Source organism: Oryza glaberrima, chromosome 1 (assembly GCF_000147395.1).
Source record: "Oryza glaberrima chromosome 1, OglaRS2, whole genome shotgun sequence".
In the NCBI taxonomy this organism is placed as follows: Eukaryota; Viridiplantae; Streptophyta; class Magnoliopsida; order Poales; family Poaceae; genus Oryza; species Oryza glaberrima.
This window is the reverse complement of record NC_068326.1, coordinates 34,400,923-34,645,857: the sequence shown is the minus strand read 5'-3', so window position 1 is coordinate 34,645,857 and position 244,935 is coordinate 34,400,923. Positions and strand designations below refer to the sequence as shown.

Here is a 244,935-nt window from a genome sequence, read left to right as displayed (position 1 = left end):
GTCCGGTAAGTTTTTGAATTCTAGTCCTGGTTTGGGTATTCAATCGTAAGCTAGTGAAGTAGTGATTTGCTGAGTGCAATTTTTATTGAGGGCTTGTTCAGTTTGATGTCAAAGTTAACCATACTAAATTTTGTCAACTTTAGTAATGTTGTTTGGTAAGGCAGAAACATGTAGTGTTGTTTGGTTTGTTACCTTGCTAAATATTCTTGTAAGTATGGTGTTACGTGAACAACTTCTTAAGAAAAATCACTAAATCTTGGGGGGTAGGGATAAGGTAAGTTATGGTAAAGTATTTTGAATATGTTCAGATTGTTATCTTGCTAAAAATTTGACAATGCCAAAGTTTAGTTTGGTTGAAAATAGTACTGCAGATAATACTGATTGGATTTTACTTGGTTATTCAGTGTTTCAGAACCGGGTGAGGATCCTTTACCTTAATGACATTATTATTACAATCACTGATAAGTGGTTCTCACATTTGATGTAATGGTAGAACCTATACTCGAATTAGATCTCGCTCTCTCCCCCCAACCTCCTCTGCCTCGTTCGCCGACGACGACGGTGACGGCTGCCCCGCCGTCCCCCGTGGCCACATCGCCAGCGTTACTATGCCAGTGAATTCAAGATATCACGCTAGCTTTCCAATAACCCACTGAGCTTTGCCCACGGCTGCCCCCATCGTCGCCGGCGGCCGGAGCGGGAGGGAGGAGATATCATCAGATCCCAGCGGGAAGCACACACCACTGCACAAGGTAACAGTCTTTCCTTGAATCTCTCCTCTCAAGTTGCTGCAACATTCAGCTGAACTTTTAAATCAATCGTGAATTAAACCGTTCTTGTGTGTTCCTAATTAAAATTATGAATGACGCGAGAAGTAATTTTTTTTATAAAAAAGGTAAAATGGCAGTCTATACAATCCGGACTTCATTTTGGATGCTGTTGTCAACGACAGTGTCAGCAGTGGAGGAGAACGAGCGCTTGGATCTTGATCTTGATGATCTCGACGAAGCCGTCGGTGAATTGTTCTTGGATTTCTTCCTTCTGCTCTTCCTGGGCGGCTTTGGTATGTCGGGATGTGGTGGATTTGCTTCCTTACCAGCATTTTCGACATATAAACCGAAGGGTGATATATCTTGAGGGTGATCGAAATCTGTCGAACAAACTGTCGCAAATCAGTAAACATATAATGATGTAGTATAATTAATATCTGGTACTTTTTAGAAATTTTTCTTGCATTCGACGACATTTGTGTTTACATATGCATTTCAAACATATCATCCTCTCGTATGTCTTTGGGTTCATTGAAGCAAAAACAAATTGCTGTAATGGATTGGGTTGATATGTTGGTTTGCAAGTCAGCAGTATTTTGATGAAGACTACTAAGCGGATTAAATTAATGTTATATTTTAATCCCTGATGCATTCATAAGTCCACTAGTTAGTTAAACTATTCCCATTTCGCATCAGCTTTTCAATATCTCTTTTTCCTGTACGAACTGGGTGGACTTCCTCGCAGAATAGAACTTTGTACTAGGTAATATGTTACTGTCAAATGTCCGGCACACTAGAGTTCTGCAGAAGTTTTTCGTTTATCGTGCAAAGCACGTCTTGATATGCCATGTACTAGCATGATATGAATAAACTTGCTTTGTTTGGAGTCAATTAGTGTTTTTTTAATAAAAATTCTTCAACACTACATAGTTTTTGCATTGCTGGTGTAGATAAAATTAGCTTGAGGTCTTTGCTACAGCTTTCACCTTGGACGAAAATATTAACTTCTGACACCAATATTGACTTGACAACAGAAACAAAAAAGAAAAAAGTTCATGATTGGTACTCCTAACTCCAAAAGATCTATTTAGGCTGTGTAAATGTGACACCTAATTTTTTTTAGTAATCATTGCTTTTTTTAGTAATCATTGCATGATTGTATCTAAGATCGACCAACAAACAGATAATTCTGTTGGTTGTTGAAAGATGTTGAATTGCTTAATTGCATCTTGTCTCCCTGAAAGTAGTATCGCATCATGATTCTTGAACCAGCAGAAGATTTCTATTAATTGCATCCTTGTTCCCCTGAGACTTTAGTATCAGATCATGATTCTTCAACCAACAGAAGATTGCTGAACATGGCAGCATGAGTGTATTCCTACAGTATTCCTATATGGCTATTTCCTAGGATAATCAATGGCGTGTTTAATTCCCTCTCAAATACGAGTACATGCCACTAAAATAAACTAGAGAAGAATCTTGTTGCCTAGAGAGAACAGATGCAGGTGACATACCAACGAACTAAACATTAATTGCACCTGGTGAAAGAAGTCAAGAAATGAAGAACAAGAGATCACCTTGAGAAGTCCAGGACGTTCCTGTAGATGGTCCAAAATTGTTCAAAGACGAATAGTCAGGCGACCCCTTCATGTCATTCATCTACAAGTATTTTTCAGATGATTCAGCTTGCAAAATTGTGGCCAGTGTAGTTAAGTTGTCAAAACATAATTGTAATTAACATTGTTCTATTATGTCAGGTACCCAGCTAGGAGAAGCCGCACTCCCTGTCGGGCTATCCCAACCTATGTGCGTGACATGCTTGACGTCGGTTGGATAACCAATCTCCATTTGGTGTTCCTTCACCACTGCAAGATGGTTTAAGCAAGATCAAGAAAGAAATTAGGTTGTGCAAATCAAATGAACTGACTATTCATGCCTTGTGTAACATTGTAGAAAAGAAAGTAAAATCTACTTGATGGTCACATACCGAAGATCTGAGAGATGACCTTGAGGCCCTTGAAAACCCCTTTCATCTTGTACGCCATTGGTAGATGTTGTTCACAACCAGAATCCCACTGGAAACAGAAGACAACAAGCAAAGGTTAGCAATGAGCTCTGGTTTCACAACAGTTCCATTGCTGAAAGAATATGTATCAGCCAGATAATTATGATATGTTTTGTCCGATATGATTATCGATGAATTTACTTACCTCAAGATGTTATGATGGGAGGTGATGATGATGATGTTGATACCCTCCTTGGATGTTCTCAATGGAAGGATTTGGAGTAAGCAACAGGTCCATCACCTCCCATTCTATTTCTCTAGTATGGCGTCAGGAACATCCATGAGAAGATTGTATTTGTTAGGATTTTATGAAGGTTGGCAGCTGGAATGAAGCAAGGAAAGGAAAATATTTGTTTTTTTATGGATACATTTAATCTGGCAGCAAAATCATAACAATGAGCAAAATGGGTCTCCAGAACTTTTGAGTTGTCAGAAAATGGTTATAATAACAGACAAATATGTGCAGGCTTTCCTGCCTTTGCCAGACAAATGAAAAAAAATAAAAATCATATATATGAAAAGTATTCAGAAGCAATCTAACTGTACAAGAATACAGGTACATTGGAGTTCCAGACCACTAAGTCTTCAGCTGCATACGTGCTGTTGTCCCTAAACACAAAGTTATAATAAGCATGAGATGCAGTCACGTTAAGGACAGGCTTACAGGCTTGTGAATCAGTCAAGAACCGCGTCTTGAGATGCTGCTGGTAATTTGCATAGTTAGACACAGCTAATAATATTTGGAAAGATCAGCCTTGAATTAGCTATCAAAGATGGATAAATTGGGAGATACGCAAACACACAAAAAGCTAGGTTGAGGATATCAATGTGATTCAGAAAGGATGTAAGGGGAGATATCAATCATTCAAACAATTACAAATCACACTTTTGCTGCTATTAATTCCTCCACAAAATATAGTTCACTTTTGCTGTTATCAATTCCTCCACAAAATATAGTTGTTATGTCCCTACAAAAATATATAGTTATGAATCAAATTAAGAAGGTTGCATAGTGGGAGACTGTTGACAATTTAGGCCATGTAGATACTAGTGCAACATTCCCTATTCATATATATATATATATATATATATATATATGCTCTATGTCTTTATGGAGTTAGATATGAAATTATCCATCTTTGAAACTGGTATTACGGTAGTCGATTTTTTAGCTCCTTATCAGCGTGGTAGAAAAGTTGGACTTTTGAGGGAACTGGAGTAAGTAAATGCATAGCGCAAAGAAATCAAACCCAAATAAAGATGAGAAAAATAAGAAACGGTTAAAGAAAAAAAAACTTTATCGATCTGTGATCCTGAGACAAAACATGAAATTAAGGAACATTTCATTTGCATTTGCAGCTGGGTCACATAATTTCTTACAAAGTATAGTTAGGACGTATCAATGAAGGAAGTGAAACTGGAACATACATTATACCAGATACAGCTTTACCATGTTACATTCTTGAGACTGGATCAGATTGTGAAGGTGACCTTATCAGTGGAGCTACAAATATGTAGGCTGCACACAATGTCACTGCACTGAGATGACCTTTTTCCTATGTTCATACATTTTAGCAAAGTATAAGAAACAGGCCAGGGACAAAGCATTGAGCACGGTAATAAGCAAGTAGAAGTAATCGACATGCCCTCTGTTTGGATTGTTAGAGAACCAGCTGTCTCCAAAGCTACTGGTCACCCTGTCAATGGCATATACAATGAAACTACTGATGAAGTTCCCAACTCCAATTATGCTCAAGAACAGAGCCATGGAAAAGCTTCGCAGACTCTCCGGTGCCTCACCGTAGAAGAACTCTTGCAATCCAATCACAGCAAACATATCAGAAATTGCAGCCAGAATGTTCTGCGGAACAATCCACAAGAAGCTCATAGGAACAACAGCTTCAGGTTTGTCCACAAGGCCGAAATCTCTTGCTATCCTGAGCCTCCTCATCTCAACCATTGCAGCAACGATCATCGTGATGATCGAGAGAACCAACCCGACGCCGATCCTCTGCAGCGTCGTGATACCGCTAGGGTTCTTGGTGTATCTTCTGGCCACTGGGATAAAGATTCTGTCATAGATTGGGAGGAAGACCATGATTGTAGCATTGAACAATGCCCCGTTTGAAGCAGCTGGCAGCACTAAGCTGCCTACCCTTCTGTCCAGTGTGCTTGCTTGCTTTGTAAAGAAAGTGATGCACTGTGCCATCACAGCAGCATATATCAGGCTGGAAGCCCATATTGGAAACAACTTGACCAGCTCTGCAGCTTCATTAGGGACGAATTCACTGCTTGAATTGCTGACATCCCCCTCAGACGATGATGACGGTAGCAACTCATCAGAACTGTCAGGCAATCTGCAGGAAATGTTAGTTCCAAAATGACTCAATGGGAAGTTTCAGACTTTCAGTAGTAACCTTACTTCGAACAGGACGATGCGATCCAACGTCGAATCCACTCGGCGACCTCTCCGAATGGGTTTCCCTTACTCTTCGGAGGGTAGAAGCGATAACTCCTTGTCCCGATCAAGAAGATGGCAAGAGAAACGGCCATGGCGATGCATGGGATTGCGAAGCCAAGCTGCCAGCTTACGCTTTCCTGGACATAATTCAAGATGGGAACAGTGACAGTGTTGCCGCCGTAGGAGGCGAAGAACCACCAGTTGAAGAAGGAGCTCCTGGAGGCGAGCTCGCCGGGGTCGTTCTCGTCGAACTGGTCTGCACCCAACGCCTGCGCGCAAGGCTTGTGTCCGCCCTGAGCAAACGCCACCACGTAGAGTGAGAAGTAGAAGAAAGCCACATGAGCAGCTAGATTTGAGCTCTCGGATGACTCTTCCAGTGCAAGAACCGACGAGACAGTGATCATGCCCAGCCCCTGCAAAAACAGTAAGAAAAAAAAATCAGGCTCCAAACCAAGCCAGGATAGTAATTTGTAAGCTGCTGGATGAGATAATGCGACATGGTAGAATCTGAGTACTTCGAACTCTTGTTTGCGACAGCGACTCACAAATCAAAATGCTAGTATCTCCTTTTTACCTATAAAGGGAAAACTGTATTTTCTAGTTGCACTTTTGCCGGGTTCTTTTTTGTTTCTGCGGATTTCACCAATCCATTCGTTCGCCGTGAAACTGACAGCTACTCGTGTAGTCCCTCTCTGAAACGTCACAATACACGTCTGTGCTAGTGGTAGGGTGCTGTTCTTTTCAGATGAAATGTTGATTGATGATCTACTTAAATAAAGAAGAACCAAATATTATACACCCTCCTTCTCATTTTAAGTGCAACTATGAGTTTCCGTGTCCAACTTTGATCGTACGTTTTATTTGAAAATTTTTTATAATTAATAGTTTTGTTGTTAAGAGATAGTAAAACATAAATAGTACTTTATGCACGACTTAGTATGTTATAAACCGAACAAATAGCTTAAAATAAGTGGTCTACGTATATAAAGTTGTTGGAAAAAATCATATTTTGATGCAAATAATCTACCAGTAATTAATAAGTAGTATCACTGTCCACTCTACTATGGTCTATATATACAAGCAAAATAAGGGCCTGTTTATTTTGATACCAAAAAAAACCTTACCAAATTTTGGTGGCATAGTTGCTAAAATTTTGACAACTTGCTAAAATTTTGGTAGAATTTCTTATATAGTTACCAAAATTTGATAGCAAACTAAATGTAGGCATTTTTTTTTGTAACTTTACTAAAATTTGGTAAGGTTAAAATGGCATCAAAAGTGAACACGTTCTAAGATTATACATATTTACGTACTTGTTTGGCTTATTCAGGGAAAAAACCAAACGACATATTTGCAAACGAAAAATAATCTGTGAATAAAATTTTTATATACGTGTTTTTTTAGCGATTTAAAAGCAAATGCTAAAAAAACAAACTACGATGAAAAAACCACAAAATCAACTCTAAATTTAAAGTTGAAAATTTTAAATTTTAGTTTATAATATAAGTATAAGCATATAAACGAAAAAAAAATGAGGATAGTCATGGTACACGTACCAAGATGTAGAGGAGGGAGGCGCAGACGATGGTGCGGTAGCGGCCGAGCCATGAGTCGGCGACGGCCGAGCCGAGCAGCGGCAGCAGCATCGAGGTGCCCATCCACACGTTCACCGCCGCCGCCGCCGCCGCCGTCGGCTGCCGGAGCGGCCCGGTCAGGTAGATCACCAGGTTCCCCATGATGCCCGAGTATGCGAACCTCTCGCCTACCTCCGCTCCTGCACCTCACAACACAACACGCCTCGTTACATGCTACTTTTTTTTTCTCTTCTTTTCTTTTTCAAAAAAAAAAGGATAAGGCGGCGGCGAACGTACGTACCGATGAGGAAGAACGCGGCGGGCCACCGGCCGGAGCTGCCGCGGGAGGCCGGGCCGCCGAGGTGGTCGACGGCGAGCAGCGGCGGCGACTCCGGCTCCGGCTCCGGCAGGAGAGCCTCCGCCTCCATTGCCATGGCTGCTAACCTCCCAACCGTTTTGAGTGTGATTTTTCAATTAGCGTGCGTGCAACACAAACATAACCAGCCGAAAGAGATGATAATATATATATATTGATATGATATCCTTGTAGTATCAAACGCCAGCCATTTGAAGGGAAAGGGAAAAATGGTGGTAGCATCTCTCACCTTCAAATCATCGACGGACGCGTGCAAATATACGTCGCGATCGCACGGGCGTCGAGGCGATGAGGACAAGGCACCAAAATGCGAAAGAAAAAATCACCATAGTACACAACTATACTGCTGGAAATTTTGCAAAACTGTCACATTGATGCTTTTTAATATTATTTATAACTGCCATAACTTTCACAGTCCACAAATTGTACAACCACCCCTGAAAAAAGAAAATCAACATTTCTCCACAACAATTTTTACTTGCTGTGGCACCTAGGCTAGATCTCCTTCTCCATGCGAATCGTTCAAGGCTTCAAGCAGCAACAGAAAAGCATCGTACGGGCATTCACTCTTGAAGGCACTGTACAGCACTACTACAGCAGCATAAGCAAGCTGCAAGCCTTTTACCGCCTGAAGGTCTTCGAAAGTGATATGCCAACAACCAACATATGATAGCCAATGCATTTTCAGCATCTTTTGACACATCCTCACTGTACTGAGATGCCCTTCTTGTGGACATACACTCGCGAAAAGTGTAGATAAGCAGCTAAACCAAGAACACTGAGCACAGCCAATAGCCAGTAGAAGTAATCAAGATGACCTCGGTTCAGATTGTCCGAGAACCAGCTATCCCCAGTCATGCTGGTCACCTTGTCAATTGCATACACAAGAAAGCTGCTGATGAAGCTCCCAATCCCAAATATGCTCAGGTACAAAGCAAGGCCCAAACTGCGCAAACCATCTGGTACTTGGTCATAGAAGAATTCTTGCAGGCCAACCATTGTGAACATATCAGCCAAACCAGTCAGGATGAACTGAGGGACCACCCACCAGAAGCTCATGGGGATTGTGGCTTCAGGATTGTTCACCAGGCCAAAATCTCTTGCTACCATGAGCCTTCTTGTCTCCACAAGGGCAGCGACAACCATCAGAATTACTGAGATAATCAATCCAATTCCAATCCTTTGCAACGTTGTGATACCGCGAGGGTTCTTTGAGTACCTCCTAGTAAGTGGAACAAGGATTCGATCATATATAGGAACAGAGATGACGATCGACACACTGATCAAGCTTTGTAGGGCAGCAGCTGGTATCTGTACTTTACCTATCCACCTGTCTAGTGTGCTTGCTTGCTTAGTGAACAGTGTTATCCACTGGGCAAAAACAATTGCGTAAATCAGGCAGGTTGCCCCTATTGGGAACAATTTAAGCACAGCGGTGGCTTCATCAGGAAAGCATGCCTTTTCTGCATCATCGTGATCTCCCTGGGATGATGATGCTTGGGTGCAGTGAAGATCCCCTGATGATCTGCATGCCAGAGGAAGAACGAGCAAGTAAGGTTGTAGTTTGCAACGGATGGGCTCTGCAGGTGGTTTCATTGCATACATACTTTGAACACCATGATGCGCACCACCATCGTATCTTTGCTAGAAGCGATTTCCCAACCTGGTCGAATAGGCTTGTGTTACTTCTTAGAGGATAGAAGCGGTAACTCTTGGTCCCAAGCAAGAATACTGCAAGAGAAAGAGACATGGCAATGCAAGGGATTCCAAACCCAAGCTGCCAGCCTATGTTATCTTGAATGTAATTCAAGATTGAAACTGTAATGACATTGCCGCCATATATCCCAAAGTACCACCAATTGAAAAATGAGCTCCTTGAGGCACATTCTTCAGGGTCATTCTCATCAAATTGGTCGGCCCCAAATGCTTGGACACAAGGTTTGTGGCCACCTTGAGCAAAGGCCACGATATACAGGGACAAGTAGAAGAAAGCTACATGAATGTCCATACTGGAGGATGCATTATTATCTGCATTATCTCCAGATTCTGCTTGTTGATGAGGTACAAGAACTGGTGATAGCGTGAGCATGCCAAGCCCCTATATTGTGGATACAATTCAGTGAGAAATCTACATAATAAAAAACATCCAAGAAACTCCACAATATCATTGTCTTACACAGAAACTGAATAGTATCATTTTATCACAGTGATGCATAATTGCATAGTATGCCCATTATGATGGTGATAGCCATATATCATGTGGATGGAAAGGACAATATTTAGCTGAATTATTGCCTGAAATTCCTCCGTGCTTCAGATCTAAACACATCAAACTTGCCCCTATGGTTAATCCTTTACCCGGAGAAAGTAGAAACTATATCAGGAAAAATCATTGTTAGCAGAGCTAATTACTCTGAAAATTCCAGGTGAACTCACAGAATCAGAGTAGCATATGTTCAGCATTGTCACAGGTTCATCATAAAAGTGGCAGTTGAGTAAGCCACACAAGAACAGCCGACAGCGAGAGCACTGCACTGCACATACCAGGATGTAGAGGAGGGAGGCGCAGATGATGGTGCGGTAGCGGCCGAGCCAGGAGTCGGCGACGGCGGCGCCGAGCAGCGGGAGCAGCAGCGCGGCTCCGTTCCACGCGTTGATGGCGGCGGCGGCGGACGCCGTGGACTGCCCCAGCGGGCCGGTCAGGTAGGTGATCAGGTTCCCGGAGATGCCGCCGAAGGCGAACCGCTCCGAGATCTCCACGCCTGCGATGGCGACCGACGGCAACTGCACGCGGATTAGTTCGGGAGAGAGAGAGAGAGAGAGTGCGGTGAGAGCGCGGCGGCGCTTGCTCGTTGACTCGCCGCCGCCGCCGCCGCCCTGGTTTCTCGGGGGGAGTTTTTTGGAGGTACCGATGATGAAGAGGGCGGCGAGCCACCGGCCGGAGGTGCGGCGGGAGGCCGGACGGCCGAGGTGGTCCACCGCGGAAGCCGGCGGCGGCAGGAGGGGCTCTGCCGCCGCGTCCATGGTGGCTCGGTCGCCGTCCCGTTCAGATATTTTTTCCTCTTCTCAGTAAACGATCTAACGGAGTTTCAAAAATAAAGTAAACGATCTGAGATATTTAACTAATTGCCACTTTTAGATGTTGCAATTAACTATTTGCCACCGTATTTAATTGCCATATCTAAAAGTGGCAAATATTTAAATGCCCTAGCGCACACGTTACTCTCATTACTATATATTTGTCTATGAATTTATATATGTCTAAAGTTAAAACGACTTATAATCTGAAACGGAGGGAGCACTTTGATGGCGGTTGCTAGTTGCTATAACCCGTTCCTGAACAAACTAACACGTGACACGTGACAATATATGCAAATTTTATTATTGGGATAACTGTAAAAAAAAGTTCATAGAAGTTTGACATTCCACCTAAGTTAAAGGCAAAGTGACATATTTCAGATTAAAAGTTAAAGTTTGACTAAAGTAACTTAGTACAAAACACATTTCAATTATATATATATATATATATATATACCCAATTCAAATGAGTATGAAACTTTTTCAATTACTTAGTCCTAAGTAATTGAAAAAGTTTCATACTCATTTGAATTGGGTATATACTAAATTTCAACAATGGTGCCCGGGCACCATGGAGCACCAAACAAATTTAATATATATATATATATATATATATATATATATATATTCCGTCTTGAAGAAAAGATGAAGTGAAGTGAATAATAGGGTTTCGTCCTGGTTCCCAGCCGTCGCATGTGGTGTTGGGTGTTAGTCCGTTGGTTCCGCTACTGTTGGTGTTTGCCTCGTCTGTGTCGCCAATTGCATTCTCGTGCTGTTCTGAGCTGCAATCTAAATTAAGATAAATAAGTTCTCTATTTATTTTAAGCATTACAATGATTTATATTTATCACCAGCGCTATATCCTGAGAATGGTACTGGGATCGCGGTTTCGTAGGAAGCGGTTCGCACTGTTTTTCCTACAACACGTTCCTGTCGGGTGCCGTTGTACGGCGGTGCCGGATCGAGGTGTGACAATAAGGTAAACCCTGTTCACACCACACCGCTATACATCTTCTCCATACCAACCATTTTCCAGATTTATAAAATTCAAAAGAATTATTGCTCGCCTTTGTTCTTGTAGACATATCGCTTTGCAATGTACACGAAAATGGCGACCTCCAATGCGGCAAGTGCGGCAAGGATCCAGTAGAAGTAGTCGAGGTGCGCGCGGTTGAGGTTATCGGAGAACCAGCTCTCTCCTCCTCCCCTTGTCACCCAGTCGATCGCCGACACGAGCACGCCACTGGCGTAGCTCCCGACGCCCAGCACGCTCAGGGACACGGCGAGCCCGACGCTACGGAGCTCGACGGGCACCTGGTCGTAGAAGAACTCCTCGAGGCCGATGAGGCCGAACACCTTCGATGTGCCGAGGAGGACGAATTGCGGTACCAGCCACCACACGCTCATCGGCACCGTCGCGTCTGGCCTGTCGACCAGCCCGGCGTCGCTCGCGGCGCGGAGCCGTTTGGCCTCGACGAGCGCCGCCACGGCCATGGCGAGGCCCGACATGGCCATGCCGGCGCCGACGCGCTGGAGCGTGGTGATGCCCGCGGGGTGCCTTGTGAGACGCCTCGCGAGCGGCACGAGGGCACGGTCGTAGACCGGCAACAGCGTGACGATGGTGACGCTGATGGCGAACTGCAGCGCGGCGGGCGGCACGACGAGGCCCCCGCCGACGTTCCGGTTCATCGTGCTGCCCTGCTTGGTGAACAGGGTGATATCCTGCGAGGCGATGATGGCGAACACTATGCTGGTCATCCAGATTTTTTTTTTCGCCGGGAAAGGAAGAAGGAGGCCATCCGAGTATATTAAGAAGAAGTAAAGTTACAAAGAAAACACGACAGAATCTGTCGAGGACGGACGTGCACGAGGCACCACACGCTAACCACACAAGCACAAACCACTGAAAAATGAAACCAAGCACCAAAACGACCCCGCTAAGCGTGGCCGATCGCCGCCCGGCCTACAACAACACCACAAAGGCGAGACTCCAAAAAAACGATGTCCCCAAGGAGGTCACGACATCAAGGACGCCGCCATCGCCCATCTAAGAAAAATGTGGTTTTCACCCAGAGAGAACTCGCCAAGAAAGGGGAAGAGGTACCCACGACAGCGCCCCCAAGAAGGTTACGACACCCGAAGGCGTAGCCGCTGCTGGCCCGGTGATCACCAAGCGAGGCTTACGCCTGGAACCCCTGCAACCTTTCAAGTAGTTTGTCGCCCATCAACTCAGTAACCACCACACAAGCATTGGCAGCGCGTGGCTTCCACCAAGACCGCACCGACACCCCTCCACCGGCCGACTTCCGAACTTGCCGCAGAACCCTGCCGCCAGCTCGTTGCATCCTACCGCTCCTCCCCTGAGAGCTGGCCCAGGCCACCTCCGTCCCGCCGCCCGCCGGCCTCCTCGTCATGTTCGGCCAAAGGAGAACCTGGGACTGGACAACGTCGTTTCGGCCGCTTGAGCTTCCCCCGCTGACCAGCAGCCGCCTCAACCCAACCGAAACTCCCCACAAAGAAGGGGAGAAGCTCAAGAAGGGAGAGGGTGCTGACCGGCAACGAGAAAAACGACGCGCCGCCGCCAGCTCTCTTTGCACAGCCGCTTCTCCCATGAGCACTGACACCGGACCTGCAACGCCGAAACCGGCCGCCGCTCGAGGTCTCCAGCTCCACCACCGTCAAGCGTCCTAGCCGCCCGCCCACTGCGCCTCCTCGTCGCCGGCAGCGGAAGCCAAGGAGAGAGGCGCCGCCGACGCCACCGGCTGCGGCAGCCTCGGGGCGTCCCGCCGCCGTCCGGCAGCCATGGCGGCCGCGAGCTGCTCCGGCCAGATACGCCTACAGCGGCGCCCGCGCCGGCGCCCAGTCTCGGCCGCCGCAACAGTGCCGACGCCCCTCCGGCCGCCGCGGTGACGCCAGCGAAACCACCACCGCAGCCGCTCTGCCGCCGAGCCCTCAAGGCCCCGGGCCACCGTGCCCTCGCCGTCGCGTTGTCGCGCCGCCGTACCGGCCAGATCCGGCCTCAGAGGCGCCGGATCCGCCGCCTCCCCACGCCGGCCTGCTGTCTCCGTCTCCGGCCGCTGAGGTCGCCGTCGTCGGCTGTGCCCCATCCTCCCCGCGCTGAGTTAGTGGCCTCCGAGCTTAAAAGGCCTCGCCACCATCTTCCCAGCTCGCCACCGGCTTGGAGGAGGAGGGGGCGGGGTTGTGGCGGCGCGGGCGGCTAGGGTTTTCGCCCCCCGAGCCGCCCACGCGAGAGCGACGCGGGGGTATTCTCCTCGTCGTTGGGCTTGGTCATCCAGATTGGAAGCACGTTGACGAGAAATCCCTTGCCATCCACCACTTCTTTGGATAGAAGCCTGCACGAATAACGTTAAGAGAAATTTGATGTCACGCGAAGATTGCAATTTGCATCCGTGCGCGCGTGCTCACCGTTCTGTGCAAATGGCATCCTTGCGGCAAAACACCCTCTTCGTCCACGCGCGCGCGGCCGCGGCGGACGTCTCGGCGAGTCGCGCGAGCGGCGCGCCGTCGATGGGTCGCTCGGCAGTGGCACGGTACGTCCCCGTGCCGAGCAGGAAGACGGCGAGGTACAACACCATCGTGGCCCAGCACACGGCGAACCCGACGGTCCAGCTGACGTTGTCCTCGACGTAGCTCAGCAATGTCGTGGCGACGGCGTAGCCCCAGGTTATGGAGAAGTGGAACCAGTTGAAGTAGGAGCTCCGCGATGCGTTCGCGCCGGGGTCGGCGTCGTCGGCGAACTGGTCGGCGCCGATGGCCTCGGAGCAGGGCTTGTGGAAGCCCTGCGCCAGCGCCAGCAGGTAGAGCGCGGCGTAGAAGAAGGCGAGGCGGGAGGTGGGAGACAGCGGCGGCAGGCAGGCGGTGGCTCCGCCGTTGCAGCTCGCCGGGCGAGGGTGCTTTGGTTGCAGCGTGGATGAGACCGTCAGCATCCCTAAGCTCTGTAACAGACATTGTAGTTGGGTAAGGAGTGTCAGAAATGGCGATGATGTGTCCAATGGCAATGACAATCACCTTTTTTTTTTTTGAACGGAAAAAAAAGTTGAGGCAATCACCTTGAAAAATCTGTTCAATTTAGGTAAAACAAAGTCTTATAGAAACTATCTTACAAAATTCAAGGTTGATTTTATATCTCAAAATTATTGTCTAGAAGTTTCAGATTCAGTTTTATTGAGGTGTACTTGATAATGCAGTGGCAAAAGGTGTGTGGTTTTAATCCCGAGGTTATCTTACAATCTCTTCTTAGAAAATGTCGAATAAAAAAATTTAGTTTGCTCCCTCTAAATTCGTTGTATTAATTAGTATCATACTTCATTCTAGTTTTATTTATTTTGAGATGAATGAAGTAGCTTTCACCTACAGCTGTTGGACTGGACCAATGTACCAGACTTAAGCGCTACGCTCATACTCCAATTTCTTGCCAAAAAGGGGAGTAGTTTACTCCTCCAACTTAAGCGAACCGGACCATGATCATGACATGACTAACGAAGATGACAGGCTTGGGTATCCGAGAGGATCGAAATAGGGAGGTGCAGAGCGGCGACGCGCGACGGAGCACTGACCAGAAGGTAGAGCACGCCGGCGGCCACGACGGCGCGGTACCGGCCGAGGTGCGAGTCCGCGGCGAGCGCGCCGACGAGCGTCAGCACCATCACCGTCCCGCCCCAGGCGTTGGCCGCCGCGGCCGCAGCCGCCATGGACATGCCCATCAGCCCCGTCAGGTACATCATCAGGTTGCCCTGCACGCCGTAGAACCCGACGCGCTCCAGGAACCCGACGGCTGCAGATCAGTGCAGATCGATCACGCCGCAGCAAAAGTTAGTAGAATGACAGCCGCATGCATGGGCGAGGTTTACCGATGATGAAGAGCGCGGCGCGCCAGCCGCCGCGGCCGTCGCCGTGTTTGGAGGCGGCGGACGATGGCTCGTCGGAATGTGCAAGTAGCCGGCCGGACTCCATGGCTGATTGGCTGGCTCTGCCCCCCTCTGACCTTTATAGTTACGAAGTACAACTTATAGCTGACATATGAAGATATATTTCTTTTATCAGATTAATTGCTCTTGAACGAGAACTCCCTCATGCCGAAAATGTGGAGCACACATATCGATAACATAAAGAAACAAGTATGGGTCAGTGTCACGATCTTCAGAAATTTTCGGCACAATAAAAAGAAGCATTGGTAGCACTCACCTTTCTAAAAAAAATCTGGTACCACTCCATCTCGTGCACTAAATATTTGAGAGTAACCTAAGTACTCCTATTTTTAAAGTTATTGATGGTCAAAGTTATAAAAGTTTAACCTCAACCTTGTCTAAAACGTCAATTAATATGGAACCGGAGGGAGTAAGAGCAACTTTAATGGTAGGTGTAAAGCTAACTATATATTTATGTGCAATCGAATAAGGAAAAATGAGTAGTGTTAACTAGCTCTATACATATTCCTAGATAAATGCATTAATTATATAAGCGAGAGAGATTTTCCTCCGTAGTCGTAAAGAAAGTCGTTTAGGACAATGTTTAAGTCAAATCTTGGGAATATAAATCATGAATAACTCTCAAGTTGTTGAGTTTGAAAATGTAAAATCTATATGAATAGATTTATCTTGAAAAATACTTTCATAAAAGTATACATATATTACTTTTTAATAAATATTTTTATAGAAATAAGAAGTCAAAGTTGTGTTTTGGAGACCGTGTCGTTGTCCAAAACGACTTTCTTTATGAATACGGAGGGAGTAAGAGATAAAAGATTAGAAATAATTTTATACTCCCTCCGTTTCACAATGTAAATCTTTCTAGCATTGCTTACATACATATAGATGTTAATGAATCTAGACAAACATAAATGTGGGCAATGCTAGAAAGTTTTACATTGTGAAATGGAGGAAGTAGCTAGTTTATTATATTTTTTTGGGGGAATTTATTATATATGTTAGCTCTAATTCTACTTTTGTATTAGCTTATAGTTTGTAGTTAGCTCTACTACTAAACTTACTGTAACAATGTTTGTCTAACTTGTTCTCCTGCAATCCAAAGATCCAAACCCAATCTATGAGGTTATCCCCTTTTGGCCTTTTGGATTTTTTTTATTAAACTTTGTCAGTTGATTTCACAACAAAATTAATCACAATCGTATCAAACATTTCAAAATGATTTCAAATCTAAATCTAACGGTATTGCTTTTGTCACAGAACCCACATATTATTCACTAATTGTTGTTGGAAAATAAAAAAAGATTATTTCTCTCTGGAAAATTCAACGCAGAGAGAGAAAATCCACTTTGGATCATCCATTGCAGAGTACTACTAAATATATCAAGTAGAAGTATTGCAGTAAGAAATGCAAATTGCAAGTTGGTTTGCTCCTTTTAATGCACATTTGGAACACAAGATTTTCGAAACATGCGAACAAGAAAAAAAAAATAGCATTGGATTGTCCTAGCATGTCAAATTATACAACCACATGCATTTTCAATAGGACTATAATTATACATGCAAATGCTGCGAAAATGCAATGTATGTTCAAACTACACTAGCATACATCTTCTGATCTTCCCCATGCGAACCATTTTTCAGATATATATATATATATATATATATATATATATATATATATATATATATATATATATATATATATATATAAACAGAAGAATCATTGCTCGTCTTTGTTCCTGTAGACATATCGCTTTGCAATGTACACGAAAACGGCGACATCCAATGCGGCGAGTGCGGCGAGGAGCCAGTAGAAGTAGTCGAGGTGCGCGCGGTTGATGTCGTCGGAGAACCAGCTCTCTCCTCCTCTCCTCGTCGTCGCCCAGTCGATCGCCGACACGAGCGCGCTGCTGGCGTAGCTCCCGACGCCCTGCGCGCTCAGCGACATGGCGAGCCCGACGCTGCGGAGGTCGTCGGGCACCTGGTCGTAGAAGAACTCCTGGAGCCCGATGACGCCGAACACCTTCGATAGCCCGACGAGGGCGTACTGCGGCACCAGCCACCACACGCTCATCGGCACGGTGGCGTCCGCCGGCAGCCCGGCGTAGCTCGCGGCGCGGAGCCGTTTGGCCTCGACGAGCGCCGCCACGACCATGTGGAGGCAGCACGTGGCCATGCCGGCGCCGACGCGCTGGAGCGTGGTGATGCCCGCGGGGTGGCCCGTGAAGCGCCTCGCGAGCGGCACGAGGGCGCGGTCGTAGGCCGGCAGCACGGTGAGCATGGTGGCGCTGATGACGTCCTGCAGCGCGGCGGGCGGCAGGACGAAGACGCCCCCGCCCACGGCGACGCGGCGGTCCATCGTGCTGCCCTGCTTGGTGAACAGCGTTACCTGCTGCGAGATGACGGCGGCGAACACTATGCTGGTCACCCAGATCGGAAGCAGCTTGACGACGAAACCCTTGCCATGTTCTACCTCTTCTTCTTTCGCCAGCAGAAGCCTGCAAGATTAGCGTTAAATTTAAACCTACGCCATTAGAATTTAGCAAGAGTTTAGACAATGCACGAGTCAAGAACGCAATCTGTACCGTTCCGTGCAAATGGCGTCCTTCCGGGGAAACACCCTCGCCGTCCACACGCGCGTGGCTGACAAGGACTTCTTGGCGAGCAGCGCGAGCGGCGCGCCGTCGACGGGTTGCTCGGCGCGGTACGCCGCCGTGCCGAGCAAGAAGACGGGGAGGTACACCGCCGTGGTGGCCAAGCACGCGGCGAACCCGACGGTCCAGCTGACGTTGTCCTCGACGTAGCTCATGGCGGTGTTGGAGATGGCGTAGCCGCAGGAACTGGAGAAGTTGTACCAGTTGAAGTAGGAGCTCCGGGACGCGCGCGCGCCGGGGTCGCTCGGCGGCGCGAACTGGTCGGCGCCGAAGGCTTCCGAGCACGGGTTGTGGAAGCCCTGCGCCAGCGCAAGCAGGTAGAGCGCGGCGTGGAAGAAGACGAGGCGGCCGAGAGATGGCGATGGCGGTGGCGGCGGCGAGCAGGCGGCGGCGGCGTCATGGCAGCTCACCGGGTGTTGGTGCGTTGGTTGCATCACTGATGAGATCGTCAGCATGCCCAAGCTCTACTTTTTTTCATAAAAGAAATGGTTATAAAACGTACTCCCTCCATCTTAAAATAAATAAATAATCATCTACATAGTAGATTAGAATGTGATGTACAGCGAATTTGAATAAGCACTTATCCAAATTTATTAAACTAGATTATATCACATATCCATCTAGAATTGATTTATTAAAGTGAACAAGGAACCAAATCATACAGCCGCTAGCTCTGTTATCATTGCAGTCAGGTGACGTAGGCAACCACTTTTGACTATTTCACGAAAGCTTTGTGCAAATTTAGATTTGCAAATATCACCCGAATATACTGCATGATATATCTGCCACCATTTTTTATGATTAAACCCGATCGATTTTTTTAATTACATTCATGTTGTCTCAAGTTTACAGCACAAGTTCTTCACTTCTTCCCCTTGCTAGCAGATTGAAATTAAAACGTTGCCCTCCCAATGAGTTCTTCCAATATGAATTCAATAACATCAAGATTTACCATTGATCTTTAGTTTTTTAAACGTGCGTTAAAAGTGTGTGGTATACTTCTTCTGTGTAATAAAAAATACTTTAAAAGTTAGTATAAAACTAAAATTCGATCTTTGAATGACATAGAACCAAATTTATCATTTACTTTTGTTGTGTTAAGCTTGTGTTTTAAAAGGATAAAGTTCATTTTTTTACTAGATATATATTTGAAAGAGCGATTTGTACTTTGAAATATCTTTATTACCGAAGTTTTACTTTGAATCACCCTCCCTTGAATCTTTTCATGTTGGACCATATATTCTTATTATTTTTCACTTTAGACTACCCGAACACTTTTCGCGAGCATATCAACGGCCTCAAGCACATCGGCATCCTCATACTGATGATCTCCCCTATTTACATATACTCACATATTTGATGAATGAGAGATTGGATATGGCTAGATAAGAATGTTATGTTGGTACAAAATGAAAAATGGCAAAAATAGCTAATTGATGGACCATAGTAAAATTCAATAATAAAAGGTGGCATAAAGTATAAATCACACTATTTTTTAAAACTAAAACTCTTAAACAGGTACTCCCCGTCTCTAAATATAAAGGATTTTGGTTGGATGTGACACATACAAAAATTATTGTTAGACACCTTGTTGGGCTGCACCACAGCTGGTCCGCTACGCAAATCCCGGCCTAAGCAAACCCAGGAAGAGCAATACATAAAGCAATAGCTGCTGCTCATTCAAAGACAAACAGAAAAGACAGGACGGCGACCACCCTGGGCGGCTTGGCGATCGGCAGCGGCGGCGGCTTGGGTCCGGGCTGGATCCTCGTCGAGTACCTATTCCCTCCTCCACCCCCCATTCCCTAGCTTCCAGAACCTTCTAGCCCCCTGTATTTCCCCATCTTCCACCTCCAAAACAACATTGTTGACTGAATAGTTGTTCGTGGTAAAATTCTTGTTGTTTGGTGATTTGGTTGCTAACAATTTGGTATCAGAGCCAGCCTGGTTTCCCCCATCTAGCTCTTGGTCTAGTTGAGAAAATTCTCATCAAGTAGGGTGCCATGGCAATAGAAGACAAATTGGACTTGCTGTTGAAGCGGATAGAGGAGTATGAGCTGAGGCGAGAGGAGGCTGATCGGAGAGCCAGAGCTGATATACGGTCTCTCATAGATGTGGTTGAAGCATGCACACCGGAAATTGGGAAGAAGGCAAAAGACTTGTCGGCGTCAATTAAGAAAGAGCAGTCAAAGGTGACGCCCACCACTTGTCGGCGTCAATTAAGAAAGAGCAGTCACTTCTTGCAAGAGTGATGGTTGTGGAGCTGAGCAGTACTGAGCAATTTGGTTCTGAGAACATTTCCTTCAAAGGAAAACATGTTGACAAGCTGAGACTATTTGGCATGCCACCTTGGCTGCCATTAGTTTGTTTGCTGGAAGCTAGAGAAGGGAAATGTTGCACTACTGATTCTGCTACAAGTATAATTCCTTGGAATGAGCAAAAGAAAATGATGACTACTAAAACTTGCACTTGCTTTGAGCAGAAAATGCAGAAGTTTTGGGATCTGACTTTCCAGGTTAGTTTGACAACACTTGCTAGCAAGGAAAGCAATCTAGTTATTTGTGATCCTAAATCATTATCTGTTTGGTTATCATCTGTTGATCTCCGGGGGATGATGCTCAACTACTACCAAACTAGAGTGGAGAAATGGAATATGAGAATAATTTGTATGGTGATATCAGAATCTGAGTCATGTTTGGAATCAAATTACATTGGTTTGAATGCTGAAAGAGATTTGCTATATGTGATTGCTGATGAAAAAGGCTGCAAAAGGGTGAAAGAAATGGAAGAAGATGCTAATTCAATTCATGATGAAAAATATACTTTTGAGTTAGTTTCTGCAGAGGTGGTAAATACATTAGGATCTACTGGGCAATGCATATGCTTGACTGATGAAATCGGCATGCCAATAAATGAACATAATCATGAACATGGGTGGACTATGCAGTTGATCAAACGAGGTTGTCACTGTTTGCAGCATATCAAATTGTTGGAAATCATTGTTGGCAAGCAATTCATAACAGTGCCATTGTCAGGCATCACACAGGAGGACTTCGCATGGAGTAAGAAGTTATCGAGGCTAAAGCTACTTGCTCTATTCTTCTTCAATAATGTTCTATTGTCTAACACCAAATATTTGGAGCAACCATGGGATCCGGGAGGTTTTAATTCATCGGCATGGGGACAAGCCGAATTCAAGGAGAGGGGATTGTTAGACACCTTGTTGGGCTGCACCACAGCTGGTCCGCTACGCAAATCCCGGCCCAAGCAAACCCAGGAAGAGCAATACATAACGCAATAGCTGCTGCTCATTCAAAAACGAACAGAAAAGACAGGACGGCGACCAGCCTAGGCGGCTTGGGTCCGGGCTGGATCCTCGTCGAGTACCTATTCCCTTCTCCACCTCCCATTCCCTAGCTTCCAGAACCTTCTAGCCCCATGTATTTCCTCATCTTCCACCTCCAAAACAGCATTGTTGACTGAATAGTTATTCGTGGTAAAATTCTTGTTGTTTGGTGATTTGGTTGCTAACAATTATCCAGATTCATTATACTGGGATGCATCACATCCAACCAAAATCTCTTATATTTAGGGACGGAGAGAGTAGTTCTTTTAGAAAAATTTTTTTCATAAAGTTTCCTTAAAAAAAATTATAATTCGTATCAACTTTCTAATATTTAATTTAATCCATCTGCTTCTATCAACAACATTAAAATGCATATTTTATCTTGATTGTCATTAACATGTCTTTCAAACCGCTAAACAATACATTTCATTCGATTTTTTAAAATATCATATAATATTTTTAGGTTTAAAATAATTAAAACTCAATTTATAATGCGATAAAAATGTCTTGTTTCTTATGTCCTAAATTTATCTTTATCTTCAATACAAACGACTACCATCTAATTGTGATAAAGTTAGTGCCATCCCTCGCTATCAAGAACATACCCAAGAAAAGTCAAACAATCCATTCACAAAAACAGTGTTGCCGGGCCGGGGAATATCAAATTGAGAACGCGAACTTGATCACGACATGGATAGATGCTCGAGATGTTGGTAATTAACTAACTTACAGGTGGGGATCGGAAGCAAAGAACTGACCAGCAGATGGAGCACGCCGGCGGCCACGATTGCCCGGTACCGCCCGAGCCGCGAGTCGGCGGCGAGCGCGCCGACGAGCGTCAGCACCAGCACCGTCCCGCCCCAGGCGTTGGCGCCGGCGGCCGCCGCCGCCGTCGACATGCCCATCGGCCCGCTCAGGTACATCACCAGGTTGCCCTGCACGCCGTTGAACCCGATGCGCTCCAGGAACCCGACGGCTGCATCCATCCATCCGAGAAACGCTCAGGCGAGGCAAAGAATCGATCGACCTGCGTGCGTGCGGTGACGCGCGCGAGTACGGCGAGAGGTCAGCGACGGCGTTACCGATGAGGAAGCGCGCGGCGCGCCAGCCGCCGCGGCCGTCCGGTGAACCGGAGCCGGCGCATGTCTCGGATGGTGGGAGTATCCCGCCGGACTCCATGTCCAGCACAGTGAGAGACTGCAGAGTGGCACCCCGGCCGCTATGATGCAGAGTTGCAGACAGATGCTTGGATACTTTTAGCCGCCTCTTCTTTTTTTTGGAAGAACTCTCGATACTTTTTTATAGCTGACGTGGGCAGATATCAAGATATTTTTCTGTGTCGTAATGGGCTGATGGCCTTGCCTGATTGTGGCTAGATGTCTAGATCAATATACTCAATAGTAATTCGGAGTAATAGAGAGTAGAGAGTGATGGCGTATAAAGATAGATGCCTCCTTCAAACGGATGAACTGAATAAATGTATAAAATCTCTACTTGAAACTTATGTGAAAAAAATAGTCTAATGTAAAATTTAATCAAAGAAGAAACAGTGTTCTTTAAACTTTTTATTAGGCATAAATTGACCCAATTAAACGGTAGACCCAAAAATGCAAGCCCACCCAGCGCAAAGCTCGCGAGCAATTTTTTAATACGTAAAGGACTTACATATCTTTGCAATAAGACGAGTAAAGTTGCCAATTACAACTGAACAGAAAAAAAAAAAAAAGAGGAAGTAGGGGAAGGGACTGAGTGCACTCTATCTAATCAGATGGGCTGACCTAGGACTATAGTGGCTACATAAGTAGCTAGCTGCCGAACCACAACCTTTGTCAAAGGCTAAAGAGATGCTTCCTTTGTCATCGTCTTCGCAATATCGATCATGTTCCATTGTCGTTGGTTGAAAACTCAGTCATTGTGTTCTTTCTAGATAGAGCAGGCTTCAAAAGTTACGATAGTATCGAACCCTCTTCTCTATTCTTTAGGTATCTTCTTCCGGCTGTCACATAATCCAGCTAAGCGTGGAAGGATGATTCGCTCACCGGTAGGCAGTTCGTGCGCCCAAACTCACACGAGCTAAAGCTCAAGCTCGCTCTAGGGCACGTGTCGTGTCCAGCGATACAGGGATTAGCGGCGCTGAAAATGAAAACAAGCATCATTAGTGGGATACGACTACAAATTGAACGCCCGGTTTTCCAAAAAAAATATTTGGTGTTGTTTCACCTTTTTATACGAAAATATTTCACAACATTTTAAATGATGAAACATAACCAAATCACACTTGAAACATTCCACTACAACATATGGTACATTAATTTTGAATTTTTTTTTTAGGTTTGAATTATTGAAACATAAACAAAACCGTGTGCATCAAAGATGAAAATATGGCATACTATCAACATTTGATCCAAACACAAAGAAACATCATAAGTACACTAGCTAAAATATAAAAAAAAATGAAATGAAATATATCCGGTTTGGACTGTATCTTCTTCCCTCCGACGAACACATGATTGCCAAGGGTTGTCGGCACAGTGCTCTCCTCCGTTCTTCGCTGGAGATCAACGCCGAGAAGGTACAACGCCCTTCTGCTCCTCTGAGGCGAGCAGCCGTCGTTTCCCTAGGCCCTCACCACCCTGTCGTTGTTTGCTATTGGGAGCTCGCTATGCCATCGTCATCACTTGGGCAAAACGGAAACCGCGCCATCTCCAGATCCACACACGGGATGCTATAAATTTTGACAATTTAACCCTTTGTAAAAACTTATTACAAGAATAAATCGTGTTAAAAACTTATTTCAAAAATGAACCGCGACCTTAGTGCCATCGGAAGTGGCGCTGAGATCCAACATCTCAGCGCCACTAATTTTAGCGCTAACCTCCGTTCGAGGTGTCATAAATTAGCCACATCATCATGGGTCAGCGCCACTCTCATTGGCGCTGACCTTTTCAAAGCCTAAAAGGCTCTATTGGTGATGCCTACCTGAAATGTGCTACTAGTGCAGTGGTTAGCTCTATTGGTTTTTAGCACTAGGTCTTGGGTTGAATTTTAAAATAAATTTTTGACACGGTTTATTTTTTAATAAGTTTCTGTTCAGGCTGTTCACGGGTTGGGCACAACCCGGTCAAACCATCAAACCGAACCAGACCGAACCGCACGGCCGGTTCTGCCCGGGTTGGGCTGCTTTAACCTACAACCCGTTGAAACCGCCGTCGTCCCCGCCGGCTCCGCATCCCTCTCGCCGCCGCTTTCGTCTCGTCATCCTCCTCGCCGCGGCCGTGTTCGTCGACCAACGAGGAAAGCGTCGCGCGTCGTCCTCGCCGGCTCCGCATCCCTCTCGCCGCCGCTTTAGTCTCGTCATCCTCCTCGACCCGGCCGTGCTCATCGACCAACGAGGAAAGCGCCGCACGAAGCCAGGTCAGCCTGTTCGTTCATCTACAGAAGTGCTTGCGCATCATCTGCAGGAATTTTTATCTGCTTGCAAAGGACAGCTGCCATGGCTGTCGTCCTGCTCTCTGTTCGTTCTCATACGAAGAAGACGACAAACGGTTTAACCCGTTCAAACCGCTAGACCAAACCGTCTAATACCAGCCAGCTCCGGGTTGGGCTGGGTTATGGCGGAAACCCGTCTTAACCGTAGATGAACAGGCTGAGTTTCTGTAAAGGGTCAAATTATCAAAATTTGTGCACGGGTTGCTGTCTTCCTCCCATCTCATGGCCTCGAGCTACGCCGATGTGCTAGCAAGCCACCGCAGCTGCATGAACCCTCGCCGGTCACAACAAACCATGGCCCGACCACCGCCACGGAGGAATGTGGAATGGTTGACTGATAAGACGCCCGATATTTTGTTAGGTACAGAGCGCCCGAGCATAATTGTTTCCGTCATTAATTAATGTTATTAAAAAAGAAAGTGCACCAAAAATCGTGTGCGACTGTGTGCACGTGTTCGGGCGATGGGATTTCTACCCACCGTTGTAAATACCGAAGAAGATGGTAACTTACAATCAAACTTTGCCGATTGATTTTTCCACAAAATCATGATTATATCAAAAATAAATTGAAACCTAAACCTAATGATACTGTTTTTTTGTCACAGAATTACTCCCTCTAGCAAAAAAAAAATGATGTCCACTTTTCCAACGTCAAAGCAATTTGACTAGAGAGTAGTACTCCTAAGAGCAGGTTTAATAGATCCTAATCAGCCGGCGCTAGCACGTTACCCGTCAGCAAAATCCGACGTGGAGGAGTGAGAAGGGAAGAAAAAGGATGGAGCGGGCGCTCCATCTATCGCCCGGCTGAAGCACAACACACGAGAAAATATTGCTTTCTTCCAATCAGATGCGAGGAGATCAGGTGCACATGCTAATATTAAATATCTAAATCTTCAATAGAGTTAAACAAACAGCCAACCTAACAGCCAGCCTATTATATTAGTGATGGGCCTGATGGCTATAGGTGACATGGTATTAGTATAGAGCCAGTAGCTGGCTATGTTATTAGGCTTGCTCTAAGGCTCTGTTCGTTGCTGCCTGTTCCCAACTCCTCCGCCTCGTTTTCCATGCGCACGTTTTTAAACTGCTAGACGTTGTTTCTTTTGCAAAAAAAATCTATACGAAAGTTGTTTAAAAAAATCATATTGATCCATTTCTAAAAAAAATTAGCTAATACTTAATTAATCACGCAATAATAGGACCTTTGTTTTGCGTGCCGGGGAGGAGGGGTTCCCAACCCAATCCCTCCTCCCGAACACAGCCTAAGAGAGCCTGCTTGGAGAATTTGTATTTATTTTTCCTCTTGTAAAACCTTTATACACCTATAGGTTAAGTGTACCAAAAATACAACCTACTTTCCTATACATATTCATAAGGAGAGATCACGCATGCCTCTAGGCCTTTTTAATCTTCTGGGTGTATTAGGGCATGTACAACAGTTTTTATTAGTGGTCTCTCTCTATTGCTATACAAGTAAATTTGATGACATGGAAGAAAGAGAAAGGAGTATGGTTGTTATGCATGACAACAGCTCATAGTCGACTCCTAGCATTTATTAGAGCAAATTTTGTTGCATAGTGGTGAAAGAAAGGAAAGAAGAGTAAGAAAAAATATTTTTATACATTAATGATTAGAGACCATATTGTCTCTAATTGTTGTAGAATGTCAGTCTCTAAATAACGTAGAGCTAATATCTGACTCTAACTTTTTACATGCCCTTACACCGAACAACAGGAATTTCAGCCTTTTTCGATCTGATGGATACAATCCAAGCATGCCCCAGCCACCAAGTACTTGTACTCCATCTTGCTGCGAGAGAGGTACCATAATCTTTATGTTGCATTCTCTCACTATAAATACTACTCCCTCTCCTTCCATAATTCTTAACATTTAGACAATGACACGGTGTTCAAAATACATGTTTAACTTGATTTTTCTATTATAATATATACATAAATAAATAAATATTGTTTACTTTTCTCATAGTACTTTGAAAGATAATTCTATATACGTTGTTATAGTTTCTTTAAACTAAATATTTAAAGTTATCGATAATTGAAGTTATAAAAGTTTAACCTTAATCTTATGTAAAATGTAAGAATTATGAAACCGGAAAGAGTACACATCTTTGAGCATGTGGACCATTTTTCAGACTTATTACACACTCTAATCCGAACTCGGAAGAATCATGGCTCGCCTTTGTTCTTGTAGACGTATCGCTTCGCGATGTAGACGAACACGGCGACCTCCAAAGCGGCGAGCGCGGCGAGGATCCAGTAGAAGTAGTCGAGGTGCGCGCGGTTGAGGTTGTCGGAGAACCAGCTCTCTCCCCCGCTCCTCGTCGCGCAGTCGATCGCCGACACGAGCACGCCGCTGGCGTAGCTCCCGACGCCGCGCACGCTCAGGGACATGGCGAGCCCGACGCTGCGCAGGTCGTCGGGCACCTGGTCGTAGAAGAACTCGTCGAGCCCGATGATGCCGAACACCTTCGATAGGCCGACGAGGGCGTACTGCGGCACCAGCCACCACACGCCCATCGGCACCGTCGCGTCCGGCCGGTCGATCAGGCCGGCGTCGCTCGCGGCGCGGAGCCGTTTGGCCTCGACGAGCGCCGCCACGGCCATGGCGAGGCAGGACATGGCCATACCGACGCCGACGCGCTGGAGCGTGGTGATGCCCGCGGGGTGCCCCGTGAAGCGCCTCGCGAGCGGCACGAGGGCGCGGTCGTAGACCGGCACGAAGGTGAGGAAGATGACGCTGACAATGGACTGCAGAGCAGCGGGCGGCACGACGAGGCCCCCGCGCGCGCCGATGCGCCGGTCCATTGTGCTGCCCTGCTTGATGAACAGGGTGACCTCTTGCGCGCTGACGATGGCGAACACTATGCTGGTCACCCAGATCGGAAGCAACTTGGCAAGGAACCCCTTCTCGCCTACCTCTTCCCTCGCCAGAAGCCTGCACGATTAGTGTAAAACATTCGCCATTAGGAAGATTATCAGATCAACTCATCAAGAACGCACGTTTTGCTTTCGCTGGCGCGGCGAGCTCACCGTTCTGTGCAACAGGTATCCTTCCGGCGAAACACCCTCGCCGTCCACGCACGCGCCGCCGAGGAGGACGTCTTGGCGAGGCGCGGGAGCAGGGCGCCGTCGACGGGTTGCTCGGCGCGGTACGCCCGCGTGCCGAGCAAGAAGATGGGGAGGTACACCGCCGTCGTGGCCAAGCACACGGCGAACCCGACGGTCCAGCTGACGCTGTCCTCGACGTAGCTGAGCGCGGTGTTGGAGATGCCATAGCCGAAGGAATTGAAGAACTGGTACCAGTTGAAGTAGGAGCTCCGGGACACGCGCGCGCCGGGGTCGCTCGCCGCGAACTGGTCGGCGCCGAAGGCTTCGGAGCACGGGTTGTGGAAGCCCTGCGCCAGCGCTAGCAGGTAGAGCGCGGCGTGGAAGAAGACGAGGCGGGCGAGAGATGGCGGCGGCGGCGGCGACGGCGAGCAGGCGGCGGTTGCGTCATGGCAGCTCGCCGGGTGAGTATGATTTGGTTGCATCACTGATGAGATCGTCAGCATTCCCAAACTCTGTAAAATTGCGACTCTTTGTTGGAACATCGATGAACTCGATCATCCGATGACAGAGTTGTTCGACAGGTATAGATCGAGAGAAGCGGAAGATCGAACTGACCAGGAGATGGAGCACGCCGGCGGCCACGATGGCGCGGTACCGCCCGAGGCGCGAGTCGGCGGCGAGCGCGCCGACGAGCGTCAGCACCAGCACGGTCCCGCCCCAGGCGTTGGCGCCGGCGGCCGCCGCCGCCGTCGACATGGCCATCGGCCCGGTCAGGTACATCACCAGGTTGCCCTGCACGCCGTTGAACCCGATGCGCTCCAGGAACCCGACGGCTGCGGCATCCATGAATCCGAGAAACGCTCAGGCGAGGCAAAGAATCGATCGACCTGCGCGCGGCGCAGGGACGCGCGCGAGTACGGCGAGAGGTCAGCGACGACGTTACCGATGAGGAAGCGCGCGGCGCGCCAGCCGCCGCGACCGTCGGACGAACATGTCTCGGATGGCGCGATTAGCCCACCGGACTCCATGGCTGGCACAGTGCGGTACCCCGCTCTGATGCAGACAGATGCTTCTATACTTGACTTTTTTTTTTTTTTTTGGGGGGGGGGGGGGGGGGGGGGGACCGGGGGAAGAACTCGATACTTTAATATAGCTGATGTGAGCAAATATGAAGATATTTTTGTGCCGTGATGGTTGACGAGCTACATATCTAGATTAGCAGTAATAGTGTTAATACCCATTCAGAATGATAAGAGAATATATCCATATAGGGTGATGGCATAAAGATCGAGTCAGGTTTCCTTTGAACGAATACTCGATTTAGTCTCTTAAGTTTACCTAAAGCTTAATTTAGTTCTTAGGATTCATTTTGTCCGTATTTGTCCTTTAAGTATTCGTTTTAACTTAAAATCATCTTCGGATCTATTTATGCTAATCTTGGTATAAGAAAATATCCACTTCACCATTAATTTGCAATACACTAGAAACGAGGGAAAAAATAAATATCATTGTACATGTACTTCCTATTATTTTAGCACGTACTCCCTCCCCCTAAAAAAAAAACAAACCCTGGTTTCCGTGTCCAACGTTTGACCGTCCGTCTTATTTGAAAAAATTATGAAAAAAAATTAAAAAGACAAGTCACGCATAAAATATTAATCATGTTTTATCATCTAACAACAATGAAAATACGAATTATAAAAAAATTACATATAAGACGGACAGTCAAAATTGAACACGGAAACCTAGGGTTTGCATTTTTTTGGGACGGAGGGAGTAACACGCAAGGGATGAGCTTTAATGGCTATAGAATATATAATTGTTTTTTATGTATATAAATTATGTATGACCTATAAGAAAATTCATTGTGTCAGGGTTATGGATAAGTCATACCCTCTATCCTATGACTTATGGAAAATACCGATGAGATATACCTTCACGTGTACGGTTGGTTTCCGTATACGTTGTTAGGAATTTGCCTCAAATTATGGAAAATATCTTCACGAGTTAAGGAATTGCCGAAGTCCTACTCGGAAAGGGTATGATCTCTAGTATATCGTGTCGGTTTACATAATTTTCAAGTCTTACTTGGGGTCAAGGTATCCCACGGTATAAAAGGGGCCCGTAGGGAGAAGGTAAGGGTATCGCATCTCATCGCCAACACACCCACCAAAGTTTACGAAGACGGAGTGTACGGAGCCAACTCGCCGGGAGATCTCATCAAATCCCTCGACTATGATCTTATCGGTATCGTCAATTCGTTTACTCTCTTTGTAATCTGTTCTCATCATCATCAATCCCATATAAATTGGGCTAGGACTATTACCTGATAAGGGGTCTGAACCAGTATAATCCTTGTCTTTTGTCTACTTTGATGTCGTACTACGTAAATCCTTATTCTAATGTACCCCAATACCCTATTCTTCCGATCCGCGAGTATCACTCGTCGACACATTGTACTTAAATCTCAAAGAAACAACATCATATAATTATTGGATGTACGTCCTATAAAAAGTTAGGCATATAGAGGGTTTCACAACTTAATTGTACAGCATTTCTTTTTTGGTATGCGGGTTATTTATCGAGAGAGAAGTTTAACCATGTTGCCTGTTAAATCGGCCCAAGGGCAACTTTAAACTAAAATAAGAACGTGAAAAGACTAAAATGGACGAATTAAAACATTAAGGACCGAAATGAGCATTAGTCGAGACTTAGAGGGCCAAATTTTAAGTTTTTTCCGCTTATGCAGCAAACTTTTCAGTTTATTTATATAACTCGCAAGAATCAGGGCTCTCCTTTGTTCTTGTAGATATATCGCTTTGCAATGTAGACAAACACGACGACCTCCAAAGCGGCGAATGCGGCAAGGATCCAGTAGAAGTAGTCGAGGTGAGCACGGTTGAGGTCGTCGGAGAACCAGCTCTCTCCTCCGCTCCTCGTCGCCGTGTCGATCACCGACACGAGCACGCCGCTGACGTAGTTCCCGACGCCGAGCACGCTCAGGGACATGGCGAGCCCGACGCTGCGCAGGCCGTCGGGCGCCTGGTCGTAGAAGAACTCGTCGAGCCCGATGTCTCCGAACACCTTCGCGAGGCCGACGAGGAGGTACTGCGGCACCAGCCACCAGACGCCCATCGGCACCGTCGCGCCCGGCCGGTCGACCAGGCTGGCGTCGCTCGCGGCGCGGAGCCGCCTGGCCTCGACGAGCGCCGCCACGACCATGGCGAGGCAGGATGTGGCCATGCCGGCGCCGACGCGCTGGAGCGTGGTGACGCCCGCGGGGTGGCCCGTGAAGCGCCTCGCGAGTGGCACGACGGCGCGGTCGTACACCGGCACTAGCGTGATCATCGTGAAGCTGACGACGCAATTCAGCGCCGCGGCCGGCACGACGATGCCCCCGACGCGCCTGTCCATCGTGCTGCCCTGCTTTGTGAACAGCGTGCTCTGCTGCGACACGACGGCGGCGAACACTATGCTGGTCAGCCAGATCGGAAGCAGCTTGACGAATAATCCCTTGCCATGTTCTACCTCTTCTTTCGCCAGAAGCCTGCACGATCAATGTCAGACCTTACCAAGATCGTCGAATCGAGGACACAATTTTGCTCACCGTTCTGTGCAAATGGCGTCCTTGCGCCCAAACGCTCTCGCCGTCCACGCACGCGCAGCCAAGGAGGACGACTCGGCGAGCCGCGCGAGGGTGGCGCCGCCGCCGTGGACGGGTTGCTCGGCGCGGTACGTCCCCGTGCCGAGCAAGAAGACGGGGAGGTACACCGCCGTCATGGCCAAGCACGCGGCGAACCCGAGTGTCCAGCTCACGCTGTCCTCGACGTAGCTGAGCGCGCTGTTGGAGATGGCGTAGCCGCAGGAATTGAAGAAGTGGTACCAGTTGAAGTAGGAGCTCCGCGACGCGCGCGCGCCGGGGTCGCTCGGCGGCGCGAACTGGTCGGCGCCGAAGGCCTCCGAGCACGGGTTGTGGAAGCCCTGCGCCAGCGCAAGGAGGTAGAGCGCGGCGTGGAAGAAGGCGAGGCGGGCGGTTGATGGCGGCGCCGCCGCCGCCTCCGCCGGCGGGGAGCAGGCGGTGGCTGCGTCATGGCAGCTAACCGGGTGTGGGTGCGTTGCTCGCGTCACTGATGAGATCGTCAGCATCCCCAAGCTCTGTAATTTTTCTTAAGGATCAAAGGTTAAATGTAAAGCAACATGGAAGAAAGAGAATGTGTTTGCTCCCTCAAATCATTTCTATTCGGATTCGTTGTAATATGATATATATCACATTCGACACTTGATATATATCATTTCTATTCGGATTCGTTTATGGGAAATGGCAGGTGCCAAGAGAGTGAAGTGTATTATGTTAAGAGATTAGGCTTTTGTTTTTTAGGGAGTGCAGGCAGGAAGAGTTCCTCCAGGAACGCCTCCACTGCCTTCTGTTCTGTACAGTTTCTCTCACTTCTTCTATAATATAAAACCAGCTCGCTGGGTTCTTTATACACACACACACACACACATACACATTCAATTCTAAGTTTGTTTTCATCGATATTTTAAATAGCGGGCTAAAACATTTAGCGGTTAGCTTATCAAACAACTATAGTGGGCTAAATGAAGCTATAGCGGCTAAATTGTACATGAGAACAAATAGCTAGAACTCTTCTCAAACAACTATAGTGGGAGATAGCGCAGCTATAGCAGGAGATTTAAAACCCTGGTTTTTACGGGTTGATTAGAGTAAAACTTATTTCCTCTGTCCCAAAATATAACAATCTAAGATCAGATGGGACTCAACCTAAGATTAGATCGGACAATCTGTCCAAATTTATAGTACTAAGTTTTATCTCATCCTAAATTGCTATAACTTTAGGACGGATGAAGTAGGTCACGGTACTTTTGGTACAGCGACCTTGTATATAGATTCATAGTATAAGAAAATCTTTTTTTAAAAAAATGTTGAAATACATTTTCAAATGTGGTTGCTTTAATGCAACATTTACACAAGCATTTGGTCGCATGCGGTTGGCTAAACAATTGTGATAACTAGGTAAAACCCCGCACATTGCTGCGGAAATTTAGTATGATAACAATAAAAAAATAACGTGTAAGATAGCTAGATAACATCAGATTAATTAAATTAATGTGGTTTATGATAATTTAAATTTATATAGTATGTAGAATGGTGATTTAAACGTAAAAAGTAAGGTGGTATGACTTTATGTAGGAAGAAAAGTAGGGAGATAGTTTGGACCGTAGATTAATCATCTAAAGGCTAAAAACAATTGATGTGATATGACTTAATTAGAGGAAAAAAAAGAGAAAGATAATTTGGACCATAGATTAATATTTAAGCACTAAATGAATGAACTATATACTTAAACTATATAAGTATATAGGGTATCATAAAACATAATAAAGATATACATTTAAATATTATGTGAATTTTGTTGGATGATAATTTAACATGTTTGTTTTTGAAAAGCTCTTAAATTCTAAAAACTATAAAAATATAGCATGTTTGCATGATGTTTAAATGTGATGATTGTTTTTTTTTTGCGGGGATGAATGAAAGATGATTGTTAGTGGATGATGATGTGGCATCTTGTTAATTAGTGGATGATGATGTGGCATCTTGTTAGTGGATGATGATGTGGCATCTTTGCACGTTAAGTTCAAAGAGTTAGTGGGGAATAACTTTATAGTAAGATAGGATACTGACTTAGCTGCTTGTAAAAATGGTTTTCTTAGTTGTGACAGAGAACTACGAAAACATATCTAAATGAAAATCATAAAGGAGACATATCTAAATGGCAATCGTTGTCTTTGAAAAAAAATTGGTAATCAGTGTAGAGTGTCAAACGATAAGAAGATATATCTAAATGGCAACCACTTTATCTTTTTTATGAAAGCTGTATACAAATTTAGTTTTGCAAATATCACCAAAATATCCTGCATGATACTCCTACATCCAGTTTTTCCCCTTTTGGCGAATTCAACTTTTTTTAGTCACATCACTATCCCAAGTTTCTAGCCTATAGTACTTTTCTAGTATTTCTTCCTGTTGCTAATAAATTAAAAACATCGTGTTGGTGGCAAGGTTCACCAAACTGTTCGGGGGTGGGGTTACCATTACCTCAAGGTTTAATAGTTACCACGAGGTATACCATTAAAAAACTGAGAATGTTACCGCACGGTTTATAAACCCTGCTTGGTGGTGAATGCTTCCAATAGAAATTTAAAGTAAGAGATTAATTTACAGTTATTCTTGTCTCTTCGAGCATGTGCTAATTTGGTGAATTTTTTATATATTTGAGAAAATATTATATGTCACTGAACCAACTTTCACAATATTTATATGATGTTAAAAAATTGAAGGGCTCAAACTCATTTTGGCCCTAATTCCAAAATGTCCCATATTGCAATGCAACACAATTGAAACAATAGCCATGTTTAGATCCCATCTCAAAATGTTTCGCCTTGTCACATCGAACGTTTGAACACCTACATAAAGTATTAAATATAGGCTAAAAAATAACTAATTGCACAGATTGCAACTAATTTACGAGACGAATATTTTAAGCCTAATTACTCCATGATTTGACAATGTGGTGCTACATACTACAGTAACATTTGCTAATGACGGATTAATTAGGCTAAATAAATTCGTCTCGTAGTTTATTGACAGATTCTGTAATTAGTTTTTTTATTAGGGCCCGAACACCCTATGCAACATCATATATAATACCTGGTGTGACATGCCAAAATTTTATATCCTTAGATCCAAACACCCCCTATACTTTTCTCTTTTTACTCAGAGTTATATTAAAAACAACTAGTACGATAACAATAAAAATATTGTCGGACTTTGGACTTGGCAAGGCTAGTGTCAGACACTCAGACTTGGATCTTCGATTTACAGCCATCGGATACCATGTGTCCATCTTGACAACCGGGACAATCTTTATTAATTCTGCTGCATCTGAAGATCATCAGTTCTGAAGCCGTGAGGCTGGACAAGGCACAGGATCGACTTCCAATTCAAACTACTTACATTTTACATCATAAATATTATTGTTTTATTAATAAATTTAGTTAAATTTATGATTATTTGATTTCGAATATGAAACTTTTTTTCTATGCTTGGGAGTCACTATATCCGTTGATCCTCCGTGATCTAACGATCTGCAACAAAAGGTAGCTAAGAGAAGGTACTAAAAATCGTGGGCCAAGTATTAACTTTTAAATTAGGTGGAGGGTCAGTTTCAAAACAAACTAGAGAGAAAAGCCCAGTAACTTTGCTTGACAATAGTCAATAGGAATCCGTCAAATTTGTGCTTTAATATCTTGGTGGGACTTTGTAAGTAGAAACCCGTTAACGTAACTAACCAAAGAAGAGAATCAAATAATCATATACTAGAATTAATTAAGTAATCAACTTTGCATTGATCCGTTCTGTAAAAAAAAATCAACTACCATCTACCTTCTGTAAAAAAAAAAAAAAGAAGGTATATATAAGATGGAAGAAAAGATTGTTTTCAGATTTTGTACTGTTTTTTTGGTAAAGATTTAGTACCGTTATATGGCACTATAAATGAAAATTAGTGATGAAAAGCGATTGATCGCCATGGAGGGAATATATAAGGCCAGTGATGAGCGTCAACTAACAATGAAATGGGAAAAGTTAGAGTAGTTTGTTGGTTAAGAATAATTAGTATATTAATAATTTGCTGCGCTTATGTTATTTTCTGTTCCGAAAATACCCTTTCAAATTAACGGTAGATAATTCAGTAAGAGAAAGGTACCTACTCTCACTTTCAAGCACTGTAAAAGCTCTCGACTTGGGTACGAATGTATACCACCTGCGTGACTCAGCCTAGATCTCGCGTGAGGACCTTTTTATTTTTAAAAAAAAATTATTATTATTAAGATCTAAACATTTTAGCTATTCTCGTGACAGACGTCATAAACAACGCTGCTGCGAAGCCAACCAGACTGGTATGGTCAAATAACACTACTACGCTAACAAAACGGGTGTATAAAAAAAATAGTAATCGCAAGTATTGGTAGCTAACAAATTCACTAACACGGACGGTGCTAGCTCCCGAGAACATCCAGTGAACCTCGGGCTTAATTACAGTTACAGCTACAGGGGCAAGGAAAGCAAGGAGAACTAACTAACCAGCAGGTGGAGCACGCCGGCGGCCACGATGGCCCGGTACTGCCCGAGGCGCGAGTCGGCGGCGAGCGCGCCGACGAGCGTCAGCACCAGCACCGTCCCGGCCCACGCGTTCGCGCCGGCGGCGGCCGCCGCCGTCGACATGCCCATCGGCCCGGCCAGGTACATCACCAGGTTGCTCTGCACGCCGTTGAACCCGACGCGCTCCAGGAACCCGACGGCTGCACGCACACGCAGCAGCAGCAGCAAAGCCATGGCGAGCGTGGTCTTGTCAGTTGTAAGAACGATTCGCGAGCGAGCACGGCGAGAGGTCGGCGAGATTTACCGATGAGGAAGCGCGCGGCGCGCCACCCGCCGCGGCGGCCGTCGGCGTCGGCGTCGGGCTTGGAGCCGGCGTCGCATGGCTCGTCGGAATGTGCAAGGAGACCGGACTCCATGGCTAGCACGGTGACACTGTGGCACTCCCTCTCTAATGCTTTGATGTGGACAAATGCTTGGATACCTATATATATCTATATTTTTTTTTTGACAAAAAGCGATGCTCACTTGTCCTAGCTGACGTGTGGAATTAGCAAGATATTTTCGTGCACCAATTGCTTTGCAGCGAGTCGTGTGTGCAATTGTGTCCTCGCCATTAATGGCTAGATGTCGGGATCAGAAAATCAAGATAATATAGAGTACAGAGTGATTATAGAAAGATATAAGTTCATCGGGGTTACCAGCTTCGTACTAAAAAGTAAAAACTGGGCCACCACAAATCACAATCTACGATGTTGATGCATTTCCTTACTTGTACGGTTCTCTAAATTAAACTTTGATGAGGTTTTTTAAAAAATGAACTTTGATGGCCAATTTTCCATTGAACGGGACACGCTTGAAATGCACCATTATGGTTTTGTTTGATGAAAAATTCACCAGTATGGTTGCAGGCTTGCAGCTTAATTATAAGCTGAAAACAGAATGAACAAAGGGAAAATTTACTGTAGTGTTAAAACTTTTGTACTTCTACTCTTACCATTCCAAAAGACAAAGCGAAAAATAGAATACGAGAAAAAAAAACCCAGATTAATTTAAAATTCAGAATTAACTGCCACGCCTGAAATAAGTCGGTCCCATGATTAAATTGGAAGTTCTTCTGAATATGATCCGACAATACCACTTTCTATAAAAACTGTATATTATTATTCCAGATATTGTTAAACATAAACTAAAGTTGCATTTCATGATTAGATTATAACTGCTTGTATTTTTTTCATTGCTATTCTTATAACATCAACTTTAGCATTTGAACTCATCAAGTATCTAAAGATTAACATATAGCAATTATTAGTAATCCTAAAAACTAATACAAGTATGTCATATCAACCCGCTAAACACTAAAGGTTAATATGCAAGCATAGTAACATATCTATAATTTATTACTCTCTCCGTTTCATATTTTAAGATTTTCTAGCATTTTCCACGCTCTCATGTCTAGATTCATTAACATTTATATGAATATGGGTAATGCTAAAAAGTCTTATAATATGAAATTACATTATGCAACTCAGCATATATATACAAACAAGCTAAATTATCATTCCTCACATCATTTCCAGACAATATTTCAACCTAAATTCATCCATCATTTCTATAACATTTGACATTTATTAGCGCGCGCGGGATGTGCCATTGAGACGAAAAGATCCATCTACAATTAAATATCAACGGGAAACTATTCTAATATCTCGAGGGGATGTTCCCTCGTTTGCTCAAAAATCATCTAAACGGTTATGAAAAATTCTGGAAAAATTTGACAACATTCATACAACATATATATACAACTTCACAAAATCTTAAGTCCAAACTCAACTCACACGTCGAGATATAAAAAAGACAAATTCAGCGTATGAATAGTAGCGTACTGTTTATATCTAAATTTGTCTTTTTTGTTTCTCGATGTGTAGATCGAATTTGAACATGAATTTTGGTGGACTAGTAGGTATCATTATACTTTACATTGTCAATTTTTTTAGAATTTTTTCACAACTATTTGCATCAAATTTAAAAGAAAAAGATATACGAGGGGATGTCCCCTCGAGGGATTAGAATCCACTCCCAATATCAACTGATAAGACTTTGTTCTTAGTGTAGACATAACCCTTTGCAAAATACAAGAACACCAGCACATCTAAAGCACTAATTCCGGCCAAAAGCCAGTAGAAGTAGTCAAGGTGAGCACGGTTGAGATTGTCGGAGAACCAGCTCTCTCCCCTACTCCTCGTCGCCCAGTCGATCGCCGACACGAGCATGCCACTCGCGTAGCTCCCCACGCCGACGACGCTCATGCACGCCGCCACGCCGACGCTGCGGAGTTCGTCGGGCACCTGGTCGTAGAAGAACTCCTCGAGGCCGACCATGGTGAACGTGGTGGCGACGCCGAGCAGGACGAACTGCGGCGCCAGCCACCACACGCTCATTGGCACCGCGACGCCCGGCTCGTCCAGGAGGCCGGCGTCCCTGGCGGCGCGGAGCCGCGCGGCCTCGACCAGCGCCGCGACGGCCATGGCGAGGCACGCCGTGACCATGCCCGTGCCGACGCGCCGCAGCGTCGTGATCCCGGAGGGGTGCTTGGTGACGCGCCTCGCGAGGGGCACCAGGGCGCGGTCGTAGGTCGGGATGGTGACCATGACGGCGAAGCTGACCAAGCTCTGCAGCGCCGCCGGCGGGACGAGTAGGACGCCGCCGCCGCCGCCCGTGCCGATGACGATGCGCCGGTCCATGGTGCTGCCCTGCTTTGTGAAAAGGGTGGCCACCTGAGAGTACACCACCGCGTACATCACGGTGGTCATCCCTATGGGAAGCAGCCTAGCGACAATCCCCTTGTCATCGCCATGGCCTCTCGGCGGCGTGGGCAAGCTGCGCCGGTAGAACATGTCAATGGCGTTGGCATTTGCAGCCTCTCCAAAATCATTCGCGAGCGAGCTCACCTTGCCGTGTCGTCCATGGCGTCGCCACGACGCGTCTCGGCGAACGTTCGCGGTTGCTCCGGGCGGTAGGTTCCCGTGCCGAGCAAGAAGACGAACAACGACACGAGCATCATGGCCCAGCACGCGCCGAACCCGATGCCCCAGCTGACCTTGTCCTGCACGTAGCTGATCCCGGCGGTTGAGAGAACGTAGCCACACGAAACGGCGAAGTTGATCCAGTTGAAGAAGGAGCTCCGCGACGCGAGCCCGCCTGGGTTGCTCTCCGAGAACTGGTCGGCGCCCATGGCTTGCACGCACGGCCTGTGGAAGCCCTGCCCGAGCGCAAGCAGGTACAGCGCGACGTAGCAGAACGCCACGCGGCCCGCCGGTGCTGCCGCCGGCGACGAGCACACGGCGGCTGTATCCTGGCACACCATTGTCGCTTGTGGTGGTGCTACCATGGATGAGACCGTCAGCATGCCAAGGCTCTGTCCAACCCCAAATAATTTGTTCACCATGGTGACTGAAATGAAATGTTAGAGCTCAAAATTCAGAAGAGGTTAGAGGAGATTCACCAACCAGGAGATAGAGAACGCCGGAGGCCACGACGGCGCGGTGCCGGCCGATCCACGAGTCGGCGGCGAGCGCGCCGAGTAGTGGCAGCATAAACGCGGTCCCTCCCCACGCGTTCACGCCGGCGGCCGCCGCCGCCGTGGACATGCCCAGCTGGCCGGTGAGGTACATGATCAGGTTGCCCTGCACGCCGTTGAACCCGACGCGCTCGGCGAACACAGCCGCTGCATTGATCATCACGAAGAAAACCGCAATATTTGCAGAAACCAGAAAGTGAAAAATAGAACCAAAAGCCTCAGTGTTTGATCAGCTAGATAGTGTTACCGTCTTATCGAGGAGGAAGAACGCGGCCGGCCACCCGCCGCGGCCACCGGATTTGGAGCCGGTGGACGGCTCAGCCTCAGGCAGGAGGGCGCATTGTTCGCTGGATTCCATATCACTCGTTCTGAGTTCTTACTCGTTCACGCGAGAACTGCAAAGTGTTTGGTTTGGCCTCGTGCCCTCATGGCGAATATAAAAAGGAGGCTTTGAAATTTGGTTTGGTGACACCAATAGTTTGCTAGTTCATTCGTCATTGTTTGTAATTTTAAGAGTGAAATACACGTACGGACACTCTCTTATGCAAGTGTGACATCTAAGTTCGTGAACTTCCAAAATATATTTTTAGGTCTCTGAATTTATCTTGGGTGTTATACAGATCGAAACGTCCTCCAACCGGCTCTATACACTTATGTAACATGCCACACTGGTATCTACATATCAGGGAGACCCACATATCAGTCATAGGAAAAATAAAATTTAAAAACATCTTTTCATTTTGGATCTGTAGTACCAAGATAAATTTAGAAACCAAAAATACATTTCGAGAGTTTAGAAATCTAGGTAACATATATGCATAAGTTTAGAGATTGTGTAGCACCCGTATTTTATTTGCTTTTATTTAAAAAGTTTGTCATTTAAAATTTGGAGTTTAATTTGGATCTTATTGTTTTTGTGCCATTAGATCTCAAAATCCTCTTTTAGAATTGTCTTCAAAATTCTGTGAAACCCTAGGTCAAATTCAAATTCAAATTCCTTCAAATCCTTCTCAAAATTCAATTCTATAAATCCTAGAGAAATTGTGAAATGTCACTGTTCGTTTTGGGCCTCATTCCCTTCTTTTTTCCCCGGCCCAACTCCCCTCCACCCCTTCCTCTCCTCTCCTCCCCGAACAGGCCGGCCCAACTCAGCCCAGTACTGATCTTCTCCTACCTTGAGCCAGCCACGTGCACGCACACAAGGTGTTCGATGGAATGTTTCACCCGGACGGCGAGTCGTGCCGAGCCGTGTGTTGCACCGAGCCACTCTCCCGTGCGCTGCGCGTCGTGCCAACATCCGCGCCGCACCCTCCCCCGCACCAAACCGACGCCCGCGCCGCGCCAAAGCCGCCTCGTGCCAAGCCCGACCTCGCTCCGGTTTCTCTCCGGGAGACACGGAGCCACGTCGCCTCGCGTCACCCCCGTCCCGTCGCCGTCCACTCCATCTATCCCGTCGCCCGACGGATAACGGCCGCCACCTCACTCGTCGTCATCCCTAACCCTAGGCCGAGTCATTCTCTTATCCGATCATCTCCCTTATCCGTTCTCGTTGCTTCGTGAGGAAGGAGCTTAGCCTCCGAGCTGCGTCTCTCTCTTTCTCTCGCGTCTTGTCGCCACCGCCGCATGACGCCGCTCCCGTCGCCTCGCGCCGTCACCTTGGCCATCGCGTTGCCGCCTCACATCCGCGGACGCGCGTCCTCTCGCCATCGCCTCACCGCGTCTTGTCGACTGTCTCCTTCCGGGAAGTCGCCGAGCCGCGTCTCTCCCTCTCTCTCGCGTTCCATCGCCACCACCGTGTGACGTCGCTCGCGTCACATCGATCTGAGAGCCCTACACCTTGATTCCCGGCCGTAGCCGTCGTCGGCCACGCGTCACCCATGTTCCGCCGCCGTTCCCGCTCTCCGCGCGTCGTCTCGCGTCGCGTCGCGCCGTCGCCGTCGCCATCGCGTCGCTGCAGTCGCATCGCCGCGTTCTGTCGCCGTGACCTCGCTGACGCCGTGCCACCGCAGCGCCGTCGCGTCGACATCCCCTCCGTCCCAGGAATCCCGCCATAGCAGCTAGCTGGCTACCCGCGAAATCCCGCGTCTAGACCGCCAGCTCGACGCCGCGTCGCCCGCCTATAAAAGGAGACAAACCCGAGTTCCTTCACCCCCACACCATTACCATCCATTGCCATCTCTCTCTCCTCTTTCTCCTCTCTTGATTTTGCTCTCTCTGTGCCACCGCATTTGCTCTACCGGGTCGCCGCGCCTTCTTTCCTAGAGCCGCCTCCGCCGTCGGAGCGTCGCCGGAGGTCCCCGCCGCTCCCCTCGGCCGCCGGACGCCCAGCCGTGCACGCCGCCGCGACACGCCCTCGGGCCGAGCCGAGAAGAGCGAGAAGAGGAAGGAGAAGCCGAACCGCGCCCTCTCTCCAAGCGCCGCCGTCGCCGGCGGAGCCTCACCGGAGGTCGCCGCCGTCTCCCCTGGCCGCCGGTTGTCTCGCGGCGCCTCGCCGCCACGGCGCCGTGCCGCCCCGAGCCGAACCAGTGCGGGAGAAGGAAGACGAAGACTTCCCCAGCCGCTGACAGCCCGGCCCCGCACCTCTCTCTTTCCATCAATCGCTGACAGCCGGGCCCCGCGCGCCTTCTTCCTTCTATCAGCCGCCGACAGGTGGGCCCTCCTTTTCCCGTCAACTTTAGTGGAATATTCCCGTTAATAAATACATTTCCAATATTCCAGAAAAAGCTTTTATCCTTTGAAAATCCATAGTAAATCAACCGTAACTCCGATTGACCCTGTTTAAGTTCCTAAATTTTACTAAAATTGAGATCTACACAGTGGTACTATTGTTTCTCTGGTTTGAGCTTGTTTTATTGCCTTTTGTTTATTAGCTTTGTTTTCGCGTTAAGAGCCCGAGTTCGAAGAAGCCCTGGACGCCGCTTTCGAAGGAGATGACCCCAACCCTGTGCAAGGCAAGCCTCTTTGATCACATTGCCCCTATATTTACAATGATATGTTGTTTGAAAAATGCATTGCTTAGTTCACACGATTAACATATTTAGGCCTCGGATTGTTTATACAACCGACGGACCAACCTAGTAGACGCACTTATATTACATAGGTTGATGTTTCCATACCTTTGATAGCTCCACAAATATTTGCGCTGGAATCGTTATACGATTACCGAGGTAGTTTCGCTTAGCCATGCTTACGTTGTTGCTGTGTGGGAAACTTGGGTTATTCCAAATACATGTTTAAAAATCCGGTACGTTGTACGGAGGAGTTGTGAAATAAAATGTGTTGTGAAAGTGGTGATGATGCGGAGTCATGACTTTGTGGTTTGGCTACGTATTATCGTTAAGGACCGATTCCTTTGGGAAATCCATCCGAACACGTTACAGTGCGACCACACGGGTATTTATGGGATGCCTCTGGCCAAGTAAATTGTTATCACATAGGAGTTGGTGTGCCAATGGTTGTGGAATGACGAGGATGAGGAGACGAAGTGTTACACATTTATTGCCCATCATGGATGTCTTTTTGCCTCTATTGTGGCGTGGTACCAGTAGGAGTAGGAGGCATCCTCGGTATTTCCTGAGTGGATGATGACTGTTATTGCCTGATACTCGGCTATGGATCTTAGCCCAACAAGGTGACATGCGATTTTCATGGGTTAGCTTTGGAAAGGCCTTATCAAGAATTTCCGGTACCGGCCAGTACCGGTGTAAGTTTCGTGTCGTGTGGGTAAAGCGTACAACCTCTGCAGAGATTAATGAACTGTTCGAACAGCCGTACCCACGGTCAAGGGCGGGTGTAAGGTGTTTCTCATAGCGTAGATTTGTTTGACAAATGTCTGTGAAGAAGTGATTATTGGGAAGGGTAACGTTTCCAGAGTCCGCCTGTGTGGCAGACGGCTAACCTGGGTGGTTAGGAACGGATCTGTGTGACCTGGGGTGTCGTCCGACACCGAGGTGTTGTTAGGGCCATGATGATGGCGTTGTTGTGCTAAGATAACTGTGTGGGCTATGTGTTGTTGTGAAAGTGAGAAGAAGCTAATAGAGGAAACAAAATAATTGTTGTTCGTTAATCGTGACAAGTTGTTGCAAAGCAACTTGTGGAATGGTTCGAGGCGTGAGCCTCCTCCCGACAACTAAAACTTGACTCACTCACTAGGAGTTTTGTAAAATAAATCACTTTGCCAAAAAGGCAGCTTTCGCAAATAAAACCTTAGCCTCCTTGTTTAAACCTAACATGTCATTCTTTTCCCTGGCTTGCTGAGTACGTTAAGTACTCACCCTTGCCCATATAATAATCTATAGAGTATGAAGATGAAGACGTCGACCCGACCGCCGAGGAGTATCTCCAAGAGCAAGCCGAGTATGAAGACTTTTAAATGTTTCGTGCCTAGCCCCAAGCCTCGCCTGTGGAATAAGTTAGTTGCCTAGGTTCTTTGCCTAGTGCGTAGTTGCTTAGTCGCTTAGTTTCTCCGCGTTATTCGCTTCTGCGCCATCGTTTTTATGTTTTTCTGTGCTGTTGTGTTGCTCATCTATGGGCCTGTCTATGATGGCAACGTTTGTAAGGACTACTACCCCAGTGACGTAATAAAGCAGTTTACTTTGATTCCACATTTATTCTGTATGTACAAGATAGTGTATCCTGGGACTGGTACTATATCACAGGTAATGCATAACACCCTGATATAAGTTAGTTGTGTTTATGGCTAACAAATATCGGGGCGTTACAGATTGTCCATGCACTTTACTCTAATTTTAAATACCTCTTAAAATATTGTTCAACGACAAGAAGAAAATACATACTTGACCGATCTGATGTAATTTCATATTAGCGGGCTACATCATATTCTTTTTCACATGACAACGTCATACCTTAGATCTCAATCCGGCCCACCATGGTCAGCTCACCCTTTTACTATGTTGATATTGATATGGAGGAAAATGATTTCAAGGTGTGTGCTCTGTGCTGATGGGCGGCTGACCACACGTGTGTGCTCATGAGCGTCTAACCACGATTTTAAGGGGTTTGCTGATGGGCGTCGGTGGTCGGTGCCTCGGTGGACGATTAACATAGGTGAGCATTGAGGTGTCAGCATTGGTGCCATAGCCGTGGGCTAGTGTCAGCGGCGAGGAGCCACCAAAGATGGAAGAAATAGCGTGGCGGGGCATCTTGCCGCCGACGGCTTGAGTTAGAGAAGAGAGGGGAAGGAGGCTGGCCCGAGAACGGCGCTGTTCACGCTTTTCAGCCAATCAATAAGGTTGGGGGAGGAAGAGAAAATGATAGGGTTATTGTGCGCACGGACCTTAAAGCATATCCAACCGTTCATAATTTGTATTATATTAAATGGGATTTTCTGTTAAAAATTGTATAGACAGTCAGGTGTAAGCAGATAATTCACATACTAACTTACATGTTAAAATAAGCGGGTCCGCAACCTATTTTGACTTATAAGTAAATTCACGGGTTAGCTACCTATACACTTAGGACTTATAAATAAATTTACAGGTTGGCCACCTACACACTTAGGCAGCCCATAGTCCTATTGTAAAAACTAAAAACAAGGCTTGTTCGAAGCTAAGATTTGGTTGATATTTGGTATAGCCACTTCAATAGTTTATTAAGACTAGTTCTTTCGTCATTGTTTGTATTTTTAAATGCATCTTGTAATATTGTTCAACAACAGGAAGAGAATGTGTTCGGCCTATCCGATGAATTTTTATCACCTGGGTATGATAAGCCTACAATTCAACTCGGCCCAACATGCTCATCAGCTCACCATCTTCGCAGTGATTACTAATCACTTGATCAGAGTATAACACTACAACAATCCGAGAATTTTTGTGTACACTACTCGCGAGCAATGAAGCAACAGAGCACAAATCGGAGGCTTACACGCAGATGCCATCATCATCAACTCCCCTGTAATCACCATTGCCATCAGCATCGCTGCCCTTCTTCTTGTAGGTGTACACCCGCGCGAAGAGGAAGAAGGCGACGAGCTCGACGGCGCAGAGGCCGGCGAGGAGCCAGTAGAAGTAGTCGAGGTGTGCGCGGTTGAGGTTGTTGGCGAACCAGCTGCCACCGGCGCGCCTCGCCGTCGCGCCGTCGATCACCGAGATGAGGAGGCTGCTGAGGAGGTGGCCGACGCCGAAGATGCTGAGGAACAGCGCGAGGCCGAGGCTGCGCACGGCGTCGGGGACCTGGTCGTAGAAGAACTCCTGAAGGCCGATCATGGCGAACACGTCGGCGACGCCGACGAGCACGTACTGCGGCACCATCCACCACAGGCTCATCGGGAGCCGCGCCTTGGGGGCGTCCGCCATGCCGGCGCCGGCGGCGACGCGGAGGCGCCGCGTCTCCACGAGCGCGGACAGGACGACGGCGACGAGGGAGATGGCGAGGCCGGCGCCCACCCTCTGCAGCATGGTGATCCCCGACGGCCTCCCCGTGTAGCGGCGGGCGAGCGGCACGAAGAGGCGGTCGTACACCGGGATGAAGACGACGATGCTGACGCTGATGAACGTCTGCAGCGCCGCCGGCGGCACGTTGAAGCTCCGGCCGATCCGCCGGTCCAGCGTCGCCGCCTGCTTGGTGAAGAACGTCGACGTCTGGGAGAAGATTATCGCGTAGATTATGCACGACGCCCATATCGGCAGCAGCCGGAACACGCTCTTCACCTCCTCCACGAGGTCACCGGCGTCGCCGTCGCCGTCTCCTTTGCCGCCGCTCGCCGGACTGCATCCACCGTCTCACATCAGGACATGCACAAACAGTCAAAACACACAAAGAAAAACACTACTAAAATCGATCGAACTATTCTTCTTTACGCACTTGGTGCGACGGTTTGATCTCCAGCTCTTGATCAATGTCAAGAACGCCTTGGCGACGCGGGCGACGGGGCTGGCCGCCCTGGCTGTGTAGAACCTGTACGAGCGGGTGCCGAGGAGGAACGCGGCGAGGGAGACGACGATGACGATGCAGGGGATGCCGAAGCCGAGGCCCCAGCCGACGTTGTCCTGCACGTAGCTGGACACCATGGTGGTGACGGCGGTGCCGGCGCACATGCCGAAATACCACCAGTTGAAGAAGGAGCTCCGGGCGGCGCACTCCGCGCCGTCCTTCTCGTCGAACTGGTCCGCCGCGAACGCCTGCGCACACGGCTTGTGCGCGCCCTCGCCCAGCGCCACCATGTACAGCGCCACGTAGAAGACGACGACGTGGCCGGCGCGCGACACCGGGAACGTCGACGACATCGACAGCGTGCCCATGCTCTGCATCCATGGAAACAATTAATTCTCAGTGTACGCGCCATGGTTGGGAAGAAGAACCGAAGGAGATTGCACCGACCAGGACGAAGATGACGGAGGCGAGGACGATGGCGCGGTAGCGGCCGAGCCAGGCGTCGGCGACGCAGGCGAGCGGCAGCGGCAGCATCTGGGAGACGCCCTTCCACGCGTCGATGGACGCGGCGGCGCGCGCCATCGGCTGCCCCAGCGGCCCGGTCAGGTACGTGATCAGGTTCGCCGCCACGCCCTTGTACGCGAACCTCTCCGCAATCTCCATGGCTGCACGCACCAACACAAACACAAGATCATCATCGACACATTCATCCAATCGCTCAAATCACTAAAAAAACAAGGAAGATTTAAGCATACCCATGACGAACACCGACGACTTCCAGCCGCCGGTGGCGGCGCGGGAGGCCGGCCGGCCACGGTAATCGACGGCTCCGGCGACGGTGTCCGCCATGCCGGAGTCCAAGAGGTGAGACACCAGCTTGCTCCGGTGATCGGCCATGGTACAGCTTGTTAGGGCTTTATACGAAACCGAAATCGACACGCGGCTGCTTAGGCAGATGCAATCCCCCTTTCTTAACTCTGAAATTACTGCTAATCACCTTCCCTAAAACCCCCTCTACTCTTCCCAAATTTACCCGATCTTGCAATCCTAGTTGAAAATTATCGTACAAAACCCCCTCGAATTAGGACGCTCTTGCTAATCATCCCCTGTCTTACGCTAATGCAGCGGGGCACGTGTCACGCACGCGTGCCCCGTGTCGCGGCGTGTACGGACGAGAGTCGCCACGTGCGGAGCACGGTTCCCTATCGTGCATTTAGGACAGACTTCTGGTGATGCGGGCCGGTGGATCATGGATGGACGGCTGAGATTTCACGGCTTCGAAGAGGATAGGTTCTTCCCGCGAATCAATACCGACGGCGACTAGGCGATTACTAGTATAGAGATGAGATGAGCCGTTATTGCTGCTTTGATCTTTGAACTTTTGGAAAAGCAACGGACAGGAAACTGTTGCCAACCAGACCACGAAACAAGCTGTCCTGGATACGTTTTTCAGCAGCACCGCATCGTAAATTTTGCGGTGTTGAAAGAAAACGTTTATTTACCTATTTTCTAACCATACGATTTCAATACAACTAAAATTTTATGTATGCCATTATATAAGCATGAGATGTGTTTTTATACCGTGTTTGCAACTTTGCATATGGATCAAAATGCTCCCGCTAACTCTTTCTCCCCACCTCATTGACACGTGGGCCCACGCATCATCCCTCTTCCTATGTTTCTCATCCCACTCATCTCCTAGTCGTTCTCGTGACATTATCGCCCTCTTTGGAAGACACTGATGACGAGTTCCCGGTGGGGGGTTGGAGGTCATGCTCTGGTGGCTTAGATACTCGGAACCCTTTGACAACTCGAGAATGAGCAACATGATTGGGAGGAGGCAGCGGAGAGGAGCAGCAGTAGCACCTGTGGACCATTTGACAACAAGGGTGCGAGTGATGGCTCGTTGATGATGCCAACGGGATCGAGCTGGGCGAGGGTGTGGTTGTCCGGCGCTGGTGCAGGATCACGTTGATAAGCTCCACGTTAGATCCAGTGCCTCATCATCCACGATGCTTGCTAAGATAAGCTTAACGAGACCATTGACATCTCGTAGTTCCTGCTCCTCGCCCTAACAATGCACCTTCCTCAACCTCCGCCTCTCCCACTAACAAGGTCGCCGTTGTCTCGCCCTGTCGCCACATGCCGCCGTTGTCTCTGAGCATCCGTGAGGAAGAAGATGGAAGGGAACTGACAGTGAGGAAGAGAGAAGAGGAAGGGTGAGAAAGAAGAGGGACTGACGGGACGGGTGGGTTCCATATATAGATTGGATATTATGTCCAAAGCATGTCTGATGCGTATAACATGGCACGAATACAATTTAGTTATATTGGAAAATGACATGGTTAGAAATAGGTGAATAACAATAATATTTTAAATATCATAAATTTGCAATAGCAATGATCAAATTGACCCATACAAATACAACTTTCCCGTGCAAGAGAGAACATCTTCATCACTTTATACACGAGAGAGCAAAAGGACAGCACCGGAGTATCCATCACAAGCTAGGTCCATGTGTTAGCACAGTTGAATAATGTACGAACACAAGGAAGAATTGCGTACACCAGCACCGTCTTGTGCGCACTGTTCATGCTGATCTGCAACAAAAGTGACGAATCTAGCTCCTTTTTATATGCGTATATAGGCCGGCTAGCCGAATACGGACCGATCGATCCCACTATGAACAGCTACAGCCCAATGGCTAGTCAGTGAGTCAACTATGAGCAAAAGATATGCATTGCATCTCCTACTCCTACCCTGCACGCATCAAATTCTGAAAATCAACGTATCATCACAAACTTCAGTAGGTAAGGAAGTAGCAGTGCTGAACTGATGATAGTTCGGCACAGATAGAAGGGGAGTACAAAGATGCTAAGCTGCCCACGTTCTTAACCAGCCGAGCAAACAGTTAGAACGGAAACCAATTTTGAAAAAACTCAACATCTCACGACAAACTTCAGAAGGTAATTAAGAAAGTAGCAGAGCTGATCATTCGGCACAGGCAGGAGAGGAATATGAAGATGCCAAGTTGCCTAACAAACAGTTGGTAGAACGGAGTGTGTTTGAATCAGCTTGCTTCAGTACGTGTGCCACTGTATGGTTAAACGTGGTTGGTTCAGGCTGCAGATCAAAAGCAAGCATCGGAGATCGCATTTTGCGCCGCGGCCTTTGAGGCCTCACGAGTCGCGATCAAAGGCGACAACGCGCTGGAAAGTCTGCTACCGAAGCCGAAGGTGCAGACTAACGGAACAGAAAAGCTTCACCCATAGCAGCAGTACAGCACCACCCAACAATGGCAGGTCGCCATTTGCAGCAAAGGGCATAGAAAGCAAACTACTGGAGTAGCAGCTTCGAATGGACAATTTCCCACCAGAAAAGAGAAAGTGAAGACGTCCACAAACCACAACCATCTTGGTACGCGCACATGCACTCCATTCAATCGTTCAGGCATCGAAATAAAAATGGACACGTTAGCAATCAGTAAACATAGCAGGAAAAAAAATCGATTTCTCTACAGAGAATTTGTACAAGATAATGGTTAAATCTTTAGTCTTTACACATGGTTCAGTCAAAGGTACTACTAATGGTTAGTAGATCTTTTCACAGGAATCAGAGCTTAAGTATCAAGGTTTTATTCACTTTCTAGGATTTAATCACCTGTACAAACATTTTCAGATTTCACAAGAACATGCACAAGAATTAGCTAGCTAACCTCTACTTCTACATGACATCACAACCGTTGTGAGGAACCCTCTTCTTATACACGTAAACGCGCGACACGAACACGAACGCGACGAGCTCGACGGCGCAGAGGCCGGCGAGGAGCCAGTAGAAGTAGTCGAGGTGGGCGCGGTTGAGGTTGTTGGCGAACCAGCTCGCCCCGCTCTTCTTGGTGGCGCCGTCAATGGCGGAGATGATGAAGCTGCTGAAGAAGTGACCCACCCCGAATATGCTGAGGAAGAAGGCGAGCCCCAGGCTGCGCAGCGCGTCGGGGACCTGGTCGTAGAAGAACTCCTGGAGGCCGATCATGGCGAACACGTCGGAGAGCCCGAACAGCACGTACTGCGGCACCATCCACCACAGGCTCATCGGCAGCGCCGCCTTGGGGTCGTCCACCATGCCGGCGTCCCTGGCGACGCCGAGCCGCCTCGCCTCCACCAGCGCCGCGACGACCATGGCGGCGAGCGCCAGCACGAGGCCCGTGCCGATCCGCTGCAGCATGGTGATCCCCGAGGACGCGCGCGTGAACCGCCGCGCCACGGGCACGAACGCCCGGTCGTACACCGGGATGAAGGCGATGATGGTGACGCTGATGAACGTCTGCAGCGCCGCCGGCGGCACCCTGAAGCTCTCGCCGATCCGCCGGTCCAGCGTCGCCGCCTGCTTCGTGAAGAACGTCGACGACTGGGAGAAGATCACCGCGTAGATGATGCACGTCGCCCATATCGGGAACAGCCGCAGCACGCCTCTCAGCTCCTCTCGGTGGTCGCCGCCGTCGTCATCGTCCACGACGGCAAGAGCGCTGTTCGCAATCAAACAAACCATAAATCACCCAAAAAAAATAACGCCATAATTCACATCAACATCAGACAAGAAATCGATTAGAACATACTCGTCTTTGGATCCTCTGATGAGCGCGACGAACGCTCTGGCGAGGCGAGCGAAGGGGCTGGACTGGGTGGAGACGTAGTAGCGGTAGTTCCTTGTCCCGAGCAAGAACATGGCGAGGGCGAACGCCATGACGAGGCAGGGGATGCCGAAGCCGAGGCCCCAGCCGATGTTGTCCTGGATGTAGGAGGACACCATGGTGGTCATGGCGGTGCCGGAGCACATGCCGAAGTACCACCAGTTGAAGAAGGAGCTCCTGGAGACGGACTCCTTGGCGTCGTTCTGGTCGAACTGGTCGGCGCCGAACGCCTGCGCGCACGGCTTGTGCCCGGCCTCGGCGAGCGCCACCAGGTACAGCGACACGTAGAAGATGGCCACCTGCGCGGTGGAGGGAGCGCAGGACAGCGACTTGGAGGTGTAGCTGCAGCCGCCGCCGTCGCCGTGGAACGCCGGGAGCGCCGACGAGAGGGTTAACATCCCCATGCTCTGCAGCAGCAGCCCAATGTAAGTGATCACTGTTCATACTTGCAAAATGAACTTTAAATCCTCAAATTCTTATCTGAAACTATTGTTTTGGACTTATTTTGGTCGGATTTGAGGTGTTTATGTAATCAATTATGGACGTTGAGAAGCAGAAAGGTGAGATATTGAAACGGCCATCAGAAATTTGGCCGTGGAGCATGAATCGCTGTTATAAACTCCTAATTACACACACTGAAATTCGTATAGAAGATGCAAACTTGCGGTGACCCACAGAATCCACGAAACCTAGGAGCGGAGTGGACGCACTTTTTTTTTTTTTTCCAAAACGTGTGGCCGCCGACTCGCCCCCAAATTGGATATATGTAGGTGATTTGGAAAAGTTCATCTGAAGAAAGGCGTGCGCTTTTTTCTGTCAGTGAAAAGGGGGAAAGTGGGAACTGACCACGACGAAGAGGAGGGAGGCGAGCACGATGGTGCGGTAGCGGCCGAGCCAGGCGTCGGCGACGCAGGCGACCAGCAGCGGCAGCATCGTCGCGACGCCGCTCCACAGGTTGATCGCCGCCGCCGCCCCCGCCGTCGACTCCCCCAGAGGTCCCGTCAGGTAGCTGATCAGGTTCGCCGACACGCCGTGGTACGCGAACCTCTCCGCGATCTCCACCCCTTTTCACATCCAAAATCCACAAAATTTCACTCAATCGATCCTCGGGAGTTGGGGTTCGGGGAGGAGGGGGAGATTGGGCGTACCGAGGACGAACATTGCGGCGGACCAGCGGCCGGTGGAGGCGCGGGAGGCCGGGCGGCCGCGGAAGTCGACGGCCCCGGCGACGGCGCCCTCGGAGCGCGGCAGGAGGAGCGCATCGGTGACGGCGTGGCTGGCCATCGTCGCGTCGTGGTGGGTCGCGTTGCGTCTCTGGTGGATCACTGACCGGGGAGGAGGACACCAAGATATAGGGGGCCGATCCGTTCGCGGCGCGCCACGGGACAACCAGCTACGCGCCGCGCCGGCGTCCGTTCTCCCCCGCTTTTCGCTAAGAAAAATCACCCACTTTTTTTTCCTGACAATTCGCTCGCTTTACTACTAGTAGAATGTTTGTTACAGAGTTCACTGACGAGTTCGAGGCCGCACGATCCGGATCGGGCGGCGCTGACGGCGAGCGATCCGGCGGCGCAGGAGGATAAAATCGACCGTGCGATGCGTGAATCGTGATGCGATTTGCGTTTGCGTGCGGCGTAGGAGAGAGAGAGAGAGAGGAGAGAACATGGCGCTGATCCAAAAAAGAGTTGTGTGATTTTTTGTCTGAGGCGACAAGTGATCGATAGGGCAGAAGCGTAAGGTGAGAGGCGACCTGAACCTGACCTGGAAGATTTGTTGCGAGACGGTTTGGCCCGTTGCGCGCGGCGGAATCGCGTGGGGGCGCACGGGTTGCTTCGGGATCTCTTGTGCAATTATCTCGGGATAATCGCTACAACACTCCGTATTTTTATTTTTTTTTTGATTCGGGTAGTGTTGGTTCTGAAAGAGACGGTGTCTGTACGTGACTACGAAATCGTTGCATTATCCTTTCATCCTTGAACATGTCTACGATACGAGAGACGGGATTTTTTTTTTTTTTTTGGCGAGCTGTTGCTGTCCGTATGAAAGGCTCACCAGGTCGCTGTTCATTGCTTCCGTTTCTTCAGTTCAGAAAGCTACGTATAGAAGATTCTACGAGCGGTATACTTCTCCTTTTCACATGGAGTAGGAGTGTACTGCGTTCAAGCTCAAAATCCATGGCGACGAACAGAACAATGTCTGTGAGATCTAGGGCCACAGTGATGCGGTGAATCGCCGTGGCCACAGACGATCCAGGGCGCGTGGCGGCGGCGCGGCGGCGCGCGCGGGCACGCCGCGAGTGCGTGGTCGGCGCGTGCCCTGCATGCCAGAATTGGAAGGTGGCGTCGTCCGCGCACGGGGCTCGCTGCCACCTCGGACACCTCCTACCTCTCTCACGCAACACCACAAAAACACCACGCTTGCTCTGCCACTAGGCAATGCGGCCGCTACAGCAATTTGCAGCATCTCTCTCCCATCGTACTACTACCTGCCTAGAGGTAAAATAACGAGCAACAGTTTGTTTGTTTATTTCTGTATGCTTGCAAGCTGCAATTGTTTTTTGGCACCCAGTTGCGTGGTTTGTTGAGCAGATCAGGGTTGTATGTATTTTGTTTTTGTGTCGCTGTGCCCAGCTGTTGCTTTTGGTTCTTTGGTTGACCGTGATGGACATGGGGTAATTAAGGTCTTTTTCAGTTTGTTGCTAAAATTAACTATGTAAATTTTTAATATTGTAGAACAAAATAAACCAGATTTTACCATCATGACATTTTCAAATCTTACCGACTGTTGGTAATTTTATGAAATTCTACACATAATACTGTTCTAAAATTTAGTAGTGTCAGACTAAACACCATCTTCACATCTCATCTTGATCTTTCCAATTTATCAACAAATGGTAAGTATCTTTTCAATGAACTGAAAGACCCTAAATCCACAACTTATACGGTATAGTATTTAGTACTCCCTCCGTTTCGAAATGTTTGACACCGTTGACTTTTTAGGACATGTTTGACCATTCGTCTTATTCAAAAACTTTTATGAAATATGTAAAATTATATGCCTACATCAAAATATATTTAACAATGAAACAAATGATAGAAAAATAATTAATAATTACTTAAATTTTTTGAATAAGACCAACGGTCAAACATGTGCTAAAAAGTCAACGACGTCAAACATTTCGAAACGGAGGGAGTATATGCTCACACAACAGGACAACTTTATACGGTTGCCTTTGCCTACTGGCGTCGTGTTACACGAGAAGCAACATATGCAATCTGACCATCTCGGGACGGGCAGGGGATCGTGTGTATCACACGATAGGCGCTGTAACCTTGGCCCAGCCCAAGTCGATCAGAGCGGAGACCCAGCCCAAGTCGCCTAGCAGCGGCGCATGGCGGCGCCGTGGGCTGTTACTCCGTGGGCTTTAGTCCGTACGAAAAAAGGTCCAGGTGCATGAGCGAATGTTGGACTGTGGGTGTTAACTTTAGGCCATAGGCCTTGTTTGGAGAGCTTGTCCCAGCTACAGATTTTCTCAAAAGTTGTTTATGTTAGAAGCTGTTCTAAATAGTCTACAGCTTCTGAGAATCTGTAGTTAAACTAACAAGCCAGAAGCTGGGTTTTAGAGCTTTTCCAGATTCTGAGAAACTGGCTAACAAACAGCTGCTTCTTAAAATTTAAAGTTCCCCTAAACATGCCATTAATCTCTTGAAGTTTGACTTATGAGAGACGAAGCTGTCTCACTGTACAAGTACAGTTAATTTCAGTACACACTACACGTATCAATACAAAAATAAAATAAAATATTGTCACTTTATCAATTTCAATATAATTATTTTTCTTTTTATCCGCTTATAATATATTTATTCAATAGTTTCATAGACTTTAATGTTATGATTACTTAAAAAATAAATTTATTTTAAATAAGCAGGAGGAGTCAATAATTCACCTTTTCTGATACGGAGACAGTACGTTCTACATGACACTTTTCTAGTCTGTACCTTTGAATTCTTGGTGCCTGCCCCGTTGGTAAACGCAATTAATCACTACTAATATCATGTGGAGGCTGTTCAGTCAGAGATCACAGTCACCGTAAATTTTTTACACTCACTATTTACACAAATATAAATACATGCATCTGTGTTTTTTTTAAAGTGCATCGGTCACGTATCAACTCCTTAAAAACAATTTATCAGCCAATAAGAAAACAAATCCATATAGATCAAAGACATTACATAATGCCACGAGACCAACAAGAGACAGCTCTGGACAACCTTAGCTGGCTCCATGAGGCTTAAAATGATGCTTTAAATTGACATCTTTCCACTGAACTCATATAATACTGCTAGCCCTTTTTTATACGTAATACTAATCTTTTAAAGAAAACCCTTGACATTATGCATGCTGCCATCACATGTTGATTATCCCAATATTTCTTTGCACTATTATTTTCATAGGAAAGAAAAGAAGATATTTCTCTGTTCTCCATCAGATATTTCTCTTATCTTGTTCGGTGCCAGCACAGCAGCCAAGCTGCAGACATCACCTGATTCAACTTCTGCATCCAACCACAGCACAACATGCCCAGCACAACTCATTTAAGGTGTATGTGCCCAACGTAATAAGAAATTTCTAATTTAGTTATGTCTATAGTTTAACATAATAAGATTTATTGTTTCAAATCTAGTTCAGATTTCACTTGTTGGTATTGTTTTCATTTTTTTTTTGTCAGTAAAAAGGGGCACATGTATCTCACTCTCATGGTAGTCTCACCGTGTGACTATCGGCACAATCTGAGGCTCACGAGATGCCATCTATGTAGGGTTACATTAGCGGTCAATTTTCAACGTCAACTCTTCCAAACAGAAAATAAATCGTTATCGAAGGGTAATTTCGCTGGTCACAGAAGGCAGTACATTTTCTACATTGGACAGTGTACTCTTCCATCTCAAAATACAATTGCTTACTACTACTACTACTACGTGATTACGCCTTCTTTAAAGAAGATTAAGCCTGCGACACTATACTTTTCCAACTTCTACTCATTCTTACACACACACATATAATACAGTAAAATTATATAAAAATCATATTAATTTAGTTTTAAGATTGTTAGCTAATATTTATTAATCATATGCTAAATAGCTACCTCGTTCCCGTGCGTGAGGAGAAGTTCCTAACTCCTCTCAAACACAATCTAAATTGTGATCGATTGAGGTGAGACCATGTGAGAAATATTAAATGAAAAATAATGTTATGATGAGAAGATAGATAGAGAAATAGTATTTCAAGACAAATTTAAATTCTATAATTTGCTATATTTTAAAATAGGAGAGTAGTAGTATTTATCTTTTGAGCGATGAACACGCACGAGAAATTTGAAGAGGTAAAACCTTCTTTGCTTAAAAAAACAATCGCAATCAAAATGTTGCAAGTTCTAAAAAGAGGTCAGAAAAAGTTTAGCCGTATCATTTGAAATATAATAATGTACTAGCAAGTTCTAAAAAGAAGGCAGAAAATGTCGGCAATATAGCAACGAACAACCATTCGTTAGACCTACCAGAATCGAATTGTTTACACTAATATAAGCACTTTCTGTAAAATTTATTTTTTAAAAAATAAAAAAAATACTGGGAAATTTATTATGCATTAAAAAAGAGGATGAACAACAAGTGATGAGTTTGATGACTGTTGAACTGATCCATACTCCCTACATCCCATAATATGTGGGGATTTTGAGTTTTTGCTTGTAATGTTTGACCACTCGTTTATTAAAAAAATTTTATGCAAATATAAAAAACGAAAAGTTATACTTAAAGTACATTGGATAATAAAGTAAGTCACAAATAAAATAAATAATAATTTTATTTTTTTAATAAGATAAATGGTCAAACCGTGTAAATAAAAACTCAAAATCATTATATTATAAGACGGAGGGAGTATAAAAGATCTAAAAAAACTGAACCATTTTAAAAAAAGGACAAGGAGAGAGGGAGAGAGTTGAACCACTGTGGCGGGCTAATCACCAAAGATAAAGATTGGCATTGGTCATGTCATGTGGGCCACTTAAACGTGTGATTAGATATGAGATTACCCCCTTAATCCCGTTTTAGGCACAGCCTAAGTCTCTGTCAACATCCTAATTCATCTCCTTCCCGAGGAAAATAAATAGAGAAAAAGCTCCCTTCTTTCTCTCTCTCTCTCTTCCTACCAAGATCCCTCTCTCTCTCTCTCTCTCTCTCTCTCTCCAGCTTCATAGTCCAGGCGTCAGCTTCAGCCCGGGGCTTAAGCGAACTGCGGGATTTGCTATCCCGGGCGCGAGATCAAATTCACGAAGAGAAAGGTGAATCCCCATGTCGCTACTGGTTTAATTTCTGTCAAAGCGGTTCCAAGAATTCGATTTTTACTACCTTTTAGGGGGTTCGTTTATCTGATTTAGTGCTAAATTGGGATGAGGCACTTTTTTGCCCTAGGAGAGATTTGATACCCTGCATGGCTGTCTTAGATTGTTGAATTAGGAATTGGGGCTCTGCTGTATATATTCATGGATTGTCAGATTCGATTTGGAGCTCTCATTTACCAATCCCCTCTCTTCCTTAATAACGCCGTTAATTAATTTGTGCATGTCTATGTGGGTTGTTTGATTTGAAGTTCTTTTTCATGGGATCATCATGTAGATTCGCATTATATCTCAGTGGCTCTTTCTTTCGATGCCTCAGAGTTTTGCCCTGCGCGCCCGTTGAATTTTCTAACTCCAGGATCCAGGAGATACCATAGGAGAGTGAGTGCTTACGTTTTCGATGTGACAAATTTTCGTTTTATGTTTAGTGATTTGTGTTCGCAGTAAGGAGCATTGCAGAGGCTCCTGTCGATCCTGTTGCGAGTTTTAACCTGAGAAAATGATATCTCCTACTTCATAATTTTGTGGCAAGATGTTGAGTTACTCTCCAATGAAAATCCTTGTTGCTACATTGAACAGCTCTACCATTCAAATCGACGCCTTCAAATGTTTACACATTTGCCAATCTGTTCCTTTCTATTAATGATATATGTCCAAGCTAATATGGCAATAAACTTTTACCTTATTTACTAACTATATAACGGACAAATATCCAGGTTTATGTAGGAACTGAAGAATATGCTTTACCTATTTGTCAAGGGCTGTTTTTTATATGATATTTTTGTGGGGGTTGCTTCCTGGATTGCAAAAGATAGTCTTGATTAACAATATATTTTTTGCAACTTGCATAGCAATGATTATTCATTTAATAAGAGATTGCCACTTTCTAATGGTTGAGGTAGTGCAATCTTTTTTTTTTTTGACACGATGAGGTAGTGCAATCTGGAACTGACACTGACACCTATATGATGCAACAGCATAACTATAATGTACATGACTTTCATTTTAGTTAATAGTTGGGTGTTTCATGTTTTTTGATAAGCAATAAAATCTTGGAACCTTGCTCTTCTTGGTTAGTTCTGTATGTTCAAGTGTTTGTCTCCTGGCCGATGTATGCAGCATGAAGCTTCCAGCTGTTCAACATGTGGATTATTTTCAAGTTAATTACTAACAGGTTATTAATGAAACAATCCTCCCTAGCCTTGAAAGAGTGCTCCATCCCTTGTCATTTGGTTTCACTAGCATTGCAGTTATCTCAATTTCACAACTATAGCTTCATGTGAAAATGGTTCTTTGTTGTTGCCTGACATTCATAGAATCTGTTCCCCTGTTCCTTATATCTTTTTTTTTTCTAAGCATCACCTTTCCTTTTTACAGCAACGACAGCAATTTCAGCTGCATCATAACCATGAGTCTAGCTTGTCTAGTATGCCATGGCATGAGCAGCCCCTCGCACTCGTTTAGGAGCTATTCGGTCTCAAGTTCGGAGGAGGAGAACAGGTGTGGAGCTGTTGTTGCCTGCCTAACACGGCGAGTAATGCCTGCTGGAACCGCTAACACTGTAGGGACGTCGAAGGTGACACCTTTTCCTCTAATGGCTACTGGCCAAGGCACTGAAGGCGCTCCTCCTCGACTTCAACGAAGCCGTGCTGTTTCGAGGGATCTTGTCAGGGACTGGAACTTTGAAGAGATTGCTGTCAGGAACTAGAGTGAGTAGTGTGTGCTAGCAGTTCTTTCCAGGTTGAGCATATGGCACTATCCTTTGGCAGCAGATTTCGAGTGACTTGATGTACATTTTCTAGTATACATCTGGATATCTATGTACTATATCAGTACGCATTCAATCGAGAGCAAATTATTAAGAGTACTGGTGTATGTACTGGTACTCCTTTGCAGATGAAAGAGTACTGGTACTTAGAGAGACAGCATGTCATGTTATATACTAGTTACCAACCTGTGTAGTTACATCAATTTTTCAGGGCCTTTTCTTTTCACTGCTACCAAATATGAATTATAAATTAAGGGGTTTTTTTTTGTCTCTTTAGAGATCAGGAGTGATCCCTGTTGGTGCCGTATTAAGTCAGCTGGAGTATTTTTCACAGGTCTTGGATGTTGTAGGTTTTTGATGTATTGGTGTCAACTGTTAAGCATCGTCCTGCGAGACCATGAAGAATTCAGCTGTGTATTTTTCTTTTCTCTGGTCTAGGTTTACGAGTTAGCTTTGCCAATCTTATATATCGTCGCAGTTCCTGGTTGGCTCCTGGCTGAAATTTGATGTCATGATGCGTTCATGCTGTCATTTTCCATCAAAACACTACTCTACGAAGCTACATAAGTTTATTTGCACAGAAAGAAAACAACCTGGCTTCCTTGTTTAGAAAAAGAAATCAAGAAGTATTATCCATTTTCCCGGAGTTACATTCAAGTTCTTTATCACAGCAGACACAATCAAACAACAAAAATTCTTACTTGTCAGACAATGACACATCGTTTGTATTTCAAATGGTACCGAAGTGGCAGTTGAAGGCGCCTTTGGTCACTCCCCACTGCCATTGTATAACCTCACATTTTCACTTAGCAGCAACACGGGGTTTGATCAGCGCAACAGCTTCTTTGATTTTCTCCATAGCAGTTTGAAGCGTAGATAGTGCTGCAGCATATGACATGCGGATGCATTTGTCGTCCCCAAATGCATCGCCCGGGACAAGTGCAACCTATAATAGCGCAATCGATAAATTGCGGTTAGTAATAGTTTTACTGTGTCAGTAAACTTCACTGAAAAATGCGAATGAAATCTGTATTCATACCTGTGCTTTCTCCAAGAGGAACATGCAGAGGGACTCAGAGTCCTTGATAGTGCCAAAACCCTCTACTTCAGATCCATAGTAGGAGCTGAAGTCGATGAACAAATAAAAGGCACCCTACAAATTTGGATGTTTAGCCATCTGTCTGGGGTATGCAACTAGGATTTAGCAGAACTACTGGATCTTATCAATTCTCACCTGAGGCTCTGATATCTTCACACCTGGCAGTTCCTTGAAACTTTTTACAAGGTAATCACGACGTTCCTGGAATGCTTTGACCATAGTTGAGACTGCTTCACCACCAGCGTAGCCAAGGTTCAAAGCAGCGAGCCCTGCCTTCTGTGATATGCTACTAGCACCTGAAGTAAACTGCAGCAAACAAAGCGTTGGTGTGAGGACAACTGCAAATCAGAGTTTGCAGAAGGAAAAGGGGGCTAGAACAGAGAATGTTGCGGCACGTGAAGTTTTCTAGAATTAACAAAGTGATAGTTCTATGATAATGCAGTATCACATGACTACATCACTCAACACTACACATTTATAGTTGCATGAACAAGAAGTGATCACCTGGCTTTGGATCTTTCCACAGGCTGCAACAAAATGTTTTGGGGCTGCAAGGTATCCAAGTCGCCAGCCCGTCATTGCAAAAGCCTGTAAAATTTGCATCAGCAAATATTCAGCCAGCTTTCTAAACCCAGTGGGTAGGTAAAAACTGAAATAGGCAGACTCCTTGCTATGTTCATTAAGATATTACATTTCAGATTGTGAAAATCCACATATAGCTAAAGAGGTGCCCGACATATTTTAAAGAGTGAACAGAAATAAACAGAAGCATATCTACCTTAGAAAAACCATTTACAGTTAATGTTCTATCCCACATTCCAGGCAATGAAGCAAAGCTTGTGTGTTTTGCTGGCTGATAGATGATATGCTCATAAATCTCATCAGACAAAACCTGAAAGACAGACAAGATGATAGGCCATAATCATCATGCGGTGAAAATGTAAACTGGTTAAAGAAAGGGGGAAACTAAAACACTTACAAGAAGCCTAGGATACTTCTTGACTATGTCAGCTATTTCTTCAAGCAGCTCCTTTGGATATACTGATCCAGTTGGATTAGAAGGAGAGCAGAGAATCAAAAGCCTCGATTTCTCGTTGATCTTTGAAGCAAGCAGCTCTGGCCTTAGCAAGAAATTCTCTGATATGCTTGGAGGAAGGATCACTGGAGTTGCACCAGCCAATGTAGCCATCTCAGGATAACTGACCCAGTATGGTGCTGGTATCAAAACCTAAAAGAAAGGGATTCCTCAATATTGTTAAAACAGATGATAGTGCAATTTGAAGCACAATAAACATAAACAAAGGAGTAACAGCTTTAGCAGCACAAACTTCAGTGGCAGCATCTAATATTAAGTTCTAATGGAATGATTGCATTTATCTGATACAAATAATTCTAATGGCATTAAACAAGACGGTCAACAACAACACATGGCATTAAACGATACAGGTAATAATATGTCATATCTGACAAAACCAAAAAGCAAATTATCAATGATGTACTTTCTGTAATGAACAATCAAGACATCGTAGCGTATAGAAAGGTCCCCATGATCTCCAAAGAAATATAAAGGAACTAATGAGATTTGTGTTTTTGTTCTCCTAGATACTATAGATGTTCAATACATCGCAGCGTAGCAACTAGCATTAGCAAGACAAAGGCCAAACCTCATCACCAGGTGAGCAAACGGCAAGTACGGCTTGCGTAATGCATTGCTTAGCTCCATTGCTCACCAGCACCTGATCTGGACTGTAGGATATCCCATTTTCCTCTGCACATTTATTAGTCAAACAAAGTTACTCAAATCTTCTTTTGAACTAAGGTAGTAGGTCTGCAAACAAGAAATTCATCCACGCACCTTGGAGTTTATTGCAGATAGCCTTTCTCAGCTCCAAAGTCCCAGCATTAGGAGTGTACCTTGTATAACCATCCTTAATTGCATTCATCCCAGCCTAGATCACAACAAGCAACAAGAGCGATCAACACTCAACTTGCTACCAACAGAATTCGTTCTTTTGCCTAAGAACAAGTGCACTACTGCAGTATTAGTTGCAAGCAAATAATAAACATTCCTACACTTTCATAACCAAAATTGAGCGCACAGCATTCAGAGTCCCCCAAAATTGGCCAATTCAAGTTCAAGTTCAAGTTCACAAGCATTTGAGCTTTTGCAGACTTACTAGTGCAATGAATTCACAACTAAGAACAACACACAACAAGAACTGATAGTAGCAATTAATGTTAATCAATCCCTTTTAATCCTTATAACCCACAACTTGGATAAACATATCATGATGATATTCCCCTACCCGGGGCTAAATTTTCTACCGAGACGAAGAAAAAAAAAAAGGCACCTACCTCAGCAATCACGTGCGGCGTGTCGAAGTCGGGCTCCCCGGCGGCGAGGCCGATGACCGGGACGCCAGCCTGCCGCAGCGCCGTGGCCTGGTCGGTGATGGCCATGGTCTTGGACGGCCGCAGCGCGCTCACCGTCGGGCTGATGGTCGCGTCCACCGCCTCCGCCCTCACCACCACCGACGCCATCCTGCACCTCCCCGACGCCCTGCAACAACAAGCCAATCCATTCCCCCCCACGTCATCACGTCACCGATCACCGCCAAAGAACCAGCAAAGATCCAACCCCCCAACGCGACGCGGATGCTCACCTGGCGAAGCAGACGGAGTTGGGACTTGAGGAGGAGGAGGAGGAGGAGGCGGGCTTGGCGGGAGTGGAGAAGGAGGTGGCGGAGGTGGAGGCCGCCATGGATGGGAGGGTGGTAGCGCTTAGCTCGGCTGCGTGTGTCCCAGCGGTAGGTAGTTTGTGTTGTTGTATTGGTTCGAATCGAGCAGGGGTGGTGGACTTGTGCATCCACCTGCGGCTGCGGTAGGTGGGTGGGGTGGGTTGGTCGGAATGGGAATTGGACCTCGATTTCGTTGGCTTTTTTTTCCGTTTCCTTCTCTTCCTCCTCCTGTTCTGATGGGTTTTTCCACATGATTTCATTGCCTTTTCGTTTCTTCTATTCCTCCTCCTGATCTGACGAGTTTCCACCAGATTTCGGCCTTGTTCGGTTACCCCGGATTTAATCCGGGCCGAGAATGACAAGTATAATAAGAAAGTTATATATAGATACAATAAGATACTGGAATTTATTCTGAACCGAGAACTAATTTACTTATGATATGGACAATAAGAGACCGGGAATCAATCCACTAGTTAAGAGGTGTGGAACTAATCCGGATATTTTGTTGTCCCTATCATGAGTAAATTGGTTCCCGGCTCAGAATAAATCATGATCTCTCATTGTATCTATCATAAATTTCTTACTATACTTGCCATTTCCGGCCCGGATTGAATCCGGGCATAACCGAACAAGTCCTTTATTGGGAGTTTGATGTATTCGAATCAAATGCACGCTATTCTAAGAGCATGTTTGACATGGTTATAACTTCTCAATCTAACTCTAGGACTCTAGTTTATTTTTTTTAAGAGATTTCTAGCCCACTAAACTCTTTCTTTTTTTTTTTTAAAAAAAAGGTTAAACCGTTTGGTTAGACTCCGGTCTAGATCTAGGAGAGATGGAGCCCTGCCAATGCTCCAAATAGGCCCTAATAAGGATGAAATCCAAATTCATGTGTACAAGCAAGCTGTGAATCAGCTTAAACTATCACTCTCAAACTCTATTGTAACTCTTCTAGCTACATGTAGATTTCACGAAAATCAGTTCAATTCTCATGCTACAGATAATCGTTTTGATCATCCTGCATGAGAGCATCGCTTGGGTTTTACTGGAGCGGGCTCATCAGAAAGAGAATTTTATTGTCATGTACATGTTGATGTCATGTTATGACAAGGTGTAGGCACTACAACAATGGCACCAATTCAGATAATTAGAAACGCTTCTTGCATATATATATACCAAGATTGGGCTATCTCAATCTATAAGGAAAGATAAAAAGTACTTGATCATTACTGATGATCATAAAATAAAGTACACTTCAGGAAGAAGGAATGACCTAAAATGGCTCCTTCAACAGAGGAAGAATAGGGCTAGACAAGGTACACAAAGGTAGGCAAGGCCATTGCCGTCATCGTTAACGTTGGCCTCGATCAGCTGTCTCCGTTCTGCTGCCCGAAGCTGCATGATCCTGAGGGCAAGAAGGAGAAGGGATTCTCAGAGATGTCAAATCCAGGTCGAGTGAAGTCATCAAGCCCACCGAAGCAAGGATCAAAGCTCAATGGCGAGAAATAGCGCGGATCATCGGCCATCTTCATGTCAAGATTTGGGATGTCGTCCGATGAGCTACCGGGGAAGTTATACCCAGCGCTCCCCACCATGGTGTTCATCGCCTCGCTGCCTTGAGGTTGCTCTGATGCTCCTGTTACTTTGATATCATCCATAGGGAGTGCAGGCGTGTGCCCTTGGAAAAGAGCAACATGCCCAAATAGCTTGTCTTTTCTTGAGAAGGTTGTTCCACACGAGCATAGCCACTTGTCGCGGCCACAGTGTTTTTCATGAGTCTTCAAGTCCGCGATAACTGAGAACTTCTTGGTGTTGCAACGGCTGCAGGTGTAGCTCTTGTCACAGTGGCTTCTCTTGTAGTGGTTCTTCACACACAGGATTGTCTTGAGAGGCTGGAACTTCTTGTGCTCTTTGTTCCGCTTGCAGCCAACATATGGGCACGAGTACCTTGTAACTGGTGCAGACTCTGAGCTAGAATCTTTCGAAGGTTTCGCAAGAGCTGCAGCAGTTTTGTACTCGTCTCCATGGCCCCTCATGTGCATCCTAAGATTAGCATCTCTTTTGAAACCCTTGCCACAGATCAAGCAGAAGTGAGTATGTGGTGCTAAAATCTCCTCCTTCTCTAATTGCAATACTACATAAGACCCAGGGGGGAGATTCTCTCTCTCACCACCATCATCACTCTCCTTCACATCATGGTCTTCCATTGGAATCGGTTCTGACCCTTCCCCACCACAAGGATTTTGGCAGTTCATCATCTCATCGCTTTCTGCCTGAGTAGTATTAAGGCTATTCATCAGCTCCTCATAGTCAGGGGTCTTGCTAATGTCAGGAATTGTGGCTTCGTCGTTTGCGCTTGGTCGCAGGTTACAATTGGTGCCCAGGATCATAGGAGCACAAAGTGTGTTACTGAGATGTCTGAGTGCCGGGTTGCTGCTGATTGGGTTCTTCATCGAAGGAAGCAAGGAACCAGCTGTTGAAATAAGCTGAATTATAATACAAGTGAGATCAGCAGTGACAAGCTGCTGCTTTGCTTGTGCCTCGCTGGAACCACCAGCAACTTGGCTCTCACGATTACTCATAGACTGCACGATGTCTTTTACCTGCTTGATCTTCTGCTCAAGGAAGGATAAGTTGCTCAGCATTGCCTGAGGGTCCCAATCCATTGTAGGATTATTCGGGGAAGGATTTGATTCGAACTGGTTACCGATTTTAGCTTCAATGTCATCAGGTACATACAAGCTGGAAGACTGAACCCCAAAGAGTGGAGGAAAAGCAGGGAACGATTGACCAGGTCTTGCAAAACATGGAGGCTGGTCCATGGAACTGAATCGAACACCCTGTTGGTCAGGATCAGTATTCCTTGTTGCATTACTTGCCATTGATGGCAAGGCTTTCAAGGATGTCTCTGAACTTCTTCCCAAGCCACTGTCCATTTAGATTCACCAAAGGCCAAATTCTACTTCAATATGCCCTTCTATCTCATGGAACTAGAGTCCTTCCAATCAGGAGCTGATCTATAGGGCAGTCATGAAAACCTGGGATGCATGATAAAGATTGTTAGAACACCAAACTGAACGCAGCAACAACCAACAGTTCGAGACCAATCAATTAAACAGGTCGTAGTTGGAAAGAAGCCACTGCTGATTTTCTGGTTTTCTTCCATGTCGCTGACAGGATGAAATTAACCATGAATACTCCCATAAATAGATGGACATTTCTAGCCCAAAAGAGCGAGGAAAAAAAACTAAAGAAAACATATTTTTTAAGCCTATCTCTAGTAGAAAACCCAAACCTTTTTAATAAAAAAATATTTCTGGAAGCAAGCGAGAAGATAATTAATACACAGGGAGAAAAGCCTATCAACAAGTAGAACAACCAACCAACAAACCAAGCTGACTAGTCAGAACTCGGAACTAACTCTCAGCTCATCATCATCATCATCTCTCCACTAATTCAACCAGCTTGATATATGCTATTGCTAACAAAGAAGGATCGGATCTAACATGGGACATGAGGGGATTCAGTTGAATCCCCCAAACTTTTTGGGTGGAACAAAAAAAACTTTTTATTAATATATCAAGGTTAAAGCAAATCAAGAGAGAAAAACTTCCTCCATGTCTATGACGCAGAGAAATGACCAAAGGGCTAACGCAAACTGGGGGGAAAAAGATGAGAAAAAGAGGATCGGATGCTATACCGCGACGCGATGCGGCGGAATCAGCAGGACGAACGACGAAGCCCCGCGCCCTGCTCGCGGTCGCCGGGATGGATTGGGATCGGATCGGCGGCGGCCACGGCGATGGCGAGGGCGGCGGCGGCGGCGGCGGCGAGCGGAGGAGTCGACGGCGAGCGAGGGGAAATACTAGTCGAGTCACCGTGGTGGCGAACGGCGAGACGATTTCCTATTTCTTCGTGGGCAAAAACACAAATTTACGGAGGGGTCCCTGGGAATATGAGATATTGGGATCAGGCCCCTCTGACTTTTAGCAACCCCCAAGGTAATTGGCCCATGAGGCCATCAGCCATGAACGTGGAAACAGTACAAGGCAAGACATTAGTTTTGGTTGATAGTACAACATAATCTAATAAGGCTGCATGAAAAGAAAATGACAAGTCATCTTAAAAAAAAGGTACAGTATTTTATTTTACAAAGTCATGGTGTGTAAATATAATTATTATTTTATAACTGGGACATTTGGTAATATGACATTCTTAAGTTGGATACAATTTGCTATCCCAGTCCACATTTAGTGACAAAAATAGTTCCATATGTTAGTGAGAGCGAGAATTGCCTCCTTTATATGGGTGATAAATTATTTTAAAAAAAACTTACTCAGGGTATAAATAAAATCATTACTTTATTGCATGATGAATGCTGGTTGAACTACGAATATATATAATCGAAGTTGACTTAATTCTAAATTTATTTCAAGGGTTTTCTTTACCACTTTGTTTGTCTAGTTCTATTTTAATAATTTCTTAGAACACACATAAAAGTCTATCTAAAATTATTCTTTAAAATCAAACTTTAAAAGTAATCCACTTTAATTCCAAAGAAAATCACAACATATGTAAATTCCTACTCCTTCAATTCACGACGCTCAAAGAAAAGAGTCTAACAACAAATCTATGACCCAATCAAAATTTCTACTGGAAACGCCTCCTCATATATATATATATGTGCCAACGTACTTTTGTTATAAGTAGTGATATGCTAAAATTTTAGTTCATATGGCTAGGCAACTGTGATTGTTTTTCTGTGCATGCATCTACATATTTCTTGTAGTAAAAAAAATAGTGTTTTGTATTTTAATTTTAAATTATCACAAATAAAGAATCACTTAGCAGAGAAAGTGGTGGCACCAAGTAACAGGGATCACTCCTGATGTGGAGCTGAAGATGCAAAAGAACCTGAAGCATACATGCAAAAAAATATTGACAAATCCAAATGATGCATATTTTCATGGATTCACAGCCTAACTATTAATCAAATAAAGTACTGTAGCAAAGTTGATGGTCCAGTACAAATCAGAGATAAATCAAACATAATTTCAGCATATCACCTTCCCTTCTTATCTCAATTCTCACCCCTAGGCCCTAGAAGCACACCAACAATCTGGAAACAATCAACCCCAAGAACACAAACACAAAACCGGCAGATCTAAAACTACCCCCAAATGATTATCGTCACACACTTCAAGATCCCCATCTAACCCAAAAACACCACCTCTAATGCCCCTCCAGATCAAACAAACACTAAAAAGAAAGGCACCATCACACCATCCTCTAACAAACACATCAGAAAGAATCTGAAGAACCATATCCAGATACTAAAGGAGACCAACTGGTGCAAGATTGATTCCCTCCCCCCAAAATTCTCTGCCCCCAAAATTGTTACAGTTGTTCCAGTATAGCACGGATGAAATTAACAAGATTGAGAAATTCGTTTAGTTTCAAAAAAAAAGAGAAATTCGTGTGAAGCGTGTAATATACTCAGTAAATAAAAAAAAAAAGATGGACTTACGCGAGTAGAATTTGAGGCTCCACAGGGCAGCAAAAATGGGACTCGGGAGGGCGGGTGGGTGGCTTTATAGGAGGAGCAGCCCTGCTGGTTCCTGGCTCCCGTTGACCTTAGGCAATTTTCCATTGGTTAAATTGGATAACGAGTTTTTCCTTTGGTTAATTGGATACTGAGTTGTGGCTCCGCTCGTTTAGCTAGCGAAAAGAGCCTCTGCTCGCGACTCGCGTCGATTAACGACGTAACCCTCACATATGTGCTACTCTCTTTATCCTAAAATATGAACTAAAAATATTAAATTGTATTGTATAACATAATACTATGAACTAAAAGAATTGAACTGTATTGTAATACAACTGCTTGAAGCTATGGGTGTTGGCCGCTAGGTTTGAGGTAAGACATGCGCTGTAAGATGTTATCATCCACAAATCTCAAGTTTTTCACCAAAGCCATGTTGGGATTTGCTTAAAGAAGAATGAAAATAATATAATACCATTTTGCAGCAAAACCTCTTTTTAAAAAGCGACGAATAGTACCATCCAACGAAAACGGTGACAAACCGAGCAACTCACAAAATCGGAGTTGTATACCTTAGTCTTGGATATGAATAAGTTAGAATCGTTTTTTAAGAAAATATTTAAAAATGTGAAAAAAAATATACGGTAATATTTTTATGAAAAATGTGAAAAGAACGGGGTATTTCATTTTCCACGTTATACACCTATATCCCATTGGCATAGTCCCTCTCATAATGTAATCTAAAATAAGTTCATTTTTCATCTAACACACACATATCCATACAAAACCAAAAGACTAAAATATCCTTACTTTATCACATCTTAGAGTAATTATTGCTCTCTTTACCTACTCCCAATGTATTTATCCTCTGCTATCACAAACTCCAGTGCAATGGTTGCTAATAATAAATTTATTTTGAGGGACTAAAAATGATCTTATTATGAACAGGAGAGAGTAATTAACATATCACCTCGCCACCTTGGAGTATTTATTTTCTTTAGAGACTTCGGAGCTATTTGATACATTTCCCATGTTTTGTCGTATCTTATATTAGATAAGTTTGAATAAAATAAAAGTGTGGCATAATCCTACTTTAGTATAGTAGTTAAGGTGTAACTTATTTTTTTTACATAGCCATAACTTAGATAAATATAACATAAATAACGGTAAATTTAATATAGCATCAAACAGACCCTCTATCGCTGAGGCCGTGTTTAATTTCTCCCATATTTCTAACTTTCCATCACATCATTTCACATAAAAACTTTTCTACACACATAAGCTTTCAATTTTTTTTCAAACTCCCAACTTTATTTAAACTTTCAACTTTTTTTCAAGAATCACACCCTAAATCAAAAACTTCAATCAATCAAAAACTGCATTTCAGCCTTTCAGGCTTCGCTAAATCGCCAGTAGGCAGCTCCAGACCTCCAGTGGTTGACCCACACAAGACAATAAAATGGCAGGTGCTGAACGGTGGGGCCAGCAAAAGAAAGTGAGGCCAATGGCCACCGCGGGCCCACCGCCTCCGTCGCTGTCTGCAGCTTTGCTCCTCTCATTCCTGGCCTTCCCGCCGTGCTACGCCTACTGTGATGTGATGTGAGGCGTCTGGTAGATTTGGCCACTGATTGCTTTTGGATCGCTATGAATAAAACATGCCAAATTGGTGATGGATTTCGCAACGCAGAACATGCCAATTTTGTGACGGAATTAAGTGGTGTTTGGTTAGAGGGACTAAAGTGGGGCTAAACTTTAGTCCCTCTTACAAAGATTTATACTTTTGTGAGAGGGACTAAATTTAGTCCCTAGTTTCCAAACACCTCCTTAGCACACAGAACACAGATCAGACGTTTTGATTAGCGGTGATGTTTGTAAAGCAAATGGAGGTGATAATCACTGAGACTACCCACCGCCATATTGTTAGTAAAATCTCGTCGGAGACGACGAAGAAGAACGAGACCTCGCTCGGCTTACGAAGAAGACACTAGCTGAACTGGAGAGGAGAGATTTGGTATTTTGACACTTTATAAAATGGATTTTGATTACTCTTCTCTATTAAAAACATAGTATAAATACGGTCATAACACGTGCACACTCGTCCTTATGTGAAGAGAAGAGTTTTGTTATTTTCAACACTTCAAAATTGAGTTTTGATTACTTTTTTCTAACAAAACACCATACAAAAAGCAAACACACACGACACACGCACACTTTTTTTTATACTTTATACACGAGTATATTCGAAAGATTGAGTCAACAACACGAATGTCTTGTTGTCAATAGCTACATTGCCCACCATCGACCACTGAATGCAAGTACATGTGTAAGTTTAGAATTTTGAATCGACTGGACTGGTTCTACAGCTCATTCTGCTGCAAAACCAACACGGAATCGTGGAAAAGAAAGTGTTCACCATAGGAAATCTAATAAATTGAATTATACTCACTTAGCGTGTTTCGATTACTTGAAAAATCCACGTTAACTCAGATGATAATGAATAGGGCGTCGAATCATTAAATTTTTCGCCAGAATAGGGGGACCAGTTTCAATTTGCTGCAACCAAAATATCGCTAATATTGGGGACTCGCAGATAGAGGCAGCGGCACCGATCATGGGCACAGCGTGAGCCACAACGGGCAACGCTCCAGAAGAACCAGAGTTGAGGTCGCGATCCTTTTGACATCATCAGTGAGATCACGCGACGAAACAAACAACACAACAAGAGGGGAGGGGAGCATTGCTGGGCCATCAGCTTCCTGCTCCTGCAGTCCAAATCACCGTGGGGACGTTTGGAACGTTTGGACACATCTGCCTCCTGGATCAGAATAATCATATCGAGTTCCGATCTAACTTGCCAAGCTCTGTCACCAACATCAACATCATGTTAATCCTAGGGGTTGGTACGTTGGGATCAGCATTTGCTATAATATTATCGGAGTATTATTCGGAATAAAACAGGCTGCATTGCATCAGTGAGGCTGAGCCGTTGAGAATCCCCATCATGGTGATCGTAGTTGACCTTGATGTATAAGTATAACATTATCAAATCAGCACAAACCACAGAAGCAAGCAACACGACAGCGAATCATGGAGTGAGCAATAATGTCTACCAAGTGACTTGCCTAAACACAGGTGTCAGGTGTGTAAATCTTGCCGTGCATACTGCAATGGAAGACGAACTAGTTATACCTTCTAATCTGATTGGACGGATAGCTGGGGGAGATAACATTTTATTGGGTCAAAAAAAAGACGAAGGGGAAATATTGTATGTGTCCAAAGCGAACAATAATCAAAGTAAACTAGATAAAGTAGAAAAGGATATCTCACTGCTGCAAAAACGTGCACGTAACACGAATTAACAAACGATGCAAATACCGGAGATTCCAGATCATGCAAAGAGGTTTGTTGGGACCATAGCAACAGGCTGCAGGGGATGTCAACCTCCATTCATAGTGCACCACATATCATGTCGCAATATCTAGCTCAACTGGTTCACAATATTACCCTCATCTCATATTCACCACTACTTTCTCATCCTAAAGTTGGACCATAAAGTTCATAACTCCCCACTTTCTCATCCTAAACATGGATAAACAAAATTCAGAACCCCCCACCATCCACCCATCAATGTCCAATGGGGAAAACCATGGGGACAACCTTTTGCCTCTCATGTCCTCATGATAGCAGAAACAGGACAATGCAGAAACTGTCACGCACGGTTATTGACTATTGACGTGATGAAACTGTACATATGGACTGTTAAGGACTGAAGTGAGATCGAATGGCTTTTCAAGCCTTTAAACAATTCTGAGTTTTACATGATGCAAATGAAAAAAAAAAACTGTTGGAACACAACTTATTTATCTTCTCAGCCACTTAGCTAGCAAATTATTCCTGAACTTTTTCCTAAATGCGATAAAAGCTAAGGAACCAAGGAGTGGCCATGATGTTACAAAAGCAATATAAGCAAGCAACCAGACTGACTTACCCTGGTACCGAGTGAGTTGGTTTATGGATCTCTTAACTGGAGCAATGGCCTCATGAAACTTACCAACGTAGTGTTCCTCTACTTGCTGTCCTGCAGACTGTTCAGGGCTTTGGGAAGGCATTGCATTTACTTCTGTGATATTTTTATCATCTACTTCCCTGGTGTGTTCATTCTGTTGCGTAAAATCCCCGTTATCTTGTTTTATGTCATTAACCTGGTGAGAAGGGGTGATATCATCACAAGGGCCATCATCTGTCACTGGAGCTATCATTCCATCTTCCATGACGTTCACATATGGGCTCTTATCGATGGACGACTCCAAGGAAGAATGCAAAATATGGTCTTGTGCCTGCAATTCAATTATGATATGAAACAACAAAGTAACCACCATTTCAAAATGCATGTGGCTGAGATGGGATTTTTCATTCATATTATAGTAAGAAAACCTTTTGCTGATGCATGTATTTACTGTCAAGCAGAACGAAGAGGAACTCAGAAACAGCTCCGACCCACCTACAAAATATAAAAGGCCCTGAGTTCTGAATGCCATCAATAGCAGATACACATATAAGACATAAAATAAACATGAATATTGAATAGAATAGATCTTAGACAAAACACAGGCACCATACCATAGTCTTCCAGCAGTTAGTCCTTGAAAGAATGCAAGATGACCGCCATTCGGAGTAGTAGCCAAAACAATGTTCTTGTTGGCCCTAATTCAAATGAAAAACATCTTCTACTTAATACAAAAACCAGAGTACTTTGGGAAAATGAATTTTACAAAAAAAAAAAATACCTGCACTCATCCCAAGGGATGGCCTCCCTTGTGCAGAGGGGGTCATCCAAAGCATTGACACATAGCAAGGGAACTGACACATTACCAACATAACTAGCACTGCTGCAACGGCGGTAGTAGGTATCTACTGTCTGTAAAATAATTAGTCATTACATGAGTGATGATATACTGTACTTTACTCCCACCGTCCCATAAAAAACAAGCCTAGTACGGATGTGACATCCTAGTACTACGAATCTAGACAGCTAGGGTATATCACATCCCGTAATAGGTTTGTTTTTTATGGGATAGAGGGAGTACATGACAACATTAGTCACTACAGCAGCAGTTCTGTCATTGTATTATTGAAGCAGTGAAATGACACGCAAGGCACAGTAATAGACAAACAAGCGTGGTCATTGATAAGGGATAGAAGAGCCAAGTGGCATGAATGCATGACAGGTACCTCATATTTTGCAACCATGCAAGTGGCATGGTGGTCAAATTCCCGGATAGAGCGTGACTGGTAATATAGAAATAAAATAAATATATGAATATCACAAGTCATGAACTTATGAAGTACAGGAGTAGACAAACAGTTGGCAGCCTGAAATCGAAGATTGTTTTTTGAAATGAAATAGACTAAAACTTATAGAAATTATACATAACGGGGCTGCTCAGATTGATGCCATTTTCAACCATACCATTTTTTTTGGCAAAGTTGCCAAAAAATGTCTACGTTTAGTTTGTTGCCAAATTTGGTAAATACATAAGAAATCCTACCAAAATTTTGGCAATATTGCCATCTTGCCAAAATTTTGGCATTGCCAAAATTTGGTAAGGTTTATTTTGGCTACAATCTGAACAGGCCCGTAAATATCATAAATATATAAACTGATACATCTGTCAGTTCAGTACCCAAAAAAAACACAGTTGAACAAGTCAGACCTTTTTAATACCTTCCCAATTTGCAAGTCGAACCAACACAGGTTCATGCCTGTAAGGGAATAAAAAGGCAGGTAAAGATTCACACTATTTGATTACAATGTCAACTATTTCAAGTTATAATTTGGATCACTTGTTATGATAACCTGCGAGTATGTGCAGGAATACTACCATGGTGAGAATGGGTACTTACAGCTTTGCATATCCCTTAAGACCAAAGGCAAGGGCTTTGTCGTAAAACCGCTGCACAAGCTTGCGGGAAATAAATCGGTCGCCCACCTACAAAACAAGAGAGGTTAATGGACATGTTGGTGTTGCTATGTTGTGTTGTGGAAAAAAACTGTTGGAAACTAACTTATATAGTCCCATAGACAATCCATGCTAATATAGTAGAAAGAATATTTTATAATTCAAACGAAGAAATTGGGAATTAGTTAATATGTCCAGAAATAGTAATGCAAGTTTCTGTAGAAAAAAAGGAAATAGTAAAGCAAGAGTTTTTTTTTTTTTTTTACTTAAACCACTGCGGGAGGCCCCTGAAATAAGGTGTTATATGTACAAAACAAAGAAAATAAATTTATGAGCTCCAAAGCCAGGCAATTAAAAGCTCTCTCCTGGGGTCTAACTCGGTACAAGAGAAGGTGACGATCATCCTTGCAAAAGCATTTTTAGAAAATCAAGAATGACAAATGGAAACCTACATTATCACTCAGTAACACATCAAACTGTTTCATGAATTGTAAAAACCAACATGGATCTGTGAGCACAGCAGATCATCAATAATTGAGAAGGTGGCATAAGAACTGAGTTAAATATTGGTAAAAAAAAATCAGATAATACAATCATGAATTATATGTATCTGTATTTCAGTGAATAATGTCCAGCAACTAACCACCAGATCCCAGGGAGAACAAATAGATGCAGCACCAGCCACAGGAGTATTCTCACCTTCTTCTCCAAGATATTTGACCTGTATAAAAGATATGATTACATATATTGTCAGTTCATCAAATGCAGTATGATATTGAAATCCAATGGTATACTGCAGGCATGAGTGCATGACTTTGGTGTAGGGTCAAGGATAATGAGCAAAACAGGCACGAGGGTTGAAGCACACTAAATTAAGAAAGCCAGCATTATTTAGGCTGCGTTCGTTCCCCTGGATTGGGAACCCAACCCTCCGGCACGGAAAACGGAGCGGTCCATTAGTGCGTGATCAATTAAGTATTTGCTATATATTTTTTTTCAAAAATGGATCAATATGATTTTTTTTAAGCAACTTTCGTATAGAAACTTTTTACAAAAAACGCACCGTTTAGCAGTTTGAAAAGCGTGCGCGCGGAAAACGAAGGAGAGGGGTTGGTAACCCTGACTATAGAACACAGCCTTAATGATGAATCTAACCACGATTGTCAAAAGAATGAAGATCAAAAATAGATTAGAAATTGAGAATGAGCTACCATGTCAGCATCCACAAGCCAAAACCAAACCGATATTGCCAACTTATGTGGTTAATAGCAAGCTCAAAGAGAATAAAGAAAGAGACGATGAACCAAGCAGGTCAACAAATGGGTGCAGGTAAAAATGCATGGTTGATCAACTAATTACAATTTACAAAGCTTCAGCAAATTGATGCTTAAGAATCTTCAGATATTTGCAAACAACAGATTTGAACCAAAAGGAGCATACTTGAAAAAAAAAGTGTATATGCAGCAAGGAAAGATGTTAGATGGATTCAGCCCCTTCCTCACTAGCCAGTTCATTCTGGTTAATGGTTATTGGTGAATTATAAACTTGACATGCTTGGAAACTGAATCAAACTTGTAAATTTTAAGTTTGTCCTAGTACATGACTACACCGAGCGAGAAACCACTGACGTCTCTTCATCAGGAAACAATGGCATGAGAAGCATTTCAGTCTCATTGGTGTAGGTAGCTAAGTGGATAAACTTCTGAATGATCAATGGCAAAAAGAATGAACTGTCGTAAACTCATAACTATCACATCTTGAATACGCAGAACATAATAAGTTTCAGATTATGACGAGGTAAAATTATGTACCACAATGTTGGCCCCTATGCTTGTACCAACACAGAGCATTGGAGCCTTTGGATATTTGTGATGGAGATAATTAATGACTTCTCGGAGATCTTCTGTCCATCCAGCATTGTAGAGGCAATCTGACTGCCAAGGGAAATAAATATTATGAGGTGAGTGATGGTTCTTATTCCTAAATAAGACATTTGTTAAAATTCGGTGCCTCATAAACTTCTTGCTGCAGTATCGACAGAGAAATTATAACATGCTACAAATTTTAGAGGGATCAAGTGTATAAGGAAAGTATAAACTGCAGAGGGAGTAAAAAAATCAATACGTCAGTTAACTTACAGTAATGGACACACCACCAAGACCCCTGTGATTGCTTACAACAGTGTTACACCCCTTCGTTGCCATGGAATAAGCCATGTGTTTTACATACTGCAGATAGCAGCATCATCAGAATTACCAACAGATCTATATACCAATAGGTTATGCAACAATAAATCCAAGAGCTCTTTAAAATGTGTGAAAATATCATCAGAAATAAGTTAGTGACTAACAGCAGCAGCAGAATCACTAGTTAATCCAGGCACAATAACTACAAGTGGTGCTGAAGCATCCTCAGAAAGGATCCCATCTGAATCTGCCATGTAGTAAATAAGTTAGATCTCACAGTGTATGACATAGAATTTAACATACTATATGTGCCTGATACCCTTTGAATCAGTGGCAAGCAGCCAGTCCAAAGCAATGGTCCCACCATCATGTACTGTGTACAATTGCCTATTATCAATGCACAAATTGCCTGATAAGTATTGAATTAAATTCTGAACAAATTCAATAGATTAATTGCTAGAAATGTAGCTAGAAACGGAGGTATGTGCATGCCCAAAAATCATTTCAGAGCTTGCACAAGATGGTTGAAACATTTAAGTTCATCCTGAATCACACTCCCAGTTTCCAAATGGCCACATCACTGCTTTTAGTAACACAGCAGAGATTGAATAACAAAGCAGCATACACTCTGCTTTTATTTAATTTTAATGAAAGAGCAGGAGCTCTGCCTATTGTATGAAAGGGGGATAAAAGGAAAATTCGCGCAAATTATGCTAGAAAATCTTGTAGGCAATGTCTTGTGGCTGAAGTCTCTGGTACTGAAAAATCAGCCTATTCTGCTCCTTCCAAATTACCCAACTTGTGTAAATCACAAGGTCATTTACCTGCACCTCCACTCCTTTTGCAAGCATGAGCAATCTTGATGCCACAAATCCTCTAGAATGTCAAAGTATCGAGGTTTGGCTGTCGTCATGATGGTGCATTTTGCCCATATAGGACTGTTTTCCAGATTTCATGGGCGTATGGGCAGAGAAGCAACAGGTGCATGTTTGTTTCACTGTTTTGTTGGTGCGAAGGTGACAAATCCTTAATGTTTTGATTGTGGACAGGCACATCATCCTCATTCAGAGCTTCAGTCTTCTTGGCTATACCTGTAACCTCTGGATGTTGGAGCTCAATTTGCATGCTGAGGAAGTGTCATACTAGATCATCGTAGTGACAGTCACACTGGTGTGGGGTTTCTGGCTGCCTATTCATTCATGAGTGCTGCAGACCTGCAGTTAAGCCAAAGGAGAAAGGCTATGACCCTGCATCCCGTCTTCCTCATGTATATTTCAGTTAATTTTCTCATCATTGCCATAGACTACTGGTGGGCTGAACTTTGTAGTAAAATCTGAACATATGATATTCTCATCGAACCATCAAAAAACATATAGGTTTGGACAGACAATGCGCCCTTATGAAATATTCTCAGGTTTTGTGTATCTTTGGTCTTCGAAAGAGGCATGTATCAGGTAGCAACATTAGTGAAAACCTATACACGTTGTTAAGGGCTTCTCGTACGTTGATACTCTTTTTCTATGGTCTACAGTGCTTGGATGGTACGATAGGTACCTTCACTCTAGCAAAGGCCAATTCTAGAATTCTTTCTATATTTTTTTAGCAAGAAGGGCATTGCCATGTTAATAATGCTATAAATGTTTTACACATGTTTGGAAGGTAGTTGAAGTACACCCACACTAAAGTGACCAAACGTTGACATTTCTCTTAAGTGGAGGTACATGAATCTAGTGCAGCATAATACGTTCTTGTGCATACCGAATTTACCGAATTGAATTATATGTGAAAACATTAAACTCAAATACACCAATCTACAATAAGTCTAGAATGCAACTCAGCTTCACGTGAATCGAGTCTGACCTTTTGTATGTGAACGAAGGTGGCCTCCCGGAGATACCCAGGAACAGTGTCTGCAAATGTGGGCTGGCGAGCCAAGGCGTCGCCAGATACCTGCATCACGACACCACAAATCCGTCATTAACATCCAAATATGCGCAACGAAAGTAACCGCTCCCATTATTCAGGAGCCCGAGCAAGCAATGCTGCTGCTTCCACCCACAAAATTGCAGACGGTGTGAGTACGAATTATCATCACACGATCCGATCGAGACATGAGAAGGCCACACAAACCTGCCGTGAAGGGAGCGGCACTTGGAGGCTACGCGGTGGTAGATCTCGGAGGCCGGGTGGAAGGTGAGCTCGACGCGGCCGCCGCGGAACCCGCGGAGGAGGTCCCCGAGGAAGTGCAGCTCCAGGAACCCGTACGCGAGGACCGACACCACGGCGAGCGCCGCGAGCGCGTAGTGCTCCGCTGGCACCATCGCCGCCGCGCGGAGCAGCAGCTCCCCGGCCGACTCCCCTCCGCCTCCGCCTCCGCCGCCGGCGACCGCCTCCATGGGGGAGGAAAACCCCGTCGAGGCCGCGACCCCGCGCGCTCTCTAGGCCTCGGGTGCGGCCGCGGCGCCGACGAGCCGACGGGAAGAGGCGGCGCGTCGCGCGCGGAGACCGGAGGCGAGGACGACGAAGCAATTCGAGCGGCAGTTTCGAGGAGAGGGCGATTCACGGACGTTGTGGGATGCGGACTGGTTGGTTTCTGTCGTCGTAAAAAAGCCAAGGCGAGAACCCGACGGTGTGGGGCCGGGATGTCAGCGAGAGGGTAAGGTGGTGGTAGGTGAGACGTGGCCGCGCAGGAGACGTCGGCCTTTGTCGGGGCCGTGAGCAAAGCGAGCGAGGCTGACGCGTGGGCCCTGAAGTCGCGGGGGACAACGGAGCTACCAATGTTAGCGGTTCAACGACCGGCCTCATATTGATGTCATCTTCTTTTGTTTCATTTATTTCACTTTCATTTGGTACCTGGTAGCAGTAGTAAATTATATAGTACTCCCTTAGACCTTAGTCATAAAATATACTGCTATACTTACAATACAGGTTAGAAAAAACATTTTAGTGGCCACTAGCCCACTAGTCAATTACTGTATACGAGAAAAATACGATTGGAGCACGTTAGATAGAAAATGGAGTCGATCTACATTTTTTTTCTCTTTCCCATGTTATTGACTGAATCTCATTAGTCATGGTGTGGTGTACGAATATATCAGATCAAATACAGTTAGAAGGGGAAAATATTTGAAACAAAGAAGAGTTCAAATCTAATGTCTGCAATCCGGAAAAAAAATTAAAGAAGATTCTATATCGAACAATACAGTTTAAAAACTGACTAAATTAATTCAAAATCAGAAATAAGCCACGATCTCGTCATACATAATTCACGTGTATTATCAGCTAATCACGCAACTACGCGAGTTTCAGCTGGCTTCATACCTTCATGATTTCATCAATGGTCTTTATCTAAAAAAAATGATATCATCAATGCTGTAAGGTTCAGTAAAGAAATAATGACATGATTTATCGTAAAATTAAATTGCGTGTACTAATCATACACCCTTATTTCGTCAAAACTTGCCGAAGCAAACATGGGGTGCAGTTTGGCTTTGCATTCAAACACCTAAATCAAGGAGTATGAACCTTTCTGGATCTTCTTACAAAACAAAAGCAACGTCTGAAAATATATTTTCCTTGACTCTGAGAATTTTTTTTATATAAAAAAAACACTTCAAAGGCCCAGTTTTACAACGACAAAGTCGAAAGGCCCAGTTATGATACTGGGCTTTGTCACCTCTACATCTTAGCGGCCCAAGCCCAGGCTCCCCTCACTTCGACGGTAATAAATCGGAGAAGAACTGCAAATAATTCGATTCATCGGCAAGGAGTTGAAGTGATCTCGGAATCGGCGGGACGCCGATCTCCACGAGCCCTTCGAGCACCTGCACCACCGTCGCCATGGCCGGCCTCGCGTTCTCGTCGTCCTGGATGCACCAGAACGCCACCCTGAATGCTCTCTCCGCCTCGCCCATGTCGGCGTCGCCGCCGAGCCGGCCGTCCACCACGGCGCTGACCAGCTCCTCCCGCCGGCCGTCGCCGACGCCGCCGACGAGCCTGCTCGCCGCCAGCAACGGGAGAATGTCCGCGGTGCCGTCCTCCCTCCGCTCCACGTTCCTCCTCCCCGACACGATCTCGAGCAGCGTCATGCCGTAGCTGAACACGTCCGCCTTCGCCGTCACAGCCGTGCCGGCGAGCCACTCCGGCGCGATGTACCCCACCGTGCCCCTCGCCGTGGTCAGCACGCGGCTGATGTCGCGGCCCATGAGCTTGGCGAGGCCGAAGTCGGCGACCTTGGGAGCAAACGAGCCATCGAGCAGTATGTTCTCTGGCTTGATGTCGCAGTGTATGATGCAATCCCTGCATTTCTCGTGGAGATAGTCTAATCCCCTTGCGATTCCAAGAGCAATCTGGTACCTCGTGTCCCAGCTCAGGACATGTTTTCTGCCGTCAAAAAGTTGCTTGTCCAGTGAACCATTTGGCATGTACTCGTAGACGAGTAGTCGTCGCGATTTCTCCGAACAAAACCCGAGCAATCGAATCAGGTTGACGTGTTGGATGTTGCCGATTGTGCTCACCTCTGCGCGAAACTGCTTCTCGCCCTGATGAAAACCTTCGAGCTTCTTCACGGCCACCATGGTCGCATCAGGCAACGACCCTTTGAACACTGAACCGAATGCACCTCCCCCGAGTTTTTCAGAGAAATTTTTTGTCATAGATTTCAGGTCACGGTATGTGAATGATATCAAGGAACCTTCCACTTGTGTCGTTCCCTTTACCATTCTTCTTCTCAAGATGACAACCAAGGCAGCTACCATGAGTGCTGCAACAATAGTAGCAACAATGGCAATAGTGATCAACTTCTTGGCATGCTTCTGCTTCTGGCTAGACAATTCTGAAGCAGCCAAGCGAATCAAAACAGCGTTGCTTCCTTGGCTACCGATGGCAGACACATCCTGCAGGTTGATGAGGTCTCCATGCCACAGTGAGCAGCTGCCGTTGTAGGAGTAAGCAGTGCAAGAACAACTTCTTAGGCATGCTTGCTCACACTGATCAGTACTTGTGGCCACCACACTCTCTGCATCGCTTGGTAATCTTACATTGCCCATCGTGTAGAACCGATCAGTACTCCTTCCTACCACCGAGCCATTGCTGCTGCACTGCAGCTCCACGTTTCTTCTGCACCCTGAAGTGTGATCTCCCTGCAACCATTCGCCAACGTTTTGCTCACCGAAGCCACGGAGGCAGCTACAAGATGCCATTGCATTCTCGGTGCAGACACTGAACGGCCCACACAACGAGTACACGTCGCACTGCGCTTTGGGCTGCGACCAGAACAGCATCCAGTCGTTGGCGCCGTTCATCCATGTCAAGAACTGGATCTGCCCCATCTCGCCCAAGACGAACCTCGTGAGGACCGAGTCGTCCTTGAGATCGTACACGAAGTAGCTCCCGTTCTCGCCATTGACGTAGTCGAAGGTGTACAGCGAGTTCGGGTAGATGCCGGTCGGCGTCATCTCCGGCACGCCGGTGAAGATGCGGCCGGTCCAGTTGCCGCTTGTCCAATACTGCTGTGTACTGTTCCATTCGAGCAGGTATTGGCTCGTGCCGTTCGGGTCCAGCTCGAGGGAGAACACGCCGGGGGCTGGGTCATTGCGTGCCTTCCATGCGACCAGACCAGTGCTCACGCCGGCGAGCTTGTTCCGGCCGAGCTTGCCGCCGGGGAGCCAGGTATTGCCGAAATGGTCGAAGCTCTGCCAGTGGATGATGGAGGTGTTCGATGCGTCTGCTAGGACAAGGTTACCGGTGTCGAGGATAACACCGACAGTTGAGTTGGAGGCGATCTTGGAGATGTTCGTGGACCAAATTGCAGTTGTTGAATTGTCGAGTAATACCATGTTGCCGTCGGTTGCTATGGTTAGCTGTGAGGTATCCGGATTCGAGATTGGAGAGCCCCTGTTTGCAACCCAGACCGGCGTGTGCTTGGAGATTTGGTTGTACCAGATGCCAATGTACCAATGTATTGAGTTCTCTGTTGCACATAAAAAATAGTTCGAGAAAGAAAGCTTATTATGCGGTGTTCCTTAATACTAGTTGGGAACCTTCCCTTCCAACATGGAAAACGGAGAAACACATTAGCACATGAGTAATTAACTATTAGCTAAAACTAACTTGAAAAATAGATTAATATGATTTTTAAAGCAACTTTCTTATAAAATTTTTTATAAACGTGCGCGTGAAAAATGAGAGATGAGAGAGTTGGGAACCTATACAAAGGAACACAACCTTAGTTGTCAAAGTCAACATTAACAATTAGTTAAAACCGAAGAATGTAGAAGTAATAATAGTAGAAACCAAAAGTTATCTTTACTATATTAAGACATAATCGTCCTCCTCTCTCCCCTACCGTGTGCAGCACCCTTAAAAAACCAAACCGGCCCATCTCTCTCACCCCGTATTACTCCAGATCCATTGCAATGCACGAGCATAGTATTATTTCAGAAAAGTAACGACTGTCGGCTGACATGCGTGCATTCATCAGCATCGCTAGAAAATTACAATGCCATGTGGATCGATCCAATACCGGCAGAAGTGGCATGTTTTAGATTAGGACTCCCTCTATTTTTTTTAAAGATGATGCTATTGACTTTTAAACATATGTATGGTCATTCGTCTTATTAAAAAAATTTATACAAATATATAAGATATAAATCACGCTTAAAGTAATGGGCTAATTGGATCAATGCCACTGCAAATGTGGCAAATCAGAAAAATGCCACTACTATTCATGAAATCGGGTAAGATGCTATTGTAATCTTCTAAAATTAAAATTATGCCACTCCATCATGATTTTTGTCAGGGTTATGGATACCACATACCTAATAGTAGTTCACTAAATCTCGGCATGACCCACCATATACCATGTCTTATACGGAAACAACCGAGGAGTTCCGCATAAGGAAGGATGAATAGAGTTCTACGTGGAAACGACAAGGACTACTCGGATTGTATCCATATGGGTTTCCCTAGTTCTACTTGGACAAGGGGATACCTATGTGTATAAATACAATGCCCCCTAGGAGGAGAGAGAGGACACGGAACAACAGATCAAGACACAAGATCAACATACAAGCCAACATACGCCAAGACAATAGGCCAGATATCGACTTCAGAGATAGGCATGGCTAGTCCTCTAGGACCCCTACGGTACCTATGGGCTATGGCTACCGTCAGGAGAGACATAGCGCTGTCTCTGATCTCGCCGGATGTGGATTCGAGGAGGAAGACTACCCTGTTGTCGACTACGAGTCAGATCTTCAGACCGCCATGTCGACAACAGTTAGATAGTCTACCCCAAATATTGTACTGGTGTGATTATGATGAATAAGAGCAACGACCGGCTACGACCAACAGGATGTAGGGTTATTACCTGACAATTTAGGGGCCCGAACCTGTATAAAAATCCTCATCTCCGTCTCTTTTACCTCAGTCTCGCATATATCCTAGTACCAACAATCCCCATATTATGCAAATACCGGAATCGCGACATCAAATGTCGACAATTTCCGTCCTCTCCGTCACATTTTCCGCTGTCTTTGTCTTCATTTTCTCGTCGTCCTCGTCTCGACGGTGGATGGGCAGCTAAAGGATGGCAGCACGACGGCGGAGGAGGGTAGGAGCAGTGAGAGGACAAGCTCACCCACGCCCCCCGCGCCTCTCCGCGACAGTCCTCGCCGGTGGTGGCCACGCCCGTGTCCCTGACAGTCCTCGGCAGCGGCTGCGCCCCTCCGCGACCTCCCCACGAGCGTCCTCGCCGGCAGCGGCCACGGTCGTGCTCGCGACCATCCTTGCCGACGGCGGCTATGAACGCACCCATCTCCGCCACCGTCCTCGGCAGCGGCTGTGCCCGCGCCCCTCCGCAACCTTCGAGACCTCCCCACGAGCGTCCTCAGCGGCGGCCGCCGCAGCCACTCTCGCGACAATCCTCGGCAACCTCCGCGACCTCCCCGCAAGCGTCCTCACCGGCGGCGGCCGCGGCCACGGCCGCTCTCGTGACCTTCTTCTCCGTTGGCGGTTGTGTCCACGCCCGCCTCCGCGACCGTCCTCGCCGGCGGCGGCGCCCCTCCGCAACCTCCCCGCGAGCGTCCTCGCCGACGGCGGCCTCGTCCTCTCGCCGCTTGCCTTCTCCCTGTCTTCTCGTCCTCTTGCTGTGAGCTAGCGCTGCCTCATCCTCGCCGCTCGCCGGCGCCGCGTCGCCTTCTCCCCACGCAAACGTAAGAGAGGAGGATGGCAACGTGAGAGAGGAGGATGGAAAAGTGATAGGAGTGGCATGGTTTCAATTTTAAAAATTTTCAGTGGCACCCAGCCGATAACGCGAATAGTGGTGGCATTTTTCTGATTTACCACATTTGCAGTGGTATGGATCCAATTAACCCTAAAGTAATTTGAGTGATAAAACAACTCACAACAAAATAAATTATAATTACGTAAATTTTTAAAATAAGACGAATGATCAAATATGTGACAAAAAAGTCAACCGAATCATTTATTAAAAAAATATAGGTAGTATCTATACTACTTTAAAAGCTAGTGGTGGTGGTGACAGTGAATCTACCTCCATCACTATCAACTAACATGTGAGACCCAGCATTAGTGGCAAGGGAAAAAGACTACTAGGTTGAAGCCTTGAAGGATGCCTTGAGTTATAACTATTTTTTCTTTTTGTTTCAGGATGGATTTGCCATAGGAAAAAGTACACCGAAGGTCCCTCAACTTGACATCGAGTTACAAAATCATTCCCCAACCGTAAAACCAGGTATCCAACGTCCCTTAACTAACCAAAACCGGTCACATATGGTCCTTCGGTGGTTTTGATCTCGGTTTTGTCCTACGTGGCAGCTGAGTCAGCGTGGGCCCCACGTGGGCCCCACATGTCAGGCTGCCACATCAGCCTCCTCTTCTCTCTCTTCCCTCTCTCTCTTTTCCCCTCTTCTCTCCCTTCCTCATCTCTCTCTCCCTTCTCTGACTCAACCGGCGGGAGGAGGAGGGCATTGGCAGCCGGCGATGGGCGACGCGATGGCGGTGATGGCGGCGACGGGCGACGCGACAGCGGTGGGGTGAGGAGCTACAGGCGGGCGGGCGACGGGAAGAGGCGGCGCGCGGGCGGCGAGGAGCAGCGCGCGGACGGGCGGCGCGCAGGCGGTGAGGAGCAGCGCGCGGGCTCCCCTGCCGGCCGCCGCCCACAAGGCCCACGAGGCAGAGGAACGGTGGCGACGATACGGCGGCGGGCGACACGGCATCGGCCTCGTCGGAGGCGAGCGCGTCGGTCCCACCCTCCTCGACCGCGCGGCGCGTGCGGCCGCCGGGGCGCGTGAAGAGGGCCCTCGCCGCGGCGTCGAAGTCGGGCGTGGAGACGGTGAGGTGGGCGGCGGCGGCGGCGGGGGGGGGGGGGGTGTGGATGGGAACGGCGGTCGGCGGGGGAAGGGGAGGGGAGCGAATCGAGGGACACCGGGACGGGAAGGGGAGCACCGCGTTGGAGAAGGCCGGCGAGGCGGTGGTGCGCAAAGCCGGCGGCACGGAGCGGGGCGAGGCAGTGCCGGACGACGACGACCATGATGGCGACATGTTCGAGGAGGAGGAGGACGCGCGCAGCTCCTCCCTCGCCGCGGCCTCCTCCGACCTCCTCCTCGAGTCCGGGCACCACCACCACCGCCAGCTCGCCGCCCACCCATCCATGGCGAACCCGAGGATAGCCGCCGCCCTCGCTGCCGCCCCCGCCGTCGTGTCGTCCCCATCGCTCTCCCTCTTCGTGTTCCTCACCTGGATTTGCCGGTGACACCCGTCCGCGCCCGTGCACACCGACCTACCGGGCCTTCTTCCCGTGTGCCATCGTCGAGAAGATGACGACGGCCGGTCGAGCTGATGGCGCCACCGCCGCCGCCTCCTCCCATCCTACTGCTGATCATCGTGGGCTCGTGGCACCGCCAGGATGCCCGTGGCGGTGGACGTCTCGCGGTGGCTAGGCGACCGCCCCGGCCTCCGCCGCTTAGCGTCGTCCATCACCGACGCTGCGCACCCCATCGCAGCCGCCGATAGGGAGGGACGACGTTCTTGGCGGAGCTCGTCGTCGTCGGAGGCGAGAGGGAGCTCGTCCGGTTTTCCCCGCCCGTCGTCGGCCTCCTTCTCCCGTCTCCTGGGCCACTCCGTTCCCGAGCTCGCACACGCGGCGACGCCACCACCTTCTCCCGCGTCGTCGTCGCCGCCGCCCCGGCCGCCGCCGCCGCGTCACCGGCTGCCGACACCATCCTCTCCACCCGCCGGCCGCCCGGCCGGCCTGCCCAGTCCGGAGAGAGGGAGAGAGAGAGGAGGAAAGGAGAGAAAGGGAGTGGCCGGCCTGCTGACGTGGCGTACTGACACGTGGGGCCCACGTGGGTCCTATGCTGACTCAGCCACCACGTCGGTCAAAACCGCCGAGGGATCTAATTTGCACTAGTTTCGTAAGTTGGGGATACGTTCTATCCGGTTTTGTGGTTAGAGGACGATTTTGTAACAAGATGTCAAGTTGAGGGACCTTCAGTGTACTTTTTCTATTTGCTATATGTCATAAGATATTTCAAGGCTAAAATTGTATTATAGTACAATATATACTGGTATAATAAATTAGAATAAAAATATATAACTCAGTTATCCTTCTTAAATTATGTTGCAGCGACGGGTATTTAACTAGTATTAGTATATAGTTTTAGTTATACACTAGAAAATTTGGCACACATGTTGGCATGCTAACCATTTAGCTCGTATGCTGTGGTTAGAGTTACTTTTAGAATGCATGAAAAAGATAATATTTGAAAAGATTAGCTAAAAAAATTGTTGACGTGTTTTTTTTTAAACAGTCGATTTGTCAGCCATGGTATTCAAGCCATGGATGGAAAACGTGAGTTACATATACTATATTATATTATAGAGACACTATAATTATACTATGACTACGTTTAGAAGTTTAGCCCCATATTTGAATTGATTTTTTTAATCAACGATCGTTGTAGCAAAATCTGTTGCATTTAAGAAAATGAAAAACATCACATTTTTCATCCATGTTTTTTTATAAAAAAATTCATAGCTTTTTATCAAATTCATGAAAATCAGAAGATATATTAAATAGGTCAGGAAGGAAGATACTGATGATGCTGTCCTTGTTGGCTAAACACAACATCCACCGATCAATCTTTTTTTTCTTACAGTTTTTCTGATGGAAAGATTAATTGAAGATGAAGAAGAATGGTTTGGAAGGTTCTGGATTTGGTCCAATAGGCTAATCCCTTCTTTCTAGATTTATTTTTTTCACTGAGAAATAACTTGGAGATTTATTTGAAAAATTACTGCGCCACGTGGAAGGTGGCACAAGCAGATGACGGTAAGGGCCGTTTAGGAAGTGAGATTAGATAACCGATACAATTACAATATTATTAAAGTATCTTTCGCATCAAACTAGACATATAATTTCCACGTATCAAATAAACTAGCATGGAGGCCTGCACAGATTACGTGGCTAATATCACTATATTTTCTCTCATATAATAGCATACATATTTTGTCAATTTATTATTAAAATATAGTAAAATAACAACATAATTTTAAACTTTGTACTAACTTTACCAAACTACTGATGTGTAATATACATATTGTATTGTATATACATGATAGTTATTATTTTTAAATATCAAATTTTAGTTATTTTTAAATTGTATTCCTATATGCACTTTAGAGTTTAGACTCGTCATTCAATATTCCTTATTTTTTAATTTTGAATTTTCGTTATTTGTAAATTGTATTTCTATATAGACTCTAGGCTCTTCTTCCAATATCAATTATTTTTAAATTTTGAATTTTTATTATTTCTAATTGTATTTCTATGTGAACTCTAAACTCATCTTTCAATATTATTTATTTTTTAATTTTAAATTTTAGTTATTTGTAAATTGTATTTCTGTACATACTCTAAACTCTACTTTTAATTTTATTATTTTTATTCCAAATTTTAGTTAGTTCTAAATTCCTATATAGACTTTATACTCTTTTTCTAATATTCTTTATTTCAAATTCCAAGTTTCTATTATTTCTTAATTGTATTTCTATAGGTACTCTATACTCTTATTCTGATATTATTTATTTTTTAATTCTGAATTTCAATTATTTCTATATTGTATTTCAATATGTACTCTATACTCTTCTTTCATTATTTTTTTTAATTCCGAATTTTAGTTATTGCTAAATTGTATTTCTATATGGACTCTAACCTAATTTTACTTTCCTTATTTTTTAATTCCGATTTTTAGCTATTTCTAAATTTTATTTCTATGTAGACTCTGTTTTTCTTTTTCTATAATTAATATGAGAATTTCTAGACAGTGAGAGCGAACGTGGAGTCTTCTTTTCTATTAATTTAATAAGTTAATAGATAGATATTACATATTCTGAATGGAGTGAGTAGTTATCAAGAAAAAGAAGAATAGCTCCCATCGGATGGTCTAAACAGCCAAAGAATAAGCCAAAATTTAAATTTTTAAACTTAATTTTGAGATATTTTTAATGTAGTTTTCTTTTTAGTATTGGCTTTTAAGTCACCAAGAACACATATATAAAAGTTTCACCTACAAATTCATTTTTATTCCCTAATAAGCCAATCACCAAGAACACATATATAAAAGTTTCACCTACAAATTCATTTTTATTCCCTAATAAGCCGTTTTGGCTTATTAGGGAAAAAAATCAAACGATGGGAGCCAATATTTCCAAAAAAAAAAAAAGAAAAGGAAATGTCCAAACAATCAAACCGCATTAATTGCGAAGCCTTGTATGCTTAGGGGGTGCTTAGATTTAGGGGTATAAAGTTTTGGTGTGTTGCATCAGTTATTATATAGGGTGTTGGGTGGGGTGTTCGGGCACTAATAAAAAAACTAATTACAGAATCCGTCCGTAAACCGCGAGACGAATTTATTAAGCCTAATTAATCCGTCATTAGCAAATGTTTATTATAGCACCACATTGTCAAATCATAGAGCAATTAGGCTTAAAAGATTCGTCTCGTAAATTAGTTGCAATCTGTACAATTAGTTGTTTTTAGACTATATTTAATACTTTATGCAAGTGTTTAAACGTTCGATATGATAGGGTGAAAAATTTTGCATGTGTGTGTTTTTCCGCATCAACAATACCGTTTAGCAGTCTAAAAACATGCGCGTGAAAAACGACAGAGGTGGGTCGGAAAAATGGGGGAATAACACAACCTTACAAGTTATTAGAACAATTAACAGAGAGCAGATTGACTCGATACCTGGCTGGAAGAAACCGAGCGCGAACTTGCCACGGCTGGACACCAGCAGCCTCTGGCTGCCGGACAACGGCCGGTCGGCGGCGACGGTGTCGGCGGCATCAGCAAACACCACAGCGCTTTGCAGCGTGGCCATGGCTATAACAAACAGGCAGGGCGGAACGAGAGCAGAGCAGGGAGGCGCCCCTGAGCTCGCCATCGTTCCACGGTCTTCGGAACGAAGGGACACGGAGCGGGCTGCTGTTAATAGACGACAGACATTCTACAGCAAATGTGGAAAGAAAGTGAAATGCGGCGGAAAAAAAAAGTGAACGGAGATTATTCCATTCAGATTGTTTGCTGCTGCGATGCCTAATGTCTTGATTACTCCATGTCATGTTGTGTGGAAATAAAACAATATATGTTATACTCCTTTAAAAAAAAAACAGTGATGAGATAATGAATCTGTCACCTACTTTCATTGTAAATTTTACAAATTACCCTTAAAACTTCTTAATAAACAATCAAATCTAAATTGATAGGCACATATAAAATTGAATTAAGATGAGCATTCTCTGTATAGAAAAATTGTAACGCATAATATTATAATATTTTTCCTTTTATCATTGGCGAACATTTCAGCTAAATATTCGAGAAAGAAAAATGGAACTCACAGCGTGGTGGAATGTTGAGATTATAGGCATATAATGATTTAATCTATTCCATAAATAAATCATGACATTACAGATAAAAACTAGCATAAACGCATCATTAGATCTACACATGTAAACTACACAGTATAACATGAACAGATCAAATATGCGCAACATATTGAACACGTACCGAGGTGACGGAAAGACCGGCTGCTTGGTCGAAACTTTTCGCAGGCGTCTACGAAGGCACGAAACACGCGAGCGAAGAGTAAGGCGAGCCGTCGCGAACGAACAGGGAGCAGTCGCGCGAAGCGCTTCCCAAAAACCTTATTGCCGCCTTCTCCCGGTGCAGGACGTCGAAGGCAGAGGTTCCGGAGACCTGCTCTCCCGATCGCCGGTGCACGCCGGCGAGCGAGATGGAGTAGTCTACGAGCGACGGCGCAGTACAGAGTAGGAGGCAAACCCTAGATTGATTTCGCGTGTGTTGTGTGAAGACGGCAGGTCGGTTTATATAGAGAAGGGTCGCTTGATCAGGGCGCCCGCAAGATCTCTACTGCGCGTAACCGAACCGGATAAGTCGCGCGTAACTTATCCGGACTCCACGCTGTTTGCACGCACCGGATTTTTCGGAACGTTTCCAAAACAAAAACGAATCCGAATTTGCAGCAAAACAAAACTGCAAAAGGAGGCTACATCTGCGCAAGGGTGAGAAGCCAATTTCTCGGACCATTCGACGCGTACGTCGTGCACGCGCGCCGCCTGCCCTGCCCTGCCCTGCCCTGTCCTGCCAGGCCAGGCGAGCGAGCGTGTGTTTCCTCTCTTCTCTCCACCACACATGCTTCAAGTGGCTAAGAGGGCATCCTTCCTTTTAAGGAGGTCCCCCTCTCCTAGAATAAGCAAGGTGGTACTAAACTCCACATGCATGCCATCCCATGAGGTGGGCTTTTGTGATTTTCCAAAGAATTAATCTTCGAGTGGGCTAAGGCCCATTCATTAATTCCAATAATCCCCCACCAAATCTCAAAATCCCACTGAGATTTGCCTTTTACAATGTACTGTTTATATACCAGCGGTTCGATGGAGACCGATTAAGGTTGAACATCCACCTAGAACTCCAAGCTACACTTACTCACAACTTGAACAATGGACTACGCCTTGAATTGCAAGTCTTGTGCAAGCAAGTTTCACTCAAAGTCTTATCTGGTACTAGACCGTCTGTAGACTACCCCTCGGGTGGAGCGTATAAGTCATACTCCTAGGTCTTTAGTAAGCTTCCTAGAAGATTTACCCAAAATCTTCATAGACTGCGACCAACAGTCAAGCTCACAAAGGTGAGTTCTTTCAAGAATGCTCTGCAGGACAACATCTTCGCTAATTAAAGCCAACAGAACTCATTAAGGCATAGCCAACCTGCCTTGCAGCTCACGAGAGTACATGCATCTTCACTTGGAGAGGGTATATATTGGTACTCTCCTCTAATTTACTAATGATTTGTTCTTCTCAGGATCTAATTCACGGGATCTCCGATCACATAGACTGGGTTACCACCATAGTATAACTCACATAGGTCTCAAACCCATCTCCTTCGATGCATTGTCTATCACATTTCGTGATAGTCCCTTCGTGAAGGGATCTGCCAGGTTTCTCGCTGTTTGGATGTAATCCAACGTTATAACTCCGGAGTTTCTTAATTTCCTGACAGACTTCAATTGTCTTTTCACATGTCTAGACGATTTCATATTATCCTTAGAACTATTCACTTTGAAAATTACCGTTTGATTGTCACAGTTCATAAGGATAGCCGGCACCGGTTTTTCAACAATAGGCAGATCCATTAATAGATCACGCAGCCATTCTGCCTCAACAGTAGCAGTATCCAGTGCCGTCAGCTCTGCTTCCATGGTTGACCTCGTCAAAATGGTCTGTTTGCAAGACCTCCATGAAACAGCACCACCACCCAGTGTGAAGATATATCCACTAGTGGCTTTGATCTCATCCACATCAGAGATCCAGTTAGAATCACTATAACCCTCCAGTACCGCAGGATACCCAGTATAGTGAAGCCCCAATTCCACAGTACCTTTCAGATAGCGCATTACTCGCTCAAGCGCACGCCAGTGATCATCTCCTGGATTAGAGGTAAATCGGCTCAACTTGCTCACAGCAAAGGAGATATCAGGCCTAGTTGCACTAGCCAGGTACATCAACGAGCCAATGATTTGGGAGTATTCCAGTTGATTCCTAGCAATTCTCTTGTTCTTGCGAAGCAACAAGCTAGGATCATAAGGTGTTGGAGAAGGCTTACTATCAATGTAGCCAAAGCGATTCAAAATCTTCTCCACATAATGGGACTGCAAGAGTGTAATCCCATTCTCACCTCTAATTAGCTTAATGTTTAAGATAACATCAGCTACTCCCAAATCCTTCATATCAAAATTTTGAGACAAGAATAATTTAACCTCATTTATCACCTCAAGGTTTATCCCAAATATCAGTATGTCGTCAACATACAAGCACAAAATAACTCCCTCACCCCCACCATGGCGATAGTACACACATTTATTTGCCTCATTGACTGCAAAGCCTGCAGATGTCAATGTTTTGTCAAATTTCTCGTGCCATTGCTTAGGAGCTTGTTTCAGACCATACAAAGACTTCAACAATTTGCACACTTTGCCTTCTTGACCTTCAACTACAAACCCATCAGGTTGATCCATATAGATCTCCTCATCCAGCTCTCCATTAAGAAAAGCTGTCTTAACGTCCATTTGATGAACGAGAAGACCATGTGAGGCTGCTAGGGAAAGTAGCACACGAATTGTGGTCAATCTAGCAACAGGTGAGTAAGTGTCAAAGAAATCTTCGCCTTCTTTCTGAGTATAGCCCTTAGCAACAAGCCGAGCCTTGTACTTTTCAATAGTACCGTCAGGCCTAAGCTTCTTCTTGAACACCCACTTGCACCCCACAGGTTTACACCCATAGGGTCGCTCTGTCACCTCCCAAGTCCCGTTAGCGATAATGGAATCCATTTCACTACGGACAGCCTCCTTCCAGTAGTCTGCATCAGGAGATGCATATGCTTCTGAAATTGACTTAGGAGTGTCATCCACGAGGTACACAGTGAAATCATCACCAAAAGACTTAGCCGTCCTTTGTCTCTTACTCCTTCGAGGAGCTTCACTAACATCCTTCTCAGAGACATGTTCATGTGTATGTTCAGTTTGTTCTGGTGGTGTGATTGAACTGGGAATTATTTCAGAGGGTTGGTTCGAACCACTATGTGTATCCTTCATTGGGAAAAGCTCTCAAAGAAGGTAGCATCACGAGACTCCATAATTGTACCAACATGCATGTTCGGTACCTCGGATTTAACTATTAAAAATCTATAGGCAATGCTATGATGAGCATATCCCAGAAAGACACAGTCCACAGTCTTGGGTCCAAGTTTGCGCTTTTTCGTTATTGGTACATTGACTTTCGCCAAGCACCCCCATGTGCGCAAATAAGAAAGTGATGGTTTTCTCCCAATCCATATCTCATATGGTGTTTTGTCCTTATTTCTGTTAGGAACTCTGTTTAACACATGATTTGAGGTCAACAATGCCTCCCCCCACCATGCCTTAGGCAGTCCCGCGGTGTCCAACATGGCATTCACCAAGTCAGTCAGTGTGCGGTTCTTCCTTTCAGCAATCCCATTAGACTCGGGAGAATAGGGAGGCGTCCTCTCATGTATGATGCCATGTTCCTCACAGAATAAGTCAAACTCATTCGAGAAAAACTCTCCACCACGATCAGACCTAAGCCTTTTTATCTTTCTGTCAAGTTGATTTTCAACTTCTGCCTTATAAATTTTAAAATAGTCTAGAGCCTCGTCTTTCGTTTTCAACAAGTACACATAGCAAAATTTAGCAGCATCATCAATCAACGTCATGAAATATCGTTTTCCACCCTTCGTCAACACCCCATTCATTTCACAAAGATCTGAATGTAGGAGTTCTAGTGGTGCCAAGTTTCTCTCCTCGGCAGCCTTGTGAGGCTTGCGAGGTTGCTTCGATTGCACACAACTATGACACTTAGAACCTTTGACAATGGAAAACTTAGGAATTAAACACATGCTGGAAAGCCGAGACATCAAGCCAAAATTAATATGACATAAACGTGAGTGCCAAACATTAGCCTCATCATCCACACTGCCACAAATATGGTTCACAGACTTATTGCAGAAATCAGAAAGGGAAAAACGGAACAGGCCTCCGCACTCATAACCTTTACCAATAAAATATCCATGTTTAGACACGACTACTTTATTAGACTCAAAAACCAACTTAAATCCGTCTCTAGTCAGACGGGAGCCACTAACAAGATTCCTGTCGATAGAAGGGACATGCTGCATGTTCTTCAGCTGCACGATCTTTCCCGAAGTAAACTTCAGATCTACCGTGCCAACACCATGAACAGAAGCATGTGACCCATTCCCCATTAGGACGGTGGAACCCCGTGCGACCTGATAAGAAGAAAACAATGAGATGTCAGCACAAACATGTACATTGGCCCCAGTGTCAACCCACCAATTAGTAGACTGATTAACTGAAAAAACAGTAGGTAGATTACCATACCCACTTCCATCTCCAGTGTTGCCAATAGTCACATTAGCAGACTTAGAAGTCTGCCCTGCAGGTGCCTTCATCCCCTTGCGCTGTGGACACTTCCTAGCCAGATGACCAACTTGGCCACACACAAAGCAAGTCCTCTCATCCTGATTAGGATTGTTGTTGTTCTTCTTCTGCTTCTTAAAGTTGGTGGTCTGCTGAGTTTTGGATTTTCCCTTGCTCTTGTTCTGGGCCTTGTGCATAACATTGGCACTGGACTGCCCACCATCGCCCTTAGACGCGGCATCCTTTTCCCGAGCTTTCTCCTCAACATCAAGAGATGCTATCAACCCCTCAACGGAGTATTCCTGTCTCTTGTGTTTGAGTGCAGTACCGAAACTTCTCCAAGATGGAGGTAATTTCGCAATAATGCACTCGGCCACAAATTTGTCGGGTAAGACACACTTAAGGAGTTCGAGTTCTTTAGCCATGGTTTGTATCTCATGAGCCTGTTCGACTACAGAACGGTTGTCAGCCATCTTGTAGTCATGAAACTGCTCCATGATATACAGATCATTGCTAGCATCAGTAGCACCGAATTTAGTATTCAGTGCATCCCACAACTCCTTAGCGTCGGTCATATGCATATACACCTCGACCAGACGATCGCCAAGAACGCTAAGAATGCATCCCACAAAGAGAGTAGTGGCTTCCTCGAATTGCTTCTGCTGTTCAGCAGTAAGAACTCCTTTAGGTTTGCCAGTACTCACCCAGAAGCATTTCATAGCTGTCAGCCACAGAGTGACCCTGATCTACCATCTCTTAAAATGCACACCGGTGAATTTATCCGGCCTCAGTGCATCGGCAAAACCAGCCATAGTAAAATCACAGTACCTATAATAAGGTTTTTGGATTGTTGAGATTATAGGCATATAATGATTTAATCTATTCCATAAATAAATCATGACATTACAGATGAAAACTAGCATGAACGCATCATTAGATCTACACATGTAAACTACACAGTATAACATGAACAGATCAAATATCCGCAACATATTGAACACGTACCGAGGTGACGAAAAGACCGGCTGCTTGGTCGAAACTTTTCGCAGGCGTCTACGAAGGCACGAAACACGCGAGCGAAGAGGAAGGCGAGCCGTCGCGAACGAACAGGGAGCAGTCGCGCGAAGCGCTTCCCAAAAACCTTATTGCCGCCTTCTCCCGGTGCAGGACGTCGAAGGCAGAGGTTCCGGAGACCTGCTCTCCCGATCGCCGGTGCACGCCGGCGAGCGAGATGGAGTAGTCTACGAGCGACGGCGCAGTACAGAGTAGGAGGCAAACCCTAGATTGATTTCGCGTGTGTTGCGTGAAGACGGCAGGTCGGTTTATATAGAGAAGGGTCGCTTGATCAGGGCGCCCGCAAGATCTCTACTGCGTGTAACCGAATCGGATAAGTCGCGCGTAACTTATCCGGACTCCACGCCGTTTGCACGCACCGGATTTTTCGGAACGTTTCCAAAACAAAAACGGCGCAAGGGTGAGAAGCCAATTTCTCGGACCATTCGACGCGTACGTCGTGTACGCGTGCCGCCTGCCCTGCCGGACGAGGCGAGCGAGTGCGCGCTTGTTTCCTCTCTTCTCTACACCACACTTGCTTCAAGTGGCTAGGAGGGCATCCTCCCTTTGAAGGAGGTCCCCCTCTCCTAGAATAAGCAAGGTGGTACTAAACTCCACATACATGCCATCCCATGAGGTGGGCTTTTATGATTTTCCAAAGAATTAATCTTCGAGTGGGCTAAGGCCCATTCATTAATTCCAATATGGAATAGCTGCCGCTTGATGGCAACAGGTCAAGCTCAAGCGTGGAATTCTTTTTTTTTTTTCCGCCGGACCGAGGTAAATCGTCGATTCATCCTAACGCTGATCAGAAGCCCACAAAACACATCGATCGATCCGTAGATTGTCACGCCGTGGCGTGTCAGGCACCCATTCGCACATGAGAAAATACGAGAAGTCTGCGCGCATACGCGTCAGCTTCTTAGCTGGCGCTAGCGCAGGCCTATGCCGGCCCACTGCTATGCGATATCTCTGATCTAGCCGTGTGTATAAATGGCCAGAAGGCCCAAGATCCGATGGGCCGGCCCAAGGCACGGTGGGCCGGCCCGACACGGTATGGTCGAAGATAATAGTAAAGGCATCCAAATAGACTTAATCAACCATATAAGACAAGGCCCAAAGAGAAGAGAAATACAAAATAGACTTATTTTCAGCTATACAAGACACAGCCCAAAGACTTGAGAGAGAAAAAATAGATTTATTTTATGGAGAAGCACAATGGACTATCGTGTATTCGGGTCGGCCTGGCACGGGCCGACTATTATTGGGCCGTGTATGTAATTGCCGGGCCGGGCGGCCCGTTTGGCCATCTATATCTGTCTGATCTAAAATGGAATAAGTTCACTTGAGATCCCTTAAATTTACACCGAATCTGATTTCCATCCTTAAACCCAAAAAACCAGATACAACTTGTCCCTCAACTGTCAAAATGGGTGCAAACAAGGTCCCTAGGTGATTTGGAAGGCGGTTTTGGCTGACGTGGCGCTAATGTGGCGTTTACGTGGTTGGTTTGACTACGTCTGTCTCACGTGGCATTGACATGGCAATTCAATCCCAAAAAATAATAAAAACTGCGGGCCTACTTGTTAGCTACACACACAAAATAATTAAAAATAGTGGGGCCACATGGGCCCCACATGTCATCCTCACTCCTTTCTTTTCTCTCCCCTCTCCCTTTTCTCCATCTCTTTTGGGGAGAGGCGGGCGGCGACCTCGGCAAACGAGGCTGGCGGCAGGTGGAGTGAATTGACAGTGGCCGGCGACCTCGGCGAGGCGGCGCCCTCGCCGCCACCTTCCCTCTCCGACGGGTCGTTGTTGTTGACGAAAAAATCAAACACACCGGCCTGGGAGATCTGCTTAGCTCCAGTGCAGGTCCAAATATTGACGAGATGTGGGCATGCCAGTCAGTTTGATCCTGCAACTGACAAAATTTGCAAATAATAGATCAAACAGCCGATCGGCTGACAAGCCGATGGAGTAGTTCCAGCCGATAGTCGATAATAGCCGATGCCGATACCAGCCGATAGCGATAGGGTTTAAGCAATCGGCTATATGTCCAATGTAGATAATGATATAAAGGCAATCAACTGATGATGATGTAATATAGCAATATAATCCAGTAGAAACCAATCGGCTAACAATATGATATAGTAGAACAAGTATTGATCCGAAGGTTAAAGCACCCATCGGCTGGAGGTCCGATGTCATGAAATCCACGAGATTAGATTAAACAATGAAACATTTGTTGTCATCGGCTAAATCCTACTTATATGTATATGCAATCCTTATGAGCCGATGCAACATCCAGATAACTCATCGGCTGAAACCCCGATGAAACCCTTATTGGCAATCAAGAAGCAAGCTAGAGATTATGGTTCTAAGCACGACTTAGTATATCAAACTTAACTGATGCAGCACTAAGTATGAAAAGAAACATAATATCTAGACAATCAAGCCGTTGACTGAGTTTTCAGGGTGGTAGATGCCTAAGCTAATCTAATCTAGCAACGCGATTTAGCCGATACCGGCAGAAACCCTAAAGCGAGAAGCAGCCGATAGAGCTAAATTGATATGCTAAGACTAGATTAACAGACACATATAATAAATAGGTAGGCAAATATATCATCCAAACCAGAGCAATCCAAGAGGTCGAATGTACTGATGCAGCCTTGAACGACGTCGATGTAGATGAGACAATTGCCTGGGCCAACGGAACATTGGACTTATCCCTTCGCCGGAGATCGAAGACGATGCAGCCCCGCGTCGGGTGCCAAGTTCCGCCGGAACGTAAAAAACAAAAGTAGAAGTAAAAAGGGTGGCGATGCGACGAATTGTATTGATCGTAGAGATTGATTACATAGACCCCGAGTGTACATATTTATACCCATGGGTTGATACAAGTCCTTGTCGGACAAGAAAGAAACTAACCTAAAGATAAAAGGAAAATATAAAGTCCTTATCAGATACTAAACACACTTTCCTAATGATAAAAGGAAACTAACAAACTATTCCTAATTAATAGATAAACTGCCATGCCGTATCCTCTAAACTCGGTCACTTAGGGATAAGCTTCCTTTAGTAGATTGATTTCCTTAACCGAATATAGCAGGAATCCGACTATTGGCGACTTGATAACTCCCATCGGCTGATTTCGAGATGCTGTAGCCGATAATGATTCTAAGCCGATGACGTCTTTGCCGACTTCCAAATTTCATTGTTAACAGTTGTCCACCGCAGCCTCGTGGCGGTGACCGTGGCTGCTCACATGACAGCTGGACCAGTAGCCTTAGGAGTCGGAGCACTCGACCGCGGGCTCCAACGACGACTTCTGCACCATCACCGCGGCGTGCGCCAAGAAGGGGGGACGAGAGGTCACCGGCGGTGAAGCCACACGGAGATGAGGAGAAGCGGAAGCGGTGGATTTTTTGAGCGTGAGAAGCACAATGGGGCACTAATGCTGTGGGGTCACGGGCATTGTAGGGTGCGTGACCCACAGATGATTTTTGGCTAAATTTATCAATTGAATGGGCTAGAGGCACGCTTACCGTGGTTTGCACGGCTACTGCCCTAGTGTGTACTAGTAGTTACTCCATCCGTTTCACAATGTAAGTCATTCTAGTATTTCCCACATTTATATGGATACTAATGAATCTAGATAGATATATATATGTCTAGATTCATTGGCATCAATATGAATGTAGAAAATGCTAGAATGACTTACATTATGAAACGGAGGGAATGCTTGAAAACAAAAAAAGAAACTTTGCGTGCTGGATTAGCCGAGGCTTGATGGCAACAGGTCAAACCTCAAGCGTCAGCGTCAATGGTTGTAATGATCATGCTACAACTAAGGTAGGGCATTTTTCATTGATACATGAACTTTTGTACCAAAAATAATAGTATGTTCAGTTATAACCCTCCATCGATCAAGACGCCAGTTTGGCATCGCGGCCCGCGAAAATCCTTCGGTTTCGCGAATGCCATGGCGCGAGTGGGTGCCCGAGGGACCACGGCGTGACAGTGTGACAGATCGATCGATATATACAGTAGTGATTGGTTTTTATGACCGGCGATAGGATACGACTATGACGCTGGCTTGACCTGTTCTTCCGGACTCCGTTTCGTTCCCACAAATCATGTCATCAAAATAATTACTCCGATCGCTAACACACAGTCTGAATGGAATTAAATCTCTGTTCGCTTTCGTACCTGCATTTCACTTTCTTTCTACTGCTAGAATGTTTGTGGTCTGCCTTGTCCGTCCTTCATTTCGGAGACTGGAACGATGGCGATTTCAGGAGCGCCGCTCTGTTCCTCTGCTCTCGTTCTTCTTCCCTGCCTGTTTGTCATAGCCATGGCCGCTCTGCAGAGTGGTGTGGTGGTATTGGCGGACGCCGCTGACACCGTCGCCGCCGACCGGCCGTTGTCCGGCAGGCAGAGGCCGCTGGTGTCCAACCGCGGCAAGTTCGCGCTAGGTTTCTTCCAGCCAGGTACCTCCCAACCTGTTATACATGATTCTTCGTGGTTACATGTGGTTTTCCGTAGCTACAATACATGATTCTTATGGTTTAAAAATAACTTTAATATTAGAGAAATTTTACGTTCTTTGAGAAAATATATCAAAGGTACTTAAATTTTACATTAAAAAATTTAGTACCTCAAAATATACGGTACCTACAACTTACACTAGAAAATATGGTAGCCTTAACAATAAAGTAAAGAGAATAGTATAGTTTGGACTAAGTTTTCTCATGTTCTTCGGAGAACTAAAATTTAGCTTTAGCATTACGTACTGATGAGCGACATGTTCATTTACTCGGCCACTTTTTGATGTGCAACAGAAAACTCAGAGCATTGGTACCTTGGCACCTGGTACAACCAAATCTCCAAGCACACGCCGGTCTGGGTTGCAAACAGGGGCTCTCCAATCTCGAATCCGGACACCTCACAACTAACCATAGCAACCAACGGCAACATGGTATTACTCGACAATTCAAGAACAGCAATTTGGTCCACGAACATCTCCAACTTCACCTCCAATTCCACGGTCGGTGTCATCCTCGACTCCGGCAACCTTGTCCTCGCAGACGCATCGAACACCTCCATCATCCTCTGGCAGAGCTTCGACCATTTCGGCGATACCTGGCTCCCCGGCGGCAAGCTCGGCCGGAACAAGCTCACCGGCGTGAGCACTCGTCTTGTCGCATGGAAGGCACGCAATGACCCAGTCCCCGGCGTGTTCTCCCTCGAGCTGGACCCGAACGGCACGAGCCAATACCTGCTCCAATGGAACAGTACACTGCAGTACTGGACAAGCGGCAACTGGACCGGCCGCATCTTCACCGGCGTGCCGGAGATGACGCCGACCGGCAGCTACCCGAACTCGCTGTACACCTTCGACTACGTCAACGGCGAGAACGAGAGCTACTTCGTGTACGACCTCAAGGACGACTCGGTCCTCACGAGGTTCGTCTTGGGCGAGATGGGGCAGATCCAGTTCTTGACATGGATGAACGGCGCCAACGACTGGATGCTGTTCTGGTCGCAGCCCAAGGCGCAGTGCGACGTGTACTCGTTGTGTGGCCCGTTCAGTGTCTGCACCGAGAATGCAATGGCATCTTGTAGCTGCCTCCGTGGCTTCGGTGAGCAAAACGTTGGCGAATGGTTGCAGGGAGATCACAATTCAGGGTGCAGAAGAAACGTGGAGCTGCAGTGCAGCAGCAATGGCTCGGTGGTAGGAAGGAGTACTGATCGGTTCCACACGATGGCTAATGTAAGATTACCAAGCGACGCAGAGAGTGTGGTGGCCGCAGGTTTTGATCAGTGTGAGGAAGCATGCCTAAGTAATTGTTCTTGCACTGCCTACTCCTACAATGGCAGCTGCTCACTGTGGTACAGAGACCTCATCAACCTGCAAGATGTGAGTGTCATTGGTAGCCAAGGCAGCAGCGCAGTTTTGATTCGATTGGCTGCTTCAGAATTGTCTGGACAGAAGCAAAAGCATACCAAGAAGTTGATCACTTTTTCTGTCCTTGCTACTGGTGCTGTACTACTCATGATGGCTGTTTTGGTTGTCATCTTGAGAAGAAGAATGGTGAAGGCAACAACACGAGTGGAAGGTTCCTTGATATCATTCACATACCGTGACCTGAAATCTGTGACCAAAAATTTCTCCGAGAAGCTCGGAGGAGGCGCCTTCGGTTCAGTGTTCGAAGGGTCACTGCCTGATGCAACCATGGTGGCCGTGAAGAAGCTCGAAGGTTTTCGTCAGGGGGAGAAGCAGTTTCGCTCAGAAGTGAGCACAATCGGCAACATCCAACACGTCAACCTGATTAGATTGCTCGGGTTTTGTTCAGAGAAAACTCGAAGACTACTCGTCTACGAGTACATGCCGAATGGTTCGTTGGACAAGCATCTTTTTGGAAGTAACCAACACGTCCTGAGTTGGAACACGAGGTACAAGATTGCTCTTGGAATCGCGAGGGGATTAGACTACCTCCACGAGAAATGCAGGGATTGCATAATACACTGCGACATCAAGCCAGAAAACATACTGCTCGATGGCTCGTTTGCTCCCAAGGTTGCAGACTTCGGCCTCGCCAAGCTCATGGGCCGCGACTTCAGCCGGGTGCTGACCACGTCGAGGGGCACGGTGGGGTACATCGCGCCGGAGTGGATCGCCGGCACGGCCGTGACGGCGAAGGCGGACGTGTTCAGCTACGGCATGACGCTGCTCGAGATCGTGTCGGGGCGGAGGAACGTGCAGGAGCAGGGTGGCGCGGCGGTGGACGGCCTGCTCCCGTTGCTGGCGGCGAGCACGCTCGGCGGCGGTGGCGGCGGCCGGGATGAGCTGGTCAGCGCCGTGGTGGACGGCCGTGTAGGCGTCAACGCCGACATGGGCGAGGTGGAGAGAGCATGCAGGGTGGCGTGCTGGTGCATCCAGGACGACGAGAAGGCGAGGCCGGCCATGGCGACGGTGGTGCAGGTGCTCGAAGGGCTTGTGGAGATCGGCGTCCCGCCGGTTCCGAGATCACTCCAAATCCTCGCGGACCTCGCGAATCAGTCGAATAACTTGCAGTTTTTCTCCGATTTACCGTCAAAGTGAGGCGGTTGCAGGCTTGACGCCAGTCTGCGTTTGGGCGGCTAAGCGTTAAAATCGCCAGAACTTAATACCCACCTTACCAAAACTTGCTATACTTCATTTAACTAACATGCCTAACATGTGGCCAACAAAATTGAAGCCACACTTCAGCCATAGGAGAGTACACTTGCCACACTTTTATATGCCAATGACATATGGGACCCACATCATGATGAAGGAATCTTGCCAAAAGTGTGGCACCAACCAAACGAATGCCTAACTAAGTCAAACCTGGCTAACTTGAGTTGTGGCATGATGAGGCAAATTGTGGTAGTAAACCAAACAGACCAGCTTGTTTTGGCGAGCAGATTCTTGTGGCAAAGCGAGCATCGTAAGATTAAGATTTTCGTGCCACGCTTTTTAAACTATTACCTTGTCAAAATTTTGGCAAGGTTACCAAATTTTGGCAAGATTTCATATGTACTTACTAAAATTTGACAACAAATTAAATGTAGCCACTTTTTTGGTAACTTTGCCAGATAAATGTAAGGTTGAAAATGGCAGCAAAGTAAACAAGCCATTTATATATAAAAGTTGCTCTAAAATATCATATTAATCTTTTTTTTAATTGGTAATAATTAAAACTCAATCAATCATATGTTGATACCACCTTGTTTTGTGTAAAAAAACTTAATTTTCATCTTCATCTCCAGGAGGAAAGAACAACGATACGAGCCAACATTATTATTTGCTAACTATGTTTAAATATACTGCAACTGCGCCCTTACGTGGTCCTTCAAAAACCAATTTTCGTAGGCGGACCACAATCTAACTGAAAATGTTTTTACTCGGACGTTCGATACGCGATAAAAAATCGGACGTTCCACCAAGTGAGTCCCACCTAACTACTCTTCCACTATTTTCTATCCACTGGTCAACCTTATCTCTATGTGAATCACTCGTTCTTCTCTCTTTCTCTCCCCTCAACACCGTAGCGGCGCATCTCGCTCTCCGCAGCACGACCATGCGAGGAGCGTGGAGGATGCCAGCGACCAAGCCGACGGTGGTGGGGCGGCGCAACATGAAGTGGGAGGAGGACGCCGACGACCACACTAGCGATGACCTCTCTGTCTTTGATAATGGCATGGTCAGCCTCATCTTCCTCAACGGCGGCGTGGGATGGTGCTCGATGGCGATACGGTCAGCCATGCCTTCCTCGATTGGGATAGGGTTTTATCAACGTCGACAACGTTCCACAGGCCATTGGTGGCGCGAAAGAGCTCCGGTGCCGAGCTCGGAAACAGCCGACCACCGAAGAGGAGGAAGAAGGGTCTAAACTGGCACCTTTTGTTGTACGGTTTTTTGATGTTTCAGCCCACATATTTTTGGTTTTCCACCATGTTTGACCAAAATGTCTCATTGGGTATTTTGATGGTATTTCATATATTTTGTATCTTGTGTGTGTGGTTCGTTGATGTATCAATAGATGAAATTTGATGTTTCAAAAGATACAACGAAATGTTTCAGAGTGTGAATCGATTTGTTTCACTGTTTTAATTCGTTGAAACTTTTTTTTTGAGAGCTGAAACAATTGTGTTCAAGCGATGAAACATTTTCTCCTATCGATGAAACATCTAAAACATTGTTGTTGAAACATTTTTCATTGAGTAGTACAACATGTAAAACATTTTGCAACAGTACAGTGAAACATCTTGCAACAAATACAGTGAAACATCGTCGGACGTAGTAGCAATCTCCAAATCTTGCACGGGCTTCCCATTTCCGTAGGCGGTATTTTCGCTCCGATGTCAACATAGTTAATCGGTACAAGTCGGCTTGCACAGTTGCACTCTGGGCTTTCTGATTCGTTGATCCTCCGTCTCACCCTCACGACGGGCTCATTCCGGCCCAGCATCGCATTGTGCTTGACGCACATCACGCGCGCATGCAGCAATTTCGGATCACACATTCACACGGGCACGTCCCACTCCCACCGTCCCACGCGCCGGCCACCACGGCGAGCAACACCGCCGCACGCAGAGCTCGGCATTGCGTGCGGCGAACGAAAAATCTTCGTTGAGTGCGTGCGTGGCTTCGTGCATGCCATGGCGCAGCGCGAAATGCGTATGGGCGTCCGAGACGGCACGGCGTGTGACGGACCGATCGATACAGTGACTGGTTTTATGACCGGCGAGTTAATTAGGATATGCGACATTGACGCTTGCCGCTTAGCCTCGGCCCGGCGAGGAAAAATTACATTGAGCTAGCTTGCACCTGTTGCCTCTAAGCTCCGGCTATATATCCCACCTCGCAAAGTTTCGTGAAATAATTACCGTCCCTGTCTCAAAATAAATTTAACTTTTACGTATCTCACACATACTAATTAAAAAGAAGGCTATAATCCCCCCCCAACACTTTATTAAAATCCCAATGTAATTATTTCTTTTTTATCTACTTTTTTTCGCGAATGCGCAAAAAGATTACATGTCAATATATTAAAAGAAAAAGAGTTTATACGACGCAATCAACCAGACTGGCTTATACTAGGAGAAGGAAGAAAAAGCAAAAGAAGAAAAAAAAACTAAAGCTTAAAGAAACTACGGTGACTAAAAACAGACTCCAAGCAGCGGGAAGGGGCCAAGCACACTAGACTCCCAACAAATTCCTAAAAGCGGCGATGACAGCTAAAGACCACATATGGCCCTCTGCGTGGATGGACTCTAGAATCATTGAGATCGAAGAGAGAGCGAAATCCTATGTATTTATTTTCTATTATCATAAACTCCAATACAATGATCTGCTCAAAATAAACTTATTTTAGTAGAAACCGAAGAAGCCAAAATGATCTTATACTGGAATGGAGATTGCAAGACAGTAAGCAGCAACTGAGTTACTAAGCCAGGAGGAATAAACGTTTCACCCTCCTCTTTCGTTGCCACTGCATTTCACTTTCTTTCTGCATTTCCTGCAGGTTGTCCGTCGCCTATTACCAACGGCCAGGTAGCCAGGTCCAAGCTCCGTCCCTTGAATTCAGAGACTGGAAACAATGGCGCCGCCCTGCTCCTCTGCTCTCGTTCTACCTTGCCTGCTTGTCATAGCCATGGCCGCTCTGCAAAGTGCTGTGGTGTTTGCCGATACCGTCACTGCCAAACGCCCGTTGTCCGGCAGCCAGAGTGCACTGGTGTCCAAGCGTCGCAAGTTCGCGCTCGGTTTCTTCCAGCCAGGTACCGCCACATTCTATGTGTTTGTTTCCGGTTTTAATTGTTTGTGTTAGAAGAAAAGAGTGTAGTAAGGAAAATTTTAGTATGCGTATAGCCTCTAGAGGAAATATGTCGGTGCTTTAATTTCTAACAATCCAAATACGTGGAGCGAGAACGTAGCAACTAGAAAGAAAATAACATGAACCAGGTTATAGCTACTCCGATCCATCTAGTTAACATTTAGACGGGATTTGGTTAAAATTTTAAAATTGTGACCATCAATAACTAATCCAATTGTTTAGTTTTAAAAAGTGGCATGTGAAGATATGCCTTGAAAAATACTATTACGATAGATTCATTATATTTTATAGACTTATCCTAATATAAAATTAATGGCCAAAGCTCCAAGAGTTCGGCTGAATTTTGTCCTAAACAACAAATATTTATAACTAGAGGGAGTACATGTGGTTTTCCACAACAACAAAACATGAGTTATTGTGGTGCAAAACAACTTTGAATGAGAGGAGAATAGTATTGTCAACTTTTTTTTTCTTAAATATATTATAGTTACTACAAATTACAATTGGTATAAGATCTAATCTTTTGAGATGCACTTGATAGTGTAGTGGTAAAAGGTTTAACCCTAAAGTTTTGTGTTCATTTTTAATACGCTTATAACTTTTTTCTAATTAATTGATAACCAAGTTGCCCCTTAGTTGTTCTTGTTTTTTTATGAGAGTTATGCTTTTGATTTTTGTGGGCTTACTAAGAGGTACTACTCCTTTTGATGTGCAACAGAAAACTCACAGCATTGGTACCTTGGCATCTGGTACAACCAAATTTCCAAACACACACCTGTCTGGGTTGCAAACAGGGGCACTCCAATCTCGAATCCGGACACCTCACAACTAACCATAGCAACCGACGGCAACATGGTATTACTCGACAATTCAACAACTGCAATTTGGTCCACGAACATCTCCAAGATCGCCTCCAACTCCACGGTCGGTGTCATCCTCGACACCGGCAACCTTGTCCTCGCAGACGCATCGAACACCTCCATCATCCACTGGCAGAGCTTCGACCATTTCGGCAACACCTGGCTCCCCGGCGGCAAGCTCGGCCGGAATAACAAGCTCGCCGGCGTGAGCACCCGTCTGGTCGCATGGAAGGCTCGCAATGACCCATCTCCAGGCGTCTTCTCCCTCGAGCTGGATCCGAATGGCACAAGCCAATACCTGCTCGAATGGAGCATCACGCAGCAGTACTGGACGAGCGGCAACTGGACCGGCCGCATATTCGCCGACGTGCCGGAGATGACGGGATGCTACCCGAGCTCGACGTACACCTTCGACTACGTCAATGGCGAGAACGAGAGCGAGAGCTACTTCGTGTACGACCTCAAGGACGAGTCCGTCCTCACGAGGTTCTTCCTGAGCGAGATGGGGCAGATCCAGTTCTTGACATGGATCTACGCAGCCAAGGACTGGATGCCGTTCTGGTCGCAGCCCAAGGTGAAGTGCGACGTGTACTCGCTGTGTGGCCCGTTCAGTGTCTGCACCGAGAACGCACTGACATCTTGTAGCTGCCTCCGGGGATTCAGCGAGCAGAACGTTGGCGAGTGGTTGCAGGGAGATCACACTTCAGGGTGCAGAAGAAACGTCGAGCTGCAGTGTAGCAGCAATGCCTCAGTGATGGGGAGGACTGATGGTTTCTACACGATGGCCAACGTCAGATTACCAAGCAATGCAGAGAGCGTGGTGGTCATAGGAAATGATCAGTGTGAGCAAGCATGCTTAAGAAGTTGTTCTTGCACTGCTTACTCCTACAACGGCAGCTGCTCACTGTGGCATGGAGACCTCATCAACCTGCAGGATGTGTCTGCCATTAGTAGCCAAGGAAGCAGCACTGTTTTGATTCGCTTGGCCGCTTCAGAATTGTCTGGCCAGAAGCAGAAGAACACCAAGAACTTGATCACTATTGCCATCGTTGCTACTAGTGTTCTAGTACTCATGATAGCTGCTTTGTTTTTCATCTTCAGAAGAAGAATGGTAAAGCAAACAACAAGAGTGGAAGGTTCCTTGATAGCATTCACATACCGTGACCTGAAATCTGTGACCAAAAATTTCTCCGAGAAGCTCGGGGGAGGCGCATTTGGTTTAGTGTTCAAAGGGTCGCTACCTGATGCGACCGTGGTGGCCGTGAAGAAGCTCGAAGGTTTTCGTCAGGGGGAGAAGCAGTTTCGCGCGGAGGTGAGCACGATCGGCAACATCCAACACGTCAACCTGATTCGATTGCTCGGGTTTTGCTCGGAGAAATCGCGAAGGCTACTCGTCTACGAGTACATGCCAAACGGTTCACTGGACAAGCAACTTTTTGACAATAAAAAACATGTCCTGAGTTGGAACACGAGGTACCAGATTGCTCTTGGAATCGCGAGGGGATTAGACTACCTCCACGAGAAATGCAGGGATTGCATCATACACTGCGACATCAAGCCAGAGAACATACTGCTCGATGGCTCGTTTGCACCCAAGGTCGCCGACTTCGGGCTCGCCAAGCTCATGGGCCGCGACATCAGCCGCGTGCTGACCACGGCGAGGGGCACGGTGGGGTACATCGCGCCGGAGTGGATCGCCGGCACGGCCGTCACGGCGAAGGCGGACGTGTTCAGCTACGGCATGACGCTGCTCGAGATCGTGTCGGGGAGGCGGAACGTGCAGGGACGACGGAGGAGGCAGGAGCAGCAGGACGACGGCGGCGCGGCGGCGGACCGCCCATTCCCGTTGGTGGCGGCGGGCAGGCTCGTCGGCGGCGGCGTAGGCGGAGGCCGGCGGGAGGAGCTGGTCAGCGCCGTGGTGGACTGCCGGCTCGGCGGCGACGCCGACATGGGCGAGGTGGAGAGAGCATGCAGGGTGGCGTGCTGGTGTATCCAGGACGACGAGAACGCGAGGCCGGCCATGGCGACGGTGGTGCAGGTGCTCGAAGGGCTCGTGGAGATCGGCGTCCCGCCGATTCCGAGATCACTTCAGTTCCTCGCGGAGTTGGCCGATCAATCAAATTACTTGCAGTTCTTCTCCGATTTATTACCGTCGAATTGAGGTCCTTGCAGGTGCAGGCTTGAGGCGAGCCTGGGCTTGGCCTGTCAAAGCCCAGCTTCTATGGTCAAAGCTGGGTCTTTCAACTTTGTCGTTGACAATGGTTCTCTCTCTTTCCGTTGCTGTTGTTTTTAACAGGAATTTTTTTTTTTTGTTTTGGCGAGCAGACATTGGTTATGTTGTATATTACCGTATTCTGAAAGAAGGAAAATATATTACCGGTTGTAGTTTTTCTTCATAACAATCACCGGATTTACTAAATTTCCGTATTCTGAAAGGAGGAAAATTACCGGACTTTGTTTTTTTTTTTCATAACAATCACCGATTTACTAAATTTCTGTATCTTTTATTCATAACAATCACCGGATTCACTAAATTTCTGTAGTTTTTGTTCATAACAATCACCGAATTTACTAAATTTGTTCATAACAATCACCGGATTTACTTGTTCATAACAATCACTGGATTTACTAAATTAGTACCTCTAATGCAGAGGATCCGAATTCTAATGCGTGGTACTGTTCATCCCCTGCATTAGTACCTCTAATGCAAAGGATCCGAATTGCTCAAACATTCGTTCTGGCGTGGGAGGAAACAAGTTCACTAGAAATTTCTTTGACACGCTCACGCAGTCACACGGAATCGAACTTAGGGACTGTTCAGGTTATAGACAAAATATTCAATATTAACAAAATTTTAGTATGATTTCTTATGTATTTACTAAAAGTTTGCAAAAAAATTGTATGTATATCTTCAGCAACTTTAAAAAAATTGTATGGTTTAAAATAACATCAATTTGAACAGCCCCTTAGTTAATTCAACTTGGAATTAAATTAATCGCTAATCATGACAATTAATCACTAATTAATTCAGCATGGCACTGGTATCACCAAACGGTCTCGCTATTCCATTCCGCGAGACCATGCGGTCTCGCACTTTCACCGCGTGATACCGTCGGTGACGTCACGTCCACGTCATTTTCGTGCAACGGTTGTGCGAGATCGACGGTATATTTCTAAAAAGTTTTTGCATCCCGAATATTCCTAAAAAAATGATTGAACAATATATTTTTAAATTTAATTCAGAACAAATTCACTAGAAATTTCTTTGACACATTCACGCAGTCACACGGAATCAAACTCAGGAACTATTGATCACACACTGTATGCCCTAGCCACTTGGACCATCGCAAAGATTTCAAAAATTTTGTGCATCTTATGTACAAGTTACATTATAATTATTTAAATGTGCATTATAATTCATTAAATGATTTTAGAGAAATTTTGTTTTGAAAGTTGTATGACTATACTCATCCTAGACATAGTTATATTTGGACAAATTTGAATCCGGATGCTATTTATATTTTGGGACGTGGTAGTAACACGTGCAAGGGCATGGAAGGAATAGAAACAAACTCAGTTCAAAATTACAGAGACAAAACAAACTCAATTGCAAGTGACAGAGAAAAGAAAGTAACCGCTGTATTAAATCTCGAATGGTCGAAATCATCAAACCAGAGCATCCCGAAGAAGAAACCCGTTTCAGAACCACCACCACATTATTCCACGACAGGAAACCGCAGCATTTCGTAACGTATACAACCCCAAAAAGGAAAGGAAAAGAAAAAAAACCGACACGTATCATCAGACGTTCTGCGTGACGCCGCTGGGCGCGGCCTTGTTGTTGTTGTGGTGCGTGTCGTTGTTGTCGGAGTACCATCCGTGCTTGGTGGAGTCGTACTTCTCGCCGTCGCCCCACAGCGCGTACGCCTCCTCCCCGTGCACGGCGTCGTCGCCGATGGCGAGCTCCTCCTCGGGCATCCGGAGGGGAACCACGGCGCGGACGGCGAGGCAGACGAGGCTGGTGACCACCACGTTCCAGCAGATGATGAAGAGGGCGCCGGCCACCTGGCGGACGAACTGGAGGCCGCCGCCGCGGCCGGGGTAGAAGGCGCCGCGGGAGTTGGTGACGGGGAGGAAGAGGGAGCAGAGGACGGGCTCGGCGAAGAGGCCCGTGGTGGCGCCGCCGAGGAATCCGGCGACGGCGTGGGTGTGGAAGACGCCCAGGGTGTCGTCCACCTGCTGCAGGAGGCGCGACCGCTTGTGCACCACCATCATCGTGAACCACGGGATGCTGCCGGAGAGGATGCCCATCACGATCGCCGCCCAACCCTGCACCAGGCCTGATCGACCATGCATATGCAGACGCCGTTCAAGACGGATCAGTTACGCCCAGCCCCAGATACAGATTTTACTAACTCGGTTTAAAATTTCAGATAAATCTATTTTCAAGTTTATACTCCATCCGTTTCATATGATCTTTTCCTAGTTAAACTTCTTAAAGTTTAATCGAGTTTATAAAAAAATAGAGTAAATTTTATAAAGCATCATCTATTATGGACCAATTTACGCAAAACCATAGCACGTGGAACGTAACCCCGGGTATTATAGTTCTAAAGTTTCACAAAACTACGCCATTAACCAAATTGACAAACTCCTGTATCAAAATTTTAAAAAGTTTAACTAACATAGATGTAACATTTATATGATAGATAATAACTCATAAACTTGAAATTTGATTATAGAACTCAAAAGTATGGTAGACCAAAATCAAAATAATCAAGAGTGTGGTTTTGTGAAACTTTGTGATTTTGTGCAACTTATGACCATAATATATGGGTCAGGTGAAATTTACTCTAAAAAATATAATAATATTTTTCAATACAAAACAAATGTATTATTAAAATATATCTAATGCTATATTTAGTGAAACTAATGATTTTGTAGATGTTTGCTAAATTATTTTATAAACTTATTCAAACTTAAAAGATTTTTTTTAAAAAAAAACATCCAAAACGATTTATATTATGAAAAGGAGAAAGTAATAATAAGTATAAAACTCAATTAGTCATGTCTAATGTTTTTTTTCGCCCAAAATTCATTTTCAGTATAAACGATCGAAGATCACCTAGTGTACTGTGTGTAGATTAAGCATGGGCGGTGCACTGGTGCAAGCGATGAGGAGCATGCATATATAGTGTGATGGTACCTGCGCCGGGAGTGATGCAGACGAGGCCGGTGATCATGCCCTGGACGGCGCCGATGACGGACGGCTTCTTGAAGAAGATGACGTCGAGGCAAGTCCAGACGAGGAGGCTGGTGGCGGCGCAGATGTTGGTGTTGAGCACGGCGAGCGAGGAGTCGATGTTGGCGGAGTACGGGTCGCCGCCGTTGAACCCCGCCCACCCCATCCACAGTATGCCGGCGCCGGTGAGCATGAGCAGCACGTTGTTTGGCGGGAACCTCTCCCTGTCCTTGGTCGACCTGGGCCCCACCCAGTACGCCGCGGTGAAGCCGGCGACACCCGACGAGAGGTGGATGACGTAGCCGCCGGAGTAGTCCATGACCCCCCAGTGGAAGAGGAAGCCGCCGCCCCAAAGCGAGAAGGCGCCGACGGTGTAGGAGAAGGTGAGCCAGAGCGGGACGAACAGCATCCACGCCTTGATGTTCATCCGCCCCAGCAGCGAGCCGGCGAGGAGGATGAGCGTGATGGCGGCGAACACGCACTGGAAGTACACCATGGTGGCCATCGGGTAGAGCGGGTTCACCCATGGCGTCTCCACCACGGCGTCGGCGCCGCCGCCGCCCTTGTAGAACTGCGTCGTCTGCGGGAGCACGGCCTGGGCGAGGAGGAAGCTCTGGCCCAGCGCCGGCCGCGCCTTGCCCCAGAACGGGAGGAGCTTGTGGCCGAACGACATGTTGTAACCCCAGGTGACCCAGCACAGCCACACGGCGGCGAAGGCGTAGAGCGCCATGAACGCCGAGTTCACCGCCCACTTCTTCTTCACGATGCTGCCGTACAGGATCACCAGCCCCGGCACGCTCTGCATCCCCACCAGCGTCGCCGAGATCATCTGCCACGCGTTGTCGCCCTTGTTCAGCCACTCCGGCACCGCCATCCCCGACGGCTGGTACGCCACCGACATGTTGAACGCGTCCCCCGACATCGCGGCGTGCGTACGTAGTAGCGGCTCTCTCGACGACGATCGACTACGGTGGCTGGCTGGCTGGCCGGCTGGCCGGAGATCGGTCGGTCGGTGCACGGCGATGGTGAAGCTATGGGGAACTTACGGCAAGATATATATATAGGGTGAGGCGGCGAGGCAGCTGGCGGCGAGAGCGAATAGAATGGTGAGTGACACGAGGGAGAGCCTAGTGATGAACGAGCACAGCTGGGGCTCGCGAGATCGGCGAGGGAAGAATCCAAGTGCGCGGCTTTGGGATTGGAGGAGAACGCGTCCTACTGGCTGGGCTGTACTGATGCTCCCTTATCTTCCGCTAAGATTCACGTAGAGACTCGAGTAATCGAGTCTTGTGTGCTTCTGGACTTGTGAATGTTTTGCTTGGCTGGTAAAGGATTTTCCTCGGCCTGGCTGGATGCTCTTGTCCTAGGTAGCCACTGCCCTATTTTATTTTTAATTTTTTTAAAAAAAATTGGAGTAAATTTCCATTCGGATCCTCTATTCTGAGTTTATCGAAGTGTCAAGTCTTTCACGATTTTGTATCAAATGAGAGAGGATTAATGCATGATAAAGGGGAAAAAAATCCTATGTAAAGAAGCATACAGGATTTCAGGCCGACGAGTTGTACCTGCGATCGTCAGAAGTACAGAACCGGCCGAGCAACGAATGATTGGCAAGTAGACTGGGCCTTTTGCTGTCCAGTAGTGGGTTGTTGTTTGCTTCGCATACGGCTGACCGTAGCAGTACACGTGGCAGCAGATGGCTGTCTGACCTCGTAGTGCATTGGGTGAAACGCATCGCCTCTGCTCCTCCAGTCCTGCTTCCATATTGCAGCACTAGCAGCTTGCTGACCTCTCCAATACAATGAGAATATGGGATCCAAGGTCGTTTTCACTTTTCAGCAGTTGGTTGAATATTCTTGGACATCTGCTACAGGAATTTAGAAGGGGAGATTCACCAGCAAGATTACAAGGTCGTCACCCGAAGTCTCCCACCATTTTACACTGCCACTTTGATGACTGCAAACTTTGTCGTACCAAAAGCTCCCACGGGATGGAGTGTAGTGAGTTCTACACCCAGTTCTGCACGAGGATTCTGTGAGCTCCACGGTCGAAAGCTACAGCAAATATGAGTCCTCCATTGCTTTTCATTCCACGAGATTAAAAGGGTTTGGAGAACCCTGACCTCCATGGTGCATTCCAAAAGCTTTGTTAACACCTTGGGTCACAGATTAATGTGAACAGCAACCTTGCCAACTCTCTCAATCAAGCTTTATCCAGTTCGTGATTCAGAAAGAGTTCAGGGCTACTGCACGACACCACGAGACACTCATGCCGCCATGGAAAGTCTGTACTCTGTACAAGACAACAGATATGTATCAGGGGCGTCGGAAAGAACTCGTCTGCAAGAATATACCATTATCATCTAAATTAACATTAGTCAACATCATCTCAGGTAGATCATTTGCACATATGATTACATAAAACACAAAAGCGACATCTACAATCATATTTGGAGGACCAACTCGTCAATTGCAAGGCCGGCAGAAAGTAACCATTGCCGTTAACATCTTCCATTTCACCTTCATCCGTGGAATTGTATAGTTTGTGTTAAACTAGTACATCAGCTGCTATGCTCGATTGACGAACAACAATTGATAAAAAGAAGTGGAAAAAGCACAATGCTAGCGACCTAGCATGGACAAGAAGATGACTATACCAACTACAATAACGCAATAAAGTGTTTGGGTATACTTAGGGATCACCAAGAAGGGTGCGTATCTTGCTATGAGTGAGCGACAAGCACTAGCTGGAACAAAAAAAAAAAAAAGAATAAAAATGACAGCTAGGAACTCAAGTAGAAACTCACAAAATAAGAACAAATCCATATGTAGCAGGCACACAAAGATTCACATCAAATGTGATGTTAGACAAAGTTCTCATAGTGCTTGACAATGTGACAGATAAGACAAGCCATCTAGTAACAGGGAAAAAAAAAGAGCATAAGCACAATCAGAACTAATTTCCAAACCTTCATGAATTTGAGCGGGCCTTGAATAAACTAGCAAGTAAATCTAGGTCGTATTTTATGTCCAATCTACATAAATATTCTCATATTCCTCAAACCTAAACCCCTCATTTTCTGGCACTGAGATTAGCCTTAATCTACATAAGTTATATCTAACAGAGAAAGCAGCTCGCATAATGTGAGCTGCAGCTGCCGCACGGCTATGAAGGAATTACCTGATAAATTGGTGACTCTGAAGCATTATATCTTTTAATTCCCCCATCTAATGTTTTCAGACATCCACTTCCTAATGGCCACGCAGAAATAGAAGTGTTTTAAAAAATCAGAAAATAGTCAAACTTGCGTGACATCAGTATAATGCAGCCATTAGTCCAGATAAAGAAGCTTGGCTTGCTTTTTCCCAGCAATCAATACAGAGTTCCAAGTCCAACTATGCTGTGCCAAACATCAAAAGCCAAGACAAACGGTGACCTGATCATTTTGCTTCACTGTCAGATTCATGTATTATAAATGGCATGATTTTTCTGCTATTGCTTCATTGATGATATTTTGTGAGTTTATGTTTGGGCTTTAGTATGGAAAATAATATATTAGAGCAAAGTAAGATCGACTAACAGAAGCTGTGCATCAAGGGAAGTGAGAAAACACAGTAAACTTCAAAATAATATGACAGTTGCATTCTAACAAATTAAAACAAGTATAATGGTGAAAAATTTGCAGTAATTAAATTAAACATGAGTTATTTTATCATCGTTGAATAGTCTTTTCAAGTATCATAAAAAAACAGACCACCTTGTACTGTGATCCAGAAAAGTGCATCAGGGGCTCACGGTGAGAAACAATATACCTCGGTATGTATAGTACTGCAATTGTTTTAGACGCCTCCTAAAATTTCAATTAACCAATTTCAATTAACCTTAGAAATGTTTTACTTAAGTCAGATTATTTGCTAGATATATTTGAAGATAAAACAACCCAATAAACTACAGCCAGTTCTCTAACAGAGACCATGGACAAGCCTCTTTTCTGCAGTTATCTAGATATATTTTCTGCAGTACAAACACAAAGCCTCTTTTCTCTGTGTCATTCGATTTATCATAGATTTAATGACTTTCATGTAAGAGACGTGTGAATTCTTTGCTAGTTGGTTTGATTAGCTTCTTAGTTTGAGAAAATTTAAGATCATTTATTCTGTAAAAGCAGGGAAGTTCACTCTGCACTCACCTAAGGGTTCTGAGTCATAGGTGTTATCAGAGTATTAGCATCTCTTACAGGTTTTTCCACAGATTACAATAATCCAGCCAGGAAGTTGGATATGTACATCAGCGGAAACCCTGATAACCTTCAGTGGATAAGAATAACACCATCCTGATCATGGAAAAAGACGTGTCTAAATCAAAATATGCATGGGACTGTAAAAAAAAATAGTACATTGATAACAGAAAGAAAGGTAACAAGTAGCTTACAAAAAGAAAAAAAATATAAGTAGCTTACATCTGTAATAGAAAACTTATCCTTTGTGTTGAGGGAAGGCTGCATCCACTCAGAAGTACGTAAAGGTAGCTCCTTGTTTTCCTGACCAGAGAAAAGTTCTGCTTCTTGTCCTGTAAAAATCAAATAAAACATATGCAATGAAAAAAAGGACAAAATCATGAACCACATAAAAAGACCATTTACCAACCTAAATCTTGTAGCTTTATCCTGTGTGTAACAAATGACTGCAAGAACACAAATTCAGAAATCCTTTAGACAGTTATGTGGTTATGATTCATAAATAGATACTGACCACACGGCAATGTATATATGCATACAACAAACAAATCAAATGGCGATTGAAGCTTACTGTTAGCATGTTCTGTAATACTTTGTACGAAATCAGAATTAACATTTTAATGAATAAAGATCACGGACCTGCCATACTGACGGCATGAATTCACGGTATGAGATGTTTTTCTCTTCCTCCTGACCTGTGCATCTCATTGTTGAATCCTCTAACATCTGTTTTGAAGTACCCCTAAATACCCAAAAAGAAAGCCAGTATCCTTCAGGTTTTCAGCTTCTTCACATGGGAAGATCATGATCCTGAGTAAAAGAACTTGACATATGCAACAAAAGGAAACATGTTGATTTTAAACAGAGCAAATGCATGGTGGCAAAAATATGTAAAACAAATCAGAGTGATCAATTAGTTGTGCCATTTCCTCCTGAATGAATCACCTTATCACACCTTAATCATCCTTTTGAGAGGTAAAATATTTGCATCCATGAGATAACAGTAAAAAGGGTCCATGCTGGTAGTGATATTACCTTTGGAAATCATTTCCAGTGAATCCTTCGCCATATATGGGTGCCTTGGTGGCCATCACCAAAACAGGTTGAAGTTGCAAAAAATTGCGTAATTTTTGGACAACTGTTTCTGTCATACTCTGCAGTGATAGAGTTCTCCTGCATGAATAGTTGTGAAAGGGTTAGCATAAAAGCAAAGAGATACTAGTGACATAGAGTTACAGAATTGGCAGAAGTAATTGTAATCCAAAATGCTGGATACTTTCAGGTTGGAAAATTTTGTAAATGTTTCCAACAAAGTCTAACATGTTTTTGTACAGTGTTCCCATGCACAAGTACGCATTTTAATCCTCTTTCCTAAGCAATACACTGCAATTGAAACATACCTAGTTATTCTCACCTAAGTTGTAGTAATATTTTGTAGTTTGAACTGTGCCACTGAGCACTATCATTACAAGTACATGTGTATTCCATACTGTATTTCATGATGTTTTTTGTGTAAATGTTGCATATGCAATAATGATGCATCTAATATTAGTTGAAAATGCAAGTAGCATTTATTTTCTTTTGAATGATAATTATTAAGTGATAGTGACTACCCATTGCATTCAGAGTGTGTGTGACTGTGTAACATGCTGTAACTCTTCTATTTTAATTTATGTATGCGAGATAGCAAGAGGATGCATACTTTCTATGTACTGTAGTATTGTACCATCCTACCCTTTAGCAGATGAAGTATTAAGTTAAACCTGTTTTATTCACATGTTTACAAGTGTAGAAGAGACAATAATTAATTAAAACATCTATGCTAATTGTTATTGTGATATATGCACATGACAAAATCAGGAGGATATGAAGCTAATACTGCATGAAATGTTTTTCGCAATCACCCTTTACTCTCTGTGATAGGTTGAGAATCACGATCCATCCAGTAGAATGAGCCAATGCTGGAAAAGGGATAATGTTACAAAATGTTTAGCAGTTACTACAAGAATAAAAAGTACAGAAGAAAAGTCCGGAGGGCCAAATGGTTATGTGAGAACAATGCAGAATACCATTAAAAAAATTTGAATGATGCAGCATTTTGAGAAAGTAGCCACAACTTCAATACAAGCGGCAGACCAAAATATGCAATAAGTGTGACCATAACAAATAGAAAGACAAAGGAAACCTTGAAAAGGAATACCTGTCTATCATAAGGAAATATATGCCAACACCAAGAACTTCGCTCTTTGCTGGTGATTGGGAATGTATATTCTGTAAAATGAACAACCAGTTATAATAACAAAACGTGTATCTTATATACGCATTAAGATATAACTTATCTACACATGGCATAACTCCTAGACTGTTACAAAAATAAAAGGGGAACAGAATGTGTTGCCTTCTTTGTAATTCATTCTACAAAAGCATTTCATGGTTCTGACTGTTTTTCAATAATACAGCTATCTTATGATTATCTCATAAAGATTAAGCTTAGGTCCATGACAAATATAAGGTGATTCCAGAGAATGAGCAAGAACTCAGTATTCTCTATGTGTTTTCAAAACTTTCAGGATCAATATATTTTTAAATATTTAGATACATGAAAATCATAAGTCGAGATTAATGATTGATCAAAAGGTACTTACATAATATTATACATTTATTGAGTTTTACAAATATATTACAATAGAAATCAACAGATGTCCATGAGTGAATGAAGTAATTTTGTTGGACATGAGTGGCAAAAGTTTTTTTTTTTTTGTCTTCTATGGGACAAAAAAAATTTGTCAAACCATTATGAATATTCAAGAAATGTTACTGCAAATGCCTAAGTCAACTGTCAGAACATAACACCTGAGCAAATGATCAGTTGGTTAATTTGGTACCAGAAAGGCAAACTGACATGATAGCCCTATACTCTTCTGTATCTAAACAAGGAACAACGGAACCTTTTGCATACTCAGCAATTATACAAGTATACAACCTAAAGAAACCAACTTGTTCATCCAGTGGTTCGAAGGGTCAGGCATAATTTAATATAGCCCCGTGTTTATATACTTTTACATATTTCATGTCAGCCATCAGTTAAAGAAAAGGAGGACACAAATGAGGATGCTAATGTGCCCGTGTATAAACATATTGTCAGATAAAACTTGCCTGCAAAGCTGCTATAAAATCTGAACTATTGTAACAACGGGCATACAAGAAACGCTTCATGCACTCAGAAAATAGCGTGTTTTCGGAAAAACTATTTGTAGCGCCATCCTTTGCAAATTCTTCATTTGTTGGATTTGTGGAGCCTGTAATTACAGAGGATTGGAAACAATAAGAATCAAAATTTGTCTATTTATGGCACAGTTATTCTCCACTAAGAATTGAGGGGTATGTAGGTGTAGAATAGTGGAGGGAGCCTAAGCCTATAAAAGATTTACACAAATCAATTCCTAACTACAACATTATGAACAAAAGACAGCACAGTTAATCAGTCAGTTCTATGCACCCATAAAAGCATGCATCATGTTCAACATGCTCTAAGTTGGATAGGATGCATGACTTAATAATGCAAAGTTCACAATGCAAGCAAAACTGTACCACAGCACTCTCCAATGCGATTTCTCAGAACTTGAGCCAGCCGCAGCACATCAAATCGGCAGTCCAGATCCAAGTACATGACCACTTTACCCAGGCCCCCAAAATAGGTACCCTTCCACTCCTTCGGTAATATGCATTGTACTGCAGCCTACAATAGCAATAACAACTCAGTGACTGAGCAGATCACACTTAACTTTTACATTGCTTCATTGAAAAAAATATATAGGTGTCAAAATGGCATTGAGTTTATCCACTTATGATTTATGAAGCATGAAGCATTATAGCATTCTAAACTAGTACCTTTCACCAAACACACAAGGTAATCCCCCTCCCAACCCCCCCCCCCCCCCTCCCCTCTTTGTAAATTACTCCTATGTCCCGTGTTCCCAGAAACAGCAGTAATTTAACGAAATATCTCCGATTTTCTAAAACTCCAGCACAGCATAGTGTCATTCGGTCATTGCTCTTTTTCTTTCACTTATCATAAGTTGTGTTGAATCCCATATTGAGATTATGAATGCAGATATGCACTATCATTAGCTTCATAACAAATCGGGGTCGATCAAAGCTTGCAGCAGATACTGAAATTCTTAAGACATTTGCTAAAGGGAAGTTCTGGTAGAAAGGACGACTAAGTGAGGGCTAAATGCCTTATGTTCGCTAACCATTTAGGCGGAGAAAGCTTTGGATTCTCTTACCGTGAGAAGCAGCTGGGACTTGCCGGAGTTGGACGGGCCAGCGATCTCGACGACGTTGCCCGGGCGGAGCGGAGCGCGGTGGAGCGGCGGCGGGAGGAGGATGGGGGGCCGCGCCGAGAGGGAGCGGGAGAGGAAGGCCGCCGCCGTCTCGTCGACGGCAAGCCACGCTCGGGGGTCTCCCCCTGCCTCTCCCGCCATGGCTAGGGTTCTGGAGCTCTCGTCGCCGGCTCGTCGTTCCTTTTCACCAAATTTTTTTAGTGCTTTTTGAGTGCTCGGTTCGATCGTGTTTGGCGCCTTTGGTTTATGTGAATCTGTGTTTGGCGCGCTGGCTGGGCCAGTGCGGACTGCGGTAGCGCCATTCACCGGACAAGCTTCCATTCTCAGGTAGCGGTGGTGGAGTTTCTGACTATTACATTTATTCTCATAATATTTGAATATGTAGTTGTAGAATTAAAAAAATAAAATAAACTGAAATTAGAAGCAGAAAAACCAGTGTTTCTAGATTAACGTGACTAACAACCAGCTACTTCCCAGAAACAATCATATGTAGTAATGTATATATAGTATCTGTTTCCAAAAGATTCTACTCTCTTTTTATGTAATCCTAGAGGTTCCACTCCCTTTTTATGTAAAGCTAAGGATCTGTTTCTAGCTCCCAACTCCAACTTACCTGGAGCCGGAGCTGTGCCAAACGGTCCAAATCCATCTTTTTTGGAGTGGAGTTGGCAGAGCTACTCCTAGAAAATAAACTACGGGGGTGGAGCTGGGTTTTTCTGCTCCATAGCTACACTCCACCCTAAAAGACCCATAAAACTGTTAGTCTCTTGCTCCAGCTATAAATTATAGTTTGAACTGAAATGGAAGCAGGCTCGCTCACATATTATAATTTGAACTAAAATCTTGGAGGACTATGTGGCAGAGGGGGTTTATGGATTTTTTAAGTTCTCTAAATTTTTCTAGTAAGGGGCTTATAAAGTATAAATTGCCCTGAAGAAGACCAAGACCAACTTCCATTCATTAGGGCACCTTAGCAACGAGTAAACAGGGGTATCAAAGTCTGTCCATGCCATGTTAATTCATCTCGACCTGACAAAATTGATCATACAACTTCTGCCAATGACCAAACTCACCATGCTAGATCAAGTACACAGTTCAGGGGAAATTAAACCTCGCGTCTTCCTAGTCTTTGTTACATGATTCGTGGTCCATATTTTACAAATATATGGGAGGTATAATACAAGATACAACAAAAACTATAAACAACATCTATTCCAAACTCTGGCATCCAAGAGGACAATCAAGAAACTAAAGCATCAGAGTTGTTGAACTTATAAAGAATGAGATCAAGCCGTAACAAGCAGTCTTAGCTTCCTGTCATGCTTTATCATTGAACTTACACTCTCGACAACCAACACGGTCTGCAAAAACAGAAGCAAAAAATACTTTTCATTCAAGATTTAGGAAGGAAAGTGTAGCTTAGACAAGATTTTTTTTTCATCATGTGATAACACTCAGAGCACGGTCTAGAGAACTTGTAAAACACAAGAATGATTATAGATAAGTAGTGCAATGACACATGGCAAGGGCATAGCACCACAAAGAACTATAAAACAAGTCATATTGGTTACCTGAATGCAGGTATAAGCCAATCCAGTGGCAAAGTAAAAATTCGCATTACCAGTCCCCTGAAACGATTGTCACTTTAGCGTCAACATTACACATGAGACAAAGAGAGGGAAAGGGAGGGAGAGGAAACCCTCCAGATCCACAGGTTGTGCATGACTGGGCTAAGGAGAGAGACTCCGATATATCCAAAAAACAAGAAAAAAGTTAACTTCATCTCTGCAAGATGTAAAGATAAACCATTAGCTTTCTAGTGTAAACGTAAACTATTAATTGTCCAGAAGACTAGGGATCATTCTAAATATGTTAAAAAGAAATGTTAAGCACCTGCTAATTCAGTAGCAAATAGGCCCAGAAGACCAAGATAGAGAGCTGAATCTCCAACCTTCAAAATAAATCATAATACAGTATCATTGAACTTGTGAAAAAAGTTAGGATAGCACAAACAAACAAACAAAAACAACATGATGAGATTTTACAAAGCCGAGGGACTAAATTTATAGGTATTATCATGTAAGATGTACTTACAGATGGATACGATTTCAACATTGCAACAATTGCTGTGTAAACGAAGGCAAGGAAGCATGGACGATGCTTTAGACGAATTGCCAACGGCAATACCATAAAAACAATGTTCATATTGATGACTATAAGGAAGAAGCTCCTAAAAGAGTCAAAGACTTCAGCAAAAAAGTACCTGCATAATTACCTTTAATGAGACAAATGAAACATCTCTTTGAGTTTATTATAAATTTTGATCAAGACTCACCATAATACACCAATATTTGGTGATAGGTCCTTAACTGTGAGGATAAAACCATAAGTCCTACATAAACACAGCACAAGTCAATGGGTAATTAAGTCACAGATAAAAACCAGTTGATTCCAATGGAAAGAATAGAAAGTAAGGCACAAGAACAAAGTTGACATGTTGGAGCGGATAGAGCAATATGACATTACTAGGATAAGATCAAATACGGTAATACTAGGAATAGTATTCCTTAAGATAGCTTGTCCTCATTCCTCCTTTAAAGACTCATCATCTTGACTTGGGGAAAGTAACATAATCTAGCACACAGTCTCACTCTGACAGAAAATTTCATGACTACCAAAGAAGCATATTCTACTGAAGAGTTAAGTATCTTACTTTTCAAACATCTCCTGAAGACCATCCACTTTATTGAGAATCATGCTGCTCAATAGCAACACATAACATGACCAGAAAAACATCCACAATACAAAGTAGAATACTGGTTTCCACATGAACTGTTGAACATCTCTCGAGGTGGAGAATCTATCATTGTCTGGTACCTCAGTTTTACTGGCACTTGATATTTTTAGACGAAATACTTTTGCTGGAGGAGTATCTGGACCATATCCCAATAAAAGAATGATCTGGAAAAGGAATCTTGTTTTCAGTAGCCGACTATACGGATAAGTAGCAGATATGATCAAATAGATGAATACAAGACTACAAACAAAGGTTGTGGCACAAAACGGTACAATGAGAATTGCAGGATAAAGAGTAAGATGTGTAGACATAACATATCCAAAGGCAGCAAGGGGAGCAAGACCTACAAAATTATAGGCATTTCAAGTTTTAAGCAGCAATAAAACTTGTTTCAATTCTATGTTACTCAAAGATAGATATCATCTTCATGAAAATGTGGCTACTGATGCTTTGACAAATGAGAACAATAATAATTCTACTGAAATTTTAAAAAATACCAGAAAAATGTTGAAGAGAAAAACATATTTTAGAGCACTTACGTGAACAGGCTCCGTAGATCATTATCACAACCATTAAATTCTCGATTGGTGATGTACATGAACCTACACAAGTAACTATCGCCCAGGGGTTCCACAAGTATATGAGGGAAGCAATATCTCCTGCACTTATGTTAACTGCAGGAACAGTATCATAAGAATATTAGAACTAATTTGATTCATTATAGTGTTTCCCTTTTGCGCCTTGTAATATGCTAGTACCACTGATCAATTAATCCGACAATGAATTGTTTCATAGCAGTTCCATCTATCTCTTTATTACGGCAAGACAAATTGGTGCTCTAACAAATAACAACAGTTCAATGAATTAACGAACTCTTGAAGCTTTGATATTGTAAATTTGACAGGAGTTTTGTATGATACTACATTGGTAAAACAAGTAGAAAAGTGGTGTCAGCAAACTAAGCACAATAATGTCAGCATCCAATAAAACATATTCTGCATTCTGAATATAGGACGCACCTGAATTACTCACTGCCTCAGTGAGCTCAAGTGAATTCAAGCTTCTATTGCGTGTTATGTTGAGTCTATGGCCAGTTGCTCGGATGAGCATGGCAGCTATAAAATCTACAGCCACAAAAATCAAACTGTCTTGCATTCGTAAGTGATTATAAATTACAAGATCTCCAACAAAAGTCAAAAGGTAGCGCTTGATTTTTTTTCATTTGGTTTGAATAGTTACATGCTAACATAATAATAAACACCATCGTAAAAATCTTTTTCATTTATGAAAATCAAGTAACTAATACTGCTAGAGTCATAGATACTAGTTGTAATGAATAAATTACATACCAACTTATTTGCCTGCAATAAACATGAACATGATGTCCAGCAGACCTGTGATAGCATGAAATATAAGGATGTTATTAGTATTTCAAACGTTGGTCTAATGAAATAAACCAATAGTATCAAGGTATAGCTGCAGCAGTGCAACCAATCACACAACCAGAGAAGCATCATAGCCAACGGATCAATCAACTTTTGTTAGTCAACGGGCCAAGAAGCGATAGAAGCAAAGGGAAACCATGGTACATTGAACCTGAATGACAAAACATTCAACATGCTGAATACTCGTTTCCAGTTCATGCTACAAGAAAAACAAATTTCAAATAGATCGAACTAAAACATCGTGGATAAACCTATAATAATGATAAGCACCTGCACAACGTTTTGTTAAGCATGGTATAGTAGCTGTGTGTATTATTTCTTAACACGCACCACTTAGCGGAGACAAGCCTAGGGCAGCTTGGCCTTGAGCCCTAGGCTTGCCTCCAAAATCATGCTTAAATCCTCTTAAACTACCACGTATTTTTTTGAGAAAACCAATATCTCATTAGTTGAGCCCTATTTTAGCCTTACACTTTGATAATTTCTGGCTCCATCACTCCCACTAGGTGCTGCTTCGCAGCACTTCAGCTTAATGGCACTTACCAGTAAAGGTAACACCCAATCAATTACTTTAAAAGGTTCATGTTCTTAGTAATTCCATCCCTATCCCAAGCTCAACAATTCACGACTTCAGATGCAAATACATGAGACAGTAAAAAAAAGGCTAAGCAAGCAAGATTGATGGGTGTGGTACCGGAATATGGCGACATGGACGCCTGCTTCAGCCAGTACCCTTCCGCCACTGCAAAACACACAAGGAACCAAACGATCAGTCCGATTACGGAGACGGCACAACTGGAGCCTGCGAGGAGGATGTTGGGGGGAGAGGGAGGGGGCGCTTACGGCGGCGGATGGAGGTGAGCGGGGTGGAGACCTCGGGGCGAGAGGCGAGGTGGAGATCCCCACCGAAGAGCACGAGGACGAGCCTGAACCCGACGGCCGCCGCGGCCATCGGCCAGTAGTGTCGGATGGCCATCGTGGCCGCCGCCGCCGTTGCCGCAACTCCGATCTGAGGCTCTGGATACAGCTGCCGGCGAGTGCGGAGGCCGAGAAGGGGATGGCGAAGGTGCTCACCGGCGGCGGCTGCCTTGAAGCGGCGGCGAAGGCGGAGCGGTTAGGGCCGAGCGCGGCGGCGGAGTCGGGGGCGGCTCGCGGCGGGCCGGTGGCGATGGTGAGCCGAGATGGGCCGGCAGGGAGCAGGCCGAGATGGGCCGGTTGGGAGGAGGCTGGGGTGCAGCTGAGCAGAGGCGGCTCGGGCTTGGGCTCCTTGGGCTGAGATGCGAAGGGGGAGCATCGGCCTAGCATCGGGGAAGGAAAAGAAGATATAGGGGTTTTTCTTTTTCTGAAAAAAAAAATGGAATTTGGACTTAGGAAATTTGGGAAAATTCGAACCTTTGGACCATTTTGAAAGGAAATTCAAGGAATTGATCCCCACTCCGAAAATCATATAGAAACCAAATAAACTCCAATTAACAAACATGGAAAAAATGGTGGTGCAATTAATTTGTTTAGACCAATTAATTAAATCGTTTTGATTGAAATTTTCGTCGGGCTATTTTAGGCGAAAAAACTCAAGTGAATTTCGCAGTTAGGAAAACTACAGAGATAGAGAGAGAGGAGAAAAACATGGCCTAATTTTGTACATACTGACAATAAAAGAGAGAAATAGTGGTTAAAAATAAATGATTTTTTTTGCTAAATTTGTCTTACGCATAAAAACGACCACGTGTTTGGATTATCAGGTGTCAATGTGCATTTGTCATTGGTTAACTTGCCTGTGCCCTGACATATAACACACATTCGCTTGAGAAATTTATTTTACTTCATGATCAAGGTGTTTGTGCATGTCAACAAAAGAATTGTGCGAGAATCATAAAATTGACATATGTTAGTTGTAATGGAAATCATTGTACGTCTTTCTAGATGACAGTAAACAAATAAAAATTAAACGAGATCGTAGATATGTCTATGAATTTTGTCTAACGCCTTGCAACATGCAATTTTTTTTGTTCTCACATACTCATACACAAGAGAGAAATATTGCAATAATCATGAAACATAAAGGTCTCCCTTAGTCCCCAGGCTACTAAACCAGTGCACGAGCACATGACCATCGCCCGATCTCCTGATGCCGACGCATAATAATTTTATCCATAGTTGGAGCAGTTAATTCGCTAATGACCTTATTATACTCCTGTTTCATCCTACGCGTGGTGGCGTAACATGGGCAGCGCGAACCCAAAGCTCCTGCGATTCCAAACCGACGGCGGAGATCCACCCTCCCTCCGCCAAGTGGACCATCCGACGGCGTAGATCATCCCCCAAACCTCACATGCCCCCCACGCCGACCCGTCCCCCGTCGCATCCCCTGCACCCCCCAGCAAACAGCCGCACAGTGATCCCACCCACTGACAAATGGGCCCCACCGCGCAGACTTTATACAGAGAGCCGTAGACACGGTGTCCGCTGTTCCACGCGAGGCGGCAGATCACGGCATCGTTGGGCCCACCTGGGCCTGGCTCGGCTCGGCTGCCTTTGCGGCCGGCCCGCACGTGACGCGATCGATCGCCGCCGCCGCCCGCCGTCTCCCGCCGTCTCCGTCACCGTCTACCGTTTGCTCCAGTGTTACGGTTACGGTTACTGCTGCCTTCCGTTGGTCAAAGGGGCAAGCCGACTCCTTGGAGTCACTGACAGGTGGGGCTGAGCACGGGGTGGCCCACGGGTCAGTGTCACTTGGAGTGGGGGCGCGGATAGCTTAATCGTGGAGTTGAACCGGAATTTGGTAGTGGAGCTTTGAGCTTTGCTAATCTTGGGGCGTTGAGGGAGCTTGAGCTCGCTGCTAATGGCGGAGAGCGATGGCGGCGAGGCTAGCCCGAGCGGTGGCGGCGGCGGAGAGGGGAGCCCCGATCCCCGGCGGCCACCGCCTCGGCCGCAGCTCACCAAGTCGCGCACCATCTCCGGCTCCGCCGCGTCCGCGTTCGACAGATGGGGCACCAGCAACAGCAGCAGCAGCATCCTAGTTCGCCGCTCCTCCACGGCGCCGCTCCCGCCGGGCGCGGCGCCGCGGGGGCTGCTCACCGTGGCCGTGGACGAGCCCTCCTACGCGGCGCCCAACGGCGGGGCGGCCATGCTCGACCGCGACTGGTGCTACCCGTCGTTCCTCGGCCCGCACGCCTCGCGGCCGCGGCCGCCGCGGTCGCAGCAGCAGACGCCGACGACGACGGCTGCTGCTGCTGCTGCCGACAGCCGGAGCCCTACCCCCGCCGCGCCGCCGCAGACGGCGTCGGTCTCGCAGCGGGAGGAGGAGAAGAGCCTCGCTTCCGTGGTGAAGCGGCCGATGCTGCTGGATGAGAGGAGATCGCTCTCGCCGCCGCCGCCGCAGCAGCGCGCCCCGCGATTTGATCTCTCCCCGTATCTTGTACTAGTAAGTGAAGCTAGCTGCTGTGCTATATATGCTTGGTCATTAAAACGCTAGCTTTGGCTGTACCAACCGATGCAGTACTAACTTGCCAAATTGGTACTGTTGCAGATGCTGGTTGTAACTGTCATAAGTTTTTCCTTGGCTATATGGCAGTGGATGAAAGCTACCGTACTCCAGGTATATATCTCTTTGGTCTATGAAGATTGGTTGCACTAATCGGTTTACATTAGGATATAATTCATTTTGCTTACAGATAAGAAGTCATTATGTTTTGGCAGGAAAAGATCAGATCATGCTGTAGTGTTAGTACTGTGGACTGTAAGACAACTACTGAGGCGTTCAAGATTAACGGACAGCATGGTTCTGATTTTATCAACTCCGCGGACTGGAATTTAGCTTCCTGTAGCAGAATGCTTGTTTTTGCGATACCTGTATTCTTGGTTAAGTACATTGATCAGCTTCGACGAAGGAACACAGATTCCATTAGGCTAAGAAGCACCGAGGAAGAAGTGCCTCTGAAGAAGAGGATTGCTTATAAGGTTGATGTGTTCTTCTCAGGACACCCGTACGCAAAGCTTCTTGCGCTCCTGTTAGCCACAATAATCCTCATTGCTTCTGGCGGGATTGCGCTTTATGTTGTCAGCGGCAGTGGATTCCTGGAGGCTCTTTGGCTTTCATGGACTTTTGTGGCAGATTCAGGAAACCATGCTGATCAGGTTGGCCTGGGCCCAAGGATTGTGTCCGTATCGATTAGCTCTGGGGGTATGCTGGTGTTTGCCACAATGCTTGGGCTTGTGTCAGATGCAATATCAGAGAAGGTAGATTCCTGGCGCAAGGGAAAAAGTGAGGTGATAGAGGTCAACCATATACTAATCCTCGGATGGAGCGACAAGTTGGTAATGTTCTGAACTTATGATGGAGTCATGTGAAATTGCCGTTGGATTTTTAGGTTCAATGATCTTATAAGCTATGTATTGAATTCTTAGGTAGTTTTTGTTCCCCTTTCCAAATTATCAAATAAATTAGTCAAGCAGACCTTAAATTAGTGTGTTCTGATTGGGACCTGATGATCCTGTAAGAAATGATATCTTATGTTTGCGTTGTGGACATACTTTAGGAATCCAGCTTGCAACATATTAAACTCCCATTATGTTCAGGATTTTTTCGATTATTCCTATATATCAAAATCTTTAGATGAAGGAGCTTTGGGAGTCAACTTGGTCCTTTTTTTTTTAATTGACAGGAGATACCAAGGCATTTTTTTGCAATGTTTTAGTCATTGTATGCACTGTAGTTAAATTTTGTATTCCGTCCTGATTTCCTCCAATCTGACTGGGAGCACTGAACTTTGTTTGCTTGGACCAGGGCTCTCTCCTGAAGCAGCTAGCTATAGCAAACAAGAGTATTGGTGGTGGTGTCGTTGTTGTTCTGGCAGAAAGAGACAAGGAAGAAATGGAGATGGACATTGGGAAGCTAGAGTTTGACTTTATGGGAACATCTGTAATATGTAGAAGTGGCAGTCCTCTAATTCTAGCTGATCTGAAGAAGGTAGCAGCTCAAGCAACTCTTCTGGTCTTCTTGTGCTTGCTCTATAAATTTATCCCTTTGGAAGATTTCTTGTAATACCATATAAATATATCTTATATTAGGCCTAACACGTTATTTTATTTACACAGGTTTCTGTTTCTAAAGCACGTGCTATTATTGTTTTAGCATCCGATGAAAATGCAGACCAAGTTAGTATTTTCTTCTAATAGCTTACTGTTTTGGAGTTAACATGCTTATATACTTACATTATTTGTTGCATAGAGTGATGCACGGGCTTTACGTGTGGTCCTGAGCCTGACTGGAGTTAAAGAGGGTTTAAGGGGACATGTTGTTGTAGAGATGAGTGACCTTGACAACGAGCCTTTGGTGAAACTGGTTGGAGGTGAACTAATTGAAACAGTTGTTGCCCATGATGTGATTGGACGTTTGATGATACAATGTGCACTCCAACCAGGCCTGGCACAGGTACCTTCAATTTGACCATTGTTCTCAAACAAGGGAAGGAAATTTGAACCTTCCTTCTGAGATGCACTGTTAGATGGTCCTGCTATTCATCTTAGGATGGTAACCCATCAAATATCATATGCTTTTACAGATATGGGAGGATATTTTGGGGTTTGAAAACGCAGAGTTCTACATTAAAAGATGGCCAGAATTAGATGGCATGCGATTTGGGGATGTCTTAATCTCATTTCCTGACGCTGTTCCATGTGGAGTAAAGATTGCTTCAAAAGCTGGAAAAATCTTAATGAATCCTGATAATGATTATGTTTTGCAAGAAGGTGATGAGGTCCTTGTTATAGCAGAAGATGACGATACTTATGTTCCTGCCTCTCTACCACAGGTGGATTCGCTGAACTCTAACTTGATATTGTATAATATTTTCTCTTGTACCAACTGTTATGCAAGTCATACTTGCCCAGATTAAAATTATTTTTTAATCTTGTGTGGTATCTCTTGTCAGGTGCGAAAGGGTTTTCTACCTAATATCCCAACCCCTCCTAAATACCCAGAGAAAATTTTGTTCTGCGGTTGGCGACGTGACATCCATGACATGATAATGGTAATTTGATTTGGAACTGTTTTACCATGGTTGAGTCCTGTTTAAGCACTTCTTTGGAAATGAATGTCAGTGCTGTTGTGCAGGTTCTAGAAGCATTTCTCGCTCCAGGTTCTGAATTATGGATGTTTAACGAGGTGCCAGAGAAGGAGAGGGAGAGAAAACTGACTGACGGTGGTATGGATATTTATGGACTAACAAACATTAAACTTGTACATAAAGAAGGGAATGCCGTCATCAGGCGGCACTTAGAAAGTTTGCCTCTGGAGACATTCGATTCTGTGAGTATATATTGTACAGATAGGAACATTCTGATCAGTTCTGTTTAATAAATGAGATAATTGATGAAATGGCCCATGTGACTCAAAATGTTTGAACAACCTATTATTGCCCTATACTGCTCAGTATTTAGGTTCCCAAATCCAATATGATCCTGTGTTCACTATTGATGTTACATAGTAACGTATATGCATGCTATTAGACCATTTATCAATTTTATATTTGCTAAATTATAATCGCATCTTATGTTTAGATCTGTTATAGATAAATGAAATTAAAAATCTGGAGCCTATTACTGTTTCTTTGCATATAGTATAATTTAAGTACTGTCATAGACACCTTTCTGATCTACAGTTTTTGTAAATAAACCCAGTGCTAACTTTGAAACGACAGATTTTAATTCTTGCAGATGAGTCAGTGGAGGATTCCATCGTACATTCTGATTCACGTTCTTTAGCTACACTTCTTCTAATTCGCGACATTCAGGTAATTAACAAGAAGCCTGGTAGTACAAGTGTATAACTGATACACAACATTCGCATTACTAATGCGTGCCTTCTTCTACAGTCTAAACGTCTTCCATCAAAGGAACTAAAATCACCTCTGCGTTACAATGGCTTCTGTCACAGCTCCTGGATTCGGGAGATGCAGCACGCATCAGATAAATCAATAATTATCAGTGAAATTCTGGATTCCAGAACCAGAAACCTTGTATCTGTCTCCAAAATCAGCGACTATGTTCTATCAAATGAACTTGTCAGCATGGCATTAGCAATGGTAGCAGAGGACAAACAAATCAACAGAGTTCTTGAAGAACTTTTTGCTGAGGAGGTACTACAAAAATTACAGCATGCTTTTTTAAAATATTGCAAATGCATTTTCACAACCATGCTCAAAACACTGCTTTGTTCAGCTAACATAGAGTAATAGATTTTCCATTCCACAAAGACGGTTGTTTACCCATATTGTTTTGCCTTGCATCTGATTGGGGTAATTCTTTGCTTGCTACAGGGCAACGAGATGTGCATACGTTCAGCTGAGTTTTACCTCTATGAGCAAGAGGAATTGAGTTTCTTTGATATAATGGTCAGGGCTCGTGAAAGAGACGAGGTTGTCATTGGCTACCGCCTTGCCAAGGATGACCAGGCAATCATTAATCCAGAACAGAAGTCTGAGATTAGGAAGTGGTCGCTAGACGATGTTTTTGTTGTGATCTCAAAAGGTGACTAATTTTACAATAGCACCTCACTTTTTTCGAGTTAGTAAGTATATATTCTAACACTAGTGCTGCTAACCAATGCTAACTGAAATGCTTTAAGTTGCTAACCAGGCAAACACACGTCACAGTACAGTTCTGATCTCATATGTTGCTAGCTCTGTACATGTTGATTTGCCATCTCCATAGCATTTAGTTGATCTTAACATAAATAATTACACATCAGCATTTGAAACTGTTGTTACTAATTGACATTACAAAATTTTCAGCGCGTCGATTCAGCAGAGATAATTTGTAAATTGTAACTACTGTTTCATTTTGAAGAGCATGCTAATCATTGAAATTCATGCTTCTGTAGCGGGCAATGCAACATATTTTGTGAAGACCACGGTGATGCGGTCTAACCCAGTTGTGTATTCTTCTACATTTTAATTTGACTAATTCTGCTCCTCCGTTTGCTGTTATTTTTCGATTTAAATTAGTGGGTCCAGGCTCCAGCAACTCTAATATAGATGGCCTAAATTTGCCATTGGCCTGTCTGGTTGCCTGGATACTCTCATCCAAGGTTCATATGAATGCTCTACCCCAGGCTTGTATGATCTACCCCCAGGCTGGCATGGCTAAAGGAATGGTTGCCTGGATGGATAGAGCTGGCATGCCTGGATACTCTCATCCAAGGTTCATATGAATGCTCTACCCCCAGGCTTGTATGAAGGAATGGTTGCCTGGATGGATAGAGCTGGCATGCCTGGATACTCTCATCGGCATGGCTAAAGGAATGGTTGCCTCTACCCCCAGGCTTGTATGAGGTCATCCTGGATAGAGCTGGCATGGCTAAAGGAATGCAAAATTGCAAATTGCTATGTTTGGCTGTTGCTTGTGGAATTGCAGTTTGTTGGACAGATGTATAGGGCCAGTTTTGGAGGCAATGGCAAAGCTGCGGTATTCCAATAATATACTGTACAATTGCTGACATGTGGTGCTAGAAGTTTCTCACCAAGTACATAGCATACGCTTAATATGTAGGTACTTACAAAACATAATCAGACAATTGAAGTCCAAGCGCCCCCAAGTAAGTTATGTTACACGAAGAAACGCCAAACAGAAGCAAATTTACAGCGAAAATTGCATGCACCGCAGTTCCATAGTAAGCCAGATTATCTACACAATAGCTGCACACAAACTTTTTCATATGCGCAGTGAGCTCATACGGAGCTCCCCGCTCGCATGGACCTCTTTGACCCTCTTATCGTACTCATCTTCCTCCTCTTCCTCGTTCTCTTCTGGCCTCTCTTCCTCTTCCTTCTCCTCCTCCTCGTCTGAACCCGCGTCGCTCCAGTAGCCTGTCCTGGATGATTTCGGCATGGTTCTTGCTTCTTGAACAATCTTCATGATCTCTTCTGAGGTCTGGTCTGAGAAGGAAGGCACGGAGTTGTCCCTCCTGTAGTACATGGCTTGCGCAGTCTCCGTGAGCTCCCTGGGGAGGTTCTTCAAGAACCACGGGTGGCTCTTTATTTCCTTCATCGTGATTCTCTGGACAACATTCAAATTATTGTGTTAATAACATGTTAGGTTAAGGACAGATTGCAGGACAGATACACCATGGTTTCCTCAAAATAAAATGGAAATAAAATTTGAGTTATATTACCCTCAATGGATTGTTGACAAAAATGCGGGCAATAAGCTGTTTGCATTCTGCAGATATGTGGACGTAATCTGGTATCTTATATTGCACTGACATTATTCTCTGTGGATGAACAACAGCGACTGGAATGAGGAAGCGAGTCACAAAAAGAAAACCTGCAGAAATTGGATGGATATGAATGACTTAAGGGTTCAGCTTGTCACCTGAATGGTTTTGCGAATGTTCTTGGGGTCATCCTGGTCTTCAAATGGGTAGGCTCCCACAAGCATGACGTAAAGAGTCACACCACAGGACCATACATCTGCAAGCTACATCAACAAGCCCATTTTTGCCAATGAGTAGGACCATACTCTCTGATCGTAATTCTACTAACATTCAGTAGAATGAAGTGAAATGCTTCAGGAGAAAATAAGTGAAAAGGTTCAGAACTACTAGGATTTTATCAGAACTCAGTGATGAATAGGTCATGTTGTGACAGTAAAGCACAGTTTGGGCTTAATGCCATTTATGTTAAAAGGTTTTATCACAAGGTTGCTAGGCTTCAGGGTAGTGAGGTGCCAACACCAGTGTTCAGTGGACTTAGGAGTATGCTTGTTTGACCAGATCACCTTTATTTGTTGCAGTTCTGTTCTGCTGTCGCATTGAAGTTTAGAATGATACACAGGTTCCTTGTATTGTAGTAAGAATGATATACAGTATAGTAATGAATTGAGAGCAGCCAATAAGTTCTGATGGGTGGTTTAGACTATTTATAATCGATGTCAGTGCGATAATACTAAAGAACATGTGGAGCACATCCAGTGTAGGATGACATGCATGAAACCCAATAGTCAGCCAAGCAGTTAGTCAGGTACAATAATATAAAAAGGACAGTTTAGTTATACAAAATGATGCATTTTGGTTGACCTTGTTCAAGTAAAACTAAGAAAACTTAGTTGCTTCAAAATTGAGAAGTCACCACCCCAAAAAAAAAGAAAAAAAAAGAAGAAAAAGAAGAAGAAAAAAAATTGTAGGTCAGTTTCAGGGTAATGTTTCTATTTCACCTTTTAAAAACTCAGCAAATGTACAAAATGATCTCGAGTTTGACCTTGAAAACTGGTGTTTTAGCACATGGGTTCCCACTTCCCAGGGATAAAAAAAAAAGTTGAAGTTACCCAAATATTCAAGGGGTAATATTTCAAGTGAAAACTTACTGAATTGAACATGTGTGTTGACTCAAAATGTCATTTTTGGCTTTATCATGAAGCACAGTGAAACATTCTCTATATATTCCTGTGGACCAATTAAGGAGGCAATAACATGTGGAACTATTGAATCAAAGGTTCTACTGCTTCAGTTCTTATGAGTTATGATATTGGGTACAGATCACCAATTGCATATAATTGCAATTACACAATGGATTTTTCATAGGGAGCCAACAAACCTGATGCCGACTATGACATTACACTTCATACATTTGGAACTGGAACTTGAAATTCCTACATGATACTTGACTTATGTGATTTGTATTGGGTTCTGTTGATTAGCTCTACTGCTATTCATAAAACACTATTAATTTCGTATTTGGAATAACCTATCTGTTTCTGAAGAAGTGGCTAATAACAACAAAAAAAAAACTAGAATCCAGAAACTCCATTGACAGTTAAAAGGTGAGTCATCTCATGGGAACATGGAGAATCTGTAGGCTTATAGCCTACAAACCTCTTTTGTGGATGGATGGTCTGCATTCACCTTATAGCCCACCCCACTTTCCCCATGTCGACATCCTTTGTGGTACATTAAGCCTCAACAAACCAAACAGAAGATGTTCGAGCACCTCACGCAGACAATGACTACTCATCCAAATCAGAAGCATCACTCGATTTCAGATCCTCTACTGGTCCAATATTTGTGACTGTAGCTAATTATGAAATGCACTATCAAAGAATAGCTGTGAATTCCACCTAATTAGACCAAACAAGGCTGTCCACCAACAGTTGCAAAAGAGGTTTTGCATATATACTAGTACTAGATCTGCAGACTAACCACTAATAATCAAAAAATAAAAAACAATAATAAATAGTATGGTTTGATTAGCTAGTGAACATTAACCAAGTTAATGAGTAACTAACAAGTAGGATATTTATTAAGATACTCTCAGTGATCATGTAAATTGTATGAAGGAACCCATTCATTTTGTGAAGGATCATTCAACCCGATTTCTAACGAATTTAGCCATTTAGGAGCTGAATATATGGAATGTCACAATCATTGGAAGAGGTGCATCTTTTATGTGGATTTGATGGAGAAGTTAAACTATAATAGAGGCATTGGCTACTTTATTCACCTAAAAAAGCTTGGAGAACCGATAATATTATGCCTCGCTACTCTCACAGTTTGACCAAAAAACACTTTTTAGTTCAACTTGCATTATTTGCACATAACATGTCCAGATAAGGAGTTCTGTTTCAGACACCAAACAAATAAACGCTCTATTTCACTACCTACTAGGGGTTCTTTTCACCTTTCCATCAACAAATAATCATTCAAAAGAAACAAAATGAAATGCATGTCAGAAACCAACAAGGGGTCAAAATAACTCACCTTTCCATCATACTCACGGCGGGATAGCACCTCTGGTGCGATATATGCTGGCGTCCCCACTGCTGATTTGGGTCTTGAATGCAATACTGATGACTGATCAAGAACGGAAAGACATTATTCTGAGAATCTACAGAGATTCCAATAGCTCCAAGATTGCTAAAATGACAGTGGGTAACAAACCTTGGAGTAGCCAAAATCACATATCTTAAGCCGTGGAGCTGGGCTGCCATCCAAGAGAACATTCTCCAACTTCAAATCTCTATGGCATATTTGCTGTAGTTGGAAGATTGACACCAGAATAATATAATTAGAAACTCATAAAGATTTAGCTCAGTTATAAAATCGAATGAAAACTACCAACACTCTGAATGATAAAACTGAAACAGGGTACAGTAGTAATTATTGCTTAGAGATGGTGAATTGGTCCTCTTGAATGAGTTAACTGTTTGTTGCATACCATGTGATGGCAGTAGCTCACTCCACAGATCAGCTGCTGAAAGAAATACCTGGCCTGCATCAAGCAGAATAAAAGAATATTAATATTGCTCGTTCAACATAAGACAGGGTTATAGAGTAGTAAAACTCAGGAATAAATCACGGGACCTCATCCTCACTGAACCGTCCACGATCACAGATTCGATCGAACAGCTCCCCGCCTGCTGCGAACTCCATGACAATCATAAGATGCGTTGGCGTCAGTATCACCTGCAGGATTTTTCCCAAAAAAAAAAACAATTAATAACAGAGTGCCCCTCTTTTCTGAAAGAAGGAACAGGTAAAGCCAACAGGACAACACGATTCCTTCGTCCCTTCACAATTTACTCCTACATTGGAAAAAAGAAAGATGTCCTGGCGTTTATGTTTCAAATTGTGCAAAAGAAAAAAAAAGACACAGATAAATCTGTGTCTAACCCAAAGCACATGCAACCATGCCACTAGAATCATTCATACGTGTGTAGATGGTACAGAGACGCAAGGGTAAGATAGACTATAACGAAAGAAATGAAAGGGGGAAAAGGAAGGAAGGAACAAAAATGCAGCTGTTTAACATCAATTCAGAAGATTCCGTCACTGCATGAAGTTTAGAGAAATCAGCAACTCTCAAACTAAAATTTAACGGTTCTCAGAATTAAAAAAAAGTGCATCCTTATCTGCATCATTTGGAGCCACTCTGTAATTAGGATCAAGCAACTTTTGATATAAAACAGGGGAAAAAACGTTCAAAATGGGATAAAAGCAAATCCGTGGCACGAACGAACCTCCTTGAAGCGAATGATGTTGGGGTGGCGCAGCGAGCGGTGGTTGATGATCTCCCTGTACACATTCTCATCTATCTGCCACGCACAGATCCCAGAAGAAAAAAAAACCGTCATAATCCAACCCAGCAATCAATCCTCCACCCACCGATCAACCCACCTCAATCCTTAAAAAGAAACCCCCCCAAAAAAAGTAAAATCAAAGGGGGAACGAACGAACAAAAAAAACCAACCCGGTGGCCGCGCTCGATGCACTTGACGGCGACGAGCTCGCGGGTCTCGCGGTTGCGCATCAGCCGCGCCACCCCGAAGTTCCCCGACCCGATGTCCCTCACCGCCTCGTACTTCTCCATCTCCCCCCCTCTCCCCTTCCCCCTCCCCTCCTCCTCTCCTCTCCACGGACGGGATCGGCTCAGCCCGTGGATCCGCCGGGGGAGGGATCGGCACGGCACGATGACACCGGCGGCGCGGTCCTCGCCGTCGCCGGCGGGTGGCGCGTCGGCGGCGCGGCGAGCGGGGTGGGTGGTGGTGGTGGCGCGGCGCCTCTCGGTGTGGGGCGCGCGGGCGGGCGGGCGGGGCGCGGGGGAGGGGGGGGGCAGGTGGGTGGGCGAGCGGGCGTGAGGCGGGTCGGGGGGGTGGGTTTATATATAGCGGGGGAGGGAGGGAGGGAGGCCAGCGTGGTGGGGGTGGGGCCCACGAGGGAGCCAAGCGGAAGGAATTGGGGATGTCGAGTGGGCCCCACCGTCGGCGTCCGTGTCGCCTACCGCGCGGGGGCTGGAGGAGGAGGAGGGGGGCCACGTGGGCCACGGAGATGCTGCTGCCCTGCCCTGGCTGGGCTGGCTTGGCTTTGCCTCGCCTCGGCTCTGGCTGGTTTTCTAATTCGCTGCTGGATTCGATGCGTGAAGCACTGAAGCCGGTTTTGTTTTGAGGTTTCTTTTGGCACCGGTTTTTGTTTTGAACTGGTTTTTAAAAATCTATTTGGATATTTTTGTACTCCCTCCATTCTTTTAATAGATGATGCTGTTGATTTTTCAACACACATTTAATCATTCATGTTGTTCAAAACTTGTATACAAATGTATAAGATATAAATCATGATTAAAATAATTTCGATGATAAAACAACTTAAAAAATGAATGATAATTATGTAATTCTTTTTTAAATAAGATAAATGGACAAGCAACAGAATCCTCTGTTAAAAATGGAGCGAGTAGTACTTGTGGGGCCACCTTTAAACTTGTTATATGTTTACTCTGCTTTTTTTTGAGCGGATATTTACTCTGCTTTAATGATTATATACACACACTCTTAAAGGTGATGAAAATATCGTTGGAACGTTCATTCTAGGCAGGTTGTCCGTAATTTTGGGGGTAAATGATTCATTTGCACCTTTAAAAAGATTTATACATGGCTCATTTGCACCCTTAAAAGGTTAGTTTAGCACCTCAAGTCCCCAACTATATATATACTTGGTTGTAACAAATCCTTATCTGAGGTGGCACTTGTCTATTTGTTAACGAAAAGGAGGTGTATTAAAAGACAGAACCCAATACGTCAGGACACTATCACTCTATATCTCAGCATCACTAGGCCCTACGACGTGTCATAGGATAAGGAGGCTACATCATGACTAACGTAGAATGTTATGTATGCCCTCGTGAACCCATACTTTTCGTGCAATTGGGATGGTTGAAGAAAAGAAGAACCCTATTAAAAACTATGCCAAAACAGGCAACGATGGTAAGGGGAAAGAATAAGACGAGAGGATTATAAACTTGACATATTGGTTATTTTCATAATAAACTCGATTTATTAGTTGACAATTGATGTAAGATACCCTATAATCTTCTTCATATAGTAACTTTTTTTATGATGAGTCCATGTAAACCATTTATCGCTAAAAATAGGTAGACATATGCATGGTACATCCTATATACGTCTTCTAAGAATATATTCACGCGGACCTATAATTTTGTTCTATACAATCATTGAATCGATCAATTAAAGTTGTGCTCATTCATCATCAATTGTTGCAATCCTCCATCTCTGATCGACTCACATGTGTTCTTCACTCTGCACAACATGGTACTCCACTACTCCTCCCAGTTCATCCACAGTCCATATGCTGTCCAAGGAGAAACAAAGTAAAAAGAGCAATAGGCAAAATAAAACAAGAGATTACTCCTACATAAGTACTCCTACACCTTTTCTCTTTCCTTATTGTTTTCCTTGCCCGGAAGACATGGACACCGTACAAAAATCATGGCGCCGCGCGGTGCTAGCTCTGATTTCGCCTCCATGTGAAGGTGTACGTCCAGCACCAGCAGAGCATAATGGCAATTAGCAGCGGCTGATCTATCAACCGTACTGTTTTTACGCTACAAAAACAAAGATGTTCTATTCATTCGATACTTCCGAGTTCCGAAACTGGTCATGACCAGTGGGACGCCAGGTGGCCTTTTACAGGTTCTGGTCATTTTTTTTCTAATCCAGGCTAATTGATCAATCGAGAACACGCAGGAGATTTGCATATCTGGTGTTATTAAGACGAGAGATGTCGATTGCGACTCTACTATGGACGGTTTAGAAAAAAGATAATTTGTACGTGTATATATTACATTATTATTTCGTATTTATACTACAGTTTAAGGGAGAGAGACATACATGTACATTTGTATCGAGGAGAGTGACTTGCCGACTGCTAGGGAACGGTGGCGACCGTCAAACCGTCCAGATTTCTCGCCGCTGTTGTCCAAAAAAATCTGAGATACATCATACATTGATGGATTTGATGCATGCAATGCCCATGCCGTGCCATGCCTTTCTGTTCATGGCAGTTAACTTGAGTTCTTCGTTTCTTTCTTTTTTGAGAGGTAATTAACTGAGAGTTTTCTGGTCACAAGTCACCGACCAATCGACCGATGCGACGCATGGCGTCACACAGAAATTGCCTGCGGATATGAATTCGCTTGGTAGTGTCGTTTTGTATTTGCTATGATGAATGCCACTTGTTTTACCCTGAAAGAGCTGGTCGAATATAACAGGTTCGGACATAAAAAAATCTGATTAATTTCTACGAGACTGAGCACAAAAGGTTGTACTAATACACATTACTCTGAACATGACTATCAGTGTTAAGGAGCTAAGAGAGGAACTTAAAAATTTATAATTCTTGCGAAACTAAACAATCATCACGGTAAATGGAGCCAAAAGACAGAGATTTGATGCTGAACCGGCCAAAGCTGCCAACCCTGCTACATATCTTCCCTCCCTGTTCTTTCTTTCAAGGTATCTAATCTGAACAAACGCATGTGATCGATGCCGTATTCTGGTTTCATGTAGTCCCCCTTGCCTTTCTCTTGCATGCCTGAACAAACCAGCCTTTGATCATACGAGGGAAAGAAACTGGCAGCACAGCACAGGGCCTGCCCCTTCACAAGCGTGGCATGTTTGGCCTTTGCCATGCAACGCATGGAGGATATATAACTATGCTAGATAATTTGGACTTTGGAGATCGATTAAGCAAATAATAATGCTGCTCATTTCAAAAACAATTATATGATGACTATGGTGGTGCGTACGTGCGTAGTGGCCGAACCTGGCGATTTTCTGGAACTTGGTCCAGCCTCCCTATGTCAAAGCCTCCTGCATATAATAAGTGATGCTTGTTTATACTGAAGATAAAGTTAGGCCACGAAAAATAAGAAAATCATTAGCGCATTGTTAATTTCTAATTATTATGAACTTAAAAGGTATATTTATGTGATATCTTAAAACAACTTTTATATAGAAAATTTTGGTACGAAATGCAGCATTTAGTAGTTTAAAAACATGTTAATGGAAACCCAAATATAATATCTATCTTAATCAGAAAAAAAAACAACCACTAAGTTCTGGTCAAAGCATTCCGTTTCTCAAGAATATACTGCATATCGTGGACAAGCAATTAATTAGCTTAATATTACCAAATCGTAGCAAAAGACAACATAAAGATGTACAAAAAATATATTAGCATTATTGTTGTAAGCTACACGGCGTGCCCTTCTCATCCTTTATTTATTGACGGCAGCTAGCTAGGCTGAACTATGTTTTCAAAGAAAAAAAAAGGCTGAACTACGTACAGATCCAAATATCAGATAATTCTAACGGCTGCCACATCACAAGATCGCGACGCGTGAATATGCAGCTTGATTTGACGCCGTTGTCAAACTTGAAAGAGAAACAACAACTTAATTAGCAATTAGCGCCAGCGTCTAGTAATTAGCCATTATTTTTTCTTTTCCAAGAAAACATATTAAGACCATGGTTCACTTTGAATTGAACCACAAATAATTCCTGTACACAAGTGGACATGAAACAAATAAAACAAGCACATGATCAAAAGACCAATTTTGCAACTAATAAACTTATTACTCCCTCCGTCCCAAAATAAATACAGTTTTACACTATTCATCTCCAACGTTTGACCTATCATCTTATTTAAAATTTTTTTATGATTTCTATTTTTGTTGTTATTAGATGATATAAAATATAAATAGTACTTTATGTATGACTAATTTTTTAAAAAATTTTCATGAATTTTTTAAATAAGACGTACGATTAAACATTGGACACGGATTTTCACGGCTGCACTTATTTTGTGGCGGAGATAGTACTATTAGAGCAAGTTTAACAGTACAGCCAACTACTAGCTCCAATTCATCTATAGCCAATCTAATAGTTCATCCATACAATAGTTACATACTACACTATTAATACCTGGTCCCACCAGTCATACACACACTGCGTCTTGGAGTTCGTGCTACAGCTGGCTACAAATCTGTAGCCCGCTGCTCTTTTCTCTCATCATTTATCTTTTTAAAATATATTTACAGCTGGCTTATAGTCTGCTATGGTACCTGCTCTTAATCTACACAGGTGGCTTCGCACTGAAGCTAAGGCAGCTCCAGCTCTCAACTCCAACTTACCTAGAGCTGGAGCTGTGTCAAACGGTACAGATTCTCTACTTTCTGGAGCGGAGTTAGCAGAGCTGCTCCACAAATTTGTACTACAGGGGTGGAGCTGTGTTTTTGCTGCTCCATAGCTCCACTCCACCCCAAAAGACCCACTACCCTTTAATTTTTTAGGGTATTTACACCAGAATGCCATTGAACTACCCCTGTCTACCCCATCTCCCGTTCTCTCTCCTCCCCGTCTTTCTCCCTTCACACCGGCGGCCGGCGTTGGCGTCGGCAGCGGCAGCGGCGGATGTCGGCGGGGGGCGTCGGTGGCAGCGGGCGGCGGCGCGTGGGCGGGACAGCGCACGGGCGCACAGGCGGCGCGAGCGGGGACGACGAGCGGACGGCGCACAGGCGGCGACTGGCAGGGACGGCGCGGGGGCGGGGACAGGGCGGAGCTCGCTCGTCCACCGCCACGGAGCTCGCTCGTCCGTCGCCGCGGCGAGTCAAGGACGGCGACTGGCGAGGACGGCGTGCGGGCGGGGACAGGGCAGCGGCGCGCGGGAGACGCAAGGACGGGGACAGGGCAGCCGACGGCGGGTGGCGGCACGTGGCCGGCGAAGGGCGCCGTGTGGCTAGGGAAGGGCGGCGCGCCGAGGACGGGATTGGGGATTTTTTTTAAGGCAATTTCAGATCTGGAGCTAAAAAGTTAGCCAAACACTTTTTCAATAGATATCTACTCCTACAGGAGCTAGCTCTCGCTGGAGTGGGAGTTTAGAGTTAGTAGTTGGAGTTCAGAGCCCTACCAATCGGGGCCTAAGGCGCTAAGCTATAGCTAAGCTTTCAAGCTTCAAAACCATACACATGTGGCGCGGCGCGAGACGAACGAAATGGGAGATAACGCGCGATTTTCGCCGGCCCGTCCACGTGGCAGCCGCCCCCACGTAACACGAGACGGTGTCTCGGTCTAGATGGCTACACGCACCCTTGTCTTGGTGACGTGGATTCCATCGAGCCAACGCACTGGTGCGACTAGCGGGGGCTGGGCGCCAACGCGCTGGAGGGGGCAGAAAATACACAGAGCGGACAAGGAGACCACATGACAGAACAGTGAAAGCAACTCAACTTGGTACTAGTAATTTTGTAGTTTTGTGTGATTTTTCTTGAAAGAAAATTTTAGCACGGTTCACCTAAAAGTGTTCTGTTCTGGTTCACTTCGCGAACGATGAGTTCGTTACTTTACCAACCAAAATTATGTCCTTGACTTAGCACAATTATTCGTATTTATATTAATTAAGAGTAGACATGATGTACCTGCCAACTACGATATTACCGACTAGTCTCTTGAAAGAGTTTATTGTGATAAAATATTGGGTATGTTTGTAGGGTAAGTGTGCTTGTGTGTATATATTCATATTTTCTTTAGAGGGGAAATCATGTTGCTCAGAACCTGTAAAAATTTCGTATTTTTAAGAGATCTTTGCAATTTCTAAAGATCTAGATAGAGCGTTATCTACGTGTACGTTACTGACGGGTAAGTAGTAGCTGAAACTGTAGTTATCCTTACGTGCCGAATTAGTTGGTCCTAGTTAATTTCATACACTACTTGTCAATGTCATCGAGATAAGTACTCCCCTTTCCTAAATATTTGACGCCGTTGACTTTTTTAAACATGTTTGACTATTCGTCTTATTCAAAAACTTTTATAATATATATATATATATATATATATATATATATATATATATATATATATATATATATATGGGTGTGTGTATGTATGTATATATATATGTATGTATGTATGTATGTATGTATGTATATATATACATAAAAGTATATTTAACAATGAATTAAATGATAGGAAAAAATTAACAATTATTTAAACTTTTTGAATAAGACGAATGGTTAAATATATTTAAAAAAGTCAATAGCGTCAAATATTTAGGGATGGAGGGAGTATATTATTAGATTAGATTAAGGGTTAGGATATTCTGTCCGGCGTGTAAAGCCCAGTGGCAAGCGCACGCCTAAATTTGACGTACAGTACAAAAGATTATCCGGCCTCTGGGTCCTTTGTATTTTAATTTCCCTTGTCAAATCACGCACTTTATTAATATAGTAGTAACAATAGTATTATATACCCAAACTTTTATCTGGTTCCTGCAAAAGAAACCTTAATTATTAGTCCAGGCCTGTGTGTTGTTATGCTTTGGAATGCTTCGGCCACCTCGTTCGGGTATATGATTAGTGAATCGTATCTTAGCTAGGGGCGGCCATTATTCGTGGATGCACCATATTGTCGCGGCCATGTGATGCAGGGTCCACACAGCTAACAACTCATATGCAGGACGATCGCGATGGCATAACAGCTACAGTTCCTTATTGTTGTTAATTGTGTGTCAGGGCAAGATCACGGTCTGTTTTGGCGTGCATTACGGTGGCTCTTTAATTCGTGTTTAATTTGTCATTTTTCCTTATTAGTAGGATTTTCTTTCTAAAAGGGATTTATCGCTTGCCAATCCTTCAGTGCCCTGAATTTTAATTATTCCCTTATATATCCTTGGATTTTAGTTTTTATCTCTTTTGTATCCTTTTTGTTAGTTGATTGTTTAGTGGATATTGAAAAAAAATCAATTTCATGTCAAGGACTATGTAAATTTGAGAAAACTAATGCCGGCAATTTTTTGTTTGACTATAATATCCATAAGGGGGAACATATAAAATTTAATATAATATTCGAGAAAAGTATGTGTAGCATTTTTTTAAAGAAATGGAAAAGAAACCATTAGCATTGTAGAACAATATTTTAAATAAAATATACAGCTAGTGTAAGAAAATATGCTACTTTTTCAGTTTCACAATGTAAGTCATTCTAGCATTTCCTACATTCATATTGATGTTAATGAATCTAGACAGATTTATTGATAGATTCATTAACATCAATATGAATGTAGGAAATGCTAAAATGACTTACATTGTGAAACGGAGGGAGTACATATATATTTTTTAATAACTAAAAACAAATAGAATTATTTTTTCTGCCACATCTAAATTTTGTATAGTAAGTAATATTTCGCATAACAAACTCATAAATTTAAAAATCTCATACAAATCTCATACAACAATCTCTACACTCCAACAATATGCTCCACAAATTTGTTTTTCTATATCTAAAGACGGTTGACTAATGGAAAGTGTGCGAAAGTGATCTAAACCAGGGGCGGAGCTACAGTAATAGGGCCGGTGTCAAGCGACACCGACGACTTTCGGTAAAACCTATAACAAAACTGCTTATCCATATGTTATTATACTATGATCTAAGTATAATTAGTATACTATGATACCGATAGACACGTTATGACACCAACGAATCGATTTTCTAGATTCGCCACTGATCTAAACCAAAATTCATGGGTATATAAGGAGTTAGTAAAACTCAAAGGAATGCAAATAGATTGGATGAAATTCCAATGGTGCATAAATAATTTTCTCAAAAAATATTGTTTTTCCTTAAGGTAGACTAGCTTCCTTTGTCTCAAAATATAGCAACGTAGTACGGGATGGGATATATACTAATATTATGAATCTGAATATCATGTGCTCTATTCTATAGTAGGTTGTTATATTTTAGAATGGAGGGAGTATTATGTAACACAACAAATATCCTAAGTAGATCATATTTTTTGAGCTTGGCTGAAATCGTAACAACGTTTTGCTTGAGTATGCGAAACAGTATGGTTCCTTAATTAGGTTATGGTTATTAACTATTACAAATTTTAAAAATGATTTAGTTTTTTTAGAACCTTATATATTTTTTTACGCCGTTTAACAATTTAAAAGACACATCCACAATAAGCTTAGCCTGTAGCTGAAAAGAAATAAACCTAGTGTTACAACTTACTACTACAAAGTAAGTACTACTGTTTAAATTAATTGATAGTACTAGTTTGCATTCTGCGAACTGCGGACAATTGGATCCAAGTATCCAACTTATCAACCGGTCGCAATATCAGTATACTTTACGAGCAGGAGCCGTGCGTCCTCATCAATCACCTATCAGTAGGCCCTGGAGACATGGATCGTACGTACACATACCCGATTAATTAAATTTCACAATTCATACGTGATGCATTCGGTATACACTTAGACAATCAGATCCCCTAACTACAAAGCAAGCAGGTCCTTAGCCAAACCTGAGGGAAAGGAAGCAAAATGAAACCTCTCAAAGGCTAACCCACAGCGAAGCAACAGTTGGGCTATGCAGTATGTGTGCACCACAAGCCTTTCCTCTTATTTGATTAAATGAAGAATTAGTTTGATCTGTCTTTCTCTTTTGGCAGTTTGGACCTGAACTAAAAGAAATCAGGAGGAGTATTAGAATATGCATGGATATAATTTCTGATTGTGTCATGGAGCAGGATGGCATATATCAAAGCGGGTACACATCTTTTCAGCTCAGCTCAGCTCGCAATGGAATGATTCATCAGGGCCTCCTTTTAGCTAAGCTAGCTACAGGGTCACTTTTAGATAGGGTTAATATTATTCAAAGCACTAAGGGTGTGTTTGGATAATAGGAAATGGGGAGTGGGATTGGGATTGGAAAATGAATGAAGGGTTAGAATTAAATGAAAAAGGAAAAATAAATGGTTAGGATTTAAAGATGTCTTTTGGTGGGTGGGAAATCATTTCTCAAACCCATTAGCCAAACACTACCTAATCAGCTAAGAGTGAAACATATATTAAATGTTATGTTAACCTTGCCGTGAGCTAGTGTTGATATCCAATCCACTCTGTCGTCAGATAAGCGTTGACATAAAGAGAGAACATTCCCTTCCCTTTTCAACAGAGAAGAAAAGGAAGCAACAGAGATCTGCTCCTTGAAAAATATTCGTTTGTTTTCAATTGCTTGTGAATTTCTTTGGACCGTATCTTCCTTTCTCATCTTCGTATACGCATAACCATTCTATTCTATGTGCGTGTGATTATACGGACGGGGTCAAGTAATTACATTCAATCGCAGAAAAATCAATTAACATCTAATCGCAACCAACAAAAATAACATGCGTGCCGTGTCAGGCATGTTGATGCAGCTGCCGATCTTTGTTGATTTGTGAAGCCAAGACAACGCAAGACGCGTCAGTTCCAGTATTTCTCTTCTCTAATAATTTTCTGATTGGAATACGTATGGGCTTAAGTTAAGTTTATGCAATAACAGATTGGGCCCAAAAATGGAGAAAGAAAAGAGGCCTCTTTACTTGGGCTTAAATGGGCTGCGGCCTGCATATGGGCCCATGTGTGCCAACGGCCGAAACGCCGGCGAGGTTCACCGGCGACCGGAACGCCGGTGGTCTCAGACCACACGCATACGGGTTTAATCAGTCTCAGCAAATAAGACGTAACTACACAACTAGTGGTAGCTGATTTGCTTAAGCCAATTACAACTCTATCTATAAGAGACACCATCTACCTATACTTCAAATACAATTTTCTCTTAAACTACTCATTCGATCTACGATCCGATTACACCGTTGTGTTCGTAACAATTAAATCTTTACAACAAGATCTCACATGATTATATTTTGATGAAAAATCACAAATTACTTTTATGATATGTCTAAATTATTTTTAGATTTCACTAAGATACTTCTTAGATATATAAAAGTAAATTCAGTAAAACCTAAAAGTAATTTACATATATTATATAAGTAACTTAAAACAAAACGAATGTAACTTTAGCATGTCATTTGAAGTAAATCCGTTGTAGAGATAAAAACATGACTCTATCTAGAAAGTAATCACCTCAGAGCATTATGAACGTATAAAAAGTATTTTAATCAAATCTAAAAGTAACTTTTATATATATATATATATATATATATATATATATATATATATATATATATATATATATATATATATATATATATATATATATATATAATCCGTTCAATGAAAAAAAGGCATAAATTAAAGTTACTTTCTTTTCTTATAAGTTACTTCTATATGTAAATTACTTTTTTTAGGCTTTACTGAATTTACTTTTATATGTCTAAGAAGTAACTTATTGAAATCTAAAAGTAATTTAAAAAGTAATTTAGACATATCATAAAAGTAATTTGTGATTTTTCATCAAAATATAATCATGTGAGATCTTGTTATAAATATTTAATTATTACGAACACAACGGTGTAATCGGATTGTAAATCGGATGAGTAATTTAAGAGATAATTTTATTTCAAGCATAGATGCTCAATGGATTAATAGCAACCAAAACTCCTAAAGTATGGGTGTCTCTGGTTAAGACTAATTGGATGTCTCTGGTTAAGACTAATTGGAGAGGCATCTCCAATTAGATTTACCGCAGCAAGTAGCTAAATCTCACGTTAATTTTCTCCATGGGCATTAATTAACAACTAATTAAACAAGGTACGTCTTTACACCTACACGTACACAGTACATATACACTTGAAAGAAAGTCTCAATGATGCGCAAGCACAACAATGGCGGCGAAACCTCGGTAGATCGATCGATCCTCGTAATTCTACTCTTCGTCGTCGTCGCTGACGAACTTGCCGGTGCCGGGGTTGATGGCGGCGATGAAGAAGAAGACGACGTTGAAGAGGACGAGCGGCTCGATCTCGTTGATGGGGACGCCGGTCTCGATGTTGAGCTGCGCGAGGGCGCCCTTGCCGGTGATGATCTCGCCGATGATGGAGAAGGCGATGCCGAGCTGCGCGAGCCGGCCGACGAACAGCTCGTTGGCCTTGGTGAAGCCGAACAGCGGGCCGCCCTCGCTGAGGCCCAGCGCGGAGCGGAAGCCCTTGCCCGGGGCGATGACGGCCTTGTCGAGGCCCGTCACCGGCTGGTCGTCGACGAAGCTGCCGCGGTCGCCGAGCGCGCCGATGGCGCCGAGGAGGGTGAAGAGGATGAAGAAGAGGAGGAGGGGCTCCGCCTCGTAGATCGGGATCCCCGTCTCCAGGTTCAGCTGCGCCAGGATTCCCTTCCCGGTGATGGCCTCACCCAGGATCGACGCCTGCACAGTTTGAGCGCTTTTGCATCAGGTTGGTATGACTCAACGATCGATTGTGCTAGTCATGCATGTACACTATACAAATTATTAAACGAGAGTAAGTTTTAAAGCACTGTAAATTTAGTGACTAAACTATCTAAGTGCTACAACATTTACAACCAGTTTTAGTTTGTTACAGTAATAAAAGAAAAAATATCACAAATCTGTAACATCATATACATCCTAGTAATATTATTGATACATGGACATCGCGTGTCATAGAGGTAGTATATAGTGTGGCAAGATGGAGGAACATGTCTTCATGACACGTCAATGTCAAGATGTGCATCGTAGCAGCATGCCACATCGGCCGACAACTAAATGCATCACTTTGGTTCGACTCCACTAGGGGTGTGTTTAGTTTACGCTAAACTTAAAAGTTTAGTTGAAATTAGAACAATATGACAGAAAAGTTGTAAGATTATTTGTGTAGAAAAGTTTTGATGTGATAAAAAAGTTAAAAGTTTAAAGAAAAAGTTTGTAACTAAGAACTAATTGTCCGACTAGAATGCTACTCGCACTCGGTTGGTGCACCGAGGTTAAAACCCATCAAGCTAAAAAGGGCAAAGGGGAAGATGAAATGGCCATTTGCCCTACCTTGGAATGAGGTTTTGACTCAGGTGCACCGACTGAGCGGCGTTTCAGCAGGATTAACGTTAGGTTGTTCACGTAGTTGTAGATTTATAATGATTTTCTTTGTTATTGCTGCAGTAAGGAGATTCATTCTTTTTTTTTCAGAAATCCCCTCTTCTTCCTAAACTGAAATATAATATGTCACTAACGTTACAACAAGCTGATAATTTAGTCACTAAATTTATAGTTCTCTAAAATTTACAAACAATATATCTGCTCGAAAGACGAATTTTTTAAAACCTACAATACCTATATTACTAAATCCAGATAATTCATTAGTTATGTGTGTGGTATACATGTGAGTTGCTAACTGGCCTAGATTAAACAATGTCCCTGTCAAAACTCGGACTGAAAAATAAAATAAAAGTAGCAATATTTGCTAGGGAGAAATATAGCATTTTTATGTGCACAGAAAATTCAAAGTAAAATATATGACACAAACTATAAAAAAATTTTAAAAAAAAAGTAGTTGGAAGCAAATCTACCTATGCAACATGTGACCCTTTATAGAATAAAGGATGACACTCCCGGGTAAAGTGCTTCCGTTAACCACAAAACTTTTGACGTTTAAGCTTGTGCTCTTGCTAGCTAGCTAACCCAAACCCGAACGCACAGGTACGTACCAAGATGGCAAGAAATGATGCATACCAAATAACTAGAAGGCCAAGAAAGGTCTACTTACGGCAAACCCGAGCATGGCAACACGCCCGACGAACAGCTCGTTCTCCTTGGTGAAACCGATCCCACCGGACGTGCCGAAGATGCCGTCCTCGGTCTTGAACTTTGGCTTCGGCTCAGCCTACATACACACGTTGACACGTTACAAAAAAGTTAGCACCATCAAACATAAGACTAAAACAAACGCGAGCTTAGCTTAGCTTAGCTTGCATTCATCCATCCAAATTCCAACCTTTCTTGCGGGCGCGGCCTTGGTCTTGGACCTGCCGAACAGCGCCACCGTCTTGACGGACACCGCGCGCCCCAGCGACGACGACGGCTGCGACAGCACGAGCCGCGAGAACGGCGTCGGCCGCACGGCCTGCAGCCTGCTGGTGCTCGCGGCGGCCACCGTGCCATTGGCTCCCGACACCAGCATCGACTGCGCCATCTCGCCCCGGGCCGCGGTGTGCGTACGTGCGCGATTAGCTGCTTGCTGCTGCTGCTGCGGTGTTCAGCTCAGGCCGCCTCGTGCTACCTCACCGATCGAGGTGGCGAGGTTTTTATGAGATCGCGCGCGCGTGAGAGGGAGATCCTGTGGCGGGTGGGAGGCGTAGGCATGGGCCGCGTGGCGTGGCTGTGGATTCAGGGGTGGCGATTGGCCGGCGGGCGCGCGGCGAGGATAGGGTGCGCGACGGGCGCGCGGGCGGCCACGTCTCCCCGAATCCCTTCTCTGGCCGCGACGCGCTGACACGGTGCGCGATCATCTCCGCTTGGGTTTTGGAGGTCCGCAGCGAACTGGCCGAGAAGAGCAGGTGGTTGGTAAACTGCACGCGTCACTGGAAAAGTGCTCCAACTCCAAGCATCTGTGTGACTCTGCGTGTTGTGTACTTGTGTTGCCTGGATTTTAGTGAACTGTGTGCCACGCCGTAGGAGTCTAGGAGGATGTTATCGACTCTCGAGTATTACTTTTTTTTTTTCCTGAGATATGTCAGGAAATTCGTTTTTTTATATGGCGTCAGGAAATTCGATTCAGCACAAAAAAGTACGGGAATGTGGAGAAGAGGATTCGTTGGATATTCCCGTGTTTTTGTTTAATTGAAGTGCCTAGCAGATGGATGCCCACAAATGAACATGTGGGTTTCAACTAGTATACTTCCCTTTGTTACTGATCTTCAGTAAAAGACAGAAGTATCACCATCGACAGACCACATGCAACAACCGGTTCCATGGTGTAGTGGTTAGCACTCCAGACTTTGAATCTGGCGACCTGGGTTCGAATCCCGGTGGGACCTACTTTTTTTTATTGCTCAAGATTAGTATGCAATTTACCCCCAAGTCACCAGATTCAGGAGTAACAAAAATGGTTCCTGGTAAATATTAGTAGTACTCAAAACAATTTAGCTCCAAATTACATCCAGGAACAAGAAAAATGAAAAGATGTTCTTGCTGAAGATAAGTACTCGTGATAGAATGAACTACTTTGAGTCAACAAGATTCAGGAGAAAAGGATATGATACATCAGTGTATATTTCAGTCTCGTTTTAAAGAGAAGAGTGTACATGAAGTACTACAAGAGTGCAAATGATGCAACAGTTAGTGGAAACAATTCAATCACAGCGAGACACTAAAATACATTAGGATTTAGGCGAAGCTTTAAAACAAAACGGGATGGCACACAATGCCATTTAATTTTGTTCGTTTTCTACCTGTAATATGAGCAACGATGTTGTATCCAGGTTGTCTGCATATGATGATAAATGAAACGCAATATACAAATAGTAACACAATAGCAAAGAATCATTTGCTGGTAGAGATCTTATAATGAGTTCAGAACACATAATATAATACATCATTACTAGTTTCTACCGAACGTAGAGGCCAATAACACATTGACATACCTCTGTCTGCTGATCTATATTAATTGTTGTTTGACTACAACTTGCCAAAACTTTTGGAGTACCACATCAGTAGAGGCACACTCAGTCCTGATGTGTCTGCTGATTTCTCTCGAGCGTGTAAGCTTTTAATAGATCAAGTCCTAAAAATATGTTGAGCAGATTCATTCCTGCCATGCCAAAAAGAGCTAGTGGAAGCTCAATTCCACTATCAAACTTGTGGGCATCAATGATCAGTTTGTATGTAATCAGTATGTGGCATGCCACCCTTGCTGATACAAATGTAGTCCAGTTGAGGACCCATTCCAGTTTCACAATTTTTCTGTTGTAATCCCGAAATCCAGCCATTCGCCTCAATTTCCTTATGTGCAAAAATACGGAGTGCAGCTGTAATCATAAACTTTGTCAGTATGTGCTGTGTACTAACTCCAGGTAAGTCATTACAACTAAAGACAACGCCACCACCCTAAACAAATAATTATTAACAATACTTGCAGCAGTAGAGACTGAACTGAAGTACTTACTCTGATAGAGGCTTATTCCCATGTTCTTAAGACATGAACAGTTTCCTTATATTCTCTAGCAACTTAATAGAGTAAAAGACGGTCTATACAGTTATTTACCAACAAAGTATTCTTTGCAAAAACAGCTCTAAGCCTCTAATATCATATACAACCCTACACGCCATCAATTCAATCTCAGTAACAATTAGTTAGACATGAAGGTTATATCAAATATGTATTACATGAGCTTGCACCTTTTGTGCAAAGGGCAGAGATACAAAATGATTTTTACAAACAACTACTGAATATGTCACACTTGAGACAAGCTGCCACCAAGATGGATAGCTGGTTGCCTGGTTGTAATGAAGGCTAAAATTTGTGCAATAGAGACTCCTTATACTGAAACACAAATCTATCCCTTTGAGTGATAAGTGAGCAAATTAGTTTATCCTGGTTAAAAGGTGGGGTCAAAAATTCAAAATTTGTCTGAATTGCCAAAAAGATGAACTTTGTCTACACAACTAGAGTGCCCAAGAATGAGAAGAGCTAGGCGTACCTCGCATACAAGAGTTAGAATTAGGTAGTTGATCGTCACATTCCGATACAGAGCTAGTGTAAAGCAAATGAGCAGAATCAGGTGGTGCATGAGAATTCCAGGAATCCGTCCACTGTACAGTCGGTAACGAAGCATATCTAATTGATCATAAGCAAAATAGCCACAAGAAAAGCACAGAGCAGAATATGCTCCAACCCAACCGCCACCAAACAATTCTTCATGCTCAAACATGTTCTTGAGGTCCTTATTATGCCATCGGTTGACAAGAACAAAGATAACTGCAAATACAACAGCATCCAGTCAGGAATGGAAGACATACGGGATAAAGCTGATTTACAGGCATAAGAATTAGAAATAACATTTGGTGGAGTTAATGGATGAAACTAAGTCCACGTATTCACCAAGATAAGATGGTATTTTTTAACACGTATCGTTTTTTTGTTTAGAGGCTAGCAGTTTTGTACAACACCCTTGCTAGTCATAATTATGTGCCCAAGAAGTGTCATGAAAAAATAGTAGGACGGCTATTGTCATATAAATTAGTACGCACAAGTCATAGCCACGACAAGCCAGTCCCCTTCTTTGCTGAGCACAATTTATATCATTCCACATACTCGAGTTCACATTAGAGTAACATAGTCATAGGCTGTTGCAGAGGTAACGTAAGCGACTATATGCTGATACAAAAGGGTACGATGACCACAATTTATATCATTCCTTATACTCAATTTCACATTCGAGTAACATTAGATTGTTGCAGAGGTTTGAGTATATTCCAATACAAAACGGGGGAAAAGACAGTCCTATGTTAAACAGAAGATGTTTTTTTGGTGAAGAAATGGAAATGTTTCCAAGCCTGTTGGCTGGCAGCTACTTGGAAGCACACCACCTCTTGGAATCAACATATACTAAGTAATGTGGGATGTAAGCTATCTTGGACAGTTCCAACCAAAAAGAGCTTAAATGAAGACAAATTAGTAGATTTTGCATTACCACTTTGGCCCAGAGAAGCAGCACTAAAACTAGCACTATACAGTAGGATTACATATTCCATGCTGCTTCCCGTTCCCTAGTACTGAACCAAAGCATCAAGCATCAACATCATCTAGTTTACCTACTGTTTAATCCTCCACGCGCGTCTCTGTCCTCAAACTAGCGTAATGTTGGAACAGAGCGTACGATTTCGTGTATCCGATGGATCCTAAGCACGGGAATAGGGAAAGCCACGGAACCAAAAGTGGGGGGTTTGGGGGGTGAGGGAGAGGCCAGACCGGAGGCGGACGTGAGCGAGGAGTGCAGGAGCGAAACGGCGGTGTTGACGAAGAGCGGGTCGCGGGAGACGGCGGCGCGCACGGCGGCGTTGGCGGCCTGGAAGAAGGCAAACCCTGCGGCCACGGGCGCCAGCTCCCGCCGCCCGCGCGCGCCGATCTCGAACCCCACCGACACCGCCCACAGCACCAGCGTCGCCGCGAAGAACGCGCTCGTGTCGCGGCCGCCGCCGCCGCCGCGATGGGGCGGAGGAGGCATGGGGCTCGTCGTCGTCGTGGCGAGCGGAGAACCGCACCGCACGATAGACTCCGTTCCCTCTTCCCCTCCCTCGGCGAGACGCGCGGCCCACGCGGTTGATGCCGGCCTCTTTTATTATTGCTGGCCTTATCACTGACATGTGGGCCCCAGCCCAAAGTATATAAATTAAGGCATTTGTACATTTGCTAATGGTTTAAATCCTTGTTGAAAGATTGTTACTAGAAAATTATAAAAATATCACTAGAATTATCATTCGAGTGGCATCATTATAGGGTTTATTCATTTTGTTGCCACTTTTAACTACACCAAAAGAGTCAAATTTTGGTTAGACTATAAACCAAACACATACTCTCTTCGTTTCATATTATAAGTCGTTTGACTCTTTTCTAATTAAACTTCTTTAAGTTTTACTAAGTTCATAGAAAAATATATCAGTATTTTCAACCTAAAACAAACATATTATCAAAATATATTTAATGAAATTAATTTGATATTTTAAATGTTACTAAAACTTTTTTTTAGACTTAGCCAAACTTAACAAAGTTTGAACAGAAAAAATTAAACGACTTATAATATGAAATGGAAGAAATACTTATCAATGCTACCCTACCAAATTTTGGTAATTCTATAAGTTTCTACTCCTAAAAAATTGTTTTACAAATTTTGATAAGTTAACAAACTAAACACAACCAACACTACCAAATTTTGATTTGATAGTGCCAAAATGTGTTAAAATTTGACAATGACAAATTTTAGAAGGGTTGAAAGTGCATACCATCTGAACAGCTCATAAATTTTTAAAAACAGTGGTAAATTTACAAATGCTACAGGTAAGTTCCAGACACCTTCAGAATTTGAAACGACAGTAAGGGAAATATAAAAACAAATTCGATTTTGAGAATTTGCAAATCTTGACACCATCTCGCTCGTTGGGTTGTCTCCGTCGAAGCGAGCGGCTCGATCCCCACCACCACCACCAGCAGCGGCAGCCTCGGCCGGCGCGGCGCGGCGAGGTGGGGAAGCGAGGAAGAGTGGGAGGGCTCTCGCCATGGCGTCGAAGCAGATGGAGGAGATCCAGCGGAAGCTGGCGGTGCTGGCCTACCCGCGGGCCAACGCCCCCGCCCAGTCCCTCCTCTTCGCCGGCGTCGAGCGCTACCGCCTCCTCGAGTGGCTCTTCTTCCGGTACGCGGCCACCCACGCCACATTCCCTATTTCCGCATCTCAATCTGCAAGGCTTGCTGCACAGTTGCGGGTAGATTTGGTCCGCGTTCTTTTTCCCCCTCACAGTCCCAACTCGAAATTGAGGGTTTCGTTTTCTCTTTGTTGCGGAGGCTCCTAGGCGACAGATCGCCGTTCACGCAGCAGAACTGGCAGGGGGATAGCCTCGACCGCGACGAGGAGAACAGCAGGATCCAACGTAAGGTTTTTTAGTTTCAAACATTTCACTACTGCTGTTGTTCTTGGGATCAAAGTGCGGTGCTGACATTGAAATGCTGGGGACTGTGCAGACCTGGCCGAGATTGCGAATTTCCTTGGTATAACGCCTTCGGTTGACACGGAGGCAATTCAGGTGAGAGAAATGGGTGTGCTTGTTTGTGTCATACGGTAACAGTTGTTGAATTTTAGCTGCTGTTATACAGGATCTATGAATTGTGAGAATGGCAGTAATATATTTGGGGTTAAATTGTCTTTGGTGTGCTCATAACTGTTCGAATTGCAGGGTAGAGGTAGCTACGATGAGCGTGTAGAGCTTCTCCGTCTCATTGTTGATCTAGTTGAAGCTAGCTGCTATGCTGACAATCCAGAGTGGAGGTTGGCTTTAAGCTTGACTATTTCTATTTGCAACGAAATAATACCCTTCATGTTATTCATACAGGACATAGTCATAAACATTGTCAGTTTGTGATAATTCAGTACTATTTTTTCATGAAACTTTTGTTCTAGGCTTCTAGCAATGTAAGAAAATAAAAGTATATCTGAAGAAAACATGTAAGAAAATAAAAGTATATCTGAAGAAAACTGAACTTTCATATACATCAAATAATCCATTAGGATCAACATGAGTGCATTGGAGACATAATTCCTAACAAATTGCTTTTTGGTAGTGTTGATGAGCAGCTGGCAAAAGATGTGCTGCTCGTAGATTCAATTGCAGAGAAACAAGCCCAAATATTTTCTGAAGAGTGCAAACTATTTCCTGCAGATGTTCAGATACAATCAATTTACCCCTTGTAAGTACTTCTTATCTGATAATTTTGTTGGCTGTAAGTACTCCCAGTTGAAGAAAAAGAGGAAAAGTAAGATGTTGAAAATCAGCTGTGTATGCTTCAAATCTTGAGTCATTCTCATTTTGCAGGCCTGATATAACAGAACTGGAGTTGAAGCTCTCCGAGTATACTAAAAAGATGTCAAATTTGCAACTGATGGTTCAGGAGTTAGCATCTAAGGTATGCGCTTAACAGCCACAGAAACCTTGATAGTCTGTAGCATGTTCTATGCTATTTACACTGATGGTACAATTGCTGTTGCTCAGTATGACTATAATCCGAATGAAGACTATGCCGAGACAGAGTTAAAACTGAGGGAACATTTGCAATCGTTCCTAGAAACAGTAAAATCCTTCAATATGATCTACACTAAGGTGAATATCTTATGCAATGGTTTCTTTTTTCTTCCCAATTTCCCATACTTCTGCTGTACGTTCAGATAAATATTTTTGACATGATATCTTTTTCTGCTAACGGTTGCCATCTTTATGTGTTTTGAGTTTTACTTGTTAGATGATAGAATTGCTTTTCATTGTAGGAAATTCATCCTTGGACACATATGATGGAGGTCCCTCAATTGCATGGTTTTGGTCCAGCTGCTAATCGCTTGTTGGAGGCATATAACACACTTTTGAAGGTACTAGCGGAATATTTGGTTTATTTGACATTTTGTTGCTCATTTCAAGTTTCGCTTCCCTCTATGGTCAATGTGTCATGATCTGGTTATTTGAATTGGTGAAAACAAATATAAAAGGAGCTGATTAGCCGGTGGTCAATGTATGTCTTGTATTGCTATCAGATTATTTCAGAATAACCAAGATGCTAATATGGTATGGTATAATATCTGATAGTTCATTGATAGACCCATCTCTCATTTAAACTAATGAAAAATTCTAGAGTTCTTTTACTTCATATTCTTTTTAACTGATTAGCTCTGTGCGGTCTTCTTGCTTGTGTCTACTGTCTTCTGTCTGGTAAACTGAGCATATAAACATTGCTTGACTTGAGTGCCTATTTGTGATGTGCAGTTCCTTAGTAATTTGAGGAGCCTACGGGATTCGTATGCAGCAATGGCTGCAGGATCGCTTTCAGCATCTAATGAGCCTTCATCTGTCACCAAAATTATCTCCGACTGTGAATCTGCACTTACATTCTTAAATAACAGCCTTTCCATCCTTTCAACTTCTGTGGCACGGGAGCAGGGTGAGACTCTGAATTCACAGTAGCCTGATATCAGGATACTTGAATAACCTTGTAGCAAGTCGATCATTTGCTTTTTGTGGCTTGTAGTATTGCCGTTGTGCCAATTGTCGTTGTGTTCTTGTGTCTGTAGTTCGTAACTGCATAGATGAAAACTTTAACATTAGCTTATATTGAAATATCATGCCGAGAGCTCTCTTTCAAGGCTGTGTACGGCTGCACGTTGCAGCGGCTGCAACGCTGTACAAAATAATGTGCGAGGCGGCCGCAGCCGCAGTAGTGCAGCCGTAACAGGCCCCAAGTTTGTGCAGTACTTGTATGTTTTTTCTTTTTTCTTTTTTTCCCCCTTTGATTCTTTGGACAGTAGTAAGTTTCGCTAAGCAAATGTACCTTTTTTCCCCCTGAAAACGGTTCTAAATTTGACACATCAATGATGAATTGAATCAAGTCACAGCCTGCACGTTGAGCCACTTCCCGGCGCTTCGTTTTCCGGATGCTGCTGCCGTAAGAGCTAGCCTTCATCAATACTGTCCATTGTCCAACACTTGTATGTTGTGTTTGCTCTTCTTGATCTTTTGGCGGTTGCCAATTTCAGTGAACAGATCTTCAAAACTTGACACCATGGTTCTGAATCTTCTGATAAACGAAGGGAAAAGCCTGCATTTCTACAGAGCCACAGCAATGCACGCACTTGTGTTTGTGTACGTATAATCAGGCTTGACATATTTGCTTTCAAGAGTTCAAGACCAAGCATTTCCCAGTCCGATCGCAACCACACGACGTTTCAGTTTTGGACGTCACAACGCCGCCGGCGTACGATTGTACGAGCTGAGGGCGATGGACTACCCACCACCTACTTCCTCTGTCCTCAAAAAATAAAGGCAAATCCTGGGGTTTTTTTTTCAACTTTGACTGCCTGTCTTATATAAATTTTTTTATAATTCGTATTTTCATTGTTGTTAGATGATAAAACATGATTAATATTTTATGTGTGACTTGTCTTTTTAATTTTTTTCATAATTTTTTCAAATAAGACGGACGGTCAAACGTTGGGCACGGAAACTAGGGTGTGTCTTTTTTTGGACGGAGGGAGTACTCCGTCTTTCCTAAAAAAACTCAACCCCTAAAATTTCAGTGCACAAATAGTAGAGAGAGAAAATGTCACATTAATACAAATTTATTACTATTGATGAGTGGATAGGAAAAGAGTATTGAAAGAATAAAATTTATCAATTTACGGTTTAAGAATAGATGAGAAGGTAGACATTGATTTACTTTAGGACAAAATTTAAGATTGGAACAGCTAGATTTTTTCACAGTTAGATGAGCTTTGAGATGTGTGCGTCAATTGGAGATATACTTCCTCCGTCCCATTAAAAAACAATTCTAGAACTGGATGTGACACATTCTAGTACAACGAATCCGGACAGATGTATGTCCAGATTCATAGTATTAGGATGTGCCGGTACTAGGTTGTTTTTTTTATGGACGGAGGGAGTAACGATTAACCAATGCATGCAGTGGTCAAGGATTGAGAACCCACGATCTGTCGAATGCTCACGTACCACTAAACCACCAAACTATGCCAATATCATAGTTATGTTACAATATAGTTACAATGTAATTACGTATCAATTATACTATAGTTATATCTAAAATTTTTTACCAAAAAAACTTATCACTGTTTTAGATACTCCCTTAAAATGGTAGTTACACCAGTTTATTTTCGGAAGGAGAGAATACTACTCTACCTCCGAGGCATCTTCAGCCATCCACCATTCCAACCGCACCATAGGAGCAACTCCTTTGGGCTTCAGCGTCCGCAATATGGGCCACTTTAATTGGTCCTGGAATGAATATTAGACTCTCCAACAATACGATTGACCTAAAGTGAACTTATTTCTCAATTGGTCCATGGAGGCCACACTCGAATCGAAATATGGGCCTGGCACATGGAGGCCCATTTGAAATGAAGGCGATGTGCCCTATTAGAAATGAATAAGTTCATTTCAGATCCCTTAACTTTACACCAAATCCGATTTTCGTTCTTGAACCCAAAAATCAGATGCAACCGGTCCCTGAACTGTCAAAATCTGTGCAAACGAAGTCCCTCGACGGTTTGAAAGGCGATTTTGACTGATGTGACGTTTGCGTGGCTGGTTTGATTAGGACTTCGTCCCACGTAACATTGACGTGGCGCATATGCGACAATTTGATCCCGAAAAAATAATAAAAAAACGTAAGCATCACGTCAGCCAAAACTGTCTTTCAAACCGTCGAGGGATCTCGTTTACACCAGTTTTTAACATATACAGATACAGGAGCCGGAGTCGGAGCCGGATCATACACCGTGTATCATACACGAACACGATCAATCACCTGATTCCTTCAACTGTTTCGTCAGCCATGACGAGCGTTTCTTTGGCTCTTTTCCTCCGAAGTACCAGTACTACATTCTTCTCCCATCCAGTCCTCAGCAAGCAAGAACTTGGGCAATCAGTTCACTGTCCTGCACTGCGCCTGCCGCTAACTAGAGATCGAACTATCGAAGGCAAGGCATGCTGCCATGGACAAGACCATCGTTCTGTACCCGGGCCTCTACGTCAGCCACTTCGTCCCCATGATGCAGCTCGCCGACGCCCTCCTGGAGCACGGCTACGCCGTCGCCGTCGCGCTCATCCACGTCACCATGGACGAAGACGCCACCTTCGCCGCCGCCGTCGCCCGCGTCGCCGCCGCCGCCAAGCCGTCGGTCACCTTCCACAAGCTCCCTCGCATCCATGACCCTCCCGCCATTACGACGATCGTCGGGTACCTGGAGATGGTGCGACGCTACAACGAGCGCCTCCGTGAGTTCCTCCGCTCCGGCGTGCGAGGCCGAAGCGGCGGCATCGCCGCGGTGGTCGTGGACGCGCCGTCGATCGAGGCGCTCGACGTCGCCAGGGAGCTCGGGATCCCGGCGTACAGCTTCTTCGCGTCGAACGCCTCCGCGCTCGCCGTGTTCCTCCACCTCCCGTGGTTCCGCGCGCGCGCGGCGAGCTTCGAGGAGCTCGGGGACGCCCCTCTCATCGTCCCCGGCGTCCCGCCCATGCCGGCGTCGCACCTCATGCCCGAGTTGCTCGAGGACCCGGAGAGCGAGACGTACAGGGCGACGGTGAGCATGCTCCGCGCGACGCTGGACGCCGACGGCATACTGGTGAACACGTTCGCTTCGCTCGAGCCTCGGGCGGTTGGTGCTCTCGGTGACCCGCTGTTTCTCCCCGCCACCGGCGGCGGCGAGCCCAGGAGGAGGGTGTCTCCGGTGTACTGCGTCGGGCCATTGGTCGTGGGACACGACGACGACGAGAGAAAAGAAAACACTAGGCACGAGTGCTTGGCGTGGCTCGACGAGCAGCCAGATCGCAGCGTGGTGTTCCTCTGCTTCGGCGGCACCGGGGCGGTCACCCACTCGGCGGAGCAGATGAGGGAGATCGCCGCCGGGCTGGAGAACTCCGGCCACCGGTTCATGTGGGTGGTACGAGCCCCTCGCGGCGGCGGCGACGACCTGGACGCGCTCCTGCCGGACGGGTTCTTGGAGCGGACCAGGACCAGCGGCCGCGGCCTCGTCGTCGAGCGGTGGGCGCCGCAGGCGGACGTGCTCCGCCACAGGTCCACGGGCGCGTTCGTGACGCACTGCGGGTGGAACTCGGCGTCGGAGGGGATCACGGCGCGCGTGCCGATGCTCTGCTGGCCGCTCTACGCCGAGCAGAGGATGAACAAGGTGTTCATGGTGGAGGAGATGGGGGTCGGCGTCGAGGTGGCCGGATGGCATTGGCAGCGCGGGGAGCTGGTCATGGCGGAGGAGATCGAGGGGAAGATCAGGCTGGTGATGGAGTCCGAGGAAGGGGAGCGGCTCAGGTCGTCGGTGGCGGCTCACGGCGAGGCCGCCGCCGTGGCCTGGAGGAAGGACGGCGGCGCCGGCGCCGGCTCGTCGCGCGCGGCGCTGCGGCGATTCTTGTCGGACGTGGGCGGCCGCGAGCTTCGATCCGTTGAGACTTGACTACTTTGGGCCTTCCACGAGATTGTCGTGGCACGCATTGGGCTACCACTGGACTAATATGGGCCCAATATGGCCCAGTTTATTTTTGGCATTCTCCCGCTCGAGCGCCCCGTTGGGCGGGAAACCAATTTTGATGGGGGACCACTTTGCGTGTATAATTTGTATACTGTATTATTAACCGATAATTTGGATAAGCTAGATTGCATTGCGGAGTAATGTAATTTGTAAAGAACACTATGGTAGGCTGCAGATATAACTCTTTTCCTCTTAAAAAAATATACGTTTATACGATTGCACTTCTGGTACATGCATTCTAATCTTTACTCCCCCATAAAAAAACCAATACTAAATGTGACATATCCTAATATAATGAATTTATATATGCTATCATCTAGAGGATAATGATTCCTTTGGATTTAAATTCTATCCTACAATTAAAATGCATAGGCGCTTTTTACTATTACTTCCTATGTTTCATAATGTAAAACTTTCTAGCATTGCCCATATTCGTTCAATGCTAGAAAGTCTTACATTGTGAAACGGAGAGAGTAGCTTATAAGCACATTTTGTGTAGGTGTTTATTCACTACTACTTTTATATCCACATTGTTCCGGTAGAGCAAAGACATCTTAGACATGGGCTAGGATGTATTTATACATCTGTGCACGTATAAATTTCCGTATTTAGAACGAAGAAAAATAACGTGCACAACTTTATACTTGAGTACGTTGATCGAGAGGACCAATTTACCCTCGGCAAAACCCACCGTCACTGCTTCCCACCTCCGTTCCATGGCCTCCGCCTCCGCCTCCGCCCTCGCTTTCGCCTCCGCCGCCTAGCCTCCCTAGGGTTTCGGGTTCCGAGATCCGTGCCGCCGCAATGCCCGCCTCGCCGGAGCAAGCCGTGCGCGAGGTCGGCAAGCGCCTCGCGCAGCCACGCCTCGGCAAGGACGCCCTCGTCAAGCTTCTAAAGGCGAGCAGCGTCGCATCCTTGGTTTCGTCTTGCTTAAATCGGTCTAAATCAACCGCGCTTCCATTTCCGGTGGAACGTTGTTTCGATTTTCGAGCTTTCGAACTGGTTAGGGGCGTTCTGTGTTGCCAACTAGAGCGGTATTTGCTACATGTATTGGTAATTTCTCAGTTGGAGATCAGGGGGGCACTTCAGCCTCTATATATGTGGCTACCACTACCAATGTTATGAGTTTTTTTGTTGACGCTTTGGCGAATTCGAGTACCATGCTGCATTTTCTGATGATATTCTGCTGATCCGCTCACATGTCCACGCGACACTGCAGTAACAATGTAGTAGTGCTGAGGAAGTTGTGTATCCACTATGCCTGTGTTTGAAAATTTGAATGAATAGAGCTTCCGAGTAAGTCTCTGACTTAGGGGTTTTAGGGTCATCTCGGTAGTTTGTAGAAAATTGATTTGTCGAAATTAGTTTTGGTATGCAGATATTTCTGATTGGCATCCAGTAGAGGAGTCGATGGTTTAATTTTGTGTTCATGCGAATTCGAAGTAGCCATAGAGACTTCAGTTAATTCTTATATTTGATTGGGTTAAACAGTTGTGCCACTACATGTTTGTCCCAAGTTTTCCTGCCTTTTGAATTGCTGAGTTGAAGAAAGTTGCTCTCCATTGTAAACTTAGTGGGTAAGGAATGAATGATAACCAAGACTTACACCTATTCATTGCCTTAAATTGTGATTCACACTTGAGCAGTTCAATCTATTTTTCCTTTTCCATTTTACATGATAGTTTCTCTGGCAGATCTACTGGGATTAAATTAATTTTTATTTGCCTTATGGCAAATCCAATTCTAGTCACTTGTCTTTGTATTTTATTGATGGTCAAGGGCACTGACTATGTTCAAACACTTTGTTGAAAGTTGAAACTCTGTTTAACTATTCACTTGCTCTTATTAGACAAATCGTTTTGATACCGTCTCAACAGTCCAAAATTGAACTTTGTAGTGCAGCCAAATGCAATTTGGAGCTACTGATGGACATTCAAATACTTAACTGGCATCATTGTAACAATTATAGCTTCAAATAATACACGAGTCGATGTTCTCAGCTTCAATTTGCTGTTAACTGATTGCTTCTTTACATTATCTTTTCTCTGAATAGGTTTATTCTGTACTTCCATAACTGCTTCTGATATTTTTTTCTGCAGCAAGCTGAAAGTGCTTTATCAGAGTTGAGTCAGTCCTCCTCTCTGCAGGAGGCTCTACATCCTCTGAGTAAATCTCTGGTCCAGACCACATTACTTACCCATAGGGACAAGGATGTCAAACTTCTTGTTGCAGTTTGCTTTATTGAAGTTATGCGTGTCCTTGCACCTGATCCACCTTTTAGTGATGAAATATTTAAGGTATTTAACCTAGTCCACCTTCAATACTGATGATTGGTTATTGCTGACTTCTTCAATTATTTCCTTTAGTGACAACCTGATAGGTACTACCTAATGACCATTTTTGAATAGGATTTCTGAAACAGTAATCATGTTAGATTTATTTAATTGAATTTAGTGGCAGAGAATTTTGAGCAAGGACCATTCTCTCTTGACACTCTGTTAACTCCTTTTTCTCAGGAAATATTTAGGCTCTTTATCAGTGTATTTGCAGACCTTGCTGAAACTAGCAGTCCATACCTTCCAAGAAGGATTTTGATATTGGAAAATGTTGCTGCACTCAGATGTTCTGTAATTATGCTCGACGTTGGCTGTCAGGACTTGGTTCTTGACATGGTCAGGATTTTCTTCTCAGCAGTAAAGTATGATTGAATCTACTGTCATGGTTTCTGTACACCTATATTTTTTACAAAACCTCTAAGATAACATCTTTATTTAGTTTATTATGGAACTGTTTACAGGCAAGGTCTTCAGCAGAGTGTATGCCAGGCTATGCTATCTATAATGACCCAGATATTAAATGAAAAAGTTACTCAACCTCTCCTGGATGTGATTTTACGCAATTTAGTAAAAGAGGACAAGGTGAGCTTTTCACTGCCCATTTATTACTGGCGCAGAGTGTTGCTTTCTAAATCTGTAGTTCTGTACTTCTTCATGTCAGTAACTTGGATATTTGGACACCTATTTTACTTGTTATTGACAAGCTGATGCTAATTTGCTTCTTGTTGCCTGTGCAGGGAGCATCCCACAAGCTGGCCGTTGACATCATCCAAAACTGTGCTGAGAAATTAGAGCCCGTTCTTCGTACTTTCTTGTCTTCGTGCATTTTCAACAAGGATGTGCCAGCTAATGAAACCAGGAAACAACATCATAAGATTATCCTGGAAATGTTCCAGTGTGCACCCCAGATGCTTTTTGCTGTTATTCCACACTTAACTCATGAGCTCTTGGTATGTTATTTCGTGTCTCCTTTGATATCCTTTTACATGTGTATTAGCCTTGATCGTGTATTTTCTGCTTGCTTAGAGCGACCGTGTTGATATCCGGCTGGAGGCAGTTCACCTGATTGGGAGGCTTCTTGTATTATCTAATCTCCGGTTTGCTCAAGAAAACCAATTAATTTTTAAGGAATTCTTGAAGAGATTCTCTGACAAATCTGCAGAAGTAAGAATTGCTGCAATTGATGCAGCAAAAGTCTGTTACATGGCTATATCATCTGGAAATGAAGCAGAAGATATTCTTAGTAAGTCTGCTATTTATATCTGTTGCTATTACATTCGTATTTCTATATTAGAGTCCTCTTCACGTTGATGAAAATATTGTATTTGGCAGCATCACTTGCAGGCAGGCTATTGGATTTTGATGACAAAGTGAGGATCCGAGCTGTTGCTGCAGTCTGCGATATGGCCAAATCAAATCTAAACTCATTTCCTGCTAAGGTAATATTGCAAGCAGCAGGGAGGCTACGTGATAAAAAGGTCAGCATAAACTATTGCATTTTGTCACTACTGCAGGTTTTATTACGGTGCCTCACTTAAACCTTTTTTGTAGGTATCTGTCAGAAAGCATGTAATGCTTAAGTTGCTAGACCTATACCGAGATTACTGTAAGAAATGCTCAAAAGGGATTGCCACAGTTAATTTTCACTATGAACAAATCCCAGCTCAACTTTTAACACTTTGTTTTGATAAAGATAGTGAAATATTCAGGTTTGTGCTTTGTAACTTTGTAATAGGATCATGCCATTAATCAAACTCTCCTGATTCTGACCTCTTTTTTATGGCAGGCCACAGAACATGGAGCTTATACTTGCTGAAGAACTCTTCCCTTCATCACTTTCTCCAAAAGAAAGAGCAATCCACTGGGTTGAGTTCTTCTCTTATTTCAAACCACAGCATATTAAGGCTTTGCACATCATCTTTTCTCTGAAAAGAAGGTACATACAGTCATATCCGTAGCATACAATATGTAGATGCAGTAGATTCTGTTATTCATGGTCATGCTGAAAAATATTACTTTTAGGTTGCAACTGGAGATGCAGGCATATTTATCACTTCGAGCAAAGAAGGTTTGTAAATCATCAACAGGCAGGCAATGTTCAATTAGTTGACCTTTAATTGACTCTTCATGTGTTGCAGGAAGAGCCTTCAGATGAAATACAGAAGAAATTTTGTGCATCATTCAGAAATATGTCTGTTGCCTTTGCAGATGCCTCTAATGTTGAAGAGTGCTTAAAAAATTTGCACCAGCTGAAAGACAATAACATATTTAAGGATTTGACTGAATTAAGTTATGAGGGCAGCAGTTTTGCAACAGTCCAGTCGATAAGAGTAATATTCTTTTAGCTCTTATTTCTGAAGCTGACAAGCTGTATACTGCTTAGTTTCTCCATTGCTTTGTTCCATTTATATTTTAGGAAATCCAATCAATATCAGCTTATTGGGATGAAAGAGGGAGGGGGAAGGGACATTCTGGTTTGTACTTTAAAATGCACTGTGCAATCAGCCAGTGTGATTCAACATACTAATCCACATTGGCATATCCTGCTTCATTGATATCTGTGCTGACTTCCTAATGGACCAAATAACACTCATGGAAACCAGGAAGATAATCTCTTCAGTGTTCTAATGTTTGGTACAACGAGGAAAAAGGGGAGGGGGGTGGGTGGGTGGGCTACATTAATATCTATTTTTCTATTATAGTATAGTATCTCAAAGAAAGTCAAGTTTGGGCAAGATTTTTTACATGGTTCTGCAACATCATCTCATCTACATGTGTGTTTTTTTTGTGTTAATTAGATGACTTTTGGGTTGGGGTTTACATGAGTTTCCACCGCATGTTTACCCACACATATATAGGCTATCTATATACTTTCTCTGTAAGCCTAAAGTGCATATGGAGTAAGATAAGTAAGACTGCAGTTTATACAACGAGTCCAATATTTGCATATTTGTCAGCAAGCAACGTAAAGTGGATTTTCCCTGTTCTGTTGAAATACTGAGTGGTTATTTTGATCGAGATGTGAAAAGCAGTCAGTTTTGCAATTTCTGTAAGCCGCAAGACCCTGGGTGGTCTGATGTTAACAGATTATTTCTGCATTTGATTAACTTGGGTCAACCCAAGTTTATCCATAATACCTCACAGAAATTGGATGAAAAAGCGCACCCACCAGGCTTTGAACCTGGAACCTTCTGTAGCTGTATTAAAGACAACACATGATAACCTCCTTCTGCTTGGGTTTGCTAGGTGCCTTAGAAATATTAGTTTTGTACTTTTGTTCTTGCATAGCTGTTTTGAACATCATATAAGCTCAGTGAATGTAGTTAATAATAGCATGTGGTCCGACCAATAACCTGATATCTCAACCAAGTCAACTACTGTTCCTATCCTTATAATTACAGCTATTGCCATTTGGATACACACCATTGGATTCAACTTAAATCTATAACCTTTTCTCTTTTTCTCTGTATGAGGTATTGTAATTGTTTTTTTTCTTCTTTTGTACAAGATTTCTATCCTCACACTGGTTGAAGTCCATAAATCTTCTTTCTTTGTTTATACCTAATTTCATGGCTGCAGGATTTATTTCTTAAGAGAATTGGTAACAAACACCCACTTTACAATTTCTGCAAAGTTCTGTCTGTAAAATGCTCACATTCAATATTTAATTGGGAGATGATCTATGCCATTCTGGAGGTTCTTTTCTCCCACAGAAATGAATTAACCAATCATGTGGAGGCTGCATGTGATCTTTTACTGGTAAGTATATATTTAATAGGAACTGGGTTAATTGTTTCTTTTCAGATTCTACACTTTGCTAGAAATCTGCAATTGTTTTACGTAGAGCTTCATCCTTGCTCCTTGCTTGATGCAGTCTTGTCTCACGTCCCTTTAGTTGCAGCAATGACTACCATCTAGCCAAAACCCATAAGCACAATAATTGTCTTTATCTCCATGGGATACGCTTTTCATTTCTGTTCTGCAGCATGGCTTGTTATTCTTAGATCCACTAGTTTAATTTAAAACGTTTTGACTTTGTATGTGCCTTTTCATCTTTTGGATATCTCACTCATAAATGTAAACATGCAGCTAGTTTCAAAGGTGTTTCCATCATTATTCCAAGGCTCAGAGGAATACTTGATAAAGCTGTTCTCAGAAGAGTCGGTCTTGATAAATGAAAAGACACTGGAAATGTTGGCACACTTGGCAAAATCAGGATGCCATTTATCTATTGATTTCAGGTAAAATACAGTTGAGAATTTCTTTTTGGCAGGGAAATTGTGCTTGAAGTGGATTCTCTTGATTTGTCTGTTCGTTGATAATTCATCTGTAACAGCTTATGTTTGATTTATCAGTATTTTCTGTATGTCTTAACCTGTGATGGACCACTTCTTCATTTCCTTGCAACATGTTCCCTAATTCTATGATATCACATGGCCTTTTTCTGAAGATTTTAATGGATTATTTGTTAGAAAATTTTAATCAATGGACCAATAGCACATACTTGCAAACTCCAGGTTTTTTTTACTTGAGATAAGTTGTCCATGTCATGGCCGTCCCTATTTTTTATTATCTTTTATACATGAACATTATGTTACATGGTGTAAGTGAATCTGGTTTTGCCTCTACTTGCCAGTGATGATGTCTACCCATTACTGGAGCAAAAGTGTATAGAAGGAACACGTGCTGAATCGAAGTATGCTGTCGCAGCAATTGATTCACTAATCCAGTCCCCAAATGACGAAAAATTTGCCAGATTATGCGAGGTAGGTGCTAGCTACTGTAGTGCTTCTTGATGGTTGACTATATTCCGTATTCCTATTCTCTCAGTTCTGCATCTACAATCTGTTTTCTTGTTTCAAGTTTGAAGTTACCTGATTAAAAAAGAACTAAGCACTGACCTTTTTATATTATGTTCTGTTACATGAATGATGCTAGCTCGTGTTATGACCTATAATTGTTGCATTAACAAAAGCCATTACGTGACTTCCAAGTTGGATAATTCCTACTGTTGCATAATGTTCTGCACGTCAATTCTGAATTTGTTTCGTACTAGCTAATGTCATTTTGTTATCGTGCTAGAAGGTTTTGTGAACCCTATATTTCGCAGCAAACCTCCAAGATATTGGACAAGATGAAGGTGGAGAACATGCTTAAACATCTTGCCATTCGCTGACAAAGTCATTAATCGATGGGCCGTTTTTTTACTTGTATACCTATCTAGTTTGCTCAGGATCACATTCTTACTCTTTTTTTTTTCTTGAGCACACAAGAGAATAGGACCACATTCTTACTCATTTTCCAAAATTTATGCTTTCTTTTAATGGATGACGCTGGCATATGTTTTTATCACACCATGATAATGCTGGATTTATCTCCCTTTTATTCTGCTGTGTAAACTTCAAACTGCCAGCTGAGAGCCTGAGATATGTGGTTTTAAAATGTTTGATTCTTGGCTTCAAGAAAAATGTATCAGATGATGTATCATGTTATGATCTATATATCCATGCTAGTCGCATCTAAAAAAGTTTTCATGACATGATAAAAGTATGAATTGAGTAATCAAGGACAATATTTAATATGATTCACTATTTCCATACTGAACGTATACTGCATTTAGACTATTTCCAAACCAGATATTTCCTTACTTGGTTTAGCATGTTTCTTTTCTTTAGTTGATGCCATGTGTGTTATATAACTTTTTTGTTCTACCCCGCAGAAAGTTGTTGCTGCTCTAGATGATAATTACAATGTACCAACACTATTACAGTCTTTGGGCTTGATATTGGAGCATTCCCCTTCTATGTATAAGTTATACGACAAGAAAATTATGAATTTTGTCCAGGATATTTTATGTTCAACTGAGGTATGCATTTTTTTTAATGGCAACTTGACGAATGGTGGTAGACTAAATTGTTTATTGCATCAGTGTATTATGTCAACAAAGATGGTCATGACCTTATGCTATGCTTTATGCAGTTCATTTCAACACTTGGACAGTTGTCACCTGACGACAATTCTGCATGCAGTTTCTCCTGCAAACTGAAGGCAAGTTCATTGTGAAAAATGAAGGATTCAACTCATGGTGATTTGAAGTGTAGGTCCAAATGCATATAGAATTCACTAGTGGACTGACATGTTCGTAGAACAGAACTGGCAATTGCAGGGTTCAAAAGTATTGTCAAGCATCCCATGAGTTTCAACCAAGAACTCCTCGCCAAAAAAAAAAATCAACCAAGAAAACATTGTATATAGCGGGAGAAAAAGATAATTCCAATCTATGCTTTTAGGGTTAATTAATTCGCTGATATTTGTCCTTTTTTGTTTCTACTTAAGAATACTGTGTTCCCAAATAAAAATATTGGTGGGATGCTTAAATATGTTGTGCACAAATCACTAACCTTTCCTAGAATTCATTAGATATTCTTCAGGATGGGAGTTATACACTAGGATTTCAGAATGTTTATAGGAAGGCTTTATCATTTGTGTTCTGGTCTGATCTCTTTTGTGTTTTCTTGTAGATTTATTGTCTTAAAACTCTTGTCAAAAGTTGTTTACCAAGAAGCACAGTCCGTGATAGAATTGAGCATTTTCTGAAGATTCTGTTAGATATAATTCTTGAAAAGTTCAAGGCCATTACTCTATGGTTTGTTTTATTCTCCCCTCTCACATTCTATTATGTTTTTTTTTTCTGCATAGCTGTTTCACTATTCTAACTTTCTATGTGCGGCTTAATTGATTGCCATGATACTTGACTGCTTGTTACTGAGTATGAAATCTGAGATGCATTTGTTGATTAGCTTTTCTATTCTATGATAGATGTTTGAGCACTATTGAAACACATGGTTTTTTGTGGCATGTCAAGTTTAGTATGGATTCTGGAAAATTTAAAAACTTTCTTTAGAATAGAAGTAAAATCAAAGCAATTATGGACATGGCTGATGCCTTAAGGTGCTACAGTTAAGTTCCATGTGGCTTCCATGACTCATGAGGCTTCTTTTATTGTTTTATCTTTGTTACAACGAGTTAGCATAGCTGGTTGTACAAGATAGTTATCTAGTTTTTGTGTCTGCAGGATAATATTCACATCAGCCATTAATTTTCTTGTCTTATTATATGGATCAATTGGCAGTGCATCAAGGAGACACTAGATAGCACATAGTTTGGGTTTATGATTAACTAGTATGAATTATTGTTTGTAAACTTTTAAGCTATACAAGCTGCACTAGAAATTCCGTATATTATCCCTGTAACTGAAGTCTACTAGATGACGATCATTATCTTTATATGTATATTTTTTTCTTGCTTAATACAAGTTGAGCACTTATTATATTTTCTCTTTTCTTGCATTCAGTGAAAATGATAGGCCATATCTGAAACTGGCTGCTGGGAAATCTGTACTACAACTGGCTGCATTATGGGATTCACAAATTTCACCAAAATTATTTCGCAGTGTAGTTCTCATGGCAAGGGTATCGTCTATCTATTTCATAATAAGATTAACTTTTGTGCCTGCTAGACTTTCCCAGAACTATTTTACAATCTTACTTCTAGAAGTCCACTGATTCTGAGATTTAATGTTCTGTTTTAACCAAAGATGCCTGTTTGCAGGAGCCATTTTCATTACCTACTGTACTGTACAAGTCAAATTTAATTCTTCAGAGAATTGTCACAGTTCCATATTTTAGTATTTACTCTTCTTAATATTATTGTGCGTTGCATCCAGGATTCTTCATATACTGTTCGCAAGTCATTCATCTGCAAACTCCATGACCTTATAATGGAACATGCAATTCCTATTAAATATGCATGTGCTTTTGCGCTGGCATCAACAGATTGCTCCAGAGATGTTCGTACTGAAGTAGGTGTCTTCTGTTCTTGTTTCTATTAACGTACTATACAATCTCATATTGTATGCTTTAAGGTGTCTTCTTTCTTTTGACCTGTATTTTCCCTAGTCGACAAGGTACTTAACTGAAGTGCTAAAGGAGCAAAGAAGATTATTTGTTCATCATAACACAAAAAGGAAAGAGTCACTTGTAGACCATCCAGCGTATGCCGTGGTTTTCTTGACCCATACCCTAGCATATGATAAGGAATTTCCCATGAAGTTATGTGAAAACAAGATCTCTGCGGAATTTTGGAGGTGTTTTCTTGTTTGAGATGTTTGCATAACACTTTTCGGATTTTTAGTTAGTACATGTGTTTGGGAGTTTTTGAAGCTCTAATCACTTCCTTCTTTGTTCTATTGGCAGCCCACTTGTTGTGATGTTGAGAACACTCATTGAAATGGATGATGAGCATGGTCACAATACCAGTTCTGTTCCCATTCTTATGGGGATCTTCCGTGCTATTCAAATGGCTGGGGATTTAGCTGAGGCTGAGGATCTGGCTGAGTGTGGGATCACTCATGTATATTTCTTTCCACTATTTTGATATTTCACATTTGCATATCAAGATTTTCATCCAGCATTGATGCCTAAACTCTTGTCACAGAAACTGCATATTCTCTCAAGAATAGGGTTGCTTATTGTCAAAGAACTTGATAAGCACTGCAAGATGTCAGATTCTCCACGTCACTTTCCCTTGCCCTCATCTTATTTCAGAGTGTCTGGTAGCGCAAGAAAAACAGATGTGAGTTATTCTGCCTCATTGTTCTTATACTTCATTTGAAACTGATGCTTAGTTATTTCTGCATTAGCTATTCCACCATTCTCTTATGTAGGAATGCTGTCAAGGAGATCTCATTAGTGACAGTTTTGTAAAGAGAATCCTTGGGGCTCATGGACCAGTACACCCGGTACATTCTATCTGCAATTCCACCTATGTTCTGTTGTATTTTTAGCTTCACGTTGGTCAAGAATGGTCTTATAGTTCTCTACAAAAAAAATGTATTTCAGGATGATACAAAATGTTCTGATAATGCTGAGAGGGTATCAACAGAAGTTGCTCCTGACAAGGAAGCTCGTTCCTCATTAAGCAACATCGTGGGACAAAATGCAAGTTGTCATGATAAAGGCAAAAGGAACAAAAAACAGGATCAGACTACTAATCATAGTTTGGAAAAAGAGAAGGTGTCATCTTGTGGTTCTGCTGGCACGAAGTTGTCATCTCCAGCCTCTTTGGGTTTAGCTAAGGAAGCTGATTCTATAGACAGCATCTCTCTCTTAGAAAACCAGAATCGTCCAGAGAGTAGAAGCTCCACTGGGGAAACTAGAGCTTCGGAGACAGATCATAACTATTCTAATCGCCGAGAAACTGTGGTATGCATATACTTATTAACCAGTTGGTTCAGTTCTTGTGATGTTCGACTATATTTGCAGGCGCTTTTGGCCATATTCTTTTGAGTTACTTTATTGGTGAATTAACATGTATACGATTTACAGATGAAAGATACAGGCACGGTGCTTGTTGGGCGTCGCATTAGATTGTGGTCAGCACGTGATATGTGGTAAACTTGCAGATTATGGAAATTGCAAACTGTAACTGTTTGATCAATATATTCTTACATGCTGTTCTGACTTGATGTAGTTATATCTGTGGAACTGTTGAGACATATGATCAGTCAAATGGCTTTCACAAGGTACAGTTATAACTTATTACTACCTCCATCTTAAAATATAAGGATTTTGGGGGTTGGGCATGGGTATTAAGGAAGTAGGTGAAATTAAATGGGGGAGGGTTATGATTATTTGAGAAAAGAAAGTAGGTGGGGAAATTAAATGGCGAAGGATGTGTTTGGTTGAGAAGAGAAAATAGGTGGAGAAGTTGCTATGTGTTGGGATGGAGGGAGTAGTTATTACTGTCGTTTTTTGCAATGTCAAAATAGTACTATTATTTTTATTTTGGACTGCAAATTATCTGTCTAGAATGTATAGCTAGTCTTTGTTTTACAATTCTCCCTAAATCTTGGCTATTCTTGTTAATTTCAAGAATTGTAAATTTGTAGTTTAAGACTTTAATCGTAGTTTTTAGTACCTATTGTTTGCTGATTATTTGTGACTACAAACTTATGTTTGCGGTAAATTTATGTGACAATTTGAATGTTGTGATTTTTCCTATGGAACAGAACTGTGCTACTCAAACTTGCTTCATCAACTTGATATCTACTAGTTGATTCAGCAGATCTCATTTGTGAGATTTATAATTGCTGGCTGCTGCTAGGGTGGATGTTCCTGACGTAGAAAACTTTATGCCTACAGCTCTTCCATGAAACTTTCCTGATTAATTTACGCTTAGCAATTTGTAAACGCTAAATGGAATCTTTAAGTTCTCCATATGAAAATATTTTCATATTTCCAGCTATCTAATTATTTGTGCATGATCGTGTCTAAGATTATCAATGAAAACGGCGATAAGGAGTTAGTGCGCTTGGAATGTCAGAAGTGGGAATTCATTAGTGACACAATTTCAACAGTAAAGGTAAATCCTGGTGATTGCCTGTGATCAACCTTTAAGTTTGATGGTCGATTGGACTATATGCTGATTGGCACATGAACATTTATATATGTATATTGATTTTTTTCAGGACATTCCGAACTCCCATCCCAGATGCTGGTAAGCAGACAAGCAGTTTAACATGTTTTTCTTCTCCAGAGATGTTTTTCCACTGTGCTGCATTATTCAACATTTGCATGTGTTATACATGATTAAGATGACATCAAATGCCTTGAATATGTTTTGTAAATACTCCTTCCATCCTAAAATATAAGGGATTTGGATGGATTCCCTGTTGAGATTCGTAGTACTAGGATATATCACATCCATTCAAAATCCCATATATTTTGGAACGGAGGGAATAATATCTTATCTTGTGATACCATGTTTATGCTGATCATATTACTTCAAGAAAATCTAGATTTGCTAGTTCTGTAAAGAGTATCCCATCAGATGATGATATTCTATCATGCAAAGTTTGCTTGAATGGCTGGATTTGTCTATTTCTGTTACCTGTTTCCTTCTCTCTCAAAATAAAAAAACTTTCCTAAATAATAATGGCTATTCATGTTACAACTTAGTTGAAGTATTTGAAAATTGCTTAGTTAGGGGACCTTTTCCTTTTCCTGCTGTGTGATTTCATTCATCTTTTTTGCGGTGGTATAATAGTTCCATTGCCATTGTAAGTTAACTATGCAAATGTCAGTTATTGGGTCTACACGGTAATTGGAGAAATGGGTAAAATTGATCTAAACATGCATGGCTCGTCTTAGTGCATGAGCATTTACACACTTGAATTGCGGTATAGCACAAAGGATTGGGTTACATAAAACACTTTACACAAGGGGAGATACAATATGCACGCACTTGCAGCATGCAATAACAACTTGGCACATTCAGTTAACATTAAAAAAAAAAAAACTTGACACATTCATCTGGACTTGGCCTTCATAGCTAGAACCCAGAACGAAATTGAGTGAACTTCAGAAGCCTAGGTTTCTGGAAAGCTGGTTGGTACTTTCGCGTACAACATTATAAGTGCATCTCTACCAATCTGTTTCATCCTTTAAAATGAAATAACAAATTATTCTTCCACTATTGCATATATAGCTTGGTAGTTTCAAAAGGGGGTTTTCAATTTATTCTATAAGAAACTGCTCTTGTTGTTTACGGTGTACAAAACTGGCAGAATCAACAATGTGATGTAGGCATGTAGCACTAGTAAGATGCATGGCTGTTGGAACTGTAGCGAACCGTTGCTTTCAAGGTTTTATCCAACTTATGGTGATACTTGTCCTGAATCCTCAATAGTTCTTTCAAGAGAGTTCGTGGGAAGGGTTCAGCTGATTCTCAAAACAAAAGGCAAGAGATGTTGCTTCCTGGCTCTTCTATTGTCTGGTGAGAAATATTATGTATCATTTATTTAGGAACTTTGCCTAACGTGCAACACAGGGTACTCACATCTCAGCTTGTAACAGTAATCCTGATGAAGATGGTGATATTGACGACAATTTTGTGAAGCAGCCTTTTTCAAATAACGGAACAGGTAAATGAGTTACTCTATATACAATGTCTAAGCAAACAGTACTTACAGTGGCATTATCCAATTTGGTTTTCTAGGAATGCCTGCATGTTTTGAAGTGATAAATATCTGCCATTTTCAGAACAATTTCCATAATTTATTTTTGAGCTAGGAAGCCTTGAATTGTTAGAAATGTTCCAATCAGCATTCATTTGAAAATGGCAATGCTGCACAGTCAATTAAGTTGTCAGCACTGACCAGTTGGGAAGTTCTTTTGTCTCCTTTCATATTTACATCGATACTGACCCATCGATTCCAATTTCTTTAGGAGTCGCTGGCCTCAAGAAAAACAGCAAGAGAGCGTTGGATTCGAGTAATGCACAGACCAGCTCTGGATTAACTGCTTTTAACCCGGTAGATAACGTAAGTCAATTTGAGAAGAATACGCAGAATTCCTCTTTGGTTCTTTTATTTACCTTCTCGAGCTTTTTTTTTTTTTTTGAAAACTCGAGCATCTTCTTTGGTTCGTCAATGACTCCCCTTTTTTGGCCAGGTTCGGTGTACTAGATCAAGGAAGGTGCAACTGTAAGTCTAAACATAGCTGATTTGTGTAGAATATTTATTCTCAGGTCGGGAATACCTGTTGTGCATCAGATAATGAGTATTGTGGCGTTTACAAAAAATCTTGTTTGCATCACCATATCACCTTGTAAATACAAAATAGATAGTCAGATGAGCATATATATCATTTGTTGATCTTTAGGCGATTTGCCATTGACAAAGGCAACACTGGTTTGTTACTTCGTTTTGTTCTGGATCGGCCACTGGAAAAAGTGGCACAGCCGTTCAGCATAGTCAGTAAAAGTCAGAGCACGTGTTTTAACTTTGAATGAGAATTACTGGTACCTTTTTTGGATTTACTTAGAATGCGAAATGTGGCAAGAGCATTTCTGAAAGGGTTCCTTTGGCCGAAATTTAACATAGTAGTGCTAAGTGCTAACTTCTAATAAGAGCAGGAAATGGAGAGAGATCGTTCGATTATTATTGCTCCCACACCATACGAAATCAACAAAAATGCATCACATCCATACACAACCTATCAACTACGCCACTGCCCAGCAAAATCGCAGCCAGGCTGCAGAACTCGCAACCTGACGCTTAGCTTCCTCTGTTGGGAAGCATCACTGCAGGATCTTGCTCTTCCTCCCAGCGTAGATCGCCAGGAGGTATATGGCGATGCAGCCGGCGACCGTGCCGAAGGTGGTCTCCCAAAAGTGCATGTTGGACATCCTCACCATCTCGGGGGTCTCCGGGTCTTTCATCAGGTCGATGTGGATGTTCATGCCGAACAGGCTCACCACCACGATGCCCGCGGTGACCACCACCGTCGCCGTCGTCAGCATCACGCCCATCTGCAGCAGCTGGTTCTGCTTCTCGTCCAGCATTATGTTGATGTAATCCTCCGTGTCGTCCGCGTATTCACGGATCTTTGTCCATGTCAATAGGCAAATGTCAGGGGGGCAATGAAACATCAAGCAATGCATGGAATTTGCTAGTAGTGAGCGATGCAAGTGCGTGACAATGCAGGCTATACATTTTAACTGTTTGATAAAACCAGTGTCGATTTCAATGGCAAACATTAACAAGATTTCGTCAGATTTTGGCTGCAGAGACTTTTACAGAAGTTATGCTAAATATCGCATGTTTATCTTCCAAACTGGACAGTATCACTAAATTGTACTAAAACAGTTGATATTAGCATGACAACCATTTCAGTAACAATCTAAGCATGGCAATGTTCAACTTCATCAGTTGACCGAGAGCTGATTATAAACCATAACAGCTTATTAGCAACTAAAAAATGTATAAAACAAAGCAACCAAAAAATAGTTTGTAGGTGAAACTTTTAGATGCGTGTTTTTAGTGATTTAAAAGCTATTGCTAAAAAAGAAACTATGTTAAAAGTGCCCAAAATAAACTCTAAAATTAACTTTTATATTAAAATTTGGCAATGGCTGATTTATTATAGGCAAAAGATGAAGCCCTTAGTAAAGGAGGAGGATGAACATACATGGTACAGGGTATTCAGCGTTCCATCGATCTGCACAAAGTAAGCTTCCAGAAGCATTTCCAACTCTTCTATATCAGGCTTAACATAAACAGAACTTTCACGGCCACTCTCTGTCTCATCGTCATGGTCTTCCTCCTCCCTGAATACAGGCGCAAATGAAAGATTAAAACAAAAGCCACGGATCGGCAATCTATCAACAATCAACATCCATTTCCGGTTAAAGAATTCAGGTAACAACTCCTACTTCGAGTCTTTCGATCCTGCCAAAAACCAGAAAGAACAAAATTCAGGTGACATACCTATCGTCGTCATGATCAACAGATGCGTACTTGTGTGAATCCGCTCTGCTCAGCGATCCACTGAGCCCTTGGAACGACAGCTTCCTCGTCAGGTACATCTCGGACATGTCCATGTCGTCATCCAGCAAGTGCTCCAGCTCATCCCTAATCTGCATGCGAGACCAAGAACAGGTGGCCAAAATGCTTAGGTGCCATCGCTCTCAGCTGCAACTTAAACGGACTCAAGCGAACGGAGTCCACTGTTCTTGCGTACCTTCTGCACGCGCCCTGAGAGATCAACCATGCGGCTCTTCAGATTCCTGACGTGATCCAGGTTCAGCGTGCTAACCTTCGATCCCAGCTTGTCCAAGGCCGGATACGCCTCCTTCTCCAGAGAGCGTGTCTGACACCATTTGCAGAGACAGAGATGAACATGAATTAGGCCCTGTTTAGATCACACCTCAAAATTTTTCATCCTGTCACATCGAACGTTTGAATACATGTATGAAGTATTTAATATAGGCTAAAAAATAACTAATTGCACAGATTGCGACTAATTTACGAGACGAATTTTTTAAGCCTAATTGCTCCATGATTTGACAATGTGGTGCTATAGTAAACATTTGCTAATGACGGATTAATTAGGCTTAATAAATTCGTTTTGCGGTTTAATGACGGATTATGTAATTAATTTTTTTATTAGTATCCGAATACCCTATACGACACCATATATAATGCCCGAAATGACACGCCAAAACTTTATACCTCTAGATCTAGACACCCCCTTAATATATACTACCATTGGTTTGATTCATCATCAGCAGCAATAGACAAATTTTCTGGCAGTATACCTGAGATTCCAAGTCTTTGCATGCGTGCTCGAGGCAGACCTCGAGCACCTTGAACTCAAAGGGCGGGATCTTGGCGTTGCCAGCACCGCTGATCGCCAGACCTGGCACGCTCCCCTGATCGCCCTGCTCCGTCCCGTTCCCGCGATCAGCCGCCGCCGGATTCGTGCTAGGCGCCGCATCCTTCACCCAGAATAATCATCATCAGAGTTTCAGTAGAGTCAATCACGACGACGATAACAGAATCAAATTCCAGAGTTCAATGTCATATCAGTTTGCAGATGCAATCTGCTAGTACAACCAATGCAACAGAGTGAACCTGGATGTGGTGATGATGAGAAAACAGAAGAGAAAAAGAGATGGTGTACGGTGTACCAACCGGGAGGGAGAGGCGGGAGCGGAGGTCGAGGAGGAAGGAGGCGAGGAGGACGTCGTCGTGGTCGGGGACGAGCACCTCGGTGGCGGTGATGATGGCCTTGACGCCCTGGAGCCTGACGACGATGGCGCGGTCGCGGCCGAGGATGGTGGACGGGTAGGAGAGGACCGGGTCGAGCACCCGGAGGTCGCGCCCGGGGAGCCCCGTCATCTTCATGATCTGGTGCTTCCCAAACTCCACCCTCCGCTCCTCCCCCACCGCCGGCACCACCATCCACTTCCGGCTCGCCGCCGCACCCTTCCTCCTCCCCGTCACCGGCGCCACCGCCGCCGACACCGGCTGCGCCCTCCGCTCCATACGAGCTCGATGGTGGTGACCCCGGTGGCGGCTTGGCCGGATACCTCGAGGATGAGATGGTTAGTTAGTTCGTTAGGATATTAGCGGCGGCGAGCTCAACGGGAACGAGGCGGGGAGGGTTTTGACCCCGGCATCCGCGACCGCGACACGAGACGAGAGACGGTATTTTTCTACGAACGCTTCGAGAAGGAAGGGAGGGTGATTTTCGCGGCCGTTTTTTCTTGTGTGGCCTTCCGATGGGCGCGATGCCGTGCTCTGCTGTCGTGGGTGAGATGGACGCCTCTGCGCGCGGGCGCGGCTACGCCCTCCTCAGTCGTCGCCTTCCCCGGCCCCGGGCCGTTTTCCACAGATACGCAGCGACAGGTGCTTCCATTTGCCAAGTGAACTTGGAAAAAAAAAATTCCACAACGCCGGTGTTTGAAACTGATGGAGATAAAAATTAGGTTGGCTCCGCGCTCGTGTACAGCTCACGGTGATCTTTTTCTTTTTTCTTAGGTGTTGTATTTTCTCCTACTCTATTCAATGAAAAAGCGCACTCTAATGCTGTTTTCCGTTAAAAAAAAAGGTTGGCTCAAAGAAAAACGAGAAAGCTATTAACACATAATTAATTAAATTTTAATTATTATAAACATGATGAATGGATAAATTTAACATTTTAAAGCAACTTTGTAGCTTGAAAAACGTGCTAACGAAAATTGAAATAAAATCTGAGTCTTCATGAGGAAAGAACCATTTAGCACAAGCATCTGTTGTGTTAATAATTAGTTGGTGGCATACTGGCATCTGCTTTGGACATGGACGAATGGTGGCGTTCTTCCTTTGTCGCGGCCTCGGGGAATCTATCCCCGCCCCCCCCCCCCCCCCCCCCCCCCAGTAACATTACAGCCCATACACAACAACGCCGGGATTCAGGCCCATTTAGAAACGAGGCCCAAAACTTGTGGATGTTTCACGGGAAGGAACAAGTTTACTTTAGGTCCCTTTATTTGTTTTGGCTGACGTGGCGCTCTTTGTTTTGGCTGACGTGGCGCTCTTTGACTAGGTCTTCGTCCAACGTGGCGCTTGGCAATTCGATTCGAAAAAAAATCCATAGGACCCACATGTCAGGTGCACACAAATAATAATAAATGCTGGGACCCACACGTCATCCTCACTACCCTCTTCTCTCTGTCACCCCTCTCTCCCTCTTCTCTGTCTCCAGCCGGCGGAGCGGGGTGGGCGCGGCCGGAGCGGGCGACGGCGGGGCGGAGGCAGAGAGGGGCGGGCGGCGGCGGGTCACCGGCCGAAGCGACGGCGTGTCGTGGGCGGAACGGCCGGTCAGCGGCCGGACCGGCGGCGGGGGAGAAGGGGGAGAAGAGGAGCGGCGGCGTGTCGTGGGCGGAGCGGCCGGCCGGACGGCGGGGGAGAAGTTGCGGCAGTGGCCGGAGGGGCGCGGGGCGCTGACCGGCGGGAGGAGAGGTGCCGCCCGCGGCCCGTCGCTGCTCCGCCCTCAGCTCCGCCAGTGGCCCGCCGCCGCCCGCTCCGCTCCTCCTGTCGGCTTCGCGCGCCGCCGCCCGCTCAGCTCCACCGGGCTGCTCCGCCCGCCGTCGCTGCTCCGTGTGCCTGCCGGCTTCGCCCGCCGCCGCCCACTCCACTCCTCCTATCGGCTTCTTGCGCCGCCGTCGTCGAGCACGACCCCGCCGCCGCCACGGAGTCCGCCATAGGTAAGCCACCGCGCGCGCGCCATTAATCCTCCATGCGATTCTCGCGCAAGATTCTCACGTAATCGAGTCGTCGTCGGCTCGTCGCCGTCTTTGTCTGGAGTCCAGTGAAGGCGCTGAACGAGGCCGGCCTCGAGGCGTCGGTGTGGGCCTACGGCAGCAGCGGCATGGTCATCTGGTGGCCGAGCCCGTACATCGTCGCCTCTGGCGTCCTCCTCATGGCCTCCTTCTTCGAGTGGCTCTTCCCTCCCTTGCAGTGCCTGGCCGTGGCGGCCGTCGTCGCCGGCGCGCCGCCGATGGTGCGCCGTGGGTTCGCCGCGGCGAGCCAGCTGTAACTCGACATCAACGTCCTCATGCTCATCGCCGGCGCCGGCGCGCTCTGCCGCGCCATCGTCTTCCTCTTCACCACCGCAGAATGGCTCGAGACACTGGCATGCACAAAGGTTCATGTCAATGTTATCGTCTTCTTCACCAAATCCATGGCAATCTTGCACAAACCTGGACGAACACTCACGTTGCGAGGTTGCAGGCGAGTGCCGAGATGTCGTCGTTGATGGGCATGCTACCTGCGAAGGCGGTCCTCGCGACGACGGGCGATGTCGTCAGCGTGCGCGACGTCCGCGTGGGCGACGTCGTCGCGGTCAGGGCCGGCGAGATCGTCCCTGTCGACGGCGTGGTGGTCGACGGCTAGAGCGAGGTCGGATGGTAAACAAACAAACAAAAAAAAAAATCTCTCCTCTCTTAGTTTTAGAGTTCCCATGTGGGTCCCACCATCTTTTGACATGTGGGTACTATAGATTTTATTTCTTTCGGATCGAATTGCCACGTAAGCGCCACGTCGATGCCACATTGAATAAAGACCTAGTCAAAGAGCGCCACGTCAGCTAAAACCAGGGACTATACCACCGAGGGACCTTATTTGCACGGTTTTGTAAGTTGGGGGATGCGTTCTATCCGGGTTTGTGCTGTAGGGACGAAAATTGGGCTGGGCGACAAATAAAGGGACTTACAGTGAACTTATTCCTCACGTGAACCGGTCTTAGATTTCGGCCCATCCGAACACGGCCTGACAGGCTGTGATGACGGCCTCATTCATTTCGTCTGGATAATCTCTCGGGTGGGGCCCACCGCCCACGCCCAAACAAGCAGCCATATCACATGGAGAAGACGAGAAGAGGGCAAAGTCTTTTTCTTCCCCCACACACCCGAGTCCAGAGTCCAGAAGCGTCATCTGCCTCTCTCCGCTAGTCCGCTTCCCAAACTGTAGCAAGCAAGCAAGCAGTGCGAGACAACGTGCAGCTCCCACTCCCAGCCAATGGAATCGAGGGAAAGTTTGGCACGCCCGCCTCCGTACCACCACTAGCTGCCCCCCACCGATCGTCGGCGGCGGCGGCGGCGACGCCACCATGCTCCAGCTGCGGCTCCAGCCCCCGCGCTTCACGCCGCTCCCCCGCCGCAGGGTCGCTGGCGGGGGGCACCACCGTCGCCGCCGCGCCGCGGCACCCCCGCCGCCCCTCGCCCTCCGCTCCCAGTGGCGGATCCCCGACGTCGACGCAGGTGAGCGCCCGCACCACCCCCACCATGTGTGTTTGTGTGTGCGTCGGTCGCCGCGCTGATCGCTGGGGTTTGGTGTGGTGTGGTGTGGTGGGCCTGGCAGATGCGGTGCAGGAGCGGGTGCGGTCGTGGCTGTCGCGGGCGAGGGGCGCCATCGCCGACGCGGCGAACGCGGCGCGGGAGAAAGGGAGGAGCAAGGAGGAGGCGGAGGGGAGGAAGAAGCGGCGGAAGGAGGCGCTGGAGGAGCAGGCGCTCGTCGCGGTGCCGGAGATCACCGTCGAACGGCGGGTCGGTCGTGGCTGGCTCTCGCTAGACGCTGTCGTCACCATCGAGCAGTTTGCCAGGTTGGTAAAAGTTATCTCCGATTGCGCTTCCACGGTTGATTGTTCATTGTAGCCACGATGATAATAGTAATGACTAGATTTGTAGAAAAACGAGTGGACCTATCTCAATCAGTTCGTATATCATTACAGTTATGCTTCACCTACTTTATGATGGTCTGAGAGTTGCTAGATCCCATGATCAATGTGAGTATGTGACTTAGTATGTAGCGACAGTCAATTTTTGGTTTGGCTAAATTCAGATGGTAGATTTTGATAGATACCTACCTTGCTGTCTGTGGAACAAGGACTAGCAGCATGGATGACAGGAGCAGCCATGCTCACTGGCATGGCTTTGATCCTAGCAACTTGCATCCCACAAATTTACATATGGAATCAGGTTGATTGGTCCATGTATGGTCTTGTCATTCTAAATTTCGTGTATGTTGCTGATTGGGTAAGTGAGAAATGGATTCAATTGGTAACAGTTCAAAAGGGCAGTTGGAGAAGTATATATATAATACGAGCTCATGGATGGTCTGGGATCTGTCCTGAATTTCACCCATTTACATGATCTTTTTTTCAGGTTGAATGGGTTAACGGGGAGGAAGGTGCAGAGGATCTTTGAAGCTCTTGCTCCTAGTCATGTTCAGAATGATGCTCGAAATCTGGTTGAGTATTGTTGCTTCCGCTATTTGTCAAGAGATAACTCTGATTTGCATCCAAGTTTGAAGGTAAAATAGTTACTAATCAGTATTGTTGTTTCGATGAAGTGTAATATGTGCTACAGTGCTCCACACTCCTTAAGCCAAGTTCCCTGTCTGTTAACACAACATTATTGCATGCTTGTTGCACTTGTTATTTTTTAGCCAGTTCTAGTTTTTGGTAAGTACCTTTACTTGAATTGTTCGGCAGGAGCTTGCATTCCAAAGGCTAATATTTATGACTATGCTTGCGTGGGAAGATCCATATGGTGAAGATGATGACACAGAGTCTTCACTAGATAACTATTCTATACTGGTGAGGTGTAATTCATCTGTATATGTACGCGTTGTTGTCCTTGTGGAAAACTTAAATTCATGCAATATCACTGAGTTCCTTTACTGGAATTACAAGAAATGAATTTCTGAGTTTGTATGTTAACATGTAGGGAAGACTTGTTGGAGAAGATGCCTTTGTCCGAATTGCCCCTGCTGTGGCAGGTGTAGCTGATGTTTCAACGGCTCATTATCTCTTCAGGGCCCTTGTCGGTTCTGAAAAGGGGCTTTCTTTAGATATATGGACAACATACCTTGGTGAACTTCTGAAGTAAGATCACCTTTACATCTTCGGCTGATTTTTCTGATTGTAATCACACTTAAGCTTCTCAAGTTTCAGGAAATGTATTTCTAACTTCAGGTTACATGATACATCTCTTTATTTAGACTTTTGGCTTAGATCTTAGGCCAGCAAGAGATTTGATTGCTTGGCTGTTGATGGCTCTTACCACCATCATAAATCAAAATAATAATGTATTTATATGTCACTTTAATCTGGTAAAGCGTGATCATGTTGTCAGATTCTGTGTCCAATTTGAACTATTAATTATAGTTCACAATTTCAACTATCATTTTCATATGCTCCTAGGGAGTATTACTCTATATGCTGAATGTTTGGCTTCTGTGATCACTGGTACCTGTGCAGAGTTCATCATGGGAGGCAAACACATAAAAGTGGAGATCATTTTTTGTCCGATGAGCAAGTCCTATGCATAGGCTCTAGTAGAAAAAGACCTGTTCTGAAATGGGAAGAAAACACTGCGTGGCCTGGACACTTAACCTTGACCAACAAGGCACTCTATTTTGAGGTATGAATTAATACTTGGAATGTGTGTATTTTTTTAAGAGTGATTTCGTCTGTTATTTAAAAATATGCATCACTTGTTGTTGCTATCCGTACAGATGGCCCTTTTGTCAAGCATGCTTAAGCATCATACTGATCTCGGTTCTCTCTAATATTTCCCATGTTATGATAGCAAAGGAAAAAAATGTTCTATGTTCTGTAATACCACTTGATGTTGTTTTAACACTCACGTAAATATAAATAGATAAGCTGTACAATGATAGAACATCTTCTTTCATCAAATAAGTCAGTTAAAAAATGAAAGTTTTGTTGATCATGTAATTTGTGAATCATGGTCCCCTTTAACAATTCTACTTGTGGCTTCTTTTGGAATTTCGCAAGATGTGATGACTTTGGGCCCAACTCCTCCACCTTTACATTGATATTGGCAGGCCATTGGACTGACAAGTACCAATAAACCATTGAAGCTTGACCTTACAGATCGTAATTCAAGGGTTGAGAAAGCAAAGGTTGGACCATTTGGATCCAGATTGTTCGACTCTGCCGTATCTGTTTCATCTGGTTCAGTGTGAGTATGCCTGGTTACTCTCTAGAGGAACCATTTTCACTATTGAAAAAAAAAATGACCCCACGGTGACCATTTTCACTATTAAGTTGCTATCTACAAATTGCTAGGAGAACACTAGAACTGATTACTGCCAAATTGATTGGTGTAACCATACCAAACTACACCATAGTACTCCATTTGTGAAATCACTGCTGGCCACTATTAGCTAACAAATACTTGGCATTTCACTATAGTCAGGAGGATCTGTTATTTCTTTGATTTGTTACCATTTCTCTATTGGTGCAATATTGTTAAACATATTGATTATTCTATTGGTTTGTAGTTGTATTATAAATTGCAGATTTGTGTTAGCATATTGTCCGCGCTATTTAATTGTAATGATAAAATGCATTTAGTGTAATCTCAAAGTAACTGATTGATTGTTGACAGGTCAAATGAGTGGACATTGGAGTTTGTTGATTTTGGTGGAGAGATGAGACGAGATGTATGGCTCGCATTCATTAGTGAAATCATTTCTGTGTATAGGTTCATTAATGAATATGGACCAAGGGATGATGATCCAGCAATTCATCATGTATATGGTGCCCACAGAGGCAAGAAAAGAGCTGTAAGTAGTGCAGCAAATAGTATTGCAAGGCTTCAGTCTCTGCAATTTATACGTAGACTTTATGAAGATCCAGCCAAGTTAGTACAGTTCTCATACCTGTCAAATGCACCTTTTGGTGATGTTGTGCTTCAGACTTTAGCGGTTAAGTTCTGGGGCGGGCCACTTGTTACGAACTCCAAAGCAGCAAGTCAAAGAGCATCTCAGTGGCATAGACCTTCAGAAGACTCATCTAGCGCCCATGCTCATATTTTTGACATAGATGGTAGTGTATACTTGCGCAAGTGGATGACATCTCCCAGTTGGACATCCAGCCACTCGGCCAACTTTTGGAGAAACTCCTCAGTTAAGCATGGTGTAATATTGAGCAAATCTTTAGTTGTAGCTGATAAAAATCTTGTAGAAAAGGCTATGGTTGCCTGTAAAGAGAAGAGCAAAATAGTTGAAAGGACACAGGCCACAATTGTTGCCGCTACTATTGAAGGTATTCCAAGCAACATTGACCTCTTCAAGGTACATGTCTGTCATCCAGTTGCATGGCTTACAAAAACAATATGGTTTATTTAGGTTTCGTTATACTTGTGGTTTGTCCTGGCACGGTTACTCTCATTTCAATCAGAGATTTAGCTTTGGAAATATTATTTCTTTGCTGAAGTTTTGGTAGAAAAAATACCGATTTATTTTCAGTTGAGTTGGAAATCTCTTGTTCTTAGGCAGGGGGTTCATGTTTATAATGTATCTCTTGTTTCATGAATCAGGAGCTTATACTTCCTTTTGCAATAGTGAGTGAAAAATTCTACAAGCTCAAACGCTGGGAAAATCCTCGTACAACCGCTTGTTTTCTACTTGTGGTTTATACTATTATCTTCAGGTAATTCACTTAACGCATGTATCCTTTTCTTGTTGAGTTGTTGTACTGCTCCAATGCATTGAATATCAACTTAAAGTAATTCAGAGTAGGGATTATATGTGTTGTGAAAAGGGGTGTAGATTGTTTTCCTTGCTAAGGTAGTTATCGTGTTTGACTCTTCTTTTTTTTTTTTTTGCTGTGCCTGGTTGTAAATTATAATTCAAAAGTATTGCTGCATTAATAGGAAAATATACTCAATATTTGAAAATTCACCCTGCCATATAAATTGAATATCTTCAAATTTCACTGATTGGGACATTTGCCAACTGCATCCAAACTGTGTACAGTTAATCCAAAATGAAAGTTTTGAGAAATTATAGACAAAATGCTTGGCAGGGCATTGATCATCATTTGCTGGTTCATTTACATGTTTTATCTTTATTTCCAACTAAATATTGTGTCTTCCAGTATTGTACAAGCATCATTTTTCTAACATTTCTCTGTATTTATTATGATATGTAGGAACATGCTTTCTTATGCTCTTCCATTTTCCTTGATGATGTTGGCTCTTTCCATGCTTGCCCTGAAAGGGCTGAAAGAACAAGGTCGGTTGGGTAGATCTTTTGGCAAAGTGACAATAAAAGATCAACCACCTTCAAACACAATCCAAAAGATTATAGCTCTTAAAGAGGCAATGGCTTCAGTGGAGAATTATCTTCAGAACCTGAATCTCTCTCTTCTTAAAATGCGCACAATCTTTTTAGCAGGCCAACCTGAGGTATGATGAAATAAATCTCATTCTCAACTAAAAATAACAAATACGAGTAAGTAATTCTTGATAATTCTTGTTTGATCATATGACAGGTAACGACTCAGGTTGCTCTTGTTCTTCTAGCATCATCTGCTGTTCTTCTTGTGGTTCCTTTCAAATATGTTCTTGCATTTTTTATGTTTGATCAATTCACGAGGGAACTAGAATTCCGGAGGGAGATGGTCAAGGCGTTCATGAGCTTCATGAAGGAACGGTGGGAATCTATACATGCTGCTCCTGTGGTCGTGTTACCATATGAGGACGGTGGCGAACAACATAACAAGACACTCCCACCAAAATCTACGCAGCAAACACAATCTGGTAGTGTACAATCTACTGATACGTATATGAATTTAAGCAATGGAACTTACACTCTTGATATTTGAAGTTGTGAGCGCTTTGCTGGTATGTACAGTTTTGTACAGTTTCAATATTGCACAAAAAAAATGATATAGTTCGAATTAGGTATAGTTCATCCCAGCTGCATATATTTTGCATTATCTCTATGGTATTTATCTCATGATGAAAAATGACTAGATACCAGGATGCTTAGAATAAGAATTAGATCCAATTAGCACCTTCCCTTTCAATCGGTGAACTTTTCATGCTCTATTGCTTTAGGTGACAAGCTGGCAATAGCACGTTCATTTCGTTTCTTTCTATCGACAATCATGTTTGCTTATGACCACACATGCACATGCACCCTGTACGGGGATCCGGAACGACATGCATGCGGGCATTGGGCATCTTTGTTGATTGACGATATGACGGGCCAAATCCGTTTCAGCACAGTAGCAACGATTCTTAGACCTCCTTTTCAAGGGATTTGTGGATGTGTTTTGGAGGATCTAAATTTATAGAATTTTTTTCTGTTCGGCCCTTTGCAACAAAAGATTGGAACTTCATAAATCCTACAAAATTTCTTAGGAATGGCTTTGTGCGTAAATTTTAAAGAAAAGATAGGAAGAGCTTTAATCTCTGGCTATTATTCTTAGTCTCTCTCTCGTCTAATTCCTAGGAGTACATATTTCCTCTAGTTTATTCAAATGGTCATTCTTTTGTTTTGTATTTCTTTGTGTTTTTCATATGTATTCCTATCAAAACATTAAGTTTTTCTTATTCATATGTTTATTATTATTGTATTTCAATGGGGCCTTAAAGTACCTCCAAGAGTGATCCAAAATTTAACTTTCAATAATCTTGGATTGAGGCTGTGAAAAAACATGGGTCCAAAAATCATCTCCTCCTTCAAGAGATCACATATTATTGGTTCTCAAAAACTTAGAAATATGGCATCAGGGTAGGCAAATCCTCTCCAACTGTTTCTGGCCAAATATCCTCTTATATTAACGTTGACATCAAAATGAGGCGCCGCGAGGCGCCTGAAGTCTATACTTACGAGGGCATCAGGACTGGACGTGCATAAAAACTGGGTGCACCTTTGGAAACCTGTTGGAGACGTGATTTTTGACATAATTCCAATAGTTTAGCTCTATAGAGGACATATTTTAGGGCTTCTAACAGTTCCTTTGAACAAAAGCAAGAACATAAATACTTATGCCAATTACTGGGGCATTCGAGCAGCATATACCAAAACTCACGGACTGCACTAACTAACCACCAAAAGCATTATTTGCACAACAGCTAGAGACGAACAACATGTTCAGAACTTCAGATATGTGAATCAACTTGCACGCTACAGTACACAAGAGTGAAAAGAAGAGTCTACAGCCGTGTTGAGCTCAAAGTCGTTGCCACAATCGGACTCCTCACCGTGTACTTGCCGGCGTCATCCACCCACGTCAGCGACCCGTGCAGCACCTTGTCCGCGCCCTTGATCTTGCCGCGCAACACCAGCGTGTACTTCTGCGTCTCGCCCTTCTTCCCGAACACCAGCCTGCTCGGCGTGACGCTGACGGCGAGCCCACCCAGGTTGCCCTTCACCTTCGCCCTGTAGCTCGCCGCGCCGGCGCCGACGTTGGTGACCACCCTGACGAACGTCTTGGTCTCCGCGGCGGCGGCGGCGCTGCGCCTGTCGAAGTAGGCGATGAACGACGGGTAGTTGAGGTCCGGCGACGACGCGCCGCTGCAGTTCACGGCGTAGGTCGACCACTGCGTCACGGCCCTGATGTCCGAGAGGTTGTACCCCATGGCGCACATGAGCTCGACGTAGTCACCCGGGACGGCGTCGTAGACGAGGCCCGGGTCCGCCGCCCTGTTCGGGTCGATGTGGCCGGACCCCATCGCCAGCGGCGTCGCGGCGTGGCCCGCCCGGGCCATGTCGTTGATGGACCTGCCGGTGTTGTCCAGCGTCGCGGCCGTCGTCATCATCGCCGACCGGATGGCCGCCGGGCTCCACTCCGGGTGCACCGCCCTGAGCAGCGCCGCGACGCCCGCCGCGTGCGGCGTCGCCATCGACGTCCCGGAGATGATGTTGAACGGCGACGTCATGTTCCCGACCACGGCCACGCTCTCCGCCCACGACGCGAGCACGAGCGAGCCAGGCGCCATGATGTCCGGCTTGAGCACCGTCGGGCAGCTCACCGCCGGCCCGCGCGACGAGTACGCCGCCGCCTCCGGCGCCGGCTTCGTGTTCAGCAGCGTCGCCCGGAACGCGATCTTGGCCGTCGGAGCGCCGCTCCTCTGGATGTACCGCAGTATCGCCGGCCCGTCGTGCGGGCTCAGCAGGGCGCCCGGGAACGTGAACTGCTCGAACAGCAGCCTGAACGGGTCATTGGTCAAGAAGAGCCCGCCGGCCGCGTTGGCATCTTGCACGAACTGCACTGCAAGCTGCAGAGCAAAGGAGGAAGCTTGTGCATCACACAGCACGATCTTGTCGCGGTTTCGTCTGATGGCGGTGAAGTTGTCGCAGGAGTCGAGGTACACGAGTGGAGTGCTCTGGGTGATCGGCGGCGAGCCGGCGTACAGCGATTCGCCGATGACGGTGGTGCCATCGCCGAGCTCGACGATGCCGGAGAACTCCCTGTCCACGGTGCCAGCGGCGACGGTCAGTGCCCACGGCGCGCCGTTGTGGAGGACGGAGAGGCCCGGGCCGTCGTTGCCGGCTGAGGTGGACACGAAGATGCCGTGCTGCATTGCGGCGAACGAGCCGATGGCCACAGGGTCGGTGTGGAGCGGGCGGTTGTTGAGGCCCAGCGAGATGGAGAGCACGTCGACGCCGTCTGCGATGGCTTGGTCTATGGCGGCGACGATATCCGTCGTGTACCCGCCCTCGTCGAACAGGACCTTGTACACGGCCACCCTGGCGCGTGGCGCCATGCCCCGTGCCAACCCGGGAGCGTAGCCGAAGTAGGACGCCCCCGGGACGGGCGAGCCGGCGGCCGTCGACGAGGTGTGCGTGCCGTGGCCGTCCGTGTCGCGCGGCGAGTTCACGGCGATCGTGATGTTCCGCCTCCCCAGCGCGGCGGCGAGGCCCGCGCTGAACTTGCGCGCCCCGATGAGCTTCCGGTTGCACGCCTTGGCGCCGTCGAACCGCGTGCCGGACTCGCAGTAGCCCTTCCACCGCGCGGGCACCGGCGGGAGCCCGTCGTCGCGGTAGCTCCCGCTCTCGGGCCACACCCCGGTGTCCACCACGCCGACGATGACGCCGTCGCCGTAGCTGGCCGTCTCCCACAGGCCCCCCGCGCCGCTCACCCCGAGGAACTCCGGCGTGTGCGTGGTGTCGCGCCGCGTCACGGGGGCGTCGAGGTAGGACGAGAGGAAACCCGGGGACCGGCTCAGCCTCGCGTGCTGCTCGGCGGACAGCCTCGCGGCGAACCCGCTCATGGCGTTGCGGTACACGTAGATCATGCTGGCGCCCGGCGCCGCCGCCCGGAGCGTGGCCGCGTACCAGCTCTCCAGGCTGGTCGACCCGTTCCCGCCGCCGCCGCCGCTCGGCATTGCCGACTTGTCCATGTGCACGATGTACGTCGCCGTCTCGGCCGACGCGGCAGCCGCCACGCACAGCGCGACGACCACGGCAACGATTGCCAGCGACGCCGCCATATACGTGTAACGAGCACGCACGTACGTACGTAGCTGTGCCACGGGTTCAGGCACGGAACGACGTAGGCGTCATTTTATTATACTAGCAGGCGATGGGGGTTAGCGACGTCTACGCACCAGCTGAAAAATCTCTCGACGAATTGGGCGTTGGATTTGCCCGGTGGTTGCTTGGGTCCCCGCGCGCGCGAGAGGCCATATCTGGGGCGGTTGGCTGGTTGATCGATCGATGCGAACGCGGGGCGCGGATACGGGACAAGAGTGCCGTGTGACGCAGGGCCGGGAAAAATGGCGTACGCGCGTTGGCTCGTCTACGTACGCTTGTTGTTCGACCCACCGGGTCTCATCATCATCCCAATCAAGTTCTCAACCACACGCCCACATATACGGTTTTCAGGTCTCGCGAGCCATGCACAGATGCACTTATATCAAGTCTCGCCATGAGGCGTACCGGGGAACACCCAAAATCACGGGGGTGCTGCTGGTGTTTCGTCGTGTTGCCATGCACGGCGCGGTAGCTTAACTAATACTTCATCCGTCTTAAAATATAAATATTTTTAGCTATGAATCAAAATAATTATGTGTTCAGATTTATAGCAAAAAATTATTATATTTTAAGACGGATGTAGTAACTGATCCCTGGACGCATAAATGAACTGTACTCCCTTCATACTCACAAAGGAAGTCGTTTAGGACATTGATATGGTCTCCAAAACACAACTTTGACTTCTTATTTCTATAAAAATATTCATTGAAAAGTGATATATGTATACTTTTATAAAAGTATTTTTCAAGACAAATCTATTCATATAATTTTTACATTTTCAAACTCAACAACTTGAGAGTTATTCATGATTTATATTCCCAAGGTTTGACTTAAATATTATCCTAAACGTCCTCCTTTACGAGTATTGAGGGAGTACTAGATTAGCTTGCGGTCTTGAACAATTCCTCGTACAGGGATGCTAATCCGCGCGTGTTCTTAGGGGGAGAGGTGGTGTCTCGCCCTCCTTAATACAAAATTTTACTCGAATTTAAAAATATTTAAAACGGCTAAAATAGTAAAAGAAATCAAAGTCTTTAAATACAAAATTTTGGATATAAAGTTTCGATCTATTTTTATGTCACAAAATAGGGAAAAACTAGAAAAAAAAAACGTACCTATTTGGGCCTAAGGCTTACAAGGCCACCGTAAGGCTGGGATCAGCAAAGGCAAGCGGCTGTGCAAGTGTGCTAAATATACGTTTTTCATGCTTTGTTTCCTCGATGGATCGATCATAGCCCGCAGTGTCTTGAATTCGTTGTTATGAATTGTTTGGTGTCGTTAGAAGCCTTGTTTTTATGAATGTGGAATGCGCAAGTATTGAGGAGAAAAAAGAGCATACCGGGCATCGGCAGCATCCACGCTATCTCAGCGCTGATGATAGTAGTCGGTTGTCATTTAAGGGTAACTCTTTTTATCCCTCGTGGGTATATCCCTCATTTGTTGCATGTCACTCAAATGATTATGAAAAAAATTAAAAAAATATATAACATGTACTAACATGTGATACATCGCTCCATAAATATATAAATTCAAATTCAACTTATACATCTCGTTACGAAAAAAAACAAATTAAACTACAACTAGTTAACATTATTCACAGTTAAAATTATTTTTTTCGTTGTGAGATGTAAAATTGAATTTGAACTTGCATGTTTGTGGAGTGCTATATCACATGTTAATACATCTTCTCAATTTTTTTCATTTTTTTTCCTATAACCATTTGAGTAGCATGCACACAATAAGGGGACATCCCCTCGAGGGATCAAAATCCACTCCGCCATATAACTCCTCATGAATATGCAGCGTCCTCACAGTCCATGGCATCGGTGCCGATGGTGGCCGTCCGCGTCATCGAACTTCATGGCGGGGCTTTCGATTTGGGTTGAGCACGTGAACGATATAGGTACCGGCCTGTAGGGCATTGGCACCGAATGCATCGATGAGCTAGCATCAAGCCGGATTTGAGGCGTCTCCATTCATCCCCGATTTGCGGCGGCGGCGATGTACGCTGAGGTTGTGTCAGATAAACCGATAGAAACGAGAGTGTATACGCGAAAGTACAATTTTACCCTTCCACCCATAGTTCGAAATCCTCTCTTGGGGACGTAGTACCACATGGTACAAAGCAATTCCAACCCTTAGATTGTGCGAGATAGACGGCCTGGATTTAGTACCGCCTTCTCTAAACGACGATAAGAACTCTTGTAATAAACTCAAGTTTATATAAACTTAAAGAAAATTGTGGGGTGACGGGGTTCACTTAATGCTTGTGTAATAGCCTTTTGTAACCGTAATGGCGTGTAAAATAGAGATCCGGATCCTTTGATATGAACTGCTACGTGACATGATCACTGACAGGTGGGCCCATGAGTGGTGGGGCCACATCTCAATCATCATGTTCCTCGAATATCATGTTAGAGGATCCCAATCCATAAGAATGGATGTTTGTTCCACGACATTATTCCGACCAGCACACAGAAGTCCGACATGACTAGAAGACCAAGGTTGACCGTCATAGCACGACGTAGTGAGTCCTCACCTCGTACTTGCCGCTCACATCGGCCCAGATCACCGCCCCGAACGCCGGCTCGCCGCCGGTGGGCGCCGTGAGGTTGAGGTCCACCAAGAACGACGCCGTCTGCCCCACCTCGGTGAACACCAGGGTCTCCGGCGACACGGTCACCTCCACGTTGCTCGGTGACACCGAGAACGCCCTGTACGTCGCGGCGCCTGCGCCGACGTTGGTCACCGTCCTGCTGAACCTCATGTCGCCGGAGGTGTCGTTCGCGCCGAACACGGCGATGAAGGACGGGTAGTTCATGTCGTTGGTGGAGAAGGAGCAGTTGTACGCCTTGGACCGCGTGATCGCCATGATCTGCGCGGCGGTGAAGTTGGTCGAGCAGAGGAGCTCCACGAAGTCCTCCGGCCCGGCGTCGTACACCAGCCCCGGGTCCATGGCCGCGTTCGGGTCGACCTGCCCGGCGCCTATCGCCAGCGGGCTCGCCGCGGCGTCGCCGTGGCCAGCGTCACCGATCGGCCGGAACGTGTTGTCGACGGCGGTCGCGGTGGTCATCATCGCCGACTTGATCATGGCCGGGCTCCAGTCCGGGTGCGCCGCCCGCAGCAATGCCGCCACGCCGGCGGCGTGCGGGCACGCCATTGACGTCCCGGACTCGACGGCGAAGTCGCTGCCGAGGGCGGTGCTTCCTACCTGCGCCAGCGGAGCAACGGGTGCCCACGCCGCGAGTATACTGTCCCCCGGCGCCATGATGTCCGGCTTGAGCACGCCCTCGTAGCTCCGCGACGGTCCACGCGAGGAGTACGCGGCGACCACCGGCGCCGGCCTCGTTCCGATGATCGTCTGCTGGAACTTGATCGTCGCCGTCGGCCGCGCGCTGGAGTTGATGTAGCTCAGTAGGCTCGCCGCGTCGCTCGGGTTAACGACGATGGCCGGGAAGGTCATCTCGCTCTGGGTTATCAAGGTGGTGTTCGAGATGAAGATGGCCGCGCTGACGCCGGCCTCCGCCGCCGTCCGCATCTGGTCGAGCAGAATCCCAGTGTCATAGCACACGACTATGCTTTGTGCTAGGGTTGCCAGCGACGTTGACGAGTTGCACGCTGATATGGTGTCGTTGTACACCAAGTTCATGTCCTTTATCCACGCGTTCTCTGGATACCTCGTGATGCCGGTGATGGTGCTCCGCGTGTCGTCGCCGAGGTAGATGGATCCGGCGAACATTTGCCGGTCCACCGTGCCGGCGGCGACGGTGAGAAGCCACGGGATGCCGTTGTGCAGGGTGCCAAGCCTCGGGCCGTCGTTGCCAGCTGAGGCCGAGACGAGGATGCCGCGCTCGATGGCGGCGAACGCGGCGATCGCCACGGGGTCTTCGTACAGCGGCACGCTGTCGAAGCCGCTCGAGATGGAGATGACGTCGACGCCGTCCGCGATGGCCGCGTCCGTGGCGGCCAGCACGTCGGACGCGTACCGGCCCTCGGGCCACATGGCCTTGTACATGGCGACGTGCGCGCGCGGCGCCACGCCGCGCGCCGTGCCGCGCCCGTAGCCGAAGAAGGACGCGCACGGCGCGGGGCTCCCGCCGGCGGTGGACGACGTGTGCGTCCCGTGGCCTAGCGTGTCGCGCGTCGAGTTCATGGAGACGGTGACGGTCGGGTTCGCGGCGACCAGGCCCCTGTTGAAGTAGCGCGCTCCGATGAGCTTCCGGTTACACATGTCGGGCGTGAAGTCCTGTCCAGCCTCGCACTCGCCGCGCCACCGCGACGGCACGGGCGGCATGCCGCCGTCGTCGAAGCTCGCGCTCTCCGGCCAGACACCCGTGTCGATCACGCCGATGATGACGCCCTCGCCGAACCTCGCCGCCGGCCACAGCCCACCGAACGGGCTGAGACGGAGGAACTCCGTGGAGTGCGTGGTGTCATGAAGCACATCGGCGCGGCGATCAGGGTAAGCCGAGACGAAGCCCGGTGCGAGGCGGAGCGCGCCGAGCTCGGAGGCGGAGAGCGTGGCCGCGAACCCGTGCAACGCCTCGTCGTAGGTGTACACGATCCGCGGCCCGCCACGGCCGCCGCGCGGCGCACCGGGAGTCAGAGTCGCCACGGTGGCGGAGTACCACTCGCGGTGGTCGGAGTGATGCGCCGGCATGGCGGACTTGTCCATGTGGACGATGTACGCCGCCCGGTCGGCCGCCACGGGAGAGAGAAGCAAACACGAACACATCAGCAGCTGGAGGAGCAGCGGTGCACGCGCGTGTGAAGCGCTGGTCGCCATGCTGACCACTGGTCAGTAATAGTGCAAGCAAGCTAGGTTGATTTGGGATTAGAGTTTCGTGTTCTATGTAATCCTTATAAACGATGTGTCTCGTCTCGGTTGCACCGTCAATTGCCAATTAGCCAGATTACCACATTGATCTCTTCGGATGGTATTAGAGTCAGACAGATTAGTAGTGTGTTTTTACGGCTGCAACAACAAGGTTAATCTCTTGATTTCAGCTGGTAGATGGGAGTACTTCTTTGCATGTTACTGTTATGAGTTATCACAGACAAAAAATGGTGCATGGGAGCGACCTGTATTGCTTCTGCACAGTTACCAACTTTTGTTTCATCTGTTTACGCTGCGATCAGATACGGGCTAAATTTGGCCAAACCAAACAGCACCTCATGTTCGAGAATATAGAAATATAATAATTTAATATATTCCATAAATAAATCATGACATTACAGATTTATACTAGTATTAACGCATCATTAGATCTACACATGTAAACTAAGCAGTAAAATATGAATAGATCAAATATGCGCAACATGTCGAACACGTACCGAGGTGGCGGAAAGACCGGTTGCTCAGCAGGAACTACTCGCGGTTACGAGCGTCGACGAAGGCACGCAGCACGCGAGCGGAGAGGAAGGCGAGCCGTCGCGGACGAACAGGGAGCAGTCGCGCGAAGCGCTTCCCAAAAACCTTATTGCCGCCTTCTCCCGGTGCAAGACGTCGAAGGCAGAGGTTCCGGAGACCTGCTTTCCCGATCGCAGGTGCACGCCGGTGAGCGGGATGGAGTAGTCTACGAGCGACGCCGCAGCACAGAGGAGGAGGCAAACCCTAGATTGATTTCGTGTGTTTTGCGTGAAGGCGGCGGCTCGGTTTATATAGAGATAGGTCGCTTGATCAGGGCGCTCGCATGATCTCCACTCCACGTAACCGAACCGGATAAGTCGCGCGTAACTTATCCGGACACCGGATTTTTCGGAATGTTTCCAAAACAAAACAAATCCGAATTTTCCTGCAGCAAAACAAAACTGCGGTGAGGAGCAAATTTTGCGGACCATTCGACGCGTCCGCCGCCTGCCCTGCCAGGCGAGCGAGCGCGTGTTCCCTCTCTTCTCTCCACCACACATGCTTCAAGTGGCTAGGAGGGCATCCTCCCTTTTAAGGAGGTCCCCTCTCCTAGAATAAGCAAGGTGGTACTAAACTCCACATGCATGCCATACCATGAGGTGGGCTTTTGTGATTTTCCAAAGAATTAATCTTCGAATAGGCCTTAGCCCATCTATTAATTTCTACACCTCAAACATGCATCTATTGTACCCAATAACAAAAGAAATATAATATAGTAATTGCCAGTAGACCTGTGACTGCGATTCACTCCATTTCACAAATTCTAAAAATCAAAATAAGTCCACAAGAGACACGGGATAGGGAGATGGATTTTCATCGCTTGAGTGGATATCTACTCATTTCTTACATATCATGTTAGATTTTGTATCGAATATATGTATATAGTCGGTTACAGTTTATAGTTTAGAGTTTTAGTAGGTTTTATGAACATAATAAGAGCTGGACTTTCTTCTAGGCTCTCTCTTAAATAAAGATCGAGTTCTATTGCCGGCGATATCCAGCCGAGGATCGTTATAACTTTGATACGTTGTAATATGTTGGATTGGAGAGAGACGCTCATAATCAATGGCCCCAATATGTAGGTTTCGGCTGAACTCCGTTAGTAAATATCGTGCCTCAATATCATCATTGTCATGGTTATGGATAATGCATACCTTCTATCCTACGACTTATGGAATATACGGGTACGGCATAACTTTGTATGTACGACACGTCTCCGTATATGACAAGAAAATCGACGAGATATTATGAAAACAATTCTCAGGGGCAAGTGAACAACAGAGTCCTACTCGTGCTGGGTTCGGTATCTCCAAATTCTACTTAGATAGAAATAAGGTGATTCGCGATATAAAGACACACCCCCTAGAGGGTCCCAAGGTATTGAATCATAGCGCCAACACCACCACCATAGTCTACAACCCGGAGGACGTGAAGCCTACTCGCCGGGAGATCTCGTCGAAACCATCTCGACAATGATCTCGCCGGTAAACTTGGGATCGTTGGTCTTCTATTGTAATCTGTGATTTTTTCCATATCAATCTCATATAAATTGTATTATGGCTATTACCTTATGAGTGGTTCGAACCAGTATAATCCTCGTCTTCTTGTTTTTCTTGATGTCGTATCGTGTAGATCCTCGTACCAATGTACCCCAATACCCTATTTAATCGGTCTACGGGTATCCCCTGTCGACAATCATTATATATGTTTTGATCTTTTATGGCGTTTCTTCCGCGTTTGGTTTCTATGGTTATTTCAGGCCGGTTTTGTAAAATGACACCTAAAAAGTTATTTAAAAAATAAAAAAAGATATATTAATATGAGACATATCACTCCACAAACATACAAAGTCAAATTTTGATTTTCAAATGTTGTAATAATACAAACAAGTCAAACTGAAATTAGTTACTATAAAATCACAACTATTTTTATTACAACCTGTAAAAGTCGAATTTAAACTTGCATATTTGCAAAGTATTTAAATGCACTTTCCCCACAAAATAATTATGAGATTTTTTACCGTCCAGCGGAATGTACCGAGCGGTACTAGTACCAGTCGGTACCAAAAATCATCCAACCGTTGAATCTGAGAAGGGTAGGATCGGGAGAGAAAATGGGTGTGCCTCCTCCTCCTCCGTCGTCTCCTCCTTCGTCGCGCCTCAGCCACGGCCTACTCCGGCGCTGCCATCGGGGTGGCTCCTCGGCCGCTGCCGCCACCGGAGCGGATCCTCGGCCGCTGCAACCGCATATTCCGCCGCTGGCTCATCCGCCTCCGCCTCTGCTGCCGCCGACGATGCGTAGGCCAATCTCACGGCGCCGAAGGAGGACACGACAGTGGCGGACACGGCGACGACGGGGCGGAAGAGGAACACGAGGGCGCTGGAGCGGAAGAGAAACACGGCGGCGACGCGGAAGAGGAATACGGCGGCGGCAGATCGGGATTTTAGGGTTACCGGAAGAGGAATACGGCTGATCGGAAGAGGACTTGCACGCGAAGTTACGTTTTTGCCCTTCCACCTCAATTCTCCGCGTGGTAATGCACTAGGGGCAGAATTGGTACCGCCCGGTACCAAACTCTACCAGCCGATGGATCAATCAAGCCAGATCCAACGGTCATGATATTGGTACCGGGCGGTACTGGTACTGACCGCTGTACCGTAACGACGCTTAATAATTATATATACAACACGCATACGCTAATTTGGAGAACTAAACAATCAGAATACATCAGTTTTTTTGACAATGACAAAATGAATCACCTTGGTGAAATCTACAAGTCTGCAACATAAAGTAGGATATATAATTTCCCAGAGATTACCTCGGTGTTATAACATACTCTCTCCGCCCCAGTTATAAAGACTCGTAGACATTTTAAAATTCAACTCTTTAAATATTTGACCAATAAATAATTTATTATAATTTAATTTTTATTTGATACTAATAATATCATTAAATTATCATTTAAATTTATTTTCACCTTATGATTTTGTTAAAAAATATTATAGTATATGAAAATTTTAAATTCAAGAAATAGTCTTAAAGACTGTACTAAGTGGTACGGAGGGAGTATGTAACGGTCAGGTATAAGTTCACAAAAACATGTATACCACGACCAACATGAAATGGATCACGAATACCGCCGGCGAGATCAGCGGTGGCGGGGCAGACGCCGAGCGCCGCCCGCCCGCTTGTTGGTTCGTCTTCGACGAAGTTTGTTGGGATGACCCCGACGGCGGCGGCGCGGCCGCCTGCGCCAACGACTCGAACACCAGCTTCGAGCCATTGATGTCGTACATCATGTGCGTGCCTACCTGGATCAGGCTGCCGAGGACCGACCCGTCGCCGGCCGACGACGGCAGGATCGTCAGGCACGCTAGCCCGGTGGTCGAGTCCATGTAGAAGTAGTTCCCCAACTCCAGCTCCATGACGGCGCCGCCGGCGAAGACGAGCGCCATGGACGGCACCTTCGCCTTGGCCAGCGACTCGCCGGTGTAGCACAGGTCGAGCCCGAGCGCCGAGCCGTTGACGGCGGGCAGCCCTATCTTGCTCGCCACCGCCTGCCTCAGAGGCTTGTACGCTGCTTCCTCCAGGACGGTGACGAGGTCGGTGATGCTCAGGAACACGCCGCCGGAGCCGTCCTTATTCCGGAGATCGAACGTCCCGCTCGGGATGGCGAGGTCCTTGCCGTCGACCTGGATGCCGGCGAGCTCGACGTAGTAGAGGCTCGGGTTGGCGTCGCTGGCGAGGAGCCGGGTGGAGAGGGTGTGGCTGGTCTGCGGCGTGGCGTCGTCGCCGAAGAGGATGAAGCTCTGGGTGTCGACGGAGTCGTCGGGGGCGAAGTGGTAGGAGAAGCGGTCGACCTGGAGCTGCGAGACGAGGGAGAGGTTGCCCCTGCCGAGGCCGATCACGCCGGACACGCCGCTGAAGTCGCCGACGTTCTTGAGTCCGCACCCGAAGACCACGCCGTCGATGCGGGTGTCGCCGAACGTGAACGCCTCGGTGCCGAGGAGCCCGGTGGTGTTGGCGCCGCCGCCGCCGTACATGTAGGTGTAGGCGCACTCGGAGGCGCCGGCGCCGGCGCCGGCGCCGCACGTCTGCGGAGCGAACTGCTGGCACGCGTCGTCCGTGCATGGCACGTCGGCCACCGTGGTGGAGCGCACCGGGTTGAACGGCGCCGTGGCGCCGCACGCGGTCCACACGAGGTCGCTGGAGATGTCGAGCGCGCCGGAGACTTGCTGCGGTGGCGTGCCGATGCCGTAGCTGAAGACGTACATGCCGGCGTTGGTGGCCGGGGCCTGGTTGCCGCCACCGCCGCCGCCGCCGCTGTCGCCGCCGCCCTGCTGGCTCTGCCCGTTGGAGGAGCTGCCTCCACCCTGCTCATGGCCGCCCTGGCCCGACGGGACGAGGTCGGCCATGTCCGACCCATGGTTCTTGAAGAAGTCCCGGAGCTGCTTATTCGTCCTCGGGCCCATGGTGAAGCGTGGAAGCTTGCCCGGGGACGCCATTTGCGGCATGAGGACGACGAGGACGAGGAAGGCAAGGGCATGGGCATGGCTTCGATCCGCCATTGGAGGTGGCAGCCTCGATCTTTGCTGCTAGTTTTTGTTGCGAGGAGAGCTTGAGCTGAGGTTCTATGATGAATGTACACTGCTATTTATTCTGAAGAAGCAGTACGTAGAGGGAAACCATAGTAAACTTTCGAGGGATATCAGCCACTTAAATAGTTATAAAAATAAAATATTAAACAAAACAGTATAATATATGATAGATCGTTCTATAAACATGAAAAATCAAATTTAATTTCTACATGTTTCGACGATTTTTTTACTATAAATATACATTAACTAGCTATAATTTAACTTATTTTTTTTTATGACTTATGAAGGTTAAATTTTAACTTCCATGGTTGTGAAGTGATATATTATATGTTAATACATCTTTTTATTTTTTTTCACTTTTTTATAACTATTTAAGTTTTATGTAAATAAGAGTGTACACCATCTCGAGAGTTTAAATTCCTCTCTCAGTACGTAGATCACCATGTGGAATGCTAGCTGGTAACATGGCGACTCAAGATCGTGTCAAACGCGGTTAATACACTCATATTTTTGCAGCAATTGATCTTTAGAATACTCTCTTCTAGTTAAACAGCCAGGTCATGTTTGATTTTGTGGATTATAGTAAGATCGGTAAACGCTCAAAGCCTTGTGTACTCAATGAACAGTGTACATGCCCACCTTCTAATAAAGTATTTAGTGTTGACTGACAAATGGTAGCAACTAGCAACTTTGATTAAGGTAAGTTAATCTCTCAGCAATAACGAAATTGCCATGTTTTTTGATGGAAGGACAGCGTCTGCCATAGCAAAAACGGAAATGGAAACAACCAACGTCCTGCGGGGAATCCAGTCCTTAGTACAGTCCCAACCCATAACACTAGACATGGTTTGTACTATACACTACTCTTCCAATGTAAACACCACTATTCCATACTTCAATTTAATGCTACTTATCTCACATGATATCTTGGATATTGTGTAGAAACCATGTCTTGCATGATGCTACTTCTCTTTCATCGTTTATTCACTTGCCACATCATTTTTTATCATAGGTGACAACTTATTTAATGCTATGGACACCATTCTAGTCATTGGGTTGGGAATGACCTTAGGGCAGTCCTAACCCATAACACTAAACATGGTTTCCATAAACTCCACATCATCAAAAAACTAGGACTAGACACTACTCTTCCAATGCAAACACCATTATTTCATACTTTAATTTAATGCTACTTATCTCACATTATATCTTGGATGTTGTGTAGGAACCATGTCTCATACAAGACATGATTTTCTTCTCTTTCCTCATTTATTCACTTGCTACATCATTTTTTGTCATAGGTGACAACTTATTTAATGCTATGGACACCATTCTAGTCATTGGTTTGAAAATGCCCTTACACCATGATCACACAACAAAAACAGGACATAGACAGAGAGAGAAAAAAAAACAAAACAAGTAATATTAATTTCTGATTATGTAACCAGTGGTTAATGATCGCTGAGAATGTGACCCCTCCTCTCTGTTCAGTGATCCAGTCTGTTCCATTTAATAAGATTATCTTGGAAAAACTCAATCTGTTAAAAGTAACTGCCCATGTGATTTTCGAATTTCGACCCGAAGACCATTTCAAAGTAAACTAACAGGTTGACCCAGAGCGTCAACGTGATCGCGCGGTGCTCGGTTAAGTTAGTAGGCCGAGTTCAAGGGCCAATTTCTCCTCAATCCTGTTCGTAAATCTCTTGGTCCATGTTTGACAAAGCCCATCTCTGTGTAGTTTCGGTTCATTTTAGCAGCCCATCCATGCTGATGGGCCGAGATTTAGTCCTTCCCAAGCAATCCCTAGACCTCCCGTCTCCCCAAATTCTGAGCGCCAAACGGCGAACAACTTCCCGCCCAATCCAGACGCTGCACAAATCCAGACCATAACAGAATTTAGTCTGTGTTCTGGGTTCAAAGTACAGACAAGCACGTTCTAATAAAAGGACTCAGAACAGGATTTAGTTCGCTAAACAGACTGAAGAAGGGGAATCAGATATGTTCCAGTGTCAACTAATTATAAGTTGGTCGCCGCAAAAAAAAAAAAAGAAAAACTAATTATAAGTTGGTGTACAGGTGTAGTAGCCAACTAGTTATGGGTTATGGGTACATTTTCATCAAGATTATGGGTGCTAGTTTTGCTAGAGACATACCATGTCGCATGCATGCTGTGTCACTTGTCAGCACGTAATGTTCTACAATTATCTCTCAACGGGATGGTAAATTGGTAATATTTTCTCCAAAAATGTGCTGTCGTTGATGATGGTTTATTGCTCAACTCTCTGTCTTTTGAAATCGCCACATTGCCTTTTTCTTTTGTAGAAGGGTATTTTTTACCCGGCCTTTATCCAATCGGATGTAGGTAGTCTTTTTAGATTAAAAAATTAGCCTATTAAATAGGAAACTTAACTATCAAATAATCCAATCCGAAATTCGTTCCTATGTAGATTTGAACTTTTTAGATTAGAAACTTAGCCTATCAAATAGGTAACTTAGCCCTCAAATAATCCAATCCGAAATTCGCTCGAAATTTGAACTCAGGATCTTGAGGTGCTACTCAGGTCACTGCAACCATTAGACTATATGCCATTTCACTTAGAAGTTATAGCGTCAGCAAGGATACTAACCACTTAAAAACTAGAATCAGACAATCATCAGTCCACATGTGACAACACGGTTAAAAACGATACAACACGTATACGCTTTGATTTGGAGTAGTAATTTGGAAAAAAAAAATCAGAAATTCAGAATACATCATTTTACTAACAGACATTGTCAAAATGAACCACCTTGGTGAAATCTGCACGTCTGCGACATGACAATAAGGATAACTTCCAGATATTACCGCAAGGTCAAGTAGAAGTTCACAAGAACATGTATACCACGACCAACATTAAATGGATCACGACCACTGCCGGCGAGGTCAGCGGCGGCGGGGCTGACGATGAGCGCCGCCGTGACGACTGTCGGGATGAACCCGACGGCGGCGGCGGCGCTTGCTCCAACGATTCGAACACCAGCATAGAGCCACTGATGTCGTAGATCATGTGCGTGCCTACCTGGATCAGGCTGCCGAGGAGCGACCCGTCGCCGGCCGGCGACGGCAGGATCGTCAGGCACTCCAGCCCGGTGGTCGAGTCCATGTAGAAGTAGTTCCCCATCTCTAGCTCCATGACGGCGCCGCCGGCGAAGACGAGCGCCATGGACGGCACCTTCGCCGTGGCCAGCGACTCGCTGGTGTAGCACAGGTCAAGCCCGAGCTCCGAGCCGTCGGCGGCGCGCAGCCCTATCTTGCTCGCATCGCCTGCCTCACAACCTTGTACGTGCCGGCGTCCAGGAAGGTGACCGGAATGGTGATGCTCAGGACCACGCCGCCGGAGCCGTCCGCCTGGAGATCGAACGTCCCACGCGGGATCGCGAGGTCCTCGCCGTCGACGCGGATGCCGGCGAGCTCGACGTAGTAGAGGCTGCGCGATGCACGGTTGGCGACGAGCGGCGTGGAGACGGCGCGGCTGGTCCGCGGCTTGGCGTCGTCAAGGAAGAGGATGAAGCTCCCGACGTCGACGGCGTCGTCGGGGGCGAGGTAGTAGGAGAACCTGCCGATCTGGAGCTGCGAGACGAGGGAGAGCTCCCCTCTGCCGAGTCCGATCACGCCGCCGATGTCGCCCTCGGTGGCGACGGCGCACCCGAAGATCACCCCGTCGGCGCGGACCGTGGCGAACGCGAACGCGTCGACGGCGAGGAGCCCGGCGGTGGTGTTGGCCGCGCCGCCGCCGTACACGTACGAGTAGCCGCAGGGGGAGTCTTCGTCCACGATACGCGAGGTGAGATGCGCGAACCGCGGGTGCATCGTGGACGACAGGAAGGCGTAGAAGGGCGGCGCGGACGTCGCCGCCGGCGCGTCGGCGCCGCAGGTGGCGCACGCCAAGCACTGCATCCACACGAAGTCGCTGGTGATGTCGAGCACGCCGGTGACGACCTGCGGCGGCGTGCCGACGCTGAAGCTCAACACGTACATGCCGGTGTTGGTCGCCGGGTCCTGGCTCTGGCCACCACCGCCGTTTTCGCCGCCGTCGGCCGGCACGGCCTGGCCGCTGTAGCTACCTGATGATCCGCCGTTGCGATGCCTCGGGAAGAGGCCGGCCATGTCCGACCCGTGCTTCTTGAAGAAGTTCCCGAGTTGCTGCTGCTTCGGCCTTGGGCTCGCGGTGTTGCCAGCTGCAGGCTTGCCCTGGACAGCCATTTGCGGCGACAAGATCAGAACGAGGAGGGCAATGGCAAGAACGGTGATTCGATCGGCCATTGGAGGCAGCTTCTTTTAACTTGATCCTGACTTTTGGCGGGAACAAGTCCAGCAAAGGTTGAGCTAGAATGTGTTTGCGGTAGACTTGAGATTCCACTATTTATAGCCTTTGTTCTCATATGGATTCTCTACGGAGATTGCCAAATGATAATGCGACGAATGTGTCAAACTAAACGGGTCTAGAATGTTTTCCCGGGGCCAAACAGCGAGGCCACGTTTGATTTTCTATTTGTGCTCACTGTACAGACTCGGTATGTTCATAGTAATTAAAACATCACAAGTCATTGTGTAATGAACAGCATATCCACGAAAGTTTTGATAAGTGTATTTGAAGTTGACTTTCCAATATGGTGGCATTCCAGGGTTTCCAACTATAAAAGGTAAGCCATCAACAAACGACAGAGAACGAGAAAACAAAATTGAAAATATAACCAATGTTTTTTCGGAAAATAAAATATGTTGTTGAACGATCATATAGAATATGTAAGCCCTCGTCTGTCAAGAACAGAAAATTGCAAAATATGTAAGCCCCTATTGTCTGTCAACAACAGAAAATTGCAATTTGCTCAAACTAATTTTCCATTTAATCTTGGCCCAAGACCATTTAAATACTATCCTCGAGCGAACCAAAGCATCAACGGAATGACGGAATGAATAAGTACATTTGGACTCCCACAAATATACGTGCAATTTAATTCGTATTCCTCAATTGCAATACCATATATATTGAATTCTTAACTATTAAAACTGGTACATTTTGACTCCCTTGATGGTTTCGACTTTTGAGGGATACAAATTAGATGCAAGTATAATTAGGGACTTAAAGTGGACTTATTCCTCAACAGAATAGCCCAACGTGTACAACTGATGGGCTAAATTAGCAGCCGAACGTCATGCCCACGTACTCCTCAGCCCAATCTCTTACCGGGTCCTTCGTTCTCACCTGCGCCACCCGCTAGCTCACTAAACGGGTCCAGGCGAAACCCTAGACCTCCATTTCCCCAAATTCTGCGCGCCAAAAGCCACAAGCCCTCGAACACCTTCCCGCCCAATCCAACCAGTACACAAATCCAGAATAGATCTCCCCCTTTCCGCCGCAAGAGAAAGCATGGGGACATTGCCTTGTCACTGCGTGTGTTAGGGAAGGGGAGGGAGAGCGAGAGGCGAAGCCATGGATGAGGGATCCGCGGATGCGGGCGCCTCCGGCCGCCGCTCGCGCGCCCGGGGCTCCGAGGCGGTGGCGCGGTCCGCGGCACTCGAGCGCCTCCGCGCGATCCGCGATGGGGGCGCCCGCGCCGCCGCCGCCGTCCAGGTGAGGATTGAGGCCCCGATCTACGACACCGTCGCCGAGGAGGACTACGCCGCGCTCGTCGCCCGCCGCCGGAAGGACGCGGGGGCCTTCATCGTCGACGACGACGGCCTGGGCTACGCCGACGACGGGCGGGAGGAGGACTGGACCCACCGCACCATCCACTCCTCCTCCGACGAGGGCTCCGACGGCGAGGATGGCGCCCCCCGGAAGCGGAAGCAGCCGCGTCCGCAGTCGAAGCGCCCGCCTCAGCAGTCCGCCGCCGCGGCGTCCCTCTCTGCCGCCGCCGCCATGATGGGGAAGCAACGACTCTCTTCCATGTTCACCTCCTCCGTGTTTAGGAAGCCTGGCAGCGACCGCGGTAGGGACTCGTCGCTGGCGGCCGACAGCATCGTGGATGACGTCATCGCGGAGTTCGCTCCCGACGACAATGACCGCGAGGAGCGGCGCCGCCGCGTTGGTAGGGTTTGTGCCCCGGCGCCAGCGCCAACAACAACTGCTCACATCAAGGCTGAAAATGTGGCAGTCGATACGGCAATGGCGTTCAGATCGGATAATGTTTTCGAGGCCCATGAGGTTTCAGATCATGGAAATGATATGGATATGGAATTGAAGCCAGACGTGGAAATGGAGCCCAAATTGGACACACCTCTTGGTGCTAGTGCTGAATTGGCGAATAATAGTAACAGCCTGGAGGAACCGAAGCAGGAGGCTAATGGGGAGGTTAAGATAGAGAAGGTGCATCGTCTGAATGCTAAGATTAAGACGGAGGACAGCCGGAATGGGGATATGGCTAGTGCAACAGCAGGGTGGATGAAGATATGCGGGGATGGGGACAATGCAGGAGGTGAGGGAGCGGTGGCTGCTAACAGCAACACCGGCGTGGATGAAAGCTCAGAATTTGAGCTGAAGGATGGAGCGCTGCCATTCTACATATTGGATGCATACGAGGAGCCTTTTGGTGCTAATTCGGGCACAGTATATTTGTTTGGAAAGGTAACGAAAATTTCAGCTGTTCATTTGTAAAGTACACAGATTCTAGTTACTGTTGTGAATGTTTTTGCTTAATGACCAATTTCATATAAAAAAGCATGGGGTTTATATCATATCGTGTCCTTTAAGCACTATTTAACTTAGTGGGAGTGTGGGATAATTGATTTGCCTTAAATGATATGGTGCTTGATACATTTTGACATTTTAAGGCTCACATGCATTTCTTAAACTAGTCAGAAAATTTCATTCTAAAAGAAGCTCTACTTACAACTATGCGATATGAAAACAGTTATCAACTCTGCTGGATAGTTACTGTGTTCTGTCAGAAACTGTAATTAATTTAGTAGTGACACACCTGCAGCTCTACCTGCAGAGGTTATTTCCATTCTCCTGACAAGCTGCTTTCTTTTGTAGGTTGAAGTAGGCAAGCGGTTCCACAGTTGCTGTGTGGTTGTAAAGAATATGCAAAGGTGCATATATGCTATTCCAAGCAGTTCAATCTTCCCAAGGGACACCATATCAAGGCTAGAGAAGAATTCCACTACTTCTGATTCTTCTCCATCACTTCGAGCAAGTCTACATGTGAGAATGATTGATTTTTTTGAAAGTAAATGTGATGCTTTGCATGCACCACTTATCTATACATGCTAATTCTCTTGCCAGGAGTTAGCATCAGGATTGAAGAGCGAAATAGCTGATAAGTTGTCAGACTTCAACGTGTCAAATTTTGCAATGACTCCAGTCAAGGTCTGTTGGTGGAAAGTTGATACTAGGCATCCAGTGACTTTTATCTTTTAGTTCCTTTTTTTTTTTCTTTTGCTGAGCTAATTTACTATTTTTTCCTATTTGGCATGCCATAGAGGAACTATGCATTTGAGAGGACTGATCTACCAAATGGGGAGCAGTATGTCTTGAAGATAAATTACCCATATAAGGTATGTCTATTGGGCAATGCATCTTTGACTCCTATTTGCTTATTTCTTATACTGCATATATTTTCTTAGGATCCGGCGCTACCTACAGACCTTCGAGGTCAACATTTCCATGCATTACTTGGGACGAACAATAGGTAATGATCCATCAAATACATGGGGTCATGCTATACAGCATACACAAACCAGTGTATATGCTGTTTCATGCTCAGTATCTTCATTGATATTAACCATCGTACCTTTCCAGTGCTCTTGAATTGCTTCTCATCAAAAGGAAGATCAAGGGGCCTTCATGGCTTTCGATCTCCAAATTTGTGGCATGTCCAGCTACTCAGCGGGTATATCCTAAATGTCCTATTATTCCATGCCATGTTTCTAGTTTATGATGCCCTCATAGCTCCTATCTGCTTTTATTTTGCACCATGTTGATGGTGATGCCTTTTGACTTCTTCACAGGTCAGCTGGTGTAAATTTGAAGTTACAGTTGATAGTCCCAAAGACATATCTGTTTTGATGACAAGTACCACGTTAGAAGTTCCTCCTGTCGTGGTTGCAGCAGTTAATCTTAAAACTATCATAAATGAGAAACACAATGTGCATGAAATTGTGTCAGTATCAGTCATATGCTGTCACTGTGTGAAAGTAAGCATATTCTTCATTTGCACTTGAAGTACTTTACTATAGTATTTACTTATAAATTTTGTCAATGAATTGTCAGATTAAATGGTTTTCCATGACTGAGATGAATATTTAAAACTAACTAGCACATTCCAGGTTTCACTAAAACAATTATAGAATATGCATATTGTAAAAGGAGAACATTTCTCCTACCAACTAATTTATCCTTTTTTGGGTGGTCGATTTCAGATAGATAGTCCAATGCGTTCTGAAGATTGGCAGAAACGGGGAATGCTCAGCCATTTTACTGTTATGCGCAAGCTTGAAGGCAGTATATTTCCTATAGGCCTCTCCAAGGAATCCTCTGATAGGAACCAGAAGGCTGGTAGCAATGTGCTGGCACTCGAGAGCAGGTGGACACTTCTAACTTTCTTTTCTATAACTGTTAATAACTCTAACTGTGGTAGCATTCACTAACCTTTTGATTCTGCTATCAGTGAACGTGCATTGTTAAACCGCTTGATGATCGAGCTTAGCAAACTTGATTGCGATGTACTTGTGGGACACAATATTTCTGGATTTGACTTGGACGTCCTTTTGCACCGTGCACAGGTTTTTCTATCATTTTACGCTATGTTAATTACTATTATTTCGATTTAAATTCAATCATTTGAAAACACTGTCTTTTTGTTGTTAGACTTGCAAAGTACCAAGCAATATGTGGTCCAAGATTGGTCGTCTTAGGCGCTCAGTAATGCCCAGACTCACCAAAGGGAACACACTTTATGGGTCTGGGGCAAGTCCAGGAATTATGTCCTGCATTGCTGGTCGTCTCCTCTGTGATACCTACTTATGCTCTCGCGATCTCCTGAAGGAGGTAAATGGCATTTAAATTGTTTGTTTGTTCTTACTACCATATTTATTCTCTAATGAATTTGTTTGTACACAGGTGAGTTATTCTTTGACACAACTTGCAGAAACACAATTGAAAAAGGAGAGGAAAGAGGTCTCTCCACATGATATTCCCCCAATGTTCCAATCTTCAGGAGCACTTCTCAAGCTGGTACAGTTTTTTTTGGAACTTTCTTTTGTTTATGAGATTGCTTATGTCTTCAGAAACTACAAACTGAAGCATTATTTGCCAAATTGTCCTGCTCATCTAGGTTGAATATGGCGAGACTGATGCATGTCTTGCTTTGGAGCTCATGTTTCATTTGAGTGTTCTCCCGCTTACACGCCAATTGACAAATATCAGCGGTAACCTGTGGGGAAAAACTCTCCAGGTAGACCATCATTATCGTTAGCTTACGTGTATAAAATGGAAGTTGTCTTGACACTCTCATAAATTGCTTGTAGGGTGCTAGAGCTCAAAGGGTAGAGTATCTTCTGTTGCATGCATTCCATGCAAGAAAATTTATTGTACCGGACAAGTTTGCACGCAGTAAAGAGTTTAACTCTACAAAACGAAAAATGAACCCTGATACCGAGGCTGCAAGACCTGATGAAGCTGATCCTTCAATTGATGACGAGGGACATCATGTTGATCAAGGTAAAACGAAAAAAGGTCCTTCATATGCTGGTGGCTTGGTTTTGGAGCCTAAAAAGGGTCTATATGACAAGTATGTGCTACTTCTGGACTTTAACAGCCTTTACCCTTCGATAATTCAGGTGAACAATCAACTTTTACAGTTACAGCTTCTATAACTTTTGACTTGGTCTCCATATAATTAAATTATTAAACAAATGAAGAATGAATATGCTGCTCTATTGATTGTTGGCTTTATCTTCAAAGGAATACAATATCTGCTTTACTACTGTTGACCGTTCTGCTGATGGCAATGTCCCTAATTTGCCCGCTTCAAAGACCACTGGTGTTTTGCCTGAGGTAATTTCTTACTGATGTTCAATTCTGCTTGAGAGTTTTTATTTACTTGGAGATGTTTTGCATGATTTTGTGTTGGAGTAGGGTAATATGCCATAAGCGAGGCCCCTATGAGTAACAGCAAAATTGCTATGGAGTGTATCACAAAGAAATTTACCTTCCAAAAGTCCGTGTTGAGTTGGTTTTTGTGGTGTTTCTGCTTGACCATGTTATGTTATACTTTTGGTTAGGAGTTTGGAATTTCATAATCATGTTTAATGCGATTCTAGCTTCTTTGTGGGTTAACTAAGTATGTCACCCTTAAATGAAACTTTTCTTTTTTCCTTTTTTATGTGGAAAAGGTAGAGATACTCTACTTTGTTACCAATTATTAATGGCAAGTGTCCTTAAAAACTAGTTTGTGAACTGTGACTATGCTGAACTAGAGTTTTAATAATTTGGTTTTGCATGGATTTTTGACTGCTATGAGAAACCTTGGTTTTGGGCTAGACTGTGGAGACATGATCAGTGTGGGCCTGCTAATGAGAGGGTTTCTAATGATAAAGATCAACAGGAAACCTCTTCATTTCATTGGTATCCTAATGATAAAGGGATCTTTTGATAGACTCTCTTCTGTCAATGCAGATGTCCATTTTGTCGCGACTAGTACAGTAGCAATTTCAATACAGTTGAACACCCAAAGGCCAGCTCAGTTACTTCATCTGTTAGATTTGCCAATTGCCATGAAATTACACTTGTTTCTTCATGGGCACAAAGAAGATGCAATTTAAGACAGCGTCCAATCTAAAAGCCAACTAGTATAAAACCTCACCCTAATTACTGTTGGCTTTAGCATAAGCTAAAGCAGTTCCGTGCTAACCTTATCTCCATGTCATGTCTATCTTTTTATCATACTTCATTTAGTTATGTAATGCAGTTTTGCACGTCTTACTTTTTCTTATGATTCACATATCATCTATGTACAAAATGTATTTTTCATATGGGCATGATTTTTTCTATTTGCTGATACATGTGTTTGCAATCATGGCTAATTACCCAGTTGCTAAAGAGTTTGGTGGAGAGGAGAAGAATGGTTAAATCATGGCTTAAGACTGCTTCTGGTCTCAAAAGGCAGCAGTTTGACATCCAACAGCAAGCTTTGAAGCTTACCGCAAATAGGTAAATGAAAATTTATGACAAACATTAGCTATTATACTTGGATTTGTCCAGAATAATTGGTGAGGCTAACCTACCCTTTAACTCTCATGGTTCAGCATGTATGGCTGCTTGGGCTTTTCCAATTCCAGGTTTTATGCAAAGCCACTTGCTGAGCTTATTACACTGCAAGTGAGAACATCTTTACTCTTCCTCAGAAGTAAATTCAAAAAGAAAAAAGAAAAAGAAAAATGTTGTACAAGTATGCTGGTTGCGATTAATATGTGCTATGATGTCTCTTTCAGGGAAGAGAGATATTGCAAAACACTGTTGATCTGGTTCAGAATAACTTAAATTTGGAGGTACGGAGAGCTGCTAATTTAATTCTATAATTTTCTCTGACAAGCAAGCTTCTAAAATACCTACATGACTTTTTAAGGGGACATGCAGCCATGTTAATACCAGAGTGAAATCTAACACACATATATTATCTTTTACCATATAAGGAAATGTGGACTATATATACATGTGGAAATTTCTCAATAACAAATTTACAAACAAATTGTCCCTTGAGCATCCATCAAAAAACAATTTGGCATGCACAATTTATATAATTTTGAAATAAAATGTCTAGTTTATATTTTCTGAAAGCATCTTTGTCTATTGAGAACAAACTGCATCATAAGCTTTTGGGCATTTTCATCTTTCTTCTTCTATAGTCAGTAACTTTTGAATACATTTTTGGACCTGATATATTTCACACAAATTGCAACACAATCCTCTCTCCATGTGCATATTCAAGCCTGCTATTGCGTATACTTGGCTGAACTAAAGTTACATGAAGTATATATTCCTGAATGTTCTATTTCTTCTGAAATCATTTACATGCCTATCTGTAATCAAAGGTAGCAGCTATGCCTTCTGATAATCTTAGCCCATGAAACATTTAGCAGCATCGTTTATTAAAAACAAGTGTCTGACAGTCAGTTTTGTTTATTAGCAAATGACCATTATCTATATTTCTTATCATTTTACTGAGCAGGTTATCTACGGTGACACAGACTCTATAATGATACATACTGGTCTGGATGACATCTCCAGGGCAAAAGGAATTGCAGGAAAAGTCATTCAGGAGGTAGGATCTTTAAACTGCAGGGACAAATCTTGATTTTGTCAATTCTGAAAGATCAGTTTTTATCTTCTAAACTACTCCCTCTGTCCACAAATATAAGAATTCAAAGCGTTTGAAATTTGTCCACAATATAAAGATTCCTAGATTACTAGTTCCATCAATCACCTCATTCAGTTTTCTTCCTATCTTACCCCAAATCACCCTCCCACCCCCACCCACCCCCTTTTTAATAAGGGGAACCAAAGTCTTTTTTTCTTAACCTTAATTTCTGCTAAAAACAAAACCTAGAAATGCTTTTATTTGTGGACAGAGGGATTCTATGCACAGTGGAGAAAGACCAGTTAACATAAGTGCTTTGATGCAGGTGAATAAAAAATACCGCTGTCTGGAGATTGATCTCGATGGTATATACAAAAGAATGCTGCTTCTCAAAAAGAAGAAATATGCTGCCATTAAAGTTGCATTAGATGGTAGCTTACGAGAGGTCTGTGGTTGTTCTGATTTCCAAAATTATATTTTATCTTCTAAAACTGGGATAATTAAAGAATGCTTGATGCAGAACATTGAGCGCAAGGGACTTGATATGGTCAGACGTGACTGGAGTTTGCTGTCAAAAGAAATTGGAGATTTTTGCCTGAATCAAATTTTGTCTGGAGGGTAAGGATCGAAGTTGCTATTTTTATTTTGCTCAAAATGTTCTTCCCCCCTTATACATGTTGATATTGTTTCTCAACAGGTCATGTGATGACGTTATCGAGTCAATCCATAGTTCTCTCGTGCAGGTTAGGAACCTACCTTTTTTTTCTTATATATAAGAAAAAATTCTTTAAGTTTCTCATTCCATTTATCTTGGGAGCTTTGAATTGGGAAGCTACATGCACTCTGCAGTAACCTTTCAACTGAAAGAGGAATTGGTGGCATCCCTATGATAAATTCATTGCTGACCTAACATTGGCTATTTATTGCAGGTGCAAGAGCAGATGAGAGGTGGCCAAACAGAATTAGAAAAATATATCATTACAAAGAGCTTAACAAAAGCACCAGAAGATTATCCAGATGCTAAAAACCAACCTCATGTTCAGGCAAGACTTACCTATCATTTTTTCCTCTAGTACTTAGGAGGGTAACAGCTGAAAATCTGGTGAGCTGAACGCTGTATGACCTTTTGTTATCTTGGATTCCTCAGGTTGCTTTAAGACTGAAGCAAAATGGTTATTCTGGGTGCTCTGCAGGTGATACAGTTCCCTATATAATTTGCTCTCAACAGGTATTAAATGCATTGCTGGTCCATTGGTTTATTCATGGGCCCTCATACTCCTTGTTAAGTTGTTAGCGCCAACTTGTATAACTTTGACACTAATTGGTAGTTTTGAAAACCTTTTTTGTTTGCCTGAAATGATAATTCTCTAAAAAAAGTGTCGCCAATTAATACTTATCTCAAGCTATGCTTGAAGCATACTTTATCTAACCTAGAGCTGCATCTGACCATTGTGAGCAGGATTCAGAGAGTACACATTCAGGAGGAATAGCTCAAAGAGCTAGACATCCAGAGGAGCTGAAAAGAAACCCTGACAAATGGATGATTGATATTGACTACTATTTATCGCAGCAGGTTCCCTTTGCATAGAAAAAGAAATATAAGCTTATTTCGTTATGCTATGTCTATATTCTCTTATTCTGGATTCCGTTTACAGATTCATCCTGTAGTTTCCCGTCTGTGTGCTTCGATCCAGGGCACCAGCCCAGCTCGCCTGGCTGAATGCCTTGGGCTTGATTCATCCAAGGTGAAAAATTCATCTATTTTCATCTTTATATGATTGATCTATTTTCTGCTATGATGTTTTTTGATCCTTTTAATTCATGGAATCAGTTCCAATCAAGATTGACTGAGTCTGATAATCAAGATATGTCTAGCACGCTCTTATCTGTAATTGATGATGAAGATGAGAGGTAAATTACAGTGTATGCATTTTGCTTTTATTACTGTGATCTGTTACTTTAGTTAGAATGACTTGAATAATATTTGCAGATATCGTGGTTGTGAGCCCCTGCGATTATCATGCCCAAGCTGTTCTACTACCTTTGACTGCCCCCCTGTGTCTAGTCTGATTATTGGTTCTAGCTCTGGAAATGTATCAAATCCAAATGAAGGAAATGATGCTTCCATTAATTTTTGGCGTCGGATGCGGTGCCCAAGATGTCCAGATGACACTGATGAGTCCAGAGTTTCTCCTGCAGTACTTGCAAACCAGGTGAATAACAATTAATGTAAGATGATCGAGCATTCAGATTGCTTGTAAAACTGAACTATATTTTCTCTATGTGCAGATGAAAAGGCAGGCTGATAGTTTCATCAATCTATATTATAAAGGTTTACTGATGGTAATTACACTTCCAATTTTAGTGTTGACAATTCTGAGGTGTTTAGTTCCTGCCTATTTTGGGACAAGTTACTGTGCTAGAAATAGTGCCATTTTCTTTTATGGAGAAAACATGTTCATCACTGTCCTTGACCTGTTGATTTTATTTGGACCAGTGTGATGATGAGGGTTGCAAATACTCAACGCACAGTGTGAACCTTAGAGTGATGGGGGACTCTGAGAGAGGAACCATCTGCCCCAACTACCCACGCTGCAATGGCCACCTAGTGAGACAGGTTTGTTAATAAAGACTTAAGTTTACAGTGGGTTCATTTGTGCTTTGTGTGACTAACTAAATCTGTGTTATAACAGTATACGGAGGCAGATCTATACAGGCAATTGTCATACTTTTGCTATGTAGTTGATGCAACTCGATGTCTTGAGAAGGTTAAATGTTAACCCAGCCTAATAATTTTCTTCTCTTTTTTCTTGTCTAATCCAAGCTGATGTAAAGATTATCCTTCTGAATGTAGTTGGACCAGAAGGCACGGCTTCCTTTTGAGAAAGAATTTGCGGCATTAAGCCAAACTATTAACTTGGCATTAATGGAGGTTCAGAAAATCCGAGACAGATGTGCATTTGGCTGGGTTCAGTTGAAGGATCTTGCAATATCAATCTGATGAATTCCTTGTCCTTTGTAAACGTCAACCCTCAAATATCGGTGAATGAGCTAAGAATTCCTCATAGGACGTGCAACGTTGTGTTCTTGTGTTGTAGAAGCTACATCACATGCTGAGTTGCAGACATCCAAATTACAAGATAGTAGGCTGTTCCGTGAGGGGTGTTTCTCAACCTGTAAAGTACAGAATTTTCGTAGTATATTTCATTTGAATTCAAATGTTATAGCTGTTGCTTGGGAGCAGACCCAGATGAGTACCTTTCGTAGTGTTTTTAGTGAGTGAATGTACCATGCTAAACTTGTAAATATGGTGTAGCAATATAAGATCCCAGGATATCTGACTTCGTGTACGTTGTCCCTACTAACCTACATTCTTTGTATAACATAGTATCAAATGTTTCCCTTGCTGTTATCATCGTCAGGTAAAAGTGTTGCTATCCTGAGTATCACATTCATAACAAGTATACGTTCTTGTTTCAGTGTATCTGGCAGATCACCAATGCTCTGAAAGATAAAACTGAGAAGGAAAGTGCACACTTCATTCTAGTTCCAGGCATGCTGTTTGCCTGGAACCTTCAGGTTTACTACCCATCCTCTGACCCGTATCTACGTTATCATCTTTTATCTATTAATTGATTCATTGCAATCAAACAGAATACGGTGTTTGTATCAATTATGTGCATAACCTTGCACTTCTGTTTAAGAGCTTTGTTCTGCTACCTTGAAAAGGCTTGAAATCTAGTCTTACGTTAATAACCAGCTTGGCATGGTGGGTAGTACCTCTTAAACCCTTCAAAGTCATGCTAGTGCTTGAAGACCAAGCTGCCCTAGCAGCAAAAGGTTAGTACTTAGTATCCCGAACCTCTTCAATATTTACCCTTATCTATCCACTAATCTCCTGTATACATTAAGCTTTAATATTTAACCTTATCTCATCCACTAATCTTCTGTATACATTAAGCTTTGCGTCTTTTGAAAGTTTCAGATTTGCAGTAGAGCAAGTGAGCAACTCACTGATTACATTTGATTGGTGATTTGGTGGCTTACCACTTCACCACCTGCTAGTTAAATATGCGGTCAAGCAGAATGTGCGAGATTAGTACTAAGATGGACCACCAGTTAGAATACTGTCGCCTAGGTCCGTACTACGTATCATATTATTCTTATATGCCCTCTCTCTAATAAAGCATGTTCTTTACCCCTAACCGAGGTTTTGGCACTAGTTTATTGACCTCTTACTCTGGATGCCGTTGCTAATCCAGCTTGTTACGCAAGTACCATTTCCATAAGATATTCTTGCGTTGATCATATCTGGTGAGTCAAACAAGAAACAGTTAAATTAGCTTATACTGATAAGCTTAGGACATGGAACCGTCATTTTTCTTCTGCTGTTCTATAATGTCAAACCATGATATAGATGTAACAATTTTCTTCTGCATATCGTTTTTCAGGAAAACTGTTTTACAGTTCAAACATGCAAGACTGCTCTACTAGTCTAGCGTACTGGAACTCTTAAATGTGTTCTGTTACCCCGGGCGGCTACCTATGGAAAAATAATAACGCCCATGAACAACTGCGCAAATAGCCTGCATGGCTGATGTTGGTAAAAGAAAAAAAAACTGCTCTCTCCGGTTCTATATTAATTGACGTTTTGAATAAAGGTTAAGGTCAAACTTTTATTACTTTGACCATCGAAAACTTTAAAAATATTTAGTTTAAAGAAACTAGAACAACATATATAAATTTGTCTTTCAAAGCACTATAATAAAAGTAAACGTGCATTTATTTATTGTATATATTATAATAGAAAAATAAGGTTAAAGATATATCTTGTAGACCGTGTCATTGTCCAAAACGTCAATTAAATTGAAAATTAGAGGGAGTATGTACATAAATTGTTGCACAATTTAACCATTCTTACTATAGGGAACACATTAAAATTGGTTTTGCGTTTCTATTTGGACCACAGACATACCGTACGTCTCTTCTTGGGTCATCTCCTGCAAAATACAGTAACCCAGGACCATTCTTTAAGTTTCAGTCTGCCAATTTAAATCGTCTGCAAGTCAAACTATATATAAATGGCGCAGCAACTAGCAAGATAGTAGTAGCACGGATCATATGCGCTATTCTCTTTGCGTGCTTTTACCAGCTATCATTCAGGTGCTCCTGAGGACTGAACATTACATTTTGATTATTTTCTCTAATAATCTACTACGGAGTAACAGCTGAACATCCCACACTTCCCTGCTCCCAAAAGTAGGGATCTGATTGTCTGAATGTGAGGGGATCCGAGGTAAAATTTGCTTCTGCTAGGAGCTTAATGCACCTAACCTATACCTAATCGAATGATCGAATCAAAGCATCACACGGTAAAGGAAGCTTTGTTACTTCTTCTACTACTAGAGGCGCTAGGCTCGTCGCTTTCGTTGCCGATTGCCGCTTCACGCTTTTCAGTTATCGCTGGGAAATCTTCGCTGGCCGGGCCCGATCTAAGCGGCCTACGAGGCCTTCCCTTCGACTTTTCACCGTGGGTCATCCTGCTCCGTTGTTAACGTCAAGTCAAGTAGACCGGGTGCAGCGGTGAGCGGCCGCACAGTTACAGATATAACTTCAGTCCCTCAACTAAGGTCCTGGTTCGACTTTGGTCCTCAAGCTATAAAAACCGTTCACTTTTAGCTCCTCGACTATCAAAATGATTTGTATTTCATCTCTTGGTTAAAACTGGAGTTGTTTTTTATGGCATGGCATTTATATGGAGCCTACGTGGATAAAGGGTAATAATGTCATCATAAAAATAATAATAAACAATTAAAAAAGAAAAAAAATATAAAAATTCATGCCTTCTTCACCTTCTTTTCCGCTCATACTTATCCTTTATTTTGATTTGTTCAATAGGTGATACCACGTCATTGAGAATTATCTTTATTGATGTGTAATGATGAAATATGAACGGCTTAGAGAGTTGAAGATAATCGACAAACTCAAAGCTAGAAAAAAGTGGTTCCATGTCATAGAAAATTCACGACTTTAGCCGTATACCACCAAAAAGTTTGTGATGCACTCTAATACCATGTAAAGTTTGGTTGTAGCACAAGCGACAATAAGAGTATTCAAGAGTTGAAGATAATCGACAAACTCAAAGTTGGGAAAAAGTGGTTCCATGTCATAGAAATTTCACGACTTTAGCTGTATACCACCAAAAGTTTGTGGTGCACTCTAGTACCATCTAAAGTTTGGTTGTAACAATAAGAGTACTTATGTGTGACTTGACCACAGCTGCATGGGATATGTGCAATATGAATGTAAATAATGAGGTAATCGACAAAAGACTTTTAAAAAAAAGCTAAAATGAGGCACCAATTATACTAAGAACCTATAAATAATTGAAAGGAACAAAAAGAACCATGTTCATAGTGGCTCGTCAGATCCAGATTATAAATTTATACTATATATCAACTAATATACAAAACATACTTGTATTCACAGAAAATTAGAAACAAAACATCAAATATAATTTGACTTTTGGATAATCTAGCTCCGTGCAAAATTACATATGAAATCCGACTAGTTTTCACGCTAGAGGAGAATTACCCAATTTACAGTTTTACACACGCAAATACTACCGGATTACTCGGTTTACATAGGTACTGATACATAGTAACTTTATAACTCAGGGTCCCTTTTGCAAATATCCCTCCTCTTCCGGCTCATCTACCATTCCAGCCTAGAGTAATAATTTTCAGCGTTCTTCCTTAAAAAACAAATAAAAAAATGAGAGAATTTTGGGCGTTCTGGACTTCCGGTCTCCCCAGTCTCCATACTTCCCACGAACAATAAAAAAAGTCCTCTTTTGTACCCTACTCTCGCTCACAGCAGCCGCTTTCATTCACCATCGATTCCTCTCTCGGCTGCTTGCCTTCTCTCTCTCTCTTCTTCGCGTCGATTTCGTGCACTTCAGTTTCTTGCGTGCGAGCATCGATTTCTTCCTCGCCGGCTCGCGCGGATTCGATGGGTTGTTGATTGGAGGAGAGCCTCGGGAGGGCCTGGACTCCGCTGCCCATGGCGCAGCCGCAGCCGCAGTCGCAGCGGCAGCGCGTCTACGAAGCCTGGAAGGGGAATAATGTGAGAATTGTTCTTCCTCTCGTGTATACTCGTCTCGTTTCCGCTTCCCCTTTCTGGTATTGAGTTGGTTTTACAGTTTCTAGGGATCGTATCGGTGTTCTCGTTTAGGGTCTTGGGAGGATTTTAGGATTTTTACCTCTTAAATTGTTGTTTGTATACTAGTTTTCTTTATTGTTAGGTTAGGAGGGGGATCGGTCTGTGCTCTGTTCTAGGATTCGAAGGTTTGTGCTCCGTTATAGGATTCAAATTTCGAAGCGTTCGTGAGGTTTTGCTGTTTCTTCAGCTTACCAATTTTACATCTTTGTATCAACATTTATTTTTTTTCTCTTGCGGGGATTTCCCTTTTCCTTTTTATTTTGAGAAACACAGTATAAACGCATGCGCTCACAACGTGCGCACACTCACCCTTATGAACGCACACACGCACACCCTACCCCTATGAGCACCTCCGGAAGACTGGGCCGGCATATCTTGAGATTGACGAAGTCACCACATGCGCCTTGCTGTGATACCTTTTCTTTTCAGGTGTGTTGTGATACTATTTGTTTCATTAATCATAACATATAGTCTAGCAAACACAGATTACTGCCAAGTTTGTAGGCTTTGTGGAATCGAGTTGCCCTAGCTGTTTGAACTTGTCGATTCGTTTAATTAGTTCAGTAGTGCCTAGTTTTAAGAAGCAATGTATACTATGATATCACTACTTGTTTGGAATGCCCTATGTTGTTCCAATGCAATACTATGCTTCATTTTTGGCGTGGAGATAACGGATGCGAAAAAATCTGAATGCGAATGTCAGAGTGGCTGTGATGGGGACATCACTCGTACCGACCCTGTCTGCAATCACCATACTGTCAGTTGAATCGGATTGATTTGTGTTGTCTTTTTTTAGATAATTGATGGTCTATGGAATTGATGCTCCAGAACATTAATAACATTTTTTTTAAGCTTACATACATTGCTTAGGCCTTTTTACTTCAGCTGCAATTTGCTCCATCTTTGAAAGTGTGTGGCACTCTGTATGTCTTCATGGTGGAATGGATTCATTGTTGTGAACTGATCGATGCTTCTAATCTGCAGAGGTTCTTCTTTGGTGGTCGGCTAATATTTGGACCTGATGCTAAATCCCTGCTTTTTTCTGTTGCACTGATTTTTGTCCCGGTTGCGGTCTTCTGTGCGTTTGTAGCACGGCATCTTCGTCATCAATTTCCTGCATACAATGCAGGGTACGCAATTCTTGCCGTAGCAATAGTGTTGGCAATCTATGTGAGTATTTTGGTCTATTTCTTGTAGGTATCTTTCACACTGGGCATTTTAAGATTTAATGACATAACAAATGCGCATTCTTTTTCTTGCAGGTGCTTTCGTTACTTTTCATCACCGCAGCTCAGGATCCTGGTATTGTACCTCGTGCATCTCATCCACCAGAAGAAGAGTTTCACTATGACAATTTATCTCTTGCGGACACACCTGGCAGACTAGTCTTCCCTCGTGTAAAAGATGTTATGGTAAATGGGGTGCCTGTGAAGGTCAAGTACTGTGAAACTTGCATGGTTTTTCGGCCTCCTCGGTGTTCGCACTGTTCCATTTGCAACAATTGCGTGGAACGGTTTGACCATCATTGCCCCTGGGTAGGGCAATGCATTGGAAAGGTAACTTTTTTTTGTGTGTTATAAGCTAGTAATATTAAGTAGTGAGATGATTACTCTTACACTACAGCAAATTCAGCAACTGCTTGATTAAAATCTAAAGGCAGAGTATTTAGTTGTCCGCAATAAACTTATACCGCTTGTCTACATGATTTCCCTGATATTATCTCCTTGCTTTTAATCAACTTATTTTTAACAAAGTAAACTTTCTACGGTTATTGATTGCTGGACAGCAATGTCATCTAAGAGCAGAGTTGCTCAACATAATGTTACAGGCAATCACTACCTAATGTACATGTAGCATTCACTGGAATTGTACTGATTCACTTCCCAGTCAGTAGTTGGTAACTTGACACCCCTCAATATTCATGTTATAGACAATGTGATTGCAAAGGCAAACTGTCAGTTTCATATTTACTAAAAATGCTCCTATATATTCATACGAGCTACCTGGTTTTAACCTTTTTGGTTAATTTGATATTTATAAGAAAATTATTCATCCATAGTGTAAATATGAGTTTCTCATAGGCATATCTACAATTGATAGCATCCAATGTCAAAAATGTTTTGATTGAGTTGCTCCATTTTTTAGTTGCTTATCTTAATTTCCTTCTACTTTTCCATTGTGCAGCGCAATTACCGATACTTTTTCCTATTTGTTTCTTCGGCGAGTATCCTATGCATTTATGTATTTGCTATGTCAGCATTGTACATAAAGATTCTCATGGATGGAGACTATCCCACAGTGTGGAAGGCTTTGAAACACTCCCCTGCTTCTCTTGCATTGCTAATATATTGTTTCATCTGTCTTTGGTTTGTTGGTGGACTCACAGGATTTCATACATATCTCATCAGCACAAACCAGGTCAGCCTGTTTATGTGAAGTTTATCTTTCTTTTTGCTAGTTGATTTGCCTGTTCTCCTGATCAAAGATTTATGTTTTTGCCTGTTTGTTTCTACCATCGCAACATCATCTAGTCATATTATGCTTAGTGCTTATAATGAGAGATTTTGAAATAAAAATATTTATTTGATTAATTGGTTGGGAAAGAGGGCGTTTTCAGTTTCTCCATTACTATTTTTGTCTGAATCTGGGATTCCTCTTCTTAATTTAGTACTGTGGTGTCAGTGTGTGTGTGCATTTGTGAGGGTAAGGGACTAAGGGTGCCAGCTTCTATTCTTTTGCTCATGGGAAAGCACAAACCCTTTGATTCGATGAGTTCAGTTCAGGGCTTTAGGTATTACACTTACAGGAACTCTTTTTTTCGTGCTTCCTTGTCTCAAGCACACATTTTAAATCTTGAAAACAACTATCGAGGAAGCTGATGATACATATTTAGGTCCTTTTTGGAGGTCCAATCCAAGCCAGGATCTTGGCCCACTGCCCAATCCCCAGGAATTGGGCCTCATAAATGGGCCTTTAATCAGGATTCAGGGGTTGGGATTAGAGCAGAAATTGGATTCCTTAAAATGCTTATTTATGCTTCTGCATTTACTGGACTGTATGTACAGATATAAACAACGTTGGATTATCTAAGTAGATCTAAAGGCAGCTAATTCCAAGGGGCTGTTTGGTTGCTTCCCAAACATTGCCACACTATAGTTAGGCAAGTTTGACTTTTTGGTGTAAATGTTTGGTTGAAGCCAAAGATTTGGCATGCCACACTTTTCTACTCTCATGGCCCACATGTCATACACTCACTTGTTAACAAAAATTTGCCACAAGTGTGGCTCTCTTTTTTGGTGCCACAAAAACTATGGCATACCACACTTGTGGCATAGAAGTTTGGTAAAGTGAGTAATCCATCCAAACAGCCTCAGGACTCCATCCTTAAATACAAGCATTCATAAACATTTTTGGAGAGACAAGGAGAAGAAAAAATGACTTTGGTGCCCCTCATTAATTGAGGGATGGTTGGGGGTAAGATGAGAAAAAAAATGAATGAGAGGTGATTGATGGGGAAAATAGTACGCTAGGAATCCTTATACTTTTGACAAATTTTAAATGCTTGGAATGCTTATATTTGTGGAAGAAGGGAGTAGTTCCTAAATAATACTAAAGCATTCCAAGCATTTGAAACAACCCCTTTTAGATGCCTCTTCTCCTGAACAGAAATATTTTTACATTGCATGATCTCTGATACGGATGCTTTGGCTTTTCAGACCACATATGAAAATTTCCGGTACAGAGCAGATGGCAGACCAAATGCCTATGATCGAGGATGTATGAATAACTTTCTAGAAGTCTTCTATACTAAGGTTCCACCTTCCAAACACAAGTTCAGGGAACCTATACAAGAGGAAGCGCGAGCTCCACCAGCTAACCGTGCTGTGGAGAGAGAAGAAGAGCCGGTTGGTGCTCGGACAAAAGTGGAAGATGACCTTGACATAGGTGGTGATCTCTTGAAGATCTCACAACGACATAATTATGATGGCATTGATATTGAAATGGGAGGTGGAGACAGAAATAGTAGGAATGAGGCTGTCTCAAACTCCAAATTGATATCAAAGACGGATGCACAAGCTCCTACAGTGGAAGATGAGGTACAGCACCCGAGTCGGGGTGAAAGAAGTCGAAGTTCGGACCTCGCATCAGAAGGCATCACAACAAGTGCTCCAGTCTCCAAACCTGCATTCCCATTTCGGAGAGAAGCTCTTTAGGCAGTTTCTATGAAGTCTGAATAGATGCCAGTGGCATGGATCATTAAGCTGATGAACTGATTCATTCAAGTCACATCTGCACAGACAGGAACAAATGCCCTTCATGAGCTTCAACGGCATTCATCAGTGCTTTCCACCATTTTTCATGTATGTACCTCTGTTTTCAAAGAAGTGGGCGATTACTTCGCTGTGGGTCTTTTTTCTGCTAGTCTCATCTGATAGTGCCAGGATGATTCTTTTTGTAAAAAAAAACTGATCCATGATACTTAGGATGCTACCTGTAATTCTATTGCTCTGAATTTCTCCTGAGCGCGTATCAGTTGTCGTTCCTCATGCACACTCTTACCCTCATATCGTCTGGAGGATGTCGATTTCATCTAGAATGCAACCCCATTTTGTACCCTTACAAACAATACAATTTTCTTGATAGGGCAATCATCACTTCGTTCCATTTTGAGACTACTCTAGTGGGACAATTCTGTTCACATACCGTACTATTTCTCCAATATGCTGTGCTGTTGAATTCGGATTGTCAGCAACAGGTCTTTCTACCTCTACAACTTGACATTCCAGGCTCATCTGGTGGTCAATGCAGAGGACATTGGCATCATCACCGACATGTTGCCATCGCAACCAGATTCAGAGCTGCCTTTTGAATGCTGGTCGTGCCGTTGTTCTACTGGAATCCTGTAATCAATGATATGGCGACATCGATCCCTCTCGTTGGCTTCTGGATTCAGACTTCTGCATTGGACTCACTCTAGCTGAGACTGGAAGCATCTCCTGGTAAATGCCGAACTCCGAAGACCTTAAGTTTGTCTTCTCTGTATGGTTTGCAACCCAGAGAAAATTTGCAGCTGTGATGTTGTAGATATCTTAATTGTCTCGTGGTTACCAAAGTTCAGTTTGGTGCAAAAATTTGACCACGACATCTCAGTTACTATCTGCGTTTTCTGGAGCGTTTGATGCCTCTGATAAAACGCCATTGCTGTCTGTCAGAAATGGAATGTTGACCCAAGAGTCGTCGCGTCGCATGGGATATCAATTTGACGCTGACATTGCGTATGCTGGTGATAATGCGTTAGAGCGTCAGTCAGCGGAGTGCACTTCCATTGTATTCCTTTAAAAAAAAATACAAGAAGAGAAAAAAAAGCAGAGTGTAATTTGAGCAGGTAAGGAGTCTTACCGTGCTCTCTGCTTCGCTTCCTTATCCATGTTGGTTGAATTCCATGGGCAAAGCACTCGTAGATTTAACACCTGTAGTTCTCAGTATATCTTGATGACCAGAAAACCCAAATACAGAACACTACTCCAGAAATATACCTTAGGACCCTTTGAATCTCATGAATGAAAAAACGGAGTAATAGGAAAAACATAGGATTCTGATAGGAATGTAAGGCCTTTTAATTCGCGAAATGAAATTTTTTGGGTGTCACATCGTATGTTTTACCGGATGTTGGAAGGGGTTTTCGGACACGAATAAAAAACTAATTTCATAACTCGTCTGGAAACCGCGAGACGAATCTTTTGAGCATAATTAATCTAAGATTTGTCTCGCGATTTGCAAAATGTGCAATTAGTTTTTGTTTTTATCTATATTTAATGCTCCATGCATGTGTCCAAAGATTCGATGTGACGTTTTTTGGGGAAAAATTTGCGAACTAAACCAGGCCTAAGTGTAAAACAGAGTATTGCAAAATATAGGAAAAACGTAGGAATAACCGTTTGATTGGACCGCATGAAGGAATGAAATTCTCTAAAATTCCTATAAATTCCTTTGAATCAAAGAGGTCTTAACATCGTGAATAAATGACCAGAGGAAGTAGTTTACTCCATTTCTGAGCGAATCAATGCGTCCCAGATTGTCTGCTCGACGAAACTACAAAGACCCTGTTTGGGAGCTTAAGATTCTGGAGCAGCTTCTTGGTGAGTTCATTTTCTGGATTCTACAACTACAGATTCCTAGAATCTGGCTGATAATCTGGACTGTTTGAGGGAGCTGGAGATTTTGGGAAAATCTGCAGCAGCTAGAAGCTCACCCAAACATACCCAAAGAAACATTCCAAGAAACGATATATCTTCACGATATTTAAAGAGTACTACTAACTCTTTTAGCTCTCGTGAACAAAAACACCCTCACAGTATAACTGTGAAAAACACAAACATTCCATAAAGTACTCTGCAGATGTTGAGATCGTGCCAACTCTGCGACGATGGCACACCCAACCACAAAAAACTCCCCGCTGCTCGCCGTGGTCATCATCATACTCATACCAGAAGCAGGTTTGACCGATGCCGACTGATCCATCCACGACCCCGACCCACCCCCGCCCGTGGTCGTGTGAACCGGTGGACTCGGAGAGTCTCTTGCCGCCACAGCAACTCGCGCTCCTTTTCCTCTTGTCCTGTGGCTGCGATATGCGATGCAAACTCATCACGCGGTTTGGTCAGCCACCCGAGGCGTTGACACCGCCGCTCCATCCAAATATCCAAATCCATAGCGGTGGTGGTGGTCTCGCTCTCGCTCTCGCACGGGGAAGCCGCCAAATATGTTTCACGGCGGCGGCGAGCGTTTGGGTTCGCCGTACGATCCCGCCCGGTCGCCGCTTGTCCGTTCCGGGGGTGTTTCTTCCACCGGAATCCAAGTTGCAAAGGCGAGATGCATGGGGCACTGATGGGTGACGGGCTGATGGCTACGGCTTTTCACCGTGCCGACCATTGTGGAATGTATGTTCTCAAAAAAAAAAAAAAAAAAAAAAAAGACCATTTGTGGAATGTGGATACTCCCTCAGTGACATGGTCTCTAAAACACAACTTTGATTTGTTGTTTCTATAAAAGTATTTATTGAAAAATAATATATGTATTATTTTATGAAAATATTTTTCAAGCCAAATCTATTTATATAATTTTTACATTTTTAAACTCAACAACTTGAGATTTACTCCCTCCGGACTGATAATACTTGTCGTTTTAGACAAAGATAAGGTCAAACTTTAGAATCTTTGATTATGAATCATTTTTAAAATATTTGTCTTTCAAATATGGTGACTATATATATATATATATATATATATATATATATATATATATATATATATATATATATATATATATATATATATATATATATATATATATTAGTCTTAAAAAGTACTTTAGTAAGATCATATATTTGTTAACAATTTTATATATATTATAATGAAAAATGATAGTTAAAGTTGTTTTTTTGGAGACCGTGTCCTTGTTTAAAACGATAAATATTATCGATCCGGAGGGAGTATTCATGATTTATATTATCAAGATTTGACTTAAATATTATCCTAAACGATTTCTTTACCAGTACGGAGGGAGTATACATTTGTGGTCTGTTGTGATGCCAAGTAGAAGTACTAAAACATTTCATTACGGCGTCGTTGGTAGACAGTGCACGGTGAAGCTGCTCAAGGGAGTAGCGTCGTTGAATCCAGTTAGGGTGAGAAAAAACACAAGAGAAAAAAAAAACAAAAGGCAAAACAATACCACCACGCACCAACAATATGTACACATAACCAAAGAAAAAAAAGTCTAGCATCGAATCAACCATCGCTACGTGTGAACGATCGACGACCGCTGCTAGACAAGAGCAACATCTGTACCACCAGCCCAACACCACAGTGGAGCATCTAGCCAAAGGTTGTAGAGGCGCGTGAGTTATCAGGGTCAGGGACATGTTACCCAAGCTCTTTATCTATATATTTGCAAAAACTTTTTTAACTAAGATTTCTTAAAAAAAATAATCAATTAACCTTTTAACTTCTTAATGCTTAATTTATTCCTTTGTGCACTCGAATAATTGCCGGAAGTCAGTTTTATACATAATCCTTCGACAGAATAGGCACTTAGCTTTAGTTCTCATTTATTTTCATTTAGTAATTTGTATCCATTTGTATCGAGTCCTGCCGGTAGCCACCTGACCGGATGACTCTGACTCAAACTAGCTACGAGCTGGGCTCTACGAGATTTTACATCTCAGGAAGCAGATTCCAGGGATGAAAAATAAAAATTTCGACAAAAAGTTAGTTTAATGTTGAAAACCCTGCATTTTTTTAAAATTCAAATAAATTTACTTTTCCTTTTTCCCTACAGGAGCCCATTGTAAATCCAAAAGTTAGTGATTTTGAACCAAATTTCAAATCTTGGGTGCTAAGCTAGTGAAAATTTGAAACCAAAATATTGGTTCAGACAAAACATGTACTTTAGCGAACGTTGAGGTTTTCTTTTAAATTTCTTTTCGGGAGTAGCTATATAACATGCGATAATTTTTTATTAAAAAAATCAAATGTAACTAAAATAATTAAAGTATAATTATATTGTAACTACTCTACAACTTATATGTAGTAACTGGCCTAGATTTATCACAAAATATATATGTTGCGGTGGTAGTGGAGGGAGCGAAGTTGAGCCCCAGCAACCATCCCGCACCCTGGGTATATTCGGCTACTATATGCAACCATCGCGCTGCGGCAACTACAAATACAAGACATTGTGCCTGTTGGCTGCACTACAGTAAAAAAAAAAAAGGTGCAACTGAATAGAGCTCTAGTTTTTTTTCTTCATCTTGCTAACATAAATGTTCATCAAACTTAAATAAATTTAATTTTGATTAAAATCAAAACATCTTATAATACCCCTGTAAACACGTTGTACTCGTATAAATGTAGGGATACGATGGTAAACTGCCACTGGTTGTTTTCAACTTTTCAACGATTGAAATTCAATCTCGATCGAGTAACTTCCACGCCTGTCCATTTAGCAAACCTACGGTACATACAGCGAATGATGCCGTACACTCCTACTACTATACACCACACATACATCACTGACCCACGTACTAGTATTTATTAGCTCTACTGCCGTGCGTTGATCAAATTAAACGTCGTCGTAGGCGTTGAACACGACCAGGCAGGGCAGAGAGGCAAAGGGTACACGCAGCCACGAGCGCACGCATTCATGAATGCAGCATATGCGATGCAAATTAAGCGACGGTGGCCTAGCTAGGCGGGCGGCGCTGCAGGGTCAGACCGATTGACCTCCGTTGATGCCTTCAATTAGTGTGGTTATAGTTGTCACATGGTCACCACGAACCATCCATACATGCATGGTCCCGGTGGTAATCATGTAGTACTGCAGTAAGTGGGCACCTCTCCTTTTGTTTTCTCGTAGCTTTTGTACCAAAAAAAAACTGTACATTTACAGCAGAAAAGTATAATAAATAAAATAGGAGAATACTATTTAAACTGACAAACATGAGGTACATGAATCGTTATCAGTGAACTGAATTCCCTTTTTCATGGTTCAAAGGAGTGTCGTAAGAAGGCGGACGACAATCGCAAAAACGAAAGAAAAAAAAAACTTGTGTGATGTTATTTATTTAATACCCGTACATTGCTGTGAATACCCGTACATTGCAACTATTTATTTAATATAAAACATAACACTGTGAGTTCTCTTGGTAAGAATACAATATCTTACCTCTCCTAGGATGAAACAATGATTTTCATATGAAAAGGCAAAGGTAAAAGAGTGAAATTTCTCGTCTTGCTCAAATTTCAAATGACTGAAAACTGAAGAGAAGAGAGTAAGCAAATCACAGAAGTGGGATCCATAAATCCACGTGTTAGTTGGGGGTGGTAGGGGTGAACCCACCACCACTACTATGGGTTTTTATAAGAGTATATAGATATAGAATTAATGTTCGTCACGGTAAGAAAAAAAATACTTTCGTCAAAAGAAAATAATGTGAAGGCATCTTACCAAGAATATTTCCTGCGTTATTTTCTTATAGTAGTACATTTTTACATTGCAAAGTTATTATTAATATGGCACCCAAAATGTTTACCTTGCATTCTTCAACCAGCGTGCTTTTGCACGTGCAACTAATATGTTGCCCCCCGGTAATCTGCAAATGGATGTTGATTAGAAGACAGAAACGCATGATAACAATGGACCTGGTAACTCTAAATATATAAACCGGGATATATTATTTCCTTGCATAAAAAACGTGGTATACGTGTAGGAGAGAACAAGAAGAGACTTGCAAGTGCATCAGACGTGATCTATATGCAGAGCATCAGCATCCTGACCACGTTCCAAAATCCAATATGAACAGCAAGCCATCAGCACCTCGTCGGTTCCCTAAAAGATTCAACAGCTATCGAAATTTAAATTTTTAAAAATGATTTTAAATATTTTAATTGGGGAACATATCTTATACATAGCAGCATTCTCGTGTACACACGAAGCACATCAACTAATAAACTTCACTAAAAATTTTAGAAAGAATTTGTACATGTACTTTTAATAGTATCATATTTTATATTTATGTGTAAAATCCTATCTTCAAATCCATTTTATAAATGGAGAAAAAAATCAAATCGATTTATATCCTTATCCTTAAAAATGTTAGAAATTTTATTTTATTTTATTACGGCTAAAATATAATTAATTTGATGTAAAGATTTACATATAAGTACAACGCTTTTGGAAGTACATGCACATTTTTCTAATTTTTTTAAAAAATTTTATTAGTTGGTGTGCATGGTATCTACATGAAAACTTGTGTGCATAACGTACATTTCTTTTTAACATAGCTTGGTTTCCATTTTGTTAAAAAAAATGTATATAAAAAAATTATTTATAAATTATTTTTATCACTAATAAACCGATTTGGTCAACTGATGAGGCTCGATAATCATCGATCTCCTTGCAAGAACAAACTTGACCTGAACAGCTGCCTCAAGTTTAGTTGGTGAAATAAAAATTTTTGGATGTCACATCGGACGTTTGACCGGACATCGGAAGGGGTTTTTGATACGAATGAAAAAACTAATTTCATAACTTGCCTGAAAACCGCGAGACAAATCTTTTAAGCCTAATTAAGCCACCATTAGCACATGTGTGGTTACTGTAGCATTTATGGCTAATTATGAACTAATTAGACTCAAAATATTCGTCTCGCGATTTATATGTAAACTGTGCAATTAGTTTTTTATCTATATTTAATGCTCTATATAAATGTCTAAAGATTTGATATAATGTTTTTGCAAAAAGTTATTTTTGAACTAAACAGAGCCCCCTCCGTCCCAAACAGAGCCTCAAGTTATCACTAGCAGGCCTCCATGAATTTTGAGATTTTGACCAATGCTTGTGTACAAATCTTCACCTTCCTGACATCCGTACGAACGCATCAAACATGTGGCTGTGTCAGGGATAACGCGAAATATCACTAGAAATCACGCTTCGGATTCAGTTTAGATTAGATTGCAGGACAAGCGTGCGATGCAGCAGGAGCGCCTGAATGTCAAAAGGGAGACGTGAGCCATGCAAACGAGAGGACCAAGAAACGATCGAGACTGCTCTGGCAGCCAGTGTTTGAAATTTTCCGTTTGTTGCGACTTCAAATCCAATCCATCTGCTTGGAACGTTGAATTTTTGAGGCGTCGATCGCCTCAAAATTTTCAACTTCCCAACAGTTCCCGTCCTCTGAAAATGAAAAACAAATCGTTCGTATTCTTGTTTACTCTGGCTTTTTCAGTTTTCATCATGGCTTACGATCAAAACCGTGATTCTTGTTCGTCTTTTGAGAGGATCAAACTGTGTTTATGAATTGTGTAATGTGTTTGGCAGAAGCTTTGTGTTATTTTTTCAAGGAAAAATGAGTCGAATCTTTCCTCGTGTTTGACGACCAAAAGGTTCAAGGTTGGTACTTATGCTTCTCAAGTTTCAGCTCCCAAGTATTATTATACTAGTTCTTTTAGAACTAATGAAGTGTTATTAGAGCAACCACAGTGTTTGGTTCGACCATTGTATTGGTTGAAGTCGAATGAAGAGTGAAATCGATAGCTGCAGTGTGAAATCAATTTGTGAGGCCCACAAAAAGAATCCATTAACCAATCAATGTGTCTACTTTCTATGTATATATGGACAACAAATATTTTTTTAACTCCCTAGAGTTCGACTTAACTTAGAGTTCGATTTTTCTGTCTGACACCATGAGTCGGCTGCCACAATGTGTATGGTTCGCTTTTATCTGCCTTAAATCGATTTTACATTCACGCTGGAGATGCTCTTAAGAGCAGGTACAATAGCGGGTTATAAGCCAGCTGTAAGCATATTTTGAAGAGATAAAGGAAGAGAGAGAAGAGCAGCGGGCTACAAATCTGTAGCCAGCTGCAGCACGGACAACAAGACGTAATGTGTGTATGGCATGTGGGACCAAGTATTAATTGTATAGTAAGCAACTATTGTATGAATTGGCTATTACATTGGCTATAGATGATTTAGAGCTAGTAGTGTACTATACTATTAAACTTGCTCTAACAGTATACTAATCTAACAGAAGTACTAACCCAAGCCAACTCTTGCCTTTCCTTTTCGAGCGAAGGCTCTGATCTGCCAAACCTCTGCATTGGCTTTTGGTTGCAGCTCTTGAATTGTTTCTCTCTCTCGCCATGTTTTACTACAGTATTATAATTAGGCATGTGCACATTTGATTCATGCAGCCAGGAATGTCAAACAGTTTGAAAATGTGGCTGCGTTGCTTTGGCAGCAGGCCTCCTCGGCAAAAGGGAATTTGACCTTCACAAACTGAAATTTTCCCATCTGCCTAGGCGTTTGTCTGTTCGCCTTTCAGGCTTCCCAGTTCCCACTAGACCATAAAATGGTTACAGGTGTGTTTAGTTCACGTCAAAATTGAAAATTTGGTTGAAATTAGAACGATGTGACGGAAAAGTTGAAAGTTTGTATGTAGGAAAATTTTGATGTGGTGGAAAAATTAAAAGTTCGAAGAAAATGTTTGGAACTAGACTCGGCCTACTTGTGCTGTAGGTCAGTTGAAGTTTCTCACATCTTTATACTCCAAATTGGGACACATTGAGATGGACTTTTAATTTCTTGCATTTTTTGTGTGAGGTTTCTACTAGCTGTAGAAAAATAAACGATACAACAAAAAAAATAATTTATTAATAAATTTTTTATATTTCTGTTATTAGCTGTTTATAAGCTAATGTTGAAAAGTAAACTACGATAAAAAAAAACCAAAAACATCTCAAAACCTTTTTATTTTAAATTTTAATTTTGGTTATAGCTAACAAGCTAACAAGTATACATGTAAACAATGAAAGATTAATGATTCTGTAATTATTTTTTAGATTATTAAAGATTTATGGAAGTTAGCCAATTACACTAAGAAAATACAACCGTACTAAGGACACTTTTGGTTTTTCCCTATAATTATATTACCAACTCCGTTTTAAAATACTAGCATTTCTATCATTCTAAATACTCCATATGAAAAAAAAACACTTGTCCATATACACACTGTCCATGCATTAAAATAGCACTTGTCTATACATATTTTTTTGGAAGTTTTATATAGTCAGAAATTTTTATATTTTAGAATGAAAAAAAAACAGAATGCATATTAACATAATGCCACAACACAACGTCTGCCAATCATGAAACGAAACCTGAAGTGTGAAACAGTGAAACCATAACATCGCAATATTTCCCAATCATCACGAAACGAGACCTGAAAGCGTGCTCCATGATGGCGTAATCCTGCATGCCAAGCGGTTTCTGATAATACTTCCTCCTCTCAGAATAAAATCTTGTACAACAGATTACACATTTTACTAAGCTGGACACATATATATTAGTACATGATTGGTTTATTTTGGCACGAAATAAAGACTTGTTTAGTTCCCAAATAAAATTTTTCACGCTGTCACATCAAATATTTGGACATATGCATGAAATATTAAATGTAGAAAAAAAACCAATTACACAATGCACCTGAAAAATGCGAGACAAATCTTTTAAATCTAATTGTGCCATGATTTAATAATATGGTGCTACAGTAAACATTTGTTAATAATAGAATAATTAGGCTTAATAAATTCGTTTCGCGGTTTTCTAACGAAATCTATAATTTATTTTGTTATTAGACTCGTTTAATACTTCAAATATTTATCCGTATACCTAACGTGACATAACATGCAGTGATAAATTTTTTTTCCAACTAAACATTTGCTAATTAAGTTTACACTAGTACTGCTCCACTCTACGCACATCGAACCATATTTTTCCCTCATCACGCAGCTTTTGCCATGTGCTCTCCCCTCCACTGTGCAGGAACGTGGCCGCCCGCGAGCGAGCATAACGTCACCGGCGCGCGTGCCGGCCGCAGCAGCAGCGAAGTCCTATTGAGATCTGCACCGATCCGAGGATGGATTGGATGGATGCGCCCCCCTTCCGAGTTTTGACCGTACGCATCTCTCACCAGTCACCACCAGTGGTGATGACCACTTTTGCAACTTGTGCTCCTGGTAGGCACAGATCAGGGAGATCGTCTTGTACAGTAAAGCCGGGGGTGGGGGAGCTAGCTAGCGAAGCTAGGGGACCATGCTAACATGTTACTGGTACAAACTCAGCGTGCCCACACTTGCCTTGCAATGCAATCTTTGGTTGTCACATTCAGTGAATTCTACAAGTAGTACCAAGACCAAGTTTAGGATGTGTTTAGTTCACACTGAAGTTTGGAAGTTTGGTTGAAATTGGAACGATGTGTCTAAAAAGTTATGTATATGAAAGGTTCGATGTGATCGAAAGTTGGAAGTTTGGAAAAAAAACTTTGGAACCAAAGTTTTTCTTCAAACTTTCAACTTTCCATCACATCAAAACTTTCCACACACAAACTTCCAACTTTTCCGTCACATCGTTCTAATTTCAATCAAACTTATAATTTTAGCGTGAACTAAACACACCCCAAATCTGATAGAGGTCAGGTCACTCCTTCGCGTGCTATTTTATTCCGCTACTTTTTCGATATAGGTGGTCCGATGATGCTACCGGTCGTGATCACGTTCTTCGTCAACAACAACCTACGTTCATCTTGTTTGGGTCATGTTTGCCTTACCTAATAAGGGTAGGTTACCACTACTTGACGTATCAGCGGTAACTGAACGGTTCCTAACAAAAACTGGCGAAAACTGATATTTCTTTTTATTTTTTTAATTTTTTGAACTTAACTGATACACCAGGTGGGTGATTTCGATTCGTGATAACCGCACGATAAATGATGTAATGAACCCTGGTTTGGATAAGTCAGGATCTAATTAGACTTTGATAGTATAAAATGAAGTTATGAATAATAATTTGAAAAACAAATCCCTATTTACGCTGCTTAAGTCGAAGTTCTCTTCCTCAAACCCCCACCCCAAATCTAATAATGCAGCTCAACAGCTAAACACGAACAAAACAAGGAAAGATAGCGTTGTACTGAGCCAGTGTTCAGTTGGTGGAAGGATTCCCTCAAGAGGACGTTGGCTCATCACGAGACGAGACCCCCTCCTCCCCCCCATCTGACGTGGTTGGAGGCGGGACGGCGCGGCCCTACCAACGCAATTGCGGCGCTCGCGCGCGATCGCGCACAAGATAAACGCGTCCGCGGCCTGCCCCACGTACGGCGTCTCGGCGTCGGACAGGACACATTCGAGAGATATCGCCCTGTTTAGTTCGAACCGAACTTCTGTCAAACTTCTAACATTTTATCACGTCACATCACATCCAAAACTTTCCTACTCATATAAACTCTTAACTTTTTTTCTAAACTACCAACTTTTACTAAACTTCTCTCCAATTTCAAAAACTAAACACAGCGTAAAAATTTGTTATACTAGAATATATCACGTCATCCTAGATTCGTTGTTTTGACAGATGAAATACTGGACTAGATACCACACCATCACCACACCAGAAGTGCCTAAAACGAAAGCTTAGCTCGTGACGACAGCTGTGTGTGTAGGGCCATGTATTGCTTCCGTTTTGCCATCTTTATCCAGGCACAAGCAGGCCAATTCTGGGTGATCTACTCGTGATCTTCTCCTTGGATCATCTGGGTCGATCGGATATGTTCGCGTGCATTTTGCATCTTGTTTCTCTCTCCATCTCTGCCTCTCTCTCTCTCTCTCTCTCTCTCTCTCTCTCTGTGTGTTTCGCTCTTTGTGGAGGACCAAGTGAATAAATGGATGGGTGAATGCTCACTGATCCATATGTGATCGATCAGCTGGATTGTAGTAGTACTAATGGGATAAGGGGATTAACAAGTGTGTGTTTCCGGGAAGTTTCACGGGTTGCAATCATTTGGAGATCGATTTTCTGGTTATGTAAAAAAAGAAGAGAAAAGAAGTCGCTTTGGGGTCACTCTGATCACTCTTTTCCCGTCCTTGCTCGATGACATGTCACTGTCAAACTCCACAGGGGGAAGATCAAATCTTCCTTTGGGAATCATTGCTATTTATGTTTCCTTTGTCTTGTTCTTCTCCTTCTCTGCACCATATCACTTCCGACGATCCCCACAGTTCTGGTCTCAAATCAGATATCTCTATGTTTTTTTTTAATAAAGTGTGTAATCACTACAGTTACAGGCATGCATATCCATGGCAAATGTGTGTTAAGCAAGATCTCCAATTCTCCATGTTATGGATATGGTGGGTACATAACAATCACAATGAGATCTAGGTAGCCACAGTTGTTGGCGTGACAAGCATGTGACACACAAGCTCACTAACTAATTAAATTAAATTAAGCTGGAGAAGAAACAAATGTGTGACTATGGGAGGTAGTACATCGCCAGTACATGTGCTGCTGTGCATGGGACACACATGACACATGCCCTTCACAAAATGGACAAGCACATTGTCACATCTCAGTAAAGCCGTTTTTTTTCTTTTCCAAAGACTATGCTTCCTGTCGTCTCCTTATTAGCTTGTCAATTACAACCAAAATTTAAAATACGAAGGTCCCCATTAATAAGCCAAACGGTATATTTGCAAACTAAAAATAATTTGTGAATAAAACTTTTATATACGTGTTCTTAGTGATAAAAAAGAAAAGGCTGAAAAAATAAACTTCAATGAAAAAACCCCAAAATCAACTCCAAATTTAAAGTTAAAAAAAAAATCAAATTTTGCCTGATAAGCATAAGTATAATCGAAAAAATGAGGCTGGAAATTATTTTTATGTTGATTTTGGAGTTATGTTCGCCGTAGTCTATTTTATTTCATAGTACTGGCTTTTATATCACATGTATAAAAACTTTGACTATAAATTATAGAAATAAATTAGATATTTTAAATAATAATACGTAACAAATTACTTAAAACAACAGAAAAATGCAGTAGAAAAAAACTCTTGAGAAAAAATATTTTTGAAATATGAAACAAATAGCATGTTTCAATAATAAGGTGAATACGCTAAAAAACAACCGGGCCTAATTCTAGAAATAAAGTTCATATCGGCTACTGCTGTTGCCCGTTGCGGGACTAGACAGGCACTTGGAACAGCCAAATCACCTAGCTGGGATCAGGTCTTGCTAGGAGCCACAAGTACCTCCACTTCTGAAGTGGTGGCCATCAACCATCACAGGTTAAAAGTTTGTTTTTTTTCTATGATGAGAGCCAACCAAAGAGTGATGGATATGAAGCAACTGTTAAATTCCCAATCACCCGTCATCGTCACATCCCAATAACTGATTCGATCGGTTCGTCGCGATTGTGATCACTTGAGCCCGAATTCAATTCATTTGAATGTGGCATCATTTCAATCACTCGTTTCAAACAAAGAAGAAAAAAAACGTGTGCGTCAGCTAGACCAGTAGTACTAGATATACATGGCATCTTTCTTGTTCTTCGCCAATTGTGTGTGTTCAACCGGATTTGGCTAATAAAATTGTGTACAATATTGTTAGAGATCAGTCTGAAGTATTTTATGCAATGAACGCCCTGCATCAACCGCCTGTCACAATAGCATTTGTGTAAATGGGGTATGATTCCGTTGTTCCTCTTCCCCGTCCACATCTGGTTCAAGCCTCCTTTATAAAAGAGGAATTTTGGAGATTTCTTAGGAAATGAAGCTGTTTATATAAAATACTATAAAATTATCGTGTTCTAAAAAGGTTCTGTTAATCCCATAGGCAACCATCCTAGATCCTCCCACTGTTACAGACTTCCTGTCCTACCACCATCAACCAACAGTAGCACAATTAATTGGTTGAGATTATTCCTTGGTGAACGCTTCAAAACCCATTGGATGGGAATTGATTTCTTCCAATCGAAACTGATTTTTTTTAAAAAAAAAACTTAACCTGCAAGTTTTCAAACATTCTCAGTTGAAGTTTGTCATGTTCAAATTGGGTGTGCCTTATCCCAATTGAAAGTTTCTCGGAGATTTTCTCGTGTTCTGAAAAAGTTTTGTTAATCCCATAGGCAACCATCCTAGATCCTCCCACTGTTCCAGACTTCCTGTCCTACCACCATCATGTTTTTTTTCTTTGAAAAAAAGGGCATCTAATTTCAGCTTATATCAATTATATCGAGAATATTGAAGGCTCCTAGCGATTGAAGCCCCCATAATATTTTGAACTGACATGTTTTGATCATCGTGCTATTAAAGTCGCCCCATGCTATAATAGGAGGTTGGTTTTCATATCCTCTGTTGCTTGACTGCGCCATCCATTCGATCTACCATCAAGCGTTTATATGAGAGCGGACTATTTCTCCGTCAGTCCCCTCGTTATTCCGAATTCCCAATCCCCCAAGCGGCCAAGCCGTGGAGAGACCTCACGTTGCCTTTCTCCCCGCTCACCTCCTTCCTACGCCCTCGCGACTCGTGTGCTTCACCGAGCCCGTCTACCACCACCTCCCTCTTCATCTCATGCCTTTGTCCTCGTAGATATAATAACTGCAATATACATGTTATTTATTTGGGAGTAATTTTAGACATTGGATTCTCTGCAGTATTACATATGTAGTATTGCTCACATACAGATTGGTCCCACATGTGATTTTCACCATTCTTTGGGATGTGATGGGATGCATCATTTTTTTCATGTGTAAACTTTGTTACTTTGGGCTGGTTTGGTTTGTGACCTAAATTGACCTTACCAATTTTTATCAATTGCAAATTTTAGTAAATTTTAGCATGGCTAATTTTGGCAAAGTAAAGTTGTGTTTGGATTGAAGCCAAAATAGCCTAAGTTAACTATTAAAATGGCCTATTTTCTTAGGCATGCCAAAATTTAAGTTCAAACCAAATAGACACTGAACACTATTGAAATTGACAAATATTGGTAAGGCCAATTTAGGCCTGAAACCAAACCAGCCCTTTACTCCTCATGAACAGTAAATTTTATATTCCTTTGTAGATATTGAGTGACAGTGCGTCTTATAAGAGCAAGTACAATAGCAGTCTATAAACCAACTATAAACATATTTTAAAGAGATAAAGGAAGAGAGAGAAGAGCAGGGGACAGATCTGTAGTCAGCTGTAGCACGAACTCTAAGATGTAACGTGTGTATGACATGTGTGACAAGATATTAATAGTATAGTAAGCAACTATTGTATGAATTGGCTATTACTACATTGGTTATGGATGATTTAGAGCTAGTAGTTTGCTATACTATTAAACTTGCTCTAATATTACTCATGAGGACGCATCACACGTCTATTAATTAATGCCATAATACCGTCATAAGACATCATGAGAAATGACACGTGTAAAACAACAACAAAGATCAAGATTCCCAGCCAAAGACCGCCAACTTAATTAGATCGTGGATAGGTGCAAAAACAACAACACCACCTGCTGGCGACACGACGAGGGCACTCCACCAAATCACGCCGCGCGCGCGCGCGCAGGTGCATGCGCGACGCCAACCTCTCCAAATCATTAGCAATTCTAACCTTGGGTGGTCTCGCGACTCGCGAGTGTCACATGGCTCATGCCGATCCGTTACCGCACGATGCTTGCAGTGGATAAAGCACTAGCGAGCGACCGAGCAGGGCAGCCGACTTCCCCATCAGGTCTTGTTCGTTTAATCCAAAAAAAATAATCTTTGTAGGAGGAATTAAATGAACAAGGTCTCACAAGGAGAGACGGGTAAGAGTAAGTATAATAGTTGGCTATAAGCCTACTATAAGCTTAAGTGGAGAAGAGATGTAGTGAAAAATTAAGGATGTTCATGCAAGAGCTAGCTTATCACAAGTTCCAAGACAAATGCATTAAATGTATGAGTGAGAGACAGAGAGACGAGAAGAAAATTATAGCCAATTTTATAACTAATCTATTATATATGTTGGCTTTAAGATGAACTAATAGTAGGAAGTGGGCTCTGTTATTATCCTTGCTCTAAACCGCTTAAAAGCCTAGGCACACCTAGTTTTGAGCGACCACGCTTCTCGATCTATCGAACAATGTTTTTTTTTACTTTCTTTCAATTTTTTTTTTCAAATTTACAGTAGCTAATACTTAAATTATTAGTCATATGCTAGTGACTCGTGTCGTTTTGCATGTAACTAAAAAAATCTCGGTGTCTAAATATATAGCGGGACCCCCAACTTCGAAGAAAACGATACAAATCTCAACAAAAAAGGAAGCTAAATTATGAAAGAAAATTT

The 244,935-nt window shown here is 44.1% G+C and overlaps 28 protein-coding genes, 1 long non-coding RNA gene, 1 other non-coding gene and 2 pseudogenes across 41 annotated transcripts; 12 read left to right on the top strand and 20 right to left on the bottom strand.

Annotated features, from left to right (window-relative positions):
* Positions 1–873: 873 nt before the first annotated feature.
* LOC127760548 (CRIB domain-containing protein RIC10-like) lies at positions 874–2,815 on the bottom strand. The gene is made up of 4 exons (XM_052284830.1): positions 2,758–2,815; positions 2,532–2,635; positions 2,348–2,429; positions 874–1,150 (listed from the first exon to the last, which is right to left on the bottom strand). Exons 1-4 carry the CDS (start codon positions 2,813–2,815, stop codon positions 909–911), a joined length of 486 nt encoding a protein of 161 aa, XP_052140790.1. The 3' UTR covers positions 874–908.
* A 1,346-nt stretch (positions 2,816–4,161) lies between these two features.
* On the bottom strand, positions 4,162–7,438 carry LOC127766454 (protein NRT1/ PTR FAMILY 5.10-like). Its single transcript, XM_052291493.1, has 4 exons — positions 7,172–7,438; positions 6,853–7,070; positions 5,258–5,709; positions 4,162–5,192 (listed from the first exon to the last, which is right to left on the bottom strand). Exons 1-4 carry the CDS (start codon positions 7,302–7,304, stop codon positions 4,367–4,369), a joined length of 1,629 nt encoding a protein of 542 aa, XP_052147453.1. The 5' UTR covers positions 7,305–7,438; the 3' UTR covers positions 4,162–4,366.
* Positions 7,439–7,599: 161 nt separating this feature from the next.
* Positions 7,600–15,298, bottom strand: LOC127757904 (uncharacterized). The gene is made up of 9 exons (XM_052283525.1): positions 15,196–15,298; positions 14,902–15,119; positions 13,751–14,280; positions 13,609–13,677; positions 11,388–12,074; positions 10,156–10,324; positions 9,791–10,030; positions 8,854–9,344; positions 7,600–8,771 (listed from the first exon to the last, which is right to left on the bottom strand). Exons 1-9 carry the CDS (start codon positions 15,296–15,298, stop codon positions 7,952–7,954), a joined length of 3,327 nt encoding a protein of 1,108 aa, XP_052139485.1. The 3' UTR covers positions 7,600–7,951.
* A 1,353-nt stretch (positions 15,299–16,651) lies between these two features.
* LOC127757805 (uncharacterized) lies at positions 16,652–28,940 on the bottom strand. The gene is made up of 8 exons (XM_052283423.1): positions 28,774–28,940; positions 28,446–28,663; positions 27,813–28,342; positions 26,950–27,717; positions 22,356–22,567; positions 22,032–22,249; positions 17,859–18,391; positions 16,652–17,771 (listed from the first exon to the last, which is right to left on the bottom strand). Exons 1-8 carry the CDS (start codon positions 28,856–28,858, stop codon positions 16,994–16,996), a joined length of 3,342 nt encoding a protein of 1,113 aa, XP_052139383.1. The 5' UTR covers positions 28,859–28,940; the 3' UTR covers positions 16,652–16,993.
* Positions 28,941–30,503: 1,563 nt separating this feature from the next.
* Positions 30,504–39,926, bottom strand: LOC127757716 (uncharacterized). The gene is made up of 7 exons (XM_052283317.1): positions 39,522–39,926; positions 39,005–39,430; positions 38,088–38,963; positions 36,320–36,506; positions 35,998–36,215; positions 31,438–31,985; positions 30,504–31,377 (listed from the first exon to the last, which is right to left on the bottom strand). Exons 1-7 carry the CDS (start codon positions 39,750–39,752, stop codon positions 30,615–30,617), a joined length of 3,249 nt encoding a protein of 1,082 aa, XP_052139277.1. The 5' UTR covers positions 39,753–39,926; the 3' UTR covers positions 30,504–30,614.
* Positions 39,927–44,833: 4,907 nt separating this feature from the next.
* On the bottom strand, positions 44,834–47,441 carry LOC127753871 (protein NRT1/ PTR FAMILY 5.10-like). Its single transcript, XM_052279324.1, has 4 exons — positions 47,242–47,441; positions 46,934–47,151; positions 46,418–46,857; positions 44,834–46,321 (listed from the first exon to the last, which is right to left on the bottom strand). Exons 1-4 carry the CDS (start codon positions 47,381–47,383, stop codon positions 45,475–45,477), a joined length of 1,647 nt encoding a protein of 548 aa, XP_052135284.1. The 5' UTR covers positions 47,384–47,441; the 3' UTR covers positions 44,834–45,474.
* A 2,659-nt stretch (positions 47,442–50,100) lies between these two features.
* LOC127785678 (protein NRT1/ PTR FAMILY 5.10-like) lies at positions 50,101–52,858 on the bottom strand. Its single transcript, XM_052313073.1, has 4 exons — positions 52,325–52,858; positions 52,023–52,240; positions 51,102–51,583; positions 50,101–51,011 (listed from the first exon to the last, which is right to left on the bottom strand). The coding sequence occupies exons 1-4, from the start codon at positions 52,458–52,460 to the stop codon at positions 50,210–50,212; spliced, it is 1,638 nt and encodes a 545-aa protein (XP_052169033.1). The 5' UTR covers positions 52,461–52,858; the 3' UTR covers positions 50,101–50,209.
* A 4,457-nt stretch (positions 52,859–57,315) lies between these two features.
* On the top strand, positions 57,316–58,723 carry LOC127761015 (uncharacterized). The gene is made up of 3 exons (XR_008015192.1): positions 57,316–57,516; positions 57,893–57,954; positions 58,693–58,723. It is a non-coding gene; the product is annotated as an uncharacterized LOC127761015 (long non-coding RNA).
* Positions 58,724–59,909: 1,186 nt separating this feature from the next.
* LOC127760981 (bifunctional aspartate aminotransferase and glutamate/aspartate-prephenate aminotransferase) lies at positions 59,910–63,353 on the bottom strand. The gene is made up of 10 exons (XM_052285204.1): positions 63,104–63,353; positions 62,796–63,000; positions 62,296–62,389; positions 62,105–62,208; positions 61,420–61,668; positions 61,219–61,332; positions 60,945–61,028; positions 60,576–60,746; positions 60,381–60,494; positions 59,910–60,287 (listed from the first exon to the last, which is right to left on the bottom strand). Exons 1-10 carry the CDS (start codon positions 63,304–63,306, stop codon positions 60,144–60,146), a joined length of 1,482 nt encoding a protein of 493 aa, XP_052141164.1. The 5' UTR covers positions 63,307–63,353; the 3' UTR covers positions 59,910–60,143.
* A 969-nt stretch (positions 63,354–64,322) lies between these two features.
* On the bottom strand, positions 64,323–68,843 carry LOC127760997 (zinc finger protein STOP1 homolog). 2 transcript variants are annotated; one of them, XM_052285205.1, is made up of 2 exons: positions 68,706–68,843; positions 64,323–66,216 (listed from the first exon to the last, which is right to left on the bottom strand). In XM_052285205.1, the coding sequence occupies exon 2, from the start codon at positions 66,112–66,114 to the stop codon at positions 64,546–64,548; it is 1,569 nt and encodes a 522-aa protein (XP_052141165.1). In that variant the 5' UTR covers positions 66,115–66,216; positions 68,706–68,843; the 3' UTR covers positions 64,323–64,545. The 2 variants fall into 2 exon arrangements, with proteins under 2 accessions (XP_052141165.1, XP_052141173.1); XM_052285213.1 differs by lacking the exon at positions 68,706–68,843 and adding an exon at positions 66,879–67,106.
* Positions 68,844–72,489: 3,646 nt separating this feature from the next.
* On the bottom strand, positions 72,490–79,453 carry LOC127752432 (uncharacterized). Of its 2 annotated transcripts, XM_052277778.1 has the most exons (14): positions 78,994–79,453; positions 78,724–78,813; positions 77,183–77,250; positions 77,028–77,110; positions 76,816–76,905; positions 76,489–76,611; positions 75,321–75,398; positions 74,622–74,707; positions 74,432–74,480; positions 73,950–74,006; positions 73,505–73,635; positions 73,338–73,421; positions 73,152–73,218; positions 72,490–73,054 (listed from the first exon to the last, which is right to left on the bottom strand). In XM_052277778.1, the coding sequence occupies exons 1-14, from the start codon at positions 79,257–79,259 to the stop codon at positions 72,578–72,580; spliced, it is 1,749 nt and encodes a 582-aa protein (XP_052133738.1). In that variant the 5' UTR covers positions 79,260–79,453; the 3' UTR covers positions 72,490–72,577. The 2 variants fall into 2 exon arrangements, with proteins under 2 accessions (XP_052133738.1, XP_052133747.1); XM_052277787.1 differs by lacking the exons at positions 78,724–78,813; positions 78,994–79,453 and adding an exon at positions 77,688–78,051.
* Positions 79,454–80,360: 907 nt separating this feature from the next.
* LOC127752421 (G-type lectin S-receptor-like serine/threonine-protein kinase At2g19130) lies at positions 80,361–90,318 on the bottom strand. The gene is made up of 2 exons (XM_052277768.1): positions 90,137–90,318; positions 80,361–82,834 (listed from the first exon to the last, which is right to left on the bottom strand). The coding sequence occupies exons 1-2, from the start codon at positions 90,267–90,269 to the stop codon at positions 80,574–80,576; spliced, it is 2,394 nt and encodes a 797-aa protein (XP_052133728.1). The 5' UTR covers positions 90,270–90,318; the 3' UTR covers positions 80,361–80,573.
* Positions 90,319–100,699: 10,381 nt separating this feature from the next.
* LOC127768765 (G-type lectin S-receptor-like serine/threonine-protein kinase At2g19130) lies at positions 100,700–103,903 on the top strand. Its single transcript, XM_052294408.1, has 2 exons — positions 100,700–100,963; positions 101,315–103,903. The coding sequence occupies exons 1-2, from the start codon at positions 100,759–100,761 to the stop codon at positions 103,576–103,578; spliced, it is 2,469 nt and encodes an 822-aa protein (XP_052150368.1). The 5' UTR covers positions 100,700–100,758; the 3' UTR covers positions 103,579–103,903.
* A 2,584-nt stretch (positions 103,904–106,487) lies between these two features.
* LOC127759958 (G-type lectin S-receptor-like serine/threonine-protein kinase At2g19130) lies at positions 106,488–110,065 on the top strand. Its single transcript, XM_052284170.1, has 2 exons — positions 106,488–106,778; positions 107,553–110,065. Exons 1-2 carry the CDS (start codon positions 106,601–106,603, stop codon positions 109,853–109,855), a joined length of 2,481 nt encoding a protein of 826 aa, XP_052140130.1. The 5' UTR covers positions 106,488–106,600; the 3' UTR covers positions 109,856–110,065.
* A 1,176-nt stretch (positions 110,066–111,241) lies between these two features.
* On the bottom strand, positions 111,242–121,855 carry LOC127784702 (ammonium transporter 3 member 1). Of its 9 annotated transcripts, none has more exons than XR_008019583.1 (12): positions 121,463–121,855; positions 120,765–120,912; positions 120,330–120,472; positions 119,374–119,444; positions 119,078–119,134; positions 118,209–118,346; positions 117,813–117,915; positions 117,583–117,619; positions 117,396–117,505; positions 117,126–117,269; positions 116,117–116,331; positions 113,886–115,228 (listed from the first exon to the last, which is right to left on the bottom strand). XR_008019583.1 is itself a non-coding variant. In XM_052312052.1 (5 exons), exons 4-5 carry the CDS (start codon positions 113,856–113,858, stop codon positions 111,496–111,498), a joined length of 1,497 nt encoding a protein of 498 aa, XP_052168012.1. In that variant the 5' UTR covers positions 113,859–115,228; positions 116,117–116,372; positions 116,749–116,786; positions 117,126–117,227; the 3' UTR covers positions 111,242–111,495. The 9 variants fall into 9 exon arrangements, 5 of the variants coding, with proteins under 5 accessions (XP_052168012.1, XP_052168019.1, XP_052168005.1 ...); XR_008019584.1 differs by having other exon boundaries at positions 116,117–116,187; XR_008019581.1 differs by having other exon boundaries at positions 116,117–116,372; positions 121,463–121,854.
* Positions 121,856–122,238: 383 nt separating this feature from the next.
* Positions 122,239–126,968, bottom strand: LOC127757620 (uncharacterized). The gene is made up of 12 exons (XM_052283216.1): positions 126,605–126,968; positions 126,456–126,503; positions 125,867–125,912; positions 125,666–125,710; positions 125,190–125,460; positions 124,856–125,009; positions 124,233–124,659; positions 123,855–123,911; positions 123,614–123,782; positions 123,413–123,470; positions 123,091–123,304; positions 122,239–122,880 (listed from the first exon to the last, which is right to left on the bottom strand). The coding sequence occupies exons 1-11, from the start codon at positions 126,735–126,737 to the stop codon at positions 123,177–123,179; spliced, it is 1,536 nt and encodes a 511-aa protein (XP_052139176.1). The 5' UTR covers positions 126,738–126,968; the 3' UTR covers positions 122,239–122,880; positions 123,091–123,176.
* Positions 126,969–128,541: 1,573 nt separating this feature from the next.
* Positions 128,542–134,439, top strand: LOC127758130 (probable ion channel POLLUX). The gene is made up of 13 exons (XM_052283757.1): positions 128,542–129,185; positions 129,291–129,359; positions 129,461–130,078; positions 130,548–130,730; positions 130,859–130,918; positions 130,992–131,195; positions 131,326–131,574; positions 131,695–131,793; positions 131,877–132,071; positions 132,463–132,555; positions 132,637–132,900; positions 133,081–133,291; positions 133,644–134,439. Exons 1-13 carry the CDS (start codon positions 128,604–128,606, stop codon positions 133,715–133,717), a joined length of 2,901 nt encoding a protein of 966 aa, XP_052139717.1. The 5' UTR covers positions 128,542–128,603; the 3' UTR covers positions 133,718–134,439.
* On the bottom strand, positions 134,263–139,290 carry LOC127758140 (serine/threonine-protein kinase SAPK4). The gene is made up of 9 exons (XM_052283765.1): positions 139,003–139,290; positions 138,773–138,847; positions 138,117–138,218; positions 137,971–138,024; positions 137,694–137,786; positions 137,514–137,606; positions 135,134–135,238; positions 134,934–135,032; positions 134,263–134,818 (listed from the first exon to the last, which is right to left on the bottom strand). Exons 1-9 carry the CDS (start codon positions 139,120–139,122, stop codon positions 134,474–134,476), a joined length of 1,086 nt encoding a protein of 361 aa, XP_052139725.1. The 5' UTR covers positions 139,123–139,290; the 3' UTR covers positions 134,263–134,473.
* Positions 139,291–150,087: 10,797 nt separating this feature from the next.
* Positions 150,088–152,651, bottom strand: LOC127782516 (photosystem II 22 kDa protein 1, chloroplastic). Its single transcript, XM_052309762.1, has 3 exons — positions 152,322–152,651; positions 152,094–152,210; positions 150,088–150,742 (listed from the first exon to the last, which is right to left on the bottom strand). The coding sequence occupies exons 1-3, from the start codon at positions 152,517–152,519 to the stop codon at positions 150,251–150,253; spliced, it is 807 nt and encodes a 268-aa protein (XP_052165722.1). The 5' UTR covers positions 152,520–152,651; the 3' UTR covers positions 150,088–150,250.
* Positions 152,652–153,291: 640 nt separating this feature from the next.
* TRNAQ-UUG (transfer RNA glutamine (anticodon UUG)) lies at positions 153,292–153,363 on the top strand. The gene has a single exon. It is a non-coding gene; the product is annotated as a tRNA-Gln (tRNA).
* A 484-nt stretch (positions 153,364–153,847) lies between these two features.
* On the bottom strand, positions 153,848–156,805 carry LOC127757535 (uncharacterized). The gene is made up of 4 exons (XM_052283104.1): positions 156,794–156,805; positions 156,297–156,660; positions 155,026–155,303; positions 153,848–154,353 (listed from the first exon to the last, which is right to left on the bottom strand). The coding sequence occupies exons 1-4, from the start codon at positions 156,803–156,805 to the stop codon at positions 154,051–154,053; spliced, it is 957 nt and encodes a 318-aa protein (XP_052139064.1). The 3' UTR covers positions 153,848–154,050.
* A 665-nt stretch (positions 156,806–157,470) lies between these two features.
* LOC127762968 (AUGMIN subunit 7) lies at positions 157,471–160,466 on the top strand. The gene is made up of 9 exons (XM_052287516.1): positions 157,471–157,734; positions 157,884–157,969; positions 158,061–158,122; positions 158,273–158,364; positions 158,658–158,783; positions 158,909–158,999; positions 159,086–159,193; positions 159,358–159,456; positions 159,848–160,466. The coding sequence occupies exons 1-9, from the start codon at positions 157,601–157,603 to the stop codon at positions 160,043–160,045; spliced, it is 996 nt and encodes a 331-aa protein (XP_052143476.1). The 5' UTR covers positions 157,471–157,600; the 3' UTR covers positions 160,046–160,466.
* A 2,119-nt stretch (positions 160,467–162,585) lies between these two features.
* LOC127760325 (UDP-glycosyltransferase 1-like) lies at positions 162,586–164,192 on the top strand. Its single transcript, XM_052284567.1, has one exon. It carries the CDS (start codon positions 162,586–162,588, stop codon positions 164,056–164,058), a length of 1,473 nt encoding a protein of 490 aa, XP_052140527.1. The 3' UTR covers positions 164,059–164,192.
* Positions 164,193–164,823: 631 nt separating this feature from the next.
* On the top strand, positions 164,824–179,309 carry LOC127781371 (sister chromatid cohesion protein PDS5 homolog B). Its single transcript, XM_052308321.1, has 32 exons — positions 164,824–165,030; positions 166,233–166,430; positions 166,650–166,831; positions 166,931–167,051; positions 167,207–167,419; positions 167,496–167,712; positions 167,802–167,947; positions 168,021–168,178; positions 168,256–168,405; positions 168,492–168,537; positions 168,608–168,799; positions 170,049–170,228; positions 170,559–170,710; positions 171,106–171,235; positions 172,189–172,335; positions 172,449–172,517; positions 172,991–173,115; positions 173,824–173,941; positions 174,196–174,330; positions 174,428–174,615; positions 174,725–174,881; positions 174,966–175,103; positions 175,195–175,269; positions 175,370–175,732; positions 175,856–175,920; positions 176,001–176,052; positions 176,805–176,891; positions 176,998–177,026; positions 178,218–178,304; positions 178,385–178,452; positions 178,757–178,851; positions 178,982–179,309. Exons 1-32 carry the CDS (start codon positions 164,938–164,940, stop codon positions 179,015–179,017), a joined length of 4,212 nt encoding a protein of 1,403 aa, XP_052164281.1. The 5' UTR covers positions 164,824–164,937; the 3' UTR covers positions 179,018–179,309.
* A 40-nt stretch (positions 179,310–179,349) lies between these two features.
* On the bottom strand, positions 179,350–182,602 carry LOC127781381 (magnesium transporter MRS2-E). The gene is made up of 6 exons (XM_052308331.1): positions 182,005–182,602; positions 181,629–181,808; positions 181,052–181,180; positions 180,799–180,947; positions 180,500–180,638; positions 179,350–179,915 (listed from the first exon to the last, which is right to left on the bottom strand). The coding sequence occupies exons 1-6, from the start codon at positions 182,356–182,358 to the stop codon at positions 179,610–179,612; spliced, it is 1,257 nt and encodes a 418-aa protein (XP_052164291.1). The 5' UTR covers positions 182,359–182,602; the 3' UTR covers positions 179,350–179,609.
* Position 182,603: 1 nt separating this feature from the next.
* On the top strand, positions 182,604–184,767 carry LOC127757401 (cadmium/zinc-transporting ATPase HMA3-like; annotated as a pseudogene).
* A 234-nt stretch (positions 184,768–185,001) lies between these two features.
* On the top strand, positions 185,002–191,093 carry LOC127777297 (uncharacterized). Of its 2 annotated transcripts, XM_052303880.1 has the most exons (12): positions 185,846–185,956; positions 186,086–186,139; positions 186,241–186,389; positions 186,519–186,666; positions 186,848–186,952; positions 187,083–187,240; positions 187,616–187,778; positions 188,206–188,342; positions 188,772–189,459; positions 189,705–189,817; positions 190,319–190,574; positions 190,661–191,093. In XM_052303880.1, exons 3-12 carry the CDS (start codon positions 186,376–186,378, stop codon positions 190,991–190,993), a joined length of 2,115 nt encoding a protein of 704 aa, XP_052159840.1. In that variant the 5' UTR covers positions 185,846–185,956; positions 186,086–186,139; positions 186,241–186,375; the 3' UTR covers positions 190,994–191,093. The 2 variants fall into 2 exon arrangements, with proteins under 2 accessions (XP_052159836.1, XP_052159840.1); XM_052303876.1 differs by lacking the exons at positions 186,086–186,139; positions 186,241–186,389 and adding an exon at positions 185,002–185,615 and having other exon boundaries at positions 185,716–185,956.
* A 238-nt stretch (positions 191,094–191,331) lies between these two features.
* Positions 191,332–199,441, bottom strand: LOC127757306 (uncharacterized). The gene is made up of 2 exons (XM_052282841.1): positions 197,195–199,441; positions 191,332–194,678 (listed from the first exon to the last, which is right to left on the bottom strand). The coding sequence occupies exons 1-2, from the start codon at positions 199,439–199,441 to the stop codon at positions 192,333–192,335; spliced, it is 4,593 nt and encodes a 1,530-aa protein (XP_052138801.1). The 3' UTR covers positions 191,332–192,332.
* Positions 199,442–203,055: 3,614 nt separating this feature from the next.
* Positions 203,056–204,672, bottom strand: LOC127760511 (aspartic proteinase nepenthesin-1-like). The gene has a single exon (XM_052284786.1). It carries the CDS (start codon positions 204,631–204,633, stop codon positions 203,155–203,157), a length of 1,479 nt encoding a protein of 492 aa, XP_052140746.1. The 5' UTR covers positions 204,634–204,672; the 3' UTR covers positions 203,056–203,154.
* Positions 204,673–207,527: 2,855 nt separating this feature from the next.
* On the bottom strand, positions 207,528–208,966 carry LOC127757219 (aspartic proteinase nepenthesin-2-like; annotated as a pseudogene).
* Positions 208,967–210,020: 1,054 nt separating this feature from the next.
* Positions 210,021–220,606, top strand: LOC127784450 (DNA polymerase alpha catalytic subunit). Its single transcript, XM_052311762.1, has 31 exons — positions 210,021–211,271; positions 211,683–211,850; positions 211,932–212,015; positions 212,129–212,203; positions 212,273–212,337; positions 212,448–212,538; positions 212,657–212,842; positions 213,068–213,231; positions 213,316–213,430; positions 213,516–213,695; positions 213,768–213,881; positions 213,982–214,101; positions 214,175–214,486; positions 214,611–214,703; positions 215,740–215,858; positions 215,954–216,026; positions 216,140–216,196; positions 216,877–216,969; positions 217,331–217,450; positions 217,526–217,623; positions 217,703–217,748; positions 217,935–218,048; positions 218,153–218,233; positions 218,465–218,578; positions 218,661–218,750; positions 218,837–218,916; positions 218,996–219,218; positions 219,295–219,348; positions 219,503–219,622; positions 219,699–219,773; positions 219,860–220,606. The coding sequence occupies exons 1-31, from the start codon at positions 210,138–210,140 to the stop codon at positions 220,004–220,006; spliced, it is 4,605 nt and encodes a 1,534-aa protein (XP_052167722.1). The 5' UTR covers positions 210,021–210,137; the 3' UTR covers positions 220,007–220,606.
* A 3,204-nt stretch (positions 220,607–223,810) lies between these two features.
* LOC127757135 (protein S-acyltransferase 8-like) lies at positions 223,811–228,902 on the top strand. The gene is made up of 5 exons (XM_052282570.1): positions 223,811–224,130; positions 225,211–225,396; positions 225,489–225,782; positions 226,411–226,644; positions 227,943–228,902. Exons 1-5 carry the CDS (start codon positions 224,068–224,070, stop codon positions 228,438–228,440), a joined length of 1,275 nt encoding a protein of 424 aa, XP_052138530.1. The 5' UTR covers positions 223,811–224,067; the 3' UTR covers positions 228,441–228,902.
* Positions 228,903–244,935: the final 16,033 nt, after the last annotated feature.

Excerpts from the sequence above, each read along its gene's own strand:
- LOC127760981 (XM_052285204.1), bottom strand. The coding sequence starts at position 63,306 with ATGCACAAGTCCACCACCCCTGCTCGATTCGAACCAATACAACAACAC. Across the intron at positions 62,390-62,795 it reads CGCCGCACGTGATTGCTGAG|GCTGGGATGAATGCAATTAA; the intron begins GTAGGTGCCTTT and ends GTTGTGATCTAG. Across the intron at positions 60,747-60,944 it reads GTGGAAAGATCCAAAGCCAG|TTTACTTCAGGTGCTAGTAG; the intron begins GTGATCACTTCT and ends TGTTTGCTGCAG.
- LOC127757535 (XM_052283104.1), bottom strand. Across the intron at positions 155,304-156,296 it reads CTCGCTCACGTCCGCCTCCG|TTATCTTTGTTCTTGTCAAC; the intron begins GTCTGGCCTCTC and ends TTGTATTTGCAG. Across the intron at positions 154,354-155,025 it reads TTCTAACTCTTGTATGCGAG|CTGCACTCCGTATTTTTGCA; the intron begins GTACGCCTAGCT and ends TTATGATTACAG.
- LOC127777297 (XM_052303876.1), top strand. The coding sequence starts at position 185,465 with ATGCTCCAGCTGCGGCTCCAGCCCCCGCGCTTCACGCCGCTCCCCCGC. Across the intron at positions 185,957-186,518 it reads ACCATCGAGCAGTTTGCCAG|GTTGAATGGGTTAACGGGGA; the intron begins GTTGGTAAAAGT and ends TCTTTTTTTCAG. Across the intron at positions 186,667-186,847 it reads ATTTGCATCCAAGTTTGAAG|GAGCTTGCATTCCAAAGGCT; the intron begins GTAAAATAGTTA and ends ATTGTTCGGCAG.
- LOC127785678 (XM_052313073.1), bottom strand. The coding sequence starts at position 52,460 with ATGGCCAGCCACGCCGTCACCGATGCGCTCCTCCTGCCGCGCTCCGAG. Across the intron at positions 51,584-52,022 it reads CCTCCCTCCTCTTCGTCGTG|AGCATGGGGATGTTAACCCT; the intron begins GTCAGTTCCCAC and ends CTGCTGCTGCAG. Across the intron at positions 51,012-51,101 it reads ATCAGAGGATCCAAAGACGA|CGCTCTTGCCGTCGTGGACG; the intron begins GTATGTTCTAAT and ends GATTGCGAACAG.
- LOC127782516 (XM_052309762.1), bottom strand. The coding sequence starts at position 152,519 with ATGGCGCAGTCGATGCTGGTGTCGGGAGCCAATGGCACGGTGGCCGCC. Across the intron at positions 152,211-152,321 it reads AGGCCGCGCCCGCAAGAAAG|GCTGAGCCGAAGCCAAAGTT; the intron begins GTTGGAATTTGG and ends GTGTGTATGTAG. Across the intron at positions 150,743-152,093 it reads TTGCCATGCTCGGGTTTGCC|GCGTCGATCCTGGGTGAGGC; the intron begins GTAAGTAGACCT and ends CAAACTGTGCAG.
- LOC127752432 (XM_052277778.1), bottom strand. The coding sequence starts at position 79,259 with ATGGAGGCGGTCGCCGGCGGCGGAGGCGGAGGCGGAGGGGAGTCGGCC. Across the intron at positions 77,251-78,723 it reads CCTTCGTTCACATACAAAAG|GCAATTGTACACAGTACATG; the intron begins GTCAGACTCGAT and ends CATTGATAATAG. Across the intron at positions 73,055-73,151 it reads AATACATGCATCAGCAAAAG|GCACAAGACCATATTTTGCA; the intron begins GTTTTCTTACTA and ends ATTGAATTGCAG.
- LOC127760511 (XM_052284786.1), bottom strand. The coding sequence starts at position 204,633 with ATGGCGGATCGAAGCCATGCCCATGCCCTTGCCTTCCTCGTCCTCGTC.
- LOC127757805 (XM_052283423.1), bottom strand. The coding sequence starts at position 28,858 with ATGGAGTCCGGTGGGCTAATCGCGCCATCCGAGACATGTTCGTCCGAC. Across the intron at positions 28,343-28,445 it reads CCGGCGTGCTCCATCTCCTG|AGTTTGGGAATGCTGACGAT; the intron begins GTCAGTTCGATC and ends GCAATTTTACAG. Across the intron at positions 27,718-27,812 it reads GATACCTGTTGCACAGAACG|GCTTCTGGCGAGGGAAGAGG; the intron begins GTGAGCTCGCCG and ends CTAATCGTGCAG.
- LOC127757904 (XM_052283525.1), bottom strand. The coding sequence starts at position 15,298 with ATGGAGTCCGGCCGGCTACTTGCACATTCCGACGAGCCATCGTCCGCC. Across the intron at positions 12,075-13,608 it reads CTTCCAATCTGGATGACCAA|CATAGTGTTCGCCATCATCG; the intron begins GCCCAACGACGA and ends CTGGATGACCAG. Across the intron at positions 9,345-9,790 it reads CCTCCCTCCTCTACATCCTG|GGGCTTGGCATGCTCACGCT; the intron begins GTATGTGCAGTG and ends TCCACAATATAG.
- LOC127781381 (XM_052308331.1), bottom strand. The coding sequence starts at position 182,358 with ATGGAGCGGAGGGCGCAGCCGGTGTCGGCGGCGGTGGCGCCGGTGACG. Across the intron at positions 181,181-181,628 it reads GCAAAGACTTGGAATCTCAG|ACACGCTCTCTGGAGAAGGA; the intron begins GTATACTGCCAG and ends AAATGGTGTCAG. Across the intron at positions 180,948-181,051 it reads TCTCAGGGCGCGTGCAGAAG|ATTAGGGATGAGCTGGAGCA; the intron begins GTACGCAAGAAC and ends TCTCGCATGCAG.
- LOC127753871 (XM_052279324.1), bottom strand. The coding sequence starts at position 47,383 with ATGGCCGATCACCGGAGCAAGCTGGTGTCTCACCTCTTGGACTCCGGC. Across the intron at positions 47,152-47,241 it reads GTCGTCGGTGTTCGTCATGG|CCATGGAGATTGCGGAGAGG; the intron begins GTATGCTTAAAT and ends TGGTGCGTGCAG. Across the intron at positions 46,322-46,417 it reads AGATCAAACCGTCGCACCAA|TCCGGCGAGCGGCGGCAAAG; the intron begins GTGCGTAAAGAA and ends CGGTGGATGCAG.
- LOC127759958 (XM_052284170.1), top strand. The coding sequence starts at position 106,601 with ATGGCGCCGCCCTGCTCCTCTGCTCTCGTTCTACCTTGCCTGCTTGTC. Across the intron at positions 106,779-107,552 it reads GCTCGGTTTCTTCCAGCCAG|AAAACTCACAGCATTGGTAC; the intron begins GTACCGCCACAT and ends GATGTGCAACAG.
- LOC127757306 (XM_052282841.1), bottom strand. The coding sequence starts at position 199,441 with ATGGCGACCAGCGCTTCACACGCGCGTGCACCGCTGCTCCTCCAGCTG. Across the intron at positions 194,679-197,194 it reads ATGTGAGCGGCAAGTACGAG|CTACGTCGTTCCGTGCCTGA; the intron begins GTGAGGACTCAC and ends ATAAAATGACGC.
- LOC127758130 (XM_052283757.1), top strand. The coding sequence starts at position 128,604 with ATGGCGGAGAGCGATGGCGGCGAGGCTAGCCCGAGCGGTGGCGGCGGC. Across the intron at positions 130,731-130,858 it reads TTCTAGCTGATCTGAAGAAG|GTTTCTGTTTCTAAAGCACG; the intron begins GTAGCAGCTCAA and ends TTATTTACACAG. Across the intron at positions 131,196-131,325 it reads TCCAACCAGGCCTGGCACAG|ATATGGGAGGATATTTTGGG; the intron begins GTACCTTCAATT and ends ATGCTTTTACAG.
- LOC127762968 (XM_052287516.1), top strand. The coding sequence starts at position 157,601 with ATGGCGTCGAAGCAGATGGAGGAGATCCAGCGGAAGCTGGCGGTGCTG. Across the intron at positions 157,970-158,060 it reads GGAGAACAGCAGGATCCAAC|ACCTGGCCGAGATTGCGAAT; the intron begins GTAAGGTTTTTT and ends GGGACTGTGCAG. Across the intron at positions 159,457-159,847 it reads CATATAACACACTTTTGAAG|TTCCTTAGTAATTTGAGGAG; the intron begins GTACTAGCGGAA and ends TGTGATGTGCAG.
- LOC127758140 (XM_052283765.1), bottom strand. The coding sequence starts at position 139,122 with ATGGAGAAGTACGAGGCGGTGAGGGACATCGGGTCGGGGAACTTCGGG. Across the intron at positions 137,787-137,970 it reads TGAGCTACTGCCATCACATG|CAAATATGCCATAGAGATTT; the intron begins GTATGCAACAAA and ends TTCCAACTACAG. Across the intron at positions 135,239-137,513 it reads GCCGTGAGTATGATGGAAAG|CTTGCAGATGTATGGTCCTG; the intron begins GTGAGTTATTTT and ends TTGTTGATGTAG.
- LOC127766454 (XM_052291493.1), bottom strand. The coding sequence starts at position 7,304 with ATGGCAATGGAGGCGGAGGCTCTCCTGCCGGAGCCGGAGCCGGAGTCG. Across the intron at positions 7,071-7,171 it reads CGCCGCGTTCTTCCTCATCG|GAGCGGAGGTAGGCGAGAGG; the intron begins GTACGTACGTTC and ends TGTGAGGTGCAG. Across the intron at positions 5,710-6,852 it reads CCTCCCTCCTCTACATCTTG|GGGCTGGGCATGATCACTGT; the intron begins GTACGTGTACCA and ends CTGTTTTTGCAG.
- LOC127784702 (XM_052312071.1), bottom strand. The coding sequence starts at position 113,858 with ATGTCGGGGGACGCGTTCAACATGTCGGTGGCGTACCAGCCGTCGGGG. Across the intron at positions 112,035-112,900 it reads CTGCATCACTCCCGGCGCAG|GCCTGGTGCAGGGTTGGGCG; the intron begins GTACCATCACAC and ends ATGGTCGATCAG.
- LOC127757135 (XM_052282570.1), top strand. The coding sequence starts at position 224,068 with ATGGCGCAGCCGCAGCCGCAGTCGCAGCGGCAGCGCGTCTACGAAGCC. Across the intron at positions 224,131-225,210 it reads AAGCCTGGAAGGGGAATAAT|AGGTTCTTCTTTGGTGGTCG; the intron begins GTGAGAATTGTT and ends TCTAATCTGCAG. Across the intron at positions 226,645-227,942 it reads ATCTCATCAGCACAAACCAG|ACCACATATGAAAATTTCCG; the intron begins GTCAGCCTGTTT and ends TTGGCTTTTCAG.
- LOC127760997 (XM_052285205.1), bottom strand. The coding sequence starts at position 66,114 with ATGGACAGTGGCTTGGGAAGAAGTTCAGAGACATCCTTGAAAGCCTTG.
- LOC127757716 (XM_052283317.1), bottom strand. The coding sequence starts at position 39,752 with ATGATCAATGCAGCGGCTGTGTTCGCCGAGCGCGTCGGGTTCAACGGC. Across the intron at positions 36,216-36,319 it reads CGCCGCGCGCTTCCTCATCG|CCGTCGGGTTCCTGGAGCGC; the intron begins GTAAATCTCGCC and ends GTGTGCGTGCAG. Across the intron at positions 31,378-31,437 it reads GACGCCATTTGCACAGAACG|GCTTCTGGCGAAAGAAGAGG; the intron begins GTGAGCAAAATT and ends TTGATCGTGCAG.
- LOC127768765 (XM_052294408.1), top strand. The coding sequence starts at position 100,759 with ATGGCGATTTCAGGAGCGCCGCTCTGTTCCTCTGCTCTCGTTCTTCTT. Across the intron at positions 100,964-101,314 it reads GCTAGGTTTCTTCCAGCCAG|AAAACTCAGAGCATTGGTAC; the intron begins GTACCTCCCAAC and ends GATGTGCAACAG.
- LOC127784450 (XM_052311762.1), top strand. The coding sequence starts at position 210,138 with ATGGATGAGGGATCCGCGGATGCGGGCGCCTCCGGCCGCCGCTCGCGC. Across the intron at positions 214,102-214,174 it reads TGTGGGGAAAAACTCTCCAG|GGTGCTAGAGCTCAAAGGGT; the intron begins GTAGACCATCAT and ends AATTGCTTGTAG. Across the intron at positions 218,917-218,995 it reads ATTGATGATGAAGATGAGAG|ATATCGTGGTTGTGAGCCCC; the intron begins GTAAATTACAGT and ends TAATATTTGCAG.
- LOC127752421 (XM_052277768.1), bottom strand. The coding sequence starts at position 90,269 with ATGGCCACGCTGCAAAGCGCTGTGGTGTTTGCTGATGCCGCCGACACC. Across the intron at positions 82,835-90,136 it reads GCTCGGTTTCTTCCAGCCAG|AGAACTCAATACATTGGTAC; the intron begins GTATCGAGTCAA and ends TATGTGCAACAG.
- LOC127781371 (XM_052308321.1), top strand. The coding sequence starts at position 164,938 with ATGCCCGCCTCGCCGGAGCAAGCCGTGCGCGAGGTCGGCAAGCGCCTC. Across the intron at positions 175,104-175,194 it reads GTAGCGCAAGAAAAACAGAT|GAATGCTGTCAAGGAGATCT; the intron begins GTGAGTTATTCT and ends TCTCTTATGTAG. Across the intron at positions 176,053-176,804 it reads AGTCAAATGGCTTTCACAAG|ATTATCAATGAAAACGGCGA; the intron begins GTACAGTTATAA and ends ATCGTGTCTAAG.
- LOC127760325 (XM_052284567.1), top strand. The coding sequence starts at position 162,586 with ATGGACAAGACCATCGTTCTGTACCCGGGCCTCTACGTCAGCCACTTC.
- LOC127757620 (XM_052283216.1), bottom strand. The coding sequence starts at position 126,737 with ATGGCCATCCGACACTACTGGCCGATGGCCGCGGCGGCCGTCGGGTTC. Across the intron at positions 125,711-125,866 it reads CTTCTATCGCTTCTTGGCCC|GTCTGCTGGACATCATGTTC; the intron begins GTTGACTAACAA and ends ATGCTATCACAG. Across the intron at positions 123,471-123,613 it reads TGTTGAAATCGTATCCATCT|GTTGGAGATTCAGCTCTCTA; the intron begins GTAAGTACATCT and ends TTTATTTTGAAG.
- LOC127760548 (XM_052284830.1), bottom strand. The coding sequence starts at position 2,815 with ATGGCGTACAAGATGAAAGGGGTTTTCAAGGGCCTCAAGGTCATCTCT. Across the intron at positions 2,636-2,757 it reads GGTCATCTCTCAGATCTTCG|TGGTGAAGGAACACCAAATG; the intron begins GTATGTGACCAT and ends ACCATCTTGCAG. Across the intron at positions 1,151-2,347 it reads AACGTCCTGGACTTCTCAAG|ATTTCGATCACCCTCAAGAT; the intron begins GTGATCTCTTGT and ends TTTGTTCGACAG.